We start from the raw sequence: 278,492 nt of genomic DNA, 5'->3' as shown, positions 1-278,492 counted from the left end.
GAGGTAAATTTTCCATTGAAGATGATGACCGATCGGGAAGGCCAGTTTCTGTGTCAGTCCCAGAAAATATCGATGCAGTTCATGACATGATTTTATCAGACCGTCGAATTGGGCTAAAACGGATATCTGAAGCACTGAATATTTCAAACGAACGCGGTCATCATATAGTTCACGTCAATTTGGACTTGAGAAAAATTGCTGCATAATGTTTGAATGTTGACCAAAAGCGTGCAAGGGTAGAAGCAACGCGTTCGATCTGTGCTCGATTTGAAAACGATGTAGACTTCTCAAACTGAATTGTTACTATGGATGAGACTTGGGTACATTCCTACGATCCAGAAACAAAGCAACAATCGATGGAATGGCGACACTCTGGTTCTCCAAGACCTAAGAAGTTTCGTGTAAAAAAATCTGCTGGAAAAGTTCTTGCTTCAGTTCTTAAGGATTGCCACGGAGTAATCATGATTGATTTTTTGGATAAGGGTAGAACAATAACCGGAGATTACTATTCGACATTACTGACTACTCTACGGAAAAAAAAATTAGGAGAAAAGACGCGGAAAGCTATCCAAAGGTGTTTTGTTTTTGCAGGACAACGACCCTGCACACAAATCTCATGTTGCTATGCAAAAAATTCGTGTAAAAGGTCGTAAATTTTTTGCCAACGAGTAGGTAATAGAAGCTGTGTAGGTCTGGTTTGCAGAGCAAGAAGAAAACATTTTTTTTAAAGGTCTAGAGACGTTGTAGGCTCGCTGTACTAAATGTATCCAATTACGAGGAGAATATGATGAGTTATAAAATATTTTGACATTGGAATTTTGTTTGGTTCTATAGTAGGCTAAGAATTCTTCAATATATCCTCGTATAGGTCAAAACGGCATTCATTTATTGCAGATAAGATACATACCGAAGATATGAATTTTGTACCATACTTTTTACTCACTCCGTATAGAGCTATGAACGAAACTTCGATATAGCACGAGGAACCATCAATTCGTGAGCCATCTTCCCCGTATTCTAGGATTCATAAGCGAACAATAACATCGATATGGGGTCACCTGGCGAACGATCTAAAAATTCCCATGGCACCCCCGTGTAATTCCATCCTCCCCTAGTCCCCTAGTCATTTGTAATGTATATCGGGTTTGTTTTGTTTGAGCAACGGAGAGACGATGAGTATTTTTTGTGGCGTCTGGATCTGTGTTAGATCCCACGTGTAAACTGCGCGAAATAAATAAGGAAATATTTACCCTCCCTCTTGGATGTTGTAGGCGTCTGGAAATGAGGATGCAGCTTCCAATGAAATTGAATTATTGATGTATCGTATGGTTTTGTGTTGTTTTTGGTTGTAATTTTTCATTTTTTTTTTGGTTCTATGTAATATTGAACGATTTCATGATTTTTATGACTAATTCGAGGTCGTGGATCACGAATATGCAATTAGATTTTTCCTAGGATCAGTATTTTAGGAAATAAATCACTTTTGGTGAAAAATTTCGAAAAAATCGGTCAACTTTGAAGAGCTAGAGCAGCCAGAAAAAAGTCAAGGAAAATGTACTGATTTTTTTGGTGATAAATTGATCCATCGCTAATAAAAAAATTCAAATTTCATGCACCTACCGTGAACAGTTTAGATTTTACGATTTTTTCCGCGAAGGTCCGAAATTTCCGAATTTTCAACGACCATAACTTGAAAACGAATCCTTTCAGCAAAATTCTGATTGCATATTCGTGATCTACGCCCACGATTTAGTAAATATTCGAATTTTGGTGGAAATCGAAGAGATCGAAATTTTTTCAAATTTTCCATACATGGAAAAAATTGCGATTTTTCGAAAAATATTTTTGGTCTCCGATCGAAACCAAATTCATACTGTCGACTAATTCGAGGGCGTACAACACGAATATGCAAACAGATATTTAAAAAAAATTCATTATTCAAGTTATAGTCCATGAAAAATTGGAAAATTTGGACCTCCGCAAAAAAATCATAAAATCTAAACTGTTCGCGCTGCAACCCCACTTGGGACGGTCCTGGGGGGTGCGTGCAATTGGAATTAAGTTTCATTCAACAGATCGAACCTTCCAGCCTGACAACGGTTACCTTTCTTCTCGAATCTCAATGACCTACTAACTAGTATGTAAAGCTGCATTCAGTTCAACTTATTTCTAATAGTATGTGACATATGGTAGCTGGGCTTCTACCGATATAATGAGGTATTTGTGTGTATGATATGTACAAAAATGAGAGAGATTGTCGTATCGCATAACAGAATAAACAACATATATACAACTTAAAACTACCTTAAGCTAAGAGAAGGAAAGGAGCTATATACAGAAAAAAATCATCGAGAAGAAAGGTAAGATGTAAATGTTCCTTTGATACGACCGGATTGTTAATCCGGTGAAATTCGGAAGGTTCTAAGATAGGAGAACATGGACGAGGCAGAATCCTTGTATATCTATAGAGATAACCTAGGTTCCTACCTCATCCTCAACCAGATGCTTAGCACTTCGTTCGATACACGATTTCAATGAAACTGGAACGTACTCTTGCGTTACCACTTACGGTGGCGCCATCTAGTGTCGTGCTCGATAAGCGCAAAGATGGAATTCTCATTTGTATCGAAAAATTTGGTAGTTTAATGAAGATTGTTGTTGAAAACCATAAATAGTTTGTGGTATTAATGCTATCAAGCAAAAATTACTTCACATTCACGTTTTATCTCAATGTACATAAATTTTCGAACATCCTAGATGCATAAAGACGTTCTTATGCTATAGTAATCGTGGAAAGTGTTTATATTTTGGTACATACGTTGATTTGCACTCAGTGTGAAGCTGTAAGGATCTCAAAATCCCGAAATAGCGAATATTTACGATTCCCAGTACTCGGTTTTCGTCGTTCACCCAATCTTGTCGCTTGTAATTTCAGCCGATGAATGCTCGGGATCAAGTAATCCACTTCAGGGCCTCCTTTGATGTCAGACCCTTCGGTTCATCACGAATGAATACTTTGTAAATTAAACGCTACCTATTCGGAAAGGATTGCATCAGGTCGAGTTTACTCGGTGATTAATATCGAATTTCACCCCTGCATCGGGACATGAATCAAGTAAATGAGCTATGGCGAGTAATTATTAAGCTTTTTCGTGTAAATTCGATTACCTATACTGCAGGTCGCGATCTAGGTATGCTGTGGACTGATTGGGAGCATTCGAAGATATTTTCGTGTTATTTCACGTTATCTACAGGGCGAGTCTTTGACTCATACAGGTAAAAAGGAACACTTTTCTCCTATACCATTTTGTCCGATTCGGTCCTGATAAAAATATATAGCCATTTGAAGTTTTCGTTATGAGCTGTGCCACCCCTGGGAAAGCAGAATTATCTTCAGAATAACTAGTTAAATCTGTGACCCCACACATCTCTGGATCTTTTAAATAGAGCTGTATTCAGCCAAAGTACCCAATTTTTCAACTTTCACAGATACTTTTTAATTTTTGAACATCAAATTATTCGAAAACTGCGCATTATAAGAGAAAATATGTAGAACACTTTTATTTCACAAAACGTTCAAATATTCATTAGATAGTGTCCAACTTAGTTTCAAGCGTAGGGTTCTTTGAATTTTTGACATTTTTATGGTGCTTAATGGTCATAATGAGAGAACTGAAAGACGTGGGTGATATCTTGTGTTCGAAGAAGATTCATCAAATAAATGAAACACTATATTCCGAAATTCAAGTCATTCGATATAACCGTTTGTCAGATAGAACTAAAAATAACATTTTTTATGGTTTTCAACAGCCTGTATCTTCCAAACCTAGTCGATTCGTAAAAAACGGTAAACGATAAAAGTGTTTCTTTCACCCTCAAGAATCTACCGTTAAAATATTTGTACAAGTCAAAAACTCACCCTGTATATTCGAATCTACGCTGTGGTGGAGGGTTCAAGCGCGCGTTTCATCCAAATTAATCAATTTGGATGTTATATTGCGCTCGATATATCAAAATTTGGAGTATACCCTTTTTCCTTATCACCCAACTCATCGCAGTGCGGCCACTGTTATACCATCCCCATCGGCGTTAAGGTTAATTAATAAGGGTGTCGTGGAATGATAATCCACCCTCCCTTCTAACGAGGACACGTGTCCACCAACCGTCTATCCATTGTTGCCCCGTCTCTGTTTACAGTGCTTCTTTTCCAGGCAGTTCCGCCTTTCAGCTAACGCAAACCTCAATACATAAAGTATTCCATTAATGGGCTGAATGGTCATTAAAACGTCATGAATATTAGACGATGGTATTGTTCCTCAATGACTTGGGATGGGGTGCTTTTAGTTATACACGTTGGAAACACTGATGTGAGCTATACAGGGTGGGTCTTTGACTTCAAGACGACGAGGACAGTCAACGTCTAGATAGTTTTAATTTCATGAAGAATACACAATACGAGGATATATTGAAAAATTCTTAGCCTACTATGGAACCAAACAAAATTTCAATGTCAAAATATTTTATTACTCAACATATTCTCCTCTTAATTGGGTACATTTATTACAGCGAACCTGCAACGTCTCTAGACCTTTCAATAGCAATGTTTCTTCTTGCTCTGCAAACCAGACCTCCACAGCTTTTATTACCTCCTCGTTGGAAGAAAATTTACGACCTTTTAAACTTGTTTTCAGTTGAGGAAAGAGATGATAGTCGGATGGAGCCAATTCTGGTGAATAAGGGTGGTGTTCTAGTAATTCAAACCCTAAATCACGAATTTTTTGCATGGCAACATGAGATTTGGGTGCAGGGGCGTTGTCCTGCCAAAACAAAACACCTTTGGATAGCTTTCGGCGTCTTTTCTCTTTAATTTTTTACCGTAGAGTGGTCAGTAATGTCGAATAGTAATCTCCGGTTATTGTTCTACCCTTATCCAAAAAATCAATCATGATTACTCCACGGCAATCCCAAAAAACTGAAGCAAGAACTTTTCCAGCAAATTTTTGGACAAGAAACTTCTTAGGTCTTGGAGAATCAGAGTGTCGCCATTCCATCGATTGTTGCTTTGTTTCTGGATCGTAGAAACGAACCCAAGTCTCATCCATAGTAACAATTCGGTTTAAGAAGTCTACTTCGTTTTCAAATCGAGCACAGATCGAACGCGATGCTTCTACCCTTGCACGCTTTTGGTCAACATTCAAACATTTGGGGATCCATTTTGCAGCAATTTTTCTCATGTCCAAATTGACCTGAACTATATGATGAACGCGTTCGTATGAAATATTCAGCGCTTCAGATATCCCTTTTAGCCCAATTCGACGGTTTGATAAAATCATGTCATGAACTGCATCGATATTTTCGTGGACTGACACAGAAACTGGCCTTCCCGATCGGTCATCATCTTCAATTGAAAATTTACCTCTTTTGAAGCTTGCAGCCCAATATTTTTCATAGTCGCATACGAAGGACATTGATCACCAAGGGTGTTAAGCATAACTTCGTAAATCTGCTTACCTTTCAACCCTTTTAAATACAGGTACTTGATGAAATATTTGTACGAGTTGAATACTCACCCTGTAGAGATCTGATACATTTTTGAGAAGGCTTGTCAACACTTTACATGCAAATGTTTGGGCTTTACCGGCATAGCACACTTGAAGGGAGTAAGAAAAACCGCCGATGTTATCATCGACAAATCCAACCGTCTCCCACACCAGAATTTCTTGCTTAATTAGCCGGGGCTTATCTACTCGTAGATGAAGTTTGCGTTAACATTAACAGGGTGCCATAAGCCGCTGTGTCATGGCGGGGTCCGTATCCTATTGTACACCGGGTATAAGACCACCAGCGTGTTCTGTTCACACAGAGGGGTCCCTCCCCTCGGCAAGCACGCCCCCCTGTGTAGCGTTATAATAGCGATCCCGGGCCGAATTTGCATTATGAATTAATTAATGTATACGCCGATGGAGGAGGATTATTCAGTTTCATTTTTTATGAGGTTCCGGGATTTGTTTTTAGGTAAGAATGGAAATGAATTGAATTATTTCGTTTTCCCGTTCGATAAACTTCTCTGCTCAGGCATAAAAGTCCACTTTTTATGATCCATTACCAAATAAATATCCTGGATTGGAAATATGGTATGTTATATGTTACGAAGAAAACATAGGTCTTCTGGGATGAAAAATAAACAAAATTTGTACCTATACTTCATTCACTTTTATTTTAGCAGTCGGTTGGCCATGGAAATTTGACACATTTCACTCTGTATAGTAGGAGAATGTGGGGTTATGACGCTTGTCAAAACATTTTTGGGTTTTAAATCAACGCTATGTTGCCCGTTCTACGTAAAAGTTTTTGTTATTACGTATTTTATCACAAAGTCGAATCTCTTCGGAAAATATGTGACGAACATAATTGAAGTTTATACAAACTGATTGAAGGCATACCAAACCCAGTTATTTGCATGGAAAATACAAGAGATCAGTATAATATCATAATATGCACTAGCTTGAGGAGAGTTAATGTTCGTTATCTTCTTTGGCTAACATCATTTGTAGATTTCAAAAATATTAACCCGAAGATGAAATGCATATGATGCAGTGGTTGGGAATGGGTATCTCCCGAAGGAATTAACAGATAATTACAAGAATGTTGAATTCGTCAACAAAAGTCATCTTGCATCAATATAAGTAAAAGTAATTGAAGGAAGTTTCAAGTTAAGATGAACTTCACCTTTGAACAAAAATTTCACATGAATAAACAAGTAACAGGGCAACTTGCGCGTATTTGTGGCTATTCATCTTAATACGTTGATGTAATAATAATAATTAAGTATTTATTAGTACCTTAAGACATTTACATTGTATAGGACAAGTCAAATGAAAAATAGAAAAATCCATGTTAGGGAACTTATTCTCCGATGACATTTATCGAAAATCCTGTAGTAAACTTTTCGCATTAATTCACTCAAACATAAAATTCTCAAATGCCACCACTTTTTTGGGTCTCCCAGTAGAAGGAAGTTCTTTGTCATCCTCTTCATTCACAATCTTTCTGATTGTGGAAATATCCAGCTGAAATATATGTCGTTTAGATTCATATGAAACATTGTATAAATTCTCTTACATTGAATATGTTCGCTACCGTCTGACGTATTGTGGATTTTAGAATATCAGGGTATAACTATTTGAATGAGCGGACCTGAATTCTAAATAGCACTTCCTGAAACCCTGTCTCCTTTTTCAATCACTTTCGGCATTTTTGTAATAAAAATTGATATTAGTTGTGGCAACGGCGTTATGACATTAACGACATATCATGAGTGCCAACCTTACTTCGTTCTAGTTACAAAAACTTGAGAAAATTATTTCATGGCCAATCGACTGCTAAAATAAATTTGAATGAAGTATAGGTCTTGTGGAGTGAAAAATAAACAAAATTTGTATATCTATTCATCACACACGTCCTTAATAACCCGCCACTGTTCCCCAACCCTACAGACAGTCGGGTCCACGAACAATGTTCCTATATATGATATGGGAGGACAAAACTACATCGAAATGCTATCTGCATATTTTATATCCCTGGAGAACAAAGAAGGGAATGGAGGAGGAAGGATAATCTGACATGTTCTGGAGGAAAATACGTATCTGAGTGATATGTTGTAAGGGATGCAGATCATGCACTCAGCATTTTTTTTCTGATGAATTTAAAAACCTCCAACTCATATCTGCGTGTGCAAGAAGGTGAAAAGCATGAACTTGAGGATGGTAGTTTCCAGCTTCTTGAATTTTCAACCTTTTCTGTTTCAAGATACTGTCAAGGAATATATAGTCTTCGATTGAGGCTGTAACTCTCCCTGGAAGACTTTCATTTGTCTGCAAACATTAACTGGCCTCATAGCTATGTGGGCTTTCGAAGGCATTTGACAATGTGAAAAGAATCTTTCACGTTACTGTTTGAATTCAACCAATTTTCCCTTGAAATTCCACGTTTGCACTTTCTACTCAGCGTTCATATACCTACTTCTCTATTGTATAATCTTAAATTCATGCCTTGAACCTTTTGGCTTAACAATATAACGCATACTTCACACAACCTCACCTCTATGAAGTTTATGGATGGGGTGGAGACAAGTTATGTCTGATCTTACAGGTGCTCTACGTAAGTCGTATATTAATTTTCTTTTGCCGATGAAAATGATTCAATGGAAACTGAAATGCGCATTCAGGTGTACTTAAAGTAATGAAATGAAGCCCTCCAAGAATGTTACACATGATGAAAAGGATATAAGGATGAAAAGATCGTCCATTTCTGTGAAGGGTGGGACCGTTCCTTTGGAGTGAAAGGGAAATGTAGGAAACATCTTTATTTCGTTCTGATTCGACTTAACATAAACATCCTTTTCCACAAGACATTGTCTGAGATATGTTGAGAATGGGCTTATCATAAACTGACGGGTGTATATTCTACATGGAAGAGAATCAGTCATGTTCATCTGGTTACAGAAAGCCACGCCATTGCAACCCTGCTCTAGGAATGTCTTGGACGAGATATTTAAAGGAGTAATGATGATTTAGCTTCCTTGAAGCCCCATCAGCTACTTGAACTTCGAGGTATTGGAACTCTGGAGTTGGAGGGCAAGCTGTAGATGATGCAGTTGTGTGAACAGCTCTGATAGGGGCACAATAGTAATCAAGGTCGCAGTCAAATGTAAACTCCTCACCAAAGGGTCCAAGGCTACTTGTCTTAAAAATCAGCCAACGTCTTTCTAGCTACATGACGTTATTTTGCTGGAAAAGATACGTTTTTTTCCACCTTTAAGACTTCAGGGCCGAATTCTACACAGAAAATTGTGTACTATCGATTGAGCTGTGGGAATTTCAGCGGAAAAATCACGCAAGACCAGCCGGCAGTGGTAATTTCCCCCATTTCTGGGTAATTGGAAACACGGGATGGAGGTGAACGGTTAAATTAAGCAACGGCAACAACGTGGGGTCAAGTAATAATGTGGCAGGCTGCAGGTCTGGTTGGATCAATACGAGTTAACAGCCAGGTTGTCCTGCACACGGCACTGGAGCAGCTAGTTGTGGGGCAAACACGCAATTTTTATTTACCCACATGTCGATTCAGAAAGATTCGTTGAATTACATTTTGTTGGGAGAAGGTTCATGTATAGAGTTGACAGTAATTCTTGTACCACTCCGTTTAGTGGTCGTCCCTCAGAGATGACACCGAAAACTGTCAGGATTTCATTTGAATTTCCTATGAAAAACTTTTTTTACGTACAGCTCCTCCTACCCGAAAACTGGATTGGACCTCTTGGCAAAACCATCAGATGTTATACCAATCATCTTGCCAGGCCACGCTGAGGTCCCTGGATACTGCCAGGGATCTCTGCTGACATGGCAGTGTCGTAATACCATAAAGCAACTGGCCAGGGACAACAAAGTGACTCTACTATGGCTACCAGGGTATTGTGGTGTTGAAGGAAATGAGAAAGCCGATGAACTTGCAAAAAGAGCATAAAGGTTAACATCTGCTGGACCTGAGACTTTCTGTGGGCTAGGAAAAGACCAATATGAGGCAGCAGTCCAATAATGGGAGTTGAACAACATAATAACCCCCTGGAGAAACACTTCTGGACTTACTCAGTCAAAAAAATTTTTGATGATTTCACCGACCTACACCAGAAAACTGCTAAAGCTATCCCAAGTTGAGATTCGAGTGATGGTGGGACTGCTGACAGGGTACTGTACGTACAAATATCATTCGTACTGTATGGGAAAGCCAGCAGATGACATTTGTAGGCTCTGTGGATCAGCATAAACAGCTGAACACATGGTATCCAAGTGTCCAGAGCTGGCTGGCTTAAGAACCATTCATATGGGAAAACTGCTTCTGGATACACATGAGGTAACGGCCAAAGCCTCTAAGGATGTTGTCGGTTTTATCAACGTCATTGACCTCCTTGGGTTCCTATGAATGAGTAGGGTAGAGAACAAAAGATCTACAGTTCCCGAAAGGCTAATTTCACTTATACCTCACAGTTTTTCGAGCCGTAGGAAACATATCTGCCTTCAAAATCAATTTCTGGATAACATATCAAGAGAATGGCTTCCACTTTCATCACTGTCTTACAGTACAGCTGATTTTGATGATTTGAATCATACCACCACGTTTACCTTGGTGGAAAATCATGAGCTTGCTTCCTCTTCCTCTTCCGTGCGTGCAGGTCGACTGGATATCGTTTCTTTTCGACGCTAGATGGCAACAGGAGCAGCAGAAGGAAAAAGCGTCGGCTCCAAACGACTCATAATGAATTTATCCCACGTCAAACTCGCAAATCTAGAAACGTCGTTACCTACCAGTCTTCCCGCCATTTCCGTGATACAGAATCCCCCAGATAACTCTCCGTGATAAGTATTTGCATAATTCGACTCGCAAAACGCAGGAGATGAACGGGGAGAGCGGAAGATCCAGCTCGGGATGTCACGCGGCGAGATCTAAATCCCGTCCTGAGAGAATGGGAGTCTGGTCTGGATCTCCCGGGGGATATCAAATATGTAAATGCGCCCTTCTAGTTAGCCCACTCTGATATGCATTCGACGGTGAGGCTAACTAGTTGGCCAGTCTGATATTTGTGTTAGGATTCTCATCTGATAAGAGCTCCCAAAGATCTGTCGATAAAAAATACAGGATAATCTCTGACCCATGTCAGAGATGACCCTGACATTTTTAGAATGTCGATTTTTTAGGTCAAAAATAAGCAAGGGATATTCTATTGCCGTCTAAGGATATGGAGTGCATAGAATTTGTTTTGGAAATTCTAGAAAACCAAGCAGTTGATGATTCAATAGAGAATTGCACTCCAGAGAGTTCTTCAAAGTCAACTGGAAAATGACAAGGTAAAATTCTAAACGAAGGGAGACAGGCTGTCAAAATTGCTCACAATAGATTAAGTGTATTCGAAAACCTATATTTTCATACCAAAATTCCAAATATCTGGCTCTGTTTAGGAGAAAATAATTTTTTTTCTACTTTTCACTTTCGAGTTGACTTCGAAGGGCTCTCTAGAGGGCAATTCTCTATTGAAGCATCAACTGTTTGGTTTTCTAGAATTTTCGGAACAAATTCTATGCATTCCATATCCTAGGATAGTAATGGAACATCCTGATTTTCAGACAGAGTAGCAAACAGGTCATTTTAGGGGGGTCTAACCCTTTGCTAATTTTTGACCCAAAAAATCGAGATTTTCGAAATCGAGTTTTTGTGTTACAGTTGAAGCCTTGTCAACGCGGATTGTATAACCGAAAATCCCAATGGGATCAGAGGATTATAACAGGAGATTTCGCAGATTGAAATTTGCAATTTTTGAAAAATGCCATTTCCAAGATGAAACTCTAAACGAAGTTAGATAGGCTTTCGAAATTGCTCGCAATAGATTCAGCGTGTTCGAAAACCTATATTTTCATACCAAAATTCCGAATATCTAAAACAGTTTAGGAGAAAATAAGTTTTTTTGTTTTTTCACTTTTCATTTTCGAGTTGACTTCGAAGAGCTCTCTGGAGTGCAATTTTCTATTAAAGCATCAACTGTTCGGTTCTCTAGAATCTACGAAACGTTTTCAATGCACTCCATATCTTAGGACAGTAATAGAACACCCTGATTTCGACGCAGGAGTGCAAATATGCCATTTTTGGGGGGTCTAACCCCTTGCTCATTTTTGACTCAAAAATTCGAGATTTTCGAAATCGAGTTTTTTTGCTAGGGTTGAAGCCTTGACATCGCTGATTATATAACCGAAAATCTTAATTGGATCAGAGGAATATAACAGGAGATATCGCAGATTGAAATTTGCAATTTTTGAAAAATGCCATTTCGAAGATGAAAATCTGAACGAAGGGAGATACGCTTTCGGAATCGCTCACAATGGATTCAGCGTGTTCGAAAACCTATATTTTCATACCAAAATTTCGAATATCTGAAACAGTTTAGGAGAAAATAAGTTTTTTTGTTTTTTCACTTTTCATTTTCGAGTTGACTTCGAAGAGCTCTCTGGAGTGCAATTCTCCATTAAAGCATCAACTGTTCGGTTTTCTAGAATCTACGAAACGTTTTCAATGCACTCCCTATCTTAGGACCGTAATTGAACACCTTGATTTTGACGCAGGAGTGCAAATATGCCATTTTTGGGGGGTCTAACCCCTTGCTCATTTTTGACCCAAAAATTCGAGATTTTCGAAATCGAGTTTTTTTGCTAGGGTTGAAGCCTTGGCATCGTTGATTATATAACCGAAAATCTTAATTGGATCAGAGGAATATAACAGGAGATATCGCAGATTGAAATTTCCAATTTTTGAAAAATGCCATTTCGAAGATGAAAATCTGAACGAAGGGAGATACGCTTTCGGAATCGCTCACAATGGATTCAGCGTGTTCGAAAACATATATTTTCATACCAAAATTTCGAATATCTGAAACAGTTTAGGAGAAAATAAGTTTTTTTGTTTTTTCACTTTTCATTTTCGAGTTGACTTCGAAGAGCTCTCTGGAGTGCAATTCTCCATTAAAGCATCAACTGTTCGGTTTTCTAGAATCTACGAAACGTTTTCAATGCACTCCATATCTTAGGACAGTAAATGAACACCCTGATTTTGACGCAGGAGTGCAAATATGCCATTTTAGGGGGGTCTAACCCCTTGCTCATTTTTGACCCAAAAATTCGAGATTTTCGAAATCGAGTTTTTTTGCTAGGGTTGAAGCCTTGGCATCGTTGATTATATAACCGAAAATCTTAATTGGATCAGAGGAATATAACAGGAGATATCGCAGATTGAAATTTCCAATTTTTGAAAAATGCCATTTCGAAGATGAAAATCTGAACGAAGGGAGATACGCTTTCGGAATCGCTCACAATGGATTCAGCGTGTTCGAAAACCTATATTTTCATACCAAAATTTCGAATATCTGAAACAGTTTAGGAGAAAATAAGTTTTTTTGTTTTTTCACTTTTCATTTTCGAGTTGACTTCGAAGAGCTCTCTGGAGTGCAATTCTCCATTAAAGCATCAACTGTTCGGTTTTCTAGAATCTACGAAACGTTTTCAATGCACTCCATATCTTAGGACAGTAAATGAACACCCTGATTTTGACGCAGGAGTGCAAATATGCCATTTTAGGGGGGTCTAACCCCTTGCTCATTTTTGACCCAAAAATTCGAGATTTTCGAAATCGAGTTTTTTTGCTAGGGTTGAAGCCTTGGCATCGTTGATTATATAACCGAAAATCTTAATTGGATCAGAGGAATATAACAGGAGATATCGCAGATTGAAATTTCCAATTTTTGAAAAATGCCATTTCGAAGATGAAAATCTGAACGAAGGGAGATACGCTTTCGGAATCGCTCACAATGGATTCAGCGTGTTCGAAAACCTATATTTTCATACCGAAACTTCGAATATCTGAAACAGTTTAGGAGAAAATAATTTTTTTTGTTTTTTCACTTTTCATTTTCGAGTTGACTTCGAAGAGCTCTCTGGAGTGCAATTCTCTATTAAAGCATCAACTGTTCAGTTTTCTAGAATCTACGAAACGTTTTCAATGCACTCCATATCTTAGGACAGTAATTGTACACCCTGATTTTGACGCAGGAGTGCAAATATACCATTTTTGGGGGGTCTAACCCCTTGCTCATTTTTGACCAAAAAATTCGAGATTTTCGAAATCGAGTTTTTTTGCTAGGGTTGAAGCCTTGGCATCGCTGATTATATAACCGAAAATCTTAATTGGATCAGAGGAATATAACAGGAGATACCGCAGATTGAAATTTGCAGTTTTTGAAAAATGCCTTTTCAACGATGAAAATCTAAACGAAAAGAGATAGGCTTTCTTTATTGCTCTCAATAGATTCAGCGTGTTCGAAAACCTATATTTTCAAACCAAACTTTGGAATATCTAACACTGTTTACGAGAAAATAGTTTTTTTCTCCTGGAACCTGCTTTGATGGAAAGAAACGTGCAGCTGAAATACATAGAATTGATGGCTAGAGTAACTTCCTCTTATAATATGTATAATATCGAACATTCAAAGGTATAAGTACACCTTGCATTATGTAGTTTTCTGTCGAAAACTCAGACCCATAGTGTCAGAAATGATCTCGAAACTGCACACCAATGTCTTCTAAATGTCAATACGCCTAAAGGTAAATGTCAGTTAACGTCTCTTTTTCCCCGTGAAACACCCTCGTTTTTGGCCCCTCCGACATGAATTTTTTATTATATTTTGCTCGATAGCGACCGTACCAAGCTCAAGGATGAAACTTTGAAATCCTATTTATCCTCCTGCCGTCAGGAAGGATATTCCAGCATGGGAAACGCATTCCGAATCCATAATTTCGATTTATTTCCAATTTTACTTCTCGGAACTTCGATGAGTTCGATAAAAGGTGATACGATGGGTCGTATTTTTTATCAGGAACAAATTTCAACTTTGTATATTATAGTAATCAGTTTCGTGTTGAGATTATACCATGATATTGAGTCGGGAAGAATCATAAACTTTGTGAAATACTTTGCCTAACATTTCTTTTACGGAGCTAACAGTTTTACTCGATATAGGGAGGTTTTCCATTAGTAATGAGGAAAAGTATCGAACAAATAGCATGTAGAACTACATTTACATGAGCGTGGATTTTTTATGAAGTCTTCCATTGAATTAACACACATTTGAGGCTCTATTTCATCTACCAGACCTTTCAGTGACCCCCCTTCAATTCTTGATCATTTCTGTCATTCTGTCGAACGTTCGTCATCATTGACAAGCCAGTAAAATACATCCCAATCCACATTTGTATCCCCAAGCTCATCTTACCCCCAAAAAACCGAGCCACGTGGTCTAACAATCCCTCCATACAACTCATTGAAATGACAAACCGTTACGAAAGGCCCATTCACCTATAGATTATTATTTCCGTACACAAAGATTCACCGTGGAGATGGCGTCCATTATCTTGGCTGAAGCGACGTCAAGTGCAAGTAGACCTGTAAAATTGACATGTCTTTTTCACAATCGGCTCTTACCTCGCTGTCGCGTCGGTCCTGGGACGTCCTGGAGTTCATCTGGGCCAGGGTGGAGGCTGTGACAAGCCATTTCTTCTTCAGGGCTTGTATGGATTCCCTCCATCCTGGAACTGAAGGATTCTGAATCAATTGTTGCGGTAAAAATGGGGAAAATTTGAGGTTTCGATATTAGATCGATGATTCTATAGTTGTTTGAAACCTGAAGGGTTTCTGTATCTTTGTAGTGGACTGCATTACCAACGATTCAGTCAGATACATTATGAGATTTACACACTCTTGAGGCACTTCGATTTGAGGTATAAGTTGCCTGGAATGAGATACCTGAAGACTCAATAGAAAATCGATTATCTTATTAGGAGTATGAGCTCAGGAGTGTCTTAAAATGAACCTCAAAGGGGCGCATAATTATATCACCACGGACAGCCAGGCCACGCTGAGGTCCCTGGACTGCCAGGGATCTCTGCTGACATGGGAGTACCGTAGTGCCATAAAGCAACTGGACAGAGGCAAAAAAGTGACTATACTATGGGAACCAGGGCATTGTGGTGTTGAAGGAAATTAGAAAACCGATGAATTTGCAAAAAGAGCATCAAGGTTAACACCTGCTGAACCTGAGCCTTTCTATGGGCTTGGAAAAGACCAATATAAACCTGACCAAAAGCTCCAGATATTCAAATTTCATCTGATCCCTAGGTATATCCACTCTATGCAGAACCCCCGAATACATCTACAGACTCTGAAGGCAGCAGATAGAGCCATTAAGTGGGGCATAAAGAGGGCACTACATCTGCCCACCCACGTGAGCGATGCGGTCATCCATGCACCGCTAAGAGAGGGTGGCCTGGGAGTATTCTGCATGCGGGACAAGATCCCCATTATAATCTCCCGTAGGATGCAGCGACTAAGAGGAATCACGCCAATTCTGGACTGCGTCGTAGAGAATTCCTCAATCTGGATGAACAGGGTGACCAAGATGATAAGACCACCAAACGCCACCACTGCCATGAAGGACAATAATAGGGCCAGTGAAATCCACCAATCTTTCTATGGCAAGGGACTGAATGCACTTAAAAACCATAAGATGTGCAACACGTACATTGATAACCCTCCCAGATACTGGTCAGGTGAGGACTATGTACGGCAATACAGCTGCGGTCAAACTGCTTACCAACAGCAGGCCTGCCGTACAACCAAGGACCAGAAGCCGTTTGCCGTGCGGGATTTATGCAGCGTGAGTCACTCTCGCATGTCCTGCAAAGGTGTAGTCTTATGCACTGGGAGAGGATAACCAGGCACAACTACGTTGCTTATCGCCTCGAAAACATAGCGATAAGGAACGGCTGGAAGGTGACGAGGGAGCCCAGGATTAGGGACAGGGAAGGAAAACTTTTAAAACCCGACCTTCTTCTAACTAAAGATCAGCACGTCATAATATCTGACGTTTCAGTTAGCTGGGAGTGCCCAGAGCCTTTGAGCATGGCTTACGCAGTTAAAAAAGCCATATACTCCACTCCCACCTTCCTAGAGAAGGTTGAAGAACAATACCCCGATAAAATTATCGAAGTACTTCCGCTCATTGTGGGTGCTAGGGGAGGATGGTGCCCTGAAAACCTAAACATCATCAAGATGGTTGGCGCTACGGATGCGGATATTGGAGACATAATCCATACCGCTTTGAGGGGTGGCTGCATCATACACAAGCAGTTCAAACGCGTGGTGTGGCGCAGTTCTCGTAGGGTTCGTGTAGTTCGTCCCACTGCAAGATCTCAGTGGTAAAGCTTCAGCTGGTCTCGCGAGTGCGGGTACCGGTTGTGTGTTCGGGCTACTGGTGCGGCTATGGATGCTGTTCGAGAGAGTTTGTTCGTGCGATAGTGTTCGTGAACTTCGTTCTATAAGTGGTGTACTGACTTGTTCTCTCTCTGTTGTTTGTCAAAGATGTGATGTACTGGTCTATTGTTTTTATTTTTTTAACTTTTGAACCTGACATTGAGTCATCTCTGAGGTCATGTGACCCATTAGCTTAAGACTTTGATCTGCTTGTACTGTAGTCTGAATACCGAATAAAGCCTTATAACAGTGGTCCAACAATGGGAGTTGAACAACAGAATAACCCTCTGGAGAAACACTCCTGGACTTACTCAGTCAAAGAAATTCGTGATGATTTCACCGACCTACACCAGAAAACTGCTAAAGCTATCACGAGCTAAGCTTTGGGTGATGGTGGGACTGTTGACAAGACACTGTCGGTACAAATATCATTTGTACCATATGGAAAAGTCAGCAGATGAGATGCGTAGGCTCTGTGGATCAGAAGCAGAAACAGCTGAACACTTGGTATGCAAGTGTCCAGAGCTGGCTGGCCTAAGAGCCATTCATATGGGGAAACCGATCCTGGATACTCACAAGATAACAGCCAAGGCTCCTAAGGATGTCGTCGGTTTTATCAACATCATTGACGACCTCCTTGGATCCCTATGAATGAGTAGGGTAGAGAGTAAAAGATCTACATGGTCGCAGTTTGCTGGAGGCTTAATGAGCCACAACGACCCCAGTTCAAATAATGATGATAATAATGATAGCTGGACCTGCAGTTCCAGAGTTTTATTATAAGCTCCAGAGTCTATGGCAATGTTTAGAATTCTGCATGTCAACGGAGTCTTCAATAATGTTCAAGGCTTAACTAGAACACTGGTAAGAATGCCCAGTTTTACCAATCTAGATAGCACTGAAGACCAAGAAAATTGAACCAGTTTTTCGAGGCAACGCTGAAGGCGTCACGTCGTTTTTCATATGTCCCGGGAAAACGGCTAACGGAAAATTTTCCATTCACGTAGTCACTTCCAGTAATCCCCACGTGATTACCAAAGTTCCCGACCCATAATCCCCCCCCCCATCCCTCCCAGAATGTCTCCAATTAATTTCCTGCGGAGTTTCCGAAGAAATTGTAACTTTTTCATCATGCGGCGTTCCCGCTAATCCCGCGGGATAAACGGAAAGACACGCGACGGGATCCTTCGACAAAGAAAATAATGGAATAGGGGCGTCTACCTGCTTCCTTGACGATCGTCTTTTGTGCCTTTTTTGGGGCGTTGGGACGAAAAAGCTGCATCATCTAGAGGGGCCAGATAATGGGGAAATTTGGTGAAACACGGATTTCGGCTTTCACTGAACGAAGGTTCAGTATTGGGAGGATCATCCGAGCATTTGAACATACACTTTCCCTGGAAACTGATGGGAGATATTTTGAAGTTGCCTTTTACGTCCAGTATATGAAGATACCATCGGATGTTATGCCAATCATCTTTTCGAAACGCCCTTTGAAACGGTCATAACTGACCGTCCTAGTGCAATAAGTTTCGTGAACCGTTTGGACGAAAAGTCAACCACGTGGTTTACCGATGAATTAAAATCAGAAAGGGGCACTGGCATTGGCGTATATGGACCTAAGCTGAGGATCTCTAAAGCCCTGGGAAGTGAACCCTCTATTTTACAGACCGAGACACTGTTTACGTATGCGCTCAGGAGTGTCTTGCAATGAACCTCAAAGGTGCGCGTATCTATATCACTACGGACAGCCAGGTCACGCTGAGGTCCCTGGAATCACACTGCCAGAGATCTGTGCTGACATAAGAGCGCCACAATACCATAAAGTAACTTACCAGAGACTACCAAGTGACTTTACTATGCGAACCAGGGCATTGTGGTGTTGAAGGAAATGAGAAAGCCGATGAACTTGCAGAAAGAGCATCAAGGTTAACACCTGCTGGACCTGAGCCTTTCTGTAGGCTTGGAAAATACCAGTATAAGGCAGCGGTCCAACAATGGGAGTTGAACAACAGAATAACCCCCTGGAGAAACACTCCTGGATTTACTCAGTCAAAGAAATTCGTGATGATTTCACCGACCTACTCCAGAGAACTGCTAAAGCTGTCACGAGATGAGCTTCGGGTGATGGTGAGACTGCTGACAGGTCACTGTCAGTACAAGTATCATTTGTACCGTATGGGAAAGTCAGCAGATGAGATTTGTAGGCTCTGTGGATCAGTAGAGCTCCTAGAAGAGATTATTTGAGTTATGGAAGGCGAAAAAGTGAACAGGAGCCATATCAGAAAAGATTGGATTCTTTACATTGGGATTTGTCGAGTTTAAAGCCAGGAATTAGTTCACAATGATAGCCTTTGTTCGTTTTCGTGGACTTTTCCTCCACAAATCTGTATCTTGTACAATAGGCATCGTAGATCCTTCAGGTATCTTTTGTGGGTCCTCCACCCGCAGTTAAGGTATAAACTATGAAACGCCCTGTACAAAGACGGTAAACCCGACTAGTTCGATCTATTTCTAAATCCGTCAAGCGTGGAAAAATCGCCAGGTTATCTCCAGCAGCGTGTCTTATCGATTGCTGCCTCACCTTCTCTACGCCGTCCCTCTCCCCACACAGTCGCTCAATTTAAGGCGCACCCTTATCCTTTACAAATCCTTTTTTAGCGGGCGTTGAGCTTCCGAAATAATTCCTCAGTTCGGGGAGTGTAGGGTTGCTCAAAGCGTCGCTGGGGACCGGAAGAATAACAGGACTTGAAGTCAAGACGCCGAAGAATTGTCGGGTGAAAGAATTCTTCGAGTGTTCCAAGTAGATTGAAGGAGCGTCATTCGATTCGGAGTCCTGATCCTTCGAGACTTCCTTGATAGTCTTCAGATGGGTCCTCGAAATTGCAGAATGAATGGGTGGAAATTCGATTGATAAATACGGCATACTTTAAGGGATAACCAAGGTTGTTTAAGATGGAATGAAGATGGATGAAGATGCTACTGTGATAGCGAAAAACACGTACCTACCTGCGGTTGAATAACTCATGTTAATGAAAACTGTGATTAAGTTTTCAGATTGTCCCAAGTATCGACTGAGCTACTGATTCTGAAAAACTCGAATCAAGCCTTCAACAGAAGCTCTATCAGAACCTGCGACATGAACGACAGACTGCCATGCACCCCTATAACCAAACAATAAGAGACTAGACAACATTTCATCATAAAACAGGATGACAAAACTCCCCATCGCTCTTAATTACCCTCTACATTCCCCAAATTAATGAAGTTCCCCAGATGTCCCTCTTCTGCTGAGGCTTACTGGTAATCTGGTTGATTTTGCGGGGCGCAAATAATTGGCGTTAAGTGACATCTTTGCTCCTGATTTATAGCCGTGTTCCCCGTTGACATTTATTAGGATCAACCCGAAATCGCTGGCCATATTTATGCGACAACTAATCTGATTACGCGCCTGATCACGAGACTGTGTCAACATGCAGAACAGAAGGCAAAAAAGCTCTTCCTATGCATTTAGATACATAATATCTATTAGATTCATTAATAAGAAGAGTTGCTCCTTCAGAATATGTATCACATCTCGATCTATGATGATTTTTCTGATTGCACCGAGCTCGATGAAACTCTGAGATTCAATTCTAGAAGAGTTGCTCTTTTAGAGTATGTCAAATTATAACACAACTCATGGTACACTTGAGTAACAACATCTACGAGCGCCCGTAGCTTGGCGGTTAGAGCGTCGGCTCAGTATGTCACAACCGCAAGGTACTGAGTTCGATCCCGGGCTAGAGAAGAAATTTTCTAGTCTATACGGGTACGGGGTACCATTCACTGTTGGGTTAAAATAAACAGTGCTGTGCCAAGGTGGCGTAAGAACACAGTAACGAAGCCTACAAGCTCACAGCGCCTCGGTACCTACGGAGAATGAATGATATGATCTGATAGGTGCGTTGGAGTCCAACAAAACATGAAGGCAGCTCCTTTCCTCATCATGGGGCTCTTATACCGATCCTCCTGTCCCCGCCGTCTGGCAGGGAGGAGGCTGAAGATCTTCGGGAAAATATATATGACAGGTTAACGTACACATATGCTCCCGACCGCAATAAAGGACCGTTCATATATCACGCGGATGTCATCGTGGCGCAGCACTACGATCTCTCTGTATCTTGCCTGGATGTCGGCACCCCCTTCCAGGGGGATTACAGCGGTCGGGCGTGTAATCCTCCTGTATCGCGACACGGAATTAGGTCTGATAACCGTTTCCCGCAAGTCTTCCGCTATTGTTTCGGATTCATTACGTCTCGGCGTCGCGAGGGGTTGGTTTTTATTGCCAGAACAATAAAGCTGTGAATGTCGATGAAATTTGGCTTCCTAGATTGGTTCGAGAAAACTGGCGAAAGGTTACTCGGTCACATTTTATAAATTAGAACCACAGAAAGCAGAAGATCAAGTATTAATGAAGTTTTAACAACAATCTTAAAATGAACCTCAAAGGGGCGCATATATAAATCACCACAGATAGCAAGGCCACGCTGAGGTCCCCAAAATCACACTGTCAGGGATCTCTGCTGACATGGGAGTGCCGTAATACCATAAAGTTACTGGCTAGTGACAAGAAAGTGACTCTACTATGGGTACCAACAATGAGAGCTGAACAACAGAATATCCCTCTGGAGAAACACTCCTGGACTTACTCAGTCAAAGAAATTCGTGATGATTTCACCTACCTACACCAGGAAACTGCTAGAGCTGCCACGAGCTGAGCTTCGGGTGATGATGGGACTGCTGACAGGGCACTGTCGGTACAAATATCACTTGTACCGTATGGAAAAGTCAGCAGATGAAATTTGTAGGCTCTGTGGATCAGAAGCAGAAACAGCTGAGCACATGGTATGCAAGTGTCCAGAGCTGGCTGGCTCCAGAACCACTCAAATGGGGAAACCGGTCTTGGATACTCACGAGGTAACGCCCAAGGCATCTAAGGATGTTGTCGGTTTTATCAACACCACTGACGACCTCCTTGGGTTCCTATGAATGAGTAGGGAAGAGAACAACAGGTTTTACCAAGAGGTTTGAATACAGTAGTTGAGGTCCAAATATATACATATATAGCTCGCCTAGAGGTCACTCTAGTACAGTTAATTCATTAAAATTATATCATTCTTAAATCTCCCAGCCATTTTTTGCATATTTGGATAACAATTTCAAATCAAACTAATGAAATTTACTTCCAAATGAACTTGATTCTCTAACAAATGTATTGTTGAAATTTCATTGCGGACACATCTTGATTTTGATGGACGACAAGTATCACAAAATAAAACCTATCCCTCTAGATAGTAACAGAAATGCTTCATCAAGCGCCACATCCACTGTACATCCGGGTCGTAAACGATCCTAGAGGAAGACATAAAATTCGATCTGGGAAAAAACTGCGTTGCGGTCCACTCAGCATGTCGCCTCCCCTTACAAGAACCGACACCCGTGATGTATCTGGCTAATCTAAGACCCCAGTTCCGATGAGAAAACCACCCTCTGTCCCCGGTTGATTGCTTCGTCAGGTCGCTTTATTGTCTGTTGGAGTTTATCATCTCCACTACGCGTCATTTGTTCCGTTTCCCTGGAAGAACATGCTTCAGCGCGCGTGTTTGCTTGGATAGATGTCAAAACAATCATTTAATTTGAGGGTATTTGCGAAGCTCATATCAAGCTATATGTTGGGTGAATGTACTTATAAGTGGCATAGAAAGCAGAACACACAGTATTGGAAAATTTTCTGTTTACAAGTGTCTTAGGGTTAGGTAAGAAATCGATCGAAATTTGAGAACCCCAGGATGTTTTATGCACTCTGAATTTATATAATTTGTATTATTTGAACCGGGGTCGTTGTGGCTCGATTGGCCAGGCACTGCGACCCTGCAGATCTTTTGTTTTCTTCTCTACTCATTCATAGGAACCTAAGAAGGTCGTCAATGGTGTTGATAAAACCGACAACATCCTTAGGGACCTTGGCCGTTACCTCGTGAGTATCCAGGACCAGTTGATACCATGTGTTCAGCTGTTTCTGCTTCTGATCCACAGAGCCTACAAATCTCATCTGCTGACTTTCCTATACGATACAAATGATATTTGTACGCACAGTGTCCTGTCAGCAGTCCCACCATCACCCGAAGCTCAGCTCGTGACAGCTTTAGCAGTTTTTTGGTGTAGGTCGGTGAAATCATCACGAATTTCTTTGACTGAGTAAGTCCAGGAGGGTTTCTCCAGAGGGTTATCCTGTTGTTGAACTCCCATTGTTGGACCACTGGCTTATATTGGTCTTTTCCAAGTCCACAGAAAGACTCAGGTCCAGCAGGTGTTAACCTTGATGCTCTTTCTGCAAATTCATCGGCTTTCTCATTTCCTTCAACACCACAATGCCTTGGTACCCATAAAAGAGTAATTTTGTTCCCTCTAGCCAGTTGCTTTATAGTATTACGACACTGTCATGTCAGCAGAGATCCCTGGCACTGCTGGCAGTGTCATTTCCAGGGAACTTAGCGTGGCCTGGCTGTTTGTGGTGTGTTCCCCTATTGAGGTTCATTTAAAGACACTCCCAAGCGCATACATTAACAGAATATGGATATTATGGTCGTATACAAATCAAGAAAATATTCAGGATAGAGTTACACGTGTTTGAAGTTCAAATATACAAAAATAATCCACTTGTCACGCCCTTCCTGCATTCATCTCGAATGAATCATCCACCTGGCGTACAACTCTCGCAGTTTCCGAAAAAAATTAATTGAAGGACGTCTCCGGCACTCGCACCCAATCAGCGAGGGCACCGTTTCAAACGAACAACTCGGAGAAATAACCCCAAGGAGGAGAGTCTCAACTTACCCGCGGAAAACCTGCGAGCAATTAGCGAAAAGTTGGTCGGGAAAGCGACGTCAGTTTCGGCGTTGTTTCAAACAAAAGCCGTACACGAGTGCCGTTATCCGAACTGATCGAGTGCCGGGGGAAATCCCCAGGAGGCAGCCCCGGGGACCGGGTGCGAGGCAGATCCATCAGGGGTGGGGCCCTGGGGGTACAAAAGTTATACAACGACATAAATAGAGGCAGGAAAATGCCAATACCGAACGAAAACAGAGCTGCGTGCATTGTTCGTTGTGGAAATTGCGGAACGGAAGGTACAGGGGCGGCCCTGCGGGTAGGGTTTGAGGGTTAACTTTGTTATTAGTAGAATTTATTTGGTTTAATATAAGGGTGAGTATTTGACTTGTACAAATATTTCAACAGTAGGTTCTTGAGGTCGAAAGAAACACTTTTTTCCTTTACCATTTTTTTCAGATTCGGCACGGTTTAAAAGATACAGGCTGTTGAAAAACCATGAAAATTTTATTTTTAGTTATATCTCACAAGTGGTTTTATCGAATGAAATGAATTTCGGAATATAGTTTTTCATTCATTTGATGAATCTTTTTCGAACACAAGATATCACCCACGTCTTCCCGTTTTCTCAATATGACCATAACGTACCATGAAAATACCAAAAATTCAAAGAACCCAACTCTTGAAACTAAACTGCGCTTCTGATGAATATTTGAACGTTTTGTGAAATAAAAGTATCCTTCATATTTTCTCGTATAATGAGCAGTTTCGAGTACTTTGATGTTCAAAAATCAAAAAGGATCTGTGAAATTTGGAAAATTGGGAACTGTGACTGAATAAAACTCTGTTTAAAAGATCCACAGATGTGTAGTCACAGATTTAGCTAGTTTATCTGAAGGTAAGTTTGTTTTTTCCAGGAGTGGCACAGCTCATTATGAAAACTTAAAATGGCTGTATCTTTTTATCAGGGCCGAATCTGAAAAAATGGTAGAGGAAAAAGTGTTCCTTTTGACCGTAAGAAACTACTACTGAAATATTTGTACGAGTCAAAGACTCGCCCTGTAGTTTCGGCGGTTCAGTATGTTTCACCTAAGTAGGTCACTAGATTTTGTGTTTTTGTGACGGAAAAACAACGCCAAATGCAGAAAGACACTTTTTCTTTGTTTTGAATTCTTACGGCGGATTTATGATGGGAATTTAAATTTTACAGAATTTGAATTTAATTATTCAGGATCTGAAAAATATTTCTAAAATGAAACGGAATAACTATATTAAAGCTGAAATCTCCATCAGACGGTGTTGCATTGCTTCAACTGGAAAATTCAGGAAAACGGATATTCAAAACGAGTCTTGATTTTTATTTAAAACAATCGAGTATCGTTACATCCCCCTCCCCTGGGAAGAATTGAAGTTTCGAAGTATGTCGTGCAAGGAAATTCTTCAATATTCCTAGTCTTCCTAGGCTTTGGTCTAGACCTAAGTAGATTATATAAAGATATCACAGGAAGTTCTCTTAAGGAAACATTAATTGTCTTGATTTAGTGTAATCCCACTAGGTAAAAAACCAACTAACATAGAGAACAGAACACTCAGAGTAATGAACTATCAGTTTTTCAACAATATCTACAAGGTGATATGGTTAAAAATGTGTGGGTACGTGATAATTCTGTTTTCCACCTACAATTGGCATTTGATTGTCGTACAATACGTTGAGAAGATCTGCTTTAATTTGTTTGTCATAGCCTAGAGAACGAAAAAATCTTAGCTTAGCTAGTTTGACAGAGGGAGAACAGTGGACTTACGAGAACTCTTTGTCTTTTAGTGAAAGATGCACACAAGTGTAATTGAGGTAGTTCTTTTTGTCGGATATGGCTCAAGAAGGCTGAAAGTACACAAGAGTTAGAGATATAAGACGTATCACAAGAAAAATCCCAAATCAAGATCGCCGACTCAGGTTTTCGGCTCTACGGGACCGTTTCACGTCCACAACGTCAATTGTCATGAGCCCATTTAGGCAGATAGATAAGGGGCTACCTAAGGACAAAACTGGCCACATCCACGTACCATATTACCACCTCAGACCCATCACATTCTCGTATATTCTTGTCAGTCTCAATCCCTGCAAGACAGACCTTCCTGAAACCGCACAATCAAGTCCATTTCCCCGTCTTAAGGCCTCCATGTTCCGGATTCAATCAGTCGCGAAGAATTCAATAAACTAATCATCCTCTCGATTTGAATCCCGTCAACTTGCCGCAAACGGCTCTCTCTCCCACTCTCTGGATACAAAGAAACACGTCTCCGGTAGTGAGTCAACGGTTTTTCTTTTATTTACACGCCGCGCACGTACGGCGTTCCCGGTAATCCCTAGGGATAGACGGGAACGGCCAGAAAGTTCCTAACGTTAACTTTGTCCCCGCACAAAGAAAACGCATCGGCAGGGGAAGCAAAAGACGTAAATGGCAGGTGGCAGAGTTGGATTCGGATGCTGGGGCTGGAATTTGGAAAAAGACGGCCCTAATTTCATCTTCGGTGAAAACCGTAGCCTCCCACGATCTTTTGTTTTCGAGTTACAGCGAAAAAATGAAATTTTGACGATTTCAGAAAAGTTCTCATAACTTTTTCGTCTCAGAAGGTACAGATCTGAAACTTGAACACTTTTCAAAGTGGAATCCACTGAAGATCTTGAAATTTCACCATCTTCTAGATTTCGAATAATGATGCAATGATCGAGTCCCCTTTGAGTTCATCGATGACCATCAGGCATTCATGTTCACAGAAGAACCAATGAGTTCTCCTCCTGTCATAGGGTAACGAACATTTCAAGAAAATCCCCAAGAGTTGAAAATATTGGTGTTCAAATCGAAGAGTTCACCAATATTTCCAATTAGGGGATGAAGGGATTTTAGGATTTGATTTTCATTGAATTAGCAGAACCTTCGTTGGGCTAACCGGTAGACAATATAATAAGTAACTTAACCTATGATAGGGCAGGACAGGAGCTGAGTCGTTAAGAGTAAACGGGGACCGAAAAGAAAACGTAACTAAAAATTAAAACTATACCGCAGATAGTATTTTAACACAGCCCAGAATTTTGGCAGGGATTCCGAAAAAAATAAGACTAAGAATATAATAATTCTAAATCTAAGAACTAAAAATTTGAAGGACGCTTGGGTGGAAGATGATATGTACGAAGCCAATCCTCGATGGTTAGTCGAAGGGGTGTTTAAACGAAGGTTCAAAGATGTACGATTCTCATTCATGAGAAATCTTCTGATGAAGAATTCTCACAATATAAGAGATCAACATGCCGACTGTATTCCGGATTTGGAATTTAAGGAGAATCGTTTGGTAGACTTGGATTAAAACATGAGGTGTCGACATCTGTGTCGCGTGGAGTTAATTCATCAGATGCAACGTCGATGCAGATGTTCATTTTGGAATTTGTACGCGATAACAAATTATAGTAAATCATATTAGCCGCATCCAAAGGGTTCAATTCCTCTGGAGAAAATCTTAATTATTCCGTCCACTAAAAATTTATGTTACAATAATACGAGGAAAAAATGTTTGCAAAGAAATAGAAAATATGGAAGCATAATTCATTAAATTACTCTGTGTATACAAATCAAATCTGAGAATTTACAAATTATCTGAAACAGTTCAAAATCCTGCCTCCAACAAAGCTATTATTTCTAACTATATTCTGGTTTATAATCACTGATTTTCATCTGTGATCTCTTCCAAATTTCAATTCCTCGTCCAATTTCTATACCCTCAATCCATTTCCATGGAAACGGTTCCACTGCGAATATTCAGTGCTAACTGTAATAATAATTGACGAAGTTTTTAGTGTTCTCTCGTTTTTTGGGAATTTGTTTCGAACAAGTGGTGAGTTATTGTATTAATTTAATCTTTACGATTCCTATGAACGGCTTTATTTCAGATCGTATTCAATAAGATGCTCGAGATGGACTGCAAAATTCTTCTGGCCGCAGATAGGTAGGTGGTTCGAGAAAAATTAGTAGAAATTTCGGGCAATTAATGGCACAGATCTTGAGATCTACTAACAAGCGTTCTTTGTAGTTGAAAATACCACCGTAAATCTTTATTTCCGTTTTTCGGTTGATAATCACCCTTTTTGATCTGTGATATCTTCAATGCTTAGTTCAATTTCTGTACTCTCAATCCATTTCCATGGAAACGATTCCATGAAATATTCAGTGCTTCTGTAATTTTTACGTTAGTGTTAACTTGTGTTTTTTAATTAATTCGTTTTGAACAAGTGGTGAGTTGATATATTCGTTTAATCTGCACAATTCCTATGAATATGCCCTTTTTTCAGATCACACCCAATAAGTTGCCCGAGATGAACTGCTAAAATCTTCTGTCCACAGAAAGGTAGGTTGTTCAAGTAGAGTAAGTAAAATTTCGAAGAATTCATGATATCGTTGTTCTCAGAAACGATCGCGATGTAGTTTTTTTCGATATTGAAGTTGAAATTGGGAAGATTTTTTTCTGAAATTCGTCCTCTACTAGAACATCAGAAATTCCTCTTTATTGACAGTGTTCTATCTTCGTCTTCAAGTTAAATTATACCTAACATTCAAATCTTTATACTGCTTTCTAATATCTGATCGGAAAATGAGGTTCAACTAGAAATAATCCAAATGTTAAGGTTTTTCACACTAATTTTATTGTGAAATACAACTTCAGTCTAATTATGATAGGCGAAGGATATAGTTTATTGTTTGAGGAATCAATGTTTGGCTATATCTCTTTCTTAACAGTTTTGGGATCTAATTAATACATGAAAATATTCTGCGCTCATCTACAATATATTTGGAATACGAGTTATAATCAACACGATTGCAGAAAAAGGTAATCTGTGATAATCGATGATTATCATCCTATTTCTGTACTCCCAATCCATTTCCATGGAAACGGTTCTATTGTGAATGTTCAATGCTAACTGTAATAACATAATTGTCGAAGTTTTTAGTGTTTTTTTGTGTTTTCGAATAAATTTGTTCGAAGAAAGTGGTAAGTTGTTATATATTATCGTAATCTTCACGATTCCTACTAATGCCTCTATTCCAGGTCGTGGCCAATTAGTTGCTGGGAACATTTCCTTTATGGAAAATCTCCTGGCCATAGAAAGGTAAGTGGTTCCAGTATAATTTCTGAAATTTCAGACAATTCATCGGATAGTACTTTGTACAAATGTTCTTCGTTGTAGTATTTTTTGATATTGCAGATGGTTTTCTAAAAACTAATCGGAAAATAAGTTTTTTTTCGACATAAATCAAAATGTTCAACTTCAGTCAACTTACGCCTTCCTAATTATAAAACATAGAATTATAGGACGAATAAACTTAGCCTCATTGAAGCCCTCTTAGATACTGGAGTTCATTGGAGTTCTAGAGCTGGAGGGCAAGCTGTAGATCTGGCAGTTATGAGAACAGCTCTGATAGGAGGCACAATAGCCCTTAAGGTATACCGTAGAATCCAAGTCTGGAGGATTCGAGAATCACAACACAAAAATAGAGAAAGGACATTCTCTCAATTTCTAAACGCATCCATAGATCTTCCCCCAAAGATCCAATTTCTCCTTCCTTCATCGGCCTAGGAAAAAACGCGTAGAGACCCAACACTTTTTCCCTCGTGTCTGACAGATACAGATACAGTCCGCCCTGCATCCGGGTCTGATGGATGATGACTACGGCCTTTTAAAGACGTGTTTCCCGATTGCCTACACTGCCCGGATTATTGCCCGATCCCGATAAGACGGATCAGGGAACAATGGTCGGCTTCCTGCCTTACTTATCCGACAAGCCGTACAACGACGTCGATGTCCTGTTGGTTCGTCGCGAGACGAACCGACAAGGATTGAATTTACCGAAAGGATCGGGCGTTAAGAGAAGTCCTGGTCGGAGATTGAAGGGATGAAGACGATATATATGGGGTGTCCGGAGATGCTAGTTGGGTGACGCGGCTCGTTATTGGATCTGGCGATGAGTTGGACCGAGCTGTGGATGCTTCTTCGCGGAGCACTATACCCGAAGATATTTTAACAGAATCGGCCAAAGGAAGCTAGTGACCAATTTTTGTCCGAGAGTCTGAGTTACGATTTGAATGTCTAGGTATACAGAATATTCTTCTTGAATAGTTGAAGGCCAGCTCTCCCTCCAGACTTGAATCGCATCGAGCATGTTTGGGCAGAGATGTCTAGACAACTACGTACGAGAATGTATTGATATCTAGTTAGCCTTAGACTAGTTCCATGCATAAAAAACTATTGCGTAACCATAGCAACGAACAATAACTCATTAGAAGTGTCAGTGTGAAGTTTAGGTCAAAAAGTGAACCAGAGTTACGCAATAAATCAAAAGAAAGAAGATGTCCACCGAAATTGTGAAAATCGAAAAATTGAAGTATCGAACCATCATCAAGTACCTGTATTTAAAAGGGTTAAGGGGTAAGCAGATTTACGAAGATATGCTTAATACACTATTGAGCAATGTCCTTCGTATGCGACCGTGAAAAATTGGACTGCAAGCTTCAAAAGAGCTAAATTTTCCATTGAAGATGATGACCGATCGGGAAGGCCAGTTTCTGTGTCAGTCCCCGAAAATATCGATGCAGTTCATGACATGATTTTATCAGACCGTCGAATACGGCTAAAACGGATATCTGAAGCACTGAACGTGATCATCATATAGTTCACGTTAATTTGGACATGAGAGAAATTGCTTCAAAATGGATCACCAAATGTTTGGATGTTGACCAAAGGCGTGCAAGGGTAGAAGCATAGCGTTCGATCTGTGCTCGATTTGAAAACGATGTAGACTTCTTAAATCGAATTGTTACTATGGATGACACTTGGGTACATTTCTACGATCTAGAAACAAAGCAACAATCGATGGAATGGCGACACTCTGGTTCTCCAAGACCTAAGAAGTTTCGTGTCCAAAAATCTGCTGGAAAAGTTCTTGCTTCAGTTTTGTGGGATTGCCATGGAGTAATCATGATTGATTTTTTGGATAAGGGTAGAACAATAACCGGAGATTACTATTCGAGATTACTGACCACTCTACGGGAAAAAATTAAAGAGAAAAGACGCGGAGAGCTATTCAAAGGTGTTTTGTTTTTGCAGGACAACGCCCCTGCACACAAATCTCATGTTGCCATGCAAAAACTTCGTGATTTAGGGTTTGAATTACTAGAACACCCCACTTATCCACCAGATTTGGCTCCATCCGTCTATCATCTCTCTTCTCAACTGAAAAAAAGTTGCAAAGGTCGTATATTTTCTTCCAAAGAGGAGGTAATGAAAGCTGTAGAGGTCTGGTTTGTAGAACGAGAAGAAACATTTTTTTTTTTGAAAGGTGTAGAGACGTTGCAGGTTCCCTTTAATAAATGTATCCAATTAAGAGGAAAATACGCTGAGTAATAAAATATTTTGACATTGAAATTTTGTTTGGTTCTATAGTAGGCTAAGAAGTTTTCAACATATCCTCGTATAATCCCTGAAATAACCGATTAACAATCTGGAGCAACTCTTATTCTGAAGCTTTGGACCAAGTTGTCCTAAAATTTTATAAATTGTCCACAGTATGCCTCGAATAAGAGTAGGATGTTTGAGACGAGCTCATGGGGAATCGACCAAGTACTAGTTTTACCGAGATTTTCTCTTTTTTCTCTTTCTCTCGAAATAGTTTTCTATGAAACTCTCCACTCTCTTCTGAAATAAATTGATATAATTTCAGTGATTCCTCTGGAGTGTTGAGCAGTGTATTTTCATTTCATGGCGGTTAATATCATCGGTCAGATAAGACATAAAATCCTGAATAATAAACACATTTCCCTCCGCACATATCTCGAGTACAATCTGTTCGTACAGATGGCGTTCGATCAAACAATCCCTCAATACCACGTTCCGATTCACTTTAAATCGGACGCGAATCCGTCTTACGGTTACAATGCGAAAAACACATTTTCGCATCAACTCGAGTCTTTGAACCTTCGCCTTCCTCCACACGAGTACCCTGATTAAACCTCAGGCGAAATTTTGCGTCGCACAGTCGATGTAGAAACGCCCTAGCCCACAGTAGACGGAGTCTACGGTTGTGCCCCTAGTACGAAGCCCTGCTGCTCGTCGCTGTAACATCTTAGAGTGCGGCGAGCGCGGGTGCTTTCTGAACGGTGTGCACGTTTAATGCGGGTAGGAAGCGCCCCTATCGGCGTTTCCATTAACGGGTCTAGGACTTTTCGGGCATCGACGATGGAGGAATCCGAGGTTCGGCCATAGAAACAAACAGAATGTCTGTCATTTTTGATAGATGACAGCTGTCATTTTTTGACAGATGTCAGCTGTCATTTTTGATAAATGACAGCTGTCATTTTTTGACAGATGTCAGCTGTCATTTTTGACATGTGTCATTTGTCATAGATCGACGAACGCTGATTCGCTGAAGAATCGGCCAGGTAGAACACTTCTTTGAGCAGTGTAGTTTCTGTCGACTAAAACATGCACTCGTGCGAATGATTGAATTCATTCTCCAACCCCACTTCACCAGATAAGCCAGCGAATGTCTAAATTAGAAGTTGTGGTTATACATCCCCCGTATATAACCGATGGGAAACATAAGTGTAAGAAACTACTCCCCGAAGACCTACGGTCATCATTTTCCCTTACGAATCGTGCAACGGGGACCGCTCTGGAACTAATACGTCTTGACTATTTCGTTAAATTGGATATGTTTCCCCGTTTCCTGAAATTGCCTCCGACTTGCCCCACTAGCTTCGTAATAAAGACCAGGAATACTCGGATAGGTTTTGGAGAGTACATATAGAACTACCCTCCAAGACCTATCTGCATAATCAAACAAAATTCTCGTCGGTTTACTGCCAAAACAAGATGAGTAGGTTTTTCAACATTTTTGTGTCTGTTTCCTTTCATCTGGTTGTTTTATTGTGGGGAAAAACTTTCAATCCTCATTTATACAAACTAACAAAATGTTACTCATCTAGTTTTGACAGTAAGCTGACGATCTATGAGGGAACTGACAAAACCAAAGGGTGCATAGAAAAAATAACATACCCATGATAATTTCGTCGGTCTGTTTATATAGAAAGGTGAAAACCCGAAATGAAATTACGACCAGAAATCACCTGTTTTTCGCACCCTTCCCCAGTGCTCCCTTTTCCGCAGTTCACCCCTGCGTAAAAGGGGGTTGAGAGAATGAGCCCCGGTTATGAATATTAATGTTCTTTTTCTGTCGTCACGCTTTGCGATGGAAACAGCGGATGCTTCTTATAAGCTTGTATTTATTTTTTCTGCGCTGTCTCATGGGGTTCTCGACGGTTCATCCCTTAAACGGTTATTTTGCACGTGGGGAGGGATATCTTCGTATATTTTGGTTAGTTTGGGTCGAGGAAATTCACGGGTTTTTTCATATATAGCATTCCGATCGATATTCTCAGAGCTCTGTGTTTCAGAATATCGTTATTTTGTATGATCATTCATGAATTGCTTGTATAAATACCAGAAGCACATTGCTAGAAATTAAAAGTCATCAGTATTGATTGAACTATGTTAATTCATATTCCTCTGATGACAAATTCGATGAAATGGATACCATATTCCATAATTTAATTAATCATTTGCCGACCAATCATTATACCTTCAACATCTCATAACATCAAATCGAAATTAATGTGGAAAACTAATGGACAACGTAATATAGCGTTCGATAAAGCTGCACGTGTCTACGAAAGGACTCAATGGTCTCCATAATTGATTGAGATATCTATCACGAGTGATTATAAACGTACCTATTCGTATCACTTGAACGACATAGGCTATAAATTGGAAGGAAACATGTCATTAACAACAACAAAGAACGAGTTAAACTACTTCCGATGGTGAAAAAGCAATATTTCGGTAGAAATTTCACCATGGAATTTTGAAGGCCGAATGTTAAAGTCATTAGTTTTTTTGGTACTCTTCAATTACAGTATGAAACGCATAGAACATCGTCTTAAATCGACAAATAGCCTAGAAAAACATCAAATACAGGCCTGTCATCCTGTCGAAGTTTTCGCTTTGGGGGGATCCACATGAAATATAAAACATTTATGACTGCAATAACATGGGGAGCCAGGATTGGACGAGTAGGGTGGCTAGGTAACTAACTATACGTATACAGGGGGACAAAATTACTCTGTTAACTTTGGGGGTATTATTTCGTCGTAAATTTAGACGAGGATCATTATTTGGGCATTAATTTAGCTCTGGTGCGAAGTTATACGATCATCTGATGAGTTTTTCTACTTTATGATGTTCCTATAACTTATAATATGACATCACTGAATCCAACAAAACGTTTTCGGTATATGGAATGATTCCTTTTAGCACAACTATTACAACACGTTTGATTTCGATATTTGAAGTTATTCATCATCAATCTTACGATTTAAATGAATACATTCAAAACAGAAACTCAACTTTTAGGCATTCATTTCTCGAGAATAAATGAACGTACGATCCTACAGCAAAACAACCTACCTATCATGTTTGTGAATTTCGCCACCAGGTGGCTGCGAGATGAACTTCAATTCGTACACTCATAATAATCTGCTTCTGTGCATAAGTGTGACAATATTCTATGTTCTATGCATGACTTTTGTTCTAACCTAACCCCAAATTTTGAGGTTTGGTTTCTTTAACAACCACGTTGTTCTCGTGAACGTGTTTGGTTCCTAACATCCGAAAGTTTCCCGAAAATAGTGCTAAAATGGGTGCAAGCAAGAAACAGAAAAAGGCGATCGAAAGCATCAACAGCAGGCTGGCCCTAGTGATGAAATCCGGAAAATACTGCCTGGGCTACAAGCAGACTTTGAAGACGTTGAGGCAAGGAAAAGCCAAACTGGTAATCATTAGTAACAATACACCACCCCTAAGGAAAGGTGAAATAGAATACTATGCAATGTTAGCCAAGACTGGTGTCCACCATTACACTGGGAACAATATTGAATTAGGAACAGCTTGTGGAAAGTACTTCAGGGTTTGTACGCTGTCCATAACAGATGCAGGAGATTCTGATATCATAAAATCATTACCGACAGGAGATGGTGGAGCTCAATAATTCTGTAACATAAGTAAATAAACAAAACTTGTATAAATGGAGTGTTATCATTTCAACATACCCTATGTAGCGAGTGATTTGATCATTATCGATCTGAGGTTTGAATTAATTTTTATGAAGAGAGTCTTATTATTTTAAATTTTATCTATTCTGAGGGTTCATGTTTACCCAGAGAATGAGTAGTTTGTACAGATTTAATTTGTAACGTTTCGAGGTAAGTTGGAGCTTTTTTACGATAGTGGGTATCAGAGCCATTTCTGTTGTGGAATGTTGTAAGTAATTAATATTATTGATTTCAATCATTCAGTGAATATAATTATTGATGGAATGTCTGATCCATGTGGTGAAGCACTGAAAACGATTTTTTTTTCTTGTTTTGAACGCAGGTGAGTATCTCGAAGGGGAAAAATCCTGTTATCCACGAATGAAAAGAAAACCTTTAATGTCTGTACACTTACATTGTGGATTAATTCGAAGAAAATAAAAAATCTGCAAGTAATCGTGTTCAACATGTTTCATGTGCATCTCGTTGATTTGAACTTGCAAATATCTTAATCTCAAATGAGATTTGAGCATTTTCAGATAGGTATAGTGTGTGAAACTTAGATAGAGATGACCTATTAGATACAGGGTGTTGTATTACTGTTTATTATACCTGCTGACTTCTGAACCAGTGAATTTCAGTTTGTTATGGACATTACCGTAAGTATAACAGGAAATATATGAAATTAACCCTCTAATGCCGAAGTTTCTTTCTTTTTTAAAATTATTCCCGTATAGTTTCAAGTTAGCTTATGTATAATCTACATCTTTTTTTCGCAAATAGTTAACTGACTTACATTAACACCTCTTCTCACAAAATGAACCTATATGAAGCGGACAGGGACAGGGAATAATTTTGTATCCACTTATATGCAACCAGTCTCAAGGCGGAGTTGGGTGTTAGAGGGTTAAGCTAATGAAATAAGTAACAATTCGAATTTAACCATTTTATCCCTATAATAATAAAAGAGAGATGATAGAAGCCCCATCAACAATCAAATCATCCTCACAAATCAAAGGGTCTATCATTTTATCACAAAAAGCTACTTTTAAAAAATTAAAATTGAGTGATTTAAAATGTAATTAATCAGTTTCAGTATTTTCTACTAAATAAATAGTTGTTTGGGTTTGTTGTGTAGATGTACTCAAATACAATTGAGGGAGTATAAATTTATACTCCCTCTGTATTTGACTGGTTATATCCTCAATGATTTCACGCATGGCTTTTTCGGGATTCCATCTTCTTTCTTTATTCCGATCAAATAACCCGAAAAAAGCGTAATTTTCTCCGGAAAAGTGATATCGGTTAGCTGATATGAAGAAGCGAAAACGCAAGACTGACGTCTGAGCGAAAACACTTTTTCCTCGTCCGCATTCGTTATATTTCCAATTACACTAATTCCCGTACGTCTTGGGGAAAAATAAAACTGTTTTACTTCCCCCCTCGCAATTTCAATCTTTATCCCTAATGAAAAACGTGAGACATTCAGTTTTGGCGTACGAACGTCAACGAGAGAAAAAATCTAATTTGCGGATGTCTTCTAGTGGTTTTTTTTTCTTTCATCGTACCTGTGGAGGAGAGAGGGGTGTTTTCGCCTTATCGCCAGCTTTAGAACTCTGGGATTTAAGGGAAGCACACTTGAGGATGTTCCACTTGAGAAAACAATTTCTTATAGGATCATCCTTACTATGCTATGAGTCCATGTTGGCCTTACATTAACTTCTGAAGAAAAATTTCAAAAATTAGTAATTCTATTCACTCTCAATACAAGGTATAGTGCATCATTAACTGATTGACATCTTCTCTGCATATTTTCAACCAAGTTATTCAGTAAATCCTGCATCATTTGTGTCCAAAGTAGTGGCAAAAGATCTCTGAGTTGATTAAGCGTTTCTGGCTGTGTTTTGTGGACATCCAGAGGGCTCTTCGGATCTATTGGATTATAATTTAGGTCAGGTGATCTTGGAAGTACCTAAGTATATTTTTTTCTTCGGCTTAGAATGATGTCGTCGATGTGGTTACGTCTCTGTCGAGACCGAGTTTTCCAATTTCCAAAGTTATGGGCCTATTCTTCTTTTCACCGAGCTTCTCCTATTGACACTTTCGATTTCATCAAGTGCCACACGTTTCCCCCGAGAAAAACACTTCTTTCGAACTTGTACGACGGGCCATTCTATCCCACCATCCTACATAATATGTATTGTGTCGAGTTGCTTATCTGAAATCGAATTTCACATGCGTTCTGCGATGTTTCGTTTCGCCATGAGGATTGAGGAAGAGCCCTCTTGTAATGCTGATTATAAATCAGAAGGATTGAATCTTATCGGAGGATTATAGCAGGAGATACCCTTAAACTGGAATTTGCAATTTTTGGAAAATGCCATTTCGACGATGAAAATCTTAAGGAAGAGATATAGCCCTTGGATTTTGATTTCAATAGATTCGGCGTGTTCGAAAACCTTTATTTGCATATAGTGAACCCTTTGAAGTCCAAGACAATTTCCAGGAAAATGAATTTTATTAATTCACCATTTTTAAGTTCTCTTCGAAAGAATTTCTGGGGTTTAGTTGACCATTTAATAATCAACTGTTCGATTTAGAGAATTTCAGAGCCACTTCTACCCTCTCATCCATATCTCGGGATTTAAATAAATATCTTGACTCTTGGACAGAAGGGTGAATTTAATTTTGAATTTTTTAAAAATCACATCCATCTCGTACGGTTTATTCAAGATGTGATCTCAGGTTTAAAAGCATGAAATTTGTCAGAAAAGAAAGGGCTACTTCAAAAAGGCTCACAGCTCTAAATTATAACAAGAGATTTTCCGCTAAAGTTTGGAACATTCTCTCAGTTATCGTTCGAGTAGTGTTGAATCATCCTGTATACAGGGCCAGTCTTTGACTCGTACGAATATTTTAACAGTAGATTCTTGAGGTCAAAAGAAACACTTTTTCACTGTTTTTGCCGAAACGGCTCGGTTTAAAAGATACAGGATGTTGAAAGACCATAAAAAATGTTATTTTTAGTTTCATCGAATGAAATGAATTTCGGAATATAGTTTTTCATTTATTCGATGATTCTTTTTCGAACATAAGATGTCACCCAAGTCTTCCAGTTTTCTCATTATGACCATTGCGTACCATAAAAATACCAAAAATTCAAAGAACCCAACTCTTAAAACTGAGTTTGACGCTATCTAAATGAATGTTTCATCGTTTTGTAAAATTACAGTATTCTCCACATTTTCTTATATAATGCGCCGTTTTCGAGTAATTTGATGTGCGAAAATTAAAAAGTACCTGTGAAATATGAAGAATTGGGTACTTTAGCTGAATACAACTCTAGTTAAAAAGATCCATAGATGTGTAGTGTCAGTGTCATAGTTTTTTTTCCAGAGGTGGCATAGCTCATTATGAAAACTTAAAATGGCCATATCTTTTTATCAGGGCTGAATCGGAAAAAATGGTATAGGAAAAAAGTGTTTCAATTGACCTAAAGAATCTAATTCTCAAACATTTGTACGAGTCAAAGACTCAGCCTGTATACCTAACCGAGCTTGGGACATCTAGAAAGGCTCGATACGACCTAGAGCATCAAGACTTTGGAGCCTTCTGCCATTGGACACTACCAGGAAACTTTTGACTTTCGCGTGCGTGATTATCAATAAATTTCCTCCCCCTACACTCCATCGATCCACGGTACCCCTCTCCCATCGATCATCCTCTGGCCCACACGCTCCAAGAACCCAACCCTCCCGCGGAGGTTCTCAAAAAACCCCCGGTAAAATTGAAATCGTCTGAAGAGCTTCATTAAATTACGTATGCCAGACCGCGTCCCCGGCGGCGGGCGCGCAAAAGAGGGCCCGGACGTCGTCGTAGTTCTTTGAGAGAGAGGACGGGGGCCGGGGCGGCTAACAAAGCCAATCTCCCCGATGCCGAGGGCGCGCCGCGACCCCTCGCACGCCCAATTGACTCCGCGCCCGCTGTCGCAACAAAGCGGCCGCACTTCACGGCCCGCTCGGCCGGAAGTTATGAGCGACTCATTGAAATATCCGAACGGAACCGCGTCGTCGACGGGGGTGGTAGTTTCCGGGTCCGGGCATCGTTGACAGGTGTCACGGCCGATGATGACGGGGAATCCGGGATATATACGATAAACGTCCGAATATGGCAACGGTGCACAGAGGAAAGAGAAGATGTTTGATAAATATGTATGAATTGTCGTTCAACTAATGCGTGCTAGTTGTGAATCAGCGAAGGAATTCCCAGAGAGGGTGAAACATAGGTATATACCCAAACTGTAGACTGATTTCGGGATTATTGTCCCTCATGAGTAGACTGTAGTGTAATACACCTAGTAAAGGAATGCAGAGAGGCTCTGCGGGAGCTAGGTTCTGATGACATTGTGAAAGTTATCTGGTGCCCGGCTCACGCAGGACTTCCAGAGAACGAGAAGGCAGACAAACTTGCAAAGCAGGGAGCCCGCTCAGCTTTTGTAGGGACCGGCGCTGCCTATATGTCGTACATCTGTCAAGAACTTCTTCAATAGTTGGCTGGACAGGAAATTTTCCTCTGGATGGAGCATAAGAGGTGGTCTCAGGCAGTCGAGGCTTCTTATTGAGAGACCATCCTCTGTGCCTGAGGTCAAAAAACTCTTAGCTCTTGAGAGGAAACAACTGAGTCTAGTGACTGGAGCAATGACTGGCCATTTTTTTAACAAACACTAAAATAGAATGGGACTGACTAGCCGTTCCCTGTGCCGCTGGTGCAGGAGCACGGAGGAAACGGTTGAACACATTTTGTTCTTCTGTATCAACCTTGAGGACTTAAGGATGACACATCTAGGAAACAGAACACCCATAACTCCTATGGTGAGAGGGACACCTCTCTGTCGACTTATGGCATTTTTGTCAGCATGTCACAGAGTTTAAGTCTCTCCAACTACAAGCGGACGAACAATGGGTCACGAGGCCTCAGTTCAGCCCGGTGGGGCACCGCACGTAGAAGAAGAAGAGAAGAATACATCTCAACAAGAGGCTGGTGTCTTTAAGCACCAGTCTAAGTGAGACAGTTCTCAATGAAAATTGGAAAATATCCCCCATGGCAGGCTCCTTTTCTCGCTTAAAGACACCATCCTCCGGTTGAGATGTCTTACACTGCACTTTAATGATGAGGGACAATAATCCCAGGACCGGTCTAGAGTTTCTGTATATATTTCAGCTTTTCTGGGAATTCCTTCGTCGATTCAAGCACGTATTAAACGGAAAGCATTAATGTTGTCCGGTTTTTACAAGGTTCTTAAATTGTGAAGTCTTACTGAGGTGGTTAAACTAGACATACATACATACATTACTCAACAATCATCTCTTTAAGTGAATTAACAAGATTATGATTCCAGAAACCCTGGGGTTTTTTCCAAATGTTCCTCCTTTTGGGAGTTTTCTATGTGGTCTTCTCTTCTGGTCTCTAGTAATGCAAAATTCCCGTGAAATCTCCACATTCCAGGGCGTCATCTACGAGGATATATCGAAACATTCTTAGCCTACTCTGGAACCAAACAAAATTTCAATGTCAAAATATTTTATTACTCAACATATTCTCCTCTTAATTGGATACATTTATTACAGTGAGTCTGCAACGTCTCTAGACCTCTCAAAAAAAATGTTTCTTCTTGCTATGCAAACCAGACCTCCACAGCTTTTAGTACTACCTCGTTGGAAGAAAATTTAGGACCGTTTTAAACTTTTTTTCACTTGAGGAAAGAGATGATAGTCGGATTGAGCCAAATCTGGTGAATAAGGGGGGTATTCTAGTAATTCAAACCCTAAATCACGAATTTTTTGCATGGCAACATGAGATTTGTGTACAGGCGCGTTGTACTGCAAAAACAAAACATCTTTGGATAGCTTTCGGCGTCTTTTCTCTTTAATTTGTTCCCGTAGTGTGATCAGTAATGTCGAATAGTAATCTCCGGTTATTGTTCTACTCTTATCCAAAAACTCAATCCTGATTACTCCATGGCAATCCCAAAAAACTGAAGCAAAAACTTTTCCAGCAGATTTTCAGACACGAAACTTCTTAGGTCTTGGAGAACCAGAGTGTCGCCATTCCATCGATTGTTGCTTTGTTTCTGGATCGTAGAAATGTACCCAAGTCTCATTCATAGTAACAATTCGGTTCAAAAAGTCTACATCGCTTTCAAATCGAGCACAGCTCAAACGCGATGCTTCTACCCTTGCACGATTTTGGTCAACATTCAAACATTTGAGGATCCATTTTGCAGCAATTTTTCCCATGTCCAAATAGACGTGAACTATACGATGAGCGCGTTCGTATGAAATATACAGTGCATCAGATATCCGTTTTAGCCCAATCCGACGGTCTGATAAAATCATTTCATGAACTGCATCGATATTTTCGGAAACTGACTCAGAAATTGGCCTTCCCGATCGAATATTTTTCAAAAACCCAGTCAGAATGAGTCAAGATATAACTGAATCATCGTCAGCTCCAATTACGACCCCCGTCTTTTCCTCTCTTTTATTTATTTTTCATCAAAAGACCGACCGACCGTCTATAGTTTGTTCAACTCCTCTAATTCAATTGGGTACAGACGAAGGGATTCTCTGATCCACGTTGCTGCTCAAATATCGAGGAGACTCTTCTGCCCCCCGTTGAAGAGCACTCGCTCTGTGTGTTCTTTTGGCCGAAACGACTCCGTAGCTTCGTGAACAGCAACACGACTCCCCAGGGACGGCGAGGGGAGTCTAGTTGACCCACTCCAGGTCGGGGATGATCGATAGATTAAAAATATACAGGTTAAACTCGATTTGGGAGTAGGTTTGAGAGTTTATTCGGGTCTTGGTGAAGATTGGAAGATGCAGGAGAAGAATCAAGATTGAATTCGGCTGCCTCAGGGTAGTTTTGAATGGGAGCATCTTCAGTAACAATTTCCCTTTTTTCTATCGTCTTTTGTTGACTCGTACGAATATTTTAACAGTAGATACTAGAGGTGAAAACATTTTTCTTCACCCTCACAAAGGCGATTGAAAATTTCGGTAGTGCAAATCTCGCGTCTTTGGTACATTCTCCGCGTCATAGTCGCGAACATTTCCACACTCCAAAACACACCTCATTTTCCACGTGACAACCCCCATCTCCCGACGACAACCCCATATTCCTCGGCAAAAACGGCGTCTTGTCATGTGACTCATTAGTTCACCTCTCCAGCCCACTTCGTCATGCAATTACGCCGTGCCGGAATACGGTACAACCCCGCAATTTCACGGGGGTGTTTCGCCCCTCGTCCGCCAAGTACGCAGACACAAGGGAAGAAACGAACTTTTAATTTATGGCACCTACGCGAAGTAGCTACACAACAACAATAAAGGCGAGGTTACATGAGGCATATCCGACACACAGTGTTGCGTTATTGCGAGCCCTAATGGCGGGATGCACTTTGGGGGTTGATGGCACTGTCATCATTTAATGCGAGATATACTTTTATACCGGTTATTTTATCACGAGGCACTTTCGGCTTTCAGCGGAATTGTTTCTAACGCCTTCCACGATCGATTTTTATCAGTCGTTCAGTATTTCGTGAGTATCTCTCGTAATTTTTCACTTGGAGACTTGATTTTTTATCTGAATTGAGGTTGAAGGACGTCTTGATGTCACTACGTCTTGTTTTTCGTAATATTTCGTTGAAATTCTATACGTAGTGACGTCGCCCATTTGATTTTCTGTGTACTGCAAAATTTTCGATTGGAATATGTGCAAAATAACGCTTAAGAGGGGTCTACACCGTTACTAGCGATCAGTTCTAAAAGGGAAATGGATTATCTTACGTCAGAAACCGCTAATTTGTATGGGGTTTTCATTTTAGTTCAATTCGGTCAGTTCGTCATCTCGGAAAGTCAGAAATTTCTTTATTCGTCAAACGAAAAAATAAATTGGAAATTTTTTTCATTGAAAAAGCCATATTCATTCATATAATTCACTTTCCGAGGTGTTACGATTTTTTCAATGAATATTCACGTGAAAAAATGTCTCGGAAAGTCTCGCCATTGACTACAATTCGTATCCTGGTGAAATTGAAAAAAGATTTTCGATAATTGCTGCCATCTCTTCGATTAAAGTGGAAACTATTGTCATTTTCGTAACCTCTACTGATGTTTTAAGTGTTCTGGATGGCCTGAAAGTCTCGTGGTATAAACTCATCTTGAAGTAAATAATGAAAAATATTCAATTTGAATTCGGCACAGTTTCAAACCTCTCGCCCTACATTACAACTGAAGGTGTTTTGGAATCTCCCATGAAGTTTGTGACGAATATTTTGTATTCGATGTTAAAAACACAGAAAAATCCCAATATCTCCCCGATAAACACACGCTAGCTTCTTCTCCGTCTATATATTTGCCGGATTATTGATGGTTTTATCTAATTCCGAAACATCGATTAGAGTAATCCAATTTCTTGCCCGGTATACGGGGGTTGACATAGTTCCGCTTGGTATACGGGCAGGGTAAATTCCCTAGAGATCTAGCGAACCCAACTCCGACACAGATCGATTGAAGGTGGAGGTGGATTCCGAATCATCCAGGCTGGAATGAGTGAAGATACAAATAAGGATTTTCTTCCTTATTTTTCCTCGCTTTTTTGACGTCGACGTGTCCAAACACCCCAAACAGAAAAGTTTTGTATAGTTGAATCGAGAAAAAATTTATGTACGAAAGCTACATACAGTTTCTCTTCTCGCAAACTGACTATATTGTCATATCGACTTATTTTTCTGATTTTATCGACATTTTCTGATAATATCCTATTTGAGCATAGTGACAACAGAAAAATGTCTTTGATTGACTGAATATATTCCAAGTTAGATAACCCCACTGTTCAGGGTGTGTCTTTGACTCGTACAAATATTTTAACAGTAGAATCTTGAGGTCAAAAGAAACGCTTTTTTCCCATAACATAGCCAGTTTTCATAATGAGCTGTGCCACCCCTGGAAAAACAATATTACCTTCAGAATAACTAGCTAAATCTGTGACACCACTCATTTGTGGATCTTTTAAACAGAGTTGCATTCAGCGAAAGTACCCAATTTTTCAAATTCCACAGATACTTTTCTAGTTTCGAACATCAAATTACTCGAAAACGGCGCATTATACGAGAAAATATACAGAATACTTTTATTTCACAAAACGTTCAAATATTCATTAGATAGCGTCCAACTTAATTTCAAGAGTTGGATTCTTTGAATTTTCGTTACTTTTATGGTACGTAATGGTCATAATAAGAAAACTGGAAGACGTGGGTGATATCTTGTATTCGAAGGAGATTCCCTGAATGAATGAAAAACTTCATTCCAAAATTCATTTCATACGATAAAACCGTTTGTGAGATAGAATTAAAAATAACATTTTTTTCTGGGTTTTCAACAGCCTGTATCTTTCAAAACGAGCCAATTCGGAAAAAATGATGAAGGAAGGAAGTGTTTCTTTTGACCTTAAGAATCTACTGTTGAAATATTTGTACCAGTCGAATACTCGCCCTGTATAGTGAAATCATCATTGTAAATGAGCCTCTGAATATATTTCGAATTCTAATCGCAACTATAAGAAGAACCCTACATAATTTTGCACCAAATTTATGTCAGTTTCAACGAAGGTTTTTCCTGTTTTGAATCTACCCCAAAACAACACCCCCCATCAGTACCTACCCTGTGGAAACAAACCACCCTTTTATAAGCGTCACGTCCGAAAGCCAGATCCGATCGCAAGATCCAGCCTACGCGACGATAAAATTTCGTTACAAACGGCCGGATGTCATTATCAGATTGTAATTAAAACATAGAATACACGGGGCACAGAGTAATTGGGTAATTCAGTTGGTTCCATTGTATAACAGAGGGCAACCGCATTGCAAATCGCCCCTCTCTCCGTTCGTTATCAGAAATGCGCGTTATGCGGGGGTAGATAGAGAGATAGAGATGGGTGCGAAAGGTCGCAGGACTCGCAGGGGTCGATTGTGGCGTTTTGTTCACTGTGTCCATAAAGTAAGTCTGTTCTGTGACTGTGTCGGTCACGTGGGCGGATGCAACCCGAAGAATTCCGAGGTTCCAAAGGTTAATCTATGAAAAGATGTGGATATAACAGCAAGAAGGAATCACTCGGAAATCCCAGAAAAATCATCGTAGGTCTGAGTGTTATACATGTTATAAAAGAGCAACTCTTCTAGTAACAGATCCCCAAATTTCATCGACGAATTCTCAAGTGAAATTTGCAATTTTCGAAAAATGCCATTTCCAAGATGAAAATCTAAACGAAGAGAGACAGGCTTTCGAAATTGCTCGCACTAAATTCAGCGTGTTCGAAAACCTATATTTTCATACCAGAATTTCAAATATCTGACCCAGTTTAGGAGAAAATAATTTTTTTTTGTTTTTCCACTTTTCATTTTCGAGTTGACTTCGAAGAGCTCTCTTGCGTGCAATTCTCTATTGAAGCATCAACTGTTTGGTCTTCCAGAATCTTCGGAACAAATTCCATGCACTCCATATCCTAGGATAGTAATGGAACATCCTGATTTTCAGACAGAGTAGTAAATATTTCATTTTAGGGGGCCTAACCCCTTGCTCATTTTTGACCCAAAAAATCGAGATTTTCAAAATCAAGTTTTCGTGCTAGGGTGGAAGCCTAGGAAAGGCTGATTGTAGAACCGTAAATCCCAATTGGATCAGACGAATATAACAGGAGATATCGCAGATTGAAAATTGCAATTTATCAAAAATGCCCATTCCAAGATGAAAATCTAAACGAAGCTGTCGAAATTGCTCGCAATAGATTCAGCGTGTTCGAAAACATATATTTTCATACCAAAATTTCAAATATCTGACCCAGTTAAGGAGAAAATAATTTTTTTTGTTTTTCCACTTTTCATTTTCGAGTTGACTTCGAAGAGCTCTCTTGCGTGCAATTCTCTATTGAAGCATCAACTGTTTGGTCTTCCAGAATCTTCGGAACAAATTCCATGCACTCCATATCCTAGGATAGTAATGGAACATCCTGATTTTCAGACAGAGTAGTAAATATTTCATTTTAGGGGGCCTAACCCCTTGCTCATTTTTGACCCAAAAAATCGAGATTTTCAAAATCAAGTTTTCGTGCTAGGGTGGAAGCCTAGGAAAGGCTGATTGTAGAACCGTAAATCCCAATTGGATCAGACGAATATAACAGGAGATATCGCAGATTGAAAATTGCAATTTATCAAAAATGCCCATTCCAAGATGAAAATCTAAACGAAGCTGTCGAAATTGCTCGCAATAGATTCAGCGTGTTCGAAAACATATATTTTCATACCAAAATTTCAAATATCTGACCCAGTTTAGGAGAAAATAATTTTTTTTTGTTTTTCCACTTTTCATTTTCGAGTTGACTTCGAAGAGCTCTCTTGCGTGCAATTCTCTATTGAAGCATCAACTGTTTGGTCTTCCAGAATCTTCGGAACAAATTCCATGCACTCCATATCCTAGGATAGTAATGGAACATCCTGATTTTCAGACAGAGTAGTAAATATTTCATTTTAGGGGGCCTAACCCCTTGCTCATTTTTGACCCAAAAAATCGAGATTTTCAAAATCAAGTTTTCGTGCTAGGGTGGAAGCCTAGGAAAGGCTGATTGTAGAACCGTAAATCCCAATTGGATCAGACGAATATAACAGGAGATATCGCAGATTGAAAATTGCAATTTATCAAAAATGCCCATTCCAAGATGAAAATCTAAACGAAGCTGTCGAAATTGCTCGCAATAGATTCAGCGTGTTCGAAAACATATATTTTCATACCAAAATTTCAAATATCTGACCCAGTTAAGGAGAAAATAATTTTTTTTGTTTTTCCACTTTTCATTTTCGAGTTGACTTCGAAGAGGTCTCTTGAGTGCAATTCTCTATTGAAGCATCAACTGTTTGGTCTTCCAGAATCTTCGGAACAAATTCCATGCACTCCATATCCTAGGATAGTAATGGAACATCCCGATTTTCAGACAGAGTAGCAAATATGCTCATTTTCGACCCAGAAAAATCGAGATTTTCGAAATCGAGTTTTTGTGCTAGGGTGGAAGTCTTGGCTTCCCCATCTTTTTGGGAATTTTTCTAAGGTCAATTGCTGATCAATAGTTTGCAGAGCATAGCAGTGCGAACCTATCTAGTGATGAAACTAGATTCTGTTTGAGCCTTGCAATCGGTTATTGGTGTTCTAATACGAAATGTCTCAACATTGTGACTGCATCGCAGTCTTCCATCTTTCGGGGATGATCCAACGCACCCACCTCTATCTATCCAATCATCCCTTCTCTCTGCCACCAGCCCCAAATTAGGCTAATAAGGAAACGACATGTCAATCTATCTCTCGCAGATTCGCCCCGTTGAATTTTCAATATTTTACCTTCGAATTACAGTTCGCAAATGAAATTACTCCATCAAAGGGACGAGTTTAGTTTGGAGTAATTGGTACAAACGATCTACTGAAATGAGTTTGGGAGATGACTTCGACAGGGGTTTTTTCCGTTGATTATTTCATGGAAGAACGTCCGTGGATGATTAACGAAAGATGATTCTATACTCAAAAAGCATTGTAAAAAATATAGTTTCGAAAGAAAAAACGACAGATCACGCTTTGGCAACACTGCGAAATTCAAATTCAAATCTAATCAGTAATATAGTTTAGGAAGAAGGTGATTTTCCTGACTTGATTCCAGAAATAATAAGTCACAAGTGATTAACAATCATTTTAATAGATCCATTCACGTTTTCGACAACTTCAAGACAAAGTGTGTTTATAGGACGTCGCCTGGTTCAACTAATAACAAATATAGGATGTCTACAAACTGAAACGAAGACCGATGATGATCTGATTTGAACCGGCACGTTCTCAACAATCAATTTCTGTATCCTACACTGATAACATTACCTTAATCATCTATTCTACAATCTGAATACAATGTAAAACAATAACGACAGCATGTAACGACTCTGATAATGATATTTTACGACATGAGAGATCAATATTCAAGCTGACTCATCAATTTCCATACCTATTCGCTTTGAAAACTAGAAATGTGATCATATACTTTCATATATCCAAAAGGAAAAACAATTAACAATAATAAAATATCGAAAAATTTTCATTCTGAAAAAACACTAATGTTTCTAAAATGACAACTAACCTAACACAAACAAAGAAAATCATCGATTTCCCAAACGAAGGACATTTTTCAGGGTTTCACATATTATGTTTTACAACAACTTTAGATTACGAAAGTTAAGATATAATGTCTACAATTATTATTCTCTAACTACGTATTCTATCGAGTCAAAATACTTATCTATAGGCACCACAGCAGAAGTTTTACAGATATGTCTATTTTTCGATGCATTGTTGTTCATCTGAGTTTTGGTCTGAGAAGGTTCCAACAAGACAAAAGAATTACATTATTGCTGAACTTTAGCTCGACTATAGCACAACACTTAAAAGCCCATATATAAATCAATTAATTGAAAATAAATTCGAAACAGCTAACGTCTCTTCTATTGGATTTTATTTATTAGTTCTCTTCTCATTTGTGCACCCAATTAGCTGTTTTTTTTGCTTTTTCTATCGCCTATCCAACGGGAGTTTGAATTGCTAAGTTTTTAAATGGACGATATCCATAACAAGGGTTTACCATAATGGAGGAATGATTAGGTGGAAATTCTATCTGTGAAATTAAGAATCGATTACTTATGTTAAGTAATTCCATTCCTTGCTCGCAGTCAATCTATCCACCCCCAAGAAAATCAAAGAATTCATCCGTTTATTCTGAGATTTCCCAACCTGTTTGAATTTTGGTACCTACTTTATCATTATATCTTCATCAACTCTCTTATATATTTTCTCTTGGGATAATTTACATTAAAGGGGGTATATGTTTATTTATATCTACACATCTGAGCAATGTTTCTGGTCACCAAACGTATTTATATTAATATCGAAATGAGATATTTGATGTGTCTCATACTTATTCGAAATGTATTCACATGAAAATTGACAACTATCAGAGAGCTATTCGAATAAAATCCAACTTGAATATACACGATTTAAGGAGACGGGTGATATGCGGGCTACCATATAGTGATATCTTAGATTCATCCCTAATCTACAAATACATTTGTTAGAGAAGGTGGAAATTTTGAGACATTTTCTCGAATGACATTCATTTTTTCATCGATATTCGATCTCTTTTTCGTAAATGCTCGTCCTCCATGTCGAGCAGGCTATGGAATTTGACAGTTGACGTTTGACAACTGTAATTTCAAGTAGAAACGTCAACTGTCAGATTCCAAGGCAACTTGATGATTTTAATATTTCCTTCGACTTGGCGAACGTCGAATCCTATCTCGAAATCTCCACCTTGAACATCTACTCATTACGCTTTAGATGATATTTACACCTAAATCTAAGGTGGCCAAACTATTGACCTATCACAACTTAACAAAGCGAATCATTCGATTCTGATATGTATGTGATCTCAGTTGATAATTTTTTCATAAAACGTCTAAAATAATGTAAGTACAACGTAAATAAGTACTCAAGGCAAAATAGACTATACAAAGTTCAAATTTATACAGATACCTGACAACAACTCGTCAAAGGAAAATGAACGAATATGACGAGAGTCAAGTCATCACCTGATTGAATGGAAATCGAATTGAAAATTGGTGGAAATTACCGAGTTGTCGTCATGTACGATAAATATAAATCGAGATATATTATCTACATCCTACTACAAGTAAGTTATTTACAAATCAAGAGGAACAGTGGTGTGATATGTACATAGACTAGAACAACACTCTATGTATATAGTAACGAATAGGTTATCGATGGGGAATTTTGCGTTTAAAGACCTTGCCTGAAGGGATTCCTCCCTGAAGTCGTATCCTGAGGCCTGAACGGGTTGGGCTGGGCAGGTTCGTTGGGCTGGGACCAACCTGCAGTCCTGGTCGGGGCTTGAGGAGGTTGCTGATAAGTATTTTCACGATACGGCGTTTGATACTGTTGGTAACTAGTGTCGTTAACCTGCTGGTAACCTCCGTCGAAAGAAGTCTCTTCTTGCTGCTGCTGCTGCTGCTGGCGGTATTCCAGATGGTTCAACACCTCCCCGCCGACCGGCTTCTGCTCCTGCATGGAGTACGTCTGGTACTCGCGATTCGGAGGGTCGGCCATCAGGATGTTGGCCTCGTTCTCGAAGGGCTTGAAGTCGTAGATGTCCTTGAGGTACATCAGGACGGGCGCGTAGAGCAGATTCGAGAACGCGATGAGCAAGTTCAAGGCGGTGAAACCGATGGCCTCGACCACACCACCGGCTATGACAGGCCCGACTGCGTAGGCAAGCGAATACGAAATATCCGCTATGGCGTAGATGCTTCCGTAGATTGATACATAACGTACGTCCACCAGGTAACCGAGGGTCGGAAGTATGGCCGTGTCTATAAGAGCCACGCCGAAACATATGCCGCAAATGGGGATCATCAGAAACACGTAGGAGGTGGAGAAGGGGATGAACAGGCAGCAGATGCCCTCCAGGGCCAAACCGCAGGCCGCCATCAGCCACTGGTAAGTCGGGTACTTCCTGGCCATGATGACGGTGACGTAGACGCCGGCCACGTGAGGGAAGAAGGCCGGCAACCAAATCATACCGATCTTCCAGTTGTCGGTGGTGAGGTTGTCCTCCATCCAGAGGGAGATGGTGGGCTCGAGGAAGGCCAGGGCGACGTTGGACATCATCAACGCCCCCGAACAAACCGCGATGTACGGATCCATGAACAGCTTCCATATGGGCACCGATGGGGCGGCGGTGCACTGCGACATCTTCAGCTGTTCTTTTATGGGCTTCATGACCAGCAGCAGCATGAAACCGTCGATCAGGGACACGCAGGCCAGTATGAGGAAGGGCACCTCCTTGCCGGCGAACTGATAGAGGGCGCCGCCGAAGGGCGGCGCCACCAAACAGCCGAAACTGATGAAGGCGAGCGCGATGCCCAGCGCCTTGGACCTCTCGTTCTCCTCCGTGAACCTGTCGGCGATCATGGCCATGCCTGCGGTGTCCGCGAACGCCGAACCGACGCCCTGCAGGCTCCGAGCGAAGAACAGGAGGCCGTAGCTGCGGCCACATGCGAACGTCGCCGTCGACAGGAACATGATGCACAGCCCTATCATCATCGGTATGTCGTAGCCGATGCGATCGATCGCCGCCCCGGAAAAAGGATTGACCAGCAGCTGCACTATGGCCTTGGATGCGAATAGGATGCCGGTAGCCGAATCTTGGCCGTGGTGGTCGTGTTTGTAGGGTGTACCTGGTGGAAGGGTCGCGTTTCCCGGCAGCACGGGCAGGGGTTCGTCGGTGTACGCGCCGATGTAACGCAAATAATCCGGTATTATCGGCACAATCACCATGTATAGCATATTGTCCAGGAGCAGCGCTATGCATACGATCAGCATGATCAGCTTCCGCTGGGACTTGGGCTCTTGGAGCTTCGCCCAGACCGCCTCGCGCAGCTCCGTGAAGTCCATGTTGGTCAGGGGCACGTTGAAGTTGAGGGACGCCATTTCTGGTCTTGGCTCGTCGTCGGCGGCGTCTTCGGAGGTTAAGGCTTGATGATGGGTGCGGGGTTACGCAGTGCCATCCGGTCAACCTGGACATAGGAAAATATTTGTTAGTCGTCTTCTTTCGGACTGGGCGGGTGGGGAGGCACTGCGTTTAACCCCCCGCGACCCGCGGGATAAGGGATAAGGGAGGCAATCTTAATCTAGACGTACATGTTCAAGGTCAAACGATATTTCTAGGGTTAAGCGGTCTTTATCTAGTGAATTAGCTGATTTAGGTTGGTACAACCCTCGAATAATCGGTTTTTCTCACGTTGCGTCCGAAATCAGTACCGTAATACAGGGTGTTTCACCGGTGACGCGGATGTCGATCACGCTTAAGCAGTGAAATTGTCGAATTTTTTTCAACGCGGAATCGTTTAGGTCAATTGGGGCTATGTTTTGAAATTGTTCTCGATTATACAGGGCGTCTCAGGAAAGGTGTAGGTACCTTGTATATGTTTTTTCTTATGAAACCCTGTATTTTACTGCGGATTTAGAAAGGATAGTGAAAATAAGACTGAGTTCATTTGACATTTCATGCGTTTACAATTGGACGTTCATGAGATATTTCGCTTTTTCGTGAATTTGAGGGTCTCGGAGAAAATTAGATAACTTCAAATGGAATGAATTTCGTTTAGTGAAATTTTGGCTGTGAATACTAGAATAATGTAGATAGACTGTGCATTTATCGTGATTATTCAAATCTCTACTGGGTGTTCGAAATGTGACAACGCGTTGACGGCATATTCAAATTCTAAATTCGGGTTTATTTCAAACGGCCCACCGTGTATTTTTTTCTCATTCGAAATCAATGTTTTCAAAGGTGATGAATGTTGCTGTCGGATGCAACAATAAAATAAGGGGTGAACCATAAATTGTAGTTTAAATATGTCGTCAATGCGTTGTCTCTTTTCCAAACAGCCAGTAGAGTTTGAATAATTATGATAGATGCAGTGTCTGTTTCCATCGTTCTAGTATTCACAGCAAGAATCTCATTCCACCAAATCAATTCTAATTGAGTTTTCTTCCGAAAACCTCAAATTTAAAAGAGCGAAACATCTCAGAAGCGGAAAATTTTGAGCACATATCACATAAACTCAGTCGTATTTTCATTATCTTTTCTGAATTATCAGTAAAATCAAGGGTGCGCTGGTGTATTCACACCAGCAGAACACCACGCTTAGATACTAAAAATAAAAGTTTAAATTTCATAGCTGACCATTTTTTTGAGGATGTTTTCATCTATATTATATGATGCAGGCTTTTAATTCCTTTTTTTCAATCTTTTCAGACCCGGTTCGTCTCAACTCTTGAAGGGAATGGCGAATACAGGTTAGTTCTTCACGTTATCTCCATTATTTTTGAACGCCAAAGTTTTTGATTCAATTTTCCTCGAACTGATTAAAGTTTATGAACTACTATGAACTACTTTTCAAGATTATATAAAAAATATTTGTTTATTTCTCTCATAAAATACTGTCCATCATTGGGCAAAATCACTACATAAAAAGATTTTCATTTATTCTAAATTCTTGCGTGAAACACAATCATTCTTAAAAAGAATTGAAAGATAGGCAGTTATGACATACGGAGAATAAAATTCAAATCACAAATAAGAAGAAAAATTATAAATTTGGCAGAAACAAAAAATAATAAGTATATGAATGAATAAAATGAGAAAAAAAAGTTCTAGATATTTTGACGTTACTATTTGAATTACTTATGGCATCAAATATATTCTCGACATGGATACAAAGCGATCACATTAATAGGCGATCTTTATAATATATCATCTAATTGGTATCTAATTATCTAATGGGTAGTAAGATAGTATTCGAAAGCTTTCGTAATCAAAATGGCCGCTAATAAACTAAATATGTCAACTTTGCAACACTTTACGGTAGGTAGGACGTCAAATGGTCAAGTATTTTGTCAAGTATCACTGTCATTCTTGAAAGGTTATTCTCAGGCAGTATTTATTTATTGGAGGAGGTATTAAGTTAGTAAGTAAGTTACTTACATACTTAGTTCTTTTCGATTCGCTAAGCTAGAACTTGACTTATGATATTTTGCAATCTGTATTTTAATCAAAGCATCTTGCCCTTATATGCAAATATATTTGAGGAGAAATAGCATGAAATAATCAAAATACGCTTACTTCTTGCTGAATATACAGAACTTTATTTCGATCGACAAGTACCTGCGTTGACGCATGTCAAGAACTTCAGGCAACCATCGATTGTCGCCATCTTTAGGCTGACATTTCCGCCATCTTGGATTGGTTCTCAGGTATCATCTATGAGGCGAAAATTCGACTGTTTTATTGATTCATTCTGATCGATTATGAGGAATGCCTTGTGATGTTCGATTTTATTGGGTATTCTCTCTAATGCAGTTACGTATGTGGATCCAATATGGCGGAAAGGTTGATTGATAGCAATCTCTAATTTTTTCAGTGATTTTTTTTACTTATGTCATAGCTATCGCGGATTTTGTGTCGGTAATTGGGAAACCTAAGGTACTCTAGAGCAATTTAAACCTTTTTAAGGCGAGACAAAAAGTAGGTCATGCAGTAACTCCATCTTGGGATGCAGGGTCAACTCACCTGTGTCGGGAAGCGCGCTCCCGATCCTAGTGGAGAAGAAGACGCGAATGTTGGCGGCTACTCGCGAATCACCGAGGAGGCCTAGCCCGCTCTGGGGGCCCTGCTGCCCGCGACTATCCACGGTGCCGACGTCCAGATGCACCACGTCCGTCTTATCACTTAACTTCGTGCCGCCGCTCCCGGATCTACAAGCCGCGGTGTGAGGGTGTCCGCGACGACCGGGGGCGGCGACGCGGGGCTGCGCACGCGCCCCTGCCGCGTTTCCGCCGCCCCCTCATTGGTTCCGCTCCCGTGCGTCACTTCCCCCGGGGGCCAATCCTATTTTTTGCCGTTTGATGCGGCATTAATTCCATTCATGTTTTTGTTTCTTGGTGTATTATTCAATTTGATCGGGAAGTTTCCTGGGGTTTTACCCGTATGGTTTGTATTCGGCGCAGGTTCTCTATGACAGTGAGAGGGTTTTTCTCGGTGATTATCGCTCTCTCGTATGAAAATGTTGGGTCGTAAATCATATGTCGACATACATCGTTTGCTCACTAATTCAATTCAGTTTTTGTTATTATCAATGGTTAATCTGTCGATGAAATTTTTCTTTTGGAGTGAATGAAGACGTCCCACTCACATCATCGAGTCGGTTTTTTTTTAGACATAAATGCTTTGCCAATTACAAATACCTCGCTCCTCTAATGTATCATCGAAAATTCCAAAGATCTCTGTGGTGGTGCATTGGAAAAACCATCGCTGTAATTACTTATATTCGGGCCTAAAAGTCGCTGTAATTCAGAAAAATTTTCTCATATCATTCAAATGAAAATATTCCTTGAAATTTCTCACTTAACTTTTCATCCCACGTGGTAAGTCGTTGAAAATTGCAATGCTCCTTTGAATGACTGCATAATCTGTATTACAAAATTACTTTTCTTATGTTTGAATAGAAATATGTATTATGCCCCATTCATAACAGTTCTGTACAGTTATCGCAATGAAGCCATTGAGAAACGCATCACCTCTACCGTCATTATGTAAATAAAAGCTGTAATTCTTCATTTAACGCGGTAATACATTGATAGCTACAGAGATCTATGTGGTGCCTTGAAAAACCATCGCTGTAATTACTCAGAGTCAGGCCTAAAAGTCGCTGTAATTCAGAAAGTTTTTTCTCATGGCATTCAAATGAAAATATTCCTTGAAATTTCTCACTTAACTTTTCATCCCACATGGTGAGTAGTCGAAAATTGCAATGCTCCTTTGAATGACTAGATAATCTGTATTACAAAATTACTTTCCTTATGTTTGAATATAGAAATATGTATTAAGCCCCATTAATAACAGTTCTATACAGTTATCGCAATGAATCCATCGAGAAACGCATTACTTTTACCGTCATTTTGTATCTAAATAGAAGCTGTAATTCTTCATTTAACGCGGTAATACATCGATACCTCTAGGATAATTATCAAAAATTGTATAGATAGTAATTCTCTAAGGTATGATGCTCGTATAGAAGAAGTCGATCAGATATTTTCGCTGTAATTCACATAGTTGTTTATTTTACCCTTTGATTATTACTTTGAATTATTGAACCTACATTGTCAATGAGAGACAAGAATTTCCAATAGAAAATCACTCTGTTTGAAGCGAATAAGTCACGATTTGAACGTTCGCTGTAATTCTCAGACGTTTCATGAAATTACCGCTGTAATCGACGATGCTATGTGACATAAGAACTCTTCCGTGACTGAAAATAGCAGAAAATATCGGTTGGTTCACCTAAATACCCGATGATTCCACTCATCATATCACAACAGCCTTGAAATTCAATGTCGCTGTAATTCTACAACGTTCTATGAAATTTCCGCTGTAATTCTCCCTCGTAAAATGTAATTGTCGCTGTAATTCTACAACGTTCAATGAAATTTTCGCTGTAATTCTCCCTCGTAAAATGTAATTGTCGCTATAATTCTACAACGTTCAATGAAATTTCCGCTGTAATTCTCTCTCGTAAAATGTAATTGTCGCTATAATTCTACAACGTTCAATGTAATTTCCGCTGTAATTCTCCATAGTAAAATGTAATTGTCGCTGTAATTCCGTCAGCTATTGGACTAACAAGGAGAAATTCGTTTATCAGGAGAATGTTTACTACAATTCTTCGTGGTTGGTTCATGATTATAGCTCAATTCTTCGAGATGCGGCGTAATCTTTGCTATATTCCGCCGATATCTCTAGAGCTCATTACAATCCGTTGGAGGCTGACTAAAATCTTCGTGAATATAACGATACTTCATCAGAATCTATAGGCAGATATCGGGTGTAATTTTTTCATCGCACGCGGACGTATCGAATGTTACTAATACTAACCCAGAAATCCACAAACCCCGGAGGCGCGAAATTTGACATTCAAAAACAGCTCCCGCCGGCCGTACGCGAGTGAGAGGGGCAGAAGGGGGTATCAAATATTCATGCAGAAACGGCGGCAGCTGTATCGATTCATCATCCCCTCTGACCTCTCGTGCCCCCTTATCGTGCCCTCGCGATCTACCTGAACGTGCGGAGGTGAATAACAAACTCGCCCTCTGCCGGAACGTCGGTCGGGCTTTCCACCCGGACGACGGGAATAGAACAAGGTGGTTTCTGCCGGATGATAACGAATGGGGAAACTTTTCGACGGGGCGGATTGTCGGAACCGCGAAACGAACGGCTCCTCTGGGTGTTTTTCGAGGTGAATTTTGTTTTTGAAGATACGGACCGACCGGAAAGTAATTAGGGGAGGGTATGATTATAATTAGGGGTTATATGAGTCCCCCAGCATTCACAACCTTATGTAGGTAAAGATGATACATGTCGGTTATTTCATTATTTGGAAAATTTTCGATAGTCAGATTTCGAATGGTTTTTCTCCAAATAAAGGTAGCCGTAGATGGAAATGTGATACATATTCTGAAAGGGCAACTCTTCTAGTTGAAAATCTGAGAATTTTATCGAGCTCGATGCAGCCGTTCGGTCTTGATTGAATAAAATTTTTCTATTAAATTCTCGAATAATAACGGAGATATTTGTTGTTTGTTTCTAGCACTGTTTCAAATCTGATAACTTGAAATCATATTGAAATGGAGAAGTGTATTCCACATTATTTCGGTTTGTTACAGACTTGTCACAAATAGAGCGCAAATATAGAACAGCGCGCGTATATCCTACTAAAACTGCGAACAAGCATTCCTGAAATAGGTGGCTCAAGCAAGAGTTTATTACGTATTAACTTTGATGTTTCATGTTAAAATTAAAAAAGAACTATAACCTTTTAAGTAATTTTAACTGACCCCATCTTTTTGGGAATTTTTCGAAGGTCAACTTTTGACACGCGTATCTCCCACAAAAATCACCGTTGATCTAAATGTGATACAAATTCTGAAAGGGCAACTCTTCTAATTATGAATGTGAAAATTTCATGGTGCTCGATACAGCCATTCGGTCTTGACGATTATTTCATTGATTGAATAAAATTTTTCTATTAAATTCTCGAATAATAACGGAGATATTTGTTGTTTGTTTCTAGCACTGTTTCAAATCTGATAACTTGAAATCATATTGAAATGGAGAAGTGTATTCCACATTATTTCGGTTTGTTACAGACTTGTCACAAATAGAGCGCAAATATAGAACAGCGCGCGTATATCCTACTAAGACTGCGAACAAGCATTTCTGAAATGAGTAACTCAAGCAAGAGTTTATTACGTATTAACTTTTCATGTTTAATGTTGAAATTAAAAAAGAACTATAACCTTTGAAGTAATTTCAAATGACCTTATCTTTTTGGGAATTTTTCGAAGGTCAACTTTCAACACGCGTATCTCCCACAAAAATCACCGTTGATCTAAATGTGATACCAATTCTGAAAGAACAACTCTTCTAGTTATAAACCTGAAAATTTCATCCATTTAGCTGCAACTGTTCGGTCTTGACGATCATTTAAGTGATTCCATCTTTTTGGAAATTTTTCAATAGTCTTCGTTCGAGAAGTTTTTTTCTCAATGAACATAACCGTAGATGCAAATTTGATACATATTCTGAAAGACCAACTCTTCTTATAATAAATCTGAGAATTTCATCTGTCTGGGCGCAACCCTTCGGTCTTGACGGATTCTCAAGTGAAATATGCAATTTCTGAAAAATGCCATTTACGAGATGAAAACCTAAACGAAGGGAGACAGGCTTTCGGAATTACTCGCAATAGATAAGGCGTGTTCGAAAACCTATATTTTCATACCAAAATTTCAAATATCTAACCCTGTTCAGGAGAAATTTTTGTTTTTCCACTTTTCATTTTCGAGTTGACTTCGAAGAGCTCTCTGGAGTGCAATTCTCTATTGAAGCATCAACTGTTTGGTTTTCTACAATCTTCGGAATAAATTCTATGCACTCCATATCCTAGGATAGTAATAGAACATTCTGATTTTCAGACAGAGCAGCAAAGAGGTCGTTTTAGGGGGTCTAACCCCTTGCTCATATTTGACCAAAAAAATTCAAGATTTTCGAAATCGAGTTTTTGTGCTTGGGTGGAAGCCTAGGCAACGCTGATTATATAACCGGAAATCCCAATCGGATCACACAAATATAACAGGAGATATAGCAGATTGAAAATTGCAATTTTTGAAAAATGCCATTTCTTAGATGAAAATCAAAACGAATGGAGCTGAGCTTTCGAAATGGCTCGTTATGGATTCAGCGTGTTCGAAAATCTATATTTCCATACCAAAATTCTGAATATCTGGCACTGTCTTCAAGTGATTTCATCTTTTTGTAAATTTTTCGAAAGTCAACGTTAGAGTAGTTTTTCTCTCAATATAACTAACCGTAGATGGAAATGTTGTACATATTCTGAAAGAGCAACTCTTGTAGTTATGAACCTGAAAATTTCATGTAGATCGATGTGGCCATTCAGTCTTGACGATTATTTCATTGGTTCCATCTTTTTGGAATCTGAAAGAGCAACCCTTCTAGAAATAAATCTCAAAATGTTGTCTACCTCGGTGCTCGGAAAAAACCGTGATTGATGTCATGGCATAAAGAAAAGTAAAGACCGCCTAACCGGCTCCAATCAACCAGTTAATCGTTTTAATCGCCCTCATCATCTACAAATACCGGGCGAACGTCGTTTGTATGCTACCCTTGTTGCGACACGGCCGAAAGAAAATTGTGAGGGGCGCCACACGTAAATCAAGGGGGGTTAGAAATTGGCAGAGGAGGGTGGATCGGGAGTGCGTTGGACACATAGCTGCAGGCCACCAGGACTTCATTTACATTTCCTATCAAACATCGCCGCGGGCGTCTTTGGGGGCACGGGGGTGAGGTCTGTAATTTCGTTCAGTTCGGAAATGTTTCTTGTTAAATTTCAACAATGGTCCTTTGAGGACGCCTTGTTGTTGTGTGCGTTGAGAAAAAAAAATCTACGATATGATGTCATTTTTTATGGAAAGTTTAGTCCTATGCCTGTGATTTTGTATGATGTTTATTTGTAATATCTGGTTTATCCCCTTTTTTGAATATTGAAGATTTTTTATTTGAGCCAGATTTTCGAAATCGATTTTTAGTAGTAGGATGAAAGCCTATGCAATGCTGATTATAGAACCGGAAATCCCAATCGGATCACACGAATATAACAGGAGATATCGCAGATTGAAAATTGCAATTTTTGAAAAATACCATTTCGAAGATGAAAATCTTAACGAAGGGAGACAAGCTTTCGAAATTGTTCGCAATAGATTCAGCGTGTTTGAAAACCTTTATTTTCATACCAAAATTTCAAATATGTGGCCCTGTTAAGGAGAAAATAATTTTTTTTATTTTTCCACTATTCTTTCATTTGAGTTGACTTCGAAGAGCTCTCTGGAGTGCAATTCTCTATTGAGGCATCAACTAGTTGGTTTTATACAATCTTCGGAACAAATTCTATGCTCACCATATACTAGGATAGTAATAGAACATCCTGATTTTTACACAGAGTAGCAAATAGTTCATTTTAGGGGGGTCTAACCCCTTCTTGCTCATGTTTTACCCAGAAAATCGAGATTTTCGAAATCGAGTTTTTGTGCTAGGGTTGAAGTCTAGGAATTTCTGATTATATAACCGAAAATCTTAATTGGATCGGAGGAATATAACAGGAGATATCGCAGATTAAAATTTGCAATTTTTGAAAAATGCCATTTCCAAGATGAAAATTTAAACGAAGGGAGATAGGCTTTCGAAATTACTGGCAATAGATTCAGCGTGTTCGAAAACCTATATTTTCATACCAAAATTTTGAATATCTGAAACTGTTCAGGAGAAAATAATTTTTTTTGTTTTTCCACTTTTCATTTTCGAGTTGACTTCGAAGAGCTCTCTGCAGTGCAATTCTCTATTGAAGCATCAACTGTTTCGTTTCCTACAATCTTCGGAACAAATTCTATGCACTCCATATCCTAGGATAGTAATAGAAGCACTGATTTTGACACAGGAGTGCAAATATGCCATTTTTGGGGGGTCTGACCCCTTGCTCATTTTTGACCCAAAAAATCGAGATAAGGAAATCGAGTTTTTGTGCTAGAGTTGAAGCCTTGGTATCGCTGATTATATAACCGAAAATCTTAATTGGATCGGAGGAATATAACAGGAGATATCGCAGATTGAAAATTGCAATTTTTAAAAATGCCATTTCCAAGATGAAAATCTAAACGAAGGGAGATAGGCTTTCGAAATTACTCGCAATAGATTCAGCGTGTTCGAAAACCTATATTTTCATACCAAAATTTCGAATATCTGACACTGTTTAGGAGAAAAAATTTTTTTTTCCATTTTAGACAGAGGTGCAAATAAGTGATTTTAGTGGGGTCGAACACTTGCCTTTTTTTCGACTCAAAAAATCGACCCAAAAGACTCATAATATCCACCCTCCTGAAACGTCCGGACGTATGCAATCCAGTATCATATCCTTCCACGACAATATTCCCTCAATTTCAACTCGACTACCTCTTGACCTGCCCTTTGATTCAAAGAACTTATTGTCGGCCGACTTGATTAAGCACACTCGGGGGTATAAAGCCTCCCCGAACAATAACTCCATATTCTAAAGTCTACGCCGGGGCTCAATAACACTCGAATAGGTAACTTTGAAGCTAAATTGGATTGGCTTTCGAATGCACCATCGTGTCGCGGAATTTTTGTTGGGGGAGATCGGGAAGGGGCGAAAGGACAAAAGAAATGATAATATGTGCATAAATCATAAAATTCGAGGATGTCTCCAAGGATTTCGCAGAGGCAACTTGTACGGCTTGACACGAAATCTGCGACAACTTGGTATTATTGTTTTACTGGCTTGAAAAAAAATAAACATATATGTATATTATTTCAGTAAAATTCTAGGCCAAAAACACTATTTAATAACTATGAGTCCTGTCGCTGTAAAACACGCCCTTACTTCCGCCAAAACTGACGTTTACAACAATCTTCTCAATTTCGAATTGCCCATCAAGAATATAAATACGCTGATTGTGAATTTCAGTACCAACACAACAACCAGTAACGAAATGAAAAATAAAGAACGAGCTGTGTACGAAGACACCACACAAAGATGAGCACTACCTCAGGAAAATCTACGCCAATGCATGGACTGATCACGAGCAGACAAAAATTCGAAAATTTGAAGTGAATGTCCTGATATCTGGGTGATCCATAATAGGTGAAAGAAAACACTATACCAGATAAATTACTTAGGTGATATTTAATCTCTCAACATGTTTCGAACTCAATAAAGCTCATCTTCAGGAGTAATCCCGTAAATGAAGCTGAAAAACATGGAGAAAACATAAAGAAAGCTTAAAAACAAAACAAAGCATAAAAACAATCAAATACTAAAAGCAATGTAACTTAACGAGTAAAATGACATGATGGAATGATGAAATGAAACAAAATGATCAAAAGTCATAATGAACGAAAATTAGTTGAAGAAACACACTGGATGAAAATGGTCAATACAAAATAGTGAAAATTCATTCATTTTATGTTACTGAACTTTTATCACATATTTTGTACTGACCATTTTCATCCATAAAAACAATCAAAAATTAAAGACAATGTAACTTAACCAGTAAAATGACATGACGAAATGATAAAATGAAACAAAATGATCAAAAGTCATAATGAACGAAAATTAGTTGAAGAAACACACTGGATGAAATTAGTCAATACAAAATAGTGAAAGATCATTCATTTTACTGGTTAAGTTACATCGTCTTTAATTTTTGATTGTTTTTATGGATGAAAATGGTCAGTACAAATAGGTGATAAAAGTTCAGTAACATAAAATGAATGAACTTTCACTATTTTGTATTGACCATTTTCATCCAGTGTGTTTCTTCAACTAATTTTCGTTCATTATGACTTTTGATCATTTTGTTTCATTTTATCATTCCGTCATGTCATTTTACTGGTTAAGTTACATTGTCTTTAATTTTTGATTGTTTTTATGGATGAAAATGGTCAGTACAAAATAGGTGATAAAAGTTCAGTAACATAAAATGAATGAACTTTCACTATTTTGTATTGACCATTTTCATCCAGTGTGTTTCTTCAACTAATTTTCGTTCATTGTGACTTTTGATCATTTTTGTTTCATTTTATCATTCCGTCATGTCTTTTTACTCGTTAAGTTACATTGTTTTTAATTTTTGACTGTTTTTTTGCTTTGTTTTGTTTTTTAAGCTTTCTTTATGTTTTCCCCATGTTTTTCAGCTTCACTTACGTGATTACACCTGAAGATGAGCTTTATTGAGCTCGAAACTTGTTGAGAGATTAAATATCACCCAAGTAAATTATCTGGTATAGTGTTTTCTTGTACCTATTAGGAATTAGCAAAATTCTCAAATTTGTCCCGATTAAATCAAAGTAAAACGAGACCCCAAGCAATCAATAACCATCGGGCCACTCGATACAACGAAGGCAACTTTCGAAGCCCACTTGATACCGCCTAATGAACCCTCAAAATCCCGGTCTCCGGACACGCAACAACATGAATAATTTAAATCCGTAATTCGCCGTAAGAATCGGCCAGACGAGGCAACGTGGCACAGGTATTGATCTCCGCCGCCGCCGCCGCGCCGCGACGCCGGCTCACCCCGCCCCTACGCCGCCCCCAACCCCTGAACTCCGCCCCCGCGTCGGAAAATTTCCACCGTGCGATTTTTGGCCGAGGCCCGAAACGGCGGTACGTGATTGATGTCGCTTTTCGACGTTTTTCCCGCTCGGAAAATTGCCCCGACGTAAGTTGTGGCCGTTTTATTGGACGCACAATCTTCGGGGTATCTTTTTGCGGTCGCTTTATCGCCCTCGATGCCGGAATTACGCGAAGGCACGTCATTGTGTGTTATCTCTGCGAGGATGTCGGAAAATTCGAGTTTTTCCGGCTATGAAATTTTATTGGGGCCTTGGAAATGGAATTCTATGATGGAGGGGACAATCTATTGGGTACGAGAAAGCTTTTACTCTAAGCACACCTCTCTACCCACTAGAATACATCTGTAACATCAAAAGGAAAAGGCATGTCCCAAGAATAGAACCTTGGGGAACATGACGAGCTCCAAAACCATCCTGTCAAGTCTATGTATTGAAATATGTCGAACTGAATGTTGCGGAACTCAGTAAAAGCTTACACGTGACATAATAACGTTCATATCTGGTAGTAACGTTGATTAAACGTTACTCGTTGAATTATACAACCTGTACGTCGAAACCTAAATTCAACCATATGTTGATTTCACCTTTGATCAACGTGTATTATGATAGAAACCAATTCGAAACGTGTTTTCAACGTGTTTCTTCAACGTTCATTCAATATGAAGTTAAAACGTAACATCAACGTTGAATAAAAACCGTTCAAGGACAGACATTTCCTTTTAGTTGTTTCTCAACGTATCTTCAATAATAAATAACGTTAAGTTAACGTTGAATTCAACGACGAGTTACTCTAACCACCAATAAGAAACGTTTCCTTATCGTTTTTCCCCAACTTATCTTCGATAAAGAGTACGAAATTTAACAGCAATATTGAATACGAAATTATTCAACAACTGGTTACTTTCGCAACCAATTTGAAACGCGTTCTCAGCGTGTTTACTCAACGTTTGTTTAATATGGAGTAAAAACCTAACTTCAACGTTGAATAAAAACCGTCCAAGAACCACGAATAAAAGACGTTTAATTTTTGTTGTTTTTCATTGTAATAAGAAAAGTGAAATCAACGTTAAATTCGAAACTATTCAACGACGAGTCACTCTAACCACCAATAAGAAACGTTTCCTTATCATTTCTCCCCAACTTTTCTGCGATAAGAAGTACGAAATTTAACAGTAATATTGAATACGAAACTATTCAACAACTCGTTACTTTAGCAACCAATTTGAAACGTGTCCTTATCGTGTTTCCTCAACGTTTATTCAATCGGATGTTGAAAACGTTATATCAATGTTGAATTAGGTACGTTTTTGTGTGTTACCTGTGAGACTGAAAATTAGACTGTTTCAACGGTAAAATTTCATTACAGGGATCTAGAGGTATTGGAAATGGAATTTCATGATGGTAACAATAATTTTATGAATCAAAACTCGAATACCCTCACCTATCCATAAGTTCAATATGTTGAAATTCAGTTCACGATCGTCTCTCTCCTGATATAATTATTATTGATCTTCTTGAAATCTGTCTCGCAAATATAATAGCCAGCTTTTCGAGAAATAACAAGGTTATCAGAGTACATATTACGATTTCGTGAAGCAGATATAATCAGTGGACTAGAAAAAAGCGAACATTTTGTGATGTGTAATCATCTATTTTTGAGGATCCTCTTTTTAATGGATCGAGGTCAGGGAATCATCCTTATATATTATAGAAATTGTTTTTTTTCTCTTCGGTTTCGGACTCGATTAAAATTTGGGTGCTCTAATAGAAAACCCTTGCGTTAAACTTGTGTGAAGATATAGAAACGCTTAGTTCGAAACAATAGGATATATATTATGACATCAATATTCAAACATGTGTAAAGTGAAATTCAATATCCCCTCGTAGGAAAAGTTACGTGTTTGTCATTAGTAAAATTTTTCCCATCGAAAATTCTCTTCAATTACCAACAAACTGTTGTAAGTTCTCATGAATGATATCAACGTTATATCCACCTGAACATCAAAGCCACGAGAGTGGATGAATCCAATATCGCATTATGGAAATAGTAGATAAGATCAGCAAACAAATTATCCCTCATTCCGCTGATGAAAAACCAAGCCGAGAATAGAATGTAAACAAGCAGAAATTGGTTCTTGGGGTTGCGTGTTTCCTACGGCAGCAAAATATTTAATAATTCTTACGCGACGACAACATAGACCTAGTGGGTAGGAACAAGCTTGGTCGATTCATGTTGAAGAGAGTATTTTTTTAATTTGAATCTGAATGATCTTGAAATACGAATACAGTAAATCATAATAATGATGTGTCGATGTTAATCTACCCCTTGTGGAATTTGGAATTTTATATTTTATCAACTGAATGATTTCGTACATTGTGACCCATTTATAACTCATACATATGATGATAGCGGTGTACCAATGGATAATGGGGTTCCTATAACGACTCATCTGATTAGCATAATTACGAACGTTTCAAGTGGTACATGAGAGATCAATCAGCGCGTTCTTGTGAAGAGAAGTAACGAGCGAATACTGATTTGGGTTTTGCGAAATATTGGAACATTTGTATTGGCGCGTAGGTATTTCCTTGAATTGGTGCGAGAATCTTTTCATTTCGCGAATATGAATGCTTGTTACGTGGCGGTGCACGTCAACTTTGGAGGTTCTCGATGTTCCAGGTCGAAACACACAGGAAGCATGAAATGAATGAAAGCCCACTGCGATGTAGTAAAGCCCTGTTGAGTACGAATCATGGTGCGTACTAAAAACTAAAGACCCTGGGGAACTCAAAGAGCAACTTATTCGAAACTCGTCAATTCGCTCTGCCTCAACCTGTATATTATCATTTTCTTGTCTGATTAATCAACTGCGTTTGCCTTGTGTGGATAACTAGATGTTGCGCAAAACGCGTACCTCTCCAACATCGAGCATCTTCTTGGATGGCACAACATCCATATCTTAAAATTTTTATTTCGAATGCGTTTCTTCGAGCCAAATCGGATCGATGAAGGAGATCGGTCACGTGTAGTATCTAGAGAACAATATACGAATTTATGGAACGGCGACGTAGAACCATTACGGGGAAATCATGCATGTCCGTAAACCGTAATTGCTCCATTATTCAACCGGGATTTCGTTTTCTCATCTCTCTGTGGCAATAGCATCGTGTTCGATTCACTCCTACGATCTATGTACGTCCAAGTCCGTTTATAGAGAGTATGTGTGTGTGGTTTCGGCAAGGAAGACGAGTTGCTTTATCTTTTGGATGGGTTAGACATGGTCGTAATGCGATTTATTCTGTGAGGAAATGGAACGAAGTGAGAGTTTATGTAACGGAAAGTAAAGAGATCTTCTACCTTCTACATTGAGAGTCTATAAGTTGGAATAAATTCAGTAAAATACGGAAGGTTTCTTCTGTCGCGAATATCGTCAGTTATAACAGAGACAACTTTGGTTATGAGTTTCAGGTTATAAGCTATTTTCTTGTATAAAACTCGTTTGCAACAGCCAGGAATTTGGTAGATAATTCTCTGCTGTTGCAAACGGGCTTAAGATGAGATCAAAAAAGTATTTAAAATAAAGAAGCTATTTTTTTCCACCCTTAGCACAAGAGATAAAAAAAGTTGACAATAGTGGCGTATTCCCATAAGTGAAAAACGTAGATATTCTCATCGAATTCACGCATACAGCGTCTGTCTTTGACTCGTACAAATATTTTAACAGTAGATACATTTGATGAATCTTTTCCGAATACAAGATATCACAAACGTCTTCCAGTTTTCTCATTATATCCATTACGTACCATAAAATTACCAAAAATTCAAAGAACCCAACTCTTGAAACTAAGTTGGACGCTATGTAATGAATATTTGAAAGTTTTGTAAAATAAAAGTATAATTCTCGCATAATGCTCCGTTTTCGAGTAATTTGATGTTAAACAATCAAAAATTATCTGTGAAATTCGAGAAATGGGGTACTTTGGCTGAATGCAACTCTTCTCTGCTGGTGTGAAAACCCAGAGGGAACAGAATGCACTCCGCCGTTCATATTTTCTTCCTAACTTTCCAGTGTCCAACTCTACTGTTAGCTAGTTATTCTGAAGGTAATTAGTCACAGATTTAGCTTCTCATTCCAGGGTTGACAAATCTCATTATGAAAACTTAAAATGGCTATATCTTTTTATCAGGGCCGGGGGGGGTGTCAAGAATCTACTGTTGAAATTTTCATACGTGCCGAAGACTCACACTATAGAATCTAGCTTGATATATCAATTGAAGCACATTTCCATCAATTGTCTCTAATTCCTTCAACATGAATCTGAAACAACGACAATCTGGGTAAATTTAAATTTTAAAACGTCTTGGACGAATTGTCCGTCCACGAAACGAGAATCACCGGTGATTTTCATCTCATTTAGGCGATGAACGATCAGCGCAATTGATTAGGATCTATTCTTCCCCATCACGACGAGCAGTACCTACGGTATTGAATCAATGTCGAAAATTCCGAAAGTAAGTACTCCCATGTCACGAGTACTCACTACTCGAGCGCTTAATTTCACAATCTCGTGGCACAACATAGAGTAATTTGCCTATTTATGATCGCTCGAAGATCGAGCTGACCTTGATCCTGGGACGATGTGGATTTGATGAAAGGTGAAAGTGACGTTTATTCGATGGCGTTTTTGAGGGGTCACGGTGTTGTTTAGATCGACGAGATACACGCGGTGACATTACGCACTTTCTTATTCCGTTTGATGGGAGGATGAAAGGAATGGACAATGGCAGATTCACCACCGATCACAGATTGAAATGTAGTAAAAATGTAGTTTTCCTCAAAACTACATGTCATCCCACATAATCAAGTTAGTTGCTGATAGCATCCAAGTGCTGTCAGATTCAGAACTGTCCAACTGTTTTCGGTTGAAATTCATTAAAATGAATTACGAATCTTTGAGTATATAAGGATGAACTGAATTTGATGTTCAGGGATTAATTGAGAAACTTTCTTGTAATCGAATATATTTGATGACAGTTGTTGTTAAACTATAATATTGTACCATCAATTTTCATTGGAAATTGTGATCATTTTTCCATAGTTTTTCCATTCGTGAGACTGTTGAATCTGGCGAGGGAGAATGTATACTTAAAATCCTTGATTATTGACAAAATAATCTAAAATCAAGGGTTCTACCGAAGGTGAGTGAGAGTTAATAGATTCCAGGTCAATATCTGAATGTTTTTTAATGTGAAACACGAATTACCTAAGTTTACCAATGCTGTTCAACATTTTTAATAACTTATTTTTGCAGATAAGACTACGAAAATGTTGCACCCAATCTCTGTGATTCATAATTTGGCATTCCTTCAATGCGTTCAATCGATAATTGACGATAATAGTCTGGATACGAATATAGTTTTGTTCATGGAAGATCATTACGAGTTCAATATTCCTGTTATAACGACAGGTGAGAGGACATTGTTCGTATCAGGAAAAAAAAATTACAAGGCCTTCTTTCTCTCGAATCTACTTTTATTTTATTTTTTTATCTTCTTTTTTCTTTTTTATTTTTATTCTTTAAATTTTTTTATTTTCTTTTATATTTGTCAGTTTTTTCTTCTGAAAAATCGAGGGAATATTCAAAAGGTCAATAGCATTTTGAAAGTGGATTTGTCAAAATCCTGAGTTCGTGTCATAAATTGTGATTAGACCTCTGTACAGGGCACCTGTACCTGTCTCTTTGGTAGTACTGAAAGTGGAGGAGGTGATTTCTTGATATTCTTGGCCAAAAACCTCTCCTTGGGTAAATTTTTTTTTCAATACACGTCATATGACCCCTTCTGACATGTGTTTTGTCAAAAACGGAGACCAGAGAAAGTTAAGCACACCAGAAGGCGGAAAACTAGTCGAGCCTTGGTAGATCTTCGATGAAACCATCGAACCAATAGAAGTTCCTTCAAGAATAACATCCGAACTGAAGAGATTTCATTTGCAGGTCTGGACGACTTCAAGAAGTCCATCTTGTTCAAATCGCTCGACAAACGCCTCCTGACCACCACCAGGCAGATATTCTATTCAGCGCGCGAGGACATGTCCTCGAAGAACATGAGACACTTCACCGAACTCAAGAAGGACACCGTATTCGTCAACGTGTCCTCCGGCCAGATCAAGGTCGGAGAATTCAGGAAGTTCGAGGTGCAAACCAAACTCCTCGGCAGCTGTTCCAACGAGAGACAGCTGCGTAGATCCATATCCAGTTGGCTGAGGAACAGGAAGAGGTGGAGATACAAGACGATCTCCGTCTGTTACACGTACGACCCGCCGTTCACCATGAACCATCTGTGGGACAGTCGGAAGGGTATGGTTCTGGACATACACGAGATGATCCACGAGAAGATGGGGATCAGGACGGTCTTCAAGAGAGTGGCTCTGATGGAGAAGAGGAAGAAGAAGAGGACGGAGAAGAGATTGCAGGGCTGGATGAAGAGCAGGTTCTGCGATTATTTCCTGCAGGGTACCATGGGACGTTTCTTGAACGTGTACGATTTCACCACCCCCAGCTTCACCGATAACCTGTTTTGGTACGCCCCAACAGCCGAACAGATACCCAAATGGAAGTATATTTATCAGATACTCTCGAAAACGGTCTGGTACTCTTGGATCTCTACCATTTTCGCCCTGTTGTTGTTTTGGTGCTTCACCAACGTGCTACTCGTGAAAACCCGCGAAAAAACTGGGTTTTTCCAGAAGTTATGGGCATTGTACAAGCTGGCGGTGGAACAGGATGTTCTCCTGAAACCCAGGAACGTCACAGAGACCATCGTGGTGTTATGCTTGATCCTGGAGAGCTTGGTGATGAACGTCGCGTATAAATGTAAGTTCATCGAGTTCCTCTCGGAGGATAACTACGAGAACCAGTTGAACTCCTTGGAGGACGTGATGAGACACGATTTAAAGATCGGTTTCCTACCGATGCTGATCGATCTGTTCACTCAAGACGAGAAGATGACGGCGTACCTGAAAACCCACGCGGTACCCTGCGACTTCGGCTTCACCTGCATAGACAGGACGGCCAACGCGAAAGACATGGTGGTACTGAGGGCCAAAACCAAGCTGTTGTACCTGGCGAAGAGGTACACCGACGAAGACGGCAGGTTCAAGCTGAAGAGGATCGGCGCCGTGGTGAGCGGCATGACGTTCAATTCGATCTTCAGGAGGGGGCATCCGCTGTACCCCATGGTGGAGAGCGTGCTGTTGGATCTGCTGGCGCACGGTTTCGTACAGAAGGTGACCAAGGATTACGCGAGGATCGCCGAGATAGCGGAGGAGACGCGGCCGCACCAGGCCCTGACCATGACGCATCTGCGACTGTCGTTCGCGATCCTGGTGTGCGGTTGGATCTGGTCTGGGTTGTTGTTTGTTTACGAGGTTGTGGACGCTGATTTTGTTTTGAGGTGCTCCGATTGGGTCGTGTCGGGGTTCTGTCGGATGAGATTTATGTTTTGGTATCGTAAAAAGTGATCTGGCATATCGCTGGCTCACTTTTACAGCGAAAATCGGAAATTGGTTCGCAACTCGGACTGCCTCGGGAGGCGAGGCAGTTTTTCTAGGTGGAACAAAGTGGTAGCCAGCGATGGAGAATGCTTTGAATGATCTGTTCATTCATTTTATGCTGAATGGAGTGCTTTTTGGACCAAGAGTTACAGCTAATTCCTTGGGCTAAAACAACGGGTATTGTCGGTATAAACATATACTAAACTTCAATACGTGTATGTTTCACTGTGAATTTAAATAAAGTCATGCTTTCGATTATTTCTCATAGATTTTGGACTAATATATTGTTGTCCTTAATTTTTTGTTTTACTGACGGATAAGTGGGTGTTTTCAATTCTGATTTCAAATTTTCATTTCGCTGATCGCACACAGTTTCTATTGTTGGCTGATTGACAGAGCCCCAGTTTATGAGATACAAATAATTAATTCCAACGCCTATTATACAAAGTGAGTCTTTGACTCGTACAAATATTTCAATAGTAGATTCTTGAGGTCAAAAGAAACACTTTTTCCCTTTACCATTTTTTCCGAATTGGCTCGGTTTAAAAGATACAGGCTGTTGAAAAACCATAAAAAAAATCATTATTTTTAGTTCTATCTCACAAACGGTTTTATCGAATGAAATGAATTTCGGAATATAGTTTTTCATTTATTCGATGGATCTTTTTCAAATACAAGATATCACCCACGTCTTCCAGTTTACTTACCATAAAAATACCAATAATTCAAAGAACCCAACTCTTGAAACTAAGTTGGACGCTATCTAATGAATATTTTGTAAAATAAAAGTATTTTTTTTTTATAATGCGCCGTTTTTGAGTAATTTGATGTTGAAAAATCAAAAATTATCTGTGAAATTCGAGAAATAGGGTACCTACTTTGGCTGAATACAAGTCTTCTCTGCTGGTGTGAAAACCCAGAGGGAACAGAATGCACTCCGCCTTTCATTTTTTCTTCCTAACTTTCCAGTATCCACCTCTACTGTTAGATAGAGTTATTCTGAAGGTAATTTGTCACAGATTCAGCATCTTATTCCAGGGTACAAATCTCATTATGAAAACTTAAAATGGCTACATCTTTTTATCAGGGCCGAATCGGAAAAAATGGTATTTCCTATACCAGTGTTTCTTTTGACCTCAAGAATCTGCTGTTAAAATATTTGTACGACTCCAAACTCATCCTGTACTTCAGGGTGGCACTGTTGATGGCCTCATAGGCCAAAAATTACGAAAAATACCTTTGACTAGGAGCATGTTGGCTGACTGTTTAATTATTTCTCGATTTCTCTTAGAGCGTTGCTCGGACATATTTCTTTCGCAAAATTGCCACACTCTCTGGGATCGAAGACGATTCACACCTCGTCTCATCTATTTGTTCAAGATTGAAACGAAGATGGATTAACGACAGACATGAACGGGTTGTCCGTTCCTATTGTATCCTTCCCACATATATCTCATCTATTTTATTACGTTTTCCTCGTCGGTGTCAGTTGACTCACTGACTGCAATATAATTATACGCGTCGATATTGTTATAAATTTTCATCATACGTCAGGTTTCGTTATCTTTGCGTCTGATTCGATGAAAGATGTTTGCGTATTATTCCAACCTACATACCTTCTCTCTTGATTCAAGCTCTGTAAAATTTTTATTTAACTTGAGTCACCAGGTATTCTGTAGTATCAGTTGGGAATTTTTGTGCTCAGTAGTGGATTCTACTTGAAAAAGTGCCACTAGAAGGTTCAAATTCAGTTCTGTAACTTCAAAAATGAAAAAGTTATGAGAATTTTTCGAAATCGTCAAAATCTCATGTTTTTTTTTAATAAATCAAAAACTAAGGATCGTAGAAGGCTACGGTTTTCACCATTCTTTGTTTCTGTGAAAAAGAGCTAGGAAATGTGTCAACGGTTTTGCTCTAGCTATTCTAGTTTCTGACTGAGATCCTCTCACTGGACATCGAATTTGGGATGCCCTGTATATTGAGGAATTGAAACATCCCTCACTATACATTTTCCCATTAAGTTCCAGAAGTACACCGACAAGCGCGCGTAACAATTCTCGTGAACATACTAATTGATAGTGTGTCAGCACATGTATGCGTTTCGGCATTAAAGTTACATCATGCGTTTAAAATCGGAAGTGAATATTCCCTTTCAATGCAAACAGGGAACAAGAGAACAATTAGCGTGGCAGTGTCGAAATAATGTGTTAGACATGAAATTTAATGCCGTCTAATATTCACACGAGAATCGTTGGATGAGAGCGACGCCTTCTGGTTGACTTCCTCTCTCTCGTAATTGACGTGTTTGCCGATAAGATCTTATCGGCTGAAAAGAAGCGGTTTAACATCTCAATTCTACACCTTCGTTTGCACGACCGCCTAGAGCGAAGATTCCACCTTGACTTTTTGGCGTTTATTTGGTCTGTTTCTTACGGACAAGCCTGTACCTGTCGACTTTTTGGGTTGTAATCAACTTAGGATATGGCTAGATGGCCCACAAAAGTTGAGGAGTTTAAGGCAAGAATTTTGGATCAGTTATTTACGTTCTAACAGTCAACGACTGGATATATTTCAGCATATGAGGCTTCAGCTTCATAAGTGTCTCAGGATAATCAAACCCGAAGCATTTTTGACACGTTTTTATTGATGAAATACCTATTTCATCAGCATTTGGAAACTTCTACGAGTTAACTAATTCCTCTTCGAGTTCTGATGTATAGCTATGACTCCGTCCTCCTCGCTGTCGTACAGGGTGATGTGGGTGTTGCAATCCTGATCCACGACGATCACCTTACCGGTGCACCTTCCGTCTACCAGACTTCCGGATATGACGTCGCAGTATTCTCCGGGCGGCACGCAGGCATGAACTTGCGTATCCATGTTACCCTCGTTATTGAACACGATGAATCCCTTGTTGCCCCTGCAGAAGGCCACCTGTTGATCGGCCATTGTTTGCCAGTCGTTTATGCCGGTGTCTGCAAAACAAAAGCGATGAATCGCTGGAAGAATATAGGACAGTTTCATGAGGAGAAGATGATCAGAGATCGGGAAGGCCAGTTTCTGTGTCAGTCCCCGAAAATATCGATGCAGTTCATGACATGATTTTATCAGACCGGCGAATTTGGAGAATACGTTGAGTAATAACATATTTTGACATTGAAATTTTGTTTGGTTCTATAATAGGCTAAGAATTTTTCGATATATCCTCGCAGATAAGCCATGATTTCACCAATCTATCAACAGTAATACGGGGAGTACAGTAGATGAATCGATCAAGCGATAACTCACCTCTCACCACGTTCCTGAACTCGACCATGTTGTAGATCTGGCGCCATCTGTGCTCGCAGATGTACCCGTTGGTGCAGGTGTCGTCGCTGTTGAATCCCGGCGATATCAAGTTGCCGTTGGAGTCCTGGGGCGGTGGAGTGTTGGTGTCTACGAAATCGAAGCTGGAGATGATCCTCGGGGTACCGTTGTAAGGGTGGGCCAGCATGAAGGCGATCGCCATCTTGTAGGGCTTCGAGCTCTTGTAGTTCAAGATGCTGCCGTCGCTCCTCTGGGAGTCGTGGTTGTCTATGAAGGTCACAGAGTCGCTGCCCGGATCTACTAAGCCCCACGCTGGTCCCCAGCTGTCCAAGAACCTCATCTTGTCGTTTTTCTTGAAAACGTTGCTGAGACGGTTGCCGTATTTGAACTCGAGGACAGTACCGATGCCGGTGTATAGTTCTCTTGGTACTGCGTCGCCACCTGTAATGAATCGAAGGAGGAAGTGTTTCAAATTCGAATAAGCGGTCAATTCGTTTGTGTAGTAAAGAGAAAGAACCCCCAATTGTTTCGTGGAAAACCAAGCAGCGTCAGATTCGAGCGACGGTTGCAGAAAAGATAGGAGGTCATAATTTCCGAAGAATTGTGGTTCCAATAATGCGAGCTAGACATTAGGAAATTCCAGAAAAGTCGACACGTTAAAACGCAACACTGTTCCGATGAGGGACAATGATCCCGAAATCCGTCAACAGTTGCTTAGTTGACTTATCTGGGATTTGCTCAGAGACTGTAATAAAAGGCTACTATTATTTTCTCAATGAAGTTTATTAGTACAGATCTGAACAAATTTCTGGGTGCATCTTGAAAAATCGTGAATTATGACTTATTCAATTCCTTCTTCAGCATTTGTATCATATCGGAATTCAAGAGGTTAGCTCCTGGAGAGCGGTCAGTAGAGACATGGTAGTTTTAGCCAACTGAAAAATCAACGATCTGTCTTTTGAGCATTTCTTAACGGTGTCGACTCACCCGAACTATGACGGCATAACTATATTCCAAGCCGAAGGATCGCACAGTGAGAGGTTCTTTAGCATGTATGAGGAACATGAAGTATATCGATTTATTCGATTTATTCCATAAGAACCAAGGACAGGCACACAAATCGAGATAAAGCTGCTCGGACTAAAAAAATCTTCCGTTAAAATCATATTTTGTGACTGAGGGTACCTAGTCACCTCATCTATGAGATTCTGAGCTGCGCAGGTGAACAGATAAGTGAAATATATGCAAAGCGCTATGATGAATAGTGATTTACTCATAACTTCCTTGCTTATATTCTGTAACATACAAATTTCATGACCTAGGCTCGGCCAGTGAGGACTGTCTTACCATGTTAACATAGAAATAGAAAGATGTGAAAAGAAGCACTACCACAATGAAAACTGTGGGTAAACACCTCCGACATATCTTCGAACCCATTTTGTGGTACCTTGAATGAAATCCGAATTGAGATAAAGTTGTTATTCGCATTCGTGCTGAAAATGGTCGAAGGTCAAGAACCTAAAAAACTACAACAAGTATACGATCTAAGCCTTCGACAGAAATTTGCCTCAAAAAGCCATACGTTCTTGACCTTTGACTGACGAATGAGTAGAGTTTTAATGATTATTACGCCAATATAATTCGATGTTGCTGAATGCATCTTATCAACGTCATCCTAACATATTTCTGGTACGCCTGATCTCTGTACCATATTTCCTTCCTACCGAATATTTGCTCGATAGAGTTGACCTTCTCCCTTAGAATCATCAATCCGTAAAAGTTATCACCGATCACGCAGAGCATCATGTACAGGGGATTCGAAAAGGAAAGGACGAAAATAATTTTCAGCACGAAAAGGATGTACTTGAGATAAGGGTACCAGAAGGCGTTCTCGATATCCTCCACCAGATAAACTATGCAGAAAAACTCCCTTATGTCTCCAGAGATCGGCGTACAGAACATGGCACTGATGAATAGAAATACCACGACGAATATTCTGGAGTATCTGAGGAAACTTATGTCCTTTTTGATCCGTTGAAGAGTTTCAGGTCCTGCTTCGCTAAGAGGAAACATTTTTTCTCTTAATACATTCACTTCGAAGTGGATTTCCGATGTTATTAGGGCCTCCAATACCATAATCATCGTCTGAAATGAAATATAGTAATCCTCTTTTATGATGGACTCGTATTTTCTCCGTTAAAGGGTCATTGTTTCAAAAATGTTCACTTACGAAACAGGCAATTATGAGCATGAATGAGTTTTTGATCAAGAGACGAAAGTTCCAGTGCATATAGAAGAAAACTACGGTCATAAGGATGTTCACAATCAATCCAGCTATTGTCATAAATGTTAAGGCTCTCAAAACTGGAATTTCGTATGCATGTCCACAAAAAGGAAACCTCTCGTGAAACATTGGGCCTAAAATTTTATTATTTACTCGAAAGGTATAAGAACAAATACGTACTTGAATATGGAGTGTTTGTACGTGAAGTGATGTTGACGAAAAGTTGTTATATTTACAGGGTTTGGTATGTTTGGTGCCCATTTCAGATATATAAGTCCCTCAGATGTGAAACAGCTCTCTGGAGTTCATCGAAACTTTTCTGTTCACTTACTTTTCCCTCGAACACTTTCTGTTCGTCGTATTTATTACAAAGGGGTGCGCATATATCGAGAAAATTTGGGTTAAATGGCCACTTATCAGCCTTTACAGCAAATTCAATGCTCGTACATCAAAGGTGGAAAGAAATGTCTCTTTAATTATTTTTTTAGGTATTCATGGAGATATTTTGGGCGATCGGTAAAAATATAGGGAAACATACACTTAGGGGAGAATCGATGTAGAGAAAGTAATTCTAGTTTCCGAATTTGTGCATAAAAGGTCTTCGGAAAAGCAAATTCTCGAGCGTCAATAGAGATGTGACGAATGATTTTTGATTGACTAGTGATAAAATGTCGTTTTGTTCATTATCGATAAATATTTCAAAACTTCACTACAGTTAACGAAACTTGAGTCTTGGACAACTGAGTACTCACCAAAGCCAGCAACTTCCTGATAAATAAAAGCTCTGGAGCCCGGTGCGAAGCCATAATCCGTGTTGAGATCCTTCAATCTTCCAAAAATTATCCCCATGTCCTCCGGTAGCATGTGCTTGGCTGCATCTATCCTGAACCCTGCCACGCCGAGGTCTATCAAGTGGTTCAAGAAGTCCACCACCTTGTCCCTTACGTATTCTTCTGTCTGAAAACCACCATCAACTTAATCCTAAGAAAGATGAAATATCCCCTTAAATTTACCTGATTCAAATCTCTTAGTCCGACAAGTTCGCAGTTTCTCACTTGATATGCATCGTTGTAGTTTGTGATGGTACACGGATCGTGGAAATGCTCTCTGGTATATGGTACACCAGGGTAATTGTCGTTGGTAGCTTCACCTCTGTTACCAGCGGTTCCAATACCGTCGCTTCCTGTCATGTGGTTGAAGATGATATCTGCGAATATCCTAAGAAATATTGCCTATAATAGTTGGATTTCTCTCCATGGGAAAACGGTACTTACCTGACCCCTACTTTGTTGCATCTCCTGGACATTTCCTCCAATTCCTTTTCACTTCCGGACCGTGTTTCCAGAACGTAACTGAGAGGTTGATATCGTTCGAACCAAGGTCGAGAACTTAGGATCAAATTTTCGTTTGGAGGTGAGATCTGGAAGGAATTATGGACATTACTTGATGTATGAGTGTGGAAGACGATACAACTGAAGTCATCTTTTAGAAGTCCCTGTTTGGGCGCCAATAAGAATTGCCTCTCCTCATGTTCCTCAAAAGAGTGTTGTATAGCTCGCAGAGATTGTTTGTGATTGTCGATGGACAATATCTAACACCACACACGCACACCACACACGCACACCCCCCACACACACACCATACACACACCACACCCACACACAGTCCAACCACACACACCCCACACACACACTCCACCCACACACACACACTTCACCCACACACACCCCACACACACACACACACACGCCACACACTCGACACTCTACACTCGACACCCGACACATGACACTCGACACTTGTCACTCGACACTCGACACTCGACACTCGACACACGACACTCGACACTCGACACTCGACACACGACACTCGACACACGACACTCGACACACGACACTCGACACACGACACTCGACACTCGACACACGCACACCCACCCACACACACACACACCCATCCCACACACCCATCCCACACACCCATCCCACACAACCATCCCACACACCCATCCCACACAACCATCCCACACACCCATCCCACACACCCATCCCACACAACCATCCCACACAACCATCCCACACACCCATCCCACACACCCATCCCACACACACACACACACACACACACACACACACACACACACACACACACCACACATCACACACACACACACACACACACACAACCCACCCATACACTCCACACACGACACTCGACACACACACACACACCCATCCCACACACACCCACACCACACACACCCACCCCACACACACCCACCCCACACACACCCACCCCACACACACCACACAGACGCACACACAGACACTCGACACTCGACACTCGACACTTGACACTCGACACTCGACACTCGACACTCGACACTGGACACTCGACACTCGACACTCGACACTCGACACTTGACACTCGACACTCGACACTCGACACTTGACACTCGACACTCGACACTCGACACTCGACACTTGACACTCGACACTCGACACTCGACACTCGACACTCGACACTCGACACTCGACACTCGACACTCGACACTCGACACTCGACACTCGACACTCGAAACTCGACACACGACACTCGACACTCGACACTCGACGCTCGACACAAGACACTCGACACACACACACACACACACACACACACAAACGCGCGCGCACGCTCGCACGCACACACACACACACACACACACACACACACACACTGAATCTCAGACACTGAAGGTCCTAAGAACAGAAAGGCAGACTGCATTTTTTATTTTTCGAACTATATGGACCCGGGTCATTTTGTTGACTAAATCGAGGACGTAGATTACGAATATGCAATTGGATTTTTCCTAGGATCAGTATTTTAGGAAATAAATCACTTTTAGAGGAAAATTTCGAAAAAATTTGTCAATTTTGAAGAGCTATAGCATTCATATTCCTCAAAAGAGTGTTGTATAGCTCGCAGAGATTGTTTGTGATTGTCGATGAGACAATGTCTAACAGTCAGTATTTTCAACATCAAATATAAATATCTTACCTGGACGCCGGCGTATCCATGAGGAGCTAGAAAATTTTCACACTCCTGGGCAATATCCTTCCATTTCCATTCGAAAAGATGGACAATTGTCGATCGATCTTCCAGAAAATGGGGGTTTTTTTGGGACGTTACAAACCCAAGTAGGAATATGAGCAAGAAATTTGATAACATCGTGGATCTGGAAAGAAAGTAGTTTTCATTTCGGGATCAGATCCGGATTGGAAAGTATGATGGTTGAAATTGGAATATTTGAAAAAATAATGAGAAAATTCGTGCTGAATAAATTCCAGGAATATTTTAAAAATATCAAAGAAATGTGATGAAAATTCAACTACTCACTGAGATTGAGAGAACTTCTGTTTACTGAAATTCTCATTCAGTCAGATGTTTAAGAGTAATAAACGAATAATACAGAGTTGAACGTATTGAAATGAATTCTAAGGATTTCAAAAGTATTATACATTTATCAGATGAATTGGGCTCATATACATTAAGTTTCTGTGATAAGATAATGACTTTTCAAGCTGAAATAATTGATAAGATTTTATTATGAATTAAATTAATCCATTGCTAATCTCCGATTTGATCGAAAACTTGAAAATTTTCAAAAAAATGCTCCGATTGTGTGCAGTATCATATCTGCATCTGATTTTTCAATGGACTCACGTGGATGTTTTCGAAACAATTTTGGAAAAAGTTCCTATATTCAATAGATGCGGTTGCAGATGAAAATCCCTGATTGAGATTGAATAATTAGATTAGTAAGTCTTCGACTCGTACAAATATTTCAACAGTAGATTCTTGAGGTCAAAAGAAACACTTTTTTCCTTCAGCATTTTTTCTGAATCGTCTCGGCTTAAAAGATACAGGTTGTTGAAAAACCATGAAAAATTTTTTGTTTTAGTTCTGTCTCACAAACGGTTTCATCGAATGAAATGAATTTCGGAATATAGTTTTTCATTTATTTGATGAATCTTTTTCGAATACAAGATATCACCCACGTCTTCCAGTTTTCTCATTATGACCATAACGTACCATAAAAATACCAAAAATTCAAAGAACCCACCTTTCCAAACTATCTTAGTTGGACGCTATCTAACAAATATTTGAACGTTTTGTAAAATAAAAGTATTTTCATATTTTCTCGTATAATTCTCCGTTTTTGAGTAATTTGATTTTAAAATATCAAAAATTATCTGTGAAATTCGAGAAATAGGGTACTTTGGCAGAATACAAGTCTTCTCTGCTGGTGTGAAAACCCAGAGGGAACAGAATGCACTCCGCCATTTATTTTTTCTTCCTAACCTTCCAGTGCAGTGTCCACCTCTACTGTTAGATAGATATTCTGAAGGTAATTTGTCACAGATTCAGCTTCTTATTCCAGGGTTGACAAATCTCATTATGAAAACTTAAAATGGCTACATCTTTTTATCAGGGCCGAATCGGAAAAAATGGTATTTTCTATACCAGTGTTTCTTTTGACCTCAAGAATCTGCTGTTAAAATATTTGTACGACTCCAAACTCATCCTGTACTTCAGGGTGGCACTGATGATGGCCTTATAGGCCAAAAATTACCGAAGATACCTTTGAGTAGGAGCATGTTGGCTGACTGTTTAATCATTTCTCGATTTCTCTCAGAGCGTTGCTCGGACATATTTCTTCCGTAAAATTGCCACACTCTCTGGGATCGAAGACGATTCACACCTCGTCTCATCTATTTGTTCAAGATTGAAACGAAGATAGATTAACGACAGACATGAACGGGTTGTCCGTTCCTATTGTATCCTTCCCACATATATCTCATCTATTTTATTACGTTTTCCTCGCCGGTGTCAGTTGCCTCACCGACAGCAATATAATTATACGCGTCGATATTGTTATAAATTTTCATCATACGTGAGGTTTCGTTATCTCTGAGGAATTATTGCGTCTGATTCGATGAAAACTATTTGCGGGTATACCTTGAATATAGCTAGATGCTCCGCAAAAGTTGAGGAGTTCAAGGCAAGAAATTTGGATCAGTTATTTACGTTCTTACAGTAAACGACTGGATATATTTCAACATATGAGGCTTCACCTTCATTATTGTCTCAGGACAATCACACCAGAAGCATTTTCGTCGCGTTTTTATTGATAAAATACCAGTTTTATGAGCATTTTAAAACTTCCATGAGATTAAACTAATTCCTCTTCGAGTTCTGATGTATAGCTATGACGCCGTCCTCCTCGCTGTCGTACAGGGTGATGTGGGTGTTACAGTCCTGATCCACGACGATCACCTTACCGGTGCACCTTCCGTCTACCAGACTTCCGGATATGACGTCGCAGTATTCTCCGGGCGGCACGCAGGCATGAACTTGCGTATCCATGTTACCCTCGTTATTGAACACGATGAATCCCTTGTTGCCCCTGCAGAAGGCCACCTGTTGATCGGCCATTGTTTGCCAGTCGTTTATGCCGGTGTCTGCAAAACAAAAGCGATGAATCGCTGGAAGAATATAGGACAGTTTCATGAGGAGATGGAAGTACGAGGATATCATCTAGTTAGCCTAGATCGAGCCATCATCAAGTACCTGCATTTAAAAAGGTTAAGAGGTAAGCAGATTTACGAAGATATGCTTAATACCCCTGGTGATCAATATCCTTTGTATGTGATCGTGAAAAATTGGACTGCAAGCTTCAAAAGAGGTAAATTTTCCATTGAAGATGATGACCGATCGGGAAGGCCAGTTTCTTTGTCAGTCCCCGAAAACATCGATGCAATTCATGACATGATTTTATCATTTACCGTCGAATTGGGCTGAAACGGATATCTGAATCACTGAGTATCTCATACAAACGCCTTCATCATATAGTTCACGTCTATTTGGACATGAGAAATATTGCTGCAGAATGGATCCCCAAATGTTTGAATGTTGACCAACAGCGTGCAAGGGTAGAAGCATCGCGTTCGATCTGTGCTCGATTTGAAAACGATGTAGACTTCTTGAACCGAATTGTTATCATGGATGAGACTTGGGTACATTTCTACGATCCAGAAACAAAGCAACAATCTATGGAATGGCGACACTCTGGTTCTCTAAGACTTAAGAAGTTTAGTGTCAAAAAATCTGCTGGAAAAGTTCTTGCTTCAGTTTTTTGGGACTGCCATGGAGTAATCATGATTGATTTTTTGGATAAGGGTAGAACAATAACCGGAGATACCTATTCGACATTACTGACCACTCTACGGGAAAAAATTAAAGAGAAAAGACGCGGAAAGCTATCCGAATATGTTTTGTTTTTGCAGGACAACGCCCCTGCACACAAATCTCATGTTGCCATGCAAAAAATGCGTGATTTAGGGTTTGAATTACTAGAACACCCCCCTCATTCACCAGATTTGGCCCCATCCGATCATCATCTCTTTCCTCGACTGAAAAAAAGTTTAAAAGTTCGTAAATTTTCTTCCAACGAGGAGGTAATAAAAGCTGTGGAGTTCAGGTTTGCAGTGCAAAAAGAAACATTTTTTTTGAAAGGTCTAGAGACGTTGCAGGTTCGCTGTAATAAATTAAGAGGAGAATATGAATATATATACGGGGAGCACAGTGGATGAGTCGATCAAGCGGAAACTCACCTCTCACCACGTTCCTGAACTCGACCATGTTGTAGATCTGGCGCCATCTGTGCTCGCAGATGTACCCGTTGGTGCAGGTGTTGTCGCTGTTGAATCCCGGCGATATCAAGTTGCCGTTGGAGTCCTGGGGCGGGGGAGTGTTTTTGTCGACGAAATCGTAGCTGGAGATGATCCTGGGGGTGCCGTTGTAAGGGTGGGCCAGCATGAAGGCGATCGCCATCTTGTAGGGCTTCGAGCTCTTGTAGTTCAAGATGCTGCCGTCGCTCCTCTGGGAGTCGTGGTTGTCGATGAAGGTCACAGAGTCGCTGCCCGGATCTACTAAGCCCCACGCTGGTCCCCAGCTGTCCAAGAACCTCATTTTGTCGTTTTTCTTGAAAACATTGCTGAGACTGTTGCCGTATTTGAACTCGAGGACAGTACCGATGCCGGTGTATTGTTCCCTTGATATTGCTTCGCCACCTGTAATGAATCGAAGGAGGAGGTGTTTCAAATCCGTATAAGCGGTCAATTCGTTTGTGTAGTAAGGAGAAAGAATCCACCGATTGTTGCGTGGAGAGTCTGGTATCCACCAAGCAATCGGTATAAATATAGGGAAACATACACTCAGGGGGGAATCGATGGAGAGAAAGTAATTCTAGTTTCCGAATTTGTGCATAAAAGCTCTTGGAAAAAGCAAATTCTCGAGCGTCAATAGAGATGTGACGAATGATTTTTGATTGACTCGTGATAAAATGTCTTCTTGTTCATTATCGATGAATGTTTCAAACCTTCACTGCAGTCAACGAAACTGCAGTCTTGGACAACTGAGTACTCACCATATCCAACAACTTCCTGATAAATAAAAGCTCTGGAACCAGGAGCGAAGCCATAATCCGTGTTGAGATCCTTCAATCTTCCAAAAATTATCCCCATGTCCTCCGGTAGCATGTGCTTGGCTGCATCTATCCTGAACCCTGCCACGCCGAGGTCTATCAAGTGGTTCAAGAAGTCCACCACCCTGTCCCTTACGTATTCTTCTGTCTGAAATCCACCATCAACTTAATCCTAAGAAAGATGAAATATCCCCTTAAATTTACCTGATTCAAATCTCTCAGTCCGTCCAGTTCGCAGTTTCTCACTTGATATGCATCGTTGTAGTCTGTGGTGGTACACGGATCGTGGAAATGCTCTCTAGTATATGGTACACCAGGGTAGTTGTCGTTGGTAGCTTCACCCCTGTTACCAGCGGTTCCAATACCGTCGCTTGCTGTCATGTGGTTGAAGATGATATCCGCGAATATCCTAAGAAATATTGTCTATAATAGTTGGATTTCTCTCCATGGGAAAACGGTACTTACCTAACCCCTACTTTGTTGCATCTCCTGGACATTTCCTCCAATTCCTTTTCGCTTCCGGACCGTGTTTCCAGAACGTAACTGAGAGGTTGGTATCGTTCGAACCAAGGTCGAGAACTTAGGATCAAATTTTCGTTTGGAGGTGAGATCTGGAAGGAATTATGGACATTACTTGATGTATGAGTGTGGAAGACGATACAACTGAAGATATCTTTTAAAAGTCCCTGTTTGGGCGCCAATAAGGATCGCCCGTCTTCATGTTCCTCAAAAGAGTGTTGTATAGCTCGCAGAGATTGTTTGTGATTGTCGATGGACAATGTCTAACAGTCAATATTTTCAACTTCAAATATAAATATCTTACCTGGACGCCGGCGTATCCGTGAGGAGCTAGAAAATTTTCACACTCCTGGGCAATATCCTTCCATTTCCATTCGAAAAGATGGACGATTGTCGATCGATCTTCCAGAAAATGGGGATTTTTTTGGGAGGTTACAAACCCAAGTAGGAATATGAGCAAGAAATTTGATAACATCGTGGATCTGGAAAGAAAGTTGTTTTTATTTCGTGATCAGATCCTGATTGAAAAGTATGATGGTTTGAATTGGAATATTTTAAAAAATAATGAGAAAATTCGTGCTGAATAATTTCCAGGAATATTTTAAAAATCTCGAAGAAATGTGATGAAAATTCAACTACTCACTGAGATTTACAGAACTTCTGTTTACTGAAATTTTCATTCAGTCAGATGTTTAAGAGTAATAAACGAATGATACAGAGTGGAACGTATTGAAATGAATCCTAAGGATTCCAAAACTATTATACGTTTATAATATGAAGGGGCTCGTCTACTATACGTTTCAATGATAAGATAATGACTTTGCAGGTTGAAATAATTGATAAGATTTCATTATGAATGAATTATTATTACGAATCCAGTTCTAATCTCCGATTTGATCGAAAACTTGAAAATTTCCAAAAAAATGCTCCGATTTTGTGCAGTATCATTTCCGCATCCGATTTTTCAATAAACTCACGTGGATGTTTTCGAAACAATTTTGGAAAAAGGTCCTACATTCAATAGATGCGGTTGTGGATGAAAATCCGTGAGTAAGAATGAATAATTATATTTTCACTTTGGAGTTTTTCTCAGTTCTGTTATAATTTTGATAAGAAACACCTGTGAGGTTTTATTCTCGATGAAAATCATGTTGTTTTATCTTTATTGTCTTTAGTTTTGAAGTTTTATTTTTCAAAACTTGTTGAAATATGTTTTTCAGTCTATATTCATCCAATTGCAAACATATTCACTATGGTGAACAGTATTATCATTTACTTCCATATTTGAGCTATTGTGCTAATGATCATTAGTGTTCTAGGGTGATAATTGAAGGATCAATAAATGAAAATAGAGCAGGATAGTGAAACATAATATTTTATTTGTAGAAGGAACGGAATTTACATCTTTTCTGATCGATTTATCCACCGAACATTTGGAAATTTCTCAATCTATTTTCGATTTCAAATGGATGGCCAACACTCCATCCTCCTCGTTCTCCTTGAGCGATACATGTGCCTCCCCGTTTTCGTCCACGCTGAGTACTTTTCCCGTACACTTTCCGTCTACGAGACTTCCAGATATCACGTCACAATACTCTCCTTTAGGAAGACAGACATGTAGCTTCCGGTCGATATCACCCTCGTTGTTAAAAGCGGCGAATCCCTTGTCTCCTCTACAGAAGGCTATCTGATGATCGGCCAGTGTCTGCCAGTTTTTCACCTCAGTCCCTTAAAAAAAAAAACAAGTTAATTTCAATATCAACTGACAGTAGAGAACAATTACCGTCTACGATGTTCCGGAAGGCAGCCATATTGTAGATTTGGCGCCACCTGTGTTCGCAGATGTAACCATTAGTGCAAGTTCCGTCTTGTCTGAAACCGGGCGAAACCAGATTGCCGTCAGCGTCGTGCGGCGGGCAGGTCTCGCTGTCGACGAAATCGTAACTGGACATCACCCTGCCAGTGCCGTACGGATGGGCCAGCATGAAGGCGACGGCCATCTTGTAGGGCTTGGGGTTCTTGTAGGTCAGGATGTCGCTCTCGGACCTCTGCGTGTCGTGGTTGTCGATGAAGGTGACGGCGTCGAGACCGGGATCTAGGAGGCTCCATTTGGGCCCCCAGCTGTCCAGGTATCTCGCCTTGTCTCTCTTGCTGAAGACTTTGCTCAGGAGTTTTCCGTATCTGAACTCTAGCACGGCGCCGAAGCTGGTGTATTCCTGACGATCCTCCCCTTCGTACCAAGGAGAAAAAGGTTGTTATATTATTTAATAGAACAGGAAGATGAATACGAGAGTTGAGTTTCTGACTCTTACATCCATTTCAACCTTAGAACATAGATATATGGAATGGCCATTCAGTGCTACGAATGAATTGTTTGTAGTCCACACATTCAATGTTTCTCTGTCTAGAGCGACACTAAGGCAGTGGCGTTTTATTGAAAAATTCACAGGCGTCCCGTCTATTCGTATTAAAAATTGATGCGCCAATGATGTCCGAATCAACTGTCTCAATTGTGATTGGCGACCCTAAGCAACTATCACACTCCAGTCTTTGGAATATTTATTTTCCATTCCATGTATCTATGTTCTAAGATTTCAACACTAGAACCATCTGGTATCTCCTGACCTACTAAAAGCTATTTCGTAATGAATTCTATTCTATGAAGAGACATTGACAAAAGGGTAAGTACTGGAGCTGCTGCGCGATCTCTCCAATAGAATCATTATATATTCCTCACCTTGTCCGGAAACTTCCTGGTAAATAAAAGCTCTCGCGTCCTTTTGAAAGCCATATTTCGGATTCAGATTCTTAAGACGTCCAAAGATGATCTTCAGGTCGTCTGGATGCATGTGCCTCGCAGCATCTATCCTGAATCCGGCGACACCGAGGTCGATCAGGTGATTCATGAAGTCGACTATCTTATTCCTGACGTATTCTTGGCCCTAAACAATTTTGATAAAAAAATTCGCTTAGCTTAGCTTTCCTAGTTGGGGGTGAAGTGTGTTCGAAATTGTCTCTGACGTTCTCTAAAATTTTGGGTCTATACATTTCATTACATGCTGATAGTTTTCTCTGTCAAAGATCATCTAGAGATGTAGGTCCTTCACCACCCTTAAAGAGCTACGAAATGTTAACATCTTGATGCTCAGGATTTGTTCAGGAACTCAACAACTGGAGACCATACCTCAGATCTCTCTCTGATAGTAGTCCCTAGTTAAAGTCCCCTACATACACTACAGAACTGGTGAGCTGCTCATAACTGTGTCGGCATCCTTTTCAATCATTTTAAACATTTATTTCAAGTATAATTCGAAGCTATAACTGCTATTGTAATTCCAACGATTTCTTCAGACAAAAATGATCGCTGAACAGCTTCGCAAACGAAACCTTTTAGGCATATTCATAGATAGAATGAAGAAACCATTGAAACGTGTTATAACTCTAAAGGTATGGAACTCTTGAGTAGAACGTGTCAATTTCTGTTCGGATAATTACCTGATCCAGATCCTTGAGTCCTAGCAGTTCGCAAGACCTGACCTCGTTCACGTCATCGAAGTTATTCAAGGGGCAAGGTCTGTGAAAATGCTCGTCAGTATAGGGCACTCCGGAAAAATTATATTTCGTTGCTCTGTTGCCAGCTGTTCCAACGCCGTCTCCTCCGCTCATATGGTTGATAATGGCGTCTACGTATATCCTGGAGAAGGTAAATGAAGTAGGTCGATATAAGTGTTCAGAGGAAATTTCAATGATCTGAATATAACAGAAACTTTTGGCTCTAAGCACCTAATGGTCGAATGCTGACCAGTAGTTTGACGATTGGCGAGTTTTCAAGAATGATTGCTCTTGTTCTGGAGGGAGTAGGTAGGCGCGGAAGAGCTCTATGTGTTCTTTAGTGGGAGTGCCCACCAAAGTAGCGTAGCACTGACCACTGACATGGCACACACACGACAAAGGCGATGCATCATTTTCAGACTTGTACTGAGAACGACATATTTCACGCAACTGACACTTCGCTCAGATGTGCGATATCTGAAAATTATGCATCGCCTTTGTCATGTGTGTGCCATGTCAGTGGTCAGTGCTACGCTACTTTGGTGGGCGACCCCCTTAGGTGTTCGTGGAACTTACCTGACTCCAGCCTTGTTACATCTCCTCGTCATGTCTTCGAAGTCTCTTTCGTTTCCAGATCTCGTTTCCAACACGTAACTGACCGGCTGGTACCTTTCGTACCACTGTCTCTTATCCAGTATCAGATTTTCGTTTGGCGGTGAAATCTTAAAACAGCAAGGTCAGGTTCAAATGATGAAAATATCAGTGTGGCAGTGTACATGGAATTGTAGCACCATTTTTTACTCGTAGACTGGTGTCAATAGTGCACATACTCACTTGTACTCCTCCATAACCGTGTGGTCCCAAAAAATCTTCACATTCCTTAGCTATGTCTTTCCATTTCCACTCGAACAAATGAACGATGGTCGAATGATTCTCCACGAAATTTGGATTCTTTTGGCCCAGGACTGATATCGAAAAAAACGTCAATAACCATAATGAATTCATCTTTCAAGCTAGCATGAAGAAGTGACAAACAAGTGAGACTACTGGATATATACTTATGGTTATTTCTATCTCAGAAAAAATGAACTTCAAATAATTTGTTTCAGCCCATGAATTTAGATTAATCCTCTATCACTATCATGTATTCCACTAAACTCTGGTCAAAGATTCACCAGAATATTTTCCCAACTGCGTTACTTAAATCCAGATAACACTGAACACTCGTCACAATCAACAATAAGAATAATTTAATAATAATTTCGATTGAATTGATGCTGTAACTATTATATCAACAATGTCAGATGTCAACGATTTGTTGAAATTAACAACAAGGTCAGTTTCACCTCATTAAGTTGAGAAGCAAGGAAGAATTTCAAAAAATTCTCACTTGTTGTATTGCTAGCTTTATGAGAGAGGACGCAAGCATTCAACTATCTATATCATAGCAATTCCTGATGAGGCTGGATCTGAATGCAAAAGATTATTTGTGTGCCTTTAACTAAGAAACTGTTCAACCGAGTATATCCAAATTTTTTTCGTTATTCCTTGAAATTTACTGAACAAACCTGCACTTCTTGAATTTTTGTTTATTTAGATTGTATATAATTGAAATTTTTTTCCATATTCTGCTTTTTCTTTTAATAAAACAAAATTTCTAGGAAGGAAGAGTTTACAGAAGTTTTGTAGGATTTCTGTGTAGACATTAATGCTTTACGGTATAACGAAACTAATTAATCTACACGAGAGTCATTCTGGAGGGATTCCAAATTGGTAATTGAGTGTTCAGGGAGTTTATTTGCATTCACAACTTGACAGGTGACAAGTTTACCTGATAATTAAGGGAAAAACGTCATGTACATTAATTGTGCCTGGTTTCGATTCCAGTGAGGTCCTGAATTTTTGTCGTTAACTGAATCAGGACTCAAAATGGTTAAATTAAGATAAAAATAGCCATTTTCATTTGCATATCTCTTCGTTCATTACCGAATTTGCAACGCAAGAAAATTCCAATCAACCGTCTTCTAATGAAAATACTACAAGGATCCCAATTTGTTCCTATTCATCCGAAGGAGCATTTAAAAACCGAAATGTTTCGAAACAGCTCATTTATTTCAGCCTCCTCCGTCTTCTACCTGCACGACTTGATGATCATAATGAAAACGAATATTGTGAATGACGAAACTGTAACTGTCATAATTCGCAATGGATAAATGAAGATCCTTGAGTCGTATAACTAACATTTCATGAGCGAGCTTGACGTGTAGTGGAATGAAATGATTTTTAGGGAATAATTGGAGCATTGATGTGGTCTTAAATGGAAGGGTGGCCTTCTAGTGGTGCCTATTGATTGTAGTTGTTATAATTCGCCTTGTTATTAGCAATTAAATCGACTATCCCATGTTATGGATGGCGTTTCTTGTGAAACCGCAATCAATACATCATGTTTCTGAAACAGATCGAAAAGTTTTGAATGATTTTTCTTAGCACGACACTCAATTATAGAAATAAGCAGATTTATATCCCCTATACAAACGAAATTTGTGATTCGAAATTCAACTCTCAATAAAAACTAGATAAATTTTAGTCAGTTCGGTTTTTTTTGGAATTCTTGTAGAATTTGGAGAGAAAAACATTGGTAATTCAATCAAATTTTATTTTAAGTTATTTTTTTGGCGACTGTTAACATAAAAACAATCAAGTGAAAAATCTATTTTGCTACCATGAAATTTTCACGGCAATACACACGAGTGAAACCATATCCGCTGTAGGAGCAACATTTTGAACGATATATTTCGTATTTTCAACAACTTTCTGCTGGTAAGGTACAATTATAGACAAGGGGTCTAGTTGCAGCAACAATCGACCGAAATGAACACAATTTGTTCGTAATTCCACGTAATCATAGATATTAATATGTTAGAGAACCGTGTTTTGAGAAACAGCAAACTTGACGTGTGGTAATGTTCTTCGTAATTAAGATCTTGGTATATGAGGAATTGATTGGTATCGACAGATATTGGTTTCGAGAGGCTGAAAAGTTCTTGGGCAAGTAGATCCCAATTTTGTATGAACCTCCAATATATTACAGCCAAGTACTGGTTCTCAATTCGATTGGATCTTCACATTTGGAGAAATTCGATTTGTCCAAGCTTTTTTGTGGTTGGATCATTGCATTTTACGAATTGATATTTCAATTCCTTTGAGTCCCTTTCAGTTGGGACTCCAAATTTGATTATAACACTGGCTGTTAATCCTTAAAACAAAAAATGATATCCAGTCTCGTCAATTTTGAAGCTTTTCACAGTTTAGGGGTGAAAAAAGCTCTGAAATTTAAGGGACTTTGAAATCGATGATGAATCTGGCAGTAGAAGATCTCATTCGATACCTGTACTTAAATCGGACTACTGTGAGTGTTACCAACAGTCGCTAGAGTATAATAATCATCATTATTGAGATTAATGGAGCGAAAACATAAGGTACAGTTCGAACAATTATCGATGAGATGAACCCGTCGCTAATGAATGAACACGCGAAAGTCTATTACGAAACTGGCATACGAAAATTGGCCGAAAATGACTCGGTTAATTGTTTCATTAGAAGGGAAATCCAAGAGGCACGAAACGAAACGGTGAAATATTTCCATTTAGGATGATTTACAACCCAAAATAGACGGACTCCGATCTATTAGAAAATAAAACATGAATCGTGTACGTTTTAAAATATGACCGAGAAGCGTGAAGGTATTCAATGATACTGCCAGAACACAATCATCGAGGTCTAATGAGTTTTCGTTTCAATTACCTAGACGATTTTTAAAGTTGTAGAAAGATTGATGGATGGGTTGTTCTTTATGCGCAGCATCCGTTCTCTCATTTTCGATTCTATGTTCTTTGGCTATGTTTGGTGAGGGGTTTCACTTCGACCTTAAGGTGTAGGTGTGCCCTTATTAGAGCTGTTCTGACCACTCCCAGCTGGCAATCCAGCTCCAGGGTTTCCATGAACTCCACAGTCTGAGAGGTCTTCAGTAGTATGTCAAGGAGAGTTCTCCCTCACTTTTTGACATGACCTTAAAATTTGAATCTAGACTAGACGCGTACGGTTATGTGGTGCCTTGGGGATTCCTTAGGATTACCAGGTAAACAGGAGTTTCCTCCTATTACCCACAGAATCCATTCCTACACAGATCCAAATATTTCTGGATCTTGAAGTTGAAGGGGGGTGTTCTAGTAATTCAAACCCTAAATCACGAATTTTTTGCATGGCAACGTGAGATTTATGTGCAGAGGCATTGTCCTGCAAAAACAAAACACCTTTGAATAGCTTTCAGCGTCTTTCTCTTTGATTTTTAACCGTAGAGTGGTCAGTGATGTCGAATAGTAATCTCCGGTTATTGTTCTACCTTTATCCAAAAAATCAATCATGATTACTCCATGACAATCCCAAAAAACTGAAGCAGGAACTTTTCCAGCAGATTTTTGGACACGAAACTTCTTAGGTCTTGGAGAACCAGAGTGTCGCCATTCCATCGATTGTTGCTTTGTTTCTGGATCGTAGAAATGTAACTATGCCTCAATCATAGTATCAATTCGGTTTAAGAAGTCTACATCGTTTTCAAATCGAGCACAGATCGAATTCGATGCTTCTACCCTTGCACGCTTTTGGTCAACATTCAAACATTTTCGTATCCATTTTGCCTCAATTTTTCTCATGTCCAAATTGAATACTCAGTGCTTCAGATATCCGTTTCAGCCCAATTCGACGGTCTGATAAAATCATGTCATGAACTGCATCGATATTTTCGGGGACTGACAAAGAAACTGGCCTTCCCGATCGGTCATCATCTTCAATGGAAAATTTACCTCTTTTGAAGCTTGCAGTCCAATTTTTCACGGTCACATACGAAGGAAATTGATCACCAAGGGTATTAAGCATACCTTCGTAAATCTGCTTACCTATTAACCCCTTTAAATACAGGTACTTGATGATGACTCGATACTCCAATTCTTCGATTTGCACAATCTCGGTGGACATCTTCTTTCTTTTAATTTATTTCGTAACTCTTGTTTACTTTTTTTACCTCAAACTCCACACTGACACTTCTGATGTTATTTTTTGTTGATATGTCAACGCAATATTTTTTTCACGCATGGAACTGGTCTTTTCTAACTAGATATCAATACATCCTGGTAAAAAGGCTCTAGGATCAAAAAAGGCATGGAAGTTATCCGAATAATATTCCCTCCCTGATCACGTGAAATCGTCGAATCATTCGAAACCAGTCGAAATACTAAGACATTGATGGAAAACCCAAGCATGACGGGGTTGTAGCTTGTTAGCTAGGTGACAGTTGTCAAATCGGACATCGCCACTGTATCAGGTCGTTATCGAGTATCGAACGCGACAGCCGACACCCTGTATACCGAAACTGAGCCGTCGGATTCGCCTATATCGAGTTCAAGACCGGAGAAAATTATACAGGATCCCGAATCGATGGAGAATTCGACAAGGTGTTCTCTCGGCTTCCTCTCCTATGACAGGATGCCCGAGCCAAATTACAGACCACTCGGATTGCCGGCACGTTCTCGATAATTTGTCGCCGACCTCTGATGAATATTAAGGATGACGCTCCTTCCAGTTATCACCGGCTCATATACATATTCCCTCGCTGCTTCGTCCTTAAATCGGGCAAAAATTGACTACGAGATGGAAAGGTGATCGTATCTGGTCCTAACTTGAACAAATATACAGGGAGAAGGTAGTACTCATCGAAATAAGTTGTTTAACCTAAAATTGTCTATATAAAATATCCAAGATGGCTGAGATACAACCCCTAGAAGGTCGACAAAATTTCATTGAATTTCAAGTACGGAATTGTGGAGGGTGACTCCAGCATCGCAAAAACGAAACATAACATAAACATGTGGCTAGACAATGAATGGTTCAGTACCAAGTTCATCGGATTAGATGCATCAGGTTTCTTTTGAGAGAATCAGAATTGTTGTATCGTGCAATTTAGGGTGAAAAAAATGTAGAAAATCGAGGCAGTTTCTTGAGAGTGCTTATGTTAGTTATGTTGAAAAAGTGCTATGATGTTTCGCCATTTCATCCCATTTTTACGACGATTGTTGGAATGTTCGAACAAGAAGATTGTGATGCCCATTGTGAAAAAATTCGTGAATGATTTAGACGAATTTTATTGGTGAGATTTAGAAGTATTATTCTATTTTTTACACTTGTGTCCCAAGTCTCTTCTGTCAGTTGGTATCGAAACGAGCCATTTCATAAAATCGTGCAAGTTACTAAAAAATTATGAGAACAATTCGGCAATCCTACGTTTCTATATTCATTACCACGTAAATATCGAACGAGCCAATATCCTAAACGAAACCACGTGGTCTAATCAGGAGATAAGTTTTTTCTCACTGCTTTTCGATAATTCAGCTAAAAAACGGTCTAGGGTCGTATTAGGATCTATTTTAGTAATCAGTTTCAATATTTTTTCTCAACTTTGCCATTTTGAAAGTTTTGTATAGGTGATTTATGATGAAACGCTTCATTTTGACCAGTTCTACCTTCAAATACACCCTGTATGTTTTTACCTCGATACGGTCCTGTCGTAAATCCGCGCGTTTCCAAAAATCCCCGTGGACGCGTTGCAACAAACGAACAATAAAGTTCTCATAAATATTCGTGCAATGTTCATGAATGAACGAAACAATAATAACGATTTAATTCAATTTAGTCCTATTACAGTTCTACGATAATTTCAACACATCTTCACGTGTAATTGCAGGTTCGTTTTCGATTGTGAAACGCGCAGATATAACGTTCACATTCGCATCTAAATCGTACACATTAATGATGTGTAATGAGCAATTAGGATTTGTTTCATTAGCATGCGGACTCGGGGTCATGAAGACGAGCAGTCATTCGTATTTGAACTTGAGGATGCTAAGCGTACCTAGATTCGCAGAAAAACCAACAAATACGTGGAAGGTTTCCAACATACGAACGTCACTGTGATAATGACATTTTCCTACTCGAAAAAGTGAGGACCTATCGCTACAAATTGAGATATAGAAAGCTGGGACTTTCAAGGAGTTGACTGGGATTAACTGCAACACTCCGGTCCAAAACATGGTACCGACTAAAAACTGCAGACCCTAAGGAACACTAAGAGCCCTTCCGCATCGACCTGCCACAACCACAGCCCCAGCAATGACCTTCGAACAGAGATCGTTTCAGTCTAAATCTTGAGAATCTTGTCTATTGGAGTAGAATTTTTTCGAGGTTGAAGTTGATCCAAGCCAAATGAATTTAACATTTTAATCCTACGAAAATGCAATTAGCATTATCCCCTTGCTTCAGTTCAGAGTTTTCTCTTCGCATTTCCATGGTGTTTTCGACTTTGAGTCCTGTATAGTTCTTGGCATAGTCAACGAATTGAATGGATAAATTCATTCTAAAGCCATCTTTAATTAGTGTCGTTTTTTCAATTGCGGATATGACAACGTCACAGAAAAAAACCAAAACAGATGATTCTATATGATTATAAAGTATTCTAGCTAGAAAATTCATCATAATCAATTCCGGGAATTCGGGAAGTAATCTTTTTTTTTCTGGCGGACTATTATCGTGGGCATCCTAAAGATGTCCATCCTGTGTGTCGTAACAGCCATTATTCAGATGAGACAGATTAATATGGGTATGTAGAGCATGTTAACGTGAACATCTAGTCTGGACGTTTAGCGTTTATTGTCCGTTTTTCATGCTTTCTACGAAAAATAATTATGATTTAATCGAGAATTAGCGTTTCTTCGACCGTGGCTGGATTCCTATTATATCATCCTCACTTCTACGTAACTAAGCGCTGATTTGGGACGAGATCGTACTGTAAATCTTCGGTGTGGACTTCAAAATGGCAATAAACTCAGAGAAATGACACACAAGATGAAATCCAGTATTTTTCTCTTCAATGATAACACAATCAATTCTTTTTCCTGGCGCAGCCTGGTTTGATTTTTCTGGATATGTCAACTCCTACAATATACTCTATAAGTTGCTCTTTCAGAATATGTATTACGTTTAGATCTACGATAATTTTCCTGGAAGATTAATCTACTCGAAAGTTGACCTTCGAAAATTTCCCAAAAAGATGGGGTCAGTTAAAACTTCCTCAAGACCGAACGGTTGCGCCGGGATGGATGAAGTTCTCAGATTTGTTACTAGAAGAGTTGCTCTTTCAGAATATGTATCACGTTTAGATCTACGATAATTTTCCTGGAAGATTAATCTACTCGAAAGTTGATCTTCGAAAATTCCCCAAAAAAATTCGGTCAGTTAAAACTTCCTCAAGACCGAACGGTTGCGCCGAGATGGATGAAGTTCTCAGATTTGTTACTAGAAGAGTTGCTCTTTCAGAATATGTATCACGTTTAGATCTACCATAATTTTCCTGGAAGATTAATCTACTCGAAAGTTGACCTTCGAAAATTTCCCAAAAAGATGGGGTCAGTTGAAACTTCCTCAAGACCGAACGGTTGCGCCGAGATGGATGAAGTTCTCAGATTTGTTACTAGAAGAGTTGCTCTTTCAGAATATGTATCACGTTAAGATCTGCGATAATTTTCCTGGAAGATTAATCTACTCGAAATTTGACCTTCGAAAATTTCCCAAAAAGATGGGGTCAGTTATAACTTCCTCAAGACCGAACGGTTGCGCCGAGATGGATGAAGTTCTCAGATTTGTTACTAGAAGAGTTGCTCTTTCAGAATATGTATCACGTTTAGATCTACGATTATTTTCCTGGAAGATTAATCTACTCGAAAGTTGACCTTCGAAAATTTCCCAAAAAGATGGGGTCAGTTAAACTTTCCTCAAGACCGAACGGTTGCTCCGAGATGGATGAAGTTCTCAGATTTGTTACTAGAAGAGTTGCTCTTTCAGAATATGTATCACGTTTAGATCTACGATAATTTTCCTGGAAGATTAACCTACTCGAAAGTTGACCTTCGAAAATTTCCCAAAAAAATGGGGTCAGTTAAAACTTCCTCAAGACCGAACGGTTTCGCCGAGATGGATGAAGTTCTCAGATTTGTTACTAGAAGAGGTGCTCTTTCAGATTATGTATCACGTTCATATCTACGATAGTTTTCCTGGAAGATTAATCTACTCGAAAGTTGACCTTCGAAAATTTCCCAAAAAGATGGGGTCAGTTAAAACTTCCTCAAGACCGAACGGTTGCGCCGAGATGGATGAAGTTCACAGATTTGTTACTAGAAGAGTTGCTCTTTCAGAATATGTATCACGTTTAGATCTACGCTAATTTTCCTGGAAGATTAATCTACTCGAAAGTTGACCTTCGAAAATTTCCCAAAAAGATGGGGTCAGTTAAAACTTCCTCAAGACCGAACGGTTGCGCCGAGATGGATGAAGTTCACAGATTTGTTACTAGAAGAGTTGCTCTTTCAGAATATGTATCACGTTTAGATCTACGCTAATTTTCCTGGAAGATTAATCAACTCGAATGTTGACCTTCGAAAATTTCCCAAAAAGATGGGGTCAGTTAAAACTTCCTCAAGACCGAACGGTTGCGCCGAGATGGATGAAGTTCTCAGATTTTGTTACTAGAAGAGTTGCTCTTTCAGAATATGTATCACATCTAGATCTACGATAATTTTCCTGGAAGATTAATCTACTCGAAAGTTGACCTTCGAAAATTTCCCAAAAAGTTGGGGTCACTTAAAACTTCCTCAAGACCGAACGGTTGCGCCGAGATGGATGAAGTTCACAGATTTGTTACTAGAAGAGTTGCTCTTTCAGAATATGTATCACGTTTTAATCTACGATAATTTTCCTGGAAGATTAATCTACTCGAAAGTTGACCTTCGAAAATTTCCCAAAAAGTTGGGGTCAGTTAAAACTTCCTCAAGACCGAACGGTTCCACAAAAGTCGATGAAATTTCCAAATTTATCACTAGAAGAGTGGCTCTTTTAGAATATGGGTCACATTGAGCTCTACGATGATTTTGGTGGGAGATACGCGTGTCGAAAGTTGACTATCGAAAAATTCCCAAAAAGATTGGGGTCAGTTGAAAATTCGTCAAGACCGAACGGTTGCACCGATGTCTATGAAATTTCGAGATTTATTTCTAGGAGAGCTGCTATTTGAGAACTTGAATGAACTATTTTAACGACTATCGAAAATTAATATTATTTTCCTCTTCAAATATAAACATTTGGCTTATATTACAATACTTATGTGGATATCAACAACACCACATCAAATATGAAATTACGCCCCCTAAAATAGCTCCTGGAACCGCCACTGTCTTCTAGTAACTACAAATGAGAGAATGCGATTCCATACAAAATTACGAATAAAGGTTTAAAAGCACTTTTTATGAGAACAAAATGAAACAAACGAGAAAAAATAAGTATTTAAGGAAAATGTAAAATTTGCAGCAATAATGATATTTTACCATACGCGTTTCGTTACCACAATACTAAGTAGATAGTAACTCAGCCAATCCTGAGAATTTCGTGTATTATCTTATCCCAATTCTCGAAATACTATAAGGAAATGATGAAGCAAAAAATTATTCATCGTCACATTTTATATTGTTTATGTAGGACTTGTTAGAAATAATTCCACTTATAATCATTATAAACAATTCACAATCGAAACATTTTCATTAGTCATGAAAAAAATTGAGTGGATGCTTAACGCAACTAACCAATGAAAAAAAATTGAGTGTGTAGCATTAAACACCAAAAATACCGATGATTTAACCGATTTTTCAACAAGGAACTTGAAGAGACGCACACAACGAAGGACATATCTTTCAGGAGATAATAACGCAAGGTCGCCGAGACAAATCACCCCTTTCAAGGTCCCCCCAGAGCATCTTCAGCGCCGAATCTCCCACACTTGGCAAAATCCACCAAAATCACTTTCACCAGCTTACCCATCTTCGCTCACTATAAATATATGTCTGGCAGGGTTCAACGAGCATCACATCTTCACCGTTTCGCAGACAGTGAAGACAACTTTTTTCTTGTCAGTGCGAGTGCAACGGAAAAAAAATGCGCGCATCTCTTATAGTGGTAAGTTTGGTGACTAGTGCAAAAATGTGCGATTTTTCGGGCTCCAGATTGGAATTACCACGCAAAAATAGTGAATTTTACAGAAAAAGATGACTACGAAGTATTTTTTTGATAATAGAAGAATTGAAAAACGAAATTTTCGAAAAGTGATAAAAACACGAAGATTATACATATAAAAAAATCTCAAAAAAAGAGATTCACGGTTTTTCAGAATTGAGATTCATTTTCTTCTAATTGTGGTTGATACAAAAGCCTAAAAAGTATTGATTTTTCGAAAAATGAGCTATTTTTTTCTTTATTTCAACCCCAGACTATATTCAGCATTTGGCATTCAATTTTCATTATTTACATATCTCTGAGAAGTAGAAATTCTTGATTGAAGCATTTAAATATTTCCAAAGCCTGAAGATGGCGGCAGAAGTCCTCCGAAACGTTGCTTAGGAAGTTGATTGTTCTTTTGAGCAAGAATTTCCACAGAATTTTATCTCCAACGTTTCTTTCAGTGTACCAAATTCGATAGATACTCAACCTGTAGTACACATAATGGATCTAAACTTTCTTCTCTACCTAGTAAATTGCCATTAGTTTTTGTTTCCTCTAAATACATTCGTATCCTTCTACAAAATGGATAATTGTCAGTAAATTATACATTCTTCGTGCGGACAAATAACATTGGACAAAGATCATTAACTCTGATATTGATGAAAATATCATGAAGATTTGATAATTGAATAGAAAGTCGCAATTTTATTGCTACTAGGTTTTTTCAACGGAAAGCAGGATGAGAAATTACCGTTATATTAATATATATGTATATTTTTTATTATACTGAGTAAAATGAAGTATAATGATTTTTTTCCTCTGATGATTTCATAATTTTTTCAAGGAAAATGCACTACATTGCCATTTTGTCTGTCATCTTCGAGAAAAATATAATTTTCCTGAAATATGGCTAGAATTTTTCGTTAACTCGATTCATTAACGATCGAATAAAGATTCCTGTAGGTTTTACTTATTCCATTTTAATTTTTTGCGAACATTTTGCCTCGAAATCATTAAAACATTTATATCGGTATACAGCATCTTAGAAATATTTTTTTTTTTCGTTTCAGAGCTGTGCACTTGCACTTAGTTCATTGACACCATCCCAAGCTGGACAGCTCGCTAAGCGAGAAGGTAAGAACACTGAAAATATCACAATTATTCATATCATTCAACCAATTTATCAAAAAAGCTAATGAAAAATTCTTCTATTTATTGAAACTGCGAATAATTTCATATAGTTTTCAAAAAAATCATTGGAAATAGTCTATTTTATTCTATCTACTCAGTTTTATCGAACCTGAACATCATCCGAGCTGACAATATCTATAATTAAATCCATATTAAATATTTCCCGGTTATAATATAGAAATATAATAACATATATTAGTTTTGCCTGAAAAAATTGGTGAAAATTCAATAGGAACAGTGCTCGTGAAATTTACGTAACCGTAAATACTAAAACAATTAAACGTTATTTCCACACACATTCGATAAGATTATTCTCTGGCAATTTCTAATAACGAAATCGAGTAAAACAAGCTGTAGGTACTCATTAGAACGCACAGGCACTCGTAAACAATAAAACTATAATTCAATGGCAGCATCGGACACATAAACAAAGTTGTGAACTGATAACTCTTTCGCTGGATGCAATAAAATTCAGAAGTTTAGAAGCGAAAGTTAATTTTACGGTCGGATTCATGATGACAATCCACACAATACTCGCTCGTAACCCTTGTTCAAACACAGAATAATTTCAGGAATAATTATTATGCCTGAAATTGAAAATTTTTGTCACAGTGGTGCATGAGTGAAATAGAATCAAAAGATAGCAAAGTCGAGAACCGAAGATTTGATGGCTGAACTTGATCACTTTGTCCAAGGAACAATTTAAATAAATTGAGCAACTTCATACTCGTATTATAAATCAAATACACTTCAAGTTGCGATTTTCGTTTTTTTTTTTGGAGAAGAAGCTTCATTCACTTCAAAGACTTTTTGAATTTCAAATCTTGAATGTTATGAAGAAGAAAAGAAGAAAACCATCAGATCATTTCGTGAATTCGCTATTATTGCTCATGTAGAAGTCTACGGTTGATAAGGTGTAAATTCTATAAGAGGAAATACATCGAATCTTCTTATTTTTAGCTCCACTGCCTGGCAACGGGGGATATTCTTCCGGTGGTCCAACCAACGGTTATTTGCCCCCATCTACAGGCGGTGGATCATTTGGAGGTAACGGAGGAGGCTACTCCGGTGGATCTTCAGGAGGCAATGGAGGAGGATACTCCGGTGGTGGATCCTCAGGAGGTTATTCGGGAGGTAATGGAGGTGGATACTCCGGTGGTGGATCCTCAGGAGGTTATTCAGGAGGATCTTCGGGCGGTAATGGAGGAGGATACTCCGGTGGTGGATCCTCAGGAGGCTATTCTGGTGGTTCCTCAGGAGGGTATTCTGGTGGGTCTTCTGGAGGTTATTCCGGAGGGTCTTCGGGAGGTAACGGAGGAGGTTATTCCGGCGGTGGATCCTTCGGAGGTGGATACCCATCCCCAGCAGCTCCCTCATCTAGCTACGGTGCCCCTCAAAGTCCCCCATCTAGCAGTTACGGCGCTCCACCAAGCGGTCCAGCATCTCCACCATCCTCCTCCTACGGCGCACCAACTGGCGGCGATCTGTTCGGTGGTTCATTCATAAACGGAGGCTCATCCTCATTCGGTGGTTCCTCCTCGTTCGGTTCCTCATTTGGAGGAAGCGGTGGTTACTCCTCAGCCCCATCCCCTTCAGGTTCCTACGGTGCTCCACCAGCCCCATCCAGCGGCTACGGCGCCCCCCAAAGTTCTCCACCAGCAACTAGCTACGGTACACCCATAGCCCCTTCAAGACCGGCCTCCAAACCATCGTCAAGCTACGGAGCACCACCATCTCAACCTTCTGGAGGCTACGGAGTCCCACCAGCATCCCCACCATCTTCCAGCTACGGCGCTCCACCATCCCGACCGGCATCTAGGCCATCCTCCAGCTATGGTGCCCCTCCATCCAGGCCATCTTCAAGCTACGGTGCTCCACCAGCTGCCCCACCATCTTCCAGCTATGGTGCCCCACCAGCAGCTCCACCATCCTCTAGCTACGGTGCCCCTCCATCCAGACCATCTTCAAGCTATGGTGCTCCTCCCTCCAGGCCGTCTTCAAGCTACGGTGCTCCACCAGCTGCTCCACCATCAAGGCCATCTTCTAGCTATGGTGCTCCACCAGCCGCCCCACCATCTTCCAGCTATGGTGCTCCACCATCTAGGCCTTCTTCCAGCTACGGCGCTCCACCAGCAGCTCCACCATCATCCAGCTACGGTGCTCCCAACGGAGGTGGAAAATCAAACGGTTTCGGAGGAGGTTTTGGAGGATCTAGTTCTTTCGGAGGTTCCGGAGGGTACAGCGCCCCAGCGCCAGCCCCATCCTCAAGCTACGGCGCCCCAAAAGGTAACGGTGGCGGAAATGGATACAGCTCCTCTGGTTCTTTCGGAGGTAACGGCGGAGGGTTCGGCGGTGCACCGTCCGGTGGATATGGAGCTCCTCCAGCGTCTCCCCCAAGCTCTGGCTACGGTGCTCCCCCGGCTGCTCCCCCAAGTTCCAGCTACGGTGCCCCACCCTCCAATGGAGGCGGTCAAAGTTACGCCAGCAACGGAGGCTACTCATACTAAGACGTTTCGTGTATGATTAGAAAAATGTACATAGATAGGCGTAATTATTTATTGACGAATCTGAATGCAGTATTATGAAATTTTTGTGTACTTTTTTATAAAATAAATCTTTTTTATGAAATCGAAACTTTGTTTTTTTTTGAGGATTGTTTCAAGATGGCGAAGATGAGGGACAAGATGTAGAGAAGGACAGATATTCATTACTTCAGTTTGCTTTATTTTCACAACAGTATTTCATCTATTACGCTAAAACTAAATAATACACTGAACAATATTACATCTTCAGCAAGAACTATTTCGTAAATTACCTCCCAACAAACTATAAAACATCCGAACGGAATATAATTTTTTGCAGAACCAACAACGATAAACTATTCATGATATTTACATAAATTTCACAACTGAGGTGCTGAACGAAGCGTCAAATAAAGGGGGAATTCATCAAAATTTGCCTAAGACGCGTACTTTTCCTGTTTTTGTATAGGTATTGCCATTTCAAGTCTTTTGTCTCTTGTACGTTACAATGAGAATATAAATGTAAGATATGTCTTTTCTTCATCACATGGATACACATCAGAAGATGGATATAAAATGCGAAAATCGTCCAATAATATTCCCAAATAGTGGCGGAGATAACATCCCGTTAAAAAAGAAACAGTGGGATGATCCTTCGACCTCGCATTCCTCGAAATTTGACAACCAGAATGAAATGGACTCTAATACTGGATATGATACATATATACACTCAAAAATGGACACTATAGAATATATAATGTAAGGAGCAACAATGATATGTTTACGTTACATTTTCTGTATTTTTCTTTACTTACAGATATCACACTGATATTATAGGAAACTATCCTTAAACTCGTACAATTTGATCAACAAAGCTTCTGGATTCGATCTATATTCGTTGAAATGTTCACAGGTGGTTTAAAAATGGATAATTATATCTGGAAGATGCGTTAAGAGCGGTCTACACCGATTTATTGTTCACTTCAAGAAGGGGAAAGGAATATCTTACGTCATGAACCACTAATTAATATAGGGTTTTCGTTTTAGTTGAATTCAATCAGTTCGTCATCTCGGAAAGTCAGCAATATTTCCATTCGTCAAACGGAAATGAAAATTGGAACATTTTTTCGTTGAAGAACAAATGTTTATTCATGTTATCAACTTTCCGAGGTTGAACGATTTTTTTAATGAATTTCCACATAGAAAAGTTTCTCGAAAAGTCTCGCCATTGGCCACAATTCGAAACCTGCTGATCTTTTAAACGAAAATTGGAACTATTGTAATATTCGCAACTTCTACTGATCATTTGTCACATTGTGCTCGTGACAACCAAACGTTCTGAAGATGTTAGGACTTCTTGGAGCATCCCAGATACTGGATTTCATTTGACCTCTGAAACTGGAGGCCTGATTCGTTCACACAGCATATCTTCAAAGTCAACCCAACCACCTGCGACCATCTTTAACCCTACTGAACCCAGAAGCCATCATCAACCGACCTGCGGTTCGTTAATACTAACTAATTTAGCACCTATCTAAACGCGACCCCTCTCAAAACTCGGTCTGGGTCGCGGGTTTCGGAGCCGACTTGTTTCTTCCGCCGCTACTACTACTGACGCTACCTCTCAAAGCCGCTACGTCGTTGGGCGTTATATCGTCGTCTATCTCTAAAGCGGGGTTTATCCTACCGTTCCTCTCGTCCTTGCCTACCATCGTGGCCGCCCCGTACAGTTTCCCCATCGCCCCCGAGGACATCATCGACATTTGCTCGCCCTCCTCCAGCGGCTCCCCTACCCTCTGCACGTCCTCCGGTATGTTGACCACGCACCTGAAGAAGTCGTAGCCGGGGGCCAATCTTCCGGTCTCGAAGACCCATTTGGTCCACCAGGAGACGCCGATCAGGGTGACCAGAGACATGATCATGGCCATCGTTCTGAAGGGAAAGAGCTGCCTGTGATTGGCCTCGTCCCAGCCGGGGTAGTGGATGAGCGGTTCTAGGTTCATCAGCGGCTCCCCGCCCGAGAGGCGCACCAGGAAGGCCACGATGTAGGCTGCCAGACTGCCGTAGGTGTTGCAGTAGTCTTTGAAATGTACCACCATCAGTAGTTGGGGGAAGAGGATCACGTAGACGAGGTCGGAGCACATGGACCTGGAAAAGGACAAGATTTGCTAGAGATTGTTCGGTTGATCTGGAAGAAATCATTAATTCCATCCACATCACGCCCAGATGAGAATTATAGTTTCAACGTTATTTATTTTGAGTTCATTGTCAGGCAACAATTTTTTCTAGTTAATTTGCTCCTGACAAATTAGTGCAAGAATTCACGCAGGAGCAAATCGTTGATTTCATTTTTAATTAATTTTGTTTCAGAGATTGGGAGTGAAAGCCCTAAAAGGTTTGTGAAGAGATGCAAAATCCTCCCAAAATAAGTTTCAATCGATATCAGATGAGGATAAAATCACGCTGACAACTGACATATGACTACTGACAACTGACATATGACAACTGACAACTGACATATGACAACTGACAACTGACAACTGACAACTGACATATGACAACTGACATATGACAAATGACAACTGACAACTGACAACTGACAACTGACATATGACAACTGACATATGACAACTGACATATAACAACTGACATATGACAACTGACATATGACAACTGACAACTGGCACATGACAACTGACACATGACAACTGACAAATGACATATGACAACTGACATATGACAACTGACATATGACAACCGACATATGACAACTGACATATGACAACTGACAAATGACAACTGATATATGACAACTGACATATGACAACTGACAACTGACATATGACAACTGACAAATGACAACTGACAAATGACAACTGACAAATGACAACTGATATATGACAACTGACATATGACAACTGACACGTGACAACTGACATCTGACAACTGACACATGACAACTGACATATGACAACTGACAAATGACAACTGACATATGACAACTTACAACTGACATCTGACAACTGACATCTGACAACTGACATATGACAACTGACATATGACAACTGACATATGACATCAAATATCTAAATTATCAAATTTCAAAGCTCCAAACCCCTTTTCCGATGGGTACCTTCGATCGTATCGCTTTGAAATTTAACAGACTCACCACAAGCCGTAGATCGACGGTATGGTCAGGGCCATGAGCGTCGCCAAGAACCCGACGACCAGGATCGACACCCTCATCACCCAGATGATCTCCATCTCGCTGGCCTTCTGTCGGAATATCAGCTTGTAGACGTTCCTGGCGAACATGGAGGATGCCGACAGGACGCTGGAATCGGCGCTCGACATCACCGCGGCCGATACGGCTCCCAGACCGAAGAAGGAGACGAAGTCCGGGGTTAGATACTGTAGCACCATGGGGAGGATCATGCTGGTCTCGTCCTGGCTCAGGGGATATGGTCCTTTGTATTCGGTCTCGTTCCAAGCTGGAACAGAATGGAATGTTACGTAGCAAATTGGCCAAAATATCTGTAATTTTAAGATTTTAGGTCGGAAATGCTTTCAGTTGATTGGTGTTAGACTCATTGGCGAAGTACACTATAAGTTTCAGGGTAGATTGAGTTTCCCAATGCCTTATGATTAAATTCGTGGATTTGGGAGCGTACAAATCAATATTGATGATGAATCTCCGAACATACGACGTGGAATATTATCGAATAGTGTACAAATTCGTTCTTGGGAAGGCCATGAAAAACCGACAGTCATTTGGGTGGATTTATGTGCTCGAAACACGCCATGAGTTTTCCTGGGGTCAATAAATGACTCCATTGATCCCTACGTCTCCAAGAAAATGTGGCTGAATGGTGCTATTTCGGTACGAATCGATTGAAAAGTTTCTTTTTATACATCATAATATCGTGTTTCTTAGAAAAAAACTCTTCATTGGGAGTATTCCTGAGGAAACTATTCTTTGTGTGCGTCCCTATATCAAAACGCTCTATGTCTGCTGTAATAGTCACACTGGTATCTCCGATGGTATCTCTTTTTTATACTGAAGCCTTCGACTTTCGTATTCTTATCATATGGATGGAGTTGAAAAGGTTTCATCGCGCACTCTACCTATTTCAATGTTCCATGCTGAAGAAGTAGGTCAAGTGTATCGATTTCACGAAAATATCCATTATAATTCGAAATGTTCTGACACCTTGTCGATAACTTCGATGCCTTCTTCCAATAACCATAATTTATTATGCTATACATTATTTCCAATTACAATATGGAGGTTTCTGGGAAAATTATTCAGAATTTTGAACATTTCGGCATCTCAGATCAAAGACTTCTGAACGAATCGACCAAAAGCGGAATTAGAGGTTCTCAAGAGAAACAAAATCTGAAATTTTGAGTATTTTAAAAAGAAAATTCCCTCAATTTAATGCATCGAAGACGATCTTTCTACATATTTTACTTCAAACATAGCCCTGATCGGCCTATTGATACATGCCGAGCATTTGAACTACCGGTTTTTCGAACTACACTCTTTAAACTAGGGTCATTTAAACTACCAGTCCTTAGAACTACAGTTTTTTCGGACTAACTGATATTAGAACTACCAGCAATATAAGTTCGTCAATAGAAAAGGTAACTCAGACCAATAGTCATCTCCCTAATCTTCTGGCTCAGCAGTAGATCAATAAATTCATGAGTGGGAAGATGCAGTAATCCCACGAATCTTCAAACTGTCATCTAATATGAAGAGCTTATATACAAACAATATGAAAAGATGATCTCACCTGTACCCTTCGCAATGGCCCCGATGAGAACCGGAGGTATGGCCATCAAGATGCACCCGAAGGCAGCGACGTAGCTCAGCACCTGCGCCCTACCGGCGGACTTACTGCTCAGCACCCTCTGGAAGTAGACCTGCCACGGTATCCCCCCGAAGATCAGCAGCAGCCCGTTGTCCACGTACAACCAGAACTCCTCCTTGCTGACCGCCCCTATCCAGTCGTGCTCCAGCGAGGACAGGGACTGGACGTGCTCGTTGGCCCAGGAGAAGGGTATGCACATCCACAGACCGATGAAGATGCAGAACAGCTGGATGACGTCGGTGTAAGCCACGGAGTACAGGCCGCCGAACAGGGTGTAGAAGACGGCGATGCAGGCGCTGAATATCACGCTGGTCCTGTGGTCCATGTCGATGATGACGCTTAGGGTGGCCCCAAGGGCGGCCAGGATGCCGGCCGCCCAGAAGACCTCGCCGCAGAGCGCCGGTAGGAAGAGCAGGCCTCCCATGCGTTCGCCAAACGTGTCTTGGAGAGGGTCGAGCATGGTGATGTAACCCTGTTTGCGCATGGGGTTCGCGAAGAATATGCCGCCGAACACGAGGCTGAGGGAGTACCCGAAAGGGGCTTGGCACCAGACGAGGCCCTGGGTGTAGATGGCCTCTGCCGTTCCGTTGATGTAGCCGCCTCCGACCCAAGTGGCTAGAAAGTGACTTGGATGCAATTTTTATGATCAAACTAAACGTATCAGGTTAAATATTGTGGAGAACTTCATAATGAGTATATTTGTAGCGTTTTAAGTTTAAGAGTTTTTATTAAATGAGAAGTACTGAAAGCTAATGAATGTTTTCACAAGTTTTTGGAAGTATTCTTTAAAAATTCGAAATTTTCTTTTCTTTTCTTTTTTTTTTTCTTTCTTTTTTTTTTCTTTTTTTTCTTTCTTTTTTTCCTTTTTTTTTTCTTTTTTTTTCTTTTTTTTTTTCCTTTTTCTTATTTTTTCTTTTCCTTTTTTTCTTTTTTTATTATTTCTTTTTTTTTCGTTTTTTTTTCTTTTTCTTGAAGCCTGAGCATTCAATCTCACCTGTCATCGTGAAAATCCCGACGAACAGACCGATGTTCCTTCCGGCCAACATAACCTCTTCTTCGGAATCATTTCCAGCCTCTTTTTTTCTTCCCGCCCATATCCCAACACCAAGGATCAGAATGTAAAACAGTACGATCGAGACAACTCCTGCGATGTTGATCATCTTTCTAATCTGAAAGAAAAAGTAAATTTTCCTACAGGTTTCATGAAAGAATTTTTTTTTAAGATGTGCAACTTTTAAGAAGATTGAATTGGCCCGATTTCCACTGGAGATTCACGTTGATCTCGATGAGGATTTCAGAAAGCGACCTGCCAAAAAATTCAAGGTAGGTGATATGTGTTTGAAACAAAAAAGGTCATTTTTTGCATCATCGATACGTACATCCGCACCTTGAGCAACCCGGCATTAAAAATCCCTTGTGATCAATGAATCATTATTCACTGCTTGTGCATCACTCGTGATTTATGAGCCATTATTCATTGGTTTATCCAACTTTATGGTTAGAATCACAGAGAGAGGCTCTGGTTATCGGTAGAGGGTATATACTAATTTCGTAAGCACCGAGTGGGAGAGGTTAGAGGTGCAAATCAGCTGATTTAGAGGGTATGAAAGAACCGCTGCATACTGAAGGCAGCGGATGATGTCAAATGAAAGACAAATAACGGTATCGTGACTAGCTAATAATTCAGAGCTAGACCAGTAATGAGAAAATTCGATGTTTTCGACGTTTACCGAACACAAATGTAATGAAATCTACGTGAGTTCGACAAAAGTGAGCAGTTTTCTCACCTCGAAGTGGAAATCGATTGAAAAAGACCTAGCTTGTACATATATAAGATTCGACACGTGTATGAAGCAATTCCATTGGTTAAAGAAATCCACCGGAAGTCCCTTCAGCTGTCATTGTCAATATAACATAATTTCGATGATACACGATCATAAAACTTATCCTTTCAGGTTTTCTTCAGGAAATTCCATCTTTCATTCAATTTACCATAACTATATGCCTTTGCTACAGAAGTAGAGTAGAATAGACTGCAGTTAAGAATAGTTTATATTGACTTTGAACAGTTTCATCACTCTCCCACATCCTGACATTTCGCTTTCGCAGAAACTGTACCGGAAATAGTCTCAATGACGTAACCAATATACCGGTTAAAGATGGCGGACAATTTTGGACCAGAAAATAAGATATTTTTAATGTATAAAGGATTTTCATTCGCATTTTGTTTCTTTTTTATTTTCGAGGTTGAATTGTCTGAATTACAAAAACAGCACAAAAAAATTGTGTATCTGGAATGTCACACGATTCGAACTGATATCTAATACGTTTATAATTTCGATTTAATTCATAAAACCCCAAAATTTCGGTTACAAATTCGAAGCATATGACATTATAATCATGGAAAATCTCGGGTATTGATACCTTGCGGTAGACATTTTGACTTATGTCTTCAGGTTTGACATTGACCTTTCGTTTTTCATCCCATCACAAACACCCCATGCATTAGTGTGCCCAGAACCTAAGTTGATCGTTGGAGAATGTTTGAGTTTCTCATGATTCTTCCTCTTGAGAAGCTTATCTTACTGATAGCATTTATATGTTCATTAACAAAAACGACTTCTAGTTTTTTTTTCTAGTTTTCATTGATTATTTTGACATGCGCAGTTGAGTGGTGAAAATGGATTTTCACTCATACTTCCATCATCAATTATTATTTTCCGAATTGGATCATTCTGATTTTCAGAGTAATCATATCGTGTATAACGAGTTCGACCTATTTTTTTATCGTGATTATGATTTTCTCGAGATTATTTTCAAAATTGGAGTACCTATCAATTATTGGACGCAACTCATCGTTTTGTGATATATCCATGTTTTGTTTAGCTGTTATTTTTGTTAGGTATTGATTCCTGTTTGGTGTTCAAATCCCGTTGAAAGAAGGAAATCGTGAAAGACGTAGGTGTATTGGAGCTTCTATAACCGGACATAGATCGATGTTGCCCAACCCGAAAATGAGGATAGATTCCATTGTACTTTACCTTTTCGATAACGGCTACGAATGGGAGCACTTTACATGGGCAAATTTACAAAAAACGCGTCTAACAAAATATATCCTTTGATAACAACACCAACAGTTTCATAATGTGCAACCTACGAATTAATCAACTAATCGGGAGGGCGGCGAGTATTTGCAACAGTCGCCCCAACGCAGGGATGTCTTTTGTGAGGGGCTGTTTCTCGTCCTAAAGGCTAGGCCACACATGGGCACACAACGTCATCAAGCCACCCGCGCCGCCACGAGACACCCGGAGTACAAAGTGCCCGCACGGAGTCCCGGAGATGAACTGCCCCGGTCGGGAGTCGGGTATTGATTCCGGGGGATGACGTCAACGTGCCGAAATCGACCCCATTGGAGGAGTGGAGGGCCGTCCACCCCCGCGCGGGGGTTCGATGTAACGGGTCCGGGAGGCGTTGCTCTGGAACTCATTGGAGACGGGGTATGTAGGCGCGTGGGTGTACTTCCACCCCCGCACACGGCCGATGGTGAAGCGTCGTAGAACAATGGTTCGGCCTTGGGGGTGGTTTTTGGAAATATGTTATGCATCGCGAAGAGTTTTTTCTTCGGTAACTGTTTGAGAATCTTGTTAGGTTCCAGTAGGAGGGAGGATAATCACATGTAATTTAGGGATTGTGCTGGAATTATTCGAGAAACTGAGGTCATTACAAAACTTTCAGGAGGTTCCATTTTGAATAGCCGAATAGGCTGAAATAGGCTCTAATCTCTACCTTCGATAGCCATTAGATATTAAATTTTTCCTTGAAAATCAAACTAGAAAAGTTGCTCTTTCAGAATATGTATAACTTTCAGCACTAAGATCATTTTTCTGGCAGATACGAGTGTCTAAAATTCAACCTCAAAAAACTACGAAAAAGATGGGGTCACTTAAAAATTCGTCAAGACCGAACAGGTGCACTGAGGTCCATAAAATTTTCAGAGGATATTCCTGAATAGCTAATACGACTAAAAAAAAATAGAGAGTTCTTTCAGATCACTAGTTTTGACGTAGTGAATTCTCAAACTTGGTCTTCTCAAAATCTCCAAAAAGGTGATAAAGTTACTGATTTATCCTGAACCTTTGAAAATTTGTTCCAAATTAATCAATTTCCTCAATCTACGATTCAAGACAATGAAAAAAACCGTTTAAATCATCTAAATCGATCAACGGGTTAGAATTCTATCAATATTTTAGGTGCGAACTCTGATACATTGCATTCTACCGTGTTTCAAGCGAAAGTAGTCGACATTTTTAAAACGGAAATGAATGAAATTTGGAAATTTATCACTAAAAGACTGCTCTTTCAGAATATGTTTCACTTTTAAACCTACGATGATTTTTCTGGAAGAAACGCGTGTGTCGAAACATCGAAAAATTCCGAAAAAGTTGGGGTCACTTAAAAATTCGTCAAGACCAAACGGTTGGAATGAGGTCCATGAAATTTTTGGAGGATATTCTTGAATAAATTTTATAACCAGAAAAAAATTGACAGTTCTCTGCGAAGACTAGCTTCTGGGTAGTGAAGTCACAAACTTGGTCTTCTTAAAATCTCCAAAAAGGTGATAAAATTAATTTTTATTCTTGAACCTTGGGAAATTAGTTCCGAATTAATCAATTTCCTCAATCTTCAATCCAAAACAAATCGAAAATTTGCTTAAATCATCCAAATCGACCAACGGAGTAGAATTTTAGATCAAAAATAGTCGACATTTAAGTGTATGAAATTCGGAGATTTATTAATAATTGATTCCAAGATTTGACCCCGACAACTGCAAAATGTGATAACAAAGATTAATTACTTTGGTGCCATGGCAAGAAAAGTGGTAAAAAAGAATGAAAAAAATAGTAAATCATCTAGAACTCCCTAGCGACATCTACAGTTAAGGTACCCAAGAACTTCTGAAAATATTACAGATTACTGTTGATTTGGTTCTGTTCTAATTACAGTTAACTGTAAAATACAGTAACCTGTAAAATTACTCAGCGAGTTACTTAGATACTGCCCTCATAGATGTCACTTTCATTTTCACATTGTATTTTAGAAAAATGAATCAAATTTTTCCTCAGCATCTCTGAGTAGTCTTTCTTATTTCTTAGAAATTCGTGAAAAAAAAACTCTGAGAGGACAAAACAACGCCATACTTATATTTTCCATCGAATACATACATCTAGGACGATAATGCAAAACACAAATCTCAACAAAATAAAATTTATAATATAATTTATCAGGAAATAAATAGAAAACTAATGAGTATTCACTGAGCCTCTACACATAAATGGAGAAAATTGTCTGGATAACTCAGGTGTTCCGACATCCACTGCAGCGGGGTATCTAATGGAGGACAAATTCCATGCGTTTTCACTTCTGTAAAAAAAAAAAATGAATTTACGCTTTCAAAGTCACTTTTACCCGACCGTCGAAACGTAATAACTTACTGGTTTCTTTTCCAGGAAACACCTCGTTCAACAGATCTTTCAGCGTTTTTCTCTGCCCATCTTCAGATACGGGCTTCACTAGCATTTGTCTATATCCATCATCTAGGTAACATCTAAAAGGAATGTGTCTGAAATTTTCACACTCAGGTGTAACTTCCATGAGTTTTCTATTCACAGCCCAAAACTGATCGAACTTATCTGGAAAATATTTATACAAAAACATTGACAATATCATCTGCAACACCTACCGTTTAAAAGTCCCATCCATATTTGATTATGGTCTTTTATCTGCATACTACTGACTATCTGGCCTTTGAATTTCAACACATCTGCCTCTTTGAGACAAGACATGAAGTATGACTCGATAGATTCTCTGAAATAAGGCAAATTTAAGTGAGTATTTTTTTCGAGTTTCAAGAACTCACTTCTCTTTGAAATGATAAATTTGTTCTTCGGGAAATTTTTCGAAATGTGCTGTCAAAGTCCATGGAAGATCTTCGGCTTTCGCAAGCAGATCGAACAGGACCCCGATGGGATAATGCCACTTCAGGGGTTGACCGTTGAATTCTAACCACATAACCTGATCCATTTTATCACTAATAACATAACTCAGAAAATGTTTACGCACTTTATCAATGACTAAAGGAAAATAACTAACTCTAGGAACCATCAAGTAATATGGATCTGGCTGTTGCAGTTCGACCACTTCGTCGGGATCTAAAATGAAGCAGACGGGTAGTTTCCCTTCCCAGAGCTCCCTCAGAACTTCTCTATCATTGGCCATGGTTCAAGAAATAATTCATTCGATTATTTTCATTTTTACCAGTAAAATTCCGATTGTTTATTAATCATAACTTGTTTTTCATTCGATTTTATCGTGGTCATAGAATATTGAGATGACAGAAGGCAGAATACGCAGAAAAGTTAGGCGGTATTTTGCGACCACATTTATTACGTCAACCACTGTAATCTGTGACGTCATCTGTTCTCGTTCGATACATGGACAAACTAGATAATGAGTAGTTCTATGGTTCAGTATTAAACATGAGACATATTTATCATCACAGGCATAAGCGTGAACAACGTTGTTTTATTTTCTGTGAAATACATTGGACAAATTAAGACTTCCCCACTGAAGAAGCTGAAGCAGTGTTTGGATCCCTAATATAAGGACCCTTCCAATTTCTGTTTTCTAACTGAAGACCCGGCGATGAAACTGGAATGTGGCCCAGGTAAATCTTGAACTGCAGTACCATAGCAGTATGGCAACCAGACATTTTAGCTATAATCTGAAAAAGAATAAGTTCAGACAGTAGACCTAGAATAAAAATTTCTGAACTCACTTGCAACTGATGAGTTATCTTGAACAGTTTGCTATATCTGAAGTTTGGAATGAAAATATCGTTCGGTATTTTGATGAAGAGGTTATAGGAAACTTCGTCATAACCTTTGACACCGGGAAAATTGCCACTTTTAGCGAGAAAGTCCCTGTAAATTTCTTCATTTGGGTAGGGATTTTTGAAGTAAATTGTAACTGTCTGAAAAGGAAAAGCTCTTCTGTTATATAAGGCAATACCCGAAATATACTGATATAAATACTCACTTTCATAATCCTGCTGTACACCTTCTTAACTCTAACACCAGATAAATTCACAATATTCAGATCCAAGAATATAGTCTCACCCTTCAAAAACAGCCTTTTACTAATCACAGCAGTCAGCAGAATTCTACCTCTGGATAGACCACAGCAGTTGCTTACGAGCCTATCGGTACTGTACTCTGCCTTTATCTGAAAAAAAAATTCGGTTCAGATAACTTTTTTTGGACTCTACTCAGCACCAATGCACCTGCAAAGCAGGAAGGTAAGTATTCAGATCGACGTAAGCCATCAGTTCTACCACCTTGGTGGCCGTCATGTCTACCCTGAGATGTCTTTTGATCGTTGCCTTCAAGAAGTACTTTATTTCTCCGTTGTAATGTTTGAAACTAGAAGGTAGTCGCTGAGGAACCTCTATCTTGAAGATGTGTTTACTGGTACCCGATGGGACTTCGGTTTCTGAATCTGTAGAATGCGAAATTTATTGTTTTTGAAAGAGGGGCAATTTTTGTAGTCGAAGTATATGTTTTGGATTATGTTTAAAGTGGAGTTATATATGTCTTGAACATTCAACTCACACCTATGAGGCCCTTTTCAATGTCGACTAGTTCATTTGAACCGCTGACGAGATCTTTCATCTCGCTTATTTTCTCCGTCTTTTCGTCTCCATGAAAAAGCACTTGCATGGCTATAAGAGAAAATAAAGTGTGACATACAAAAAAAGCTCATTTTTGAAGAATCACATTGATACTGCTACGGTGCTCATAAAAGTAACAGTTTCAGTCATGACAAGCGTACCTTTGACTTTTGTAGGCTTAGAAAAATTACAAACTACCGATCCAACGATGGTGCTTCCTGCAAGAACCGGTAAATCACTCGTTATTTCAATCGACAAGCTCATTAGAAATATTGTCACGTTTTCTAATTTTGAAAACTTCACCCGAAACTGTCATTATTTTCTCTGCGTGAATGCGTTCCGTAATTTTGAAATGAACATCGAGAACGTCATGGCAATCATACGCATGCTCCATATCCGTGAAAAAAAAACCTTCGCGAAAAAACGCTTCCCATTTTGACACATTCTGTTACAGAATTTCAAAGATTGTCGCGCTCTGTGGTCGTTCGAACCAGTTGTCATTTTTAAATGTCACGGCTTGTCATAACTTTTAATCAAAATATGGCGTCGCTTGTTAGTAGTGTTTTGGTTGTTCTTTAAATTTGATTGTTCATATTCAGTTACGAACAATTCGTGCAGTTTTGAAGCAGGTTATGTGTGGCGTTATTTGATGTGTTATTTTGTTTCAAGGAGGGTTTCATTTACGTTTTGAAACGATATGGTATTTGATCGACAATCCCAGCTTCCCCCGAATAGAAAGTGCAATATTCAGTGTTGAATAAGGTAATTTATGCGTTTAGTTTGATTGAAATGAAACCTGCGAATATCTGCTGATTTCTCAAGGTTTCCCTCATATTTCAGAATTCTCTAGGTCGAGATTTATATAGGTTGTCCATCCAAATGTCACACCCAATTTGCATTCAAAGCTTTCGTTATTATTGCTATGTGGGCAATCTTTCTCATCTACATAAGTGCATATATGTATGGTGATTCGCAATAAGTGGGTGGTAAATCAGAGTTTTACCAAGGAAAATACAGGCTTGATTGTTTGGCTGTCACAAGATTGCTACTATAAATATATATGAAATAATTTCGTTTGCTGGTGTATTTTTTCGGAGAATTGTGCCAAAACATTCACCTCACAAAAGAACTGTCAAACAGACGACAAAATGATTTATTTGAGAGAGAGTATTTTGAATTAATTCGTTATAGTAATACTTGTAATTTTTCCTTCAGTTTTTCCATTGCGTCTTGGAAAATGGGGTTGTTTCTTGAGCATATGTATTTCAAATAAGGGAAATTCACCTCGTAGTGGGAATCCCCCATATGAACACACGAAAAATGTGGAAATTTTTTTGTATCTACACTTTTTCTCTTCAATATTCTCAATCAGTTTGGAGTGGAAGAATTGGCATCTATAATTTCATTTTTTGCTGTTTCTAAAGTGAAACCTTACAAGTAAGAAAACCATAATCAATCAGCATACAGGGAAATTTTAATTCAATTGTTTTTAATGTGAAACTTTGAATTGTTCTCTAATTAATTAATTAATTTCCTATTCAATTCGATGCATATCTGAATGATGATGTATTTGTTCACATGTTATTTAGAAAAATGAATAGATTTTTTCAGACAGTCTATTTCGATTCATTATTCCGAATGATTGAAAGTCATTCATTTTTAAGGTGAATATTTCCGGTTTTTCAAGATTTCTTTCTATAATTTTTGCATATATCCATATATGTATATAATTGAGCAGGAAATGGTCAGCATTAGGAATTTCTTGCTAATATATCAATCGATACAATTCTGTTTTGATCCATATGTTTCTTTGCATTGATGTAGTGATTACTACACAATTATGGAATATTTTATTGCTTGCTGGAAGGGATATAGAGAATTTCATTCATAAGGAATACTTGTTTTCAGATGATACAACAGATACAGTGTGTTTAATTTCGAAATTGTCTCCAACAAAGGGCTTGTTTGGCGTTGAATCTAGGATAACATCCTCGGTTTCGAAACAATCTTGACTATGCCCAAAGTTAGGTGAAATTGCCTAGTGTTTGGACATCTGGTAACTGTAAAGCCTTCAAGTTCTTATTATCACCGCAAAAATTTAAAATTTGGCTAACAATTTTCGATGGCCTTCTTCAATCTGCAGATATGTTGGTGTTGAGGTGGTGGTGAATTTAGTGAGTTTGAGCTGTAGTTTTCATATGCAGTGGAAAGCCAAGAGTGAGAACTATCAGCCGAGGGCACATCTGCTAAGTGGTGAAGTGAACTGAATTTCTCCCTTGAATACTCTATTTTTTATTTTTTTGTGATCCCTAGTCATAAATAAGGACATTTAATAATATCTATGAACCGATTATAAATAAATGTGACGAAATACATATATTCAACTTTGAAATTTGATATTTTATTGCACCCTTCTTGTTCAATTTAAAAAAAATCGCTTATTCGCTATTGCGTCTATCGATGAGCAATCCGAGGTGGATTACAAGCTACTTTTTGTACGAAAGCTACGGGAATAGAAATGAAGAAAGCCAGTCGCTGTCCGATCTTATTTCTGTACGTGATTAAACGCGAAAGAATGATCACGACCAGCGTGATTCAACTTATGCGGAAATTGTTTCTATGTTTATTCCTGAAATTGCTCGACCAACTGTGTGATTACCGGTAGCTATCGGTCGAGGAATGTTATTAGTTCGCGAAATTCGATAAGGATTGTTGATATTTGCAGTATCTGTTGTTGGTTGAGAATGATTGCTCTTATGAGATTTTATAGCATATTAAATTTACCTCAAGGCTCTCAAAGAGGTTTTATGGGTTCTTGATATCCAACGATGAATTCCGGAGTTGAATAAATAAGAAATTGTTCGAAGATTCGCTATAAAAAACAACTTCTACGATCCAAATGGACCTAGTATCAACAGAAATACTATTTAGTGGAGGAAGAGTAGATGCTGACATTGCTGAGCACGATTTCGACCTCGTCAGAGCATCACAACTCATACCTCGACGAAAATATGACGTGGATGTCGTCACGGTGACATTCTGGCGCCATCTGGCAAAATAGAGGTCATATTTCCAACTGTCAGAGCGAAGATGGCGTATGTATCCAATGGGGAATTCTCCTCAATTTGGGTTATCACTGCATATGCAAGTTCAAACTGAATAAGTATGAGTTTAATTCATGATTTTTTTCAAATTCACTGCGGAAACTATTCACTATCATCCTTCAAATATGGGGTTTTGAAATTTAAATCGCTTTGTGCGGAGTTTACGATTTGGCAACAGCGCATACAAGACAATGAAAAGAACAATGTGTGATCAGCTTGTTTATAAAATAACAGCTGTTGATTTACAGGCGCATACTTACTGGCGAGCTTCAACTGCAACCGGCCATAAAAATCCCATAAAATTTTACGACCCATCAAGATATACATTTGTTCTTTATTATCAAGGCATATTTCAGTCGATGTTGCCAGCTTGTACAATTCTCACAAGACGCTTTAAACTTTAAAAACCCATTTTTATTTTTCATTTTTAAGTGCTTAAAATAATTTTTTTTGGGAAACGGTTGAAATGGTTATTTCAAAATGTGACGTTTCAAAGATATTTCATAAAAAATACATCATTTTCGTCAGAAGGAGTATTCCCTATTGCTCAAATTCTCAGATTGCTGGAACCGGTGATCAAGCAGAGAGGAAACGCGGAAATTTTCGAAGCCACGACTACCGAATTTTGATCGGGAGCTCCCGTACTCGAATCTTCTGGCCGCTCCCGTACATTCTGGAAAGGATGCAATTCTTTTTTCGCGTCTTCTCGAAACGAGGCCGATCGCATGAACGTTTCGCGAATGTGCCGGCTTCGGAAACATCCAAGGACGTTTCCGATGGCGAGAACAAGTGGTATCGCGTTGGCCATGTTATAAGCTATAACGAATGATCGCGATAAAACTCCTCGAAGCGTCGGCGTTCGGTTTTCAGTTCGAAAGTCCCCGTCGCCGTTTTCGCACGGATCCCGATACAGTCCAGACCTAAGTACGGCAGTGCGTTCGTCGCGGAGCGTGCAAGGCGGCGTTTCTTGTGGTTGGCGACGTTGGCGAAGGTTAGTGGGACATGGCGGGTAATTATAGGACCGTCTGGCGGTTCGGTAACATTCGATTCTAGCCGATGATGCGTGAGATTCTCATCCTTTTACTGGATTTTTCGGCTGTATATTTAAAGGGAGATACGGCCTTTTTATAGGTGAATATTTGACGCTTGTCGATATACAGGGTGTCCGGCGTTGAGGTTCATACATTCCAGGATTATTTCGCTGAGAATTGAATGGTACCATCGTTATTTTCCTGTTGGACTAATCAACAACGTGCTAATTTTCCGGACTCGATGCAATTAGATTCGATTTATTTGCGAACGAGTTAAGCGCTCAAGTTTGGGTATTGTTCTCCGATATTGCTTACGAGTCCATTAACCATCTAATCGGCCCCAAGCTTTTTAACAGCCTCGTTAGAATCTATTGTGTACCTTTGTTATCTTTTTCGAACGTGCTAAGGATCAATTTAGGAATTGGAGTCGTTTATGGTGATGTAGTTTCGCGATTTTGAACAACTGGCGTTGAATACCGCGGTTTAAGATGAATTTTCTTTTATTGGATACAAGGTGGCCCATATGAAATTAGCCCAACTGGAATATTTTCCATGGAATTTTGTTTCCACTACCCGAGCATCTGTTGAAAATGCTTGTAAAATAAAAATGTTAAAACCAAATGAGTGTTCGAATTGCGGTCTATTATTATAGGAATGATACCCAATATCAAAGAGATTATTGGCATAATATTTGCAGCTTTTATAATACGGTATGTGTACTCTCTGTGTTTGGGGATCGTGATAACAAAACAGATCAAGTTCAAGGCTAGACGAACATAGGACCTGACGATAAGGATTCGATGTATCTATTCGTAATTTCAACAGAAATATTCGGTTAACAGTATGAAAGAGGAATTTATCTTGAAACAAAATTTTACACGAAGGTCTTTTAGAAGTCCGTTTGGAATTTTTCCAAAATACAGATGCGAAGACTTTTAAAACAAGACGCTTGGATTTCGAGACTAGGAGTAATTAGTTCTCGTTGTGTTTTTTCTACCGAATTACTGTTCACGGATTTGACGGCAGACTCTCAATTGTGTGAAACATCGACGACCTTGAAGTTTAGATGATGTGCAAGTGTATGTATGTAATAATCATCGACAGATTACGTGCACATTACAACATCCAACATTCCCGACATTCCGCGGCTTATTACGACCCATTTTTAATTGGAAATTCGATCCTGGGATTAAGTGAATGCCTGGCATTGTTTACCCCGTAATAGACGTAGTTGTATTCATTGATTGATACCTAGATCGAGAGTGTTTTATTATCGGTAAGATACTTGCTTATATTCGCGTTTATCATCGAAGAAGATAACCCAGGCAATTTTTTTTCGGTTGTGATTAGAAATTATATACAGGGTGTTCCTAAATTGAACGTACAAACGAAAAGGGGAGATTCCTTAAGTGAGTTTAAGAAAAAAAAGTCCCATAAATATGGGGTCGCAAACGTTTCGTTTTCGAGATACAGAGTGTTGAAGTTTGAATTTTTTTCAAGAGACTGAAAAGTTTAGTATAAGAACAAAGCTTCTTTTTACATTTTTTCAAATTAACAGTTGCTCACCAAAAAAAAGTTCTGCAGAAGAACAGGTGGCAGTGTTCCAGATAAAATATCATCCTGTAGATCTTCTATCGAAATTGCCATGTCACGTGGTGAGAACTCTAAAATGTAATATTTATGCCAAATTTCAGTTGAATATCTTGTGAAGTGTTGATACTATGAGAAAAAAAACTTGAAAAAAATTCAAACTTCAACACTCTGTATCTCGAAAACGAAACGTTTGCGACCCCATGTTTATGGGACTTTTTTTTCTTAAACTCACTTAAGGAATCTCCCCTTTTCGTTTGTACGTTCAATTTAGGAACACCCTGTATATAGGTTGAGTTTTTGACTCGTAACAATATTTGAACAGTAGATTCTTCAGGTCAAAAGAAACGCTTTTTTCCCTTACCATTTTTTCCGAATCGGCTCGGTTTAAAATATACAGGCTGTTGAAAAAACATAAAAAATGTTATTTTTAGATATATCTCACAAACGGTTTTATCGAATGAAATTAATTTCGGAATATAGTTTTTCATTTATTTGATGAATCTTTTTCGAACACAAGATGTCACCGACGTCTTCCAGTTTTCTCATTATGACCATTACGTACCATGAAAATACCAAAAATTCAAAGAATCCAACTCTTCAAACTAAGTTGGATGCTTTCTAATGAATATTTGAACGTTTTCGAGTATTTTGATGTTCAAAAATTAAAAAGTATTCGTGAAATTAGAAAAATTTGGTACTTTGGCTGAATAAAACTCGCTTTAAAAGATCCACAGATGTGTAGTCACAGATTTAGCTTATTATTCTGAAGGTTATTTTGTTTTTTCACGGGTGGCACAGCTCATTATGTAAACTTAAAATGGCTATATCTTTTTATCAGGGCTGAGCCGGAAAAAATGGCATTGGGAAAGAGTGTTTCTTTTGACCTCAAGAATCTATACTGTTAAAATACTTGTACGAGTCAAAAACTCGCCCTGTATTTTCCAGATCAACCCTTCTTCCATATTTCTTCTTACTATACGCAATCGTTTGGTTCGTTTAAGAGTTATTAACAAATACTTGACAATTCTAAGATGTGACCGATGAAGCAAAGAGAACCTTTATGTTTTTTGAGCCCTCAAAGGTTGATTTACCTGCCCTACTCGTAATTAAACTTCTGTGAACATTTTATCGTGATTTCTTCCTCGTTACACGCGTCAAACTTCGGATGAACGAAAGTTGTTGAAAGTTTTAATTGATCCTTCGGATGTTGCGAGACCAATCTACTTCGCGCGTCAATGAAGCCTCGCAAAGACGATATGTGGCGGAGTTATCCATGCACGTTTCTCACGATATTGAGTGTCGTTTGGCTTGCCGAGAGGAGCAACAGAAAAGAATGATCTGAATTATTTCAAAACTTTGATAAAAAATGTTCCCAACGATCACTTGACGTTCTACGTCTGGATTAGGTTTGACATTCAAGAATTCTGTAGATAAGTCTAGACGTGACTCACGCGGGGTAAGCACGAATCTTCGTCGGACTGTAGGGGGGTTAGTGGCTTCTTTCCTGCAACTACGCTAATCAACAGGATATGACCTTAAAAGGATTCGACCCGTTTCCGGCATGGTCTAGCTAGACTGATTGATGTTTTTTCTTCGAGACGTCCTTTGGGCGAATAACAAAAGGTGTTGTACACGTTTCATTACTTGAAGGTTAACCATACGAAAGGAGGAGTTGTTAGTCCTGTGTTATGGTCTCTGGTGGGGAATGAATGGGCCTTGCTTCAATAAGCTAGGCCTGCATTCTTCTACATTTAATAGAGTCGTTTTTCAAACGCGACGCACTGTATATCAGAAGACGAACAGCGAAAAGCTCATGAGAGGGGTTTATGATCCAAAAACTTGATCATTTCAGCGCGTAAATTCCTACGAACCGAATTGATATCGACTTTAGACATTTTCCAAAGTAGATTGTCACTTGGCAATTATTGCCCGATTTATTCGTGTCGTTGCTCTTTTGTTTCGATATCTGGGACCCCCGATGACCCCGGATTTATCGACTGTGTTGTGTCTTTTGGATTTAATCGATTCATTGATGAATTTCATTCGAAACAGAGGCAACAGAATACTCCTTCTGACGAAAATGATGTATTTTTCATAAAATATCTTTGAAACGTCACATTTTGAAATAACCATTTCAACCGTTTCCCAAAAAAACATATTTTAAACACTTAAAAATGAAAAATAAAAATGGGTATTTAAAATTTAAAGCGTTTTGTGAGAATTGTACAAGCTGGCAACATCGACTGAAATATGCCTTGATAATAAAGGACAACAAATACATTATCTTGATGAGATAGACAAAGATGACTGTCTATGAAGTCTGCGACGAACGAGGAAGGTCGTAAAATTTTATGGGATTTTTATGGCTGGTTGCAGTTGAAGCTCGCCAGTAAGTACGCGCCTGTAAATCAACAGCTGTTATTTTATAAACAAGTTGATCGGACATTGTTCTTTTTATTGTCTAGTAGGCGCTGTTGCCAAATCGTAAACTCCGCACAAAGCGATTTAAATTTTAAACCACATATTCGAAGAATGATTTTGAACAGTTTCTGCGCTGCATTTGAAAAAATCATGAATGAAACTCATAATTGTTCAGTTTAAACTAGCATATGCAGTGATAAACCAAATTAAGGAGAATTCCCCATTCTCCCATTGACGCAAATTTTTTTAGATCATAAAAAAAGGCTTTAGTCGATAGGAAATTGGCACTTATAAATTTTCTCACCAATTCTTTACGTTCAGAGTTATTTTTCCTATCGAAAAAACAACGTTATGGGAAAAAAACAATCCTGGTGAAGTCAAAACCTCCCTTAACCTCAATTGAAATGAATATAAGATCTTTATTCGTGAAATTGCACGAGTAGATCAAGAATTAGTGTTCCGCTTGCACCTCTGGGAAAAGGAACTTTTCATTTCTCGGTTTATCTTAGTCGGTGCTTCGCGTGTTATCGTCCACGGGGTTGTCAAAAGCTGCGCCCGTTTTTGCTTATCCATTATGCTAATTGGTATCGTCGCCATTAGCGAATGGGGTTGCTGGACTTTAGGGCGAGACTGGGAAGAAGTGACTACAAATTCGATTGGGGTAACACGTGAACACGTGTTATCGATGACCGTCACGTCAGAAAGTTATCGTATTTTTTTCTAGTCTATTCTATTCCAGCATGAAATCTTAACTCTTCTAAACCCATTTGCTCGGGAACGCAGTCGATCTTTTCCTTTATCGCCATCGATAATAAGAATTTGAAGGCTTTTCCGTGGACGTAATTCAAGAACAGAGAGTGAAATCGAAAGTTCCCCCTTATTTATTCAATCAGCGGGAGTTGAATGAACTCCTCGTAGATGTAGATCTTGCCGGAGAAGTCTTCGAATTGCTCGTACGCATTAGCGTTCAAGAATTTCGATATCGAATAGTCATAAAAAAAGGTAGAATTGCCATTTGGAAAATATTATCGATCACAGATATGGGACACGCTGTAAAACTTTTTTTGCATTGAAAAGCGAGCAATTTATCTATTTGTTCGAGTCAAAGACTCACCCTGTATGTATATTTCATATTTTTCAATTTATCCATGTGAATTTGGAAGAGTTTTCTCATTATCTTCCTTCTCCATCAGCAAGCTCATATTGAACTTGAAATATGAGTAAGTAAAGCAATGCAATTTGCTTAAATACATAAACATAACATAGAAAAAGATTGTTGCGTTATGAAAACTTTTTCTTGTAATTGGCAACCCTTAATTTCTGTTATTATCTTATAATTTCATGAGAAATTGGTTTAAATCTTTCTCTATTTTAATTTATTTAATATTTTTAGTTGGAACGATGAAAGTTGAACTATTTCGAAGGCTTATTAGTGTGTGCACTATTTTTGATGTGCATCCAAATGGATTTCTATAGAAAGGTCCAGGTGCATTCGAATGGTAGCATCCTATATTTTCCCTCGAGCATGGGACAGCTGAAGCGTGCCGGAATGTCTGAGATTATCGGTTACGGATCTTTCTCCTTTTAATTATAGTGGAGAATTGTTTATCGGATGGCACCAGGGGGGACAGACAAGGACGAAACGCCCGCCACATGTTGCCCTTTAAAAGGTACTCGCCCTAGGGATGCCCAAGTCGACGACAAATATCGTTTTTTTTTTTCTAGTCGATAAATATTAATTTCGAGAGCACAGAGTGGTTGATGCTGATTTAGGGGGTTCGGAATATGATCTATTGGCTCAAACCGCTGCGTCTCGCCGATGGTGAAAAGACGGTGCCAAGATTGCACTCTAAACCCTGGAGCCAAATCGAAAAGGATCAAAAATACGGATAGAATTGACATTTTTGACGTTTAACGAACGTTAATCATATAATTAAACCCCACCTGACGTTTCTTACAAATACAGGTTAGGTTAGGTTGATAAAAGTGAGGTTAGCACCGATAACAGACAGGGATGGGTACAATATATCGGAGAGTAGTGTTTTTGGCCACGGTATTCATAAAATTAATTTTATTATGGCAAATCGGTGGATCTTGGGTCATATCGATAAAAATGTATGTCGAAATATCGTCGTTTCTGGGATTTATTCAAATGTGGCATCCCTAGAACGGTCACACTTCCACACTCGGTCTACGAAGTTATACACTTCCCCTATATTATTTCGTTTCCGGTCCGTTGGCTTCTGAATGGCTGTTCATTGTTATTGGAGATTAGGATTTTGAGTGATGAGAACGGGGATATATTCACAATTCACGGGATATGTGGGTAGTTGATGGAATTACGTATGACGAAGCTGGGCTGACTGATACGCTCAGAAATGCCGTTGGCGACGTTGCCAAGTGAGGTAGTCGCTCTAAAAATCGACAAGCTCTATGTTTTTTCATGATGGGTAAATCAAAGAAGGCAGGTTTAAAAAAAAACATATACCTTATATAGGTTTTTCCTCATCAAAACATACGCGACATTTATGATTTTTATCAATTGTCTGGAATCTTCGATGATCTATCTCGTCAATTAAGTTTTTCGATATTGTGTTCGCTCTTAATTTCACCAGATAAGATGTAGTGGAATTTTCTACAAAAATAATATAAATAAACGAATAATCTAAATTTGCTATCAATTATTGGTGAACGATGTAGCGGCTATGTATCGAGTGTGAGGTCAAATGTACTCTGGCATTCTCATATGAAGGTCGAGGCCTCTCCAAATTTAACCACGTTCCCAGTATCTCTTTGTTGGATTATTATTCCATAAAAAAAAGTTTCCTCAGTATTGATTCAACTAAATATGACCGGAATTCATGGTTGCTTTCGTGTTATTGAGCTCCGAATTGAAAAAAATCGTCAATGTATGATATAAGCTCAGAAAATTCTATTCGGTATTTGCCGACAGGAAAATCATCTGATCATCTTGTAGAAATTAAGTACAGTAAAACGTAAAAAATCATCTGGGCCTATCGAACAAGAAAAACGTGTATTCTGTGGATGTCCCGGTTGGAATATTGACAAATTCGTGTTTCATGTATATTATCGACATATGTACGTCCTAATTTTTATGGGTCAGTCGATAAAATCCAAGAATCTAGAAAAACGTCGTTCACCTCGAGTGAAACCTCAATTACACTTCAAGGCCTCGTTTTTATGCGCGCTTTTACGAGGCCAAACGCTGGCCACGCCAAAAAAATAAATAGAAAAAAAATCGTCTTGATGCCAGACCTTTGAAATTTGACCCAAGGGGTAGTGACACCAAATTCGGAAAAAAGCCTGATGGTTGACAGTTGCTGATGATTGACAGTTGCTGATAGTTGACAGTTGAAAGATGTCAACTGTCATGTGTGCCAATCGGTTCCAATGGTGATTTAACCAAAGAGGAACAAGAGATTTCACTCGTTTAAAACAAAAATTATGTTCGAGCATTATTCTACAAAATATGAAATACTGATTTTATAAATTTAGGTCGAAAATTCTGCGTTTTATCATTAATGGAGAAACAGCTGTTCTTCTGGTGCAAAATGAATAAAAAATCGCTGTTTCTCGTTGGGTGATAATATCAGTCGAATCCAGTAGATGACGAAAGTTTTCTTCGAAATAGACGCTGAAGATCAGATTGTAGATGTGAATTGTGAAATCGAAAGCTTGATTGACCTGACGTAATTTTTACATTTGAATACAAGATCCGTTTATTTTTAGAAGCGATTCGTTTCACTTTCTATGAATTATAAATGTCTTTTTCCGTCGATTATTGGCGATTAAAAATGTGCAGAATGCACTAGCTCTCTAATAACTGCAATCTTGTATAGAAGTCAGCCGATAGACGTTGTATCTTTTCGAGATAAACTCCGTGTTTTCTTGATTGTTTTAATTACTTCCAATAATAGCTATATTTTCGAGCGATTCGAGGACTTGCGGTCGTTTCTTGCAATCGCATCATTTTAGTCATTAGGCGCTACGCGGATGATACCGATTAAAAGCGTTGTCCGCAACTTTTGATTCTTCGTGTGGAACTGAGCGAGACATTTTCATTCGGCAAAACGAGAAACGATTATAGAGGAGGAAATTTTTCCCGTTTTTTCGATTTGTATTTGGAGAATCCCTGAAGACGTCTAGCAGACGCTTGCCGAAACGTCGAGAATGTCAGAAATAGCCCAAATCCTCACTTCTTTTGTTGATTTCGCTAGATACGTCAGGTGGGACATTTTTTATTTCTATTTTGTTAAGGCAGCATTTTATTACCTCCGGTACTAATTGGTGGATGTGCATTCCGATGATAACGCGATAAGGATCGGACGACACCAGGGTAGATAAGGATCCGTCATCGATAGAATTCAGTTTTGTTTTCGAATTTGCCATGGTAGTAAATCTACAGGTTGTGTCCGAAGTTCAAACCAGTATCTCCTTACTGTTTAATTGTCGTAGTGCTGCAGTGTTCAGTTCTCGCATTGCATTGATTGCGAACTATGATTCTTGGCCTTTGATCGAATTGTGAGCTTGGATCCTTAATTAGTGGGTGATTCGTTTTTTGCATGCTCAGCAAAATTTTTCGTTTGGGTGATTTTGGTGGAATCTTTGAAGGGTATATCAAATTTATTCTAAGTTTTTGGCTCGTGTATGTTTGTTCCATTAAAGAAATAATGGATTTCCATTAGACATATTCATCTCATCAGCAAATTTTCAGAAAACTAGATAGATTACCAAATTTTCAAAAATAATCCTGAACATAAAAAGTATAGCTGGCTTTGCTTTTCAATTTTGGAACAATTATTAAAAATTCAATCGTTAATTATGTCATCTAAAAAATTCAGGGAGATTGGTCGATATAACAAAAATAAAAACAAACATTCGTATCTGGTCATTCCATTGTTTTCGATTATCTGGTGATTTTCTATTGATTTATCTACAGATGAAATATTAGGCAATTAATTGGTGCACCTGGACTAGATAGAATGCATTTTTGTATAGCGATGTGAAGGAAAAATTGAATATGTAAATTAGAATTGAAAAAATTTATTCATTCGTAAACCAGGTCTGTCATTCAAAAACAAACTACGAGAGAAAAATCAATAATACAAAAAAGAAAATGATTACAGGCTTAATAACGAAACACTGTATTGCATCCACAAATACTTCGTCTGTAACCTCAATCTCTTAATTTTTTATTTTTATATCACTTTTTTAAACAGAACAGTGGTTTCAATCTTTATTTTATCTTTATTCACAAATTCATTTGAGCAATTTGAATTATTACAAAGCTGGTGTTGGAAGTCGCGACCTAGATGGTCTAGAACTCTCTTAGTCTATCTACTGAGTGTTCTAAAAATTAACGTACAGGCTGGGCACAATTCGTTGTCTACTGAGAGGATCTCGAGAACTATAGCAGCTAGAAGAAAACGGATGAACAAAGAATGGTGAAAACCGCAGCCTCCTACGATGCTTCGTTTTTTGATTTTGACAATTTCGTAAAGTTCTCATAACAGTCATAACTTTTTGGTCTTTGAAGTTACAATTCTGAAACTTGAACCTTCTGCAGGCACTTTTTTAAGTAGAATACACTTATACGTGACGAGCTCAAAATATTTTTTCATTTCGAATCATTACGTGAATTTTTTTTAAATGCAAACTTTCATTGAATTTGTTATTTTCGAATTGGGAAAAAATCTTTCGTCAGTAGATTCCACGTATGAAAGTGCCTAAGAAGGTTCGATTTTTAGATCTGTAACTTCAAAGACAAAAAACGTTGTGTGAACTTTTCGGATTTGTCAAAATCTCAATTTTTTTTTTAACTCGAAATCTAAAAATGATAAGCCTATTCTGTTTTCATATTTGGATTAGTCATGAAAAAAGAGCTTGAGAATGTGTCATCCGTTTTCTTCTAGCTGCTATAGTTCTTGAGATCCCCTCAATAGACAATGAATTTTGCTCACCCTGTACATATCTTCATTAGAGTTTTATTTCACCCATAGCTATCTCAATGACTGATTTCGATTTTTTTCTTCCAGGTAACCGTAGATAACCCCTTCAAGATGAAGCGTAGCATCCTCCTCAGAGCCAACCTTTAACGCCATGAACGACCACATACCATTCAGGGAGCCGGCGCCGTCTAGCCTGGCCCACACTAAACGTCACAAATTGACGATTTTCAAAGATGCCGTCCCTTCGGTGCACGGAAAACCCGCTGTTTCCGTCAACGGAAAAACCAGACTCAGCACCCATCAGAGGAACCTCAGTCTGGATTTCAGGTGAGCCTCGCTCGATTCCTCTATGATATATTTTGACAAGTGACGTTTCGTACTGTCAAATGGTGTCGTCTGTCAAAATTCGATATCTGGCGTTTCGCAGGTCTATGGGCATCCTCCTACCGCCGGTCGCGCAGGTGACGACGACGCCGACGGTGACCAACCTCACCCTCCACCACAGGAACCGCAGTTTGGATTCCGCCCTCCAGAGGATCCCGGAGGTTGACGTGACGCCGAGCCCGGAGTGCGAGAAGGGTGCCGGCGGGATTCTCGCCGCCTCCAAAGTTCATTCCTGTACCGTAGTTAAGACTAGACAACGAGATGAAGTTGTGAGTATCATTTCGAGACAGACTTTGTCCATTGCCTTTGGAAAAGTGTTTCGTTTGGTTAGAGAAACTCTTGGATGAAATATACAGAGTGAGCCATGTTCTTTGTACCAGAAATTTCCCCATTTATATATCTAATCATAAAAGAGGAATTTTTCATCTCGTTAACAGTCAAAAATTTAATGTGGAACGTTACAAATCCAAACACTCTGAGACCCGTTTGCACCAAACGCACTTAGTGTTAAGGGTCCCTTAAAATGAACCCTTAACTTGAATTACGTTGCACCAACTGTTAAGTAACATTTAAATGGCTAAAGCTAGCCATAAATTTAAGCGCTCCTGTAATGACCACTTAGGTATTTAAGGGCGGGATTCTAACCTCAAATAATTTGTTGAACTGGCTGCAGAACTTCCCATTTTTGATGGATTTTGAAAATTGAATGAATTCAGTATTGAATATCAAGCCTTTTCTTTTGCCTTTATTATTATGCCATCAGTCTTTTTTAATTTTCAATTTGGTGTCACAAATCATACCATAGTTAGCAACAAACTCTTTTTTTTCCGTTTAGAAGTTGAGTGCCCTTCGTAAATTACCACCACTTGCTTGGCAATCATTCACCGTATTCGTACTAACAAGGGCAATAAGGACATTTTCTTCACGTTCCTCTTCAACATTAGTAGAACAAATTCACACAAGACCTTACAAAGAAAGTGTTTTACTTATATAAACTTAGGTACCTTTTATTTGACAATCCATATCATCATCAATAATAATGCTAATTCAACAACAGAATATAATAAGAATATAATAATTTACTTGAAAGTGACAGACACGACAATAAAGTTAGGTTAATGAAATGACAAAGATCATCAGCAACCGGCCAACCAATGGCTTTATTGGACTAGGATGAAGTTGCACCAAGCCAAATCGAAAAAATGAGATAAGAAAAAAGTCTCTTTTGATCTCAAGAATCTAGTGTTAAAATAGTTGTCAAAATCTCACCCAATAAATACAGGGTGGGCAAAATTCGTTGTCTACGCAGGGTATCTCGAGAACTATAGCAGCTAGAAAAAAAAAGGATGACACATTCTCGAGCTCTTGTTTCCAGAGTAATTCAGATCTGAAAACAGGACCGGCCTATCATTTCTGGATTTTGAGTTATAAACAAAAATTGAGATTTTGACGATTTCGAAAATCCCTCATAAATTGTTTGTCTTTGATGTTACAAATCTGAAACTTGAACCTTTTTAGGCACTTTTATACACAAAATCTACGGACGAAAGATTCAAAAGTGAAAAATTCAATAGAACTGCATTTAAAAAGCGAGAAAGTTCGCCTAAGGATTCAAAATTAAAATATTTTGAGCTCGTCAGTGGATTCTTCGTAGGAAAATGCCTGTAGAAGGTTCAAGTTTCAGATCTGTAACTTCAAAGACAAAAAAGTTATGAGAACTCTTTGAAATCGTCAAAATTTCATTTTTTGCCAATAACTTAAAAACGAAAAATCGTAAGAAGCTACGATTTTCACAATTCTTTGTTTCTAAAAAAGTTCGGAAATATGTCATCCATTTTCTCCTAGCTCTTATAGTTCTGGAGATCTCCTAAGTAGACGACGAATTTTGCCCACCCTGTACATATTTCGAAAGGAAATTGTGCTGTTTAAATAAAACGTAAATTAATTGAATATCTTCAACGAACGATACCGGGAGTCTCAGGCTACAAAGAATAATTTTTTTGTTTTGTTTTTACTAAAAATCGATTGATGCCCTTAGGTGAGCCTAGGCTCCGACGATTCCGGCATCCTGTGCGGCTCGGACAGCGGCTCCAGCGACACGACGACCACCACCAGGGAGTCCAGCATCCAGCTGAGTCGCGAGAGCCTCCAGAGCGCCGACGCGAAGAAGGACGGCGAGTACGCGTCCGACGAGGCGGACGACGCGTGCGCCGTCGACACGCAAAAACAACAACGGACTATAAGTGACGGTGATAGGTCGGACAGGCCGGAAGTGTCGAAAAGTTTCGGTCTGTTGCGTCTGCTCGAGAGCAGGGTGTTCGACGTCGCGATGGCCATACACTACCTGTTCAAGAGCAAGGAGCCGGGCGTGCAGAGCTACATCGCCAACAAGCTGTTCAGTTTCCCGGACGAGGGGGTGGACTTTTACCTGCCGCAGCTGGTGTGCATGTACATACAGATGCACGACGTGGCCGAGGTCATACATCCCTATCTGGTCCATAGGTGAGTTTAATAAATGTTGGGCAACTACACTGCGCAAAAAAAATAAACGCACATTGTGGAAATCTCAAATTTATTCTACAACTGAAGGTGTTCTCAATGATAATTATTTTTATCAGAATTATGCATGCATATGTTATCCACTTTCAACGGTTTTCTTCAATATAGATTTTTTTTTCAAGATGATATTATCAGATTTTGGATATATTGTGACTCCATTCTAAAATCAGTTGTTCTCGATCAATTCCAGTGATCAATAGTTTTTCTTTCGTTTGATTTTCTACACTCGATCGCTATGCAACGCGAAACACGCAATTTGGCCCAAGAGGAATGTGCCCAAGCGGTAGTTTTGCGAGAAGAAGGGTGGACATACACAAGAATTGCAGAAAGGTTTGGAGTTTCCCATACAAGTGTGTCCAGAATGTTGCAGCGATTCAGGGAGACAGGTATGAATGTCCGAAGACCAGGACAGGGTAGACCACGGGTAACAACTGCCATTCAAGAACGTTACTTGAGAGTTTCTTCGTTGAGACAACGGTTTGCAACCGCTCGCCTCCTTCAAATTCAGCTTGAGCAAACTCATGAGGTGCAAATTAGCACTCAGACAATGAGAAATCGCCTCAGAGAATATGATTTAAGGCCTCGTGTCGCGGCAAGAAGCCCAGCTCTTACCCCAGCCCATCGAAGGGCGCGTTTGGATTTTGCGAGAGAGCATATCCATTGGGAAGAGGCCGATTGGGAAAGAGTTCTCTTCACAGATGAGTCTAGATTCTGCCTCCACCATTGTGATCGACGTTCCCTTGTATACAGACGTCCACATGAAAGATATGCTCAGTGCAATTTCCCGAATACTACTGGTTTCGGGGGAGGATCGATTATGGTATGGGGTGGAATATCTTTGACTGCTCGCACAGACCTAGTGGTCGTTGATAATGGAGCTATGAATGCTGATAAGTATACATATAAGGAACATTCTTGAAGAGCATGTAGTGCCATTTGCCCCATACATTGGTGAAAATTTCATTTTTATGGACGATGATGCCAGACCCCATCGTGCGCGCATCGTTCAGGAGTAACTTGAAGAGGTTGAAGTCTCTCGAATGGAATGGCCAGCAAGAAGTCCAGATCTCAATCCGATTGAGCAGGTTTGGGACAACCTCAATAGAAGGCTGAGAAGTTCAGAAAATCAACCAGCTACTTTTAATGACTTAGGAATCCAACTCGGAGAAATCTGGGAATGATTAGACCAGAACATTTCAAGATCACTCATTTTGAGTATGAACCGTCGTTGCCGAGCTGTAATTAACGCAAGGGGTGGAAATACCAAGTATTAAATCACTTATCAGCATTTCAGTATTTTGAAAATTGTTCATTTCTCTTCTTTCACATAAGATTCGATGAAATCCTGAATTTTTCTTCCATTTAATGTGTCTTGTTTCGTTCAAAACCTTCCCGAGAGAACATAAAAAATAAGTTATGAAGTCAATGTAGAGTTAACTTTCATTAAAATTGAGATTTTCAGAATGTGCGTTAATTTTTTTGCGCAGTGTACTTGAATCTCCACCCACTAGTGAAATCGCCCTTAAAATCGGTTAACAAACTAACAAATGATATTGAAGGATAATGAAAAACCTGTTTCAGATGTCGACAGTCCATCGACTTCTCCCTGAAGTGCGCGTGGCTGCTGGACGCGTACGGGTCCGACGCCGCCCCCGTCACCGCCACCAAGAAGAAACCGCACAGCGTCAAGCTGAAGAACCTCATCCTGTCCGAGGAGCTGAGGCCGCGGAACAAGATGGCCGTCACGCTGGCCGCGCCGCTGGACAAGCCGGCCGCCGCCGCCACCACCTGTACAACGATGCCTTCCAAGAAGTCTCACCAGAGGTCGCAGAGCGACGCGTCCGTCCTGACGTCGCGGGCCCCTACGTCCGCGACGAAGCTCTGCCTCGGCGACCTGAGCTCGGGCAGGGCCTTCGACAACGGCTGCATATGCTTCGACAGCTGCATGGGACTGGTTAACGATCTGAAGGGACGAAAGACTGAATGTACCTGTTCGGTGAGTGTACTCCGATGATTTTTTTTCTCTAGCTCCACCTAGCAGCGAGTAAACCAAGATTGAATCCTGTCTCCCGATCCCGGAGCAAAGATGGAAGCTTTAAGGACGAAAGGGAGGGAATGCAATCTTGGCTTGTTGGCTGCTGGGTCGAAGTCGAAGACTCAACCTGTATACACTCAGTATGTGTACTCCATTCACTTTTATTTTAGCACTCGGTTGGCCGCCATGGAAATTTGACACATTTCACTCTGTATAGTACGAAAATGTGGGGTTATGACGCTTGTCAAAACGTTTTTGGGTTTTAATACAACGCTATGTTGTCTGTTCTACGTAAAAGTTTCTGTTATTACGTATTTTATCACAATGTCGAATCTATTCGGAAAATATGTGACGAACATAATTGAAGTTTGTACAAATTGATTGAAGGCATACCAAATCCAATTATTTGCATGGAAAATTCAAGAGATCAGTATAATATCATAATATGCACTAGCTTGAGGGGAGTTAATGTTCGTTATCTTCTTCGGCTTAAGTTTGAATACGTTACATCAGTTGTAGATTTCAAAAATATTAACCCGAAGATGAAATGCATATGATGCAGTGGTTGGGAATGGTTATCTCCCGAAGGAATTAACAGATCATTACAAGAATGTTGTATTCTTCAACAAAAATCATCTTGCATCAATATAAGTAAAAGGAATTAAAGGAAGTTTCAAGTCAAGATGAACTTCACCTTTGAACAAAAACTTCACATGAATGAACAAATTACAGGACAACTGGGGCGTATTTGTGGCTGTTCATCTTAATACATTGATATAATAATAATAATTAGGTATTTACTGGTACCTTAAGACATTTACAATGTATAGGACAAGTCAAATGAAAAATAGAAAAATCAATTTTCGGGAACTTATTCTACGATGACATTAATCGAAAATCCTGTAGTAAACTTTTCGCATTAATTCACTCAAACATAAAATTCTCAAATGCCACCACTTTTTTGGGTCTCCCAATAGAAGGAAATTCTTTGTCATCCTCTTCATTCACAATCTTTCTGATTGGGAAAATATTCAGCTGAAATATAAGTCGTTTAGATCCAGATGAAACATTATATAAATTCTCTTACATTGAATATGTTCGCTACCGTCTGACGTATTGTGGATTTTAGGATATCACGGTATAACTATTTGAATGAGCGGACCTGAATTCTAAATAGCACTTCCTGAAACCCTGTCTCTTTTTCAATCAGTTTCGGAATTTTCGTAATAAAAATTGATATTAGTTGTGGCAACGGCGTTATGACATTACCGTCATTTCATGAGTGTCAACCTTAATCCGTTCCAGTTACAAAAACTTGAGAAAATTATTTCACGGCCAACCGACTGCTAAAATAAATGTGAATGATGGAGTATAGGACAAAAACTTTCTCATATCTGGATTTTCAGGCGCCTAGGCTAGCGCCCCAATTAGAATTCCTCCAGGCCCTGATCCTGATCGGTAAACTGCTCAGCTCCATACCGACCAAGGAGGCCAAGACGACAAGACTGGTAGCGGAGCTGACCACGCTCAACCTGAACCTGCCGGCGCGCGTGTGGCTCCCCCTGAACAGCTCGGCGCCCCACCACGTGGTCAGGATACCGCCCCAGGTGGCGGCGGTGCTGAACTCGAAAGATAAGGCGCCCTACATCATCTACATGGAGGTGGTGGAGGTGGACGACCTGTACAGCTCGCCGGTGACGCCGAAGATAATGCCCAGCCTGAGGCATACGAAATCGGAGGAGAACCTCGGCGGTTACGACAACAACTCGGCGTCCGCTTTCAGCATGTGCGGGATGCTGTGCGACGACAACGATCCGGACTGGAGCAAGGAGGACGACGAGATATCGCGACAGGTAGGTTTGATGTGTTGAAAGATTGGAGTGGTCCCTGTCTCGTCGCCAAATGTTACAAGGAAATGAAGTCTAATTTGTTCTTGTATAATTCAAGAGAGTGAAGACACTCTCGAAATTTCCCCAGATTCGTCCCAGTTGAATAGATACACAGGGTGTTGAAAAATACCATTTCTTTCAGTACACACAAATGAAGAAACCGATAGATCGCGACACCATCTCGCAAATGAGCCAGGATTCGAGCGATTCGAGAGAGCCGCCGATGTGGATCGCCGCGATCGACATCAGGAAGAGACTGAGCGAGTCGTTCTTCGAGAGCCAGAGCAGGCAGTTCACCCACGATCCCGAGGATCCGTCCGCAGCCGTCCTGAAGGAACCCTGGCAGGTACGACCTCGATTTCGACCCTTTCCTTCGGGCTTATTCAACTCCTAACTTTTCTTCCTCAGGAAAAGGAGCAGAGGGTGCGGGAGAGTTCGCCGTACGGTCACCTTCCCACCTGGAAGTTACTGTCGGTGATCGTGAAGTGCGGCGACGATCTGCGGCAAGAACTGATGGCCTCCCAACTGCTCCAGATGTTCCAGAAGATCTGGGAGATGGAGCGCGTGCCGCTCTGGGTTCATCCGTACAAGTAAGTTGGGAAATTGAAGGTTTCGAATCGATGAATCTATGATCTTTCTTCTTCTTCCTCAGGATCCTGTGTCTCTCGAACGACAGCGGTCTCATCGAGCCGATACTGAACACCATCTCGTTGCATCAGGTGAAGAAGCACGGACAGATGTCGCTGTTGGAGTATTTCATCAAGGAGTACGGCCCAGTCACCTCCGAAGCGTTCCTCAGCGCGCAGAAGAACTTCGTTCAGAGCTGCGCCGCTTACTGTCTCATCTGTTACCTGATTCAGGTGAAAGATAGGTAAGTTATCTGAAGGGGTCAAAACGCACACGTCTCATACTCTCGTTCGTTTTCAGGCACAACGGTAACATACTGCTGAAGAGCGACGGCCACCTGATCCACATCGATTTCGGCTTCATCCTGTCGACGTCGCCCAAGAACCTCGGCTTCGAGACGTCGCCGTTCAAGCTCACGCCTGAGTTCGTCGAGATCATGGGTGGCGAGGACTCGGACATGTTCGAGTATTTCAAGATACTGATACTGCAGGGTCTGATCGCCGCCAGGAAACACCAGGACATGATCATACCGTTGGTCGAGATCATGAGATCAGGTGAGATTGAGCGAAATGGGAGAGAGGCTGATGCCTGATTTGTTTCTTCTTCCTGCAGGTTCCCAATTGCCGTGTTTCAAATCGGGCGCGGCCACTGTACAGAATTTGAAGAATCGTTTCCACATGAACATGACAGAGGAACAGCTCCAGTTGGAAGTGAACAAGATGGTGGAGGGAAGTATACACTCGTTATCAACAAAACTTTATGACGGTTTTCAATACTTTACGAACGGAATACTATAAAGTGTGATAATTTTTTTACTGTAATTAATATTTGAAAGTATGTAATATTATTAATATTTAATATATAAACGATGCAAAGACTATAAATTATAATTATAGTGAATTTTTCAATCGAAGGTGTTTTCCATTCGAATCATTGCCCGCGTAGTTGATTGATTTTCAAAAAGATAGTCTTTGTCCTCCTTGATGATGAGATTTTTTAGGTAATTTTAGGAATACTGGAAAAAATATCGACTGTGATTCTCTGCTAAGTAGCGGGGTTACTTATGAGAAAAATTTAAGTATAGGAAATTGTACTGAGGAAGGTTTCTAGATTGAAATATTATCGAATTAGTCAAATTTTGAATTTGAAGGAAGGACTCGAACATCTTTTTGATATATCAAAAAAAGTTCATCATTTCAGTTGCAACAATGTTCGTTATTTTATTTCGTTCTCATTTTGTATAAGTTGTTATTTATTCATTTGATGTGAAGAATGGAATATATCTTTGTGAGTAATATATTTAAGAATCAATTAAAATACTCGCCCGTATGTTACTAAGGTCAAAATTTTTTATAAATGTTGTTAAATGCTCAAAGTTTTCAACACCAGTTACGCAGTTTTATTATGTGAAAAAAATCAGTTGTCTTAACATTTTAACTGTATCATTGCCATTAAATGTTTAAGTAAATCATTTATCCCAGTCAACATTTGTTTCTCTCAGTGAATTCGACAAAAATAAGCGAATTTTCCTTTGAAAAAGTGACCAAATTAGTAGGCAAAATTGTACCATTTCACTCGTCTGGGTACAAAATTTACAAGGGATATACGGGGGCAGTCGGAGAAGTTTTTGGACTAAGTATACAGGCAGAACATAAAAATTTTAACGATTTATACCGGGTGTCCCAAAAAAACTTTACGTCGAGCGGCCGGAACCGACCAGAATTTTTCCGTTAATGAAAAGTGAGTTCTGTTTCTATTTGTGTGTGTCCGAGGGTACTCTCCCCTTCCGGAGAGAGTGCCCCTCTGAGAGGACTCTGGCTAGCAGAGTTTCCCCTCTCAAGAAGGGGCCCCTCAGAGAGAGGGGTACCCTGCCGAGCAGAGGTTCCCCCCTCAAGAGGGGTTCCCACCGTGAGAGGGGAACCTGCCGAAGCAGAGGTTCCCCTCTCAGGAGGGGGAGCCCTCTGCCACGGCATGCCTGGCAGAGGGCCGGAGTCCCATCTGCGTCTTTGTGACGCAGGAACGCAGCGGACTGGCCCGCGTACGATTTGGCGAAGAAATTGAATTGCTTATATAGGGCTGGGGACTCGGACTATGAGTATTATTTGGAACAGCGCCATCTATCGGTTGTTATGTGAACTTGTTAATTTTCCGTAACAACTCCTCCAATTCTGAAAATTTTCAAGCCCGAATCTACAATATATACTTATAGTGGATGTGAAGGAAATTTCAGTGCACCAGCACGGGCTGCTGGTAACCAGTATTATCTAACTAGTGCTGCCATCTAACGGTTTTCGAATGAACTAGATATTTGAACTGGACCAAGAATTTTTATTTTTCGATCATTTTATGGACTAATTCTTCAGAATGCGATGAGCAAGAATTCGAAAGGTGTTCTTGCGTTTTATCTATTTAGCAGATTTTTTATGGAATTTCTCCCATTTTATGGGTTTATGGTGGTTTAAGCAGGATTTTATCCATAAATTAAAACAATAATAATTATAATAAAAATATTTATTTTGAGAATCCTTCAGATGAATACATATATTCTGAACGAATACTTGGGAAAAAACTGATTATATACAGTATTAAAAAATCCATTAACATTATTCAAGAAGACCTTATAGTAAATTTTGCAGCCTCTATGACTAAAATAATAATATCAGTGATAATAATGAATATATACAACATGTACTTTATCCACTATAGTGAAAAGATTATTTCTTGAATATTTCACCCCTATTTCAATCATATCTGTATTAAATTCAATAACTCAATACAAGTGATTTATGAATTTCATAATGCTCAAGGAAACGGATAGATTATGATCACTTTATGGATCGATGGTGGCCAGAGATTATTCTCCCAATTAACCCTTGTTGACAAATAAGATTTCATGCAAATCAACAAGAAAAAGAGGAAGCAAAACAGCATGAAAAATACATAATTCTTTTCAATTGAAAAAACATTGATGATTTCGTTATACGTTTTCCTTAGCATATAAGAAATTCCACTAGAACTTACATTGTATGTATATAAAATACATATTTCATTAAAATAAACCCAATATATGGCTGAAGAATGAAGAATGTACAGTCAACGAAGCGAATATACATGAGCTGTGAATGAAATGAAAACATAATATAATATTATGTTCCCATAACAGTTTCATTATTTTTCGAGTGGCAAACATGCATCAGTAATGCATCTGAGAGGTAAGAGTATTCCTGAATTGATGCATATTAGAAACATGGTTGCACTCGATATTGTTACATCACTGTGCTCTATCAGAGCCAACTAATGAACAAGTCAGATTTATGATACACGCATTGCTTAAAATACATGCTTGATCATTGGGAAATTTCTGTTTTCTGAGTATGACTCCACTGTATCTCCCTGTTTTGCGTTAATGGTCTGCTATGATCACTTTGATGATTTCAGCCATGAGGATCACCAAATATTCCATATACAGCTTGGGAAAAATTGGATGATGCTCTCTTGTGTGAAATTCAAACATAGACAGCAGCTCAAAATGTTCCTCCTCCATCAGGAGCTGTAAAACAATAACCACACTTGAATTACACCTACAAAAACTAATAAAATGTTGAACAGTAAAAAAATTGACTCATTCAAGAAAAAAATGCATGGACATAAAGAAATGAAAAGGATCGAAATTATGCATAAAACGTAGAAAAATCTCCAGTGCAAAAGTTTGCTTTATATCTAGAAAATAATCACCCACTGTGAAAAGAAACTGGTTTAAGTAAATGACCTTGAGTTCCAAACCAGCAGTTCAATACTCAAGGATACTGAGGATGGCCGTGAAACCCAATTCGGCAATTCAACAAAATGGACCGAGGTAGGAATGTAGGAAAGCCTTTAGCAGGTAGAGAAATACAAAGGATAGAGGGTTGCGAAACCAGAAATCAAACATATGTGTCGATATCCTGTCCCAAAAATGGTCTCCTTTTCATTTTAAACCTCGAAATTTCAGGGCATGGTTAATTTTTTCCTATTTTTCAACCGAATATCCCTCGTAGAACAGCTGCCGTAGGATACAACTCCGATATACGGGGTGAGACACAAAAAGCTTCGTGGATCGCAAGGAATATTCTTGGGAATATCATGATAACTTCTCTAAAAATAAAGCAAAGAATAAAGAACACAATTATTATACCAGCTCTCTTTCATTCGTTTTTAAAAATTCTCTAATGGACACACACAAAAAATTGAACTTTTTAGGAAGGAATTCTTCAGAATTTATATAGAGGTGTTCAATTTGTTATTCAAAAGTTGAATAACTTCTTGAAATCAGGTATCCCTTGAGCTCGATATGTTAGGTATAACATCAGCGAGAAGGTAGTCAAAAAGAAATTTTAGTGGTGTTCCTTATAATTTCAAGAGCTAAAAAAATCTACTCTTGAAATTTTTTTCGCTATTCATATTCAGACCATTTAAAATTCAATCTCTGATAGCTGATTAATTTTGAAATAAGAAGTGTGGAAATTTCTTGCTGAAAGTGAAAAAAAAATCTTCTTAAGAGCAATCTTTAGGTGTCTGTACCTAAGGATAGGCTGCGCAAAAAATTATATGAAAGAGCCACATTATTTTTTGACAGAAGAAATTTTTCGCAACTTTTTCATTTTACATCCTGTATATTTTTTTTTTCAATTTTAGGTTGACATTTTGAAGTTTTCGGTAAAATTTTGGATTGCTTAACCTTGTGCAAAATTTGAAACGTTTTCGATCGATTATTCTGAACAGTAATTATAAAAGAAATTCAGAAAATTTCATGAAATATACATATGACTTCAGAAATGTCCTATGTATGTACAGGGGTATATAATATATGGGATGTACAACAAGAGTTGTTGCCTCTGGGTATATAAGAAAGTTCCAGATAAATCTTTTCATCTTGGGTAAGGACAATAGTCAAACCCCCTCCGCAAGCTCATTGGACCAAATTTCGGAAACTGGGGTAGCTACCCATAAAATAGACGCACGTTGTCCATTTGGTCCATTTTTACACATCTAGTCACAGCAGCGTGGTCTTTCGTTGTATCACACATTTGTTAAATTTATTTCAAAGTTATTTTAAACCCAACGAAAATATCATGGACGCTTCAAACGTAAAAGAGGTGAGATTTTTTTTTTCATTGGTTCGTAACAAAATTTGCAATAAATTTATAATTGATTCGTTTCAGGATTTCTGCCCGCTTTGCAGGACCGTTATGAAGAACAGCGTTGAAGATCACGTTGAAACAGACCGGCACAAGTACAACACACTAGTACTACATTCATTGAACAACCGGTAAGTTTAATTAATCAAAAATTATCTTGCTTGCCATAAAAGTAAATTTTTCATTGAAACTGTGAAATAATGGTCGAAGCATTATTTTTCAAAAAGATGCCCGTTTGTTAACAAAGGAAGCGTCGGTTAGCATTCTAAAATTCTTTTTTTTTGAATAAGTATTGATGTGGCAACATTTCGGTAAAATAACATCATTTAAACTTTCGTGTAGCTTTTAAAACAATCTATTCATCGAAGAAAAACGTGTATTACTCATATTACCACTTCACGTGTTTCGCTTTTACTGTGTAACATCATCAGAACGCCAGCATTAGAAACCACGTGTAGAGAAGTACACATTAATCTCTTTGTAGTAAAAAAATATTTATTCTCTATTAGTTTATTTTTATTATTCCTAGTTCTTTTCACTGACTTTTTCCATTTTTTTCTCGAAATGCTCATTGGTTCATTATTAAATTATTTCTGTATTTGATTTGATTAAACAGGGTGTAAATGAACAGTAGCGAAAAAATTTTAGGGTTTATTTCTTGTTAAAACCTTTAGCGAAGGTTGAATTGATGCTATCAGTAACCGAGTGAAGTAGTTATTCTTTTTTCAGAATTTTAGAGAAATTTTTTTACTAGTTCAGTATAGACTGGAGAATAATTCTTCAAGCGTTTATCGTACAATATGTTCAAAATGCGTTTTTTTTTTTCAGTGGCGAAAATGCACGAAACAAATCTGGCGTGACACTTCGTCTAGACAGCCTGTATAAGGGAAATTCTAAGCTGACCTACTTTGAAGATTGTGGAAAATATGTCCTGGACGTAAGTTTTTTTTCGTTTCGTACTAATCAATTACACATATAAGAATCAAGAAAGAAGAAAAATTTGAACACTAAAATAAAATGTTAGACTGAACAGAAAATTGGGAAGAATATTTTTGGAATAAAAATTAAAACTGTAAGTGAAGACGTAAATATGGGACTTTTTTCAGGTGTACGATGTGGACCTACCCAAATTCGAACCGATACTCGAATTTATGTGCGTCTTCTCCAATAGGACTGATAAATCCATGATGATAACCCACGGCAGCGTTCTCGATGGTCCAGGATTCATGTACGACGCTGAAGACAACGGTTGGTTAGAATCCGACTCTAGAGTCTGCATGAAACCGGGTAGGTTGAAAAATTTCAACAGATTAAAAAAAATAATAATTAAATGAAAAACAGTTATAATATTTTTAAAAACCCATTTTCAGGTTCCTTGTATTCGAATGTACGCATCGCAATCGATATAAAGGAAGCAATCTGCGGAAAGTACACGATACCTTTCGCTTTTAACGTTGAAAGCGCCGGAAAGAACATATTCATCTCCAGAACAATCGTAAGATAAGCGTCTACCAAGGAATTTTTTCGCGTGTTAACCTATTCTCTTACAGATCGTCGTCATCAATGGAAGCGACGAATGGACGTTCAGGTTGCCCGGGGAAGGCAGATCCAGAGTACCGAATCAAGCCAAAAGATGCGAATGGATCAGCAGCAACATCGTGAAGCCGACGAAGGAAAGGTGAGGTCAAGTTTTATTATACGATGTACGGTTATCTTCCCAAACATGGTGAAGGAACCAAAATAATGAATAATTTCGTTAAAAAATCGAATAGCAACTTTTTAATTATGTCACAAATATGTAACAATTAGAGCCCAAATATGGAACAGCTATGTAAAAAAACGCTTCTCACACCAATGGAGGCGCCGAAGGCATTTTTTTATTTCTCTTTTACAATATGATTGAGTTTCAAAGTGGTTTTGCTTCAAACATATAGCATTAAAATTATAAAGGTGTCTCATCAAAAAACACCTTACAGAATTTTAAATATAAAACTATGCAACGAGCTCGACGAAATTTCGAGATTGATGATTCATTATAAGAAGAGATCTTCTTTCTAAATGTTCATCACATTCAGATCTACCATCGTGTCGAAAGTTGACCTTCGAAAAATTGTCAAAAAGATAGGGTCAGTTGAAACTTCCTTAAGGCCGAACGGTTGTGCCGAGATGGATGAAGTTCTCAGATTTGTTAACTAGAAGAGTTACTCTATCAGAATATGTATCACAATTAGATCTACGATGATTTTTGTGGGAGATACGCATGTCAAAAGTTGACTTTCGAAAAATTCCCAAAAAGATGGGGTCAGTTAAAATTTCTTCAAAGGTTATAGTTCTTTTTTAATTTCAACATTAAACACGAAAAGTTAATACGTAATAAACTCTTGCTTGAGTCACTTATTTCAGAAATACTTGTTCGCAGTCTTAGAAGGATATACGCGCTCTGTTCTTTATTTGCGCTCTATTTGTGACTAGTCTGTAACAAACCGAAATAATGTGGAATACACTTCTCCATTTCAATATTATTTCAAATTATCAGATTTGAAACAGTGCTAGAAACAAACAACAAACATCTCCGTTATTATTCGAGAATTCAACTGAAAAATTTTATTTACAGGAAATGCTATGCGAATTACAAAATCGACGACAAGCTGGTTGAATATTTAAAGGCGACGGAAAATAACAGCAATGAAACTGAAAATGAAGATATGAGGCAAATGAGGTGAGTTCTATTAAACAGATTGAACTAATTCAATTCAAATTGAAAAAAATTAAACGATAACAAGATTTCATATCATGTGCAGACTTGAACATATGCAATATCATTTCATGCATTGAATAAAGGCGAATAGTCCAATTCGAGTTTTAATTGAGAAGAAAAAGCATTGAATAAGTTATTAGTTTTGTTCATTTATCATGTTTTTTTCTTGTAATTCTTTTTTATGTATTTAGGTATTTATTATTGTCATTTTTTTTCATTTCTTCTTCAATTACGGTATTATTCAACTGTTATTTTACAGGGAAATGATGGAGGGTGGACTCACCTTGGAAAATTACCAGCAATTTTTCAAGAATTGCTTGTGGGCGGAAGAAGAAACCATGCCGTATGGCTCAAGGTTTCTGACCTTGGAAAAAGTAAGTACATCACGATCCGAGAAGTCTCAAAGTTCCATCCGTGGTTCGGGATTGATGAAACTTCCTAATTTCCAGATTTCTGCCAAAATTGCCCATGGGGTCCTGGTGTTCCCCATATATAACCTCGCAGATCGCAGGGTGGACCTAACGGCCGGAAACCTGATCCGGGTGAGGCTGCACAAGGGTACCCAGATCTACGAGGGGTATATCCTGGGCAAGCGATGGGGTTGGCTGGAAGTACATCGTATCAACAGACGGTAAGAACAAAGTGTCATATTTTAGTTAATTTTATAGAGAATGTACAAATTTCGATCGAAATATCGAATACTATTTAATTGTTCAATTTTTTTTTAATACGTGAACAAAAAACATGCTAGATTCACTCACTGGTTTATTACGTTCATTTCGATCTACCTCTTAAAAAAAATACTCTCAATTTTTTGCACTAACCTCTAACTCTCCAACCTTGCAGGTTTTTGGATTCCCTAGGGAGTGGCGGTGGGAGATGGATCGACGTCCAATTCCAGCTGGGGCGTATACCGATGGAGAGGAGCCATCAGGGGTTGGAACGGGTTGTTAGGAAACAATTCGTTCCTTATCTGTTCCCGGATCGGTTAAAATTCGGAGAACACGTCGTGACGCATGACGTGACGACGAAAGAGTGAGTAAAGAATTTTATCTATATGCGAGGAGAGAAACGCTTATCGAGAAAAAAAAAGTGCAAGATGCAAGAAAACCTTGAAATGTTTCGCATCGACTCGGAATTGACAATTGATTAACACAGATTACAGTTTCTCAACGTTTTTAGAAAAGCATTATTTGTTTGTTGTCACCTAAACAATTTTTATGGGATTTATTTTACTAGGCAACGAAAAAACTTGAAAATCAATAATAAATGAATATTTTTGACTCTCGCGTGAATATTAATTTAAATAGGATTTTTTATTGAAACTAACAACTGAAAAATATTTCTACTGAAAATTTTTTAAATTTTCATGAACTATTTCTAAGATTAGTTCTTTATTTTATGATGATTTTTTTTATTATTTCCTTCTGTCCTTCCAGTTGCATAATTATTTAAAGAATTCTGGAATTTCCTGCAAATTCATACGCTAGAAAATTTGTATGAAGTTCTGTCACTACTTACAAATTTTCTCAGTTTTGTTTATGGTATTCTGTTCTTTACTTTTTTCCTCATCCATTTATTTATACCATTGAAAAATGCATTTTTGATAGCTTGATTCATTTTGAACAAACAATCAATTGCTTGCTGAATCAACCTTTCATTCAAACTCTACACAGGGTTACTCTTTGACTCGTACAACATTTTAACAGTAGATTCTTGAGGTCAAAAGAAAAACTTTTTTCAGTTACCATTTTTTCCGATTCGGCCCTGATAAAAGATATAGCCATTTTAAAATTACATAATGAACTGTGCCACCACTGGAAAAACAAAATTACCGTCAGTATAACTAGCTGAATCTGAGACACTACACATCTGTGGATCTTTCAAACAGAGTTGTATTCAGCCAAAATCCCCCCCCCGGAAAAGATTCGTCAAATAAATGGAAAACTATATTCCGAAATTAATTTCATTCGATGAAACCGTTTGTGAGAACTGAAAATAACATTTTTTAATGGTAAAGAAAAAAAGTGTTTCTTTTGACCTCAAAAATCTACTGTTAAAAAATTTGTACGACTCAAAGACTCACCATGTATAAATACTAATAATTTTAAAACAATAACAAAACTACAGAAAACCTTATGAACAAACAAAAAAGACATCAACAAACGAATATTTGATCAAACCGGGAATATTCCAAGGTTGTTAAACTGTGGCAAAAAAACACTCATACAGGGTGTTTCATGAACAAATCCGAATTTCAAATAATTTTCACCTCTTTTTCCAGCTTCGTAAACCGACAAATAGCCAAAAACCCGGAACAGAAAACCGCCGTGATCAACATACTGAACGGTTCCTCCCAAGGTGCACCCTATATAGTGTTCGGTCCACCCGGCACCGGAAAAACCGACACTATAGTCGAAGCCATCTGTCAGATACTCAAGAAGACGGATAAGAAAGTGCTGGTTTGCGCACAGGCCAATGCCCATTGCGACATGTTGGCCATAAAACTCTCCAAGTACTTCCAACCCGACGAGATGTGCAGGGCCTACTCCAGTTCTAGACTCGCGTGAGTACCATTCCACAGTCACGCATGCGCTGGTCTGAATTTTTTCGAAGACGATGAGAGATCACTAACGTTCGGTTTCATAATCGAATTTAAAGTCACTTTAAGCTTAAAGCTTTCTTTACTGTCATTTTTGGTAGGGTTAAAGGAAGCTTCAAAATTAAAGAGACTTTAGGTTTGATTATGAAACCAGCCATTAGTAGGGCTAAAGGAGGCTTTATAATAAAAGTGACTTTAGGTTTGATTATGAAACCGGCCATTAGTAGGGTTAAAGGAAGCTTCAAAATTAAAGAGACTTTAGGTTTGATTATGAAACCAGCCGTTAGTAGGGCTAAAGGAGGCTTTATAATAAAAGTGACTTTAGGTTTGATTATGAAACCGGCCATTAGTAGGGTTAAAGGAAGCTTTAAAATTAAAGCGACTTTAGGTTTGATTATGAAACCACCCATTAGTAGGGTTAAAGGAAGCTTTATAATTAAAGTGACTTTAGGTTTGATTATGAAACCGGCCTTTAGTAGGGTTCAAGGAAGCTTTAAAATTAAAGCGACTTTAGGTTTGATTATGAAACCACCCATTAGTAGGGTTAAAGGAAGCTTTATAATTAAAGTGACTTTAGGTTTGATTATGAAACCGGCCTTTAGTAGGGTTAAAGGAAGCTTTAAAATTAAAGCGACTTTAGGTTTGATTATGAAACCACCCATTAGTAGGGTTAAAGGAAGCTTTATAATTAAAGTGACTTTAGGTTTGATTATGAAACCGGCCTTTAGTAGGGTTAAAGGAAGCTTTAAAATTAAAGCGACTTTAGGTTTGATTATGAAACCACCCATTAGAGTAGGGTTAAAGGAAGCTTTAAAAATTTTAAAATTAAAGGGACTTTAGGTTTGATTATGAAACCGGCCGTAAGTGTCTATTAACTTCACAAAAAAGAGTTTGAAATAAAACTTTTTCCCTTTTCATGTAGAGCATCTCCTAAAATTATTTAGAACTATACAAAGGGTTTCGTTTCTTCTGCACAGGCATCAACTTCGTTATTTTAAATGGTACACCCTATATATTTTTACATTTTTGAATTCCTTGTTCAAATTGAATATAAGTTTGATGACACAAGTATGTCTGAATTCTCAACGGTTTTCGAGAAATTTGACTTTTTATTAATATTTTGACAGTTTGAGGTATTTACATGAAGGACTATAGCCCCGTCCCTATTCAATGTAATTGATTCAAATTTGAACTGTGTCTAGTCAATAAATGATACACTAAAAATGTTCTAAGTGTGTGACCATATTATATACAGGGTCCACGAAAACGTAGATCTATTATCAAAACAGAAATTCATCAATTTTTTTCTTCTGTTCATTATTTAAACATTTTTTTTGTTCGCTCTTAGTTATTTTGAATAATGAAGAGAAAAAAATGTGGGTTGCCATTTGAAAAAATGAAGATTCTGATGAATTTATCTATTGATAATTGATCTGCTTTTTCGTGGACCCTGTATATAATATGGTTATTCACAAAGAAAATTTTTAGTGTTTCATTTATTGATTAGACACAGTCCAAATATGAATCAATTACATGGAATAAGGACGGAGCTATAGTCCTTCATGTAAGTACCTGTCAACTGTCAAAATATTAATAAGAAGTCAAATTTCTCGAAAACCGTTGAGAATTCAGAAATAGTTGTGTCATCAAACTTATATTCAAATTCAACAAGGAATTCAAGAATGTAAAAATATATAGGGTGTACCATTTAAAATAACGAAGTTGACAGCTGTGCAGAAGAAACGAAACACTCTGTATAGTTCTAAATAATTTTAGGAGATGCTCCACTTAAAAAGACAAAAGTTTTATTTCACCCTCTTTCTTGTAAACTTAATAGAATAAGAGTAATCGACCGCTGCCCTATGGCGCGGACACCATGTATATGGATCATAATTCGATGCTAGAATGACATTCTGAATGCTCACGACTGAATTATCGATCGAAAACAAACTAACGTTAATCCGTAAATCAAGCGTTGATTCCCCGATCAAGCTTGATCGTATTCTAGATTTACTTCACCTAGTAGCTTCAACAAAGTGATTTTTTTTTCAGGAGCTGGGTACCGCCCCAAGTGAGGAGATACGTCAACATGTCCTGCAGACGCATCGAAAAAATGCCATCGAGACACCTGAAACGTTACAGGATAGTCATATCGACGCTGATTTTCATCGGGAAATTCAACGAGGAATCCTACACGCCAGACTACGTGTTTGTCGACGAAGCAGCCCAAGCCACCGAACCGCAGGTCTGCATACCCTTCTCCAGGATGCGTAAGGGTGGTACTCTAGTACTCGCCGGAGATCCGAAGCAGCTCAGGCCGCTGGTCCAATCGCAAAAGGCCAGAGAATTCGGACTAGGTGAGTGTTACAAGTAATCGGTTATGAATATACTAATTTAGTCAGCAACGAGCTGACGTTTGCCGAACGCAAATGTGAACTAACAACGCCAGTTTGCCTCAAGACCATTCTAAACGAGGATGTATTGATATCTAGTTAGCCTAGACCATGCTTAAAAAAATATTGCATAGCCATAGCAACGAACAATAACTCATTAGAAGTGTCAGTGTGAAGTTTGAGGACAAAAAAGTAAACCAGAGTTCGGCAATAAATTAAAAGAAAGAAGATGTCCATCGAAATTGTGAAAATCGAAAAATTGGAGCATCGAGCCATCATCAAGTACCTGTATTTAAAAGGGTTAAGTGGTAAGCAGATTTACGAAGATGTGCTCAATACCCTTGGTGATCAATGTCCTTCGTATGCGACCGTGAAAAATTGGACTGCAAGCTTCAAAAGAGGTAAATTTTCCATTGAAGATGATGACCGATCGAGAAGGCCAGTTTCTGTGTCAGTCTCCGAAAATATCGATGCAGTTCATGACGTGATTTTATCAGACCGTCGAATTGGGCTAAAACAGATATCTGAACATATAGTTCACGTCAATTTAGACATGAGAGAAATTGCTGCAAAATGGATCCCCAAATGTTTGAATGTTGACCAAAAGCGTGCAAGGGTAGAAGCATCGCGTTCGATCTGTGCTCGATTTGAAAACGATGTAGACTTCTCAAACCGAATTTTTAGTTTAGATGAGACTTGGGTACATTTCTACGATCCAGAAACAAAGCAACAATCGATGGAATGGCGACACTCTGGTTCTCCAAGACCTAATAAGTTTCGTGTCCAAAAATCTGCTGGAAAAGTTCTTGCTTCAGTTTTTTGGGATTGCCATGGAGTGAGCATGATTGATTTTTTGGATAAGGGTAGAACAATAACCGGAGATTACTATTCGACATTACTGACTACTCTACGAGAAAAAATTAAAGAGAAAAGACGCGGAAAGCTACCCAAAGATGTTTTGTTTTTGCAGGACAACGCCCCTGCACACAAATCTCATGTTGCCATGCAAAAAATTCGTGATTTAGGGTTTGAATTACTAGAACACCCCCCTTATTCACCAGATTTGGCTCCATCGGACTATCATCTCTTTCCTCAACTGAAAAAAAGTTTAAAGGGTCGTAAATTTTCTTCCAACGAAGAGGTAATAAAAGCTGTGGAGGTCTAGTTTGCAGAGCAAGAAGAAACATTTTTTTTTTTTGAAAGGTCTAGAGACGTTGCAGATTCACTATAATAAATGTATCCAATTAAGAGGAGAAGCTGTTGAGGAATAAAATATTTTGACATTGAAATTTTGTTTGGTTCTATAGTAGGCTAAGAATTTTTCAATATATCCTCATAAATATGGTCAACGATCCAAATATTTTCAAAAGAACTTTTCGAAATTTTGTAAGGATTAAAACTGACGTCATTTTCGCAGATACCTCCCTCATGCAGAGGCTCATAGAAACCCAGCAGGTCTACCAGAACGGAGACGCCAGATTCATAACGACGCTAAGGACCAGCTACAGATGCCATCCGGCCATTCTCAAGATGACCAGCGAACTATTCTACGACTCCAAACTGACGGTAAGTTCATCAAAGACGAAAATAATCAGAATTCAAGATTAAAAAAATATTTTAATTTCAGTTCGAAGCCGATCCAAAAACGGCAGATCCCATCTCGAAGATAAACATATTTCCACATGTCAGCAACCTAAAACGCGAACGCGATACTAAAGATGGCTGTGGCGAAGCCCTAGAATTCTGCGCTGTGAGCTCAGCGGAGATGAGAGAAGGTCTATCGCCAAGGTAAGAACAATCGAAGAATACGAAAAGCATCTAGCCAAAAAATATTCCCCAAAGTCCTCAATAAATTTAAATTTGAACTCTTCTTTTCAGTTTCTTCAACTTGGATGAGGCCCTGATGATAGTCAAATATATCACGTCGTTACTGAAGGTATCAGTGCTACCACAAGTTGCCAAAGGAGACATAGGTGTCATCACACCCTACAGTAAACAGGTAAGTTCGATATCATCGGATTAAGTAAGAATTTTTTGAACTAAATCCGTTTTTATTGTGTAGGTGAATAAGATCAAGGACTTGCTGAGGAGATGCAGGTTCGGAGACATTGAAGTTGGTACAATCGAATCATTCCAAGGCAAGGAAAAACGTATAATCCTGATGAGTACAGTGAGGGGACAATTCGACCTTTTGAAGTTCGATAGTCAATACGGAATAGGGTTTTTGAAGCAGCCCGAGGTAAGTCACATCAAGGATATCATCAAACCATCAAAGAGTAGAAAACGCGCATATAACAACGCCAAACATTTCTGCTTCCAGCGATTCAACGTTGCCATCACTAGGGCCAGGAGCAAATTGGTCGTGGTCGGATGTCCAGTTGTACTGAACACCAATAGCTACTGGAGGAACTTCATGAATACCTGCCAACGATTCAAGACCTATTACGGCATGGAATGTACGTGGAGGGATCATTCTAAGGTCTTGGAAGGGGTCGCGAAGTTCCCTCAGCTAGATGCGGAGCTGAAAAACAAGTAAGTTTTAGTTAAAAGCGCTCCTACCTGAACTGATACCCTAAAACATCATATTCTTAACCGCCTGCACCTCAAAGAGATGCTTCAACTGATTCCTGCAGAATCTGGATCAAAAAACGTTTAGTGAAAGTTCGAGGAAACCATTTTATTTCATTCGAGGATGCTTCTTGACTATTGTTATTTGATTGAAAAAAAAATTTCAGAGACCCACTGATACAAGAGAAGGAAGAAGACACAGAAAGCGGGAGTTTCTTCTCTGCTTTAGGCGAAGAAACCGACAATGAGGAGATGGAAAATGAAGAGGTACATGATGGAGACATCATCCATGAAGAGCTTGAGATTGCAGAAATCCCCGATGCAGAGATCCACCATGCAGATATCCACCATGTAGATATCCACGGTACAGAGAGCTGTGATGCAGAGATCCACCAAGAAGAGATTCCCGATGCAGAGATCTACCATGCAGAGATCCACGATACAGAGAGCAGCGATGCAGAGATCCACCATGAAGTGATTCCTGATGCAGAGATTCACCACGCAGAGATCCACCACGCAGAGATCCACCACGCAGAGATCCACCACGCAGAGATCCACCACGCAGAGATCCACCACGCAGAGATCCACCACGCAGAGATCCACCACGCAGAGATCCACCACGCAGAGATCCACCATGCAGAGATCCCTGATGCTGAAATCCAGCATACAGAGATCCACGATACAGAAACCCGTGATGCAGAGATCCAACATGCAGAGATCCAAGATGCAGAGATCCAATATGCAGAGATCCAACATGCAGAGATCCGTGATACAGAAACCCGTGATGCAGAGATCTGCGATACAGAAATCCAACATTTAGAGATCCAATATGCAGAGATCCAACATGCAGAAATCCATCATTCAGAGATCCACAATACAGAGATCCACGAAACAGAGATCCGTGATGAAGAGATCCAACATGCAGACATCCACAATACAGAGATGCAGCATGTAGAAATCCACCATTCAGAGATCCACGAAACAGAGATCCGTGATGCAGAGATCCAACATGAAGAGATCCAACATGAAGAGATCCAAAATGCAGAGATCCAACATGCAGAGATCCAACATGCAGAGATCCAACATGCAGAGATCCAACATGCAGAGATCCAACTTGCAGAGATCCACGATACATATTTCCAACATGCAGAGATCCGTGATACAGAAATCAGCGATTCAGAGATCCAACATGCAGAAATCCACCATTCAGAGATCCACAATACAGAGATCCACGAAACAGAGATCCGTGATGAAGAGATCCAACATGCAGAGATCCAGCATGTAGAGTTCCAATATGCAGAGATTCAAGATGCAGAGATCCAACATGTAGAAATCCACCATTCAGAGATCCACGAAACAGAGATCCGTGATGCAGAGATCCAACATGCAGAGATCCAAGATGCAGAGATCCACGATACAGAGATCCAACATGCAGAGATCCGTGATACAGAAACCCGTGATGCAGAGATCTGCGATACAGAGATCCAAGATTTAGAGATCCAACATGCAGATATCCACCATTCAGAGATCCACAATACAGAGATCCACGAAACAGAGATCCGTGATGAAGAGATCAAACATGTAGAGATCCACGATACAGAGATCCAACATGTAGGGTTCCAATATGCAGAGATTCAAGATGCAGAGATCCGCGATTCAGAGATCCAACATGTAGAAATCAACCATTCAGAGATCCACGAAACAGAGATCCACGAAACAGAGATCCAACATGCAGAGATCCAACATGCAGAGATCCAAAATGCAGAGATCCAACATGTAGAAATCCACCATTCAGAGATCCACGAAACAGAGATCCGTGATGCAGAGATCCAACATGCAGAGATCCAAGATGCAGAGATCCACGATACAGAGATCCAACATGCAGAGATCCGTGATACAGAAACCCGTGATGCAGAGATCTGCGATACAGAGATCCAAGATTTAGAGATCCAACATGCAGATATCCACCATTCAGAGATCCACAATACAGAGATCCACGAAATAGAGATCCGTGATGAAGAGATCCACGATACAGAGATCCAACATGTAGATTTCCAATATGCAGAGATTCAAGATGCAGAGATCCGCGATTCAGAGATCCAACATGTAGAAATCAACCATTCAGAGATCCACGAAACAGAGATCCACGAAACAGAGATCCACGAAACAGAGATCCACGAAACAGAGATCCAACATGCAGAGATCCAACATGCAGAGATCCAACATGCAGAGATCCAACATGCAGAGATCCAACATGCAGAGATCCAACATGCAGAGATCCAACATGCAGAGATCCAAAATGCAGAGATCCAAGACGCAGAGAACCAAGACGCAGAAATCCGCGATTCAGAGATCCAACATGTAGAAGTCCACTATTCAGAGATCCACAATACAGAGATCCACGAAACAGAGATCCGTGATACAGAGATCCAACATGCAGAGATCCAAAATGCAGAGATCCAAAATGCAGAGATCCAACATGCAGAGAACCAAGACGCAGAGATCCAAAATGCAGAGATCCAACATGCAGAGATCCAAAATGCAGAGATCCAACATGCAGAGATCCGTGATACAGAAATCCGCGATTCAGAGATCCAACATGTAGAAATCCACCATTCAGAAATCCTTGATACAGAGACTCACGAAACAGAGATCCGTGATGCAGAGCTGCATCAGTTCCACGGTGTGGTAGTCTACGATGGAGAGGCCAACGAAGAAGAGATCTACGATGAAGAAATCCAAAATGAGGAGGACCATCATGAAGAGATCCAGTATGGAGAAGTTCAATATGAAGATGCCCAAGAAGTGGGAGAACCCGATAAAGAGATCCAGAATGAAGAGGCCCATGATGAAGTTACCCAAGATCATAACGACTCCCAAGATGAAGAGATCAATGATGGAAAGACCCTAAATGAAGAGGACATAAATACACAGGTCCTTGATGGAGACTTCGATAATGTAAAGATCCATGAAGGAGACAGCCAAAATGAAGAGGTCCATGAAGTAGGAGCCCATGACGAAGCTATCCAAAATGAAAAGGTCCTTGATAACGAAATCCAACATGAAGAGGTTGATAAAGAAGAGGTCCGTGAAGAAGACTTCCATAATGAAGAGATCCGTAAAGGTGAGATCCAGGATGAAGAGGCTCATGATAAAGATATCCACGAAGAAGTCAGTCAAAATGAAGAGGCTCATGAAGGAGGCAGCCAAAATGAAGAGGTCCATGATGAAGCAATCCAAAATGAAGAGGTCCTTGATGGAGAGATTCAAAACGAAAAGGTCCACGATAACGATATCCAGCATGAAGGGGTTGACAAAGAAGAAGATGGAGGAAAGAAGAGCGCTTCTTCCTCCTCTACTTCAGATGAAGAGGCAGAGCGTTCGAGCACGACAGGAAGCTCCTCAACGACTTCTGAATTTGAGTTCGTCGAGATACTGAGCTCCGATTTTGAGATGGTTGACGGCGATGAGCTAGAATAAGCCAGGGAGTTTTCTAAAGATCTCAGGGATTTTCAATACTCAATACAGCAATTCCATAGGTTGCTGCTATACGAATAAGTTTATGCTTTCTCTGTAAATATCTTGAATATATGTATATAATTCTTCTTATTGTAAATACTTTAAAAATGTATATAATACTAAATCAAGGGGCTGTAATTTTTTTTCTAAAGAATAAAGCTACGTTTTGTTAAAATATCTTTATTATTTCAAGTGGTACCCACTTAATGGGGGTAACTTATTGACCTATAAATTTTGTGTGAGTGGAAGTCAGTTTGTTTCTGTTTCTATTTTAAATTAGCCAAGAAATCTTTCACATACGAATATCTGTTCATTAACGATCATCATATCTTCCTTTCGGTTTCATTACTGCATTTGAAATTAAATAATTAACACATTTTAAGTGGCGAATTCATATGATTTAATTAGAATTGGGAATCTGTGATATAACGCGAAAACTATATCTACATATATGTGGAAGAAGAAGATAGTGGAACTTTGAATAATATTATACAATTACGTTGAGTTAACTAGGTGACTAGGTATGTAGGTAATCAAAGGAATTATTATTTTTTATGCAATAATGAATTGATATTTGACAGAACGAAGTTTTTTTCTAGAACTGTTGCTCTGAGGATTTAAGGTTTGAGCAATGAATTTGTCGATTTGTTTTCTTCTCTGTTTGAATTTGTCCGGATGTGCTTCCAACATGACTTATCGATCTTATCATAAATTTGGAAGACGCGACACACTTCGTACATCACCAGACTGCCAAAATTCACCTCTTTAATTATATCTTGAACTTTGATGATTGGCAACGGACAGCGAACGCGTTCAGTTATATGCTTCCTGAAAGCCTGCGAAGTCTTTGTGGTATATTTCGGTGTAGACGGATCGTAAATAGATGAACTTGAATCGAGGTCAGCAAATAAAAATGATGAACTTATGGCGTTGCCACAAATTTCGGAAATTCAGTACATGGACCAGTGGATGATCCTTATTTTCCCTTATATTTCCAGGACATTTGAAAGACCCTACGTTTACAATATTTTTTTTGTCAATTCTTAGCTCTGTTATGAAGAACAGAAACTGCCAATTTTCACAAAATCTTTCCAACGTCTTGGAATAGAAATTAATTTCATTCTTTAAGTCTTATTTCGAAAAACACTTCCATAAGAACCATGAGTAACTGCCGATTCAAAATCCAATAGAAAAAAGTATGGTTTTCAATTTTTTTAAAAATGAGAGAAAAGTTTTCATCAAGAGTTTAACTCTTCATCGATTTACACCGAATGTTAAGATACATTTCTCGAATAAATAACCACCGTGTTTATTTTAACCGAGTTTTAGGTTTATTTTTTTCGTAATAAAGTTTATGTTGACGTGGAAAAACCTCCTGCGTATTTTGGGAACACGTGTCCTCATGGAAATGTCGTTTTCCATTTCTTTGTGCGCGAAATTCGGCGTTACCTTGGCAGTTTAGTCCAATTGAAGACGCAAAAGCCTATTTTTAGTACGTTTGGTCGACGGCCAAGACGTTCTCCGAAAATTATTGTTTTTCGTATGGTTACGGAATATTCCTATAAATTTCGAAAAATATAACACGCACCTCTGGATTAGACCGACCTGAAACGAGAAAATGAAGAAAATTCGTTCAGCCTTGGCTGCAGAATGTAGAGGATTCTCCATCTCCATCAACATAAAGCTTAACTAACAATTATAAAGATATATCTATTTTACGAGGATGTATTGATATCTAGTTAGCCTAGACCATTTCCATGCATGAAAAAAATATTGCATTACCATAGCAACGAACAATAACTCATTAGAAGTGTCAGTATGAAGTTTGAGGTCAAAAAAGTAAACCAGAGTTACGCAATAAATTAAAAGAAAGAAGATGTCCACCGAAATTGTGAAAATCGAAAAATTGGAGTATGGAGCCATCATCAAGTACCTGTATTTGAAAGGGTTAAGAGGTAAGCAGATTAACGAAGTTATGCTTAATACCCTTGGTGATCAATGCCCTTCGTATGCGACCGTGAAAAATTGGACTGCAAGCTTCAAAAGAGGTAAATTTTCCATTGAAGATGATGACCGATCGGGAAGGCCAGTTTCTGTGTCAGTCACCGAAAATATCGATGCAGTTCATGACATGATTTTATCAGACCGTCGAATTGGGCTAAAACGGATATCTGAGGCACTGAATATTTTATACGTTCATCATATAGTTCACGTCAATTTGGACATGAGAAAAATTGCTGAAAAATGGACCTCCAAATGTTTGAATGTTGACCAAAAGCGTGCAAGGGTAGAAGCATCGCGTTCGATCTGTGCTCGATTTGAAAACGATGTAGACTTCTTAAACCGAATTGTTACTATGGATGAGACTTGGGTACATGTCTACGATCCAGAAACAAAACAACAATCGATGGAATGGCGACACTCTGGTTCTCCAAGACCTAAGAAGTTTCATGTCAAAAAATCTGCTGGAAAAGTTCTTGCTTCAGTTTTTTGGTATTGCCATGGAGTAATCATGATTAATTTTTTGGATAAGGGTAGAACAATAACCGGAGATTACTATTCGACATTACTGACCACTCTACGGGAAAAAATTGAAGAGAAAAGAAGCGGAAAGCTATCCGAAGGTGTTTTGTTTCTGCAGGACAACACCCCTCACACAAATCTCATGTTGCCGTGCAAACAATTCTTGATTTAGGGTTTGAATTACTAGAACACCTCCCTTATTCGCCAGATTTGGCTCCATCCGACAATCATCTTTTTCCTCAATTGAAAAAAAGTTTAAAAGGTCGTAAATTTTCTTTCAACGAGGAGGCAATAAAAGCTGTGGAGGTCTGGTTTGCAGAGCAAGAAGAAACATTGTTTTTTTGAAAGGTCTAGAGACGTTCCAGGTTCGCTGTAATAAATGTATCCAATTAAGAGGAGAATATGTTGAGTAATAAAATATTTCGACATTGAAATTTTGTTTGGTTCTATAGTAGGCTAAGAATTTTTCAATATATCCTCGTATATTAGCGAACACCTTACAGAATACCAAATATAAAATTTTGCCCCCCCTCTTAAATCACTCCTGGAGCCGCCCCTGGAGTGAGCATATTTTTACAGGCCCTTATCTCAAATCTTCTAATTGATTTTGTCCTCCAACCAAGGAATCACAAGGAATGAAGAAAGTAAAAAATGAAAATATATAAAAAACAAAAAAACAAACAAGAATAAAATAAATAAAAATGAAAAACAAAATTTGTAGGAGTGAAACCAAAAAAATTTCACGCCATTTCTCGAAACAATATTGTCCTAGTGGTCACATTGAAAAATTGTGAATGGACGTAACGTTTCGGCGCCTATTTCAGTCTCCCTCATCAGACACCACATTTTAATTCCGTTTATTTTCGTACCTACGTGAAAATTCGCAATTTCCCAACTCAAATTCCCCGCAGACCAGCTGACCGATTTACATCTTCCGTCTGTTTACCTTTCCTCGAGAACCCTTTGTCTCACACCGGCCCAGACGCGTCCCGACGCGGTGCATCGTTCGCCAATTTGCACGCGCATCTCTCGCTGATCCAGATCGCCTCTACACTGGTGGGAGTAGCCAACACTTCCCGCTTCTATATAAACAAAACGAAAGCGAAAATTCGCCAAACGATCTTGTCTTGGACGCGCTCAGAAGTGATCTCAAAGGTACCACCAAATCGACCCCTTCAAGGTTCGTTGGATCAGTTTGAGTGCGAGCTGTGAGATTGTTCGCGATCGGTGAAGATGCGACCCCCAAGTCAATACGGAGAAGGCGTAGTGGCCACGGAGGCCGAGGAGCCCGATCCCAGGGCTGTTTCTATGATGATCTACACTAGGTTGGCCGGCAGGGCTGTCATAAGGGTCGTGGGGAGGTGCAACGAGGCCAAGGAGCACAGTAACTTGGGTGAGTGTTATTCGTTCGTGGTGATTCGATTTGGGTTTTTTTTTTCGCGGAAATGTAATTTTTTTTTAATTTTTATCTTTTATTTTTTTTTCAAATTTTCGAATTTCGAGCCGAAAATGGTCTCAAACGATTGAGTTAGGCGATTTAATGAAGATGTCAGTGTTAGTTCCGAAAGAAAACAGTTGAAAATTTAAAAATTTCAGGGTTTGTTGAGAGTTCGGAGTTGCAGACTCCTTTTGGTATTTTAACAAATACTAGTGCAATTGAATTGAACCATTGTTACTAGTTTTGTGTCGTGAATTACCCATAAGAAGTCTCGTGAAGAATTTCATTGTATGGCATTACTAGAAAAATTTGAAAAAAATCAGAAAAAAATACGAGTACATATTTGGAAACTATAAGCCATATCACGTTCAAATTCCGCAAGAACCTACTAAACGTTCGTCAAGAAAGAAATAATTGTTTTCAACCTTATCGGAACTGAATTTTCGAAAATATACAGGGTGTAAATGAATAGTTGCGAAAAAAAATTTAGTTTTCTATCCATATTTTTGAAGAAGACTAACATCTCTGTCATTTGAGGTCCTTTTCGGGTCAAATTTTTTAAAATTACAAACTTTGGGTTAGATAATAAAGCGCAAAAATCATAAAAATTTGTTCCATACGTTCTACTGTATACAAGGTGAGAACTTGACTCGTACAAATATTTCAACAGACTCTTGAGGTTCGAAAGAAACACTTTTTTCCTACACAATTTTTTCCGATTCGGCTCTGATAAAAATATGTAGGCATTTTAAGTTTTCATAATGAGCTGTGCCAGCCCAGGAAAAACAGAATTACCTTCAGAATAACTAGCTAAATCTGTGACACTATACACATCTGTGGATCTTTTAAACAGAGTTTTATTCAGCCAAAATACCCAATTTATCAAATTTCACAGATAGTTTTGAATTTTTGAACATCAAATTACTCAAAAATGGAGCATTATACGAGAAAATATGGAGAATACTTTTATTTTGAAATACGTTCAAATATTCATGAAATAGCGTCCAACTTAGAATTTTTATGGTACGTAATGGTCAAAATGAGGACACTGGAAGACGTGGGTGATATCTTGTGTTCGAAAAAGGTTCATCAAGTAAATGAAAAACTATATTTCGAAATTCATTTCATTCGATAAAACCATAAATGAGATAGGACTAAAACTAACATTTTTCATGGGTTTTCAACAGCCTGTATCTTTCAAACGGAGTCGATTCGGATAAAATGGTAAAGGAAAAAAAGAGTTTCCTTTGACCTCAATAATCTACTGTTGAAATATCTGTGCAAGTCATTCACCAGTAAAAATTGTGTTGGGAAAGAAAGATTTTTTCTACGAAAAGCTATCCATCCTTGTAAACACAGTTCACACTGTGTATATCGCACTTGAAACATTCCCGAAATACGAAATTTCCATCTGGTTCAACTCCAAGTCATTACTCTCCAATTTATTAATCAAATAAAAACAAAGTCGTGTGTGTGTTTGTTGGAACAATTTCACGGAAATTGCGCTGTGAATTCCCCCGTTTATAATTATAGACGTTCTATTTGTGTTGTTCTTTATTTTCAATCTCAAGCTCAATTCCAAGGCTATCTTTATTTTGATACACACACGTCTCAGGAAGCGGCATCAACTTTACGAAAGTTGACTGCGGAAACGCTGGTCAACCGACAATTAACATCAGAAGATGCACGTCAATAGGACCTATTGAATGAGGGAACAAAGTACCACATAAAATCCTTAGAGTTGGAGAAGAGTAAATTTGAAGAAAAGAAAGGGTCATGCTTTGTCTCGGATTTTTTTTTAATTTTCAATCAAAATATGGATAAATAATCGGGATCATTGTCAACTTTGATTGAGCCCATAGATGATGTTTGGTGTTTTATTTGGACACCCTGTATGTTACTTTATTGACTGGCACAAATGAGCTGAATGTTTTTCTCGACTTTCTGGAACTGTCATTGAAATTATTCCTAACAGAATTTTAAGGCGATCTTAGAATAAAAATAAACAATTCTTGACAGAGTATTCATCAGAAAACATGAGAAGCCCCCCTAATACGAACGAAAGCAGCGATAAAACCACTTTTGTTTTCACCAGGAAGTTCACCAAGCCATGAGAAACATCTAATTATAATTAAATAGCAACATTCGGTTGGTATTTCACTTTGCTATGGCAATAAAAAAAATGCAACGGATTGTGGAACTTTCAGATGTCGATGTTAATCTCTTTTACTGCGTTGTTTATACCGTGCTGTAATAGGTGAATTTTTACCCATCTGTCGAAGATGCATTTTGATTTGGTGTTGATTTTGCCAGAATGTTGCATCGAAGATTCCTTCCTTATTGGAAGTAATAAATCGAAACAATCAATCTAGATAAACTTCAATTTCATTTCTGGCAGTTTTCTGGTTTACAAGAATAAAATTGCAGGGGCTTCCAGAGAAAATCATATGAAAGACCCATATTTTTTGACAAAGATTCAACCCTTCAATTTTATCGCAACTACACTGCGAAAAAAAATTAACGCACATTATGGAAATCTCTAATTTATTCTACAACTGAAGGTGTTCTCAATGATAATTATTTTCATCAGAATTATGCATGCATATGTTATCCACTTTCAACGGTTTTCTTCAATACAAATGTTTTTTCCCAGCAGGAATAAAAAAAGATGATATTATCAGATTTTGAATGTATTGGCTCCATTCTAAAATCAGTTGTTCTCGATCAATTCTAGTGATCAATAGTTTTTCTTTCGTTTGATTTTCTACACTCGATCGCTATGCAACGAGAAAGACGCAATTTGACCCAAGAGGAATGTGCCCAAGCGGTAGTTTTGCGAGAAGAAGGGTGGACATACACAAGAATTGCAGAAAGGTTTGGAGTTTCCCATACAAGTGTGTCCAGAATGTTGAAGCGATTCAGGGAGACAGGTATGAATGTCCGAAGACCAGGACAGGGTAGACCACGGGTAACAACTGCCATTCAAGAACGTTACTTGAGAGTTTCTTCGTTGAGACAACGGTTTGCAACCGCTCGCCTCCTTCAAATTCAGCTTGAGCAAACTCATGAGGTGCAAATTACCACTCAGACAATAAGAAATCGCCTCAGAGAATATGATTTGAGGCCTCGTGTCGCGGCAAGAGGCCCAGCTCTTACCCCAGCCCATCGAAGGGCGCGTTTGGATTTTGCGAGAGGGCATATCCATTGGGAAGAGGCCGATTGGGAAAGAGTTCTCTTCACAGATGAGTCTAGATTCTGCCTCTACCATTGTGATCGACGTTCCCTTGTATACAGACGTCCACATGAAAGATATGCTCAGTGCAATTTCCTGAATGCTACTGGTTTTGGGGGGGGATCGATTATGGTATGGGGTGGAATATCTTTGACTGCTCGCACAGACCTAGTGGTCGTTGATAATGGAGCTATGAATGCTGATAAGTATATAAGGAACATTCTTGAAGAGCATATAGTGCCATTTGCCCCATACATTGGTGAAAATTTCATTTTTATGGACGATAATGCCAGACCCCATCGTGCGCGCATCGTTCAGGAGTACCTTGAAGAGGTTGAAGTCTCTCGAATGGAATGGCCAGCAAGAAGTCCAGATCTCAATCCGATTGAGCAGGTTTGGGACAACCTCAATAGAAGGTTGAGAAGTTCAGAAAATCATCCAGCTACTCTTAATGACTTAGGAATCCAACTCGGAGAAATCTGGGAAGGATTAGATCAGAACGCATTTTAAGATCACTCATTTTGAGTATGAACCGTCGTTGCCGAGCTATAATTAACGCAAGGGGTGGAAATACCAAGTATTAAATCACTTATCAGCATTTCAGTATTTTGAAAATTGTTCATTTCTCTTCTTTCACATAAGATTCGGTGAAATCCTGAATTTTTCTTCCATTTAATGTGTCTTGTTTCGTTCAAAACCTTCCCGAGAAAACATAAAAAACAAGTTATAAAGTCAATGTAGAGTTAACTTTCATCAAAATTGAGATTTTCAGAATGTGCGTTAATTTTTTTGCGCAGTGTATTCATCAACACCTTGTATCAAAACGTTTCGAAGATTCTTGAAAAATTCGATATCGATTGACAAAAACACTTCCTCGGAATGTATTGCTTAATATGTACAAGAATGTACGTATGGTAAAGTAATGTCATTAGTCATTAAAACCGTGAGAGTTTGCTCGATATACAATTACCATCCTCCAAAAATGGAAAATTCACTTTCGTCCATCGAATTCTCGGCACGTACGTCGAAGATTCATTTTCGTGGGAACTTCTCGATTATAAAAGTTCGAGTACCTAACCTGTCCCACTACCGGCAACAAAATAAAATCGACCATGAGATCGGGAAAATTCCAAAAACCACATAGTCGAATTATTGAGAGCGATGGAAGTCAATTGAATCTCACTTTTCGGTATCCATAACATATACAGGCTGAGTCTTTGACCTCAAGCATCTACAGTTTACCCTTATCTATTCTAGAAGTACCAGAACTAGCCAAAATCAAGCAATTTGGGATACACTGTACAGGGTGGGCAAAATTGGCATTTAAAATAGCTTCCGGTATTTCTTTTATTACTTTTATTTAATTTTTTGTTACCCTTGTCGTCATTTCATCGATATGTTGAAGTGTAAACTAATCTAACTCCGTAAGAAATGGCTATGTAAAAAATACATAGCAATGGCTATGTAAAAAATACATAGCAAATAATAAGCCGGGCAAGGTAACAAGGAAAACTAAACGCATAGAATATCGTTCTTGAAGAAATGGCAGATACTTCCGACTACACTCTATGAAAGGTATTATCTTCATAAAGTTACATAGGAAACTCGTCCACCGTGACTTTAATGACGCGGTCCAGGATACAGGATTTAGAATCGAGTACTTTTATGGTATTATCAAGAACGCAAAGTCTAGTTTAACTCCGGCAATGGTAGTAAATCGAATAATCGATATCGCATTGAGAAAAAGAAGGAACTCGATGACGCTCTGAATAATTCTCAATGAATTATTCGCCGATCGATAGTAGAGATGAGGAATCGATGTAGAAATGAAGTTCACCCATCCAGATACCGAACTTGTTCGACGCTGCTTCGACGCATAATTTCTGTCATTGGAGAGAATCAATTCACTGAAAATCCTCGAGCGATACATCGCGAATTGGAGAAATAACACGGCTTCACTTACAGACCCAACATTGCAACATGAAACTCTTAAAGATATTCGTACCAGGAAGTTTTCTAGCGTCATTATTTATTTTATTGCATATTATTCATCTGTGTTGGGAGACGTTCCAAATCGAGACGAAGTAGAGCGAGACCGCGCGTTATACAGGGTGATATTTCGCAAAGAATTGGTTAATTAGTTCATTGGGTTGCTTATTCTCATTGAGTATTCATGATGTTGCAGACACACGACTGTTGTTACGTAAATAACTTCCTAGTTTTCGTTGACCCAGTGATGGTTGTGGATATGGAAAGCGAATCTTATATTAGCGTCTGAAGAAGATCTACTCGAGGAAGAATCATTCATCGCAAAAAATTGACAAAAATATGGATACAATGAAGTAGAGATAGAAAAGGCATTTCATATTTTAGGAAGCTGAAATTTTGAGAAGAGGTTACTGAGATCCTAGAGATGAGTTTCGTGTAGAAAAAACTCGGTTCATGATATACGGGGTGTTCCAAAACACTGAGTCTTGTCACTTGATTCAAAAAGAGCAAAAACTTGATTTGGATGGAAAATTTGAAAAATTTTCGATCTCTTCGATTTCCACTAAAACTGGAGTATTCACAGAATCGAGGGCGTAGATTACAAATATACAAACAGAATTTTGCTGAAAGGATTAGTTTTCCAGTAATGGTCGATGGAAAATCGGAAATTTTGGACCTTCGCCAAAAAAATCATAAAAACTGAACTGTTCGCGGTAGATGAACGAAATAAGGTTTTTCCTATTCGCAAAGAACCAATCTATCATCAAAAAATCAGCTTATAGGTAGTGCCTCTTTCCTGGGTGCTACAGCTCCTCAAAGTTGACCAATTTTTTCGAAATTTTCCACTAAAAGTGATTTTTTCCCAAAATACTCATCCTACATAAAATCCAATTGCATATTCGTGATCTACGACCTCGAATTAGTAAGTGTAATGACCCGAGTCGACATAGCTAAAAAAATGAACATTTAGGCCACTCACCACGGGACACCCTGTATAAGTTGAATCTGCCGACCTCTACAGATCCTCTGTTTCGTTCCCAACGACCCTCTCCGCGTATAATCCAACATATCATCGAAAATCAAAAGCTTCAAGCCAATCCCAACTTTCGACCAATAAAAAAAATCTCGAATACCCATTTTTTTCCAGATCTCTCACGCTGCGAGCTCATGCAAGTGCCGGACGCCGTTTACCACCTGATGAGGCACACCGAGCTGAAATCCTGCGATCTCAGCGACAACGTGATCACCAAAATTCCGCCGAAATTCGTGGACAAGTTCAGCCTCATCAAACGGCTGAACTTGTCGCACAATCAGATGGCCAAGCTGCCGGAAGAGATAGCCGATCTGGGGTCGCTGAGCAGGCTGGACATCTCCCACAATTCCTTCATCTCGTTGCCGAACAGCATCTTCAAGATACCCAACCTGAAGGAGTTGAATGCCAGCAATAATCACATAACAGGTGAGTAGAAATTTCAACGATAAGTGTATCACTTAATTTTGATTGAGGCCTTGCCTTAGTTCTGACTAAATTTTTGTTTCAGATGTGGAAGTGCAATGTTTACAGGCCGCCCCATCTTTAGAAACCGTAGATTTGTCTAATAATCCACTAACGCGTAACTGTCACAACGAATTAGAACGTTGTTCGAATATAAGGATAATACTAACACCGAGAGTGATGGAAGATTGGGAGGATCTCACCATTTAGAACTGGTAATTTTACCACACAAATTTATCTTTTGGGTATTTATTTCTACTTATACGAAAGAGTGATAGTCTGTAAATAATATGTGAGAGGTTGAGATTGTAGGTAGCTAACTGAAGAAAAATTGATTGAAAGGATAATTCAACAAGTGTACCTTACCACTGAGTGAATCTGGAACTTCATCGATAAAATAAAACTAGAAGAAATTAAGTCTGTGAAATTTTAGTACCGAAATTCAAATATAATAACACAACAAAACATATTCACATTTACAGTCGAAAGTAGCTCAATCAACAATAAATCCTTTCATTCTATGAATTTCTTCTCAACTACAGAAATATAGAATATTAGCACTAAAGTGTTCTAGTCATTATATATGATGAGACCTCATAATATTAACGTTTCCTCTTGATTTAAGTCAATTTAATCATTTTCCCCCTCTGTAAAATTTTCTGTCTCGTCCATATATTTTCAGCCAAAGATCCTTCCCACAAGAATCCATAACTCTCAACTATATAAAATGATTTCTTGTGATAACCTAAACTTATGCTCATAAAGAATGAATATATAGATTAATGTAACATTAGTTAGGTATTATGGAGAAATATTTGAGTCGTTAAATGGAAATGAGTCGAAAACAAGACAAATCAATCAAATTAGGGGCTGTCGCTAGCCTTTCTGGCACCCTAGCCACAGATAAGGGAGTAGCTAGGCACAATTCGAATACATATCAGACGCAGAAGAAAGCTTCAAAAATACCGACTCATTCAACTCACCTTCAATTTGTAATCCTCAAATCCAAAAACGAATGTAAATAGAACAGCCACACTACACTCAAACACGATATAATTATTTTAAATTAATTGTGGTACGAAATATGAAATGAAAATAAAAACCAGAGACAACCATACAAACCTTTTTTGAAATATCATAGAAGCCGCCCCAAAAATTAAACATCATCGATGACATTCAACACGAACAAGAAATTTCATTGAACAATAGCAAGACAAATTCCTTCTTAAGTTTCATTTTCGACTCAAAAATTGTTCAGATATTCTCGTTGTAGGTTGTAGCACAGTGAAATGATATTTTTCGCTGGAAAAATTAACCTGTGACAAATTATTGTGATACGGTACTGTATTTATTTTAGATAATTTTGTCATGTGCTTGCTCCTTGTAGTTATAGAAGTTGACGTGAGATATTTTTAAGTCATACCCATTACTCATTTCTGCCATCCATTGGTATTATAACTAGATAATTAATAAATGCGACTTTGTAATTTTTGTATATTTTTTTTACATGAATAAATTTTTTCACTACAATGTTTTTCATTGTCTTACCGAAAGGCAGATTAATAGAAACCTCCTAGTTTATTCGATCATCTGTATTCATCCCCTAATGGAGGCTGTCAAAATATTTAACATGTAACATGTTTAACAAAAGTATGTTAAAAATTCTGAGAATCCCGGCGTGAATTGTAAATAGAGCGAGGAATCCGACAAATTTACGAAAAAAATATTCGAAATTCCAGTCATCAGAAGGAACCATAGAATTTACAGGCTACGGCTAACTTCACGTTATACGACGATGAAAACCGATTTATGCTCCCGAAAGAACATTGAGATAGAGAGACCATAGAGCGGCACAGACATGAGCGTAACATTCAACTGGGTTATGGTCTCCATAGACTGGACCTTCACGATTGAAAATGACGACATAAAGTGAAGTTTCCGCGTCTTTCAAGGTATATAATTGGAGACTTTGAATTTTTTTTAGATCTGAATTCTAGGAGGAATATCGCACAAGTGTTGTTTTCGTTCTGGGGTTCTAGAAAAGAAGAAAAGATATGCCCTGAAGATAATGTGTACAAAATTAAAATTCTTTATTGCAGAATATTTTCAAACTGGACAACTATAGATGATCATATTTCTATCTTCAGAAACTGATACTATTTTGCTGCTATCTGGACTGAACTTCACCCCCCAAACCTGAAAAATTCAATTCCATAAAATATCTCACGAATGAATCAATTACTTAAAAAAAAGATATTTGCTATTATCATCAAAAGAAGTTGGCTTTTTTCCTACAAGCAAAACCACAGAAACGACACAAGAACCCATTGATAATTCTAGGTTATGTCAGTCAAAACCACAGAATAATTATGTATTCTTTATTCCACCGCCCATCACCAAAAAGAAGAAAATTATCGATTATTCTGTGGTTTTAACTGACATAACCTAAAAAATCAATCGGAGTTGTCAAAATATAAGGAGAAAACTAAACTATCTCCTAAACTACGAGATTGCTGGAGTTGCCATTGATACCAATCGATTTCTCACAAAAAACGCATGCATCATAAAATTCCGAACAAAATCGTTATGTCCTCCGAGTCTAACCAACATCCAAATCCTCACCTGATCAGTGTGTTCCGCAAAAGTATGAATGCACTGCTTTGTACTTGCGTCCCAAACCTTCACGGTTTTATCAGCGCTACCCGACACAAAGTGTTTGCCGTCAGGTGAAAAGGCCACACTCAATACCCAGGAGCCGTGGCCAGAAAGCGTTCCAACAACGGTGGTATGCTGAACGTCGTATAGTTTCATATGTCCATCGTCGGATCCGGTTAGAAGAATCTGCGAGTCTGGGGAGAAACAAAGAGTTCTCACTGGCATAGCGTGTCCTTCTAAGGTATAGCACCGTTTGCTATTGGCCACGTCGAATATTTCTATGATCCCGTCTATGGCTCCGATGGCTATATATTTTCCATCAGGACTCTTGAAAAGAAATTATTGAATTCTTGAAAGGGCTGCCCTAAGTAGCTACTCACATACGCTATGCTCAAGATAAAAATTTCTCTTGAAACAAAAGTGTGTTCTGCTTTTGCCGTTTCCACACTATACATAGTGATTTTGCCAGCATGAGATCCGGAAACAATGTACTTATCGTCAGGGCTGAATGTCACGGTCCACAAATCAACAGGTCCACATTCAACATTTGCAATTTTTTCCCCTCTTTCCAAATCCCAAATTCTCATGCTCGAGTCCAAGGAACTTGAAGCGCATACTGAAAACACACCTTTCAATTCGAAAAGGACAGACGATGATTTGTGAGCATTTGCTTACACTTTCCACTGTTGCTTATGGCTACAGAAACTACGCCCAAAGAGTGGCCTTCCAATTTATGATGAAGTTTCAGAGTGTCGTCTTCTAATTGCCACACGTTTACCAAGTCGTCAACACCGCCGGTGATAATATAGTCTGTGGGGCCCCCATCGTCCGACAATATCGAGTCTCTGCATGAAAAAAATTCAGTGACATTATTGAAATATCAGTACCGGCACCATTCTCTTAAGGAATCGTCAGATTTTCAATTTACCGAGACTTTTCATCATCTCCTCCTTCGTTAGTTTTAATCTTCTTTTCGCTTTTCCTCCTGCCCCAAGTGCAGCACCATATACTCTCTTCATGTGCAGTTTCTTTTTTTAATAGAACGGAATACTACAAACGATATAGCGAATTATTATACGAAAGCGATTAATTGATAAAAGGATTACCATTTTTGACAAATTTCCTGAAATTGTTTGAAAAAAAGTGAGGTTAACTCTTCCAGATCGAATGTAAACAACGTCGAACCATAGAACCTTAGAAAAAAGATTAATTCCTCTTTGCTTAAAATGGTTTTGACTCTATGGTTTGTAGGTCTCGATACAGGTAGTTCATTCACCATTCAATAATTGAGGTTATGAAAATGTCAAAACAAAAAATGTTTTCAATTTATGAATATACAAGCTACTATTCTGATTCTGATTAACAGGTATAAACTAAAAAAAAAGGGAAGGATTTCCTTTCGAAACAATGTCGGCTCCATTAGGCAAGAAAAAATTATCACAACAAGAACTAAGAAAGTATATGCAGCAGCATAAATACAAGGAAAAACTGCCTGTAAAGAAAATTGAATCGCCTTTGGCAAAATATCCTTTTTTTTGTACTATGAAGTGTTTTATTTCTAGTCTTATTGTTGATTCGTTTCTTGTTCATTTTCCTTAACTTTATTACACATACAACGACCAGGGACAACTCACCTGTGTTTTATGCAAGTCTATCGTAAGATCAGAAGCTGTATGGAATGTACACGTAAACGCCAAACAACATAAAGATAATGTAGAATTAGCAAAGAAACTGAAGGAAAGGACTAATAATTTCACAACCCCTCTGAAAAGGCCCCTAACTCCACCTCTTCAAGTTTCGTCTAAAAAACCAAAAAGTATACTCAAGAACGGGAGTACCACATCCAAAGTAGAAGAAGTAAATAAGAATAACCAAGTAGATGGAGATTCTTCAAAATCCGAACTGCCAGTGGATTTTTTCGATTCCTCGACTGGGAACAAAGCCAAAAATATCCAGGGCAAAAAGCAGAAGGTCGGAGAAAAACCAGCAGATCAAACGTTCAAAGAATCTGGAGAAACTCTTCCGGAAGGGTTCTTCGATGATCCGAAACTGGATGCAAAGGTGAAATATGCTCAATGATCTGGATTAGTTACCTTTCTCCACCTATTTGTATTCTTGTATTTTTAGTTTATTCATCAACTGTTATGTCATTCATCTGATAGTTTTTTTAAAAAGTGATAACAGGTAATGAGCTTCATTTAGCTCATAAAATTAGAGCTCTTTATGGCATTTGTAATCCTCGAGTTGAAAAATGAAAACATATTGGTCCTTTTTTTTAGGCTAGGAACATAGAATATAAGGATCCAATTCAAGAGGAATGGGAGAAATTCCAGAAAGAAATAAGAGACGTTGAAGGGGAAAGCGCTGCAATAATAGCAGAAGATCAAGATGAAGCAACTAACGAAAGACAAATGGATGAGATTGATGAACAGATAAAAAACTTCTCCAAGTGAGAAAATTGACATTTCCTATTTTCCGCTTAAGACTAAAGAGAATCGTGCCTTTTCAGGGTTATGGTATGGGAGAAGAAAAAAGCCGAAGTAGCACCTTTAATCGATGAAGCTAAACATAAAGAAATCGTAGAAGATGAAGAAGAAGTTGAAATGGACCTCGATGAAGCTTTCGATTGGAGATCAAAAAATCCCTATAAATGAAATTTTTGTCTATTATATTTAATTGTTTGTTATATTTTGAAATAAAAATTATTTTAGAAGTTTGTCTTTCAGTATTCTCTGGAATCTTTCCCCTTCAGAACTCAATATATGTAAGTAAGCGAATTTTGTGAATATACATGGTGAATATTCAATTAAAACAAAGATAAACTTCGAATCTTCTTCAATAACTTTGTTTCAAAGCTACTGCTTATTGATATGGTAGAGTTCGGTCAATACACAGGGTCGGCAGAAATCCGTTTGCCGTACTTGGGGCCCTTGGGGGTTTCTACTCAAAAACCATCGGCATCTCTCGATTCGCAAAGATGACAACCTTAAACCTTCGTTGTTCCTCGTCCTTTTCATGTAATGTGTACACAGTGCAGAAAAATTAGGTCAAGGGTCTGAAGTTCATTGTAAAATCCTGGGAATTTGCAGGTTTCCAATCAAATTTGTATTTCTTTGATAGCATTTTATTAAAAGTTTGTTGGCAAGTACAGATCAATGATTTGTGAAAATCCAAGTAGGTATACAATAGATACAAGAGTATAAAGAATACAAGCTAAATATAAGACGATTTAGATACAGTCCAATGTCGAAAATGATTCTTAATTCATGTATATCATATACTAAGCAAGCTTCTCTACGCTTTGTGTCATCGTTCAACTTCTATATAGTAAAGTTCATATATAAATTCAAAATTTCGTGTGTTCAAAATTCGTTAAATCTATGAAGCATATCAGGTATAATGTAAGGTATATACTTCAAACGACGAAAGAATGGTTGGGGTGAGCCTATTGATTCAACGCTTCATTAGATATAAATTATTTTACGGCGACCAACAACTGTAACCGGCAAAAAGTTTTCCCATTACTTTCTGTCGCTCCCAGTTGTCGAAATATCGAACATTCAATCACAGCATATATTTGGTTGTATCACAATAGTTTACTTTATTGATACCACCAAACCGAATTCGGATAAATCAAGTGAAGTTATCAAAGTAAGGTCCCTAACTTCTATTTGTGCTTTATTATTCTCAACTTCAAAACGTGCTTCAGCTAGGGAAGATGAAAGCAAAATGACGGACTTAATAAAGATCTACAGGAAAATTTACAAGTTTTGATGAACAGAGAACTACAAACTAGACTGTGATGGTTGGACAAAAAATTATCAACATTTTTGGTCCCGAACATCATCACTTATAGCTGAGGGCAAGTTATCGTTGTAGATTATTTTATCGAAGATAAGTTTCCAATTCCCCTCTTTCACTGAAAATATTCATCGATTTCGTTCAGCAAAATGCAGCTAGAAACTACATCTTTATCTATACCCAAAACACAAGGGTTAATCAATGGTGTAAGTTAATTTTTTCGTTGGATCCTAATCGACGAAAAACCTACACACCACACTTCACGAAATAGACAAACATTTCTCTTGTTCCCATAATATCTCTTAAAGCACCCCAATAGTCCAAAGATATCTTCGAGTCATCAATATGCATAATATCCCAAGAGTTCAATTTTTCAGAAATACCTATTAGAATTAGTTATTCTTCTAAGTTATGTAAGTTATGAATATTAACTAGTTGAAGAATCTTAAGTAATTATTTATTTGGGTTGTTGTATCTCAACCTGAATGCTCTCTAGCATCGGCGTGGTTGCGGATATTGCGTTTTGAGGAGGGCTCTTACTGGATCTGTTTGAGACAGCGGATGCGTTGCTGCTGCCTCTCGATCCCCTTCTGGATCCTAAAAACAAACGCCCTAGTCGTAGGGTAAAGAATGATTGTTGAAATATGTGCAGAATGATATGACAGTGACTACTCCTGCTACAAAAACAAAACATGCGAGCTAAATGAAGGCAACATCTAAACATAAGCAGTAATACGACATAACAGGTTATGGGCCCAGGTTATGGCACCAGAAATCTTTTATCTGCAAAACTAGGAAATCGCGAAACAAACTCTCTGTGAGGAATTTTACCCTCTCATAATCCACCTCGAGAAGAACTCACAAAGAAAACTCCACGTTATATTTCCCTGGGGTGTAGTTACACCATCACAATGCGAAGATAAGTTTTCTTTCTCGATTTCACGCTTTAAAAATGAGGAATCCTCTGATGTAAACGGACAACCCAGGTGTATTGGAAATAGCCACGTCTAACGGCCGACTGGGTGTAAAATCGATAGATGGATTTTACGTATTTATATTTAACAGCCAGTCGATGTATAGATAAACTTTATATCGGTTGGGAAACTTTCGAAATTGTCGGCATTGAATGCCGTAAATATTACGGTGATTACTTTGGTTATCGAAATCGGAAATGAATTGCCTTGCTTCATTGAAATATTCATGCCACTCGCACAACTGAAGAGTTGAAAATTCATTGTATACATGAGATAGAAATTTATTATCTCTGCGTCTATCGAAAGTATACAAACGTTGTCCAAGAATCAAACATTTCCCTGAAGCACTTATAACGAAAGAAAAATGCCGCGTCTTACGATCAGCTAGAAGCATCAAAAGGGAATGGGCCCAGATTCCCAGATCCTCCATTTATTTCAACAGTGTATCGGACATGGCGAATAAGACATCGCAGCAGCCTAAGGGGAACAAATTACAAGCCACACTGAGCGCATACAAATTATACACCGAACCTTCCAGGCTTTAGCAGTCCAGGGCAGTACAACTCGTGGTAATTTAGGAGCCATCGATCGGAATTCCTTTTTCCCACGTTCCTCTCCTAATGAATGTCTTCCATATCGGGAATTAGATGAAATTCCTGTATTGGAGAAGAAGGAACGTAAATTGGGGCTGGATCACTTGGGAAATATCCATAATCTAATATCCAAAGATTATAGAGTTAGGTTAGGTTAGGTTAGGTTTAATTCTGAAGACTCTAGAATGCACTGCAGGGTCTCACCCAAACTGTCACCCCCATCTGGGTCCCTACATAAACCAAAACATAAAATCCCATTAAAATAGTCTCAGATTATCAAAAAACAAGCACTCAAACAAAATTTCATCAAAACTGGACAGACCCTGTAAGAATAGCACAGTGACAAACGCAGCAGAGTTATAAAGAAGATAGGTATGGTACCTTGCCTTCATTCAGTGTGGCCTGAAAACATTTCCATCCCTATAAATTCGAAGAGAACCCACATAATAAATGAAGTAGATACAATATTTCCTCCGAAGTCAAACCAGGTACATATTACGGATCCACCCCAAAATAACTTGCTTGAAATGATGGAACGTTTCCCCAACGTTGAAACTTTAATCATTACAAGTGGTTCATCGTCAAGAGAGCAATCCTTCAGACATTTCCTGGAAGTTTGCTACTTATCCCACCACTTAACAACAGAGCACAAGGGCTGAGTAATGCAACTGCATAATTTGAGCCGAAGGAAATGCCCAGCCATACCACAACCTCCAAGCTACAATGAACATTGGAAGGTTCAACGAAAAACCCCTTATAATTATGAACACATAAAACTACACAAGTACAGAAATCCAAGACAGTTGTCTGGAACATTCAATCAACAAAGTTGTCCTCCCATCCATCTTGAATTCTTTCAGTTCGTTATTCTTTCTACTTATTATACGATAGCAAAGTAAAATACATTAAACAAGTAATTCTCCCAAAACTTCCGACATAACAATGGAACACGATCGGCATAATGAAAAAGAAAGCAAATAGATTTTATGACGTGGCAACTGGCAATAACAAAGAGAACTTTTTCTAGTTTGGAAGCCAAAAACGACAGTTACAGAAAAATTCAACCTATTCGGAATATGATTGAAGAGGAACAGCACAGTACTGTAAGAAAGGTTCGTTCATATTCGGTTTCGATAATTTAGGAATGCACCGATTGTGAAGGGTAAAATTATAAATAAATCATTCATTGGTTTTGGTTGAGATTTATTAAGAAACAAGCATTTATATTAGGCAAAGGCTCGTATAGTTTTACAATGTTTTTTCAACAAAATCAACTTGTGCACCTCGCTGACACGATTAGCTACTAACCACAGTTTACAGAGATCTGTAATCTGTGCTACTGACTTACGTGACAATTTTGACATTAATGACATTGAAAACTTCTTCTCCTCCAACCATAGAGAACAGTTTTTATTCTTCTTAGGGATTTAACGACTGCATTGTAGTTTACAATGCATAAACAGCCCTTATTGTATTTATAATCTTTACTAATTATTCTAAATGCTTTTGCTGGTCCAAACAAACCGACCCTAATGCTGAAAGGAAAACGACGAAGCTTTCAGCGTTAAAACAACAAAGCTCTGCCTGGACTCGCATAACTAATTCGACCCCTTTAAACTTCCAACGAGAAAGGTTACATTTTCCGACGGTTTTTCACGAGTCCGCCGTCTCGTATACGAATCAACAGCTCGCGTTCCATTGTTCACACCTGAATATTAATTACGAAAAACTGACAAATTAAAATGGCGGATATCACCCTGTATGCGTCATCGCATATCGATCAGCGAGCGGTGGAACCACCGGTTCGTGATCATTTATAATTTGTGTCGGGGTAACACGCAAATTTTCCCGGTTCAAACGGCAAATAAACGGTTAATCTAGCGTAAATTAAAACTGGAACGTGGGTGACTGTTCGAATCTGGCCGACATCGATCTTGTGGCAGAGATTCTAGCGCGCTAGTAACGAAATGCTCTATTTTTCTGTTGAAAACAAGCCTCACCTTCAAATACACCCTGTATACAAACAAAAAACTGTTCTTCTGACGCAGTCAAGTGAAAAGGATGGCTTTTGTCGTTGTCCGGTCGTGAATGTTTGGTTGCCGGACTCGGTTTTCTCAGGCGTTTTTGTCCCAGTTGCTAGCAACGCCTTGCGGACAGGAAAAAACTCTTCGTCTGTCAATCATCATAATAATTTCATTGTAGGCCGCGTTTCCTATTAAAAACAAACTAATCCTCTGTAACATCGCAAAACCTTCACCAACCAATTAGTTAGTATGTCCTTATGTATTGATCTTTTTTTTAATTTCCTTGATCTCAGGGATTCCCTTGAATTTCCGCGATTCCTTCATTCCACAGCCAGGGTTACTCCATAGTGACGCAATTCTCCATTTTCCGTTTGTTTAGATAACGAAACGGGATAAAAAGAGATTTCATTCGATCTCCCTGATGGCCGGAAGCCAGTAATTCGAAAAGTGGCTTCTTGAGCCCATTCATTTCGCGAAAAGAAAGTTAATTCAATTATAATAACGTCGAAAGAAACGTACTCGGACTGGATTCATCCAATAAATGAAACTAGAGGGCCAGGAGATCCACCGAAAAGGTGGATCTCCCTCACGGGACGATTCAAGAACCAAAATGGAATTAATTTCATAAATACTGAGGCCAAAAACACCACCCGTCGCTCTATGAGTCGAACCGTTACTACCCACCCTTGTCTGTGATCGTTAACAACCTCACATTTGTCCAACCATTTCGTAATGACGTCACTTACATGTTACCTATGGTCACTGAGGGGCAAACAAGCCGTCCATGACTTTTATGGTTGCGAAACTTCAAATTATACCAGTCAATATTGTCAAAAACAGTGAGTATCTATCATACCGCACTTTCATATCACCATTGAAGGATAAATAATGTTCACTGAAGGAAATTTTCTCAGAAAATTGATGAGGCTTTATGAAAACCATTCGAAATCACAAAAATATGAACCTAACCGACTCTCTCTATGGTTCTCAGTGGTCCTGTCAAAGTCAGCTGATCCGAAATGTCCCATTTGTGATTGTGAGAAACGTCAGGCGGCTGTTTTTTCTGTGATCGTGGACCTTACCCGACGAAGGGGAGATATCCAGGCTATATTCCTACCAAAAAAAAGAAGGAAAACAACCCACAAGACCGTCATTTCCATATGGAAAATCCCGATCGTTCATTTCTGGACGGAACAGGGCCTAATATTCTCTTTTACGACCGTAAAGCTCAATGAACAAGACAAACCACCAACGTTTCAATTTCGTCGTCTGTGCGGACACGGTGATAAAATTTGCATGAAAAATCTGAGCCATGAAGTTTTTTCCGACCGCGTTCAGTCGCTGAACCCTTCAAGGGTTCAACGCAGCAGTCAGGATGCTACGGAAGTCTTATTGAAACTATTGAACGAATCGTGAAAATTCCCACTGAGAGACGTCCGAACAGAATCCTTCAACTAGCACTGCCCCCGAGGCTGTTAAAATTTAATTGAAAGGCTTCGCGTAGACATAAGATTGCTTCCTTGGAGAAATTCAGCATTGGAAGTGTCTAGACTCCTCAAATTATTCAACACTAAACGGGAAAAGATGTTTTATATCTCGCAATTTCCAGTTCAACAAGGTACGGGTTGAAGATGAGATTCACGACGTTTTCTCATTTTTTAATTTCTACTACGTGGGCAGAGATTCCTCGATTCGTCCATTTCTACGTGTATAAACGTTTTCGTAATAGCTTCCACTGTTAGAGGCGAATTATGGCCGTATGCACTGTTTCATTAAACCTAAATTCATTTGATAGAAATTCGTCGTTTAAGAATTTAATCTAGGTTTAATCCAACGGTGCTTGTGGTCATCAAAAACTGATGATAACGAAATCAGCGTATCTAGAACATGCTTCGTATCTAATAACTAGGCGGATCTATCTAATAGGAGGATCTACCTAGAAAGCATATCAATTTACTAGGCGAATCTACCTGATAAGTAAGTCTACCTATTAAAGGAATCTACTTCTTCTACCTGACGCACCTAGCTAGCAGGCGCATCTGAGTACAAAGCGTCTCTACTTACAAGGTGAATCTACGTACCTAGTGGGCGAATCTACCTACTAGACGAATCTACCTGCTAGGCGAATACTGATACAGAAATAATCTACCTACTGAGCGGATTTACCTCCAAGGCTAATCGAGTCATCTACTACATCAACTTACTAGGCGAATCTACGCAAATCTACCTGGTAAGTAGATCTACCTTCTTAAAAGAATCTACCTGATAAGCGAATCTTCTACGTGGCGCACATAGCAAGCAAGCGGATCTGACTTCAAAGCGTATCTACTTAATAGGCGAATTTACACACCAAGTAGACGAATCTTACTACTAGACGAATTTACCTGCTAGACTAATCTAGCTACTAGGCCGATTTACCACTAGGACTAATCTACCCATCTACCACATCTACTTACTAGGCGAATCTACCCACTACGCAAATGCACCTAATAGACGAATCAACCTCATGGATGGATCTTCCTAATGGATTTATCAACTCGCTAGGCTAATGTTGTATTACCTGCTGGGCTAATTTACCTACTAAACGAATCGACCTAACAAGCAAATTCACCAACAAGGCTGAGCTACCTAACAGATGTATTTACCTAATGGACGAATCTTCCCACACTACGTATCTACCTATTAGGCGACTCTACCTAACAGACTTATCAACTTTATGGGCGAATCTTTCCTACAAGGCGTATCCACTCACTAAGCGAATGTATCCACTAGGGCACTAGGCTAATCTACCTAATAAGCCGCTTATTAGACCGAATTACTAGGCGAATCTACATAATATGCAGCTTATTAGGTAGATTGCTCTAGTGGATACATTCGCTTAGTGTGAGAGAATACGCTTTGCACCGAGTAGACTTACTAGCCGAATCTACCTACTAGGCCAATGTACCTAATAGGCAAATTTACCTCATAGGCTCAGATTAGGCTAAGCTACCTAATAAGCCGCTTATTAGGTAGATTCGCCTAGTAATTCGGTCTAATAAGCGGCTTATTAGGTAGATTAGCCTAGTAATTCGGTAATTAGTAGCCGAATCTACCTACTAAGCCAATGTACCTAATAGGCAAATTTACCTCATAGGCTCAGATTAGGCTAAGCTACCTAATAAGCCGCTTATTAGGTAGATTCGCCTAGTAATTCGGTCTAATAAGCGGCTTATTAGGTAGATTAGCCTAGTAATTCGGTAATTAGTAGCCGAATCTACCTACTAAGCCAATGTACCTAATAGGCAAATTTACCTCATAGGCTCAGATTAGGCTAAGCTACCTAATAAGCCGCTTATTAGGTAGATTCGCCTAGTAATTCGGTCTAATAAGCGGCTTATTAGGTAGATTGCTCTAGTGGATACATTCGCTTAGTGTGAGAGAATACGCTTTGCACCAAGTAGACTTACTAGCCGAATCTACCTACTAGGCCAATGTACCTAATAGGCAAATTTACCTCATAGGCTCAGATTAGGCTAAGCTACCTAATAAGCCGCTTATTAGGTAGATTCGCCTAGTAATTCGGTAATTAGTAGCCGAATCTACCTACTAAGCCAATGTTCCTAAAAGGCAAATTTTTTTCTATGAGGTAAATTTGCCTATTAGGTACAATGTTCCTAAAAGGCAAATTTTTTTTCTATGAGGTAAATTTGCCTATTAGGTACATTGGCTTAGTAGGTATATTCGGCTACTAATTACCGAATTACTAGGCGAATCTACCAAATAAGCGGCTTATTAGGTAGATTAGGCTAGTGGATACATTCGCTTAGTGAAAGGATACGCCTTGCAGTAAGTAGACTTACTAGGCGAATCTACCTACTAGGCGAATCTACCTAGTAGGAGAATCTACTACTAGACCAATGTACCTAAATAGGCGAATTTACCTCATAGGCGAATCAACTTCATAGGCTGATATAGCTATTACAGAGGAGAATATAGCACGTTTAATCCTACATTGTATTTCATAGACTTAAGATCTTTAAGAAATTAATGCAATGGTGTGTTATCTCATCTTTTTTGAACTTTATGCCTTCATAATAACTTCAATTCGCAGCGGTCGAATCGATCGTAATTTCATAATCCGCGTAAACTCCCAGACCACTCGTTCGTACTGTATTCAATCGGGCAATTGCGTCCGCCCTAATTTCACGACCAATTCCGACAATAATTGGTTTGCGTCCACGTTACCCCCCGGCTGTCACGAATTCAATTCGACCGATCGTATTCAATCACGTGAGATTTACGATGATCCATTGATAACGAATCAACGAAACAAGCGTGTAAAGATCTCGGAAAACTGTCGAAACATCGGGGATAAAGTTCCAAGCTTCAAGCAATGAGGAGATGAAAATAGCATGCTTCATTCCAACGATCGAAGGTGTTCCACCAAGTTTTCAACCATTGCTTCGTACTCAATCTAAAAGTAGGTTACAATCGACAGTGGGAAACAGTAAAACTGGTGGTGGAACACCCTCTACTTACACCTCTACCACGTTGAGTACTTACGGCGAGTCTACCGATCTACACCCTACCTTGGGAGTTGGGCGAGTGCGGCCTGAGCGACGCCATACTGGGTTGTCGACTGGGACCTCTCATGCTCGTTTTCGAACCCCTTCTTTCTCCGTGCAGGAGCTTGTTCTCCCTCAGCAGCGACACGTTCATCAGCCTAGGATTGGGGGTGTTGAAGATGGTCCTGTTCTCTCGCCACCTCGCCCTGAAACATTGAAAAATAACGAGGCTCAAGAGACGCCCTGTATACCTCAATCTAACGTACGAATAACGAAATTTTTTTAACTAAAATTCTAATATTTCCGCTGCGTTTTAATCCGGAAAATATGATAATGAACCGAGTGAAACGAGCTGAAACATAGCGTCCATACGAATTGCGTTCATATATCCGATTGTTTCATTATACATAATGGAATGTTATACTATCCCTTGTTGTACCAATTTAATGCCACATAAAGGAATACGCGAGCATTGTTCTGGAAAATACAGATCCCCAACCTCGACAGAACGAACACGAACGTGGAAATACGATCGGCATTAAGAGCTTCTCGAAGGATTCAGCTGACTAGATGGCGAACCTCCTTATTTTCATCGCCAAATCTGTTTCTTCGGATATGGGCGCTTGGAATCACTCCAAATAATAGCATTGATTATTATAGATTATATTTCACTATTAGTTATAGGCCTAGATTCTTATTTGGGAGCCGATTCGCCTTAAGAACCGTAACGAAATCAATTTCATGAATACCGAGGCCAAAAACAGTACTCTTCGCTCTATGACTCGATCAGATATGATCCACCGCGCTCTGTGATTGGCGCTAACTTCATTGCCGTAAAACTGACAGATGACACATGTCATCTGTCAGAAATGACAGATGACACATGTCATCTGTCAAGAATGACAGATGACACATGTCATTGAACTCTATGAGAACTCTATGTTCCATAGAGTTCAAAGGAAATTGTTCACAATATCCGCTACATAATAAAAGTCACAGAAGAAGTTTCCTCATTTCGTCAACAGAACTTTCCAACTTTCTTGCCCCCGTCGTAAAAGGGAAATTGCGTGCAGGCTTCCTAACGCAAAAACTAAAAACACCGTCATTTCGAATATTATCCGCAATTATTACGGGTTCGTATGACACGCACCGACCACCATATATTTATCGATTACCAGCTCCGCGAAAAACTCAGATATCAGTCCCTACCGATAATGGAGCGGGCTTTAAGAATCGATCGAAAATGTTTCCAGTTAATGATATCTATTACGTATTCATTTCGATATTTTGTGATGGGTTTCACATTTGGAAGGGAAGCATTGTGTTTAGCGGTCGCAACAGGAGTTACCTGGGTTATGACCATTATTGTTATGGTTGACGATATCGATTATCGATCTGCCCATAGATAGGCTCGTGAATATTCAATTTACCATATTCTATGAGCGATCGTGGCCTTCACAACCATTCGACAGTTATCTACAGAGGTTTAGGTGGAACATTCTTCTACCCGGCGATAGGTGGCGCGCCCATCTGTTCATATCTCGATGGGGCCTATCCATTTTTAAGAATATTCCCTCACAATTTCTAGCCCAAGATAGGAGATCTTAACAACAAATAACGAAGTTCATAATTCTTCTACATTTAATCAGAGCCGATATATTCCATCGAATTGACTCTCCACGATTGCTGCGACCACTCACAATCGCCTTTATGGTCCATAAATCCAGCGATAAGTTATATTATATGAACCCAGCGGCCAATAAAATAGCAATTGGATTAATGGGCCAATTTAGGCCGGATGGACTTCGAGATTCCCGTTAATTATGGCGCTGCGGCCGTATTTGATTAAGCGCGATCAAAACCGAACCAATGGGGGATTCTCCCCAATTTGGATTATCACAGCACAAGCAAGTTTAAACTGAATAATTTTCATTCATCAATTTTTCAGATGCACCGATGAAACTGTTCGAAATCATTCTTCAAATATGAGGTTTTAAAATTTAAATCGCTTCGTTTCGATTTGGCAACTGCGCCTACTAGAAAATTAAAAGAACAATGGCTTGTTCATTAAATAACAGCTGTTGAAAAGCGCGTACTCACTGGCAAGCCTCAACAGAAACCGACCATAAGAATCCCATTCGTCGCAGACTTTATGAACAGCCATCTTCGTCTATCTCATCAAGATAGTGTATTTGTTGTCCTTTATTATCAACGGATATTTCGGTCGATGTTGCCAACTTGTGCAATAGAAACGAAACGCTTCAAATTTTAAATTCGACCTCAAACGTCCCTCGTTTTTCTACCGTCATGCGACTTACCTGCTGAACAGTCGAAGGACGACGCAGATCGTGATGAACATAAAAAACATGGCGACCAGGATCCCTATCATGGCGGGATCGACGTATTTTCCCGGGTGGGTAGAGGTCTGCACCGGCACTGCAAAAAATAAGGGGCATTCTTGAAAGGTCGGAATGAAGAAAGAACGATGATGCCGCTGTTATTCCCCGTGCGTTAAAGTCGTATATCGTAGGATCGGAATTGAAAAAGGGGATCCCTATGCCGACTATGCCGCGTTCCATATAAATCGTTATGACAGATATGCGCAATAAATATGCTAATGTTTACGGTAGACTTTCCTGGTTGTTGCGTTTTCAAGATAAATATTTGTGGTGCCCTTGTGTGTTAGGCAGGTGATTCAAAATAGAATTATTCTCGTATAGGTGGCTCCCATTCTTATTCCAATTCGGAATTCTCCAAAAACAGTTTTTAAACATTTTAAAATCATCGATAGGTTTTCTACCCATGTTCAGATCGTATTTTATTTCATTCGTGGGATAACCCAGAGCCATCTCTATAACAACTATAAGTCATTTGAACTACTATAAGCAGGAACTACGGCTCATTGTAACTAACTGTTATTTGAACTACTAGCAGAAAACCTACCAGCTCGACAAATAATCAAGATTCAAAAAACCAGAGACTGTAACATCGGCAACGTCTAACCTTTCGGCCTCTTTCCTTCCAAGTAGGCTATGGATACATACGTTGGAATCCCGCCGACGGAACAACCGACGAATGATTAACAAGACGATTCGTCGGTCGCAAAAGAGACAGTTACGTATTCCTCCCCAGGCCATCTATCCCGAGGAGGAATAATGTAACTCACAGCCTCAGATCTTCGTAGAATAAAGGAGCTTGGAATAAATACGCGGTATCTGGATGAAATTTAATTTAGCCGCTTGAGGGATAACTGTATACAATCCGGATGAGCGAGATGAGAGCACTACCTAACATAAAATTTCATTCTCACGCCGAGAAGAATGATTAGATTGGAATCATCCTGTACTCGTTCCAACAAAAAATATGAGATAATACCAATAAAGGCTATCTGGCCTTAGGGTCTATGAGTGTTGGGACAATATAAACATCGTAAAGCACTTATTGGATCACCTGTCATCAAATCCTAGTTCCCACAAGTAACCCTTTTTGGTAGATCCACCTCTAAGGGTCGATTGCCCTCAACAGTTTCATTAATACCGAAGTCAAAACACTACATTCTTCGCTCTATGAATAGAATCAGCGCCACGTTAACCTGCTTTTGTAAGAAACGTCATTGTTTAGATTTGCTATTAGTAAACGTCAAAAATCCCAATTTTCTCGGGCTTTACTTGGCTTTTACTCCTTAGCACGCCTTTCTTTCGTCTCCCCAAGGGCTTTCACGCCATGATTCGAACTACTACCAGGAGGAGAAGAACAGGACGGGGCTGGTTTAACCTGAGGTTGCAAGTTGCCCACGAAATCAGAGTATATACCGACTAGTTCAAATGAAATACTCCAAACTCCTCTTCGTGCCAAACCTGAAGCGAAATGTGTAAAACGAGCCGATGCCATAGATTCCTAAGCGAAATCTAGACGTTATTTGTTCCTACCTACGGTCGCAGGTGTACCCGTTACGTCACCGAGGAAATGCGAGAGGAATGTCTTCAATAATACGCCATCCGTCGGTCCAAATTGAATCCCTATAGCATCCGATCTGGATCACCTTTCAATCTGCCGTAGGTTAGAGCTTGTTTTCTACGCGCATCTATGTGGCCTTGGAAATAGTATCCGGTCGCGGTTCGACCACACAATTTGGCGACGATACCAGGACGAACGGGAAGAGGACTGACTTGATGTTTTCGAAATAAAAGCTCATTATGAATTTTTTCTCAGTCTATCGTGTATAAATAGCAAAAACTCTGAATATCATTGGAGCTGCAATCCCAAAACCTAAAAACTTCCCTTTTAATCAAGAATGATCACGCCTGGAGGGGATTGAATCGGATATCGTTTCAAACTGGGTGACGCTCTGTGTTACTGGATAGTACTCAGTAGCGCTTGCCAGTATTGAATAAGAGTCCATCAATCCCAAACGTTCTTCATCGGAGAAGAAGCTGTGTTGCTCTGACGAGGTCAAATGAGACCGAAACCACGGTCAGCATCTGCTTCTCTTCGATGGAGCGTACTTCATTTAGGGCCCTGAAGATGGCAAATTGGCTAGTTCAATTCAGATCGTAACATTTGTTGATATTCATATCAGCATCTGAATTAATCCTTCTTATTCCCTTTTAATCCTCTAATACGGTAGAGTCCAGAGCAAAAAACGCCTGAGGATGCCTCCAAATTCTCATTTTTTTAGCGGTCGTTCTTTATCCATCTATGCACGAGAGCGTATCCCCAAATGCCAGTTCGTGCGGCTGACAGCTGTCCAAGATAAGCGCGTCATTTGAAAGGAAAGGAAATAAGGGAAACGCTGAAACACAACCCCTAATTTGGACGATAGCCAACTCGGTTTTAATGAACGTTCATTCCATATTTGGACGGAAAAGTTTCCGCGATATGGAGTGACTCCGTCGTGGTTTTGGTAATTTCAACATCTCATCCGCCATCTAAATGAGAAAAATGTTGGATGGGTATAAGAGGAAGATGTCATCTGTTATTTATTCTTCGACTGTAAGATTTGCATTTTGGCGATGTGAATATTTCAAGTGGACACTGAATTTCATGAGTTCAAAAATCTACCAGAGACCAATATTGTAGTATTAGATGCGGTGTGAGCTGAAGAACCAAGCCTTAACTCGTCATCTGATCAACTCTATCTACTAACCGAACCTCTTGAGAACTGGTAAAATTCTCGCGCATATTGCAAGCGCAAGCGGACAGAGGGAGCATGGAAACATTCGGATTCATGGCGTCACTCCGGAATTTTACACTTACAGGCTGTGGTAAACAAAAATCACCCTCCTAGTGACAATCTACAAGTATTTTACGTTGACACCCTCCTCAAAACATCTCCCAGCCAATTAAAACTTGCCACACACTCGAAATCTCTCGAAATAAGGCCTCTCGACTCACTTCCGGTGGGTTAGCAGCAGACGGAGATAATCAAAACGCAATTTTCCTCCCCTATTAGACAACGCCGCAGCCGAAATTGCTCGGGGATGATTTACGACCGCCCGTTTCTAATATGGGGCACATTTTCCGACTTACCTTCGCATTCCACCTTGCCGTCCGACTTGAGCACGGCTATCTTCTCGAAACGACAGATGCAGACGCCGTCCCTGCATTCCGTTTGCGGCGTGACCGTCTCGCACTGTTCGTTGAAGAAACAGGACTCGTTCACGCGTACGGCTGAAAAAAAAAAGTTATTTTTTTGTAGGAAATTTTTTTGCTGGAGCTGTATGATGCTCATCCACCTAATGAGCGTTGAATTTCGAGGAGAAATAATGTAACGGAACTAGATTGAGTGAGATAAGGAGGGACTACAACGTTTTAGTGGTCAGTTCAAAAAGGGGAAATGAATATCTCACGTCAGAAACCACTAATTTATATGGGGTTTTCATTATTATTCAATTCAGTCAGTTTGTCAGCTCGGAAAGTCAGAAATTTTTTGATTCGTTTAAAGGAAACAAAAATAAAAAAAATTTTTTCATTGACGAACAAATATTCATTCATGTTATTAACTTTCCGAGGTAAACTTATCTCTTCTATGAATTTCCACATGAAAAAATTTCTAGAAAAGTCTAGCCATTGGCTACAATTCGTATCCTGGTGAAATTGAAAAAAGACATACGTCAAGAGCTGCCATTTTTTCTACTGAAGTGGAAATTATTGTAATTTTAATTCCAATTTTTGACGTAGACTACTGATTACCACAAGAGTTCTTCTTTAACAATATGTATAACATTTAGATCTACGGTGATTTTGCTGGGGAATGAGTGTTGAGAGGTTGACCTTCGAAAAAATCCCAAAACGAAGGGGTCAGTCAAAAAAATGTCAAGAATTTAGAAAAAATCACTCCTGGCGCCACCTCTGGTGTGTAAAACTTCCCTCCACCGGCGTTTTATCGCAAATGGCACGAAACCCTAAGCACACGGCCGAGCGAATAGGCGGGAAAATTGGTCTCCTCAACAACAAAGGCAAACGTCGGTTGAACTTTTTCCACGAACTGGGGCTAGGAATGCGACACAACAGGTCAATAATTCTATGCGGTGGCACCTGTCGATATTAACCCTCCACGAGGTGGCGCTTTTAACCGTAAACTTCGGAAAGTTTGGTAATTTCAGCATGCATTCCGGTGTCGTTGGTATTAAGTTTTTCGCGTTTTCCCATTTAGGCCTGTTTTGGTTCGCTTTTAGGATGGTTCCAGAACGGTTCAAAACAGTCGCACATTTATTTATTCAGCGTAAGCTCGCGCGTAGCATGTGTGTGGCTTCCCATAGCATTGCTGTTCCACTACTTTGAACCGATTCGGAACCGCCTAAAGTGCGAACCAAAACAAAGCCTTTGTCTCGAGTTTTTAAGCACGGGTAAAGAGGGTATGTATGACGTGCAATCGAAGGAAACGAGGTCGTCTAGATCCCCCTTCAAATTTCTTCCACGCCGAGTATAAACGGCGGTTAGATCGATTTTCGATGAAACACAAGCACCGGTTAATTATATCGGACTGAAGTCTATCACAATTATTTGACTCTGTCGTCTTGTCGTGCCACTAATAGAATATTGGAGCTATAATGAACGTTTAGGAGATTCCCAATGAAAGAATACACGTGTATTATACGTATATAGTTAAATGTTATAAGTTATAACCTAAATTCAACCATACGTTGATTTAACGTATAATCAACTCGTTAGTGGAAAGACTTGTACTTATCGTGCTTCCTCAACGTTTATTAAGTAAGAAGTGAGGAAAGTTACATCAACGTTGAAAAGAAACCATTCAACAAGACGTTACTATAACTACCAATAAAAAAGCTTCTCTTCTTGGCCCAAAACAAACCTTCAGAGGGTTCCCAATGTATTTCAAGATGGTGGGGACGTTGGTTAGAGGTTACTTCTTGAATAATAACCTAAATTCGTTGATTTAACGTATAATCAACTCGTTAGTGGACGCACGTGTACTTATCGTGCTTTTCCAACGTTTATTCAGTAAGAACTAAGAAACGTTACATCAACGTTGAAAAAGAAACCATTCAACAACACGTTTCTATAACCAACAATAAAAAAAAGCTTTTCTTCTTCGCTCAAAATAAACGTTTAGGGAGTTCCCAATGTATTTTCAGGTGGTAGGGACGTTGATTAGAGGTTACTCCTCGAATATTATAACCTAAATTCAACCATACGTTGATTTAACGTATAATCAACTCGTAAGTGGAGCCACGTGTACTTATCGTGCTTTTCAAACGTTTATTCAGTAAGAACTAAGGAACGTTGTATCAACGTTGAAAAAGAAACCATTCCATAACACACGTTAATGTAACCACCAATAAAATAAGTTTTTCTTCTTGGCTCAAAATAAACGTTTAGGGGGTTCCTAATGTTTTTTAAGGTGGTAGGAACGTTGATTAGAGGTTACTTCTTGAGTATTATAACCTTAATTCAACCATACGTTGATTTAACGTATAATCCACTCGTTAGTGAAAAGACCTGTACTTATCGTACTTGTCCAACGTTTATTCAGTAGGATGAGGAACGTTTCATCAACGTTGAAAAAGAAACCATTCAAAAACACGTTACTGTAACCACCAATAGAAAAGCTTTTCTTCTTGGCTCAAAATAAACGTTTAGGGCGTCCCCAATGTTTTTAAGGTGGTAGGAACATTGATAAGAGGTTACTTCTTGAATATTATAACCTAAATTCAACCATACGTTGATTTAACGTATAATCAACGTATATAATTCAACTCGTAACGTGCTCTCTTCGAAGGTACATTCAGGAAGAAGTGAGAAACGTTGCTTAAACGTTGAAAAATATACCATTCAACAACACGTTACCATCATCACTAATATTCATTGTGTTTTATCCGTGAATTTAAGAATATTTCTATGCCCACGACAAGCTGCTTGGAAACTGCTAGGATTCAGTGGCGGCGTAAACCAGATAACATTAAATGAGGAGAAAATAACGAGAAATCATCCAACTTCATCCCCGGAGCTCTACGGAGAAAGTTTCGAGAAATTAAGATCGGCATAAGTAGAACTGTGTCCTTACATCTCTATCCCACCTCCTTCTTGCTAATAAAGAGCTTTCATCTCATGCCCCTTCACCCCTTCCAAATAATTTACCGCCTTATTTCCTCCTCGCCGACTGATAAGAAAGTGGCAAAAGCTGTTACGGAAAATGGGGTAGCCAAGGGCTTCCCGAACATTTCCGCGATAACCTAATGGCTTTGTATCGACATTGGTGGACCCATTCTGCCAATGAAAATGTCGATTCTTCGCCAATCTACCTTTCGAAGGGTTGACGAAGAATGTTCAACCAGCAAGTGCATAGAAGCTGCCATCTTTTCTTTTACAGTTAAGGAAGTGCATTGAGTTGAGTCTCATTTCCGCCTAGATGGCGCTAGGGTATATTTCTACATCCTAGCATCACTGCAAGTTGATGGAAACTAGGAGGGTAGTGAGAATCAGTAAATCTCCGCTGATGCCAGTAGACTTTTTTGCTACTTAGGACGTCAGATTTGACGACATCCTGAGTACTGATTAAGGAGCGCAATAGAACAAGAGAACAAAACTGTATTACTTCGTTTGGCAGGACTTTAAATGAGCGTAACATCACCCCGTCTGAAACAACCCATATTTCGTCGAATGGATGTATATACAATGGCGAAGTAACGTTTCAGCGTCGGATAACTTCAACAATGTCATAATACTCAGGGAGGGCGCAATGTTGATAGCCTGCCTCCCCATTCAATTTTGCTTAATGAGGGGGTTTTATGGGACTACGACATGAAATGCGTTCACCTCCCTTTTTCCTGTAGCGTTTCGAGTTTCAACGAAGGTCTAGAAAAAAGGACAGAAGACATGAGGACATATATTCAGTATGAGTCACGTTTTCAATAGAATTCTTGTTGGAATCTTTAAGAGAGCGTTGAATGGGTTCATTTACCTTCTCCACATTTATCCACCTGATTGGTGACTGGAAATTCTGGACGGCAATAGCACTTGCCCTTGTCGCAGAAAGATCCTTCGAAACTGCACGGTTCTGTTTCGTTGCAGCGGTCTCCGTACTTTCTCTCCTCATCCGCTCCTGAAAAACGGAAAATAGATGAAAAAAAGAAAGGAAAAATGTTCCTAGATGTTCGATCGAATGCGTAACATTTTTTTTTAAATTCCCAATAAGGCTCAGTCAAGAATTCATCATCATTTTGAAGTGAATCTTAGGTCGAGTACGAATTTTCTTCACGTAATAATAATATACTGAGTGGGCCATTCAAAACGAAGTGCTAAACCCTATGACCTATATTTTGAATAAGGTAGATGGGGTAATAGTGATACCTCATATGAAAGGTCTTTCTATTCTGAGTTCAGCGTATTCTTTTTCATTCAAGCCATTCGTTTTCGAATTATTCACATTTAAATTTCAAACGTGGTTTAAGTTGAAGCATGGCAGCGTGTTCTGAGATTGCAGGAGCCGCATTTTACGGAAATCAAGCAGTCGATAGAGAGAGAGCAGAAACGTTCGAATTAAAGGAAGAGACTGAATGGGTCACTGGATTTCTAAAGTTTTTGTTGGAGTTATCGTGTTAATTAGAAAAATCTTCCAACACACAAGGGATATAATTAATAACACAATAAACTCTTAGGCCCGTTTGCACCAATCCTCCTTAAAAGGAGTACTTAACTAAGCCTCGTTTTAAGTTAAGGGACGCTTAATTTTATTCCCAGTTGCACGACTGTGGCTTAACAGAATCTTAAGTAAGGGGCCCTTAAGTTTTTATATCTAGTGATATTTCAGTTTTTTATTTTGGTACAACTTCATCCTAATCCAATAAAGTCATTTCTATAGCTGTATTCGGGTTCGGCTTTTGGACGGTCCGAGAATTGTTCTAGGACTGCGCAAAACTGTTGCGCCCTAGTATAAAATCCTCTGCGCAGTTCTAGAACCATCCTCGGACCGTCCAAAAGCCGAACCCGAATACAGCTATTGGTTGGCCGGTTGCCGACGAGGAGCTAAATGCTCATACCCGTACCGGCGTTGCCACGTCTACCTCTCATACTGAAACTGTCAACTTCGGTACTGAAACTTCAACCAGCTGTCAGATAGATGTCAAAATAAAATTGTGAGGTGTTGTGTAGGCAAAAATAACACATCATTTGGAATATTATTTTACTTTTATTTAAAATACGTACATTGAAATGCATTATTTTTGGTTTTCAATTTGATGGTGGTGTTAATCCTAGTGATTCTTTAGTGTTAAATGTGCGTTATTAATGCCAGTAATGGTAATGAAAGTATTCAATATCTTGGGAAAGTCACACAGTATATTAGCAGGAAGTGAATAATTATGCCATTTTCTCGTTGTGTTGTTGGATGTGGAGGCCGAGGAAACAGTGTTAAGTTTTTTTTTTATTCCGGAAGAAATTTCTGTATTTCAGCATAAGAAGCTTCACTCGAATTACTTGACGAGGAGACAACAAAACTGCTATTATTAGGAGAGCTGACTTATACTAGTTATATTTTTATTTATACTCATTATATTTATGCTGTTTTTCTAACTAGTTCTATTTTGTATCGATTATATTTTTATAGTGTTCCTGGGCAGGAAGACCTGAGTTGTTAACCCTTGGAAACATTGTTTCAATAAAGTTTATTACTACTACTATAGTGTTCCTGTTTTATATATACCTATATTGAATACACCTTTTCAATGAAACAGTGCATCTTTTCAAGAATATTTAATACAACTAAATTACATAATATTACGTATTTACATTTTGAGAAAATATTCATTCCATCTCTTATTACCCGTACAAACGCTGTAGAAATAAAGGCCAGGAACAATGGTCTACTAGACGCATTCCATATGGATCCAGAGTTTCACAATCCTCAAAGCAGTATTTTATTACAGGTTGGTCATTATTCCCTTCTCTAAATATACATCAATTCATCTGTGCTAACCCTTTTGTGAAATATTTTCCTCGAATATTATGTTCCAAATATTTTATAGAGTAACCTAGGTAAAAGGCTAATTATAAAGTATTTGTAGGCTGCTACGCTCTGAATGCTTTCGTACATCTGGCTTATCTTCTGGGAATAAAATCCGCCACTTCTTGATTTGTTTTCAAAATTTCAATAAATTGGGTACTCTTTGTATTCACTGAAAGAAAATTTATAGTTAATTCAGAAATCTTGATATATGATGATGATAGTTATCATATCAAAAGTTTAATATCAACTTACTTTTCATATATCTATTTATCTATTACAGATTGCCAAATATATATTCTTAGAGCTCTAGATGAAGTTAAATACCACTCTTTTATACTTTGAAACAACGAAAATATTCGTCAAGTGAGGAGTTTTACTTGTAATGACGCTTTTGCTTGTCTCCACAATTTTTGTGAGGCTAGAAGGTTGGAGGGGCCTATAATGGTCCAAATCTTTGTTTTGACCAAGAGGGTCTTTCGACCAGGTTCAGTCTTCCAAGTAATGATTCTAATGTTCTTCAGTTGTTCGAGGAACGTTACAGGACCCTTATGTTGTTATATGTAGATATATCAGTTTAATTTAACGTTCCGCTGAAAACTTCTTGTTGTTAATGTTGTTAATCATGTTGTAAGTGATTGCAACCCTGTTATTTGTGTTGCATTGGTCATCTATTCAATACAGATTTTCTGATATAATTATTACCACAATTTCACAAAGAATATTAATGAAAAATGTAAATAATAACCGGTCTCTGATAACAAAATAAAAATAAATAAGACATGTGAAATGAGTTGACAGGCTGTCAGAGATGAACAGTTGAAGTTTTCAAATGTTCTGTGGCTTAAAAAGTAGACGACAGACGTGGCAACGCCGGTACGAGTATGAGCATTTAGCTCCTCGTCGGTTGCCGATGATCGTTGTCATTTCATTAACCTAACTTAATTGTCCTGTCAGTCGGTGTCAAGGATATTATTATAACATTATCAAAGAGTAACAACTTTTTGTTGTTGAATTAGTATTAATATTGATAATGATAATGATTGTCAAATAAAAGTTACCTAAGTTTATATAAGTACAACACTTTCTTTGTAAGGTCTTGTGTAAATTTGTTTCACTAATGTTAAAGAGGAACATGAAGAAAATGTCCTTATTGCCCTTGTTAGTACGAATACGGAGAATTATTGCCAAGCAAGTGGTGTTAATTTACGAAGGGCACTCAACTTCTCAACAGAAGAAAAGAGTTTGTTGCCAACTATAGTATGATTTGTGATACCAAATTGAAAATTAAAAAAGACTGATGGCATTACAATAAAGGCAAAAGAAAAGGCTTGGTATTCAGTAATGAATTCATTCAATTTTCAAAATCCATCAAAAATGGGAAGTTCTGCAGCCAGTTCAACAAATTATTTTAGGTTAGAATCCCGCCCTTAAATACCTAAGTGGTCATTACAGGAACGCTTAAATTTAAGGCTAGCTTTAGCCATTCAAATGTCACTTAACAGTTGGTGCAACATAATTAAAGTTAAGGGTTCATTTTAAGGGACACTTAACACTAAGTGCGTTTGCTGCAAACTAGTCTTAAACTTCCTTATTAGCTCTCAGCTGATACCTCTAAACTTCAAAAACCTCTGAAGTGTATTCGTAGACCTTTAACTTTAGCGAATACTACAGCAGAATAGACCCAGCTTTATAACCTCTATCAGCTGGTTGATTTCATCCATAGAATCTATTTTAGCCATCGATCGGGAGTTTTACTTCCAGCAATACGACATCTAACTACTTCATGACCACCTATAGAGGAAGGTGTATTGTTGGTTGTCGTCCATCGATATTCAGACGGAGCTTACTTCTAACATTTTTAATGAACGACAATAATATATAAGACATTTACAATGAGAATCCTGCCAAATTTTCATCGTTTTTCGTTTCCTTCATTTCCTTTGCGCTCTGAAACCCTTGTCAGCTCAATTTGTCTGGATATTATCCAGTCTTTTTCATTGTGGGCCCATTTCAAGCACCCACTAACCATTTGACCTCTTCTCCTTCCGAATTCCAACCCCTTCGCGAACAATTGGAAAGGGCCCAGCTCAAATCTAACCCTCGTGCACATCGCAGGTGAACCTCCCCCAAATATGCCGAATTGGTTCAGTAGGACACAAAACAACGTGGAGGAGAAAATCCCGCATGATCTCCTAGGCGTCCTACGCGACTGCATTATTAATTTTTTCATCTCGGCATCCTCATTTTCGCCCATTCAACGTATTGACGTAGGATGAGAATGCAGAGAAGTTCTCGGGTCAATCGAGCATTCGCGATGCTTTTTTTACGGGTAGGGGAGTTGCATACACGTTCGGTCCATTTCCTATTTCGCATCGAGAGGGTTTTCCCGATGGAGCTGTAATTGTGGAAGGTTAAGAGAACGTTAGGTTCTCGAGAGTTTCAGAGGCTCTTTACGTTGAACGCCAATGGGGTTGTGTGAAAAGCAGCCTAAAGTGAATTCTGAGCTCCTATCGTTTGGCAGATCGTCAAAGTGAATGACAGCCTGTCCTTCCTCCATATTTCTCAAGCCCATCCACTTCCTCAACCTCAACTCTGAAGGTTTATCTTGCCATCAAATCCGAAATTGCAATTTCACTCACCAACGCGAATACTAATAAGAACAAAATCAAATTTCACGTTGAAAATGGAACATTTTCACGAATTCAGGGTTGAAAAGTTACGAACTCATTAAATCCAGTTAATTAACGGCCAGTGAATTGCTGAAAATTATGTTGGCAGCGGAAGTAATGCCCCTTATAGCTTATAGCGCCATCGTTCCCCATATTTTTTCTCTAATTGGTCCGTTATAACTTCGTTAACGGCGACGGTGAACCCAAAAATGTGGAGAATTCAAAGTTGTGGCTAAATCTCAGCGTTATATTTTCACGGAAATATCAGATAATTAATGCTGATTAGACTCCTGTCAGAGGACACGTCAGGCGTTTTAATATACTGCCAATTGATGAGGTTGCGATTGTTATCGTGGGTGACAACTTGGAGTCCCGGTCATACTATTCTACGCGGGCGAAACGATCAGCCTTAGCGACTGTGTTAAGCGCACCGTTGAGATTCTGAGTTCCTGTTGAGGAATGAGTTCAGAATTCCACTTTTACACAATTCTCGAATGATATCTTCGGAGTTTAGGTATTCATCCACGAATACTCGACAGTATACGGTGTAAATGAAACCGCTTGGGTTCCTATACCATCAAATACCGGAACTGTTAATACGCAACGAGTTAGGCATTAATTAACCTCACTTCCCATGCGCTCATCCATGTTCGAAGTTGGTTTTCGATAACTTAATGCCGCTATAAGCTGGATCGTTACACGAAGTTGGGTGGATATTCACATCGATATTATGTGGGATTAGACAAGATACAGGGAATTATAGCTAATTGCGAAACATACTCTATCCAATTTCCGCCATCTTGTGAATTGATATCGTCCGGATTTACACATCGCAACGAATTTACCCAGTCAATTCAGAAAAAATCGATTAGGTGGCGTTGGAGTCAAACTATAAGATTTTTTCTAAAACGGCTGGTGCGATTTTGTTAAAATTTGGTTTCTGGGTTCAGGTAAGGTTCAAAATGGTTTAGATTCACATGTGGGTCCGTTAGGTGGCGTTCTAGTCGCTCAGAAAGTGGGAAAACAGGTTTAACGTCGATTCCGCGTCAAATTCGTGTACATAAAGGTCTCGCGTTTTTATCTTATTCATCGGCAAACAACCCTTCCACGCAGATTTGATGGAATTGCCATATCCGATTCCATTGATTCGTCGTCGTTTCCGCGGTTAACGGAAACGTTCCGTCGTGTACGTTAATCACTTGTCAGGTTGATTTTTAATCAACCTGATTTCCGCTGTTGGTCCCCGACAAGCGGTTCATCAGCAGAAAAACGTCGCTTTGCGTTGGTTATATGAGAGGCGGGATGGGATCAAATTAGAGCTTTTTCCGATCAATCCAGGCTCTGATAGGGAGGGAAATATTAAAGAAAATCGCTTTTTCCCATGAAAGATTGTTTCTTTATGATATCTCGATTTTCGATCAACGTTCATCCATGGATTTATTTGCCAAATGGAATTGGAAATTGGCCGAAAATAAAACATACGAGGATATATTGAAAAATTCTTAGCCTACTATAGAACCAAACGAAATTTCAATGTCAAAATATTTTATTACTCAACATATTCTCCTCTTAATTGGATACATTTATTACAGCGAACCTGCAACGTCTCTAGACCTTTCAAAAAAAATTTTTCTTCTTGCTCTGCAAACCAGACCTCCACAGCTTTTATAACCTCCTCGTTGGAAGAAACTTCACGGCCTTTTAAACTTTTTTCAGTTGAGGTAAGAGATGATAGTCGGATGGAGCCAAATCTGATGAATAAAGGGAGGTGTTCTAGTAATTCAAAGCCTAAATCACGAATTTTTTGCATGGGCCCCTTTATATTTTTCATTGAAAATCCTTGAGAACCACATATCAGAAAGACTGAAGGAGGCTTGTAGAAGTTAGAGCGATTAAGAAATTGTTTTACAGACACGAATCAGGGCAAATTAAATCTTCCTCCTTCAAATTCGATCATCTCACGATAATAAATTAGGCCGAAAGGAAATCCATCTTTCTGGACCTAAATCGAAAATAATCCATCGAAGAAGATTAGAGTCTTACATCCCTCCATTAATACCCTTCCTTTCAGAAAGGGCTGAACGTGATAGATTTTCGATTAACCTGATAGATTAAGCTATCAAATTTCCCTCTGTTATTATTTCAGCTCGCACACTTCACATGGTGTCTAGAGAAAACGAAACGTAAAGGAATTCTGAGAGTTTTGTACTCTAAAATCCTTTCGAGAATTAAAATTTTGTAGTGTGAAATCGATCTTATGTTCAGTGATTCCTCAAAGGATCGAACAAAAAGATAACAGCCTTCTAGTTCACCAGACTTGTCACCAATTTTCAACTCTTCAAAATCGTTTATTCAACGGAAGAAACCTACGAATTCTTTGCATTTCACTGAATAATTCACCATTTCCAAAGTCGTGAAACATATTCAACTAAAACTGGAAGCATTAATTCCCAGATTCCCACCAAAAAATCGCTCTTTGCAATACAGCGATTCATGCAAAACCTGAATCCGCATCGTACACGAGATTTTACGGGATAGGTTTCGACATTTTAATATTCATACGTGCACGTCCTCACATAAATATTTCCGCTCATCCGGAACACTATAGTCCCCGACTAAACATTTTTTTACGAGCATCAAGTTCAAGTCTACGAATAGACAGACATACACAGCCACCTGCATTAACGTTGCCATGAATTTTTATGAAACTTGAATAATGAGAGTCGCTTTCTCTAATGATCTTCTGCTAAAGCATATACCTGGGGGTACTTTATTTAGAACGAATATACGAAGTCATTAACGTTAAGTCCTGGGGACTTAGTGGGGTGAACTTTGGAAGTTACGGAGTATCAGAAAGAACGGGAAAGAAATTTGTTAACTTCGTACAGTTTAATCCAATGGAATTCCGCTCATATTTCATTTGATTAATGAGAAATGGAGTGTATACGAGGTTAATAATAATGATTAAATGATTAAACTGATGAAGAATTGATGGTATGGTTTAATTCTTCGGCTCTCTGTATAAAAAAAAAATTCTGAATCTGCGAAACAAGTTTCAAATTTTTACTTTTATGTTGGACTGAGGACTACACCTGATTTAACTGCTTGTTTTAGCTCCATTGGGGTTCTCTTTGTCGAGGAGAACCCATACAAAACCATCCAACAGGAAAATGACTAATTAGGGACCGTTATATTCGTAAAAATTTAATCTGTTCAACCATTCATTCGTGCATAAACGAATCTGGTGACGCCGAATGGCATGATGAAGGTTTAAAAGTAATGAAACGCGTTTCCGCAACGGAAATTAGTTCATTCTGTCCCTTATCGTCGGCCATCCTGTGCCGAAGCATGTCATTCATAAAGTGGAATGCGATTCTTTGAATAAAATGCCATCTATGATGTTGTATTGATATCTAGTTAGCCTAGACCAGTTCCATGCATAAAAAAAATATTGCGTTGCCATAGCAACGAACGATAACTCATTAGAAGTGTCAGTGTGAAGTTTGAGGTTAAAGAAGTAAACCAGAGTTACGCAATGAATCAAAAGAGAGAAGATGTCCACCGAAATTGTGAAAATCGAAAAATTGGAGTATCGAGCCATCATCAATACCTGTATTTAAAAGGGTTAAGAGGTAAGCAGATTTACGAGGATATGCTTAATACCCTTGGTGATAAATGTCCTTCGTATGCGACCGTGAAAAATTGGACTGCAAGCTTCAAAAGAGGTAAATTTTCCATTGAAGTGATGGCCGATCGAGAAGGCCAGTTTTTGTGTCAGTCCACGAAAATATCGATGCAGTGCATGACATGATTTTATCAGACCGTCGAATTGGGCTAAAACGGATATCTGAAGCACTGAATATGTCATACGAACGCGTTCATCATATAGTTCACGTCAATTTGGACATGAGAAAAATTGCTGCAAAATGGATCCCCAAATGTTTGAATGTTGACCAAAAGCATGCAAGGGTAGAAGCATAGCGTTCGATCAGTGCTGATTTGAAAACGATGTAGACTTCTTAAACCGAATTGTTACTATGGATGAGACTTGGGTATATTTCTGCGATCCAGAAACAAAGCAACAATCGATGGAATGGCGACACTCTGGTTCTCCAAGACCTAAGAAGTTTCATGGGGGGTTTTCTAATAATTCAAACCCCTCGCATTGTGACCAGTCGTCACAGTTAAACTCCCTGCGGCCTCTTGTCACTTTGCTACGTCCTCCACTTCATCAATTCTTTTGCCAGATAGTCATCCCCAAAAGTGAAGGATCCACTTGTCGTACCAAAACTTAGACAACACAAGAATCGGATTTAATTCTACCCTAAACAACAAACCACCCCCAACGAAAACGTAGACAACCACTCGAATTCTGAATGATACCAACATCTCGCGGAGTGCCACTTTGACGAGAACGCCTCTCTCATCTTTGGAAAAATATGCCACCCTTGTTTCTGCGAAGGTCCTCGAAAACGCTGCCCCCCAAGCGCAATAATTCCCGTTTTTACCGGAAAAGGTGAAGTGAAAGTTAGCGCCGCGGTAACTTCCGTGACAGTTGAAGGACACGGCCCTTCAGTAAGTTTGTCTCGTTAGATACACACACTTGTGCAATAGGCAGATGAGCTTTTCAAATGAATATTCAGGAGGTCTGTAGGGTCGTTAGACCTTGCATTTGAAGTGGGACGAAACGAGGTTGCACGTATGGAATGGAGGAGTTCCCTACATGTTGGCCAACCTAGAAAAAGGTCTAAAAGGTCTACCAACGGGAAATGATTGCTTCCTAACGAAACCTAACGAAAATTCGTCAGGTAACTTAACAAAATCCACCAATAAAGATGATCCCCATCAATTCAGCAGTGTATTTCACGTTTTTCGAGTAACAACGTTTCGTATCCCAACCGTCATCATCAAATCGAACGTTTTCGGAACAAATGTCACTTCCTACATTTCTATATTTGGAAATCGATTTCGAAAGTATAAACCGCAGAATGCGCCACCGCTGTTCGTCTTCGAACAACTTAAAATCGCATTCCTCGTTGCAGGGAAGGGCATGGAAAACAGACTTTCGTCACGCACACTACGGCTACTACGGTAATCCCCGCAAAAAACAATATACCCAGTTGAAATCGTTTCAAATTCACCCTAGCACGCGGAACAACGCGCCTATTTGAATGACCCGCGACTTATCGATCTCGCTGACAGCTCGGACATTGAGTCTTTTGTTTATATTAGTGAGTAGGCGTAATGCACGACTGCACGAAATTGATAAATATTTTTTATTCAACGCGTGACAGTTATGACAGTCATTATTAATGTCATTTTTGACAAGTAAACCATCGAATAACACTCTAGAGTTATTGCCTGGTTCATCTGACAGTTTGAGCATGAGGAAAATGTTTGGGAGGGCGCCAAACTTGCAAAATTGACAAATTGACAAAATTTGACAGTTTCAGCTAGCCGAAACGGTAAAAATGCCCATAGACGTCACAAAAACGAGTTTTTTTTTTAATTATCTCCTCTCCTGGGCTTCAAATCGTTTTCGCACTCATGATGAAAGTTGTAAAGCATAATATTCTCTACAAATTTCGTCCGAAACAATTTTTTCTACGTTCAACCGTTTTTGAGATATTTGGCGATGAATGTAAAATAGAGTGGGATTCTACATTGACCTGTGGCTAAGCTCCTCTCTAGCTCGAAAACGCTTGAGAGTATGTAAAATTGTTCCAGATAAAAGTTGTTTAGGATTTCATCACTTAACGCGTTTCGCTCTCGCAGTAGCATCATCAGGACAGCCTACGTGATACTGAAATAAAATACGGACATGTTTCTGTGTTCTCGGGGCTCAAGATCGCCAACAAGCATAACAACGCGTCCACATACAGAGAAAACATAAACTCTCAACGATGACATTACTTTTCTCGGTATATCCACGCTCGGCCGATTTCACATTCCTTGAAGAGCTTCCAAAAGCGTTTTCCACGGTATTTGAAGTCGCGGACAAGTTAAACCATCGATTTCATGCGATCCTGAGTAGGTACCGCTTCATACCCAATAAATTCGAGGAATGAGTTGCTGGAAACTCGGTTAAGTTTTTGCCGCGTCGTTTCGCCAAGGATTTATTTCGTCGAGTAGAAATTATTATTGTCGACCCTTGAATAATTCCGAATAAATAATGCGGATCCGCGCGCGACGCTGCTAGAATCGCCAACTTTGATCTTTCGAGTGCATTTCGTGATATGCCGAAATCAAGTAAAAAGAACGCTGCCGGCTTTGCATATTTCCCGCTTGACTCTTTCATCCCTTAAAACGACCACGAAATACCTAAAAAATGCGTAAGAAACGGGGATTTTGACAATCAATGTCACGATGGACGTCAAATTGTGGTTAACGTCAGTTTTGACGGAAGTTAGGTTGACAGCGATCACAGAGCAAGTAATAAAATACTATTTTTGGCCTCGGTCTTTATAAAAATTATTTCACTTTGTTTTATCAAGTTTTTTAAGGCTAATTGGCCGGTAAATGTGGATCTCTTCGGCAACTACAAGCTTGTTATTATTTAAATTCTAATCTTCTGATCAAAATTCATTCCATCCTTCAGGTCATCGAAAATGGGTAAAATAGATATCCTATGGCCATCTTTCGACTCCATCATGACTGTCTCTATGCTCCACGATTACATTTTTAACCGATTCAATTATCTATGCACATTTTTAGCTTGATCAGAGGCTAAATTGTTCGAAAATTTGCAATTTTTGAAGGGACATTGTCACAAAATCAAAATAAAATTGCCCCTTGCTTGGATATATTAATTTAATCATTTACATAAAGCACTTTTACCAGTCCATAGACATAGAGACATGGACTGAGCAATGCCAGCATGAAATTGGCTATTTATTAGAAAGAGAGAAAAGCTCGTCGGGATATACCTTTCTCTTTTTTGTTCACATAGAGGTGAGTGTAGACCAATCAAAATTCTAGAAAAAGACAACTGCATTCCCGACGTGTTTTTCTCTTTGTCACTTTTTTTGACCGTATTTCATGCATAGATATAAAGGGAAGGCACAGTCCATGTCTCTATGTCTATGTACCAGTCCCAATTGACAGGAAACCAGGTTATCTCTTCATGTTTCTGTGCAACTTGTAACCTAACACTTGATTCATGTTGCAAAATGGTGCATGTGCCAGTTTTTCTATAAAATAGTTTTAGAACGGAATTCATGTTCTAGTATCACTATCAGAGTAATTTATTGAGTATAATTTCGAATATTTGCCATGCAATTAACGCCTAATAGCAAAAAACCCTTGAAATATTCAATTACTGGTGTGATCAAGGCTTCTCACAGCTTTTAGATCGAGTGGCGTATACGCCAGCAACAAGTCACACTGTACAGTAATTTTAGAACGTTTTTTCGTCCTACGTCCTACATTTCTCTTCCTCACATCTTTCTGATAGATGATGAACGAATTGAACCACTTCCGAAGCCTTTTTCCGCTCTCATATAAAACCCCGAGCTGAGCATAAGTCTTACGTCTTCACTTCAGATTCCCTACAGCCTTTGCGATCGTCTGGGTCAGAACCCATTTGCATTTCACACAAGGATTCTCGGATTCTTCCACGTCGGGAGATCATGATTAATGCAGCGGTCTGCCTACGCCTTCTGAAATATGCGCCATCCCTCAATGAATAGAGAAGGCAGGCATAGGGCTTGTGTATTTCGGGAAGTTACGTATGTGGGTCTGAATAATTCCTGCAGTCTTCTTTGTGGGACATTTGATGACAACCAATTGTTCGGACTGTATTTATGACGGTTAGGCTTGTTGCAAAATGGCGTATTCGCCGGTGACAACTTTTTATGGGTTATGTTTGAATTTGGTAACTCTTTCGTTAAGAACCGGTTTATTCACCTATCGTTAAGGCCCTGGTAGTTCAGAAATTCCTCAGTATCTCTTCAGTAACGAGCAAGACGATGAATGGTTATAAATATACTCAAAATAGTCACAGGTGGTTATTAAATTTAACAAACGAAAGTAAAACGCTTTATAAAGTCTATGAGTCTAGATTCGTACACATTTTTTCCGAATCAGCTCGGTTTAAAAGATACAGGGTGTTGAAAAACCATAAAAAATGTTATTTTTAGTTCTATATCAGAAACGGTTTCATCGAATGAAATGAATTTCGGAATATAGTTTTTCATTTATTTGATGAATCTTTTTCAAACACAAGAAATCACCCATGTCTTCCAGTGTCCTCATAATGACCATTACGTACCATAAAAATACCAAAAATTCAAAGAATCCAACTCTTGAAGCTAAGTTGGACGCTATCTAATAAATATTTGCACGTTTTGTAAAATAAAAGTATTCTCCATATTTTCTCGTATAACGCGCAGTTTTCGAGTAATTTGGTGTTCAAAAATTAAAAAGTATCAGTAAAATTTGAGAAATTGGGTACTTCAGCTGAATACCACTCTGTTGAAAACATAGACTAATAATAATTCCTTAATTAGTCTATGGTTTAAAAGATCCACAGATTTTCAATGTCACAGATTTAGCTAGTTATTCTGAAGACAATTTTGTTTTCACAGGGTTGGCACAGCTCATTATGAAAACTTAAAATGGCTATATCTTTTTATCAGGGCCGAATTGGAAAAAATGGTAGAGGAAAAAAGTGTTTCTTTTCACCTCGAGAATCTACTGTAAAACATTATGTCAAAAAATAGTTTTTCCGCAGATGGTTCAACCTATTTCTTGAAATAGATGAAAAATTCGTCATGGTATAATTCAAACAGTCAGACTATTGTTTTGACAGTCCGACAACAATGTTCCCTAACGATTCCTGACGTCATTGCCTTGCATAATAATCAAAAATTGTAGGTTATACCATGTGAAAACAACAAAGAACTTATTGAAAAAAAATTACCTCTGTGGGTGCCCCTTCCCTGCGGTGAGGCGCCCCCCCAAAGGGCCCAGAAGAGGAGCACTAGGACCAGGGGCGGGGGCGCCCCAAGCAATCCAAACTTCATGGTCAGTCCACACTCTCACATGGCGTATTATCGTTCAGCGACTTTCGGACCATGCTCTGATAACGAAGCTGCGGTGCTGATGACAACGCGCTGACTGAGGCGCCACAATGACCGTGCCGACCGACGCTGTCGCCTCCTGCGGCGTCCGCAGCGTCTCCACGGCGCAACGCGCTATAAGCAGGGGTGGTTTTGGGGGAGGATGGAAATTTTCGGGTTCGAACTGCTTCTTTACGGTTCCCTGTGGATTTTTAAAGAAGGAATAGCTCAACATTCGCGGTGTTTTCAAGAGGGGAAGGTGGGAGTCGAATGAATTATGAATAATCGTAGGTCCAACGCCCAAAATCTACCTCTACTCGTGAAAACTTTGTCAAATAAATAACTGTCCATAGATCAACTTAAAATTCCCAATGCTATTATTGTCTATGCCACTATCACGGTGACAAAATGTTAACCCATTCAATTCCTTCTATGATCTGTTAGGCATTTTTCATTTCTATGACTGAACGTGAGAATGGGGAAAAATGATAATGGCGTAAAAAAACGGGCAGAATATGCATAAAACTGTAATATTCTAGCTATTTCCAACTTGAAATGCCAAATGGTGGAACCCTCTCAATTAAAATCGTCGAATTTATTCCATCGGAATATTGATTATTGTTTGTTAATAAATTGGATATCCACAAAATGTTGATAAGAATAATCTTCGAAGTTGTTATGACTGGTTTATTTTGTTGGAATGAGGCTTTGTGTTAGATCTTTGTACCCGATCAACTAAAATTACTTCATGCAGTTTTTTCTTATAAGGGTTATTAACTTTCGGCAATATAGTTGCCGTCCAATACAGCGCTCTAGGCTCTAGGTATGACTATTTCATTATAAATTGAGTCTTCAGTCCGACAATTTTTTCACTCAATAAAGGAGGAGTACAAGAAACTCTGTACGTCTAAATTTAGTGGATAAAAAAATAACTTACCTTGGTTCAAGCACTACACCACAGGGCAAGAGATATGCTAAGGCGAAATAAAGGCCTCTGAATTTATTTATTAACTTTGAATAATTCGATAAATGATTGAAATCACTATTTCTGAATCGGAAAAGCGACTTGGCCCTCTTGAATTATTTCACCTAAGTATCGAAAAACATAGATATTAGTCTATGATTGGAAAATTTCGAGAATTTATGGGATGGAACACAGAAATCAACATTTGTGGTCTCTGCATCATGGACGTTAAAACTTTGTCTATGATCTGGATGAGGGATCTATGCCAGTGCCGTAGGTCAGCATAGGCGTAGCATTTAAAGAAAATTTTATGATTATCATTTATTACAAGTGTAATATTTCCAAATCTTGAATGATTTTCTGCCGAAGGTGGGTTTATAAATAATTGACTGCTCTTATTCATCTTATAGGGTGTTCCAAAAAATGAAACGAGGGCATCTGTTGGATGAATTTATTTCAAATAACAGAAGTTTATTATGTTATAAATATGTTTTTGTTAATTTATATATAACTTCAGAATAATTAACTGGATATATATGTAAATTTTTACATTATAATTGGTTTACAACATCACTAAAGCGACTTTTCAGTGTTTGTCGGGATGAAGTCTTTTACCATTATTCTGGACGGTATTCATCCTCTGCAAAAGAGAAAGTTGTGTTTAGGTCGTTCGGGCATAATCAAAAAGATGAGAAAAATGTTTCGTTTTACCCTAGCTCTTTACCATTCATTATCAGTGTAACCCACATAGAAACATTCGTTGAAGCACACATAATCCAAAGTAAATATGACGATACGGCTTCAATTTGTAAATTATACGATGACACCTTAATATTCTGGCGATTACGGGCCTGCGTTGGCACTTCAAAATCGATTCATACCATACCTGACAATGAACAACGAAAGACCAGTTGAATTGTATACTCCTTTTGTTCGGTTTTTGAAATCTACATATCTAAAACGCTAAGTGGGTCGAGGCAATTTCAATTGTCCACAAATATTCATAATTATTATTATACATGAAGTACAGTATAAATAGGGGCCAATCACCAATTTTTTTCACAAGAAGCTTAGTTAACTTCCTAATCCGAAAATTTCTAACAAGATTTCAAGTTTTTCGACGCACAACAGGTGCGCATTATTTCCAGAATCAAATCAAGCGTCCGTTGATAGATACGTACCGTTTTAGGTCGAGCCAATGGTAGGATAAAGCAGTGCCGGACTGGTAGTCCGTTGGATTTATCAGCAATTCTGATCGTCGGAGTTCCAATGAACACTTTTTTTTCTTCATGTGTTTTAATTGCTTTTTTCCTGTCGATGATCTCAATTGAGGAAAGAAATTGTTTTTTGGAAAGCCGTTTTTTAACATTTAAATTATGCCTAGACGTGAATACGACCAAATAATCTGCGAAAACCGTTTTGGTATTCCTTAATTTAACGTCTTTTTTTAAAAGTTCACTCCACTCCCTGGGTTGTTCAAAATTTTCTTTTCGAAGTTTCATAATTGAATACTACTCGAAATGGACAAGGTTGCAACATTTTTAGATGCTATATACATCAATTGATTGATTAAAGTTAATCGCCAACAAAGAAAAATAATTAAAGTTTGATTTTATTGCAAGTAGAGAATACTGATGTAGCAAATGGACCAAAACTTAATTTTGTTATTTTAATACAACAAATTTAGTTTGTAGTTTACTAATAAATACTAAAAACTGACTAATGGGAGTTGGTTAAGCTAATAAAATCCAAGTATTCCTGACCAAATGAGGTAAGACGATGACTTGTCAAATTTTATTAATCATACAAACAGAAGTTCCCTTCTGCACTCTCATGCACTCAAAAAACACATATACTTACACTATTCATTTTAATTACAATAACTATTTAAATAAAATCGTAACTACAATACAGGGGAAAGTGGAAAAATTGCTTTCAAGTAATCTTTATAAATAGTTCTGAATTATTTATGTAATATCAAAAAATAAAATTGTACATTTATTAAACAGTAGAAAAATCAAATTTTTTCCTATATACTTGAAAGTTTGCCAATTTGGTATCCAGTCTCGATTTTTCCAACCGTTCGGACGAAATTAGAAAAAAAGGAAAAAGAACAAAACTGGCAAACGCACGCACACCTCGACCGGCTGATTCTCTCAGTACATGGAAAACTTATCAAACAGATCACAAGGTTCATCTAGCGACTTAGTAAGGTTGGTGCCTTTGGTTTCTACCGCCGCCGCCGCCACCGCCCCTCTGTTTTCCACCCTGGTATCCGCCGGATCCACCTGAAAACGAGGAGCAAGTATAAAAATTTAATTTTGTATACGATCTTACTCACTAATCAACCCAAATTCAAAACAATCTATTCGCTCGCCACCTGCGTTGTTTTGATACACACTTCTTCGAGTTTTTAGCAATTGCAGTTTGCCTACACGGGCTTATATCCTATAAAAATGCTGCAACCAACTTAAAGATCGAAATAACATTGTCCATTTCTATCTTCAGAGGGAGTATAGGTGATTATACACGAACGCAGGCTGCGAAAAATTTATTAACGCTACGCACATTGCAGAAGGAACTTTTTTTTCTTTCTCTCTCTTCACTCACAACCATCGTTTATACCCAACAAAGCTTTAAGTTACTTCAATCGATTTCAATCTGCAATGTTCGGCACAGTTATGGAAGAGACAAAACAATATCCACATCAGGCAGTACCTTTTCCTCTACCGCCTCTTCCACCGCCACCACCATATCCTCCCTCATAGTTATTACCATATCCACCGTAGTCTCCTTAATCGGCGTTAAACAAACATACCATCAGATACTTTGTTTTTTAAACGACACAAAAATTTCAACAGGACGTTGCAGCGTCATTCAACAAACGTCAAACCAAAAATCTCAGTGAAAAAGTAATTTAAAACACTCTCGTTGACCTGAAGAGGCTATTGTGATGGAGAAACACGACAAGTGGTCAGAAACTCATCGTTGGTGAACAACAATAGTTTGAGTCGATAATCTGATTGAATTTAAATGGAAAAATTGTTTAAAATGCGTTTCACCTTTTAATCTGTTAATTTCCAGAAAGTGGTTTCATTTTTGATAAGATTTTGGCACCTGTCAAAATAGTGTCACTTTTGACAACTGACATGTGAAAAATTGACATTTAAATTTCAAATTGACAACACAGATCAAAAAATTCAACTGAAACAAGAGAACATGTAAAAAGATGAAAAAACTGAAACCTCCATCGTCACCAGGAGAGTCTAGTGGATTTTTCGGGTGAAATTAGGTGCGTTCAAGAATACCAAAACTGTTACTGATTGCATCAGCAGATGCTTTATTCAAGCTCCGAGGATGTCACGGAAAAACAAGTCCAAATTCAATTAAAAAAAAAGTGTACTTTTCAAGATACCATCGTGAAGAACAAAACAAATTTTTTTTCTCGTCTGTCGGTATATTTTTTAAGTTACTATATATTTGTGTTGGATCTGTGAATATCACAGGTACATTGCCGTAACAATATAACAGATACATCTATAGGAAAACTATCAGCTAAACTGGCGTCAAGGAAACAAGGCACCATTTTGAGATTGAAGATGCCTCAAAGCAACCCACCCCACCGATTGAATTTCCGAAGGAATAGATTACGGTTGAAGATTGTACCGGAGATTAATACAGCGAGAGGAAGTTGGTTTGACGCATCCTCAACAGAAATAATATACACACTCTGTTCAGATGTTCAACACTCGTATATGTATCTATTATGTACATTCAAACTTAGATTTATTCCTAATGCCTGTATTTACCGTAGTTGCCGTAGCTGGAATAGTCGTATCCACCATAGCCTCCGTAGCCACCACCGTAGTAGTCGTAGCCTCCATAGCCATCGTAGCCACCGCTATAACCTTGGTTGTACCCACTGTATGGTCCGTAGCTTTGGTTCCAGTTTTGGTTGCCGTAGTTCCCTCGTCCTCTACCACGACCACCAGCGCCACCTCGACCCATCATCCTACCACCACCTCGCACATTACCCATGCCATCAAGCTTGGGGGTAGCCTTCTTTACATCCACCTAAAAACAACATCCAACGTCAACAACAACAACAAAGACTCCGATGAAAAAAAAAAATATAATTTCAATCGATCAGTGTGGTAAGTGTCCTCAAAGGTAATCAGTAGCAGAACTGACATAGTCAGGCATCATATCAAAAATAAAAACTCAAACATAACAAATAAATCGAAAATAACTTACTTCTTTGTCTTTGATGGTCTGTTTTGGCGTTTTCAGGAGCTCGTTAACAACCTGCTCGGAATCGAAGGTAATGAAACAGAATCCCTTCCTCTGGTTCTTCTGCTTGTCAAAAGGCATCTCCACTTCCACAATCTAAAAAAATCAAGTTAGGACCAAACCAACCAAAAATTTTTCTCAAATTCTTACAGTTCCGTATTGTGCGAAATAATTCTTGATATCGTCGTCACTAAGTTCAGAAGTTAAACCTCCCACGAATATTTTTCCATGCCTCGCTTTTGCTTTCTTAGGGTCTACTTTTTTGTTGTTGATAACGTGATCACCGGCATTGGCTACTTTATCGATTGAGTCTGCATTTTTGTATACAATGAAAGCGAAACCCCTCGATCTTCCAGTGTTAGGATCTGTCTTGACGTTAATACTTTCAATTTCGCCATATTGTCCGAAGTGCTCGCGGAGTTCCTCTATAAAATTGTTCAAATTGAAATTCGATCGAAAACGTCGACTACACACAAAGTTAATTCAACGCATGAAGATGCGTTCATTGTAATCTAAGAAAAATACTCACTATCTGACGTTTCCCAACTTAAACCGCCAACAAATAGTTTTCTGCAAAAAGGAAACAACGAAGTTAATAATTATGAAGTCCGAAAATTCACCTAAGCATCAATATCTTTTAGAATCGGATAATGCTTAATTGATGAAATAATGAACATCGGTTACATCTACTTTAACATCATAAAAATCAAAACAGAAAACGTGAAATTGATATCCAAGTTAAGTTAGGGATCTGCAAACTTTAAATTCTGAAAAGTGTAATCAAGAATCCAAGAGCAAAATATCAGACAATTGAAATTTAAGCTCAGTAATCGTGACGTTAACAACCCAAATTTGAATGATTGGATTAATTGTTTGGGGCAGACAACTGTGCCCAAGGATAAATACCATGGGTCCTAGTGCACTCCAGTCCTCTCTCCACTCATCTTCCAGAAAGCGGACGAAGCCACCTGGAGAAAAGGAAGCATTTAAGTGTTATACTTCTCTTGGAAAACCTGCAATCCTACACCGGCCCGAAAACAAGTTACTTTTTGCCTTCAAGTATGATGAGGTGAAAGTGAAAACTTTTAAATTCACTGAAAAGATGCTTTACTCAACTTTAGCCGCAATGAATTGAAAAGAGGCTGAAAAAAAGTTTGTATAGCTTCATCTACTGAATTTGAATTACGCGCCAAACATCGTCAGCCGCCATTTTCTTCAGCTAGAGAGCAAGAGTGCTTGATCCTTGAAAAAACAGTTCAGAAAACAGGAAAATACAAAAACTATGAATAATATACACGACAAAATTTTCCTCATAGCTGAAAACTCAATATTAGATACTTTGTACCAAAATTGGCCAATGCTAAATTACTGATGAACCTGGATTAAAAATAGCCCAACATCCGGCTTCTATTTACATTGAATGGATGCGATGAATTTGGTATCGAAACATCAGGGGCATTCAAAAGGCTTTTCATCTCGGAGCTCATCTAAATTTCAGAAAATATTGTGATAATTGAAGGAAAACAAAAACATACCTATCGTCATCACGACCGGGAGCGTCAGCACTACCGCTATCAGCCGGTGGAGCGTCTCCTGAACCATTTTGGCCATTCACTTGATCTTGTTGGAAGTTATTTTGATCGGTGGTAATGTCTTGTGAAAAGTCTTCCCCATTCTCCATGTTGCAGTCTTGATTTGCAGCCATTTTTATAAAAACTAAGGACTAAAACCACTGCGTCACTATGCTACGTCCACCTTTGACGAGTACTGAAAAGGAAGAGGCGTTCGTAAAGTTGGAAGGCGAAGTTGAAGCGTCATCTACGCCATCTGTATCGATCAACTGCGTCACTTCCGGCCCCCAACCAATGGGAAGGCGATATTCGGGACGCCGCCGTAACTACTTTTCGATGCGTAGGTTACAACGGAAACAATAAGGAGAAGGACAGGTTCGAATTACATAGAAAATGGCCCTTTTGGAATTCCTAAAGCCACCCTAGGGGTCAAAAATTATTCGATAACTGTTGTTCTACATAATTCCATTTATTGTTCGCCAAAAGTTTCATTTCGAATCGAATAAATTCAATTTCCAGTTCGTTGTCACTTCGAAAGTATGATCTAGAAACATTGATGCATTTTAAATGCAAAATCATTATCTTTATTGTTCTTTTATGTTACCAATTTGTTGGAATTTATTTTATGACTTACTTTCTGAAAATAAACATGAATAATTCTGATTTCGTTATGCTCATTTTTTTTATGTAGGTACCTATTTTGATTATAATTTGTACGCAAATTCAAATATTAATACCTTTTAAATAATGTTTCTCTTTCAATGATTTTGACTTGAAATCATCTGAACATAATTATTGGGACCAAAGCAATGACTGAAGTTCCACCTTAGGGTAATAGAATTTAATTATTTTTTTCTATAAGTCGTACCAGCTAGAATGCGAAAACTATTTTGGTTTCGTTAAAATGTAAAATAAATTTTCATTTAATATACTTAGGTGTATTAGAGACAAATTGTGAAGTCAATGAATGAAGGGAAAGAATAAAATATTATTAACATTTAAACGAAAGCAATAAAATCAAATACATTTCAACGGGAGAATACCCTTTATCAAAAATTAGTGATATCAATATCTCCACAAATACAATAAGAATTTTCGTTTTATCATTGAAATTGCGATTGTACCAATATAAGGCTCTTCTTATTTATCATATAAATGAGAAAAACGCTGGAGTATATTTTTATTATTGCAGAATTATTATCCTGTTCATTATTATAATTTTTTTAGTTCAATTTGAGCTTCAGTCAATATATCTGAAAAACAATAATAGTTCTCGAATTTTTTAAATTATTTTTTATGCAAAATGAAAGTAGATAACTGCAAAAAAACTGTGCTCCCAAGACTTTTTTGGTCAAATGGTCGAATAACCCAAGATACCAGGTAGGTACATGGTATTCATTGTAGTTTCCTTCGACCCATGTTATTTGAAAGACGAGTCTACCTGAATAAGTTACCCCAAGAGGAATTCTATTCTACATTGGGATTTAAGAATGTTAGTTAGAGTCGTAAATCATAAATATGAAAATTCCATAATAAAAACAAGTCATATTCTCTTGACTTTTAAAGATTAGTATATGATATTATACTGGATATTGAATTGATGACCAAGAATAAAAAATTCCAGTGCATTTTCTTGTTAGTTTTAATTTTCAGCTAGGTATATGTTTAAGGGGAGAAACAGAAAGCTAAAGGTTCAATTGTTGATATCAACAGAATTTTTTCTTGCAAATATGACTGTAGTCAACCATTTACTTACAAAATTAGAGTTGCATACAGTGACTCTATCAAATCTTTGATTGATAGAGTCACTGTAGAGCTGCATCGATGTCAGTGCTATCTTCTGGGTTATTGAGTCTTCAAATAGATAAACTAACCATGATTCTACCGACCAACACACCGTTAGTTGAAAACCCCAATAGATGTCGTCTCGATAGAAAACAGTGGTATTTCGAGGTGAGATTACTCGATCCAATAAATGGAAGGTGAAGGTGTAGTGTGTGAGTCAAAACTTTCCCTGGAATTTCGTTATTCATTGCCAAACGACAACCGTTCATTAATGAACCCATATCTCACCTCGTAATGTTTTCGGTTATTCATCCTCAACGTTTCTGATAGACGACTGTAAAGTGCAAATAAATGATTCGGATAACGTTATCGAATGTGATATTTACACTGGCTTATCAATAATTCATTGGTCTTTTAAATCTTGACTTAATCCCACAGGTAGTTGCAAAATGGTGTCCGAAATGAAAGTTTATGCAGGTGAGACTAGAATAGAACGGCCGTTAAAATTGTTATTGTTTGTTTTGTTGCATATACTTACTGATATTTTTGTTGGTATCTTGGATGCTATAGTTACAATGACTTAAGTCAATTAACACCTGCGCATAAGCATTGTTCGCTTAGATTTATCACAATTGGAACTTTTGTTTGAATTTTGCATTGTATTTACATTTGGACTCGAAATAAATAAGTATATTGTGTACCACAAGATTCATTCTTCCATAAATTTGAATCTAGAGAGGATTTTCAGCCTCGTTTTTCTATATAATTCAAACCTAATGATTCAAATTTCTATAATTCCGAAAAGAAAATTGAGATATATTTAATAATTATCCATGTTGTCTACATGACCTGAATTTCAAGATCAAAATACGTAATGTTTACACAGAGAGTTGGATGATGATGTCACTAATGAATTTAAACATAACGTAATGAACATTATTGGTGTATTATATACTGGCCACACCTCGCTTAACTTTTATAGTTTGAATTAAGTCATGCTGTTAAGTCAATAAGTAATTTTCGTTATTTCATGTTCTTTATCATTTTTCATCAAAGTGATTGTTGCATTGCTGGAGTCTGGATGTATATATTAACTCAAGTTTCTGGAAAGTGCATCAAAAATATCAAAATCACATTGTTGTACTGCATTTTTTCAAACAATATTCACCTATGTTTTTTTTTTCAGGCATGAAGCCAACTGTCTTCTCATTCATCGTTATAACATCTATAATTTTGGTGCTAGTATTAACAGGAATAATTGTTAATATATTTGCTTCGATTCAAACATCTAGAATAGTATTGATCATCCTAATTTTCCTGGTTTTGACCATCGGCCTGAGCAGTTTGACAGCTTTCGAGCTCTACCGTAGGAGACATTTCCAAACGGTTGAAAAGAATGGTAAACTGGCCACTTCCGAACAGCCCATCCTATCGAGACAACCGACCGAAAACGGAGATGGTACTTACAGCAGTCGAAACACTCTTCAAGTGTAACGTAGGAAGAATTTTCAAAGTATTTTGTGATAAAGATCCCTCGAGGTCTTGAATGTGCTGTGACTTGAATTGGAAAATTTGTAAATATGTACAAATCTATTTTTAGCTGACTCGTTGAAAGTCCCAATTTTTTAACCGACTTCGCATTTCAATAGTTATTTATTTTTGAACTTGGAACACCCTTTTAATCGCTCATTCTATAACTTTGTTAATTTTTTAATGCAGCTCTCTTTTTGGGTTGTTGATTATTATTGTTAATAATTTTTTACTAACATTAATTATGTGTTCAAACATCTTCCAGAATTATTTTTGATATTACATGTGATAACATGTATATCATTATTTGATTTAAGTTTAGTGATAAGAAATGAATTTTTGTAAATTTCTGCTGAGTCTATGCAATACTTTTAGTGCCTTGAAATGTGTTGTATTTTATGAAAACAAAAATTTTACGAAGATAGCAACTGTTTTTATTCAGACGATACGAAAATGGAAAACCTGAATTTTCGATTGTACTATTATTGTTTTAAAGCTAACAGATTATAAACATTGGGCCATATGCATAAATAAGTAGTAAATTCAGTTTATTGAAGTGAACTCACATTCGATAAACAACTGACAAAGCTGTAGTAAATGCAAAGACTCTTTTTTATACATATGACCCAATATGAGTACATCCTATATGGCTATGCTATGAAATTTCGATACTCTGTTAATATGTATTTTTTTAGAAAAGAAATAAAATAATGAATCAGTATTTTTGCATAATTTTCTCTACTCCTATCTATGTACTCATTTTGAATCTACTCTACAAATATTTTACCTTTTTGTAGTCCTGCGAAAATCGGAGATTACCTCGAACAGACACAAAATTTTCAAAAAGGGTTGATTCGATTTCGGTTTAGATAGAACTTCAGAAAAGTCGTAAATTCTGAAATTACAGACTTATTTATTCAAAAAAACGATTCAATGGTTTGATTCACGATTCATTTGAAGCACTTTAAACCATAGAATAAAAAATACGAATATTCCATATCCATTAGAATATAGAATAGTGATTAATTATTATTATTCTATGATCTAAGATTCAAATTGGTCAAATTTGGATGTTCAAAAAAGAGTCAATTTATAAAAACGTCAACTCATGAGAGTTCAATAGCGGGTTTATCTCAATTCTAAAAATTATCGTTAACGCTTGAAGCGGTATACATTCGGGAAAAATGCATTACAAGGTAACGTCCGTATATATCTTACTGTCGAAACAACTAAGCGAACTTTTCCGTTTGTAGCAAACGAAGCTGAGCGATGTTTGGAGGACGTGCAATAAAATTCGGGCGGCGATTTTCAGGATAGGCTTGAATCTTTGGGATTATTTCTTGCCGTTGGACCCGAACAAGAACAGGCTCATTTCTGGTAAGATATGACGGCGGGACAGAATATTTTCGATTTTATTGTTCCATCCAAGGGACATAGAATATGGAGAAGAGAAAACATGGACAATTTGCCAGAGAAAATTGTGATTTTGCTTACCAAACCCAAATTTAAACAAATACACGACAAAAATTATTTGTGAAGAACCAAATAGATCGAGAACCAGCCTCAGATATACAGGAAATGGTTATAAGAATACGCTCAAGAAAGATTTTAATGATTTAATCAATAATTCGATTCATTTCTGTGGAAAATTTTTGATGGGGGTTAAAAAGCGTAGGCAATCTTTCTTATATGCCACATAACCTTCAATTTGGGCAATATGAATCAAAAAAAGATACCTCTACTTATCAATATAAAAAAATAATTGAAATAAAACAATTTCAAACATAAAACACGTTTATTCAACGAAAAATAAATAGGGGAACACTCAAACAACTACCATAGTGACTCAACTGGACTTCGCGGCCTTCTTCAGAGCCCTCCTCTTGATGTCCTTCAACGAATTGGTGATCACCCACCTGGACAACCTCTTGGAGCAGCAGTCCATCGTGCAGATCACGTAGTTCATCAGGGTGTGCGGGAGATACCCGGTGGTGACGTCGGTCAGACCCACCGTAGCCAAGGCGCTGTCCACGAAGGTCTTAGGGGTGGGCGCCATCCAGGTGGACTTCTTGATCTTGCTCATGTTGGTGGCCACGTAACCTGGACACACGCACTGTACTATGAGACCGTCCTTCTGGTATTCGCTGGCGAGGTCCGAGCTGAACTTGGCAACCGCGGCTTTCGTTGACGAGTACACCGATAACATGGGGTTGGGTATTAGAGCCGCTGTTGAGGCTAGGTTGATCACGACTCCCTTCTTCCGTTGCACCATGCCTGGCATGACCATCTTGCACATCTTCATCACGGATAGTACGTTACAATTGATTAAATTTTGGATGAAAACGCTGTGGTTGGTGATCTCCAGGAAGTACTCCGGGTAATCGTAGCTCATCCCTACGTTGTTGACCAAAACTCCGATCTCTAGACTATCCAGTTGTTTCTCTATGGCCCCATAGATGGTGTCCTTTGTGAAATCCGCAGCGATGGTCTTGACTTCCACCTTGTACTTCTCTGTGATTTCTTGGGCTACTGCGTCTAGTTTGCTCTGGGTGCGACTGATCAGGACCACGTTGAAACCCTTCTTGGCTAAGGCTTCGGAGTAGGCTTTCCCTATACCGTCTGTGCTTCCAGTGACAACGGCCCATCGACCTAGATCTCGCCAGTCGACCTTCTCCAGTTTGAACGCCTTGGCTATCAGCGAATCGTACAAAAGATCAAACAGGGCGCGAAATATCTTGAAGCCGATGAGCGCGGTGCACAAAAGGCCTATTTTACACAGGAACCCTTCCATCTTGGATTGCCGGGACTAGACGCAGACTATGTTTTACCGCGTGTTCTTAAAGCGACTCTGGACGACTGAAGCCACGTTACGCCCGTTTAAATATAGACTGATACGCTTATTTCTGAATCTCTTATCTGTTGAACTTCAGTACGCGCGTTATCGTGGCTCGATGATACTATGTGGAAGATTTGGCGATGTAGTCGTCAAATTCCGATTGGTGGTAATGCGTGAGAACTTTGATATTGTAATCTGGCGAGATCTCGAGAAAAAATTCGGAAAGGTGAGAGATGTGGGAAAAGATAAGAAAAAATGGGAATTGAATTGGGTATGTTGGACGGTGAGAATCGCCGAGTTTGGTAGTTTTGGATTGTTGTGAGACAATGCGATAAGGTTATCGGGTGAAAAAGACGTTTTTACGCGATATGGATTTATGTCGATTGTAAAGAAAAAACTTTGAGGTCAACGGGAATATGGTGGAACGTTGCGTTATTGTAACATTCGATGTTGTAGTTTTAGCTTCGTCGTTAGACTATCGTTTTGTTGTGGTCTGCAGATATGCTACGTGGGTTAGCTTCCAACATTGAACTCTATGAGTTCCCATAGAGTTCAATGGCTTCCAAAGAGGTGCAAAATAGATCGTTTTAGGGGGTCTAACACTTGGTCTATCTAGCAGAAAAATCATGTTAGATTTAAACTTGATACATACATACTCAAAAAGAGCAACCTTTTTTGTGATAAATCTCGGCGTTTCATTCATTTCGGCACAACCGTTCGATCTTGAGGAAGTTTTAAATGAACCTAACTTTTTGGGAAATTTTAGAAGGTCAGTTTTCGAGTAGTTTTTCTCTCAATAAAAGTAACGGTAGATGGACATGTGATACATATTCTGAAAGAGCAACTCTTCTAGTTAAAAATCTGAAACTTGTATCGAGCTCGATGCAGCCGTTCGGTCTTGACGAATTTTCAAGTGAAATTTGCAATTTTTGAAAAATGCCATTTTCAAGATGAAAATCTAAACGAAGAGAGATAGGCTTTCGAAATTGCTCGCAATGGATTCAGCGTGTTCGAAAACCTATATTTTCATACCAAACTTCCCAATATCTGACACTGTTTAGTAGAAAATAATTTTTTTCCCCTTTTCATTTTCGAGTTGACTTCGAAGAGCTCTGTGGAGTGCAATTCTCTATTGAATCATCAACTGTTGTGTTTTCTAGAATCTTCGAAACAAATTCTATGTACTCCATATCCGAGGACAGTAATAAAACATCCTGTTTTTCAGACAGAGTAGCAAATAGGGGATTTCAGGGGGGTCTAACCCCTTGCTCATTTTTGACCCAAAAAATCGAGATTGTCGAAATCAAGTTTTTGTGCTAGGGTGGAAGCCTAGACAACGCTGATCATATAACCGGAAATCCCAATTGGATCAGACGAATATAACAGGAGATATCGCAGATTGAAAATTGCAATTTTTGTAAAATGCCATTTCCAAGATGAAAATCTGAAGATAGGCTTTCGAAATTGTTCTCAATCGATTCAGCGTGTTCGAAAACCCACAATTTCAAACATTCGAATACTTGAATATACTGCTTTTCATGCATCAGTTGCCGCTTAAACCTAACCTCATTCTTTTTCTCGAGAATCTCAGTTCATTTCGGTTCTCTATGGACAACTCCGAGGTAAAATTGGCCTTTCTGAGCAGGAGATCAGCGATCTGGCCGACTACTTCAGAGTCCAGGATGGTAGAGTGTTCTACGCGCAGCTATGCGAGGTCATCCACAACAGCGGTAAGTTTACCACCGTTACGTGTCACTCATCTTCGAAGATAACCTTTGAGATACGCAAAAGTGCCACCCTATAAACATTCCATAACGCAAGTTTCAATAGCCTAAGATATACACTAGCAGGCGCTAGATCAAAACTCTAACATTTCAGTGCCTGATTTCATGAAGAACCAACCCCTGGTCTCCGGCCTTGAATGGGAGGACCCGATGCAAGTGAACAGACTGAGCATGAGCGAGGAGCGTAAGCTGAACCTGCTCCTGACCAAGATAGCCACCGTGGTGAACATGAGGAGACTGGTTATGCGCCCATATTTCCAAGATTACGAACTGGAAAGTTGCCCCTTAGAGTCCAATAGCTGTTTCGAGCCTTGGAACGTATAGGGTGTCCAGATCCTTGTAACTAGAGTCGCTAGATTGATCCTGGTGGAGTGAAACACTCATCAATCTCTCCACTAGTCTCCACCAACAAGCAAAAAGTCTTGGATCGATTCAAATTACCTTGAAAAATTGCACCAGGGACTGCTAGTTAGAAGGATGAGTTTTTTCTCCAGCTGGGACACCCTGTACTTCATCCCTTGGCGATCCGTGAATAGACGTTGGTGTTTACAGATAGCGAAAAACCATGGCGTCGTTACCATAGCCCATTTCGCCAGGATCCTGGACTTCTTGAAGATCATGGTATCTCCGGTGGACTTCAACCTCCTAGTCAAGAAGTTCCTCAAGGACAGCTACACCGTGAACTACATCGCCTTCTTGGGCGAACTGGACAAGATCGTAGAGTACCTCAACCAGCACGGGGTCCTTGATCTTGGAGGGGTGAGGAGTTTCTTTGGTTGCTTTGGGAACCCTAGGCTGGGAGACTTAAAAAAGCACATCTGAAGAGTCTTTCATCACCAATTCCACCTTTGTCTGGAAGCATTGGGAGTTTCTAGTAGCTAGATCCAGAGCAAATGTGATGAACATCCTTTTCTCCTGCAGGACATGGTGGCGCAGTTCCCTGGTAGGGTGATCGACGCGGAGTTGCCGAAATTACCGAGGCCGGAGATAGGTAAGATCTTAGCCTCCTCCCTGTTCGGGAAGAAGAACGTCTTCCATCCTGCTCTGAAGGAGAAGTACCAGAACGAGGATCTCATCACCATTATGAGTCGCATCCAACAGCACGTCCTCAAGAACCGACTGAGGGTGAACGAGTTCTTCAGGGTGAGTTTTCTGGACGTGTCGACCATCGAAAAGTATCAGAACCACTTGGTCTTCGCAGGATTTCGACCCTCTCCGATGCGGCAAGATAACGACTTCTCAATTTCATCGCGGGCTTGACTCCCTGGGTATCAGCGGTATCCAGAGGATGTTCCTGTCGTTGCCAGAGATCGAAACGTTGATCACCCAGTATAGGGACCCCACGGACCCGATGAGGGTCTGTTGGCAGACCTTCGAGGACGACGTGGACCAAGTGTTCACCACCAAAGTGAGTCACCTTGGATTCGTGCCCAACATATGTTGATATTGACACTTGTATCGCAGAATTTGGAGAAGACGCCCGAGCTGGAGGTCAATCCTCCCTCTCAGGAGGTCCAGCTACTTCAGCGAAAGGGTACGAAGGCCTGGCACCAGGTGAACACGCCCAGGAGGGACCTCTGCGAGGAGGCATTGGACAAGATCAAGAAGAGGGTACTCAAGAGGGGTCTCCTCCTCAAACCCTCTTTCAGGGATTACGATAAGTGAGCTCAAACCCTTCGATCCTCCCATACGTCTAATTTTCACCCTGATTTTCAGAACTAACAATGGCCACGTGACCATACCGAACGCTCGTCAGTGTTTGGTCACCAACGGCATCCTCTTGTCCGACGAGGAGCTGTACGCCCTGGAGGAGAGGTACAACAGCGACATGGGCTTCAACTACTTCTGGTTCTTGAAGGAGGTGGAGCCCAAAAGGGAGGAAGTGCCCCTGGTAAGTAACGCCTTTGGTCGAGTGTTGATCCATGCTCAATTTCTTCCTTCAGTACCAGGGGTTGTACGCCAAGACCAAGGCGGTGAACGCGCCGCCTCCGAAGAAGCCGCCCACGAGGGCGGAGAAGGACATCGTCCAGATCCTGGCAAAGATAAAGGCCAAGGTCGTCAGGGACAGGATCAGGGTGATCGAGTTCCTGAGGGATTTCGACAGGTGCAACGAGCAGGTGGTGAAGAGGGAGGATTTCAAGAGGGGCCTGTCGGACTGCAGGTTCGGTCTGAGCGAGAACGAGATGGACACGCTGATGGACGTGTGAGTATCGAAGACTCTGTGAGGGGTTTGGTGCTTGGTTGAGAGTCTTGCTTGGAAAAAACGTTTACGTGGGGGTGTTACACGTGGAAATGGGGGGAAGGCAGAGATCTTGATCTCCTGTCTGAACTAATAATCTATGAGGTCCACCATCCAAGTGATGAACTCGCCAAAAGCTGCTCGAACAATTATTTTCTGTTTTTTTCCAAAAAATACATATCCTATCAAAAAATTTCATAAAAAATAATAACAATAAAAAAAACATGATTAATGAACAAAATTAATAACTTAAATTAAAACTTGAATCGGACTATTCACCTTCATTCAACGCATGAAATGTTATTACATATGTTCAAGTCTGCACATGATATGAAATCTTGTTATCTGGTTTTTAAATATCATCGTTCGTTTAATTTTTTTCAATTTGAATCGAATTAGTTCAATCTGTTTAATAGAACTCAGGTCATTTGCCTCATATCTTCATTTTCAGTTTCATTGCTGTTATTTTCCGTCGCCTTTAAATATTCAACCAGCTTGTCGTCGATTTTGTAATTCGCATAGCAGCTCCTGTAAATGAAATTTTTCAGTTAAATTCTAGAATAATGACGGAGATATTTGTTGTTTGTTTCTAGCACTGTTTCAAATCTGATAACTTGAAATCATATTGAAATGGAAAAGTGTATTCCACATTATTTCGGTTAGTTATAGACTTGTCACAAATAGAGCGCAAATATAGAACAGCGCCCGTATATCCTACTAAGACTGCGAACAAGCATTTCTGAAATAAGTGGCTCAAGCAAGAGTTTATTACGTATTAACTTTTCATCTTTAATGTTGAAATTAAAAACGAACTATAACCTTTGAAGTCATTTTAACTGATCCCATCTTTTTGGGAATTTTTCGAAGGTCAAATTTTGACACGGGTATCTCCCACAAAAATCATCGTAGATCTAAATGTGATACATATTCTGAAAGAGCAACTCTTCTAGTTGAAAATCTGAAAATTTCATGGAGCTCGATGCAGCCGTTCGGTCTTGACGATTATTTCATTGATTCCATCTTTTTTTTTGCTTCCATTTTTCATTTTCAAGTTCGCTTCGAAGGGCTGTCTGGAGTGCAATTCTCTATCGAGTCATCAACTGTTTGGTTTTCTAGAAACTGCAAAACAACTCCTATGCACTCCAAATCGCAGGATTGTAATTGAATACCCTGATTTTCAGACAGACGATCAAATATGCCATTTTTGGGTCGAACCCCTTGCTCATTTTGACCCAAAAAAACTATATTTTCTCGATTACGTGAAGGTGTTGAACGTGAAGAATGGGGAGAAGGCAGAGATCTTGATCTCCTGTCTGAACTAATAACCTATGCGGTCACCCATCCATGTGATGAACTCACCAGAAGCTGCTCGAAAAATTATTTTCTCATTTTTCCAATAAATACGTATCCTATCTAAGAAAAATCATCGTAGGGCTGCGAATGATGCGTATTCTAAAAGAGTAGTAGTATTCTAGTAATGCATTTCAAATTATAACCTAGCTCAGTGCAACGTTTTGGACTTGACCAATTTTTAAGTATCATTTTAGCCGCATTTTTGTTGTCTCTTTAAGAGACAGGAATTCTGAGATAACGTAAGCGGGAGATGATAATTAATATCCTCATCGTTGAAAGAGTCTTGAAGTCGTTTTCTTCGTGAGCATTTTGAACGCGCATAATGTAATGATGATGAGATTTTTATCATCTTTTCTGCTCTCAAATATCTGACGAAATTCAAATGGTTTTTGGATAATGCTGTTGATTTGTGAGTCATTGTTGTACAGAATATCGTGAAAAAAAACAACGTTTTGATATTTTTACCTTAGTCATAATATAACGAAAAAACATCCTGCATAGATATGCAGGGTGAGTCTTTGACACTTACAAATATTTTGACAGTAGATTCTTGAGGTCAAAAGAAGCACTTTTTTCCTTAGCCATTTTTTCCGAATCGGCTCGGTTTGAAAGATACAGGGTGTTGAAAAACCATAAAAAATTATTTTAAGTTCTATCTCAAAATCGGTTTTATCGAATGAAATTAATTTCGGAATATAGTTTTTCATTTATTTGATGAATCTTTTTCGAATAGAAGATATTACCCATGAAAACATTATACAGACACTTTTTTTATGGCAATCCAGTAGCGTACTATGATTTTTTCCAACAGGTATATTTGCTGAGCTATAAAACATAAAGATGTATTTTTTCTTATGAGAACAGTGGTTTAAAATGACTGAGAACGACTCAGGGTGATGTATAATATATTTCTGAAACGGTAAAAAACTGGCTATTCTTTCTAAGTCATTCTAAACTGTTGTTTTCATAAAAAAAAACAAAACTTTATATTATAGCTCAGCAAATAAACCTGTAGGAAAAAATCATATTACACCACTGGATTATTATAAAAAAGTGTCTGTATTGTGTCTTCAATTCAACATCCTAGCACAAACAGAAACGGAGATAATGACCAAAGTTGAAATCGCCCAAATTTAAATTTTAGCCTATAACTCAAAAACAAAAGAAGATAGATTAATGCAGTTGTTGGCATTATTAGTTTCTCAAAAAAAGACGACATGAATGGAACATTCATTTTTTTCTACCTCGTTGGGTTAAAAAGTTGTAGTTCAGGTATCACCGATTTTGCCCACCCTGTACATACCAACAGGATATCCTCCTACTAAAAAAATTCATTTCGGAGATACTTCTAACCTATACGGCTCACCTTACGTATTATTTTCTTAAAAAGCGTTACTTTTGGCAAGAAATCACAAGAGACCTTATTTGGGCAAAGGGCATCAAGTATCAAAAATAGATTTTTCAATGGTATAATATGAATAAGAAAAAAAGTTTCGTGAAACGAATTTTAGGGGTGTTTCTTTCCATCTCTCGCTATTCAGAGGAAACACCACCAAAAATTTTTTATTTCCATTCTACCCACATAGAATGCCCGCTCGATTTCATTTCTGTCAGTTTTCTGATTTTTTAAGAAAAAAATTAGGTTTTCAAATAACATCTTTAGGGGGTTGCTCGAAAAAAATTCACACTATTTGTCGACAAGGAACCACCCTGTATAATATTTCGAAAATTAAGAGGTTATTTCTCATGAAGAAGTGAATTATTCAAACGACCATTCGAGACTCTTCCAAGAAGTTTGCATCGACTAATACGCCGACTAATAACCAACAATTGTTGCACATCTCGAAGATTTACAACCCCCATCATCCCGAAGACGAGATAAGCCGTACCAATTTCGGGTATCAAAAGCCTTCCTCAATGTAATCAGGTACCCTTACCTAGAACCGTCATTACGAAGATTCACCCTTTTGTTCGGCTAAGTACTCGGCGCCCGGTACGCATAGGGATGATTTCTGGGATTCCTAGAATTAGGAGGAATCGATCAAATCGCAATTAAGATTCGCAAAACCATTTGTGGGGGGCTGGGGGCCCATATAAGCAGCCCGAAAACCTCAAACAGCCCCAGTACGAACAGTTGTCTCCTTCGGCTAGTTTAGATGCGACCAAGTTGCTAGCGTATTACGTACTACGACGAACCACGCGTTTGGCATTTGTCGGTAATCACGTTCAACATGCTACAACTACTGTTGTGTGTGAATTTAGTGTTGTTGGTGACACCCCGTGAAGTAGGAGCCGATGCAGCTCGAAATAGGTGAGTTTTTTCCCGAGTTCAACTGATGATGTACAACTCAGCGAAACGCGTATGAAATTCAGTGAGCATACATGTGTGAATCCGTATTGATTTTAATTTTTTTTTCGATTTCTAGCAATGGCGTTATGAAGACTTTCTCCTTGCACTCCTGTCGACGGTTCTTGTTGCAGTTGGATCCAGTCAGCGCAGGAAGAGAGAGTGTGACTAAACTCTTGCAGCTTAGCAGAAACCTTCGCCCACGATCTACTTCACGGAACTGCAAACACGAAGTTTCTATAAAGTTCGTATTCCATTTATTTAACTTCGTGACCTGATAATTCTTTATTATCTGTGATATTGTCTGTGATATTGAAGGTCAGCCTTCTACCAACCCCGTCTAGTCAAAAAACCAAAGAACCTTACCTTATCTGTGATGGACTTTTGTCCCTACGCCAAAGATTGAAGCCAAAGAAATTCATCCTTTCTGTGATAGATCTACCTCGCCAAATGTTTTTTTATTTGGACACTAATCTAGTCAAAAACCAAAGAACTGCAACTGTGATATTTTTCCAAAGTCTCTGTGATATTTTTCCAAAGTTTCTGTGATATTTTTCCAAAGTCTCTGTGATATTTTTCCAAAGTTTCTGTGATATTTTTCGTTCCTTTACCGTATGTTCCTTATTTTTTTGAAGGCCCTGCCTTCCCCATCTAGTCAAAAAACCAAAGAACTGCAACTGTGATATTTTTACCAAGTCTCTGTGATATTTTTCCAAAGTCTCTGTGATATTTTTCCAAAGTTTCTGTGATATTTTTCCAAAGTCTCTGTGATATTTTTCCAAAATTTCTGTGATATTTTTCGTTCCTTTACCGTATGTTCCTTATTTTTTTGAAGGCCCTGCCTTCCCCATCTAGTCAAAAAACCAAAGAGCTGATACTGTGATATTTTTCCAAAGTTTCTGTGATATTTTTCCAAAGTTTCTGTGATAGATTACGTTCTCATCTAGTCTGGACTTTTTCCAAAGTTTTAAGCCAAAGAAATTCATCCTTTCTGTGATAGTTGAGCTTTAACATTTATTTTTTATTTGAATACTAATCTAGTCAAAACACCAAAGAACTGTTGCTGTGATATTTTTCCAAAGTTTCTGTGATAGATTTCGTTCCTTTACCGTATGTTCCTTATTTTTTTGAAGGCCCTGCCTTACCAATCTAGTCAAAAAACCTAAAAACTCTCATCTGTGATTCGTTGCTCTTTTTAATATTTTATTAATTTATATCTTATTTATTAGCTTTTTCATTCAATAGTCCATTTATTTTAGTTTTAGTGTATATTTTATTGATTTTGTTGAATTTTTCTGATCTGTGATATTTTATACCGTTCTCCACTTCGTTTTATAGCATATATATTTTTTTTTAATTTTGCGTATCTGTGATAATCGTTTTCCGTCCCCGTCCATTTCTGTGATCACTCAAGTGCAATATTTTTTAATTTATTCGTTACCTCTTTTTTTTGTGCCATATTTTTTTTCTTTGTCTTATCTGTGATAGTAGTCCAACGTCTTCCATCGTTTCTGACATAAATTAAGTGCAATATTTTTAAATTCATTCGTTATCTCTTTTGATATTTTATTAGTTCAAATCCGTCCCGTTTGTTATTTTTTTCGTTTGATATTCTACGTATTTTAGTTTTATAGCATATATTTATTCAATTTAAATTCGCGTATCTGTGATAATCATTTTCCGTCCCCGTTTTTTTTTAGTTGAAAGCCAAAGACCTCGTCGTTCTGTGATAGCTCAAGTGCAATATTTTTCAATTTATTCGTTATTTCTTTTATTTTAATTTTGTTTCATATTTTTTTAAATTTTGTCTTATCTGTGATAGCAGTCCAACGTCTTCCATCGTTTCTGCCATGAATTCAGTGCAATATTTTTAAATTTATTCGTTATCTCTTTTAATATTTTAGTAATTCAAATCCGTTACGTTCGTTTTTTGTTTTTCATTTAATATTCAATATATTTTAGTTTTACAGCCTCTACCTCATGAAATTCTGTGATAAATTCAGTGCAATATTATTAAATTCATTCGTTATCTCGTTTAATATTTTATTCAGTCACATCTATTTTCTCCGTTATTTATTATTTTCTGTGATAATTGTACATAGGTAATATTTCTCCGCCGAATATTTTTTACGTTTTTTTATTTTTTCATTTCGAGTGTCAGCGAAAAACTTCATTCGATTATTTCGAACAGTTTTATCGAGGAGCTCTATGATACCACGTATGTGTTCACTTCTTTTTAATATATCGTAGTCTTCCATATTGTATATATGTACATAATACCGAATTATGGAGAGCAAAAGACTGAAAATGATTTCTCATCGAAAGTTCGATCGCGTAATCATTGTATATATTTGTAAATTAGTTCATTTCGTATCCGTGATAATGTATATATCTCATTTCGTGTTTTCATTTTTCCCTCAATTTACTTATTTACAATTTAACATTAGTTTCGCTGAATATAGGATAGGTTTACTTTTTTTACGTTTCAAAATCTTGAGAGAGCAAAAGATATTAGTTGTATAGTTATGTATCGTTTTCTACAAAATCTGGCTGTGAAAGGACAACGCGTAATATTTCATTTAGTTTAATTATTTCGGTTTTATTTTTAGTAATTTTTGGCTGTGAACTCTTCCTCATGTGTATCTGTGATATTTTTTTTATTGTTGTTATTTTGATATATTTCGACAAAATCTGGCTGTGAGCGGATAACGCCTAATATTTCATTTTTTTCTCATTATTTCATTCGGTAATTTCAAATACTTTTTGGCTGTGAACTCTTCATCATGCGTATCTGTGATATTTTTTTTTTTTTGCAATTTTATTATATTTCTACATCTACAAAATCTGGCTGTGAGCGAATAACGCGTAATATTTTATTATTTTCTTATCATTTCATTCGGTAATTTTGAATACATTTCGGCTGTGAACTCTTCATCATGCGTATCTGTGATATTTTTTTTATTCTTGCTATTTTATTATATTTCTACATCTACAAAATCTGGCTGTGAGCGAATAACGCGTAATATTTCAATATTTCTAGTCTATCTGTGATAATTTCCCCCTATTCATATAATTTTTACATAAAATTGAACGGCTGTAATTTCAACTAGAAAAAAATCATAAATTCAGAAATTATCATAAGAATATATGATGAAATTGGAGTCGAGAACATAAATTCTATAATCCGTTATTTTATTGGCAAAATGTCTGTATGGCTGTGATTCAACTTAACTAAATATAACTATATAAGATATTTTTTGATGAAGTAATCTTTTTTATATATATGTACATATTTATTCTCTGGAATACTTGATTCATCTTGAAATGATTTATTTGTAAATTATACTTATGACCTTCTGCAGTACCTGTTTAAATTTTTGTAAAATATTTCCAAATTATTACGATGTACAAAGTATGTATAAATGTAAAATTGTGAATAATTTTTATATTTATGTTAATATTTATAATAAAAATCTTATTATTTTTGAAATCTGTTGTTTTTACTCAACTTTTCCATTCCTCATTGAAGTTTTTCATTTCGAAGCATTAAATAACGGACAAGGTGATTTTCCTCCTGCCTTGTGAAGTGTTATGGCAACTGTTCTGCAAGTGGAAGGTCCTCTTCGAATTTAGGGATTCTTTATTCTCAATGGATGGAAGATACGTTGATCGAGGTGGCCACGGGAAGAAATTGACACCCTTTTATTCACCAAAATTCAAGTGTTAATGGGAATATCTCGAATTTTTCTTCAATAAATCGAAGGGCTGGGTATATATGCCATTTGACACATGATCTTCTAGGTTCGCGTCTCCCCTTCGTCGAGAATGCATAGACTATCGAAAATTCTCAGACGTCATCGAGGAATCCTTCACGCAATCCTGCCTGGAGAGGGCGCCACTCATAGTGCCCTTACAGCACGTGCCGACGAAGGACTGCGAGAAGAGCTTCCTCAACTTTGAAGAACGTCGCGCCGTCTCCGTCGCCCTGCAGAAGCTGGCCAAGAAACCAGACCTGCAGATGAATCTCCTCTGCGTCTTCCAGGTGAAAAAATACGCCATTTTTCCATATATCACGCGTTTTGTACAGTGTACAAAATTTGCGGTTGTAAACAACACGTTCCGGCCCAGAGTATAAACTACAGACCCTAAGGAACGCAAAGAGCCCTTCCGAAAATCGTCAATTGTCTCTGTCGCGCCCTGTATTGGGTTTAAACAAAGAGAGAACGAGTCAGAGTGGTCTAGACACTCTGTTTCCCACTCATTTCGCGATACTTTCAGACGAAATTCACCCTTCGATCTATGTTCATAGAAAAATTTACTTTGTTTAGATAAAAGGCAGACAGACGACAGACATCGAACAAAGCAATCAACGGAGGAAAAATCAAAGATGGCGGTTAACAAGTTTGCCGTCGTTCCGGCAACTAACGAGTCTCCTAGTTGTCTCTGTAGATTAAGTAAATATTTTCGAAATGACGCACTCGACCATGTCTTATTAAAAGTTGCGGGGCAAACATTGTGCGAACATAAAATCAACGAGATACATACCCGGGATTATAATGATTCTAGATTCCAGGATTTTTTCAAGGCCACACAACACGACCTTTGAACGCTAAAATCGTATTTTCCAGCAAGAAATACGAGCAGTTATCAGAACATCAAGTGGATATGGTTTATATTCATTATTATCATTAAATATCGATATTTTCAGAGCAATCCTATGATCCGTTCTTCGCAAACTAGGCCTCCTACCGTGGGACACCCTGTATATGGGTCAAATCATATATACCTAAGCAATATTCAATCTTAAAAACTCTCCGAATCTCGAACATCATCCAAAATTCTCAGCAAATTTGAATGTTAAAAATCCCGGTTAATATTCACACTTCCCTGACTCGTTGCCAATTCAACTTCTTTTTTCATCACGAAGTAGAATCAACGCTTTATGTGCAAACGAGTTTAGAAATTCAAAAGGGCCATTTAAACCGGAATACAATAAAATATTACGATTTTTCTCGAGAAACGACAGTTTTTTAATCGAATTTTCAAAATAAAATCGCGTTGTAGCTGGTGATAGTGACCTTGTTTATGAATTCTGGAAAGTTTGAGGTGAATTTCGTTTGTTTTCTAGGATTACGACAAGTCGAATTGCGGCACAGTGACAAGAGAACAGTTCTTGAAAGCCCTACATATGCGAGGGATGGCGGACTTAGTTTCAACGAATGAATTTGAGGTTATCTGCAAATGCTTCGGTTTCGAGAGGGGTATGAGAGACGAAGTTGATTACCGATCATTCATCAAGGCCCTGGATGTTTTATATGCGACTGATAAATACACACCTATATGATTTTGTTATACACAAACAAATATAATTATCTTAAATATATTTATTTTTTCAGTTAAGTAGGTACAAGGTAGGTACAATAATCAAAGCAGTTTATTTATGTGACAAAATGACGTCATTGAATTTGAGTAGTAGACAGAAAGTCCTTCTATGGGTCCTGAAGCCATTGTTGAGTTAGAAGCTGCAAGATTCAAAAGGTCCTTGAAACTAGGGGTAGATGGCTACTTCCCACACGAACAGGAAAAGAACTTCTCGATCTAACATTGTCTAGATTCTCATTCGAATTATTTTTACCCGATTGGTTTCTATATTTGCAGGCAGGAAACTTCCCCAAACTTATAACCTAGTTGTCAAACCTGACCATGCCCATAAATGAAGCATAATCCCTGAATGGTTCTTATCAGGAAGTGATGAATTTTTTCCGCATTTATCAGAGCGGTTGTAAAAGTTCTGAATTCATTGAGAATCGTGGAGTTTCATTCCGGTTTGAATTTTGTGCCAACGCGAATTCAAATTCTAATCTCAGATATCTGACTCTGCGGAACTATGTTTAGTCCATTCAAGAATGCTTGACATCTCGTGTGGCTATGGAGATTTGAATTTAAGTTCTTAATTCAATCGTTTAAATTGGAAACATAACTGTATCTATTTCGAATGCTGACTAATAGGGTGTGAATTTGAATATTTTTTCTTTTCAAATACTTTTCTATACTCCATTCACTTTTATTTTAGCAGTCGGTTGGCCATGGAAATTTGACACATTTCACTCTGTATAGTACGAAAATGTGGGGTTATTGCGCTTGTCAAAACATTTTTGGGTTTTAAATCAACGCTATGTTGCCCGTTCTGAGTAAAAGTTTCTGTTGCTACGTATTTTATCACAATGTCGAATCTCTTCGGAAAATATGTGACGAACATAATTGAAGTTTATACAAACTGATTGAAGGCATATCAAATCCAGTTATTTACATGGAAAATACAAGAGATCAGTATAATATGCACTAGCTTGAGGAGACTTAATGTTCGTTATCTTCTTTGGCTAAAGTTGGAATACGTTACATCAGTTGTAGATTTCAAAAATATCAACCCGAAGATGAAATGCATATGATGCAGTGGTTGGGAATGGGTATCTGCCGAAGGAATTAACAGATAATTACAAGAATGTTAAATTCTTCAACAAAAATCATCTTGCATCAATATAAGTAAAAGGAATTAAAGGAAGTTTCAAGTCAAGATGAACTTCACCTTTGAACAAAAATTTCACATGAATTAACAAATTAACAGGACAACTGGCGCATATTTGTGGCTGTTCATCTCAATACATTGATATGATAATAATAATAATTAAGTATTTATTGGTAGATACCTTAAGACATTTACAATATATATGACAACTCAAATGAAAAATAGAAAAATCAATTTTCGAGAACTTATTCCACGATTACATTCATTGAAAATCCTGTTGTGAAGTTTTCGCATTAATTCACGCAAACATAAAATACTCAAATGCCACCACTTTTTTTGGGTCTCCCTATAGAAGGAAATTCTTTGTCATCCTCTTCATTCACAATCTTTCTGATTGTGGATATATTCAGGTCAGATTTGGAATCAGGGACCTCGAATTATCTAGAAAACATGTATGGCACTTCAATATCTAAAAGTTGGATTTTTGATTCCGATCGAAAAAAACGCAAGACGCAAAGATGAAAAATGAATATTTTCTTTAAACATTCTTGAAAATATTGCGCCATGACTAGAGACATATCTGACAATTGATCTTCAATCCGACGCAATCTGGATCAAGGATTAAAAGCACAATTTTCTTCAGACATTTTTGAAAATATTCCAACATGACTAGAAACAATAAATTATTATGATCTTCAATCCAACCTCAGTTAAATCAAGGATCAAGCGATGAAAATATGTCTTTAGAGTTTTTGGAAAAACTAGTAAGAATTGTAATTCAAATGATCTTCTATCCGATACAACAAGCCAGCATAATTTTTTTCTTCAAAACTGTGATGGAATCAGGGGATTTTCGATGTCGATCGAAAATCATGAAAAATTCGGCCAAAATACTTATTTCGTCGTATCATTTTGAAATCCAGAATATAGATTAATTAGGCTCTAATCTATCAGAAACTGCATTTGGTTCTTCTTCCAGTTAATTATCTCAATACCATGGAACAGATGAATGAGTGATGACCATACCGCCATCGGTGCCGATCTGCTGAATAATTTCACAGCATACCGGTTCGGTGACGGTCTGGACTAAAACTCTTACTCCTATGTAATTTCACCTGGAATTTCAAAATTTAGATTGAATTAACATATGTATACATTCTGGGAAGATTCATAATTCAATCAGATATTTTTTTACCCTCTTCTGAATATCGGGTAAGTTATAATACCTAACATCGAAAAATTTTTTTTCATCATAACTTACGCTCTTTGAAATGTCGGGAAAATTGGTAGGCCATAACGGCTGAAATAAATTTTTATCGTCAAAACTGAGCTCAGATTTGGAATCAGAGATCTCGAATTATGCAGAAAACATGTACGACACTTCAATATCTGAATCTTGGATTTTCGATTTCGATCGAAAAAAACGCAAGACTATAATAACATCATGAAAAATTCTCGACCAAAATGCTTTGTTTTTCGTATCGTTTTGAAATTCAGAATATCCGTTCTTCTTAAAGTGAATTATTTTTCCTTTTACGCCCTCTTGAAGGTATGAAAAATTGTTAGGCCATAACACCCCCCCCCACACACACACACACACACACACACACACACACACACACACACACACCACACACACACACCCCACACACAACCCACACACACACACACCCCACACACCCCACACACCCTACACAGGCGCACACCACACACGCACGCCACACACACACACACACACACACCCACACACACACACACACACACACACACACACACACACCCCACCCACACACACATAGGCCACACACTCGACACACGACACACGACACTCGACAACCGACACTCGACACACGACACTGGACACTCGACACACGACACTGGACACTCGACACACGACACTGGACACTCGACACACGACACTCGAAACGCACACCCTGCACCACTCACACACACGCACACACACCCGCAAATCCCTCACACACACACACACACACACACACGCACGCACACGCACGCGCAAACACACCCACCCCACACACCCCACACACACACGCACACACCCGCAAATCCCTCACACACACACCCCCCCACACTCGACACCAGACACCCGACACTCGACACTCGAAACGCACACCCTGCACCACTCACACACACGCACACACACCCGCAAATCCCTCACACACACACACACACACACACACACACACACACACACACACACACACACACACACACACACCACACACACACACACCCCACACTCGACACTCGACACACGACACCCGACACTCGACACCCGACACTCGACACTCGACACTCGACACTCGACACTTGACACTCGACACTCGACTCACGACACTCGACACTCGACACACGACACCCGACACACGACACCCGACACTCGACACTCGAAACGCACACCCTGCACCACTCACACACACGCACACACGCACGCACACACACACGCACACACACCCGCAAATCCCTCACACACACACACACACACACACACACACACACACACACACCACACACACACACCCCACACTCGACACTCGACACACGACACCCGACACTCGACACCCGACACTCGACACTCGACACTGGACACTCGACACTGGACACTCGACACTGGACACTCGACACTCGACACCCGACACTCGACACCCGACACTCGACACTCGACACTCGACACTTGACACTCGACACCCGACACTCGACACTCGACACCCGACACTCGACACCCGACACTCGACACTCGACACCCGACACTCGACACTCGACACTTGACACTCGACACCCGACACTCGACACTCGACACCCGACACTCGACACCCGACACTCGACACTTGACACTCGACACACGACACCCGACACTCGACACCCGACACTCGACACTCGACACTCGACACTCGACACCCGACACTCGACACCCGACACTCGACACTCGACACTCGACACCCGACACTCGACAGTCGACACTCGACACTTGACACTCGACACACGACACTCGACACTCGACACTCGACACACGACACTCGACACTCGACACCCGACACTCGACACTCGACACTCGACACCCGACACTCGACACTCGACACTCGACACTTGACACTCGACACTCGACACTTGACACTCAACACTCGACACTCGACACTCGACACTCGACACCCGACACTCGACACCCGACACTCGACACTCGACACCCGACACTCGACACTCGACACTCGACACCCGACACTCGACACTCGACACTTGACACTCGACACCCGACACTCGACACTCGACACTCGACATACGACACACGACACTTGACACTCGAAAAGCACACCCTGCACCCCCCACACACACACACACACACACACCCGCAAATCCCTCACACACACATACACACACACGCATGCACGCGCACGCACACGCACGCACACGCACGCGCACACACACACACACCCCACACTCGACATTCGACACTCGACACTCGACACTTGACACTCGACACCCGACACTCGACACTCGACACCCGACACTCGACACCCGACACTCGACACTTGACACTCGACACACGACACCCGACACTCGACACCCGACACTCGACACTCGACACTCGACACTCGACACCCGACACTCGACACCCGACACTCGACACTCGACACTCGACACCCGACACTCGACAGTCGACACTCGACACTTGACACTCGACACACGACACTCGACACTCGACACTCGACACACGACACTCGACACTCGACACCCGACACTCGACACTCGACACTCGACACCCGACACTCGACACTCGACACTCGACACTTGACACTCGACACTCGACACTTGACACTCAACACTCGACACTCGACACTCGACACTCGACACCCGACACTCGACACCCGACACTCGACACTCGACACCCGACACTCGACACTCGACACTCGACACCCGACACTCGACACTCGACACTTGACACTCGACACCCGACACTCGACACTCGACACTCGACATACGACACACGACACTTGACACTCGAAAAGCACACCCTGCACCCCCCACACACACACACACACACACACCCGCAAATCCCTCACACACACATACACACACACGCATGCACGCGCACGCACACGCACGCACACGCACGCGCACACACACACACACCCCACACTCGACATTCGACACTCGACACCCAAGGTGGGGTGTGTGTGTGTGTGTGTGTGTGTGTGTGCGCGCGTGCGTGTGCGTGCGTGTGCGTGCGCGTGCATGCGTGTGTGTGTGTATGTGTGTGTGAGAGGGATTTGCGGGTGTGTGTGTGTGTGTGTGTGTGTGGGGTGCAGGGTGTGCTTTTCGAGTGTCAAGTGTCGAGTGTCGAGTGTCGGGTGTCGAGTGTCGAGTGTCGAGTGTCGAGTGTCGAGTGTCGGGTGTCGAGTGTCGAGTGTCGAGTGTCGGGTGTCGAGTGTCGAGTGTCGAGTGTCGGGTGTCGGGTGTCGAGTGTCGAGTGTCGAGTGTCGAGTGTCGAGTGTCGAGTGTCGAGTGTCGAGTGTCGAGTGTCGAGTGTCGAGTGTCGAGTGTCAAGTGTCGAGTGTCGAGCGTCGAGTGTCGGGTGTCGAGTGTCAAGTGTCGAGTGTCGAGTGTCGAGTGTCGGGTGTCGAGTGTCGAGTGTCGGGTGTCGAGTGTCGAGTGTCGGGTGTCGAGTGTCGAGTGTCGAGTGTCGGGTGTCGAGTGTCGGGTGTCGAGTGTCGAGTGTCGAGTGCCGAGTGTCGAGTGTCGGGTGTCGAGTGTCGAGTGTCGAGTGTCGGGTGTCGAGTGTCGAGTGTCGAGTGTCAAGTGTCGAGTGTCGGGTGTCGAGTGTCGAGTGTCCAGTGTCGAGTGTCGAGTGTCGAGTGTCGAGTGTCTAGTGTCGAGTGTCGAGTGTCGAGTGTCGAGTGTCGAGTGTCGGGTGTCCAGTGTCGAGAGTCGAGTGTCGGGTGTCGAGTGTGGGGTGTGTGTGTGTGGTGTGTGAGTGTGTGTGGGTGTGTGTGTGTGGTGTGTGAGTGTGTGTGGGTGTGTGTGTATGTGTGTGTGTGTGTGTGTGTGTGTGTGTGTGTGTGGCGTGCGTGTGTGTGTGTGTGTGTGTGTGTGGTGTGTGTGTGTGTGTGTGTGGGGGGGGGGGGGGTGTTATGGCCTAACAATTTTTCATACTTTCAAGAGGGCGTAAAAGGAAAAATAATTCACTTTAAGAAGAACGGATTGTTAGAAGGTTTTCTCCAAAAATTAATGGATCAGAGCATAGAGGATGGAAAAAATTAGAGCAATGGTGAACAAATGATTTAATTTCTTCATCAACAGGCTAATTAGGCACGTTTAATACAAGAAAGCGATGCTGAATTGCAGGTATGACCACAATATGTCCATTCCAGTTATTTTTTCCATAGACATATTAAACACATGGACACGGCGTAGAGAGAGAGGGGGTGCGGCCGAAATAAGATAGAGCTAGTATGGGCAAAACATTCGTTTGAACTTTGTATTTATCGAAATTTTCAGAATTTTCTCATCAATTTTAGATCAACTTTGAATGTCGCATCCTTTTTTATTATGAAAGTAATAATGGTGTCCTCGTAGTGTGCAATTAATTACGAAATGAGTTGAAAAGACAGATAAAATGAAATTTCACAGGTATAGTAATTTCGATGTATTAATCGATTTATTATATCATAGTTGAATTATTCATTTCAAATCAATAAATGTATGTCAATTCTTTTCTCATCTAGCTAAAATAATACTCAAGAAGCACTTGAGATTAGAAGAGAAAATTAGTAAGCTGATTGTAATGTCTATTTTTCAACCTTTTGATCAATATTGATCAATGAAATATTTTTTCAGATATTGAACAAGAAATCAGAATATTGTGTTGGCTAAAAATGTGCTCAATTATTTTTATTCAAATCAATTTATTTACAAACTTTTCATGAACTTATCTGTTGTATTTTCCGAGGAATAGTTGCCGAAAGCGAAAATTGTGCTCTTTAGTTCTAATTGGATCATTAAACGCAATCTAAATGATACTAATATTCGTTCAATTTTTTATATTCGATTATAGGTACTTGTTTTTATCTCTAACGGGCGCCAATATACAAATATACAAATTAATACCATCTTGCCCATACTAGCTCCATCTCATGTTGGCCGCACTCGTGGCTATTGAAACTCACTGAAAGGGCGCGTCCATGTGTTTTATAGGTCTATGATTTTTTCTCATTAATCCTCAAGCAGCTCGGACAGGAAAAATCATAAGAATGTTTCCATCAGATCGGTTATTTTCCAGGATGCCGTTCCGGCAGATTTCTCCCCAAGGAGCTGGATCTGCCCTCCGCGGGGGCGGTTCTCATCAATTCGCGAAACAATTGACCGGTTAAATCATACGAATGGCGTGTTTGCGATCTTGTTCTCCCGAGGAAGACTCGTAAGTAGGCATTCATTGTTGGGAAAACGATAAAAAGCGACATTTTTCTTCACGTGTGGAGGGCAATTCTGCCGGATCGGAGGCCATCGGAATTGGCATTGACTCTGACCCTGAATTCGCCCTTTGAAAACGGGAAATTCCTTGACCGAGGGATGATTTGGAATCGCCTGTCAACGCCCTGGAAACACCTGTCACATAAGGATTTTAGGAACATAGAAATATTATTATGTGTTTTATGTATGAAAAAGAAATCAGGTAGTTTGATGCATAGACATATAGACTATATAGACTATGTCTATGGTTTGATGTAAGTACTCTGTCAAATAGGTATTCAGGGGTGCCAACCAACAAATTTCAACGCAAAAATCGATGAATCGATGGTTGAAAAATCGATCATCACGTTTTTATTCTTTGTGTGGACATCCCCACAGAGAGATCTATCCTGATTCCCGATTTCTGCACGCTCGGACGCAACAGATTATAATCACAGCTGTTTTCTTTGCGATTCTGCCAGGGCGCTTATTGAGAGGCCATGATAACGGCCATAAATTCATGTACGAGGCAATAAAATACTTTTGTGTCAATGTAGACGGGGTTCCAGTGAAATTTCAAATGAACTCGGGGAGAGATTTACTGTCTCGTCCAAACGTGGCTATTTACAATTCATTCTGCAGGAATGAGGTGATTTTTGCTGGCTTTCGACCACGTGTTGGAAAACTGATGACTGACAATTGTATATTAATTATAATTAATCCAAAATTATACATAATTCACTAGTCTATCAAACTTTATGCCCAAAACTATGGACCAGAGATCATAGAGATAACTCTATAATCTTTGCCATAGACAGCGGCTCTGGGCATAGATATATCTCTATATAACAATATTGAAATGTCAGAAGTATGATTCTGTTATCTGTGTGTCAGAAGTTGCGATGTATGGAAATATATTCTGATGTCCTTGAAAATGATATGAGATATTCAGGAATAATTATTTAACTATCTGGTGCTTCGGCTCTTCAAACCAGGTAATTGGCTTCAAATATACAGGATGAGTCTTTGACAAATATTATAACAGTAGATTCTTGGGTTTAAAAGAAACCCAGAAACACGTATTCTACATCAAAAATAATAATAAGACTATTTTTGCTTTATTAAATTGTGGCGATATCTTAATGCATGAGAATGTGTTTTATTTTTTTAACCGGAAACGGTGCCTCGTACAGCAAAAAGTCAATAGACCCAATTTTCTCCAAATTAAATAAGGATTCAAATAGTAATTTTTATTGTCGGGAAAACCAGTGGCGTATCATTTTTTTAACTGAAAATATTCAGTCTCGCTGCAGTACGGACGCCACTGGTAGAATTAAAGAAAAATGATATTATGCAAAAAGCGCTCCTTAACCCACAAAACCTATTTCTCAAATTTCATAAAAATATTTCAAGCAGTGTGAGAGTTATTGATAAAAAACATTTTTTTCTCTATAATTTCAACAACCCGTATCTCGGAGAGAAAACATTTCTCGACATATGTTTATATGACAAACTGGGGCTTATTTTTGATGTAGAATACGTGGTTAAAATTTCTTGGTTACGATCTGAACCACCCTGTATACCATTATTTTATTCCACTTTCTTCTTTTTTATTCATTTATGTTTCACTAAAACCGAGATGTTTCCTGGAAATAAGAGACGGAAAATCACCCTTTCGAAAAAAATAAACCTGGAATCGTCCTTAGCCGGTGTGTAAAGACGCCTCTTCGTCGGCGGCAACGTCTGCGCCGCAGACTAGGAAAGTTTTAAGAAAACGGCGTTCCGCATATTTCTTCCCCAGTCCATCGGCGCCCTCAAGGTAGATAAGCGCAGTTTTCTGCCGGGGCACAACCACACCGCAAATGTTGATCGTGGGATAGTGAACCTGTTGAAAAAATTTCGAAAAATTTCGAAAATCCCGATGTGGTTGCCTCTGCCGACCTTCGCCGTACTCTGTGTACTTATGGACGTTTACGAATCGACGCAGGTGGACAACGAACTGGAACTGATCTTCAAGCAGAGGTAAGGCCGGAAAAAACTGAGAAATTTTGGGAAAAAAAGAGTTTAGGTTTCACTTCCCTGAAGATGTTATTGTAACGCCGAAAAACGTAGTGGCTTATTTGGTTAAAATAATGAGAAAAGCTCTCAAAGGTTCTATAAACATACATATATCAAAAAGGACGACCTGTACAGGGTATCCAAAATTGCTTGATTTTGGCTGTTCCTAGACTAGATAGGTTGAGAGGAGTCTTAGACTCGATTTTCATGGTTCTTCCTTAGTGGAAACCGCTTCACAATATCTTCATTTATCTTGAAGATATAACGAAATTTTGATAATTTAATGATTTAGAAAATGCACCATAACTTTTTTATTCTCGAAAATATCTAAAATCAATAAAAACTTTCTACAGGTACTTTTCACTGGGAATACGACACTATATGCAACTTTTTTATGTCTTGTACTAAGGGTGGAAAAAAACTTTTTCACTTTGAATACGTATTATATCTTTTTTTGATCTCAAGTTACACAAAAAACAATATCTTTTCAAAAATATATACAGGGTAAGTCTTTGATTCTTTCAAATATATCAACAGTAGATACTTGAGCTCAAAAGAAACACTTTTTTCCTATACCATTTTTTCTGATTCGGCCCTGATAAAAAGATACAGCCATTTTAAGTTTTCATAATGAGCTATGCCACCCTTTAAAACCTTAAGAGTAACTAGCTGAATCTGTGACACTACACATCTGTGGATCTTTTGAACAGAGTTGTATTCAGCCAAAGTACCCAATTTTTCAAATTTCACAGATACTTTTTAATTTTCGAACATCAAATTATAACAGTATAGGTGTACAAATATTTTAACAGTAGATTCTTGAGGTCAAAAGAAACACTTTTTTTCTATACCATTTTTTCTGATTCGGCCCTGATAAAAAGATACAGCCATTTTGAGTTTTCATAATGAGCTGTGCCACTCCTGGAAAAACCAATTTACCTTCAGAATAACAAGCTAAATCTGTGACATTACACATCTATGGATCTTTTAAACAGAGTTGTATTCAGCCAAAGTACCCAATTTTTCAAATGTCATAGATACTTTTAAATTTTTTAACATCAAATTACTCGAAAACGGCGCATTATACGAGAAAATATGAAGAATACTTTAATTTTACAAAACGTTCAAATTCTCATTAGATAGCCTCAAACTTAGTGTCAAGAGTTGGGTTCTTTGAATTTTTGGTATTTTTATGGTACGTAATGGTCATTATGAGGACACTGGAAGACGTGAGTGATTGCTTGTGTTTGAAAAAGATTAATCAAATAAATGAAAAACTATATTCTGAAATTCAGTACATTCGATAAAACCGTTTGTGAGATAAAACTAGAAATAACATTTTTTTATGGTTTTTCAACAGCCTGTATCTTTTAAACCGAGTCGATTCTGAAAAAATGGTAGAGAAAAAAAGTGTTTCTTTCGACTCCAAGAATCTATTGTTAAAATATTTGTACGACTCAAAGACTCACCCTGTATACCGTTTATACTGTGTCGAATAAATCCTTATAGGACGTCTGAAACTGCTCAACGATTTTCCAGAACCTCATTTCATTGTTGATTTTATCAATTACCCATTCTTTATTAACAAAGGAATGCTGAATGAATTGTTAATTGTACCAAAATCGATTTCGCTGTCAATAGGTTTTTTACAGCGAGATAAATTTCCATTTGTCCTGATGGAAGCGAATTTGTGATTGCAATGTGGCTTCGATTATAACATAATGCATCATTGTATGGTACAATTGATTATGGGTACTACGATTACATTATTCTTGTGGTACACTATAGTTGAAAGTAGGCATACGTAATGATGAATAAAGAGCCTAGATGCCCTAGATAGCTTCGTGGGCATTACATAAATATACGAATAGGTCAATTTGTTGGCATCCTCAGACTACAGACAAATCAAATTGATATCTGTGATTTTTTTTAGAAAATTTTGTTACTTTGCCTTCCATTACGAAATAAATACGATATGATTTTCTAAATTTTTATTTACTGAGCGTTCGAATTACATTCTCACGGTTCTTTTCAATAATAACACATTTGAAACGTTCCTCAATGAAAAAATTATAAGCATAAAAATATAAAAATTTAACCCCAATATAAAAAAATAGTCGAAGTGTTGATAATAGACGAGATACGGAATTTCCCTTCACTTCTTGCAGCAGGCGTCGTCCTTCTTGCAGCAAGCATCCTCAGTTTTGCAGCATTTGCAATTCGTGCATTTGCAATCTTTCTTGTCGGAACAGCATTTGCAGTTGTCGCCGCATTCGCATCCTTTGCTGCAGCACTTCAGCTCAGTCTTGCAACATTTGCAATCTACGCATTTGCAACCTTGACCGCATTTTCCGGACCCTGCGCATTCGCAGTTATCGCATTTGCAACTGTCCTTCTCCTTGCGGCAGCAGGATCCTTCAACTTTATCTAAAAGGAAGAAAGCTTCAATAAGTACAGCGAAATAGTTGTTTTCCTTTCAAATATTCTTGGTGTAGATGTTCGTTATTGTGTTAAATGGATCCAGCATGATTTATTTCACCTAACCTCTAAGATTTGACAGACGTCTGGAGCCAGAGACAACCTTGTTGTTGTCTCTGTCTGGAGCCATAGACTCCACCAAAGAGTATCAGAGTTGATACTCTTTGACTCCGCACATAGAGTGAGAAATCTTCTTTAACCCCGAAAAAACAGGAATTCTCTGAGATATCAGAAATAATTCAAGTGGATTCAAGAATTTCTTCGCATACTATTTCGCAATAATTTTTGTCAACCAAGGGATTGGGTAGAAGTGGTTACGAAATAATATCTGATCGGATATTTTTGTTCTTTCATGAAACCTTTGTAAATATAAGAAAGATATATCGAGTTTGATTGACTTTATTTGCGAAACAAATAATTCAAGGACTACAAACAGTTGCGATTAGATGGAATAAATAGGTAGATAGCATTTAATCCATTATTGAGAAAGAAATGAGGCGAAAACAAATAAATAATCAACAAACAGCGTTAGAAATATCAATTGAAAATAAGGGTGAGTTTTTGACTCGAACAAACAAAAATTCAAAGAAACCAACTCTTGAAACGCTATCCAATGAATATTTGGACATTTTGTAAAACAAAAGTATTTTTTTTTTGAGTAATATTATGTTCAAAATTAAAAAGCATCTGAGAAATTTGAAGAATTGAGTACTTTGGCTGAATACATCTCTGTTTAAAAGATCCACAGATGTGTAGTGCCATAGATTAAGCTCGTTATTATTCTCAAGGGAATTTTGTTTCTTCAGTGGCAGCACAGCCCATTATGAAAAATTAAAAGACTATATCTTTTTATCAGGGCCGAATACGAAAAAATGATAGAGAAAAAAAGCGTTTCTTCTGACCTCAAGTATCTGCTGTTAAATATTTGTACGAGTCAAAGACTCACCCTGTATATTCAATTGCTTGCCACCGATGTTAACTACCTACCATATTCTCAAGAATTTGTATGAATTATACCCTTCTTGTTAGCATAAGCTTTCACAAGGATTGAGGGCTTATAACTCAATAAAAGATGATCCTTCTTAATCAATGCGTCCGTCTGCATGATTCATACCGTAATTGGAACTTCCTACGGTTCCGTACATATACAGGGTGTACACACCAAACTGGCATGTGGTATACGCGTATATCTAAGCTTTTTCTCAAAAAAAAAAAAAAATAGATTTAGAAAATCTACTGATATATCAACCTAAGTTCATTCCTAAATCGTTTTATATTGACTATTTTCAAAGTATCAGAAAAAATTACACGATATACCTAAATATTCGAAAACTTAACTCATTCAGAGACGTTTGAAGAAAAGTCACTTTGGGAGATGAAATTCTGTTAATAAAAATTTTAACGCATATATATTTCACAAAATACTATAGACAATAATTTTGATTCAAGACAAAATTACTCTTACAAAGAAAAATCTATAGTTTTTGTTTGTACTCTTTTATATTTTCATTGAACAAATTAAATTAAATTTCATTCAATGGACACCAAAATCCAATAAAATTCAATGAAATAATGCATATGGATTTTTCCTGAGTCTAAAATGAAAACATTTTCCTCTCAAAATTTTGAAATAGTAAATAAAACACTTATTTCGAAAAGCAAAAATATTCCTGAATTCATTAAGGATGATTTAAAACGGTGCATATCTTCGATAATTCCAATGTTTTACTTCATCGGGGATAAATACATATATTGTGCATCGTTTAAATGCAAAAATGTAATCAAAATACAATTCGAAATAACATTGCTGATTACTCTCATGAGTAAAATTCGAAAATAATCGAAGTACTGTTTATTACATGCATACTAGATTGATTCAAGCAAAAATAAAAAAATAAGGAAACATTTTCGGCGTTTCATTAGTTTTCTTCCATAAATTCGCATATTACCAAGAAATCCTGGAACGGTTTGTTTACTCGGCAAAGTGCTAATTGAAATAAAATTTTTGAAAATCAAAAACATTTCCAAGGCGCAGAAAAATCGATTAGGGAAGAACATGAAGCTTGTATCTGTGTGTGAAAATTAATGAATCAAATAATATTTACCTGCAGTTCCACTCATATTCACTATATATGTTCAGACTTTAGAGACCTGTATGAGACTGATCACTTATTACCAATTCACTATTCAACTCTTTATTTCACGCCGAGTACAGTGAGTACGCCCGTTTTATAGTAGGAAAACTGTGAGGCGCCGTGTGCACACTTGTGCTTCTACGCAATCGATACAGATTGTGCTGTGTGCAACGATTTTCCAGAGAGATCTGTTTGAAATTTTCATTGTTAACTTTATCCGTTATCGCTTTTATCAGGGGATGACGAAATCCATTAGTGGTAATTCTATTGGAATCGTTGAATTGCCGACAAAAACGATAAATGGGTTGAATTTCAATTTGCCCATAACTGAATTGTCACACTTGATATGGAAGGAAATTATTCATTTTTTTGCGCATTATTAATACTGAAAATTTGTCGATTGCATTTTTGGACGACAGTCTTCACCTATTTGAAAAAAGAATAAAAAGATATAAGCATTTAAAACATGATGCCCCACAGTTTCGAGAAAAAAAAAGTTCCTATTAATTGTTTATTTTGAATGCCTAGGAGGATACTTGATGGGAATCCATAATTAAATTACAACTGAATAACATGGTTTTCACTAGAGCATGTATAATTTAACGACCACACATGTTTCGTTATCACAGTAGCATCTTCAGGGTGGGTGAAGGTAAACCATTGTTGTTGTCAGTGAAAATCATGTATTTCAGCTTTAGTTTGATTGTCAACTCTTTTGTAGGTCGCATTCAGATTGGAGGGAAGCTTGGCACAGGGAAAAATACGTCCGATGTAGAGAAACATTAATAAAGCACCTGTTTTGGGCCTGCGAAAATGACATATACAGAATAAGCAGGAGAAGGCCTGAAAAAAGATTCAATAACATTTTTGATGAAGATGGTAAGTGACTTTATTATATTGTTGAATATGTTTTTTTTAAGTTGTTTCAACAATTCAGAACTACGAAATACTTTTCAATTAATTGTTTCAGCGAAATATCCTTGGATTCCAGAGAAGAGGGCCAAGTTGTTCATACGTTCGCGCAGGGGTATCAACAGGCGTACCGGCTCTATAACTTCAGAATGTTGCAAATCTTCAGGATGCACTTGGGAAGAATACGCTGAATATTGTCCAACAAATAAACGTTATACGTCATATGTTTGATTCAATTTTTTTAATGTTCAAAATTGTTTATAAATGAATTGCGAGGAATTCGCATAAACAGAGGGGAATTTTCTTGTTGAACACTTATGTAAGTTTTTAACTGGATGGGAGTTTTGAACGAGTATTTGTTGTCTTATCGTATTTCTGTTAATTCTTATTTTTCCCAACAGGAGTTTTTTAACATCTGATGATAAATAAAAAGAGTATAATATATCTAGCATTGAAAAAACCTTTTTCTTGTTATGTGACATCAAGTGGACTATAATCATTGTAAATACTACAATCAGATAAGAAATATTCAGTTATCTTTCAAAATTTTAAGGTATATATTTCATTAAAATATTGAAAAATGAGCTGGGAAATGAGTTATTCACCTATACCAAAAATAAAACTACAAAAGGAATAGAATATGAAGATTCTTCATCAAAGAAAACAAAGGTCAATATGTCATAAAGAAATGAAACATTTCAGCAAGGAATTTTAAAGGTATAAGTATTATTAATTATTTATTATTTAACTCAGTTTAAAACTCAATTGATTTTCACTTTATTTGGAAGTGTTTCAACTTTCTAGCATTGGCGACGTGTCCAGGATTTTTTGGGGGAAGTGGTGGTACGGTCTGTGTACTTTTACGCTTGCTTTTTTGAAAATTAGTCCCTACGCCCATTAAATGAAATGAATTTAACAGTTTGGTAAAAATTTATTTGGTTTTTTCTTTCTTTTGAGTAACAGGTCTGTACAAAAAGTAAATATAGTATCTCAACCAACAGTACATGACACCTACAGAACAATAAACAGATATAATCATCAAAGGTAGGAATGGCAAACTGTCGCTGAGTCCTAATAAATAATGAATAAGATTCTCATATAAATAAACAAGACCTAAACCTAAGAGATATAAACTTTCTGGAATGCTCAACAAAGGGATGGAATTTTCACGAATGCTCGACGTAAAAACGTTGGCTAAACTATAGAATGAAAACAGGGTGTATATAAAAAATAACAAACTCTTTACTATAAGTAAATTCAATGGAAATAATAAGGGAAATAGAGAAAAATGCCCTACTGTGGATAGTATAAGAAATATTCTCCCATCAAAGGAATCAAGAACAGATAATAACCTGAAAAAAAGGGATGAATTACGTTAAAATAATTTTTTTTCATTTTTTACATTCTGTTTCATTATGAATCATTGAAGTTCCTTCCCAAAGCTATAAAACTAGGTAAGAACGTATATGAGTACTTACGTTAAGGGAATCACAGCCATCAGAATAGCCTTTTCATGAACATGATATCCAAAAGCAAATGATGTCAAGGAACAAAGTACAATACAACGGATAAAGTCAGGTCCTGACTTAAGCCTCCACAACTTGATCAAGCAAGGCAACGTTGTGAGTAGAGTTAAAGCAACTGACGTTAAAGGTGTAATATTGGGTAAGACTGAGTGGGAATATTCCTGCACCAACCCTCCTGTCATAGCAGCTTTCGTTGCTGACAGCTCAAAGCCCATTTTTGAGGCTGAAAAAATCGCGGGTAGATACCTAGGCACATACACTGCTCACCTATACTTACCAATAATAAAGGCAGCCTTATCGGCTACATTGTATAAAGCCCAAAAGTTGGGTGCCCAGTATGCATGGCAGAGACCTCTTTTCAAAGGAAATAATCTAGAAATAACCTGGAAAATTTCAATATTTCCATTAAAGTGAGAGGTAAGCAGTTCAAACTGACATTTATACATAACTGTCAGTTAAAACTGACATTTATACATAACTGCCAGTTAAAACTGACATATAAACATAACTGTCAGTTAAAACTGTCATTCATACATAACTGCTATTTTAAATTGACATTTATACATAATTACCATTTCAAACTGACAATTATTCATAATTGCCTGGCAAATGCCAGTTGCAACTGGCAGATTATATCTTTTTCTGTCCGTTAAGAGCTTTCTCGTGGTAAAGTTGAGCAAAACAGTCACACTTTTGAAAGAAAATTTACTCACCTGGGGGATATGGTCAAGAAATGGGTAAAAACTAACAAAAAACACCCCTACAACAATCGATCCCAATTTGATTGTGTTCATCCAACACTGCTTACTTCCAAGTGCCCCTGAAATGCTCTTGCTTCGAAGGCAGTAATTTCTAAGCAAATATACAAAATAGGCAGGAGCTGCATACAAATATATATGTTTGAGGTTGAGCAAAACACTGAAGAAAAAAGCAGACTTCAAGTAATTTTCCTGGAGAAAATATACGTATCAGTAATTTTGAAGATTGAATCCAATCGATCAAAACTCACAGTCCACATATAAGATATAGATATCAGTAATATCCCGTACATGAAACCATTGTATTGGAAATGTATGTGATCAACCATAATAAGACCACAATTAGTCGAGAGCAATATAAGTAACACATGAGCTCTCCAACCTTTCGGAACAATTTTGGAACACCTGAAATACTTATTCTTTAAGTCCTTCAAGATTATTATAAACCAACCATCGCAATTTACCCATAAACTCCATACAGGTATATCAAATCCATAAATATCACCGATAGTCTTTGAAATTGAACAGTTCGTTTGGAATCGTAATTTATATTTTCAACTACCAGCATATTTTTGTCGAATAATTGAGCAGGAAAACTCAGCAGGTACTCGAACCAAGCAAAGAACGGAGGATAATCTAGGGTCCATTCTGATGTATTTTCGAAATACCACTTCTTTATAGGTAAGCTGTGTGTTATGGCCAACCAGTTCCTATGAACTTCGAAGTCTGTGGAATGGCTAAAAGGAGTGAATGAAAATCATTCTTCAGGAAAGAATAAATTCTCAAGAATACATACTACGCAGGAATTAATAGTAGTTTCAAACATGAAACAAGAAGGGCGATGGGTATAATCATTATTAAGCAGAATTTTTGCTATATCCCAATGTTTTGATCCATATTTTTGAGGTTATGGTTTCTTGACGTTATCATAACCTAATTTTTCACGAAATCAAAACAAGAACTACACTTCGAAACCTTGCAACTGCAATTTTGAGGGGTAGAAAAAGTAGATTTAAATCATTTTGTGTACTTTTTATACTTCACAATGGAATCTGAAATCTGCCCTCAATGTAAGGAAGTGATTGAAGGCTCTTCCAAGAGAATCATCAAGGATTCTTGTGGACATGAGAAATGCAGAGTTTGTTTATTACAAGACGTAGACCAATGTCGACAGTGTGAAGAAAATGGAAATACACATACTGACGATAAAAATATAGTATTCCACAATGACAATTTGAGTGCAGGAAATAACCATACAACTGTGATAACTTGTAGTAAGGTCGTTAATGATGTTGATATCAAAACAGAAAATGATTTGCTAATGTTACCTCCGAGTAAAGATGAAAATCAGTCTGACGAATCTTCCAAAAAGGGATGCGGTACTTCACAAAAACAATTGAAATCATTGTCATTAAAGCGAAGATACGAAATGATCACATTGCCCAGTCATATAAGTACAGAAGGAACACCGCCAACATTCACTTGTAATATTTGTAAGGCCAAATTCAAGACCAAAGGTCATGTCAAATACCATAAATTTTGTGTGGGAGGTGAGTACGGTAATTCAATAAGAATCGATTTATTTTTTATCAAGATCTTTTCAGAGAGTAGACCATATGGGTGTAAAGTATGCAATAAATCATTCATTTTGAAATCACAACTAAGTGTTCATGAACTCATACATACTGGAAAAAAACCTCACATTTGTAAGATTTGCGAGAAAGCTTTTAGGGAATCGGGAAAATTGAAACGACATATGATTCTCCACACAGATGACAAACCTCACATATGTGACGAATGCGGTAAAAATTTCAAAACTCTTAATTCTCTACGAATACACAGGATAATACACACTGGCCAGAAACCCTTCCCTTGTAAATATTGTAAAATGAGGTTCAATAATTCATCGAATTTAAAAAAACACATTTTATCACATTCTGGTAAGTTTTTACAATGCATGAGTATGTTCGTGTTAATTGAATTATACTGCTGGTTCAAGATGATAAAACTCATATGTGCGAGCAGTGTGGGAAGAAATTCAAGCAGAAATGTGCTCTGACAGTTCATCGTAGATCTCACTTTCATAAGAGAGAGTTTGTATGTGAAATATGCGATAAGGGGTTCATAAATAACAAAGATTTGAAGCGACATGAAACAATTCATTTAGGTATGATTCGTTCTTGAAATGGAAAAAAATTGAATAAACCCTAAAATTTGTCGTTGTAGATGTCAAGATATATTCCTGTCGAATATGTTCCATGTCCTTCAGAAGAAAAGACAATCTAGGCAGGCACTTCAAAAATGCACACCCTGATAAGAAGCCTGAAATAATAAAGAGAGAAGTTGAACCGAGAGACAAACTTAGAAATACTGTGATTGATAATCCGAATGCCATAAATGTAATAACATCATCTCCTATGACAAAGAAGAATGATGATATGATCGAGAAAATCAGTTCGATACCTAGGACTTGCATGAATGGCCCTCTTAAACTGGCTTTCAAGACTTCAGCTTTCAAAAAGAACTACAATATAAATAGGTAATCATGTTTTCTTGGTATTGATCTTTTGTTTGAAGGTTTATTTTCAGAGATCATCCATACGATTCTAACTCCAAAGAAGTTACGACTGGTGATCAGAGTTCTGTTAAACCCACCCCAAAATTATTGCCAGCACATCACAATACGTCATCTTTGATATTTCCAAGTGTATATGCTTCTTCAGCCTTCTCAGCTGATGAATACTATGCTAACAGGCCACATGTCATCAAAAATATCAAGTTTAAAATACCAACCAATTATCCCCCTGAAAACGAGGGAGTATTGAAAACAATTATGCATCCGTCACATATGGGTAAACGGGAGCAGGAAAGTCCAAGAAAAAAAGATGAATCTGTTGAAAAAAGGAGTCCTAGTGTTACAGAAGAAAAAACTGAAGCGTTTCCATTAGTTCACCAAGAGACTAAAGATGTCAATGTTGGTGTAACTAGTGTTATCGTTAATTCAAGTGATCAAAAGAACATGCATTGGAGGCGAAAAATGTCCCAAAATATTTCATAATCGTGAAAATACGTATTGATTAAAAGTGGAAGAATGCCTTTTTTTTTATTTTTCCTGTTTCTTCTCGGATGAAGCCATGTGAAGTGAGGTTATTCGATATTTTCATAGAGTAAGAAGGATCAGGATTCATTATTAGTCTATGCAAAGATTATAGAATCAACTCTATAATCTTTGAGTCTATGTTCTAATGGAGATTTCCATTTCCATAGAAATAACAAACGTTATTTCAGACATTTGTCAACTGAGGAACATAGAACGTTGATTAAAATTTTAGTCTATGGTCCCAACTAGGGATGGGTACAGAGATATATATCTCTGGATGGGTATCGAAGTAGAACATCGATTAATTAATCAAAAGTCGATTTTTCCGTTTAATCGAAAAATCGATACCCATCCCCATCACATGGAACCATAGAGATGTCTATGAAGGGAACCTGAGTTCAAAATTATCGGTGACTTTTGAACATAAATTGAAATCCGGAACAAGAAAGTTCTAGGAAAAGATGAATCTGTACAAAAAAGTCCTAGCGATATCACAGTTGATATATTACTATGTCAATAAAAAACGAGTTGCTAACAACAACAAATTCTATTTTGTTCGCTCATCATTTCACCTAACATACGTTTACATACGAATTCAAACTATTTGAACATCGATAATGTCGATCCTGTTGAAAACTATGTTTTCTGCAGTGCTGAAACCAGGAGTCGCATTGAAGTAGTCTTCTTTCGACACTTTAGAAATTCCTCCGAAGAAATCCAGTACTTCAATCTGTTCTATATCCAATTTCGACACAAAAAATCCATGATCTAGGAAAAAAAAACATTAAAACGGTACCTCGAAAGCGGAATGAATCACCTACCAGTGGGCCAACTTTTCATTGCAGGATGTTTCTCCAGTAGCGCGCTTTTTGCGAAGTCGTATTCACTTGTTTCATTGCTGACCTAAAACAGATGAAAATCATACGACGTTTCGGCAGGCATTCACCAGCCGTCTTCAGGGATTCTCTTATTGTTTTCAACGAAAAAAGTTTTTCCTTTTATTTCACTCACCCTGACTAGACGACCCGTCAAAATAGCCTTGGCACATCGCGGATCCTGTGGATCGTATTTTTTCTCCTCGCAATATCCCACATCCGCTAAACTTGCCAAAATCGTGCAGCGGCTGTCTTTCTGAAAGAAGAAGTTTTTTTTGTATATCTCTCAAGCTTTTTCGCTACAATACGTACCTCAATGTCTTGTTGTGAAAGCTCCATATCTGACATATAAAAGTACACATTGCCTGTGCTATTGTCTGCAGGACCGTCACTTATGGATTTTATAGTGGCAAAGGGGTAGCCTTTGATATCGTCCTGTACTGATATTGTAGCTATTGAAACATAACCTGAAATAAGGGATTGCACATGATACAAACTCTTTTCTCGCTCTACTAATGAAAATCCTCAGTACTGAGGAAATTGCGAAACCGAAAACAGATCTTTCGAGTTAAAATACAAAAAAATCCTACCTGTTGTGTGAATTATGTATCTCGCCATAAGAGCTTTCTGCCAAAATGGTGGTGGACCATTGGAAATACGAAAAGTGAGCGCTAAGGGGATAAGAGCCAAGAAAATGAGGCCCCGCATGCTGAAAATTTCAAACTGATATCTGATAAGTACATGAGAGATGAAATATTGATGTTAGAAGAGAAGAAACAGAACGGAAAGGAAGAAAGAAAAAAAAGAAAAGAAACAGAAAGGAAAAGAAGAAAGAAAAAACTAGTTCCTGGCTTCTAATAAAAAAAAACCTCTGCCTTCAATATTTCCTCGAAGATATAATTAATACTTAAATTATTCAAGAGATAAATAAGCAGAACAAAAGAAATATATCATTGATCAGAAAGTGCTCTGATAACAAATCCAAAACTACGACCCTGTATGCAAGTGTATTAATAGGAAAATTGGTACTAGCTATTATGTAGTTGCAAAATTTCCATTTTAATTTTGTAGGAAATATACACGCGTCAATACAGAAGTATCATTTCGTTTATAACTCGAAATAGAGGGATTAACTTTGTTGTATGTGTAAATCCCACCACTGAAAATAAACGTAAGAAAGGGTTCTTACTTCTCACCTTGTGACTGAGTATTCTAGAACTACCTACTTTGCTAGAATACATAAAAAAAATCCCTTTATGATCGGTAATATTTGTATACAAACTTTTCATTTCGACTCGAAATAAGATTATATTTCGATGGTAGTATTTTTCGTTAAGAGTAGATTTCAGGTAAGAATATCGAGCGTAATTTGATGTTCTGTTCATAACGTGAAATTTTGTAATTAGCAATCGAAAATTTTAAAATTTTCACTCACCTCTCGTAACTTCAAATAAAATTATAACGCACAATGCTTTTGACCGATGAGTGGACAAGTTTTAATGGGAACTCGCATATAAAAGCGATGTCAAGAGTAAGGTCAGTTCAAAACAAAGGATGAAAAAATTACGCAGTCTTAATTCTGTTCTTGTCGTGAACTTTATCAAATGACGTTCAAGTTTTGGTGCATCGTGACCGCTTTATCTATAGAAGTCTCTAATCTCCAGTTAGGTTTGACTCATCGATCTCGTCTTAGAAATTTCGGGTTAGTCAGGGTGGTAACGGAAAATTTATACTGTTCGGATTGCAATTAAATATTAAATAAATAATGAAGTAATACAGCTTGAATACCACAAGTAAAATACGAAACATTCAACTTTTAGGGGAAACAATATAATAAATAAGAAACTTACATTTTCCTCTTCACAATTCCTGTAACAAACTACTGAGGGAAGTCCCTATTTATAAGGATTGATAGATATCTTATCTAATGCAATAAGACAAACATTGCTGTAATAACAAATACACCTTGAAGTACTCAGGTACCTGATAAAAATCGATTAGTTGAAGTGTCCCAACTATCTTCAGGTTCAACCACTTCAATATAGTTGTACATCGTCCAAATACTCTGCCACAACACAAGCAACGAACAACCTAAGGACTATGGAGGTTTCTACCCTCCATAAAATAAACAGAAACAACAAACAAAAAAGAGAAAAATTAAAGAATGGATTAAATCGTTTAAACATTAAACCAAAACTTAAAGAAACGAAACGACTAAGTAGTTAACGAAATGATGTAGTTACTTAGTATTACTGCGCGAAAAACAAATATTTATGTTATGATTTTTCTTTTTTTTTGTTTGAAGTTGAAAACTGAACCTTCATGAAGAGAAAACAATATTAAAAAAGCTCACATTAAGTTTCTCTATCTCAAATTCCTTGGTTAAACAAATGGCTCAAGGAAATCCCAATATTTCCAATATAAATTGAAAAATGTCTTATCCCATGTAATAAACCAATTCTTGCAGCTTTAAACATACTTAATCACCCAAAGAATAAGAGAATAAAGTGATTAAAACTAAAAGTAACAAAACATTCACTTCCTGTAAAAAGCAAGACGAGAGGGAAAAGCAAATATCTTCTGTAATATTGATAGTGAATTTTATTTACAAAGGACATTTGTTTTTATATTTGTCGATATAAACAAGTTTGTTGTTATTAACATTTGGTAAAATTATCAATTCAGATATAAACATTTACCTTACCAAGATCTAATAATCAAGAAAAAATAGTCAGTCATATTTTGAAATGCCCAATCAAAGTAATTGGTATATAAATTAAGGATCAGTTCATTACTCTCACTTTCATCCGTACAACATGGGAATTTCACGAAATTTTGGAATGGTCTATTTAGTTCAGCCATTTTATAAAAACGTAAAAAAAAAAGGGTAAAATATAAGTATAAGGTTAGTTTTACAGGGATTAAAGCAATTCAAATTCAACGATTTTTCCATAAGAAAAGTATGACAATAAACGAAATCAGAACATTTTACTCGTAGGTAAAATTGTGATGACATCAAATTAAGATTTGCATCGGAGGTAATTGAAATCAATATAAGAATTTCAACATTAGCGTAAACAAATTTTTTTAATAAATAGAAACTAATAAATAGCCTTAACGATCAAAGTGAATTAATAAAAATTTACATTAAATTGCACTCACCATATTTTTATATTCATATGTATAATATTTCCGCGAATTCAATTTCAACAAGGTGTAACCGATAATTGATTCTTAGTACACAAATTTCACCTCGTGAAATTTTTTGTGCTTTCCATTTTCCCCCTAATCGTTTCGAGATTAAAAGGAAAATTAGCTGGAAAAATTAGGAAATATTTTGGCAACATGAAACTAATATATGACAGTCTGTATAAGTTTTCAACATCCATTATAACTTTTAAATGTGTGCACCTTTAAAACAATATGTAATTTCTTTCGTAGGAAATTTATCACACTTTATAATAATTCAAACAATCATTCACATATATGTTCAACATTTTCGAAGAAACATATTTTCGAAACAATCAATATCTCCTTATAATAATTCATACCAATTCCAACTATTTCATGAAGAACAGGAACATTTTTTTTTGTTAATGTCGAAAAAAATCATGTTCCTAGTCGTCATAAAAAAATGGGAATTGACATGCTACTATCCAATTCAAATTTATCGTAAAACCTTCAACAAATATCAATATCAACATCAACTTTTTCAAATAGTGATTGCAACGTGAATTTATTGCTGAAAGGAATACAGGATGGCCCAGTCGATTAAGAATTTCAAAAATTATCACATATTTAGAAGTACCAAATAATTTTTATGCGATAAGCAGGAGGAAAACAAATTCAAGGGAAAGAATGTTGAGTTTGGACCATCCGTCAACAATACATCAAAGATAATAAATTTCCAAAGGTTTCAATTGAAAAATAGTCGAAGCGGAGCCTTTCACTTCGGTTAATAAATATTTGATACTAAAACGTATGAATAATATTTTACTAATAGTAAACAGTTACCCTGCCTAGTAAAATAGTACATAATAAAATGATCACAACTTCAAATGTATTCTGGCGAATGTAGTAGCAGCAGCTGAAAACTTGCATTCATTGATAAATGTCATGGATAGATTTTTTTTACACTTTCAATCAATATCACTTCGTGTTAGTATATTAGAATCTGGGAAAATATATTACATAAACAATTCTGTGAAGGCATATCACACTTTGAAAATAGATTTTTTTACATTCACCTTCGGTTGCATCTGAAAATCTACCCGAAGTGGTTTTTCACAACCTAACCTATCATACAAAGACTATTCAACAATATCAAGGAAAAAATATATCTATTCACAGTTCGAATCAGATTGTACAATCTCGATTACAATGGAATCTTACGTTTCCTAATTTTCGATTTCGGAAGTCGCGTTATACGGAAAATATACAGGGTGGTTCACGCCAGCGTCCACCATGAGAGATGAGATTTTTTCAGAAAATTCATGATAATTGAAGGCCGGGATTCATTCAACCGAATTATTCTCGACTGTTATTTCAAATGGGACACCCTATATTCATTACATTCTTGGGTTCCCCACAAAGTTTTATCTGCGTTTAAAACCAAACCCAAACCACTAGGTGCCAGAGATATTGATTGATTTGTCTCAAATTCGAGCTCAGAATTGTTATAACTGATAAAATTTACAGAGTTCAAAACTGTATGATCCTCAGATTATACTCAAAATAGATTCCGGGAGTGCTGAATATGAGAAAGCCCATTTTCTCAAACAAAACACCCTGTTTTTTGACGGTCTATATGATAGAACGAAAAATGTCTCTCTAACAATGTTTCACCCAGTATACAGTATAGACTGAAGATTTTCCACGAGTTATAACTTTATTCCCTCAAGATTAATTTGAACTTGATAAATATCTCCAGAAACTGTAGGTTTGGGTAGAGGTAGTTCAAATGAACCGTAGTTAAAATTTTGTGAAAAATCCAAAAATGAGGTGCCCCATTTGAAATAACAGAATATGGCGAGAAGAGAATATTAGCGATGAACAGACACCGGCCATTCTTCACGATCTACAAATTTTCAGAAGAAAATTTCATTCGGTCGTCTAGTGGACGCTTCAAGTGAAACACCCAGTATTGCAGAATTCAAAATGCTTCGAAACAGATGTTTTTTGAGAGAACATGACGAAATTTATCCTTTTCCAAGGAAAAAGAATGTCGAAGTAGTTGAGAAATAGATAAACGACACAGACAGATATTGAAATTTTTTTTCATATGAGAACTACGCCGAATATTTCAAGATGAAACCTTTCTCGAGTCGTTCTCCATTGATATTTCCCAGTCGGATTGGGTGATTTACCAACAGTATCCTTCATCCAATATCCATATATATATATATTATCCCTGCCTCGATAAAACCAACAATTCACGTTTATAAATGAAGAAAACCACTTTATCAACTCAGTTCCGTTACATTTCAATGTAGTCCCGACAATCTACCAGTACAGTATCGTAAACATCCAACCCGATAAATTCGTATCACGACTTTAAATTCGATTCATCTTTGGAGTGTCCCTGTTACCCCCACGACCCGAAACACACGAGTATTATTCATCGTTCGACTCAGAAGCTCTGCCTAAACGTTTCGGACAACTTGGCACACTTCAGCCTTCTCAAATGCAACCGAAGCTGATCGCGCACGGAGGAATATTTACACTGCTCTCACACAACGATGGAATCGTCACAGTCCTCGACCACCTTGACGCAGACGTCGGAAGACGATTGTCTTTTTAATTTCGGTAAAAAGGACCGCGTTTCGCCGCCTGATATCGACCTAACCACCGGGATTCTGTTTTTCCTTTGTTCACCTATGCACGATATATCGTCCATGCTACCATCGCCGTCGGTGGATAACATGTCGTCGTCTGAAGTTGCGTGGGTGAGGGTGGGTAGGGTTGAGGTTAGGTGTTCCTTCTCTTTCTCGATCTCCTGTATGTGGTCGACTAGGAGATGCTCCTCCTCCTCCGCTTGCTGTTGGGAAGACTGGTTGGCAGGGAGTAGTTCCTCGGGGCTGAAGACCTTGGAGCTCCTCAGAGACGACAGTCGATTATTGGCGGCTTGACAGGCCGTGTCCAGCGTGTTTATGTCCTCCAGCGTGCTCCTGATCTTCTTCAGTTGCTCCCTGATGATGGTCTCGATGCATTGCGTCTGGTTGGCGATGTCGTGCAAACTGTCCTGCGCAGGCACCACTTTGTTCGTCCTCAACACGCACGGCGCGAACACGATCGCCAAAGAGGCCGCACTCATCCTGTTGGTCTCCTCATGCAGCGCAACCCTGGCCAGGTGGAACATCAGCCTCTCCATCAGATCGTAGTTGATCGGCGGCAATTTCTTCAGTATGTCGTAGAGGGTCGTGACTCTGTCCTGGGGGTCGTGGAGGTTGGCAGCCGTGATGAAGTTTTCGTAGCACTCGAAGGTCAGCAGAGGCTCCGGCATCTCCCTCAGGAAACTCTTCAGTACTGAGGCTAAGACGTGGACTTGGTACTTCTCGAATTCAACGTCGTTAGGGTATTCGTCCATCTTGGTTTTTAACTCTTTGATCTTCGAACTGACCCCAGATTTTCTGTAAATACCCTCGGTGTATAAACCGTTAAGTTCGATGACGTGTAGCAACCTCTCGATGACCACCGGTATCTTGTTCTCTTCAGAGATCAGACTGACCAAAGGGACCCCGAACACCCTGTTGCAACCACCCTGCGTCGATTCTTTAACGCATACCGACTGGATGTTGGTGTAGCATTTTTTATGACAGGTCAGTTTGCAGGACTGACACACCAATCCCCGCTCGATGGGCCACATGAAGAACGAGTTGCATATCTCGCACGCGGTCGGTATGTTGATGATGGTCAGGAGGAAGTTGTGCCCTTTGAACTTAATAGTTTCCAACTTCCTCTTTTTCTCCTTTTTCCGCTTGGTCTTGTTCGGTTTCTCCTCGGCTCTGGTCAGCATGAACTCGTTCATGAAACCTCGGAAGGCGTTCAGACCCATGGTGACCGGGAAGTCTTTGTCTTTCTCCTTCTGCTCCTTCTGACAGACCGTCTCCATCGCCTGTTGGAAGTTGCAGATCAAATCCTTGTAACGCACGCTGCACACCTCGAAACCGTGCTTGTTGGCGCTGTAGATCTGCACCAAATTGTCCTTGAACTCCCGCAGGGCCTGCTTGAACAACCTATCCACCTCGCTGGGCTTCTCTCCTATATCGCTCTCGATCTTCATGATCTTCTCCGTGATGAACCTCTGCATCAGGTGCAACTCCTCGCTACCGCTTATTATCTGGTCCGTGCTGTCCGAGAACAGCGACGTTTTGGTCAGGTTGAACTTGCCCTCATCAGGTTTGGCCAGGTCGTAAGGCGTCCGCGAGTGTTTGCGCTGTTTCCTCCTGGCCCCCTTGGAGTTGTCCACGCTGGGGGTCACCTGGTCGCAGGGGGAGACCTTCTTGTTCTGGATGCACTTGGCGTGGAAGGACTGCTTGCAGCGCATGCACTTGTAGCCGTGCGTAATGAACTGGTCCATGTGGTCGTTGCAGGACGTACAGAGGTCGTCCTTGGATATCCTGGCGATTTTCCTGAAAGAGTGCCCGACCAGGGTGAAGCTTACGTTGGCCTTCCGCCATTGCAGGTCGTCGGAGTCGATCTTGGCCTGCGGGGTGTGTTCGATGACCGACGGCGCTTCTGTGATCAGGTTCGTGGCGGGATCGCTGTTTCTCCTTCGCAAGTCCAGCCCTGGAAAAGAAACGACGGTGTTAGGGGTTGCCAATCTTCGAATCGTACATATATTTATCCCAACACTTCTTTCATTTGCAATTTTTTGTTGATTTGGCTAGGTGAAAATTGAAGAATTGTCGTTCTAATAATGCCAGGTAGGACCTAGGGAATCCCAGGGAAGTCGAAACGTTTAAAAGCAACCGCAGAGACCAGTTTCGGGACGATTGTCCCTCATCAGTACGGTGTAGTGTAGCGTTAAATATTCCAACCGGAGGTTGGGGTCCCAATTTCGTCCGGCACCCCATCCTCCGGTTGGAATATTCAACTCTACACTGTACTGATGAGGGACAATCATCCCGAAAACGGTCTATGGTTGCTTTTAGATGTTTCGACGACTTCTCTGGGATTTTCTTGGCCCGTTCGTAACTAGCTCGCATTTTTAGAACAATTCCTCCATTTTCCCTTGAAATCTATTCGACTCCTGTTGGAATATTTAACGCTACACCGCACTGATGAGGGACAATGATCCATAAACCGGTCCACAATTGCGTTTAGATGTAGAAGGCTGGTTTCACCAAATGCTTTATATTTTATAGAACGTTCCATGGTTAATCTAATTTCAAATTAGTACTTACACTATCTTAAAGAGATTGTTGAAAAAATTGAATGAACTCTTGTTTTTTCGCAGTTGCCTGTTCTGAAACTATTTTATATGAAATTTCTTGGTACAATAGCTTGCGAACGCCAAAATAATCATGAAAATTGTTCTCGAGTATACAGGGTGTCCAGGGTGGCCTATTAGACGTTTACGGAGAACGGATCATAGGACTGATTCTGAACTATCTAACTAAAATATTTTCAATGTTACAACGTTGCCAGTTATACGAAAAAGTACTAAAAACTTTGTTGTTTCAAATGGCGAACTATATTTATTATTACTTTATGCGCTTCTTTATCCCCATCTGAGTATTTTTTTCCAGTACTTACCTATCCCTATTCCTAATAATTCCGGAGATATAAACGGTTTTTTAGAAAAAATTGCCGATAACATGGATACAATGAAATAGGCGTAGGAAGGACATTTCATATTTTAGGAAGCCGAAATTTCGAAATTAGGTCACTGAGATCCTGAGGATGAGCTTCGTGTAAAAAAAATGGTTTGAGATATAATAAATGTTATAATAAATAGTGTCCAATTTGAAATAACGAAGTTTGTAGTATTTTTCCGTATAAGCGGCAACGTCGCAACATTGAAAATATTTTAGTCAAATGGGCCACCCACCGTGTATCCTATATAAAATGATCGTCGTTTTTATTCAATTTTTACTTAGTTCACAAGCTAACACCTCGAAGTTAAAAAACTGCAATTTCCCCAGGCAAATACTCCCGGTATTCTGAAACCACCCAGTGTTGCCAGATGTATAGTTTCGTCCGATTTTTCGATTCCAACGGAAAAGATCCGTATTATTAATCGAATAAACCATTTCTGAGATACAAAAATCAAATTTTTCGACGAATTTCAACAGCCTGTATCTTTTAAACGAAGCGGAATCCGCAAAAATCGCAAAGGAAAAAAGTGTTTCGTTCGATGAGTAGACTGTATTAAAGACAAATACAAATACCAATTACCTATATGATGCCTCTGCCTCTTCGGGGTGAGCACTTGCTTCGGCGTGCTTGTGGTGCATTCCTTCATGAACGGCTTGAACTTGCCGCTCCCGGCGTCCGCGTGTATCACGTTGGACTCGTCTATGGTGCCCAGGACGCCCTTGTCCACGGACCCGCTGTCCGTCACTTCCTCTCCCAAACTCTTAACCTGAGCCCTCTTGGCCTTCCTCACGTTCCTGACCGGAGCTTCCGGTTTTCCGAGTATCTGTTCCGTTTTGCTGGGCGCATGGTCGTAGGCGTAGTAGACGTCAGTCTTCTCGTCTGAGCCGAAACGGGTTATCCTTCTCACGGGCGGCAAGCTCTTCAGGTTGTCCCCGGCGCTCCTAAAAGCAATAAAGCACATTTTCACAGGTTGATTCGACGTTTCTCTACAAGTATCACAGATTCATCGTTTACAAAACCGAACTATGACTACCAGATCTTCTTGTCACGTATTTTACTTCAGAAATCGATAATACAGAGTTATCTCTTCGATTCGAACACAATGACTTCGAATGTTTGCAGAGTTCGATCGAGATAACGTTAATTCTTCATTTCCAATTCGGAATTTTTCAAACACACTTTCGAGCGACAGAAGATAAAATTCACAGGTTTGCAGGTATCTCCGTTCTTTGTTTCAGCGCATACCAGTTTATGTAGATCACTGTGTATACATGCAGTTGAGTAAATATCGATAACGAAAGGTGTCTGAAGTTACCATCTTGGATCTACCAAAACGGTTATCTAACTTTGCAGATAATCTGTTCCTATCGGAGTTCTGTGTTGGAATTGCTTTATTTGAGGACAAATATTAACAGATGTTGAACTTTGAATGGATTCTCAATCTATTATTAATTGACTACGCAGAACAAAATAACGCTAGCAGATCCAAATAGAAGGGAAAAATTCTAAGTAGATTTCTCACAGACTTTCGTTGTATTTCTGTCAGACTTTGGGAAGATTTCTTACAAACTTTCGGTAAATTCCTGACTATCAGCTGATCGGTGGTAAGTGAGTCGAAAATCATCGAAATTTTGTCAGACTACTTTCTTACAGACATTCGGTATATTCCTGACTGACTATCGGTAAAAAGTCAGTCGGATTTAACCGAAAGTCTGTCAGGAATCAACAGAAACCCCATCAGATTTAAGGGAAATTTTTTTACAGACTTTCGGTAGATTTCTGACAGACTTTCCGTATACTTCTGACCGACTATACGTAGAAAGTCAGTTAGACATTACCAGAAGTCTGTTAGTAATCAACAGAAACTCCATCAGATTTCAGGGAAATTTCTTACAGACTGTCGGTAGATTTCTGACACACTTTCCGTATATTTCTAACTGACTATAAGTAGAAAGTCAGTTAGAAATTACCAAAAGTCTGTCAGTAATCAACAGAAACCCCATCAGATTTCAGGGAGATTTCTTACAGACTTTCGGTAGATTTCTGACAGACTTTCCGTATATTTCTGACTGACTATCCGTAGAAAGTCAGTCGGAAATTACCAAAAGGCTGTCAGTAATCAACAGACTCTCCATCAGATTTTAGAGAAAGTTCTTACAGACTTTCGGTAGATTTCTGACAGACTTTCCATATATTTCTAACTGACTATAAGTAGAAAGTCAGTTAGAAATTACCAAAAGTCTGTCAGTAATCAACAGAAACTCCATCAGATTTCAGAGAAATTTCTTACAGACTTTCGGTAGATTTCTGACACACTTTCCGTATATTTCTGACTGACTATAAGTAGAAAGTCAGTTAGAAATTAACAAAAGTCTGTCAGTAATCAACAGAAACTCAGATCATCAGAACATCAGATTTCAGGGAAATTTTTTACAGACATTCGGTAGATTCCTGACAGACTTTCCGAACATTCCTGAGTGACTATCGGTAGAAAGTCTGTCGGAAATAACCGAAAGTCCGTCAGGAATCAACAGAAACTCCCTCAGATGTTAGGAAAATTTCTCTTGATCCCTGACATTGCGGCAATTTCAGACTTACTTTAGGTAGATGTTCTATAGACTCATTGATTTTTGAAAGACCGTAGATTCCAAGCACTATCGATTGTTTACTGACTGACTTTTGACAAGCTTTCGGTAAATTTTAGGCACTTTCGGTTGATTCTTGACGAATTTTCGGTCGATTTCTGAAATACTTTCGGTAGATTCTGACGTACTATCGACAACTTTTGGAGAGACTTACAGTATATTTAGTTTTCGGTTAATTCATGACGAACTTTCGCAAATTTTTACTTACAGACTTTTGTCTGATGTCTGATAGACTATCGGTAGATTTTAAACATACTATCGGCCGTTTTCTGACAGACTTTCGGTAATTTCTTACAGAATTTCGGTAGAGTTTTGACAGACTGTCGGTAGGTTTCTGTGGATTTTCGGTAGATTTCTGAAGAGGTTTCAGTAAATTCGAGACAGACTTTCCTCACGGACTTTCGGTAATTTCTTACAGACTTTCGGTAATTTCTTACAGACTTTCGGTAATTTCTTACAGACTTTCATTAAATTTCAGACAGACTTTCGGTAATTTCTTACAGACTTTTGATAGGTTTCTGACGGACTTTCGTTATATTCCTTAAAAATTTACGGTAGATTTCCAACGAATTTCAGACGGACTTTCGGTAATTTTTTACAGACTAACGTTACTTTTTACAGACTTTCGTATTATTCTTGGCAGACTTTCGGTCACGGTAGATTTCAAACAAGGTTTCAGCAAATTTTACACAGATTTTCGGTAATTTCTTACAGACTGCCTGAGTTTTTACCGACTTTCGGACGGAATTCAAATAGTTTCCGACATATTTTCAGCGATTCACCCTACCTGACTTCCCCAGCGGATTTGGTCTCCCTCTTCGATACCCCTGTCCAGTGCACCGCGTGAGACCTGGCCAGCTGAATCTTGGGCGAGAAATCCTGATCGGAACTGTGCGTGGCGGGCAGGTCGCCGGCGGAGAAATTGTCGTAGGAGGAGAACCTGTCGCCCACTATCGGCGGCGCGGACATGGTGGCGCCACCGTTCTCAGAGTCGGTCTCGCTTCTAGCAAAGGACGAGGACCATTGCTCCCTGGACGCCGCCGAAGACATCCTACCGGCCGGATCCCTAACTGTCGCGCTAGAGTGAGAATCTGTGCTCTGCTGGGAGCCGAAACTCTTCTGTGACACCAGGGAGTCGCAGCTACCCTTGCGATCCGGCATGTTGTACTCCAGGTCGGAGTAATCAATGGTGCGATGGGCCTTGTTGATCTTTCGCCTCAGGGTCAGATCCAAGAAGACTCCCTCCTGTTTTATATCGGCCAGTCTGTGGAAGGTTGGAAAGGAATTGGGATGAATTTACATCAGTACCATCGTGCACTCTTCAAAAGTAACCGATTTGAATTGAACCAACAGTTTTTGAGAGAATGATCTCATACACTGCGCGAAAAAATTAACGCACATTCTGAAAATCTCGATTTTAAGGAAAGTTAACTCTACATTGACTTTATAACTTATTTTTCATGTTCTCTCGGGAAGGTTTTGAACGAAACAAGACACATTAAATGGAAGAAAAATTCAGGATTCCACCGAATCTTATGTGAAAGAAGAGAAATGAACAATTTTCAAAATACTGAAATGCTGATAAATGATTTAATACTTGGTATTTCCACCCCTTGCGTTAATTACAGCTCGGCAACGACGGTTCATACTCAAAATGAGTGATCTTAAAATGTTCTGATCTAATCCTTCCCAGATTTCTCCGAGTTGGATTCCTAAGTCATTAAGAGTAGCTGAATAATTTTCTGAACTTCTCAGCCTTCTATTGAGGTTGTCCCAAACCTGCTCAATCGGATTGAGATCTGGACTTCTTGCTGGCCATTCCATTCGAGAGACTTCAACCTCTTCAAGGTACTCCTGAACGATGCGCGCACGATGGGGTCTGGCATTATCGTTCATAAAAATGAAATTTTCACCAATGTATGGGGCAAATGGCACTTCATGCTCTTCAAGAATGTTCCTTATATACTTATCAGCATTCATAGCTCCATTATCAACGACCACTAGGTCTGTGCGAGCAGTCAGAGATATTCCACCCTATACCATAATCGATCCTCCCCCGAAACCAGTAGTATTCAGGAAATTGCACTGAGCATATCTTTCATGTGGACGTCTGTATACAAGGGAACGTCGATCACAATGGTAGAGGCAGAATCTAGGCTCATCTGCGAAGAGAACTCTTTCCCAATCGGCCTCTTCCCAATGGATATACTCTCTCGCAAAATCCAAACGCGCCCTTTGATGGGCTGGGGTAAGAGCTGGGCCTCTTCCAGCGACACGAGGCCTTAAATCATATTCTCTGAGGCGATTTCTTATCGTCCGAGTGCTAATTTGCACCTCATGAGTTTGCCCAAGCTGAATTTGAAAGAGGCGAGCGGTTGCAAACCGTTGTCTTAACGAAGAAACTTTCAAGTAACGTTCTTGAATGGCAGTTGTTACCCGTGGTCTACCTTGTCCTGGTCTTCGGACATTCATACCTGTCTCCCTGAATCGCTGCAACATTCTGGACTTACTTGTATGGGAAACTCCAAACCTTTCTGCAATTCTTGTGTATGTCCACCCTTCTTCTCGCAAAACTACCGCTTGGGCACATTCCTCTTGGGTCAAATTGCGTGTTTCGCGTTGCAAGCGATCGAGTGTAGAAAATCAAACGAAAGAAAAACTATTGATCACTAGAATCGATCGAGAACAACTGATTTTAGAATGGAACCAATACATTCAAAATCTGATAATATCATCTTGGGAAAAAACATCTGTATTGAAGAAAACCGTTGAAAGTGGATAACATATGCATGCATAATTCTGATAAAAATAATTATCATTGAGAACACCTTCAGTTGTAGAATAAATTTGAGATTTCCATGATTTTTTTGCGCAGTGTACTTTGTCGAATCGACCAATGAATGATGCAAATTGCATTTCAATTCGTGTTGATCGAAGGCTGCATTGATCTCACCTATTTTGATGCGGCAATATCCCCGAAGTTTGCTGCGAAATCAGCGTGGTGGTGACAGTCGGCAGGGACATCGTGTAGCTCAGCCTACTATGCAAGGATTCATTATCGCCATCCTCCTGGATACCGCTGCTCCTGCAAATCGTTTCACTTCAAGAGAGGATACAGATTGAAATAAACACTAAAATAGTTAAGACGAAAAACAAGGTTAGAAACTCACTCATCCGAATCTCTCAGTCGACGTTCTAAGTTATCCCGCAACTCTTCTTGACTAGATTCTTTGCTCACGAAAGCCTCGTCCGAGCTGGCTAGTTTAACCTGTAGATGCGACTGAACGGTACCAGCACTCTAAAAAAACCTTGGAACTTAAAGAACAAGATGAAAAAAGCATTGTTACACTTACCGGTATCTTAGGATGGCTCTTGGATAACTGCATAGTCCTCCGCACCTTATACCCCCTACAGTGGGCCTGGAACGTCACCAACCCAACCTTAAACTTCTCGTACCAACTCCTAACCTTATACCCCCGCCACATCTTCTGTATCTTGACAGCCGCTGTCACCCTCTTGAAATACCTCTGCACCAGGTACATGCGGCAGTACGACTGGATGGTAACGATGGCACTGCGTACCCTCAGGAACTTCCTCCTCTCCAGACACGCCCTGAACCACCGCTGCAATATGATGATGCTCGACATGATCTGCTGGTGCAGCTTGCAGTCCAGCTTATACTTCTCACTCTCCCTCAGGAACACCTTGCTCAACCCCAACTGGTAGTTGTCCCTGTTCAGGTTCAAAGTGGCCAGAAAATCCCTAACGTCATTCTGCGAACTGAGCAACCCTTTCGGTAGGAGGATCCTGTATAGCTGTATGAACTCGTCGTAGGTCAGACGAACGTTGAAACCGGCCTGACGTATCCGGACCGTCTCCAACATGCCTGTATACCTCAGCTGACGCTGAACGGTCTCGTGATCGAACTTGTTCGGGATCTTGTTGGCGTTTGACTTGATGCATCTTATGAAGAAGGGGTTGGCCTGGTTCAGGGTGTCCATGAGGGAGTGCAGGGACTGTTGGAATTGCGCGGTGACCGTGGTGGGCTGTTTTCTGGCCTTCCCGAGCTGACCTTGGCTGGCCCCGGAGATGCCGGTGCGGCCGGCGAGGGTTTTGACGGACTGGAGGTTTTTGAGGCCTTTCTTGCCGCGTTCGCGCGGCCTGAAGGATTTGTTCTTCCTGCGGAGAAAAGAGTGTGAGGTACGGTTTCGATTTTGGCGAGTGGAACCATGCAAACATGCTCAATGTAAGGGGTAACACAGATAAGGCTGATGTTCAGCGCTTAAGCAACCTTTCACATTTATTATACATCGAATACACTAAGATGGTCGGATAGGGTGACGAGTATGGGAAACACAACACCAAATCAGAGTTTTTAAAGAGAGAAGAACGAATATTATGATGATCCTACGTAAGATAAGTCTAGTAGGCCAGGAGATCCACTTTTTGCCTTAAATAACCAATAGGGAAGCCCAAAACACCACGAGGCGACCCGATACTGCCCACCCCTGTGTTAACCTCACTTTTGTCAAACTGACGTAAAAAACCTCGTCTTTTTTTTTCGGGCCCTTTTTGTTCTTTTCTGATCCAGCATTGTTATTACAAGGTTCTCCATGTCCTTTTTGTGTCTGAAGCTTCGATTTTTTTGAAATACATATGCAGGGTGAGTCTTTGACTCGTACAAATATTTTGAAAGTAGTAGATTCTTGAGGTCAAAGAAAACACTTTTTTCCTCTACAATTTTTTCAGAATCGGCTCGGTTTAAATGATACCGGTTCTAGAAAAACCATAAAAAAAAGTTGATTTTAGTTCTTTCTCACAAACGGTTTTATCGAATGAAATGAATTTCAGAATATATTTTTTCATTTATTTGATGAATCTTTTTCGAACACAAGATATCACCCACGTCTTCCAGTGTCCTCATAATGACCATTACGTACCATAAAAATAAAAAAAATTCAAAGAACCCAACTCTTGAAACTAAGTTAGACGCTATATATCTAAGGAATATTTGAACGTTTTGTGAAATAAAAGTATTCTTCATATTTTCTCATATAATGCGCAATTTTCTAGTAATTTGATGTTCGAAAATGGAAAATATCTGTGAAATTCTGAAAATTGGGTACTTTGGCTGAATGCAATTCTGTTTAAAAGATCCACAGATGTGAAGTGTCACAGATTTAGCTTGTTATTCTGAAGGGAATTTTGTTTCTCCAGGGGTGACATAGCTCATTATGAAAACTTCAAATTGCTTTTTATCAGGACCGAATCGGAAAAATTGAGGAATTGTTTCTTCTGACCTCAAGGATCTACTGTTAAAATATGTATTTTGGCGATGATTAAGATTCAGAGTATAATAATTACGATTCAACCTATAACATAAGTCTTAAGCAACTGCCTAGAACATTTACTCGAGAAATTAGCATCCAAATATAATGGTGATGTAGAAATTATTGAAAAAGTTGAATTTCCCTTCTGAAACTCAGCGAATTTATCTATAAACTCTTCGAATTTATACACAAATAATCTAAGGATATCAAATAGCCAGGAAAAAATCGAAATAATCAGTTTTGCATTTACCCAGACCAAATAAACACTTCAATAATAATCTACTAATAAATAAAATTCGTATGGCCCACCTTGAATCGCTAAAAACGAACATCACCCACATCCGAATGACAAAAACATGATAACGCACTTATCTGTTCCTCAGACAGTTTAAAACGCGAACTTAAGGCAGTAATGAATGAAGAAAGAATGTCGTTTACGGGAACTGACCGGATGTACATGTAGATCATGAAATAGGCGCCATGCCGACCAAAAATCTATTTTTTTCTGGGGTTCTTCGAGAGCCGGCATAATAGGTTTATTGGGGGCACTCGACGCAGAGACAGGAAATAAAGGTTTTGTGATTTTTGACCTTCCTTTATGGCTTTTTAAGGTGTAGCTGAATCTTGTACCCTTAAGAAATGAAGAGTGAGATTATATTCAGTTAACTGAGAGAAAAATACTCATTTCAACCAACTTTAAATGGTGAAAAAGTATAGAATGGAAAACGGGGTCAACATAAATTGGCGTTAATGGAAATTTTCGATAGAATATCTATAATTTTTACATTTAGATAAGAACCAAAACAGCGATTTAAATTTCGGTACTTCCTTATCGTGGCGATTGGTCGTAGAGTCCTAAAAATATGATTTCACAACCGTAACCCAACTATTATAATCTTATCTTTTGAGGTTTGCAGATACATGTCGTCTTTTTTTCAGCGAAGTCGGACAGATTGAGATAAAGAGCCGAATTTTGAAAAAAATATTGAAATTTCAAACTTATTTCTCTCACGTTATATACTGAGAAGTTTGAATATGTTTTGAAGTCGCTGAAAAAAGGACTTTTGACTATACTAGTTGGCTAAGAGATTAACATTTAAGGTAGATCCTTCCTACGTATCGATTTGCCAAAATTAGATGAATTTAATAAAAACAGAGGCCAAAAACACAACTCTTCGCTCTATGATTCGAATAGGTACTACCCATCCCTGTCTGTGATCTGTGCTAACTTCACTTTAATCAAACTGACGTCAACAAATATTTGTCGGAAACGTCAGGAGTGGGTTTTTTCTATGATCTAGATTTTTACTTTATTTGCGTTTGGTAAACGTCAAAATCTCCAATTTCTCAAGCTTTCAAAACCCATAGGTCTCTAGGGCCGACATTTTTACCTTGACACGTTCCGATAATTCGACTTCTGTAAACGTGTACTACTTTTTGCAATTTCCCTAAACTAGTCTTGAAAAATTCATACTTATTACGTCAACGAGCCTTCAATTGTATCAGCTGAATGATGTAAATGATCAGAGCCAATAAAATGACACATAATGAAGTATGTGTCATTTTTTTCGATCGTCTTAACGACAGTACAAGCTAAGCTACTCCCCCTAGCCCACAGAATATTATTACGATCGACATATGACAAGATGAAAAACTGAGTGACATTTGAAGCAGACAATACACGACGATAAACCTGTCCCCATAGCAACGACTGCCACCTAAGCAAAAAAAATCCGACGATTGCACCTCCACCACTAAAAAAACAAATCGGACATACATAACAATCTGATTGGCCCTTTGTATGGCCCTCGCTTCGTCCGGACACAACACCCTCTCTAAGGCCGCGGCGTTGGCAGATCCGCCACCGATGGATTCTTTTCTCCTCTTTTCGTTTTTGTCGTCTTCAGCGCTCTTAGACGCCGCGTTTGCGTTGCGGTGGTAGAACTGCGGCCAGGACAACCTGTTATGGTTGCCCGCGGTTGCGTCTTCGCTGAATTTGCCGTACCTGCTAGGTGGCGCCGTGTTGCGCTGTTTGCTGTTGGAGATCAAACACTCTAGTAAGGATAATCTGGATCTAAGCAACCGCCACCTTATTAACAGATTTTTGACAGTGACAAGTGACATTTAGTGTACCAAATTGTAAGCCGAGCTCAGATCATAGGCTAGATGAAAATAATCTTCATATAATTCAATCATACAGATTTTATATCCGGAAATCAGTTCATGCAGAAAGATCTCAAAATTCTACATGCAAAACATAGACCATAAAATAAATATGAGGTAAAACATCGAATGTAGATGAACATTAATGATTTCTTCTTATTAATAAACATCAAGGAAGCCATATATAAGTTAGGTAGACAAATATCTAAATTATTTTGTATTGGATAGGTCACAAACTTCATATTCATCGAAAACCTGTGTTTTGTGATCATTCACTGGAATCCCCACCCAAATAAAAACGATCATATACTTCAAACCACTCATTTCAATGTATAAATACCATACTTTTCCAATGCAAGTTCAGATTCTTGAAAATATAAACGGAAACCATAGACTAAAGAAACTTTCTTTTGTCTATGACGGAAACTTTAATCTATTGAAGCTGAAGTGTCAAATCAGAGGAGTAAATGTCAAAATCAAGAACATAGAGTATAAATTATGAACAACAATCAATAACAACAGGTTTTATTTGTCACTTCCAACGAATGAAGATCGGTGCAATCTTTCGCTTAATTTTCAATATGATATTTTTACATTGAAACAAGTTTCATAGAATATCGTTTACGTATTTTATCCCAATTTTCCCTCGAAATACGGAATATGAAGCATGGTTGACAGAACAAGACTATCAAAGTTTCATGAAAAGATGAACATGATTCTAAAGTAAGGAAGGAGTCAACCATATACCACTTACGCAATTCTGTTAATTGTAAGATTTACAGCAGATACTGTCACCAGATGGCTAAGGAATTGAACATATTGATCAATAATTGAAGTACTCAAAGGGAATATCATCTTATAATAATTGTTTTTAATCAAATAATTCCAAGGAAAACACTGAAGAAACATTTGAGAACACGAGATTCAAACGAATCTCAATACTTTGTGTAAATACCAACATGACAAATAGAAATATCACTGTCTCTCACCTTATAATATTTTCGTTGGGCGTGTGATTCCGCTGGTATCGTTGCTGGATGTTGTTCCTGTTACCGTCCACCCTACCCTGCCTGTGTTTCCTGCCGGCCTCGTGGAACGCGAAGTACGACCTGAAGAAGGCCCTCACTATCGCCCACCTGAACACGGCCACCGGATCTGCGCCCACCAGTTCCCTCACGAAGGCCATAGAACTGTTTTTGAGCACCCCGACTATGTCCTGACGCATCAGGTCGAGGTTCTTCTCCCTCATGTCGGTCACCTGGTACTTGACCTTGCCCGCGTAGTGCACCACTATGAAGGCGCCCTCCTTCTTCTGCGGCTTCTGGTAGAACTTGTTGTCCTTGTGGACCATGTTGAATTTCTGGAGCAACGTTTCGTTGGTCGCACCTGGAAAGCTGAATCAAGGCCGGAAAATCAAGTCATGATTGCTTGTAACCTCGTAGGGTGTTCTTTAATCATTGGTCACTAAAGGCTGGCCAAGAATTTGAGGTTTTTGGGAGAGGAAGTTAAGATCAGGAATTTTGCGACCCCTAAAATGGAGACGACAATTCAAAGATTATCAACTATTGTCCCTCATCAGTACAGTGCAGCGTAACACATCGTTTAGTACTCATCGAAAGTAGAGCCCCTAGATTGTGTTGCAAAGTGAAATTGGCGTCTATGATTACCCCACCAAAACTTCTACGCATATTGGTTGCTGGTAAAACGCTTTGAAATTCAGATTTCTCATATTTTAATAACTTTTGAACAGTTCCAAAATTTTTGGACTTTCTTAACTTTTGTGAAGCAGTAGCAGAACTCATGTTCGCTTGTAACCTCGTAGGATACTTTTAAATCATTGGTGAATAGAGGCTGGCCGAAAATTTGCAGTTTTTGGGAGAGGAACACTGTCGAAGAAACTAAGTTTAGGGGCTCAAACTGGCCGAAAAAATGCCATGAGTCGACAGGACAACATACTGCTCCACAAAAGTTAAGATGAGGAATTTTTCGACTCCTAAAATGGAGACGACAATTCAAAGATTATCAACTATTGTCCCTCATCAATACAGTGCAGCGTAACACAACGTTTAGTACTCATCGAAAGTAGAGCCCCTGGATTGTGTTGCAAAGTATAATTGGCTTCTATGATTACCCCACCGAAACTTCTATGTATATTGGTTGCTGGTAAAACGCTTTGAAATTTAGATTTCTCATATTTTAACTTTTAAGCAGTTTTGAACTTTTGTGAAGCAGTATTATACGTGCAGTAGCAGAACAAAGACCATAATAAGGACATCTTCTTCAAATGTATTAAGTAGGAGTTGACCTGATCCTCAGAAAAAGATTTCAGGTTTCCCTTACTGTTACAGCACATACTGATTTGGACTGTTCTTTGTAGATACTCTCCAGCATGCCGACAAGACAGTATTTTGAGGTTAAGTATAAGACTTTTTCCTTTAAGACCAAGAGTACCTTCGATAATTCATTTATTGAAACAGATTTGAGGTACTGGGATGGAAGTGACTCAGGACAGGACTCGGGTAAGGTGTCGACTACCAGAACAAGCACTTACTTGCACTGATCATCCAAGACGCACAACAATCCGTTCGGCTTCCCCTCGATCAACTGCAAACAACCGGTATTGTCCATAAACTCAATATTGGTCCACCTGATCCCCTCCTTCCTGTACTCCTCCTGCTCGTACTTGAACACGTGCTGGTTGAAGTAATACTGCAAGTGCTCGTTCGCGTAGTTTATGCACAACTGCTCGAAGCTGTTGTTCAGGCCGAAATCCTCGAAACCGAATATATCCAACACACCGATAGAGTTGCCCTGGTGCTCGCGGAGCGTATCTTTTTTGGACAGTAGGGCGTGGTTAACCTGCAACACGATCCAATCGAAGAGGGCGCCGTAAAGGCACTTGGCCATGGCGTCTCTACTGGCTGTGGCCTCTGGTAGTCGGTAGTTTATTATCAGGGTTTCACCGGAGGCTCTAGCTCTTTTAGCTATGAGAGCCTGCATTAAAGTTTCTTGTTTGACCCTTAGGAGTTCGGAGATGAGAGCTACAACTTCGGGGTTTTTGACGCCCACCGCTTCGTCGTGGTGATAGGCGGATTTTCTAGGTTGGAATTCCACGTTGCCCAAAAGTAAAACGGCCGATAAGACTGAAAAGAGCCTTCTTTGTTTCTCCGCGGTGAATCCCACCATCTCCATCGACTGTTTCAGCCTGGAAAACTCGTATCTTTCGTCTACGTTGTCAAGTTTATAACACGACTTGTTCAGGTAGTAATATTGATCCGGGGACCTCAAATGCAAGACTTGCTTCTCCTGCTCGCTGGCGCCCTCTAGAAGGTAGTAAAACACGTGGTAGTTCCTCTCGTTGCGACCCTGGGAACATATCCTGGATTTCTCCAACAGATACTTTTGTACCACAGCCCCGTGGACCATCCCGTTCTCCTTGTAGTTCACTTGGATGAACTTCCCGAACCTACTGGAGTTGTTGTTGTGGGCCGTTTTGGCATTCCCGAAGGCTTCCAGGACTGGTCCGGCGCTGAGTATGGTTTGTTCCACGCCACTCCCATGCGAACCTTTCTGACTTAGGGCTGTTAAATGGTGCAAGAGGAAATTGGTGCTTTCGGTTTTACCGGATCCACTCTCCCCGCTTATAACTATACACTGATTCTTCCTGTCCTTCAACATGCAGTGATACGCCGTGTCGGCAACAGCGAATATATGAGGTGGCAAGTTAGGGCCTAATCTCCGATTCTGGTACAGTTTCACGTACTTCGGGTTGTAAATCGGGTAGAATTTAAACGGGTTCAACGCTATGAGTATGGAACCGACGTAAGTGTATATATGCCCGGCCACGAACCTCGCTCTTAAATTGTCCAACAAAGTCTGTTCGTTCAGGTCGGGAAGTTGACAGAGATCAGGATACTCCCTGTCTTTTGGCTGGTACAAAAACCTATGAAAATAATCCCTGATGAGCTGTGGATCCATCACGAAATCCCTCCAGAGGTAATCGTTGGATTTCTCCCTCAAGTAAAACCTATAAGACGACTGATCAGTTCGGTTCTTGGGCCACAGCATCATCAGCTGAACCGGGCTCTCGGTGCTGAGCAGACTCCTCTCCTTGCATTCCTGCCCGTAACTGTCACCTATAACCTCAGCAAGTTCGTATGATACATTGTCGTTAAGCCCCAGCCTGTCCACGATGCAAGAAACAATCTCTTCGGATGTTGTCTGCTTGCTTGCCTCCACGGAAAGTGCCTCGTAAAGAGCCGATAGAGCTCCCACATAGACTTGAACGATATACCTGTTGTTCTCTGGAGAAGACATTGTGGAAACTTTACACTTCACTTTACTATGCACTTTACGAAAAGTAATTTCAATCTTTGGGTTGAGATGTTCTCGTCGAAAATTAAAACTGAAATGGCACTGTTTCGGAGCCCCATCTTTCAAGGGTGCATGTCGATGGTCAAGTTCCCATTACTCGAAGGTCTGACTTGGCAGATGTGAATGAAAATACCTGCAACAAAAATTGTTACTTGAGGAAATATGTGTAAAGTGAAGGAAAACACAAAATGAAACAGTTCAGTAAAAAATAAACAAAGTAATTTTTCAGTTAAAAATCTAGAATGGAATGAAAGGTATCTAAAGACAGAGCTAACACGTAAAAACATTAATTATAGGATATAATGCTTAAGAAATCAAAAAAGATATTCAGAATAATTGAATAATTTCATGAACAGTCCCAAAACAACAACTTCTTTGTTCCCATGCACAATAATTAAATTTTAATAAATACCAGTAGTTCCACATGAAAAAAGGATACTAAAATATTGTTACAGATTAGTATTGAGTGATAATTTCAGTTAACCTGCAATTATTATTTATATAGCACCTGGAAATTATTGTTATAATGGCTCAGTTCTTCAAGGTTTCAATTCAAGTGTTAATTCACACAATAAAAATGCTTGGTAATAACTATTTATCTCTTTGTCTTACAGAGTGTGAATAAACAGTTCATTTTTGTATACAGGTAAAAAAGGAGGAATATCAGCTTGGTGTAAATTCGATATTGCTCAACACACTAAGAAATCCCGGTATTATATTTGGTTAAATTGCTTCACATAATTTTATTATAAATTAAAACAATTTCTCAAATCTTCAGCATCAACTCTACGGTATAAATGTCCACAATTCTCGAAATCTTCAGAATTGATTGGAGGACAGATCAGCTCAAATTTGAACATAGTCTTGAGTAATGAAAACTTGGAATATCCACAGAAACAATGGCCAGAAATTGATCCCACTCTGCAGTAATCAGGGTGTTCCTTGAATTCTTAAAAACTTGTGAATTGAAAAGCATGATGAAGCAACATTTTGAGATATACAGAGGAAGAGTGATAATGCTTCGGACAAGTAAATAATACTTTAGTTAAAGTCTATACACGATGCTTGGCATAGCCAATCACAACTCAATAACTTGATAAAGAGATTAGAGTGATACCGTAATCCTCAAGAGTATTTAAAATCAGGAATTTGTATTTCCTTCAATTGGGATTTACGTCAATGATCAATGAATAATTTCAGTTGGAACTCATCAAAAGGATATCTCAGTAAACCTTTCATTGTTCATATAATTAATTCTCAAGGACTCTCATTTTTCTTCAGTTTTTCCAGTATGATAAGATAGTATGAAAGAGTCCATGCCTCGGAACTTTTCCTCGTATTTACAGGCTTGAATGAGCGATGAATGTTGAAAACAAATCTGTATATTTACACACATTTGGTGGAGTATGTGGTGTTCACATTGGCAACATCTACACGGCCCAAATGGGATATTTTTATTGAGAAAAACCCCTCATTGTGTTCATTCTGACTTTAATAAGACGAATAGGAATAATAAATGTCAGAATGGGGTCACATGTTGCATCTGCCAAACAAGTCCATTCACTATTCTTCAAACGATTAGCACAGCCTTATGAGACGACATGTTTAGCATCACAATGTTGAACTCAAAAACCACTAAGCAAAACAATCGAATCTGCAATTAACACTTGAAATCACAGCCGCCGCTTACGTATCACTTGTCAAGATAAGTAAATCCAACACCCATAATAAACAGCCCCATTTCGGTAGGTTTAGTTAGGTACCCGCCCATAAGATTTCGGTGTGAGAGAACAACGGAAACCGCAAGGTACCTACCTCAGGTTTGTATTTATGGAATTCGAAATCAAGTAGTCACAACCATTTGAAACGTAAATATTTTAAGTTGATTTTTCACTAAACTGGCTCACCTACCACCATTTTTTATTTCTAAACTACTGGTTTTCGCGGCGTTGCCACTTGCCAACGTAGAGTATTGCGGCTACGCGGAAAAATCGGTCTTATTCGGCTAAGATCGGTTTGTCAAATATTCAATTTCTTTTCTCTAAATACTTTCATTCATTATTTTCCACTTATTGTATAAATTAACTGTGTAATAAAGAGATCATTTAAATCAATATGTTCATTTCATTTATTGTACGGGACAAAGTAGAATGTCGATCGTGCAAATGCTCATTTACTGACGATTGAATTCCATTGGAATAAAATGAAATCAGCATCCACTCAAAGTGGTGGTCGAAGATAATATATACTTCCTCTGAGTTTATGAATCTCGTTGGAACCAAATTCCGTAATTACACTTCTCTTTTTTGAATTCAAATGATGGACTTCTTTTGTTGGCAGTACTGTAAGAGCCTAAATTTAATGAAATATGCGGAACTTTGGCAACGTTGGCGAGACAGCCATAGTCCATCGAAGATTCCACGTGACATGAGCGCCAATTATGAATCATGAATAAGCTGCTGAATTTCCAAGTAAATTGTATTGAAGAATCTTACTCATTAAGCGATTAGTGTTAATTCATATGTTGCATATTATGCCTTTGTACGTTTGAAATTGTTCGGCATCTTGGGCGAAGTCGGATGTGGTGACATATGCGCTGAAGAATTTGAGTAATTTTGCGATTACATTTGGTTATTTAAGTTCTGTTTATATTATACTTGAAACGGAATTTCCTGCAACAAGTTCAGGCGATAATGTAAATAAAATGATAAAATATATGGAATGGCAGGTGAAGTAAATGTTTTCGAAGGAATATCAAACATTTTGGTATCATAGGTCTATTAAAAACTGTATATTATTATCAGGGCCGGATTTAAACTTGATAAGGCAGTAAGCTATTTCGGATATGGGGTC

General features: G+C 38.9%; 29 protein-coding genes and 1 long non-coding RNA gene across 50 annotated transcripts; 12 read left to right on the top strand and 18 right to left on the bottom strand.

The window, feature by feature from the left end:
* Positions 1 to 34,462: 34,462 nt before the first annotated feature.
* Positions 34,463 to 34,959, top strand: LOC123318211 (60S ribosomal protein L30-like). The gene has a single exon (XM_044904826.1). It carries the CDS (start codon positions 34,572 to 34,574, stop codon positions 34,920 to 34,922), a length of 351 nt encoding a protein of 116 aa, XP_044760761.1. The 5' UTR covers positions 34,463 to 34,571; the 3' UTR covers positions 34,923 to 34,959.
* A 12,782-nt stretch (positions 34,960 to 47,741) lies between these two features.
* Positions 47,742 to 54,441, bottom strand: LOC123318200 (vesicular acetylcholine transporter). Its single transcript, XM_044904813.1, has 2 exons — positions 54,256 to 54,441; positions 47,742 to 51,697 (listed from the first exon to the last, which is right to left on the bottom strand). Exon 2 carries the CDS (start codon positions 51,609 to 51,611, stop codon positions 49,902 to 49,904), a length of 1,710 nt encoding a protein of 569 aa, XP_044760748.1. The 5' UTR covers positions 51,612 to 51,697; positions 54,256 to 54,441; the 3' UTR covers positions 47,742 to 49,901.
* Positions 54,442 to 66,683: 12,242 nt separating this feature from the next.
* Positions 66,684 to 71,137, top strand: LOC123318201. Of its 2 annotated transcripts, none has more exons than XM_044904814.1 (3): positions 66,684 to 66,784; positions 68,779 to 68,934; positions 69,463 to 71,137. In XM_044904814.1, the coding sequence occupies exons 1-3, from the start codon at positions 66,775 to 66,777 to the stop codon at positions 70,986 to 70,988; spliced, it is 1,692 nt and encodes a 563-aa protein (XP_044760749.1). In that variant the 5' UTR covers positions 66,684 to 66,774; the 3' UTR covers positions 70,989 to 71,137. The 2 variants fall into 2 exon arrangements, with proteins under 2 accessions (XP_044760749.1, XP_044760750.1); XM_044904815.1 differs by lacking the exon at positions 66,684 to 66,784 and adding an exon at positions 68,238 to 68,280 and having other exon boundaries at positions 68,784 to 68,934.
* Positions 71,138 to 73,653: 2,516 nt separating this feature from the next.
* On the bottom strand, positions 73,654 to 80,148 carry LOC123318203 (alpha-amylase-like). Its single transcript, XM_044904817.1, has 7 exons — positions 79,990 to 80,148; positions 79,651 to 79,828; positions 77,886 to 78,031; positions 77,625 to 77,829; positions 77,364 to 77,568; positions 74,310 to 74,768; positions 73,654 to 73,996 (listed from the first exon to the last, which is right to left on the bottom strand). Exons 2-7 carry the CDS (start codon positions 79,819 to 79,821, stop codon positions 73,713 to 73,715), a joined length of 1,470 nt encoding a protein of 489 aa, XP_044760752.1. The 5' UTR covers positions 79,822 to 79,828; positions 79,990 to 80,148; the 3' UTR covers positions 73,654 to 73,712.
* LOC123318210 lies at positions 74,675 to 75,815 on the bottom strand. Its single transcript, XM_044904825.1, has 4 exons — positions 75,675 to 75,815; positions 75,521 to 75,622; positions 75,315 to 75,467; positions 74,675 to 75,262 (listed from the first exon to the last, which is right to left on the bottom strand). The coding sequence occupies exons 1-4, from the start codon at positions 75,813 to 75,815 to the stop codon at positions 75,209 to 75,211; spliced, it is 450 nt and encodes a 149-aa protein (XP_044760760.1). The 3' UTR covers positions 74,675 to 75,208.
* On the bottom strand, positions 74,675 to 77,357 carry LOC123318208. Its single transcript, XM_044904823.1, has 2 exons — positions 76,558 to 77,357; positions 74,675 to 76,472 (listed from the first exon to the last, which is right to left on the bottom strand). Exons 1-2 carry the CDS (start codon positions 76,870 to 76,872, stop codon positions 75,954 to 75,956), a joined length of 834 nt encoding a protein of 277 aa, XP_044760758.1. The 5' UTR covers positions 76,873 to 77,357; the 3' UTR covers positions 74,675 to 75,953.
* A 1,612-nt stretch (positions 80,149 to 81,760) lies between the features above and the next one.
* LOC123318204 (alpha-amylase-like) lies at positions 81,761 to 85,431 on the bottom strand. The gene is made up of 7 exons (XM_044904818.1): positions 85,302 to 85,431; positions 84,963 to 85,140; positions 84,605 to 84,750; positions 84,344 to 84,548; positions 84,083 to 84,287; positions 83,268 to 83,726; positions 81,761 to 82,115 (listed from the first exon to the last, which is right to left on the bottom strand). Exons 2-7 carry the CDS (start codon positions 85,131 to 85,133, stop codon positions 81,832 to 81,834), a joined length of 1,470 nt encoding a protein of 489 aa, XP_044760753.1. The 5' UTR covers positions 85,134 to 85,140; positions 85,302 to 85,431; the 3' UTR covers positions 81,761 to 81,831.
* A 586-nt stretch (positions 85,432 to 86,017) lies between these two features.
* On the bottom strand, positions 86,018 to 89,465 carry LOC123318205 (alpha-amylase-like). Its single transcript, XM_044904819.1, has 6 exons — positions 89,045 to 89,465; positions 88,787 to 88,932; positions 88,154 to 88,352; positions 87,396 to 87,600; positions 86,442 to 86,888; positions 86,018 to 86,386 (listed from the first exon to the last, which is right to left on the bottom strand). The coding sequence occupies exons 1-6, from the start codon at positions 89,213 to 89,215 to the stop codon at positions 86,103 to 86,105; spliced, it is 1,452 nt and encodes a 483-aa protein (XP_044760754.1). The 5' UTR covers positions 89,216 to 89,465; the 3' UTR covers positions 86,018 to 86,102.
* Positions 89,466 to 99,086: 9,621 nt separating this feature from the next.
* LOC123318202 (pro-resilin) lies at positions 99,087 to 103,186 on the top strand. The gene is made up of 3 exons (XM_044904816.1): positions 99,087 to 99,319; positions 100,432 to 100,495; positions 101,513 to 103,186. The coding sequence occupies exons 1-3, from the start codon at positions 99,299 to 99,301 to the stop codon at positions 103,057 to 103,059; spliced, it is 1,632 nt and encodes a 543-aa protein (XP_044760751.1). The 5' UTR covers positions 99,087 to 99,298; the 3' UTR covers positions 103,060 to 103,186.
* A 69-nt stretch (positions 103,187 to 103,255) lies between these two features.
* On the bottom strand, positions 103,256 to 111,303 carry LOC123319353 (high-affinity choline transporter 1). Its single transcript, XM_044906268.1, has 5 exons — positions 110,990 to 111,303; positions 108,943 to 109,117; positions 107,871 to 108,563; positions 106,244 to 106,565; positions 103,256 to 105,222 (listed from the first exon to the last, which is right to left on the bottom strand). Exons 2-5 carry the CDS (start codon positions 109,106 to 109,108, stop codon positions 104,625 to 104,627), a joined length of 1,779 nt encoding a protein of 592 aa, XP_044762203.1. The 5' UTR covers positions 109,109 to 109,117; positions 110,990 to 111,303; the 3' UTR covers positions 103,256 to 104,624.
* A 1,828-nt stretch (positions 111,304 to 113,131) lies between these two features.
* Positions 113,132 to 114,329, bottom strand: LOC123318732 (autophagy protein 5). Its single transcript, XM_044905456.1, has 4 exons — positions 113,869 to 114,329; positions 113,692 to 113,816; positions 113,444 to 113,641; positions 113,132 to 113,372 (listed from the first exon to the last, which is right to left on the bottom strand). The coding sequence occupies exons 1-4, from the start codon at positions 114,225 to 114,227 to the stop codon at positions 113,263 to 113,265; spliced, it is 792 nt and encodes a 263-aa protein (XP_044761391.1). The 5' UTR covers positions 114,228 to 114,329; the 3' UTR covers positions 113,132 to 113,262.
* A 193-nt stretch (positions 114,330 to 114,522) lies between these two features.
* LOC123319157 (arrestin domain-containing protein 3-like) lies at positions 114,523 to 115,980 on the bottom strand. The gene is made up of 6 exons (XM_044906014.1): positions 115,839 to 115,980; positions 115,621 to 115,728; positions 115,291 to 115,505; positions 115,047 to 115,232; positions 114,787 to 114,981; positions 114,523 to 114,732 (listed from the first exon to the last, which is right to left on the bottom strand). The coding sequence occupies exons 1-6, from the start codon at positions 115,939 to 115,941 to the stop codon at positions 114,562 to 114,564; spliced, it is 978 nt and encodes a 325-aa protein (XP_044761949.1). The 5' UTR covers positions 115,942 to 115,980; the 3' UTR covers positions 114,523 to 114,561.
* A 214-nt stretch (positions 115,981 to 116,194) lies between these two features.
* Positions 116,195 to 138,774, top strand: LOC123318656 (phosphatidylinositol 4-kinase beta). 4 transcript variants are annotated; one of them, XM_044905339.1, is made up of 11 exons: positions 116,195 to 116,439; positions 129,883 to 130,122; positions 130,223 to 130,448; positions 132,218 to 132,681; positions 134,320 to 134,734; positions 136,180 to 136,626; positions 136,805 to 137,008; positions 137,071 to 137,252; positions 137,315 to 137,533; positions 137,590 to 137,843; positions 137,902 to 138,774. In XM_044905339.1, the coding sequence occupies exons 2-11, from the start codon at positions 129,947 to 129,949 to the stop codon at positions 138,084 to 138,086; spliced, it is 2,772 nt and encodes a 923-aa protein (XP_044761274.1). In that variant the 5' UTR covers positions 116,195 to 116,439; positions 129,883 to 129,946; the 3' UTR covers positions 138,087 to 138,774. The 4 variants fall into 4 exon arrangements, with proteins under 4 accessions (XP_044761274.1, XP_044761275.1, XP_044761276.1 ...); XM_044905340.1 differs by lacking the exon at positions 116,195 to 116,439 and adding an exon at positions 119,617 to 119,772; XM_044905341.1 differs by lacking the exon at positions 116,195 to 116,439 and adding an exon at positions 119,828 to 119,912.
* Positions 138,775 to 141,674: 2,900 nt separating this feature from the next.
* Positions 141,675 to 145,859, top strand: LOC123318412. Its single transcript, XM_044905025.1, has 8 exons — positions 141,675 to 142,424; positions 142,491 to 142,597; positions 143,295 to 143,403; positions 143,573 to 143,753; positions 143,837 to 143,961; positions 144,017 to 144,144; positions 145,081 to 145,185; positions 145,484 to 145,859. Exons 1-8 carry the CDS (start codon positions 142,401 to 142,403, stop codon positions 145,857 to 145,859), a joined length of 1,155 nt encoding a protein of 384 aa, XP_044760960.1. The 5' UTR covers positions 141,675 to 142,400.
* A 190-nt stretch (positions 145,860 to 146,049) lies between these two features.
* LOC123318831 lies at positions 146,050 to 156,491 on the top strand. Of its 4 annotated transcripts, none has more exons than XM_044905581.1 (10): positions 146,050 to 146,259; positions 147,509 to 147,790; positions 149,879 to 150,183; positions 151,637 to 151,785; positions 151,847 to 152,007; positions 152,098 to 152,218; positions 152,282 to 152,458; positions 152,540 to 152,751; positions 152,955 to 154,269; positions 154,315 to 156,491. In XM_044905581.1, the coding sequence occupies exons 1-10, from the start codon at positions 146,141 to 146,143 to the stop codon at positions 156,265 to 156,267; spliced, it is 4,794 nt and encodes a 1,597-aa protein (XP_044761516.1). In that variant the 5' UTR covers positions 146,050 to 146,140; the 3' UTR covers positions 156,268 to 156,491. The 4 variants fall into 4 exon arrangements, with proteins under 4 accessions (XP_044761516.1, XP_044761518.1, XP_044761517.1 ...); XM_044905583.1 differs by having other exon boundaries at positions 152,955 to 153,631; positions 153,977 to 156,490; XM_044905582.1 differs by having other exon boundaries at positions 152,955 to 154,096; positions 154,187 to 156,490.
* A 3,408-nt stretch (positions 156,492 to 159,899) lies between these two features.
* Positions 159,900 to 168,513, top strand: LOC123319000 (leucine-rich repeat-containing protein 57). The gene is made up of 3 exons (XM_044905792.1): positions 159,900 to 160,222; positions 166,636 to 166,947; positions 167,030 to 168,513. The coding sequence occupies exons 1-3, from the start codon at positions 160,063 to 160,065 to the stop codon at positions 167,191 to 167,193; spliced, it is 636 nt and encodes a 211-aa protein (XP_044761727.1). The 5' UTR covers positions 159,900 to 160,062; the 3' UTR covers positions 167,194 to 168,513.
* A 536-nt stretch (positions 168,514 to 169,049) lies between these two features.
* LOC123318736 (WD repeat-containing protein 61) lies at positions 169,050 to 170,807 on the bottom strand. The gene is made up of 6 exons (XM_044905465.1): positions 170,745 to 170,807; positions 170,567 to 170,688; positions 170,314 to 170,483; positions 170,019 to 170,254; positions 169,606 to 169,965; positions 169,050 to 169,179 (listed from the first exon to the last, which is right to left on the bottom strand). The coding sequence occupies exons 1-6, from the start codon at positions 170,745 to 170,747 to the stop codon at positions 169,090 to 169,092; spliced, it is 981 nt and encodes a 326-aa protein (XP_044761400.1). The 5' UTR covers positions 170,748 to 170,807; the 3' UTR covers positions 169,050 to 169,089.
* Positions 170,808 to 170,962: 155 nt separating this feature from the next.
* On the top strand, positions 170,963 to 172,351 carry LOC123318745 (zinc finger protein 830). The gene is made up of 4 exons (XM_044905476.1): positions 170,963 to 171,161; positions 171,249 to 171,699; positions 171,918 to 172,087; positions 172,148 to 172,351. The coding sequence occupies exons 1-4, from the start codon at positions 171,046 to 171,048 to the stop codon at positions 172,290 to 172,292; spliced, it is 882 nt and encodes a 293-aa protein (XP_044761411.1). The 5' UTR covers positions 170,963 to 171,045; the 3' UTR covers positions 172,293 to 172,351.
* A 395-nt stretch (positions 172,352 to 172,746) lies between these two features.
* Positions 172,747 to 205,913, bottom strand: LOC123318972. Of its 3 annotated transcripts, none has more exons than XM_044905757.1 (7): positions 205,713 to 205,913; positions 204,637 to 204,977; positions 191,005 to 191,145; positions 187,107 to 187,247; positions 183,896 to 184,013; positions 181,602 to 181,783; positions 172,747 to 174,051 (listed from the first exon to the last, which is right to left on the bottom strand). In XM_044905757.1, exons 2-7 carry the CDS (start codon positions 204,737 to 204,739, stop codon positions 173,897 to 173,899), a joined length of 840 nt encoding a protein of 279 aa, XP_044761692.1. In that variant the 5' UTR covers positions 204,740 to 204,977; positions 205,713 to 205,913; the 3' UTR covers positions 172,747 to 173,896. The 3 variants fall into 3 exon arrangements, with proteins under 3 accessions (XP_044761692.1, XP_044761693.1, XP_044761694.1); XM_044905758.1 differs by having other exon boundaries at positions 172,747 to 174,036; positions 205,713 to 205,906; XM_044905759.1 differs by having other exon boundaries at positions 173,824 to 174,036; positions 181,576 to 181,783; positions 205,713 to 205,908.
* On the bottom strand, positions 192,780 to 193,406 carry LOC123318973. The gene is made up of 2 exons (XR_006538432.1): positions 193,300 to 193,406; positions 192,780 to 193,216 (listed from the first exon to the last, which is right to left on the bottom strand). It is a non-coding gene; the product is annotated as an uncharacterized LOC123318973 (long non-coding RNA).
* A 263-nt stretch (positions 205,914 to 206,176) lies between the features above and the next one.
* Positions 206,177 to 211,819, bottom strand: LOC123318611 (RNA-binding protein squid). 3 transcript variants are annotated; one of them, XM_044905274.1, is made up of 7 exons: positions 211,565 to 211,819; positions 210,559 to 210,599; positions 210,180 to 210,454; positions 209,994 to 210,125; positions 209,549 to 209,813; positions 208,458 to 208,532; positions 207,495 to 208,027 (listed from the first exon to the last, which is right to left on the bottom strand). In XM_044905274.1, the coding sequence occupies exons 1-7, from the start codon at positions 211,732 to 211,734 to the stop codon at positions 207,945 to 207,947; spliced, it is 1,041 nt and encodes a 346-aa protein (XP_044761209.1). In that variant the 5' UTR covers positions 211,735 to 211,819; the 3' UTR covers positions 207,495 to 207,944. The 3 variants fall into 3 exon arrangements, with proteins under 3 accessions (XP_044761211.1, XP_044761209.1, XP_044761210.1); XM_044905276.1 differs by lacking the exons at positions 207,495 to 208,027; positions 208,458 to 208,532 and adding an exon at positions 206,177 to 206,379 and having other exon boundaries at positions 211,565 to 211,818; XM_044905275.1 differs by lacking the exon at positions 208,458 to 208,532 and having other exon boundaries at positions 211,565 to 211,818.
* A 1,710-nt stretch (positions 211,820 to 213,529) lies between these two features.
* Positions 213,530 to 215,636, top strand: LOC123319314. Of its 2 annotated transcripts, none has more exons than XM_044906211.1 (2): positions 213,530 to 213,862; positions 214,572 to 215,636. In XM_044906211.1, exons 1-2 carry the CDS (start codon positions 213,835 to 213,837, stop codon positions 214,877 to 214,879), a joined length of 336 nt encoding a protein of 111 aa, XP_044762146.1. In that variant the 5' UTR covers positions 213,530 to 213,834; the 3' UTR covers positions 214,880 to 215,636. The 2 variants fall into 2 exon arrangements, with proteins under 2 accessions (XP_044762146.1, XP_044762145.1); XM_044906210.1 differs by lacking the exon at positions 213,530 to 213,862 and adding an exon at positions 214,001 to 214,491.
* A 336-nt stretch (positions 215,637 to 215,972) lies between these two features.
* Positions 215,973 to 230,853, top strand: LOC123318965. Of its 2 annotated transcripts, XM_044905749.1 has the most exons (12): positions 215,973 to 216,111; positions 216,169 to 216,292; positions 219,335 to 219,481; positions 219,630 to 219,808; positions 220,088 to 220,294; positions 220,457 to 220,678; positions 220,737 to 220,943; positions 221,000 to 221,196; positions 221,252 to 221,426; positions 221,479 to 221,738; positions 229,276 to 229,516; positions 230,603 to 230,853. In XM_044905749.1, the coding sequence occupies exons 1-12, from the start codon at positions 216,100 to 216,102 to the stop codon at positions 230,816 to 230,818; spliced, it is 2,187 nt and encodes a 728-aa protein (XP_044761684.1). In that variant the 5' UTR covers positions 215,973 to 216,099; the 3' UTR covers positions 230,819 to 230,853. The 2 variants fall into 2 exon arrangements, with proteins under 2 accessions (XP_044761684.1, XP_044761685.1); XM_044905750.1 differs by lacking the exons at positions 215,973 to 216,111; positions 216,169 to 216,292; positions 219,630 to 219,808; positions 220,088 to 220,294 and adding an exon at positions 217,735 to 217,977.
* Positions 216,697 to 217,716, bottom strand: LOC123318966 (very-long-chain 3-oxoacyl-CoA reductase-B-like). The gene has a single exon (XM_044905751.1). It carries the CDS (start codon positions 217,704 to 217,706, stop codon positions 216,762 to 216,764), a length of 945 nt encoding a protein of 314 aa, XP_044761686.1. The 5' UTR covers positions 217,707 to 217,716; the 3' UTR covers positions 216,697 to 216,761.
* Positions 230,854 to 240,121: 9,268 nt separating the features above from the next.
* LOC123319382 (probable insulin-like peptide 7) lies at positions 240,122 to 246,561 on the top strand. 2 transcript variants are annotated; one of them, XM_044906302.1, is made up of 3 exons: positions 240,122 to 240,487; positions 245,858 to 246,015; positions 246,107 to 246,561. In XM_044906302.1, the coding sequence occupies exons 1-3, from the start codon at positions 240,387 to 240,389 to the stop codon at positions 246,277 to 246,279; spliced, it is 432 nt and encodes a 143-aa protein (XP_044762237.1). In that variant the 5' UTR covers positions 240,122 to 240,386; the 3' UTR covers positions 246,280 to 246,561. The 2 variants fall into 2 exon arrangements, with proteins under 2 accessions (XP_044762237.1, XP_044762238.1); XM_044906303.1 differs by lacking the exon at positions 240,122 to 240,487 and adding an exon at positions 245,631 to 245,804.
* LOC123319383 (metallothionein) lies at positions 242,500 to 245,297 on the bottom strand. Its single transcript, XM_044906304.1, has 2 exons — positions 245,107 to 245,297; positions 242,500 to 242,950 (listed from the first exon to the last, which is right to left on the bottom strand). The coding sequence occupies exons 1-2, from the start codon at positions 245,120 to 245,122 to the stop codon at positions 242,679 to 242,681; spliced, it is 288 nt and encodes a 95-aa protein (XP_044762239.1). The 5' UTR covers positions 245,123 to 245,297; the 3' UTR covers positions 242,500 to 242,678.
* A 404-nt stretch (positions 246,562 to 246,965) lies between the features above and the next one.
* On the bottom strand, positions 246,966 to 249,270 carry LOC123318741 (probable dolichyl pyrophosphate Glc1Man9GlcNAc2 alpha-1,3-glucosyltransferase). Its single transcript, XM_044905469.1, has 7 exons — positions 249,129 to 249,270; positions 248,797 to 249,069; positions 248,584 to 248,737; positions 248,288 to 248,524; positions 247,852 to 247,957; positions 247,527 to 247,797; positions 246,966 to 247,400 (listed from the first exon to the last, which is right to left on the bottom strand). The coding sequence occupies exons 1-7, from the start codon at positions 249,185 to 249,187 to the stop codon at positions 246,980 to 246,982; spliced, it is 1,521 nt and encodes a 506-aa protein (XP_044761404.1). The 5' UTR covers positions 249,188 to 249,270; the 3' UTR covers positions 246,966 to 246,979.
* Positions 249,258 to 251,426, top strand: LOC123318740 (zinc finger protein 708-like). Its single transcript, XM_044905468.1, has 5 exons — positions 249,258 to 249,882; positions 249,937 to 250,272; positions 250,332 to 250,499; positions 250,559 to 250,871; positions 250,922 to 251,426. The coding sequence occupies exons 1-5, from the start codon at positions 249,378 to 249,380 to the stop codon at positions 251,388 to 251,390; spliced, it is 1,791 nt and encodes a 596-aa protein (XP_044761403.1). The 5' UTR covers positions 249,258 to 249,377; the 3' UTR covers positions 251,391 to 251,426.
* Positions 251,427 to 251,960: 534 nt separating this feature from the next.
* LOC123318742 (protein CREG1) lies at positions 251,961 to 254,183 on the bottom strand. Of its 3 annotated transcripts, none has more exons than XM_044905472.1 (6): positions 254,158 to 254,183; positions 252,898 to 253,030; positions 252,620 to 252,774; positions 252,444 to 252,563; positions 252,254 to 252,335; positions 251,961 to 252,200 (listed from the first exon to the last, which is right to left on the bottom strand). In XM_044905472.1, exons 2-6 carry the CDS (start codon positions 253,013 to 253,015, stop codon positions 252,028 to 252,030), a joined length of 648 nt encoding a protein of 215 aa, XP_044761407.1. In that variant the 5' UTR covers positions 253,016 to 253,030; positions 254,158 to 254,183; the 3' UTR covers positions 251,961 to 252,027. The 3 variants fall into 3 exon arrangements, with proteins under 3 accessions (XP_044761407.1, XP_044761408.1, XP_044761405.1); XM_044905473.1 differs by lacking the exon at positions 254,158 to 254,183 and adding an exon at positions 253,743 to 253,921 and having other exon boundaries at positions 252,898 to 253,016; XM_044905470.1 differs by lacking the exon at positions 254,158 to 254,183 and adding an exon at positions 253,743 to 253,920.
* Positions 254,184 to 254,890: 707 nt separating this feature from the next.
* LOC123319463 (unconventional myosin-IXAa-like) lies at positions 254,891 to 277,588 on the bottom strand. Of its 5 annotated transcripts, none has more exons than XM_044906456.1 (10): positions 277,455 to 277,588; positions 273,817 to 275,772; positions 272,255 to 272,659; positions 270,880 to 271,137; positions 267,126 to 267,951; positions 266,943 to 267,070; positions 266,726 to 266,872; positions 264,560 to 265,036; positions 261,707 to 262,068; positions 254,891 to 260,095 (listed from the first exon to the last, which is right to left on the bottom strand). In XM_044906456.1, exons 2-10 carry the CDS (start codon positions 275,580 to 275,582, stop codon positions 258,036 to 258,038), a joined length of 6,429 nt encoding a protein of 2,142 aa, XP_044762391.1. In that variant the 5' UTR covers positions 275,583 to 275,772; positions 277,455 to 277,588; the 3' UTR covers positions 254,891 to 258,035. The 5 variants fall into 5 exon arrangements, with proteins under 5 accessions (XP_044762391.1, XP_044762393.1, XP_044762390.1 ...); XM_044906458.1 differs by lacking the exons at positions 270,880 to 271,137; positions 277,455 to 277,588 and adding exons at positions 272,020 to 272,067; positions 277,034 to 277,375; XM_044906455.1 differs by lacking the exon at positions 277,455 to 277,588 and adding an exon at positions 277,034 to 277,375.
* Between the last annotated feature and the right edge of the window lie 904 nt (positions 277,589 to 278,492).

Source organism: Coccinella septempunctata, chromosome 8, assembly GCF_907165205.1.
Source record: "Coccinella septempunctata chromosome 8, icCocSept1.1, whole genome shotgun sequence".
NCBI lineage: Eukaryota > Metazoa > Arthropoda > Insecta > Coleoptera > Coccinellidae > Coccinella > Coccinella septempunctata.
Note: the sequence above shows the minus strand (reverse complement) of the source record. Positions and strands in the feature narration are given on the sequence as shown.

Excerpts from the sequence above, each read along its gene's own strand:
- LOC123318210 (XM_044904825.1), bottom strand. The coding sequence starts at position 75,815 with ATGCGAATAACAACTTTATCTCAATTCGGATTTCATTCAAGGTACCAC. Across the intron at positions 75,468-75,520 it reads CTCAGAATCTCATAGATGAG|TCCGAGCAGCTTTATCTCGA; the intron begins GTGACTAGGTAC and ends AGATTTTTTTAG. Across the intron at positions 75,263-75,314 it reads GTTATGCCGTCATAGTTCGG|TTGGCTAAAACTACCATGTC; the intron begins GTGAGTCGACAC and ends TTGATTTTTCAG.
- LOC123318965 (XM_044905749.1), top strand. Across the intron at positions 221,427-221,478 it reads AAAGGGAGGAAGTGCCCCTG|TACCAGGGGTTGTACGCCAA; the intron begins GTAAGTAACGCC and ends TTCTTCCTTCAG. Across the intron at positions 229,517-230,602 it reads ATCTCCTCTGCGTCTTCCAG|GATTACGACAAGTCGAATTG; the intron begins GTGAAAAAATAC and ends TTTGTTTTCTAG.
- LOC123319382 (XM_044906302.1), top strand. The coding sequence starts at position 240,387 with ATGTGGTTGCCTCTGCCGACCTTCGCCGTACTCTGTGTACTTATGGAC. Across the intron at positions 240,488-245,857 it reads GAACTGATCTTCAAGCAGAG|GTCGCATTCAGATTGGAGGG; the intron begins GTAAGGCCGGAA and ends ACTCTTTTGTAG. Across the intron at positions 246,016-246,106 it reads TAACATTTTTGATGAAGATG|CGAAATATCCTTGGATTCCA; the intron begins GTAAGTGACTTT and ends TAATTGTTTCAG.
- LOC123318204 (XM_044904818.1), bottom strand. The coding sequence starts at position 85,133 with ATGTTATCAAATTTCTTGCTCATATTCCTACTTGGGTTTGTAACCTCC. Across the intron at positions 84,549-84,604 it reads TGCAACAAAGTAGGGGTTAG|GATATTCGCGGATATCATCT; the intron begins GTAAGTACCGTT and ends AATATTTCTTAG. Across the intron at positions 83,727-84,082 it reads TCAGGAAGTTGTTGGATATG|GTGGCGAAGCAATATCAAGG; the intron begins GTGAGTACTCAG and ends GATTCATTACAG.
- LOC123318831 (XM_044905580.1), top strand. The coding sequence starts at position 146,141 with ATGGAGAGGAGCCATCAGGGGTTGGAACGGGTTGTTAGGAAACAATTC. Across the intron at positions 152,219-152,281 it reads TCACACCCTACAGTAAACAG|GTGAATAAGATCAAGGACTT; the intron begins GTAAGTTCGATA and ends TTTATTGTGTAG. Across the intron at positions 152,752-152,954 it reads GATGCGGAGCTGAAAAACAA|AGACCCACTGATACAAGAGA; the intron begins GTAAGTTTTAGT and ends AAAAAATTTCAG.
- LOC123318200 (XM_044904813.1), bottom strand. The coding sequence starts at position 51,611 with ATGGCGTCCCTCAACTTCAACGTGCCCCTGACCAACATGGACTTCACG.
- LOC123318211 (XM_044904826.1), top strand. The coding sequence starts at position 34,572 with ATGGGTGCAAGCAAGAAACAGAAAAAGGCGATCGAAAGCATCAACAGC.
- LOC123318208 (XM_044904823.1), bottom strand. The coding sequence starts at position 76,872 with ATGGGCACCAAACATACCAAACCCTGTAAATATAACAACTTTTCGTCA. Across the intron at positions 76,473-76,557 it reads TGCTCATAATTGCCTGTTTC|ACGATGATTATGGTATTGGA; the intron begins GTAAGTGAACAT and ends ATTTCATTTCAG.
- LOC123318745 (XM_044905476.1), top strand. The coding sequence starts at position 171,046 with ATGTCGGCTCCATTAGGCAAGAAAAAATTATCACAACAAGAACTAAGA. Across the intron at positions 171,162-171,248 it reads ATTGAATCGCCTTTGGCAAA|ATACAACGACCAGGGACAAC; the intron begins ATATCCTTTTTT and ends ACTTTATTACAC. Across the intron at positions 172,088-172,147 it reads CAGATAAAAAACTTCTCCAA|GGTTATGGTATGGGAGAAGA; the intron begins GTGAGAAAATTG and ends GTGCCTTTTCAG.
- LOC123319157 (XM_044906014.1), bottom strand. The coding sequence starts at position 115,941 with ATGAGCTTGTCGATTGAAATAACGAGTGATTTACCGGTTCTTGCAGGA. Across the intron at positions 115,506-115,620 it reads CATTGAAAAGGGCCTCATAG|ATTCAGAAACCGAAGTCCCA; the intron begins GTGTGAGTTGAA and ends CGCATTCTACAG. Across the intron at positions 114,982-115,046 it reads TGTACAGCAGGATTATGAAA|ACAGTTACAATTTACTTCAA; the intron begins GTGAGTATTTAT and ends TTTCCTTTTCAG.
- LOC123318611 (XM_044905274.1), bottom strand. The coding sequence starts at position 211,734 with ATGGCTGCAAATCAAGACTGCAACATGGAGAATGGGGAAGACTTTTCA. Across the intron at positions 210,455-210,558 it reads AAGTTGGGAAACGTCAGATA|AGGAACTCCGCGAGCACTTC; the intron begins GTGAGTATTTTT and ends ACAATTTTATAG. Across the intron at positions 209,814-209,993 it reads AGACCATCAAAGACAAAGAA|GTGGATGTAAAGAAGGCTAC; the intron begins GTAAGTTATTTT and ends TGTTGTTTTTAG.
- LOC123319353 (XM_044906268.1), bottom strand. The coding sequence starts at position 109,108 with ATGATCAACATCGCAGGAGTTGTCTCGATCGTACTGTTTTACATTCTG. Across the intron at positions 106,566-107,870 it reads GGCCATTGCGAAGGGTACAG|CTTGGAACGAGACCGAATAC; the intron begins GTGAGATCATCT and ends ATTCTGTTCCAG. Across the intron at positions 105,223-106,243 it reads CCGTCGATCTACGGCTTGTG|GTCCATGTGCTCCGACCTCG; the intron begins GTGAGTCTGTTA and ends GTCCTTTTCCAG.
- LOC123318972 (XM_044905757.1), bottom strand. The coding sequence starts at position 204,739 with ATGAAGTTTGGATTGCTTGGGGCGCCCCCGCCCCTGGTCCTAGTGCTC. Across the intron at positions 187,248-191,004 it reads GGTGGATAAATGTGGAGAAG|CCGTACGCGTGAACGAGTCC; the intron begins GTAAATGAACCC and ends TTTTTTTTTCAG. Across the intron at positions 181,784-183,895 it reads GTCCTTCGACTGTTCAGCAG|GGCGAGGTGGCGAGAGAACA; the intron begins GTAAGTCGCATG and ends TCAATGTTTCAG.
- LOC123318412 (XM_044905025.1), top strand. The coding sequence starts at position 142,401 with ATGGACGCTTCAAACGTAAAAGAG. Across the intron at positions 143,962-144,016 it reads TATTCATCTCCAGAACAATC|ATCGTCGTCATCAATGGAAG; the intron begins GTAAGATAAGCG and ends ATTCTCTTACAG. Across the intron at positions 144,145-145,080 it reads GTGAAGCCGACGAAGGAAAG|GAAATGCTATGCGAATTACA; the intron begins GTGAGGTCAAGT and ends TTTTATTTACAG.
- LOC123319000 (XM_044905792.1), top strand. The coding sequence starts at position 160,063 with ATGCGACCCCCAAGTCAATACGGAGAAGGCGTAGTGGCCACGGAGGCC. Across the intron at positions 160,223-166,635 it reads CAAGGAGCACAGTAACTTGG|ATCTCTCACGCTGCGAGCTC; the intron begins GTGAGTGTTATT and ends ATTTTTTTCCAG. Across the intron at positions 166,948-167,029 it reads CAGCAATAATCACATAACAG|ATGTGGAAGTGCAATGTTTA; the intron begins GTGAGTAGAAAT and ends TTTTTGTTTCAG.
- LOC123319314 (XM_044906210.1), top strand. The coding sequence starts at position 214,416 with ATGTTCTTTATCATTTTTCATCAAAGTGATTGTTGCATTGCTGGAGTC. Across the intron at positions 214,492-214,571 it reads TATATTAACTCAAGTTTCTG|GCATGAAGCCAACTGTCTTC; the intron begins GAAAGTGCATCA and ends TTTTTTTTTCAG.
- LOC123318205 (XM_044904819.1), bottom strand. The coding sequence starts at position 89,215 with ATGAATTCATTATGGTTATTGACGTTTTTTTCGATATCAGTCCTGGGC. Across the intron at positions 88,353-88,786 it reads TGTAACAAGGCTGGAGTCAG|GATATACGTAGACGCCATTA; the intron begins GTAAGTTCCACG and ends TACCTTCTCCAG. Across the intron at positions 86,387-86,441 it reads CTTCCGGAACATCGTAGACG|GGACTGAGGTGAAAAACTGG; the intron begins GTAATTGTTCTC and ends TTTTTTTTTAAG.
- LOC123318201 (XM_044904814.1), top strand. Across the intron at positions 68,935-69,462 it reads TATTCCTGTTATAACGACAG|GTCTGGACGACTTCAAGAAG; the intron begins GTGAGAGGACAT and ends TTTCATTTGCAG.
- LOC123318741 (XM_044905469.1), bottom strand. The coding sequence starts at position 249,187 with ATGATTATACCCATCGCCCTTCTTGTTTCATGTTTGAAACTACTATTA. Across the intron at positions 248,525-248,583 it reads CTATATCTTATATGTGGACT|GAAAATTACTTGAAGTCTGC; the intron begins GTGAGTTTTGAT and ends TATTTTCTCCAG. Across the intron at positions 247,798-247,851 it reads TAAGGCTGCCTTTATTATTG|CCTCAAAAATGGGCTTTGAG; the intron begins GTAAGTATAGGT and ends CGATTTTTTCAG.
- LOC123318740 (XM_044905468.1), top strand. The coding sequence starts at position 249,378 with ATGGAATCTGAAATCTGCCCTCAATGTAAGGAAGTGATTGAAGGCTCT. Across the intron at positions 250,500-250,558 it reads ACATGAAACAATTCATTTAG|ATGTCAAGATATATTCCTGT; the intron begins GTATGATTCGTT and ends TTGTCGTTGTAG. Across the intron at positions 250,872-250,921 it reads AAGAACTACAATATAAATAG|AGATCATCCATACGATTCTA; the intron begins GTAATCATGTTT and ends GTTTATTTTCAG.
- LOC123318203 (XM_044904817.1), bottom strand. The coding sequence starts at position 79,821 with ATGTTATCAAATTTCTTGCTCATATTCCTACTTGGGTTTGTAACGTCC. Across the intron at positions 78,032-79,650 it reads ATGGATACGCCGGCGTCCAG|ATCTCACCTCCAAACGAAAA; the intron begins GTAAGATATTTA and ends AATTCCTTCCAG. Across the intron at positions 74,769-77,363 it reads TCAGGAAGTTGCTGGCTTTG|GTGGCGACGCAGTACCAAGA; the intron begins GTGAGTACTCAG and ends GATTCATTACAG.
- LOC123319463 (XM_044906456.1), bottom strand. The coding sequence starts at position 275,582 with ATGTCTTCTCCAGAGAACAACAGGTATATCGTTCAAGTCTATGTGGGA. Across the intron at positions 265,037-266,725 it reads ATATTGCCGCATCAAAATAG|ACTGGCCGATATAAAACAGG; the intron begins GTGAGATCAATG and ends AACCTTCCACAG. Across the intron at positions 260,096-261,706 it reads GAGGCAGAGGCATCATATAG|GGCTGGACTTGCGAAGGAGA; the intron begins GTAATTGGTATT and ends TTTCTTTTCCAG.
- LOC123318732 (XM_044905456.1), bottom strand. The coding sequence starts at position 114,227 with ATGGCCAATGATAGAGAAGTTCTGAGGGAGCTCTGGGAAGGGAAACTA. Across the intron at positions 113,817-113,868 it reads ATTTATCATTTCAAAGAGAA|AGAATCTATCGAGTCATACT; the intron begins GTGAGTTCTTGA and ends GCCTTATTTCAG. Across the intron at positions 113,373-113,443 it reads GTTTCCTGGAAAAGAAACCA|AAGTGAAAACGCATGGAATT; the intron begins GTAAGTTATTAC and ends TTTTTTTTACAG.
- LOC123318736 (XM_044905465.1), bottom strand. Across the intron at positions 170,484-170,566 it reads GGAGATGATGAAAAGTCTCG|AGACTCGATATTGTCGGACG; the intron begins GTAAATTGAAAA and ends TTTTTCATGCAG. Across the intron at positions 169,180-169,605 it reads TTGCGGAACACACTGATCAG|GTTTGGGGGGTGAAGTTCAG; the intron begins GTGAGGATTTGG and ends TGAATTTTTCAG.
- LOC123318656 (XM_044905339.1), top strand. The coding sequence starts at position 129,947 with ATGAACGACCACATACCATTCAGGGAGCCGGCGCCGTCTAGCCTGGCC. Across the intron at positions 132,682-134,319 it reads CATCCCTATCTGGTCCATAG|ATGTCGACAGTCCATCGACT; the intron begins GTGAGTTTAATA and ends AACCTGTTTCAG. Across the intron at positions 136,627-136,804 it reads ACGACGAGATATCGCGACAG|TACACACAAATGAAGAAACC; the intron begins GTAGGTTTGATG and ends CATTTCTTTCAG.
- LOC123318966 (XM_044905751.1), bottom strand. The coding sequence starts at position 217,706 with ATGGAAGGGTTCCTGTGTAAAATAGGCCTTTTGTGCACCGCGCTCATC.
- LOC123318202 (XM_044904816.1), top strand. The coding sequence starts at position 99,299 with ATGCGCGCATCTCTTATAGTG. Across the intron at positions 99,320-100,431 it reads TGCGCGCATCTCTTATAGTG|AGCTGTGCACTTGCACTTAG; the intron begins GTAAGTTTGGTG and ends TTTTCGTTTCAG. Across the intron at positions 100,496-101,512 it reads ACAGCTCGCTAAGCGAGAAG|CTCCACTGCCTGGCAACGGG; the intron begins GTAAGAACACTG and ends TCTTATTTTTAG.
- LOC123318742 (XM_044905472.1), bottom strand. The coding sequence starts at position 253,015 with ATGCGGGGCCTCATTTTCTTGGCTCTTATCCCCTTAGCGCTCACTTTT. Across the intron at positions 252,775-252,897 it reads ATACATAATTCACACAACAG|GTTATGTTTCAATAGCTACA; the intron begins GTAGGATTTTTT and ends CCCTTATTTCAG. Across the intron at positions 252,201-252,253 it reads AATGAAAAGTTGGCCCACTG|ATCATGGATTTTTTGTGTCG; the intron begins GTAGGTGATTCA and ends TTTTTTTCCTAG.